This window comes from Phoca vitulina, unplaced genomic scaffold (assembly GCF_004348235.1).
Source record: "Phoca vitulina isolate PV1807 unplaced genomic scaffold, GSC_HSeal_1.0 scaffold20, whole genome shotgun sequence".
NCBI lineage: Eukaryota > Metazoa > Chordata > Mammalia > Carnivora > Phocidae > Phoca > Phoca vitulina.
Window position 1 is genome coordinate 7036746 of NW_022589723.1, and position 288358 is coordinate 7325103.

Here is a 288358-nt window from a genome sequence, read left to right on the forward strand (position 1 = left end):
CATTTAAAGAAGACTCCACAAAAAAGATTAAATCCAATTAGGCTATTGATGATGAATATTAGATGATCAACTTGCTATTAACCTGAATATCAATATACCATGTCAAGCTATCCCACTCAGCTTTTTATTTTAATGTATATCTCAGCATAGCCAAACTTATTTAATTTCATATTTTTTAATCAATCAATTTTTTAATTTTTAAATTCTTGACATTACAGACCAGATCTTTAAGTGATGCACATCATGTCTGCTTAAATTCTATTGCCAGACATATGACAATGCTTCATTGCAAGGAAAGTTGAGAATTGCAGTCTCACTGTGGGCCCAGAAAAAGGAAGAACCAGGTTTGGTAACCATCCATCCCATCTGTGCCACAGTTATCATTCTCCTCTGAGACATTTGCAGAATCAGAAATTTCTATTCCAAAACTTTTTCCCCTAAAGTGAATGCCTAATATCTTTTATTAAATCTCTAGTCTCTTGTCCTAATTTTAGAAAACTGGAACTTTAGATTCAAGATTCCTTTAGCCATCCTTTATATGCATTTTTGAAAAATGCATAATAATAAGTTACTTTTATATCAAATTTTCATTGTTTATCATGTATGTTGGCAAAGATTGTGCATATCTATAAAAGTTTCTAATGTGTCTATGTATTATGTATCTATCTCTATCTATCATCTATCTATCTATCTATCATCTATCTATCTTATATGTATTATCTAACTGATTCCAAATTCCATGAAGGGAGAAAAGAACATGTCTTATTTTTTACCCCTGGCACTTAGCATGGTATCTAGAACATACACAATCATTTATTCAGCAAATGTTTATTAAGAGGCTACTATGTAAAAGTGTGTGTGTTAGGCATTGGAGTGCAAAAGAGGCAATTGCCCTATCCCTGCAAGGCTTACAGTCAAGAATTCTTTATCAAGCAACAAGGTAAACTAGAGAGGCTGAAACTCTTCCCCTATATGACATCTGACAGTGCCCCATAAAATATTTAAGACATTTTCGTAGTGACTTTGTAATATGTCAACATGACTAGCCTGACCTATATTTTCCAGAATTCCCTTTCCTGTGTGATTCCAGTTAGGGGCGGACCACAAGAGAGATTTGGAGAGAGGAAACGAGGCAGTAAATATTCTGTAGCTCATACATGTTGATCTGCTGCTGGCTTACCCTATTGGCTTGAGGAAAAAGCTACACCAACAGCTCCCCCTTAGTTCTTCTTAGATCTTCCTTCATCTTCTCTGAAGGACTCCTGGGCCAGGTGTGTGTGTTTAGCTCTGTGACAAAAGACCCTCGCATCTGCAGCACATTCATACCACCAATAACGGAAACCAAAAGAACTGACAGGGCCTTTAGTCCATCTCCATGGACATGTCACTGTTTTTGCTCTCTACCTCTTAACACCCAGCTTCCCTTGCCCACATAACACTTGAGATGAGTTTGTGACTTTCAGCAATATTTCACTGAAGGCTTAAAGAATAATGTAACCATATAACAATGGGGCTATTAAAACAACTAACCATTTCCAAAGAAGATATACAAATGGCCAACAGGTATATGAAAAGATGTTCAACATCATTAATCATCAGGGAAATATGAATCAAAGCCATGGTGAGATACTACCTCATACTTGTTAGGATAGCAATTCTCAAAAACCAAAAGAAAGCAAATATTGGCAAGGATGTGGAAAAATAACAATCCTTGCACACTGTTGGTGGGAATGACAAGGAATGCAGACACTATTGAAAACAGTATAGAGGTTCCCCCCAAAATGAAAACTAGAACTACCATACCAGCAATCCCACTTCTATGTATTTATCCAAAAGAATTGAAATTAAGATCTTGAAAAGATTATCACTCCCATGTTCATTACAGCACTATTCACAATAGTTAAGATGTAGAAACAACCTAAATATCCACTGATGGATTAATGGATTATAAATCATGGTATAGACATACAATGGAATATTTCAGTCTTAAGAGGAAAATCCTACAATATGTGACAACATGATGAAATTTGAGGACATTATGCTAAGTGAAATAAGCCAATCACAGAAAGATACTGCATGATTCTACTTTTATGAAGTATCTAAAATAGTCTAAATTCATAGAATAAATGCAAAGAATAAAGTGGTGGCTACCAGGGGCTGGAGAGAGGGAGAGTTGGTAATCAACGGGTATAAAATTTCAGTTATGCAAGATGGGTAAGTTCTAGAGATCTGCTGTACAACAGATAGTAATACTATATTGTAAACTTAAAAATCTGTTGAGAGAGTAAATCTCATGTTATATGTTCTTAGCACAATAAAAAAAAAATCTAGTCATGGAACTCAAAAGGCTAAACTCAGTCTAAAATCTCAGGCTTCCATGTGGTTGGGTCAAACTCAACCTTTCCACCCTACAAACCCAAGCCTAAATAAACCCCAACTCTCCTAGATTCACTTTCTTTCTCATCCCTGAATGATTGATAGAACCATGGACTCACTTTAGATTCTATTCCATCCCCACTAGGTATGTCTCATCCTCTGAGACCAGAGAAGTTAATCAGTGATAATATACTGATATCTTACATATTTCCTAATGTCTGAATTATTCTGTGGAAAAAGAAAGTGCCATGTGTGAGATATCAGGGGTTCAATGTGTTGCCCCACCAAGTGACTGCCGTTCCTTCTCACCGTCTCTCCTCACATGTTAAGTAGAGAGATGAGCCTATATGCTTATGTGGTAGAAGTCCAGTTTTTCAGTTTGCTATGAAGAAGCACCTAACCAAGAACACTGTTTGAGTTAGGGTAATGTGAGCCGCTGTAACAAATAAGACAAATTTCAACAAAATAGTTTATTTTCCTTTTATTTAATGATCAAAGATAGTGTCCCAGGTCTGCAGGTAGTGTTTCTCTTTGAGGCAATTCGGGACCCAGGCTTCTTTCATCTTGGGGCCCTGCCCTCCTCTAGACTCTGTCAACTGCATTCATCAAGGGAAAGGAGAAAGAGTGCATAGGGAAGGGTTTTCACTTCTTAACAGCGTTGGCCTGGAACTGACACACAGCACTTCCACTTATATATTTTTGACAACCAATCACATGGTCACAACTAATTATAAGGAAAGCTAGGAAATATAGTCTAGCTCTGTGCTCAGAAAAAAAAAAGGAAACAGTTCATAAACAGCAAGCAGGTTTTCACAAATACACTCACACACAAATAATCAGGAACAATCCATTTCTGTCCATAGGTTACCTCCATTTAAATTCCAAGGGAAAAATTATCGAATTCTGTTGGACTACAACTGTGCTATTACACTCAATTTACTTAACAAATTATTTTACAAATCAGTCTGAAGCGAGTACATTTACATTACTCCATTGCACTCAGATCTCCTCGAGCAGTAGGTAGAGAGGTCCATGATTTAAATTCACAATCTTAAAAGCAAAATAATCCCTCCCAAAACAAAGAAAAAAGTTCCCCTGAAGACTAATTCTTGCCTCTCACTTTATGAGCCAAAACTGAATTCAACTTCAAAATAGTGGTGCTCTAGCTTCAAAAATTTCAGACTCAGGCTTCCCTGGCTCCCTGTTATAATTAAATTGTAAAGTCTCTGGGAATTCTTTCATCTTCATGTGTTACATGATGACTCACACAATACATTTGACAAACTGGGCTGTCAATAGACATTTGTAGAATTGAACTGATTTGGTGTCAAGGATCTTCTTAGTAGGTATTTTTGAAGTATGGAACAAACCTTGTGACTTACAAAGACCCTTTAATCCTGTTTGTATGCATGAAATACTCCATAATTTTTAAATAATGACAAATTACTGTTTCACACAATATTAATCAGAATAGGCTGAATCCAGGAATTTCTTAAATGAGTTTCTTCTTGTGAATTAGCCAGTGTAGACAGCAGCCACAACATTTCACAATAAGTTTCAATAAATTGCCTCACTGAATTTTTACTGATTGTTTTTTGTTCAACATTAGGGTGTGTCATTGATTGAAATAATATTTGTTAAATGTTGAAATAATAAAACAACTCTTTTGCCCAAATGGTGAAATGGTCATGTTATAAAGAGCTCTGAAAAAACAACCCACATCTAGGTTTCAGGTCATTTCTTATTGTCACTAATGAGTCCCAAGGATTTGGGGAAGTTACATTTCCTCTTTGACCCTCAGTGTCTTCTTCTATGCAATGAAAAGTTTGGACTAAGGAATTCCTAAGAGTACTAATACTTGTAACTCAGTGACCTACAATTTGCCTTGAGAACAAAAAAAGTAAACTTAAGCTCAAGCACCCCAAGCTCAAGCAAAAAAGAAAAAAAAAATGTTTTTTGATATACTAAGAAGACTAGAATAGCTACCGATTAAAAGAATAAAATAGGTGATTAGATTGAGAATGTAAGCCTCACTGTAACTACAAAGCATAGTCTAATGATTTCCTGGTTTTTGAAGGTCAGTAGCTGGTTGAGGAACTTAAGCAATTGAATTTAGAATATTTACAAATATCCAACTTTCAAAAACCCAGGCTGTTTTTGAAATCAGGCTGTGCTATAAGCAAACTAAACATAGCTTTGATTTAACTTCAGAATGTGCCCATAACAACTGATTACTCCAGATCCTTCTATTTTTTTCTCCCAATGGCAAAATGCAAAGGGTTTAAATACCTCTATAATTGTAGTAAACATAGACAACAATTTCTATAATTGCAGCATACTATTTGACGTTCCTAACCTATGCATTGTCTATAAATAGCTAGATTAAGAGGCCATCTGGGAAGTGGAATCAAACACCAGATTCCAGGTGTTTGAGAGGCAATGCAAAGGTATTTTCTTCTCCGTGTTAAATGAAGGTTTTCATATAAGCTAGAAAATAGCTGGAAATCTGTCTGAAATTATGTCATAAATAATATTAAGGGAAGAAAGTTTCAACTTTATGCTAACAATTGGATATGAGAGTAAGCCAGCTCTGATAATACTGGTATTTTAGATGGTTTCCAACCCCTTGCCACTCCTTCCCTCCTCCCAAACCCCACAGGAAATCTAGAGTAAATCGAAACTCTGTAAAATAAGACCCGTGATTAAAATAATATATGTTCAGTGATTATTATTTGTTATACATTTGGCCTTATTCATCTGTTTTTGTTTTTGTTCAGTGGTTTCCCCCACCCACCTCCGTTCCTGTATTCAGTTGGAATATAAGGTTTTTCTATGTTGGTGTGGAAGCTATAGGTTATATTTCTATTCTTCTAGTGGTTTCCCTAACATATGTACTTGACACATGTTTTTCTAACAAAGTCTACATTATTCAGTGTCTCCTCCAGCTGAACAAGACAATGATCCTAGAACCCTAGAACATGTCCCATACCCATAAAGTTATTACTATATAGCTTTGATTTCTTATTATTTAACACAAGGCAGTATTATTATTATTTTCTTAAAGATTTTATTTATTCATCTGAGAGAGACAGAGCACAAGCAAGGGAAGAGGCAAAAGGAGAGGGAGAAGCAGGCTCCCCGCTGAGCTGGGAGCCTGACATGGGGCTCGATCCCAGAACCTGGGGATCACGACCTGAGCTAAGGACAGACGCTTAACCATCTGAGCCACCCAGGTGCCCCTATTTTTAATAACCCAATTGTTCTTCCTAAATTTACCAACATCTTTCAACTTCAGTGCTGTTATTTATTACATCTCCCCGTCCCCTCTGAATATTCTTGTCTTTATGGTATAGTTACTCTTTCAGAAAGGATATGTGGGTGGAATGTATGCCTGAAAATGTCTTCAGTTTTCCCTTACCTTTGAATAACCATTTAGCTGGGAATAGAAATGTAAGTTGTCAGTTATTTTCCCTCAGGATGTTTGAAGGTGTTTATTTCATTGTCTTCTAAAATCGATGATTACAGATGGAAAGTCTATTGGAAACCTAATTTTCTTGGTAGATAGTCTTTTTTGGGATTAGCTGGCCTGTGAGATTTTTCTTGTTACCCTTGATACTCTGCAATTTCACCCTGAGGTGGATTTATTTTATTTAGGTTACTTGAAACTTGAAATGTACTCTCCATCTAAGGATTCATATCTCATATCTCTCTTCAGAAAAATTCTCAGCTAATTTCCCTTCGAATATTGCCTCTCCAAGACTGCCTCTAATCTTATCTTCTATACAAGCTAGATTCTCTACATCTATACTTCCAGGGTATATGACTTTGGGTAAGCTCCTTTAAAATTCTCAGGCTCGGGTAATACGAGAAAAATTCTGAGACATGTCTCCAAATTGAGTGCCTATAGATTGCCTAAAAATGACCTTACAACGACCCATAGCAAGGTCCACTTACAGTGAAATTATGGAATAATGGGAATAAAGATAAGTCCCTAATATATTCCTTTCACAGTAGCACTGGAAACGTAGGAAACACAAAATGTTTAATTTAAAGGAAACTTTGTTTTTTAGAAGTTAAAACTTGAGGCACAGAGAGATTAAGGATGATTTACTTTCAAGCAATTGTCAGATTTAGGACTGAACCCCAAATTTTCTGAATTTCAACCAAGTACTCTTAATGCTATTCCACATTACCTTCCCAAGACATTAAAAATATCTTAGCTATTACATCAAAATCCATGTTCAGCTCACTGTCTAATCCAACAGTGGAGAATCTTGAATACTGGGAGGCAGTTGGGGATCTATCAAAAACACCTAGAATAACAAGGGGTTAACTGAATCACCCAGCAACATGGATAAATTAGCCCTCCAACATTGAACCCTGCCCGAGCTGCCAAACAAGAGTGATTCACTCAAAGAAAAACTACTGGAAATAATTGTGAATTAAAAGACCTGTTCAGGGTCATCTGGGTGGCTCAGTTGGTTAAGCATTGGACTCTTGGTTTCAGCTCAGGTCATGATCTCGGGATCATGAGATTGAGCCCCAAGTCAGGCTCCATGCTTGGTTGGGGGGCAGTGGTTGCTTGGGATTCTCTCCTGCTCATTCTCTCTCTCTCTCTCTCTCAAATAAATCTTAAAAAAAAAGAAAAAAAAGACCTGTTCAGTTGAGGGGCAGAATATTTGCACACTGATTTTCTGTGGGTAGCTGCAAAAATAAAGTTTCTACCAATTTCTTAAGAACTATAGTATAAGAGCTAATTGGTAGAAACCGATTTAAACAGAAGAGCCCTTTCGTGGGCTAAAGAGCTCCTAATCAGAAGTACCAGAGAGAAGTGATGACTGATTCAAGAAAAAACAAAAAGGTAAATCAGGCATGGAGGTAATTAGCTAGACAAGATGAACTGTGCCAGGAACATGGTTGTTCTTTGAAAGGAGGAGATAAGTGGAGGTGAACAAGAGTCACGCGCTACTTTAATCTATCAATTGATCGGTAATTTCAGTATTTCAGTTTGTTCTATATGCCCAGCACTCTATTAGAGGTATCATGGAAAAAAGGCCAGAAAATGATTAGCAGCTGAGTTAATAAATACAATACATTGTGTTTTCTTTCCTCCTGCAAAATGGAAAAAAAAAAAGTGTGTAGAAGGGAAGAGATCTCATTTTGTCAATTCTGCATGAGGTGAAGCAGGATGTAATTGGATTTGCCCACAAGTATATACAGAAACAATGCTAAGTCAAACAAATACAGATCTTCAACCTGGTTAAGGAGCCCCAAAAAGAACAATTCATAAGCAAGAGAAGAGAAAGGGCACTTCTTAGCTGATCCTGGAATGAAGAATCAAATGTAGATAAAGAAACACAGATATGTTAAGGGGAAGATCAAAAATAGTCTTAACTTGCTGAAGAAAAGTAGGATTGTCAGTATTTCTGCAGTGGTAAATAAAGAAAGGTTGGGGGGGCAGTTAATAGAGAAAGAAATGTATCCAAAACAACTTTTAGAGGATGAGGGTAGGCAGGAATTTAGAGGAAGAACAACAACAGAGTTGATATACAATGACCAAGGAAGAAATACAGGTATTTTGTGGGCCCTTTGGGTTTAACCATGAATCTTTACTTAGCAACTCTCTGTGGGTAGGAGCAGTAGACAGAAAGAGGTGCCTTGGAGGGCAGGAGAATCTGATTCACAGGACCAGAGAAGTCAAACAGGTTGAAAGGATCACCCTGAGGTTATTGAACATTTAGTCCTTGGTGAGGAGGGAGTCTAACATGGCCAGGAGAAATGAACTATCAAGACTGACAATTAGACTTGCAGTGAATTGGCAAGGAAAGAATAAGAGGCCAGAACTAATGGTCCTAGGGCAAGAGCAACTAAGCCAATAGTAGGGCTAACTCCAAAGGAAGGTGTCAGGTGGTGCTAATTATATTTTCCCAAGGGATCTAGAAAACTTGAGTCAGATCTGAGGTAGTGCCAATATCCATGGACCTGTCTGAGGGTAAGCAACCCCAAGAGGAGTCGATAAACAGCATGAAACAATAAAATAAAGTGCTTTACCTGCATGAAACAATCGCAAAATGGGAAACAAGGAATCATGTTATGCATCTCTCTTGGCAAGATTCAGTTGGAGCACATGGTTTGGGGCCAACATCTCCAAGGAATTTTACCTTCCTCTCAATCCTAAGTCCACATTTTACCAGCATCAAGCTGCTGAAAGGAAGATAATGGGCATCTCACCAATCCCATCTTTAGCTATTCCTCCTGCTACATTCATGATCCACATACATTGAAGTGAATTTCATTCCTCAAACCCACTCCACTCTCTCATATTTCTAAGCCTTAAGATACCTTATTCCCTCTGTCTAGAATACCCTTTCCACCCACAACTCTCTTTATCCGGCCAAGTTCTGCTCATCCTCTGGGTCTCTGCATCCTCTTTTATACCTCCTTGCCCTTCTGCTATTAGTACCTTTATCACACTGGATTGTAATGATGAGTTTTCTTGTTAACAATCTAGGCTGTTAAGAACCATGAGGAGTCAAGTACCTGTTCAGCTTTGTTCACCCAGAATTATATCGATGATCTCTGGTGCACAGCAGGTGCTTAATGGTAATTTATAGAATGAATGAGTATAATTTCCACTTGTCCCTTTATTAATTTTTTTTTAACCTTGCTCAACCATCTTTAGATCTGTGGTCTTCTGAACCAACTTTTCTAATCTTTTGAACAAGGAAATGTTTCAGAATGGAGAACTTGCTCCCCTGGCATCTTAATGTCCAAAAAAAAAAAAGAATTTCTTTTCAAGAGTCCCTAGGAAGGAAACCAGTATTTTCAAAACTATAGAAGAGTTTTTAAAAATAATAATCCAGGAATCCATGCCTCCTGTGACAGCTGAAATAAATATACTGCCTTAGTCATCACTATTCTCTTAAACTGGTTTGAGGAAACATGTTTTGCTTTTTGTTTTAAACAGGAACAGATTGCTCAGGGTTTGGGGGAGCCAGACACGAATCAAAAAGCCCTTCCTCTTTCATTTTACAAGTCCTTGCTCTCTGCCAGCCCTGAGATATTTACTGAACTGCAGATGAAACAACCTTCTTTCTCTTCTCCAGGCGGCCTTGTGTGGTGTTGAAGAGTGAAAGAAATCATGAGCACTCTTCCAGCAACCAGCCTTGAGAGGTTAGCACAGATGGAGGAGGGCCGAGAATTCTGCTCACCCTGAACACAGGATGCTCTGAACCTGAGTGGCCTGAGTCTAAACTGGGAGAGGGAACTGGGGGTGGGGGAGTTGGGGGTGGTATTAACTCTTCAGCTGCTGACAAGCTTCGAAAGTTGTGGAATGATACTACTCACCAGATAAAAGAAGGAGCAAGCAGCTGGTATCTATTCCAAAAGTCTTCTGGCATTTTCCCTCTGGCTTTGGAGCAACCTGTTCTTTTATAATTTGTGAAGGTGTATAGTGCGAAATCAACATTTGCTAAATTTTCTTTATGTGTCAGGCACTGTGCTAAGTGCTTTACCTGCATTATCTTATTTAATCATCCAAACAGCCACATGAACTCTCCATTTTTATCTTCATGTCACAAATAAATTGATGCTCAGGGAATGAAGTAATTTAGCCACTTAATTAATAAATAATAGAGCCAGAGCACCTGGGTGGCTCAGTTGGTTAGGTGTCTGCCTTCAACTTGGGTCATGATCCCAGAGTCCCAGGATCAAGTCTCACATCAGGCTCTTGGCTCAGCAGGGAGTCTGCTCCTCCCTCTGGCCCTCCCCCATCTCGTGCTTTCTCACTCTCTCTCTCAAATAAATAAATAAATCTATAAATAAATAAATAAAAGAGCCTAGGTTCAAACCCAAATTTAATGAATTCAAATCCCAGTATTTCTTTTTCCTCCTGCACCTGGGGATTTGTATCTTGAAATGATAGAAATGAGTCCAAACTTTTGGAGGTAGCACAAAATTTAAAAAGGTTCTAGACCACTCATGTCATCACAATAGCCATTCTGTAGGTGACCAATAGTTGATCCTAGCCAGAATACTGTTTCCAACTGTACTGAGACAGTACAACTTTGCCAAAGGAGAATTTTGACAAAGGTTAGCTGTTTACCCAAATAATCCAACTTCCCGTAACAACTGAGGATGATTCTGGCATCCAGAAATTAAGTATTCCCATCTTAAACAATAACACTAAGTCCTTAAAATTTCCTTGCCATTGTATATCTATATTTGATAGCATCTATCAAGGGATACTGTAACGATTTGTTATCTGCCTCACTACACTATGAACTCCTAAAGGGTAGAGGGGGCAGAGAAAAATATCAGTCATTTTTGTTTTGCTTAACCCAAGTTCTGGCACTCCTGGCCACTCATTAAAACTTTGTTGGATTAATCTGGCAAAGACCACAATTGTGAAAACAACCAGCTATAATGCAATTTGATGAGAACTGCCATTAAAATAGGTTCAAGGGACACCTGGGTGGCGCAGTAGGTTAAGTGTCTGACTCTTGGTTTCTGCTCAGGTTGTGATCTCAGGTCTCGGGATCAAGCCCTGTATCAGGCTCTGTACTCAGCATGGAGTCTGCTTGAGATTCTCTTTTCCTCTCCTTGCCCCTCCTGTTCATGCTCATTTTCTCTCTCTCTCCATCTCTCTCCCTCTCTAAAATAAATAAATCTTCAAAATAGGTTCAAGATGAAGTTTAAGCATGTAAAAACAATTTATTCTATTTAGAGGAACAGCTTTTGGGGAAATGCACAATGAAATGAGTTCACCAGGTAGAGAAGGAATAAGAAGAAAGGCACTTCAAAAATACAGAAGCTTAAGCAAAGGCAAAAAGACAGAAAAGAATGGCAAGAAGCTAGAAGAGGGACTCATGGATTTTCTTCCTGAACTTTGGAGGGAGGCAGAAGAAAAGGAACCAGAGTTAAGAATTAAGAATTTTTGTCAACAATATCAAAGTGTACCTAATTATTTCTTTACATTTTGTGCTTAGTGTATCACTTAAGATATAGTCGTAGTCCAGAGGCTATGAAGACTGGAGTGTGATTGTGAATAGTTGGTCCTCTTAGACTGTTTACTCCTGATACTATTTGTAGGACTTCAGGGGAAAGTGCAGATGAGCATCCTATAGGGCAAAGATCATCAATACTGAGGAGAGCTTTTTGGAAGATAGAGACCACCTCTGCCTACGAAGAGTGAGAAATGAAGTGCTTTCTTTCTTTTTTTTTTATTAAAGATTTTTATTTATTTATTTGACACAGAGAGAGAGAGAGAGAGTGCACAAGCAGGGGAAGCAGCAGGCAGAGGGAGAAGCAGGTTCCTTGCTGAGCAGGGAGCCAGATGCGGGGCTCAGTCCCAGGACCCTGGGATCATGACCTGAGCCGAAGGCAGCTGCGTAACTGACTGAGCCACCCAGGCACCCCATGAAGTGCTTTCTGTAGTATTTGCACATCAAATTTGCACATATCCCCAAACCAGTTCTTTCAGGGCCTCAAGGCCAAGCACAGTGAGGGGAAATGACATGGAAATAATCAGACTCCCCTCCCGCAGTCTCAGGAGCCCTAGAGCAGTGGTTCTAAACCTTGCCTACATATTAGGATCACTTAGGGAGCTTTTCAAATACCCTAATGTTCAAGCCACACCACTGACCCATCGATTCAGAATTTCTGGAGATGGAACTAGGCATCATTATTCTTTAAATCTCCTTGGGTGATTCCAATGTGCAGCGAAGTTTAAGAACTGCTGCCCTAAGGAGTAGAAAAACTGGTGGGTAGCTGGGATGGTGGAGCATTCAGTAGATGTAGGGTGAGGTGATTCTCAAGCAGGTTGGCTGCGGATTACACCAGAGAAAACCTGATAGAACAGATTGGCCTCTGTCAGCTGTGGAGTAAGGACCATGGAAAGTCCATTTGGAGCTTGGTTACCATGCGTGAAAGACACCATCTAATAATGGATCATTGTTACATAACAGCAAATTCTGATCTATTCTTATTCTCAAGGACAACAATGCAAATTTCCTTCTGAGAAGAGCCATGACACTGTGTAAGAACATGGAGTACAGAATGTGATATAGCCCCCGGGTGCAGTTTCCCAGATTGCTTGTGCATTAAATCCTATGATTTCTCCAACACCACCTACACTCCTGAAGGTTTTGCTGAACAACAGCACGTATTAGCCAAAATAACAAACGTGTGTGTGTGTTGGGGGGGGGGAACCTTACTGATTTCAAAAGAAAATGTATCTTTAGGGCAAAAGGAAAATGCTTTTAAGTAAATAGGTGTGTGCGTATATGCTTGTAACCGCCGAATAAGAAATACAGAGTCTCTTTTCTCTTCATCAGAAAAGGGAAACCTTTTTGCAGGGTTAAATCAAATGTTTCTTGAATAGGGCTTATGCAATTGATATTATGAAGGATATTTACAGAATTACACAAATCCATAGATTAAAGAAGCAGCATTTGATTTTAATTAATTAAGAGGAGCACCCATTCTCTTTGTAATTTTGAAAAGAAAATAAAGATGTTGTTTTACTACATATCTACATCTTTAAGGGCAGTGGTCTTCCTGAATATGTTCATGAACTGGTAGTATTTGGCACTTGATCAATAAAGCTGCATTGCAGATAATTATCTCAAGAATTCAGGCTAAGGTTCAGATCCTTTCAGAAATGGCAGGCCAACTCTTCTAGTGTCTTCTCTGTCATTAGAGAAAAGAGTCCAGGAAGGCAAAAGAAAATTTCTCAGAGGTACATGATATGGTATAGCAACACCTTTTCCTACACACAGAAATTTTGAGATGAGTATATTTTTTACTTTAAATCTAGCGTAGTTAACATCCAGTGTTATATTAGTTTCAGGTGTACGATACAGTGATTCAACAATTCTCTTCATTACTCAGTGCTCATCACGATAAGTGCACTCTTTAATTCCCTTCACCCATTTCACTCATCCCCCACACCCCATCCCCTCTGGTAACCATCAGTTTATTCTGTATAGTTAAGAGTCCATTTATTTTTCTCTTGTTGCTTATTTTGTTTCTTAAATTCCACATATGACTGAAATCATATGATATTTGTCTTTCTCTGACTAATTTCACTTAACATTATACTCTCTGGTTCCATCCATGTTGTTACAAATGGCAAGATTTCATCCTTTTTTATGTCTGAGTAATAACCCATTATGTATATATTCCACCTCTTCTTTATCCCCTCATCGATCCATGGACACTTGGGCTGCTGCCATATTTGGCTATTTAAATAATGCTACAATAAACATGGAGGTGCATGTATCTTTTTGAATTAGTGTTTTGTATTCTTTGGGTAAATACCCAGTAGTAGAATTACTGGACCATAGGGTAGTTCTATTTTTAATCTTTGGAGGAACCTCCATACTGTCTTCCACAGTGGTTGTATGAGTTTGCATTCCCACCAACAGTGCACAAGGGTTCCTTTTTCTCCACATCCTTGCCAACATTTATTATTTCTTGTGTTTTTGATTGCAGCCGTTCTGACAGGTGTGAAGTAATATCTCACTGTGGTTTTGATTTACATTTCCCTGATGAGGAGTGATGTGCATCTTTTCATGTGTCTGTTGGCCATCTGGATGTCTTCTTTGGAGAAATGTCTGTTCATGTCTATTGAGATGAGTAATTTATGCCTTCAATACTCCCTTTGATAAAGCAAACTTCTCCCTCCCCCATAATTCACTGGGCTGCAGCACGTAGACATTCCTAAAAAGAGCAAATGCATGCTGTCTGTCCCTGCAGCACTTCCTGAATGGAGCCTATCAACCAGGAGATCCTTCTTTTGCCAAGAACCTTGATGGTTTAGGAATGAAACTTGGTAGATGTGGATGGTTCACTTGAGTCTAATTCATAGAACCAGGAGGCCCCAGCATCTGGTTTACTAAATTATTTTTGTCACTGTGCTTTATAGGAATGCCATGATAAAAGTCATGTGCACATTAGGTAAGTTGCTTGAAAACAGATTTCTTAAATGGAATTTTTTTGATAGATTCAAGTGCTACTCAGTCCATGCTAGTCACTCCTGGCTTCCTATCACCACTTCTAGATAGCTGTCTCTACCTATAGCTGCAAATATCCTTATTTGTTTATTTTCCCTACTTCAAACCCCAACCCAAAGGTAAGGTATTTCCCTTAGTTCTCCCTGTCCCTAGGAAAGCAAAGTCTTTTTCTATGCATGCCTTTGATAGACTCCTCTGTTATAGGTGGTCTTCCCAGTCGCCAGACCCTCATCTCAATAGGTTCTCTGAGCTCCAGCCACTAAGTCACCTTGCAGGTGCTCATGGGCTGTGCTCTTTTAATCTCTGTCCTCTGAGCTTCTCTGAATTCCAATGATTTTTTTCTTGGACTAATTTATTAACTGTTCTTATCACCTTCAGATCATTCTAAGTTCTCTCCCTAAAGGTCTGTGCATTTTCTTCTATATCTTATAGAAAGCCTTTTTTCTTTTCAGATTCAAGGACACAAAACCCATGCACACTTGAGAAACATAATGGAAGCTTTATTGGAAAGAGCTAGGATAATGGAATCTCATGGTTTCATCAGGGATGGGGGACTATGAAATGCAAAGGAGAGGAGATCTTTTCTCTCTGGGGCTCCTTAATACCTCCTCAGCTCCTCTTTGCTTCCTTTCCTTCTTTATTATCTACCTGCAAAATGGCAAAGATAGCCACACACAGCTCCCAAGTATGTATCAACTCCTATGTTCAAATCCTAGAGTCTAGGACCTAAGAATCTAAATTTAAAACCTCCAAACTTCAGTGAGCTTCACTCTTGGTTCAATAAGCTATGGCCTGATTAGGTAGGAAATCAGGGTTTCTGGAGGAGTTTGTGGATAGAAGAGAATCCATTTTCAAAGGAGAGACTATATGGATATGTATTAAACAGAGGATCTCCAACTACAATGGTTTGACTTAAAATTTTTCAGTTTTACAAGGGTGCAAAAGCAATATGCATTCAGTAGAAACTGAACTTCAGTTTTTGAATTTGGATCTTTTCCTGGGCTAGCAATTTGTGGTGCGATATTCTCTAGTAATGCTGGCCAGAGAGCTGCAGCTCCCAGTCAGCGATCATAAGGGCAAACAACTGATGATACGCTTACAATCATTCTGTATTCGTATTACCATTCTGTTTTTCACTTTCAGTAAGGTATTCAATAAATTACATGAGATCCAACATATAAATATAAAATAGGCTTTGCATCAGATGATTTTGCCCAACTATCGGCTAATTTAAGTGTTCTGAGCATGCTTAATGTAGGCTAGGCTAAGCTATGATGTTGGGTAGGTTAGGTGTATTAAATACATTTTCAACCTATGATATTTTCAACTTATGACGGATTTATCAGGATGTAAACTCATTGTATGTCAAGGAAGATTTGTATTATAAAAGCTACTTACCTTTATCTATAATTTCTTTGGCCCTCCAGAATTTAGGATTTTAATCCAGATCTTTGAAACAGATGCATCTTGTCCCAGGATGATGTTTTCCAAACATTTTGAAAGCAAAGAAACTTTTTTTTCAGCTAAATAGTTCACTGTAACCCAAGATGTAAAACAGATCAACTATTGAACAGGGGAGGGGAGAAAGCAAAGCCCAACTCCTACATACATTTTGCTCCATGGTGCCCCCTGAAGCCTTACTTCAGCCCCCTAGGAGAGTCATTGCTCTTGTGTGTATGTATAACCAAAGACAGTCACTTCCATTACTATAAAAAATATGTTGCAATTCTTTTTCTTGACTTGTTAACTTCAGACATCTTTTAACTACCCACCATAAAAGATGAAACACTTTAACTTGATTCTCCTTCCTCCCCCTCCCTTCCTAGTTTGGAGAGTTCATTTATTTTTAGTTCTTGTCTTCATCACTGTTAGAACTTTAAATATTATACTTAAAGTGTATCTTTTTTCTTTTGACTTTAGATTCCCATCTCTTCACCAACTAAAATGGCTCCTTTACACTGCCCTCTACTTCTCCCCCAAATCCCCTATGTATATATATCACCTGTGACATCTGAACACAAGACAATTAATAGGCTTTCTATCTGCCATTTCCATTCCTTGATCCACTCTGTTACATAGTGTACTTATTCCTTCACTGGTCTATTAATGCAAAGTTCATTTTAGAACATAAACTCCAAAGAAGCATGAGAGCGGTGGTTTATCTTCTTTTAAATGGCACCACTCACAGGAGAAACAGCAGACAGATAGGGTGTGGTGATGGAGGTGGTGGAAACCGTCATCATTGACTCAAGAAGCTGAAAAATCTAAATTGGAAACACTCTGGGGAGAGGAAGAAGAGGAATGGTTTCCTGCAGAAACTCCAGCATCACTTAGATTTCATGGTCCATTTTCCTTCACAAATGCCTCTATTTTTGTTATTCTACACAATACAACAGAACATTGTGACATTCAAGCACCGCGAGAATCATTTTTAATTAGTGGCAGCCAGTTTCCTAGTGGCTTTGTCAGGGAGATCCCATGCCATAACCACGGACAGATATTGTATTGTCTGTGCAGTGTTCACACCCTTCTCTTGTTGTTGATGAGTAAAGCGTCCCTCAGGCTCCTCCTCATGCCCTCTTCTACTTCCCCAGCCCTTCTGTGAGACACACAAAGACGCTTTTTCAATCAACCTTCTCTGGCGATGTTACCTCCCTCTGAAAATACTTTTCTTAGTAATTCACTGACTCTCTTGGGCTCACTTTAGTTTCCGGATAATTGGCCAGTAATTTGACACTCATGTTGGAGAAGGTGCTGAAAACCTGATGAGGGAAGAAAACTTTCATTAGTGCTAAGTTGTCAGTGGTTTTTATAAGTGGTGATAAAACATTAAGAATACTCAGGCAGAACAGATCATCCTAGCAGTGTTAGGAATAGAAAGGGGCCACGGAGGATTCTGTGGCATATCCTTCTCTGGAGCTTTCTTCTTCTCCTTTAATTGTTCTTATTTGGCTATGGGTTTAGGATGGCTCAGGCCATGGGCAAGAGGGGAAGATTGTATGAGTTTTCAAAGTACCATCTGATCAGAGTACACTAATCACCAAGTACTTAATTGATTTTGAGTACCTATTGGAATTTAGAAACATTTTCAAGTATGCAATCTTTTTTTTTTTTTTTTTTTTTTTTTTTGAGAAAGGGGGGTGGACAGAAGGACACAGAAAGAATCTTAAGCCGGCTCCACACCCAGCACGGAACCAGATACAGGGCTCTATCTCACAATCCTGAGACCATGACCTGAGTTGAAATCAAGAGTCAGATGCTTAACCAACGGAGCCACCCAGGTGCCTTTTAAATGTGCAATCTTATTTGATCTGTTCAGCAATACTGTGGAGCAAAAAAGGTGAATATTATGTATTCACTTTAGTTTGCAGATTAAGAAACCAGGATTTGTAGGAATTAGGTGTGTTTCACAGGGTCACATAGCTTTGTTGTAGCAGAAGGCTTTTTGTACCAAACCATGTTGCCTTTCCACTTACTGCCTAGGATTTGCACCAGCAGGCTCTCTGGAAATGACAAAGTTTAACCAGTAGTTTACCAAATGGGATTCATGTGGTATAATCACCAAGCATCTTTATGTTGTCTCGCACTCTCGCTTTAAACATTAATCAATGGTGAACATTCTTCCTCTGACATGAAGGAAAACTCCAAAGCCCCAGCACTGTTGTAATCATTCGGGTAATAAAAAATCCAACTGTCCTTTCAAGTTGGAAACACTGTTTCAAATTCACACTTAAGAGTGTCTAATTACATGCAATAATCAAAATTTCAAACTGGATTTGGATTTGAAATTCCTCCCTTCTCCCCTCCTGCAAGACTTTGATGTGTAGGAGTTCAGGAAAGGGGTTGGGTGAAGGGAGGGGGAATTCTTCCTTGTACCTCCCCTTCTCCATTTTGCTAATCTGGTTGTGATCCTTTCTCCAAAGCCAAAGGGTGTAGAGAAGAGAAAGGAGAGGATGGCATACACAGGAAAACTCTTACCAAATTAGTACTATCATAAAATGGTCCTATACTCCCTGGTAAATAACACTGACTCTTATGAGCTATTTTGTGGATTCTTAGAAAGAGGCCCATCAGTGAGGACTTCTCATCTGAGATTCCCTTGATATGAGTCATGTACCCTCCTCCAGTGCATCCATCTAAAGCAAACCCGCCTGTCGGATGCCTTTTAGATTTTTCAAATAGGAGGAAATCTCTGGTCTTCTCTGTATCTTAATTTCACAAGTTCAGTAGGTACTTCTAATAAGTACCTTGTGCTGGTCTTAAGATAAGGTGATTGTACCTCAGCTTGCCCCCTTGGGGAGAGTTGAAATCCCAGCCCAGCTCTCTCCAAAGAAATCCTCTTTAAAATCCTTCCTCAACCCTATTCTTTTAGACCCTCAATGCAGGTATAAGTTGTAAGTCATGTAATTGGTATTGAGACATCTTTTGAAACTTTACATTTTGATCTGGAACCTCTCCAGGAAATGTATCTATTAACTCTTTGTGCCTTAGCTAAAGTTTTCAAATGTTACATACTATTAAACCAAGTAAGTACAAAACATGATCTCTGCTCTTTAAAAGTTCCATTTCTAACTGGGAAGGCAACCAACAAATGAAACTACATGAGGATAGAAATAGCATTAACCACAAGTGTTGTGGGTGCTCAGTAAACAAAGAATCACCATGGGCTACAATGATACATTTTCTAAGCTTTATATTAAAACAAGTGAGGGCTGCATGGGTGGCTCAGTCAGTGAAGTGGCTGGCTCTTGATTTCAGCTCAGGTCATGTCTCAGGGTCCTGGGATCGAGCCCCAGGTCAGGCTTCACACTTAGCAAGGCATCTGCTTGAGGATTCTCTTGCTCTCCCTTTGCCCCTCCCCCTGCTCTCTCTCTCTCATAAATAAATCAATCTTAAAAAAAAAAAAAAGTGAAAAACTAGAACAAAGCAGGCTTTCCAAAGAGAAAAGTCATCATTAGAAAAGAAATATACATGATAAAAATGATATTTTCTTTTCAACTTTTTTTAATTTAAATTCAATTTAATTAACATATAGTGTATTATTAGTTTCAGAAGTCAGTGATTCATCAGTTGCATACAATACCCAGTGCTCATCACGAGTGCCCTCCTTAATGCCCATCACCCAGTTACCCCATCCCGCCACCCCTCTCCCCTCCAGCAACCCTCAGTTTGTTTCCTGTAGTAATAAAGAGTCTCTTATGGTTTGTCTCCCTCTCTGTTTTTGTCTTATTTTTCCTTCCCTTCCACTATGTATATTTGTTTTTTCTTAAATTCCACAATGATCATGATATTTTCACTAGCTCCCCAATTGTCACATCTCTCCTTTTCTATCACTATAGCCTCAGTTCAGGCCACCAAGGCCACTCAGCTTGATTAAGGCAATAACCTCCTGGGTGGTCTACCTAAGTTAAATAGTCCTCCCCCCTGCCACCTTCTCCCAGTCCATTCTCATCATCTGGATGGTTGTCTCCAGACTCATCTTTTGTTGTTTCTCCTTTCCAGGCATCTCAGAATTTCCCACAAATCTCTCCGTTATTTTGCCTCCATTTTATGTATCATTCCCTCCATCTGACTCTCCTACTCCCTCTTCATCTTCACCTGGTATGTTTGATAACTGATCTGCATCTATTCCCATCTCCTCCTACTGTGTCTTCCTTTGTATAGAAAAACCCAGAAAGCTAAAAAAATCACATTTCCCAGACTCCCTTACACTAGGGTTCTGGGTCTGAACTGGGCTTCATCACTCAGATGCTGTCACTCAAAGATCAGCAAAGAGAAATGAAGGAATGAAGGAGAAGCCATATCCCAGCTGTGTTTGTTTCCTATGGACAAGGAAAGTTGTGCAGATATGGATATTTCTACATTCCAGTACAAGTTTCCAGCTTCATGGGTTGGCAGCAGTAGCTTCCTGATTCCAGCTTCTTGACTCCTGGGTCTCGATTATAGTATCATGTTTTTAAAATCAGTAGATCCAGTAGACCTAAAAAATCTAGAGGGGAAGGGGATGGGGGGGGATGGGTGGGATGGGTTAGCTGGGTGATGGGTATTAAAGAGGGCACGTACTGAATGGAGCACTGGGTATTATACGTAAACAATGAATCATGGAACACTACATCAAAAACTAATGATGTGGGGCGCCTGGGTGGCTCAGTCGTTAAGCGTCTGCCTTCGGCTCAGGCCATGATCCCAGGGTCCTGGGATCGAGCCCCACATCAGGCTCCCTGCTCCTTGGGAAGCCTGCTTCTCCCTCTCCCACTCCCCCTGCTTGTGTTCCCTCTCTCACTCTCTCTCTCTGTCAAATAAATAAATAAAATATAAAAAATAAAAAGACCTTTAAAAAAAAAACTAATGATGTAATGGTATGGTGATTAACATAATAAAATTTTTTTTAAAATCTTTTTTAAAAAGATTTATTTATTCATGAGAGAGAGAGAGGGAGACAGAAAGAGCATGAGCGGGGGGGAAGGGGTAGAGGGAGAGGGAGAATCCCAAGCAGACTCCACACCGCTCGATGGGGGGCTCCATCCCACGACCCTAAGATTACAACCTGAGCTGAAACCAGGAGTCAGACATTCAACCAACTGAGCCACCCAGGCACCCCACCAGTGGACCTCTTGATTCCTACCTCCTAAATGTGACAAGACAGCAGCTCCCAGAATAGGTGGCATTCTGTGAGTCATTACTGAAGGCTCAGGCTAGAGCACATTCTTCTAGCTCTTCCAATAATTTCCTAAGCACAAATATCCCTATATTTAATCCCTTTTTGCTTAAAATATATAGAGTGCCTTATTTTTTCCTACACAAAAGCTTGTCTGGTTCATCCTCTAAGTCACTCTATAGACCCCAATTCAAATGCCCCTTCATCTAGGAAATGTGAGTCATCCACAAGATAGGCAAAAACAAACAAGGGGTATTCCAGATTCAAATTTACATTCCCTCCCATATGCTTTCATGGCACACTGTGTACTGCTATCACTGCACATATCACAGAATATAAGATTTTCCTAATATCTATCTTTCCTTCTTACTAGCATTCCCTACTTCTCTTCTAGAAGGAGAGACTTTCCATACTCATTTTTGTACCCCACGCTCCTAGTACAGTCCCAAATACATGACAAAATCCCCAATATACGTTAATTAATGATTAGATGGATGCATGGATGAATATATGGCGAGACTATAAACAGACCCTCAAACAAAAGCAAATGATCTTTAGTGAATCACTTTTTTTGGTTTATACATAGCATATAATTGTTTTTGTTTTGTTTTGTTTTTGGTCTTTATACCAAGAAAATTTTTAGAAAATCTACTAAGTCATGGGAGTCAAATACTAGGACTTTCTTAACTTTCCTCTTTGAAGCAGTGTTACAAAGAAGGAAGTATACAATTGCAGGAATATTTTCCCCAGATTTAGCTTCATAACGAGGGACCAGAAACTCAAAATAGAGACGTGTTTTCCTCCCATTTTAATATAAAATGATAGTACCACATTAAAGGACTATGCTTGAATAGTATTTAATTGGAATAAAAATAAGAAAAAAAAGATGTATCTAAAAAGATAGGTTGTGTATCTATTAACTACACGAGTTAATAGTAATTTTTGCCCTGTGTGTATGTGCATGTGTGTGTGTGTGTGTGTCCATTTTATAGTCAGGAAATTGAGCTTTAGCTAATAAGGGCCAGAACTGGGATTCAAACCTGACTCTGACAAGAGACAAGCCTTAAATATAAAGACACAGGAAAGGTAAAGGTAAAAGGATGCAGATGCTACACCATGCCAGCTTCACCCAAAAGAAAACTTGTGTAGCTAGAACAATAGCAGATTAGAAAGACTCTAAGGAAAGGAGTATCACTAGTCATAGAGACATATTTTATGTTGACAGAAATGTCAACTCAATAGAAGTCATAAATTTCTGTTTTTTAATAACATAGCTTCAAAACGTATAAAGCAAAATAGTAAATTCATAATAGTAACTGAAAATGTTAACATACCTCTTTCAGTAGCAGATAGAGTAGGCAAACAAAAATCAGTAAAGAGCGGCACCTGGGTGGCTCAGTTGGCTAAGCAAATGACTCTTTTTTTTTTTTAAGATTTTATTTATTTATTCATCAGAGAGAGAGAGGGAGAGAGAGAGAGCACAAGCAGGGGCAGCAGGCAGAGGGAGAGGGAGAAGCAGGTTTCCAGCCGAGCAGGGAGCCCGATGTGGGGCTCGATCCCAGGACCCTGGGATCATGACCTGAGCCAAAGGCAGATGCTTAACCAACAGCCACCCAGGCGTCCCCAAGCGAACAACTCTTGAATTTGACTCAGGTCATGATCTCAGGGTCGTGGGATCGAGCCCCACATCGGGCTCCACGCTCAGCGGGGAGTCTGCTTGAGATTCTCTCCTTCTCCCTCCCTCTCCCCTCCCCAGCTTACACCTGCATGTGCTCTCTCTCTCTCTAAAATAAATAAATAAATCTTCTTTAAAAATCAGTTAAGATATATGAGATTTTAACAATATGATTAAAAACCATATAATTAATACATATATAACACTCTCCCGACAACTTTGTAGTACACGTTCTTTACAAATGTGCGTGGAACATTTACTAAAATAGACCTAATACTGGGCCATAAAGTCAAAATAAATTTCAAAGGATCACAATCACACAGAGTAAATTCTTGGATCACAGTAGAATTAACCTTAAAATAAATAACAGAAAAGAAACTAAAATATCCCAAAATATTTTTAAATTAAGCAATCTATTTCTAAATAACTCATGGATCAAAGAAGAAGTCTCAATGAAAATTAGAAAATGTTTTAAATTAAATGATAATAAAGACTTGACATATCAATACATGTGGCATATAGGTAAAGCAATGCTGACAGGGAAATATATATCTTTAAACGCATATATTAGAAAGAAAGGTTAACTATTAAGGATATAAGCTTCCACTTCAAGAAACTAGGGTGAAAAACATATCAATTTAAACTTAAAGGAAATAATAGCAGAAATCAATAAAACAGAAAGCAAACATACACTAGAGAAAATTAACAAAGGCAAAAGATAAATTTTAAAATTAATAAACACCAAGAAAAATTAATAAAAACAATTTGCTAATATCATATTAAAAAAGGGACTTCTCTATAATTTCCACAGACATTAAAAAGATAGTAAACAGATAAATACATCTGAGTTTAGATGAAATGGACAAATGCTTTGAAAAACACATTTTATTAAAAATGACTAATATATATACAGAAAATCTTAGCAGGCCTATATCTAAGAAAGAGATTGAATTCATAATTAAAACAATGAAAACTCCAGGCCCAGATGCTTCACCAGTAAATTCTTCCAAACATTTAAAGAATAAGAACAATCTTCAGCAAACTCTTTCTGATAATCAAAAAGAAGGACTACTTCTCAACTTATAAGGACAGCAGTACCTTGATATCAAACTTGACATGAATGTTACAAAGAAGGAAAATTGTAGGCCAGTATCTCTCATGGACATAATGCAAAAATCCCAATCAAAATAGTAGCAAATTAAAGTCATGGATAAATAATAAGGACAATAACTGTATCTCAATTATGTAGGGCTTATTTCAAGAACGCAGATTTGAAAATCAATAATAATTAATGGAGTAAAGGGGAAAATCCATATGATTATTTCAATAGAAAAATAAACTTGAGTCAGTCTCACTTAAAATTCTAGGCTTTAAAAAAGTAATTGAACAGCATTGTATGAATAAGAAATGCATTCAGCTAAAAATAACAGAAAATAACAAAACTGAGTAAAAGCTTAAAGTAAAGGGGGTTCATGAAGTCTAGAGGTAGGCAGTTAAAGCTGTTTCAATGTTTAATGATGCCATCTGGGATCCAGACTCTTTCTATCCTTCTGCTCTGCCACTTTCTGAAGCATCTATAATAGTGCTTGGCCCTACAGTAGGCACTCGGTAAATATTTGTTGAATGAAAGAATCAATGTGCTAATCTCTACCCTGAGGCTTATTACCTAATGGCCATAAGACTAGCCTAATGGCCATGTTCCAGGCACGAAGAACAAAGCAGAAAGCAGTGTGGTGCCCATGCCCAGAAAGCCAGAAACCTTCAGCTTTCATCTTGTGTAGAACTGACTCATTTGGCCACCCGACTGCAAGAGAATTTAGAGAGTAAGTAGTATTTTTAGTTGCGCACATTATCGCCCTGGAAAAAAAAAAAACAAACCAGGAGTTCTGTTACTCAAGACAAAGAGAGACTAGGTATTGGGTCCCTCTATAAAGAAGGCACAATGATAAGCACTGTTAAATCTGCAACATGAGTGAGAAAAGACACCATCTCTAAGGACATTGAAGTCTAACAAGGAGATAAGAGAAGTAGAAAATAACCATAATACAGGAAAGAGTAAGATAACAACCGTGCAGGAAGTTCAAACAAAGTGCTCTGGGAAATCAAAGCCAGAAAAGACAGCATCTGTTAGGGAGACTTGAACAGCTTCATAGAATAAAACTTTTTTTTTTTTTTTTAAGATTGTATGTATTTATTTTTGAGAGGGGAGGGAGAGAGGGGGGGGGGGGGGGGGCGGAGCAGAGGGAGAAGAGAATCTTAGGCGGACTCCCCGCTGAGCTCAGAGCCTAACTCGGGGCTTGATCCCAGGACCCTGAGATCATGACCTGAGCTGAAACCTAGAGTCAGACACTTAACCGACTTGGCCACCGAGGTGCCCCTAGAATAAAACTCCTGAGAAGTTTAAAAGATGACTAGGAGTTCCACAAGTAGCAATGGGCAGTTGTATATTCTAGCTATAAAAGTACCAGCACAGGCAATTAGGCCATGTGTCTGGTATCTGAGGAGCAGTACAAGTATGCTGCAGTATCAGATACTCATAAGGGTCTACTTGGAGATAAGCTAGAAACAAATTTGGAGTATATCCTAGAAGCGCTGAGTGCTGGGTAAAGAATTCAAACAATCCGACTGATAAAGAGACAAGGATCTGGAGCAAGGAAATGATAAGATAGATGTGCTACTTTAATCGCCCCCCCGGTTTTATTGATCTATAATTGTGTGATATTGTGATTTATAGTAAGAAATATATAGTTGGTCTTTGTCCTTGTTTCTGGCACAGAGCTTCTAAACCCTTGGAATTTCCAAAGGGATGAGAGCTGGGAATGACAAAGGTGTCTTTCGTTATGCTAATGAGGTGACTTTTCAACTGCACTTAAGGATGGGGGCTGGTTGCCAGGAGAACCAACCACATGATTAGAGGGTTGGAACTTTCAATCATACCCCTCAACCTCCCGGGAAGGGAGAAGACCTGGAGGTTGAATCAACCACCAGAGGCCAGTGATTTAATCAATTAGGCCTATATAATGAAGCCTCCATAAAAACCTGAAGGACAGGGTTTGGAGAGCTTCTGTGGGGGTGAACACTTGGAGATTCGGGGAGGGTGGCATTCCTGGAGAGGGCATGGAGGCTCTGCAACTTTCCCCCATACCTTGCCCTATACATTTCTTTTACCTGGCTGTTCCTGAGTTATATCCTTTTATAATAAGCCAGTAATCTAGTATGTAGAATGTTTCTCTGAGTCCTGTGAGCAGCTCTAGCAAATCAATCAAACGCAAGGAAGGGGTCATTGGAATTTCTGGTCCTATAGCCGGTCAGTCATAAGCCCAGGGGACAACCTGAACTTGCGACAGGCATCTGAAGCAGGGGGCAGGCGGGGAGGCAGGCTTATAGGACTGAGCCCTTCACCTGTGGGATCTGATGCTGTCTCCAGCAGATAGTGTCAGAATTGAGTTGAATAGCAGGACACGCAGCTGGTGTCAGAGAATTGCTTCATGGTGTGGAAACCCCTTCACCCCTAGGTCGGAACTCATACAAGAACCCTTAAATGTTCATGTAACATATTAGTTTAAGGTATACATACAACAATGATATATGTTTATATTGAGAAATGATTAGAGATGTGGTCCTTTTGAAAGTTTATTCTGATACATAAAAAGTTTGGAACAGGGAGACAAGTTTCCAGGAAAATTTGAATGTTTAGGGGACAGGTCCATGTTCTAGGCACGAAGAACAAAGCAGAAAGTTCTTAGTGTTATAACGGTATCAATCAAGTGATAGGATGAGCAAGAAAAGTTAAAGCTGAATGAGAGAGAGCCTGGAGAAGAAGACCGGTTTGGACATGACAATGGGCTGGGTGCTGAGAACAGAGAATAAGTACTGATGGTCTTACGCTTTACTGAGAGAGGGTGCTGATGTCTTCAGCAGGAGAAGGGGAGGTGTTTAAGGGGACATCTAAGTGAATTTGTTCAGGCAACCCAATATGAGGCTTTAGGATTCATCCAAATGGATGCCAAGAATTTCTCTGAAGGAAGAAGCCTAGGGAGAAGAAACTCGAGGCAGACTCTCAGAAAGACTTTGCTGAGTGGAAAATTTAAGAGGAGCCAGGGGGAAAAAAGGGGGGTGGGGTGGGGAGGAAATGCAAGGAGGAAGAGTTAGAAACAGGAACAAATAGCAGCAGGAAGAGGCCAGGGCCTTTCTGGGATCGAACACAGAAGCCACACATTTTTGTGAAGTACTCCATTGTTACCTATGTGCCTCACCTGATCCTAAATTCCTTAAAAACACAAAGTGTCTAATTCATTTTTGTTTCCACTGCATAGCACAATGCCTGCAACTGAATAGTCCTAACACAGAGGGAGAGCTGGAGGGTGGGAGGCAAAAAAGGGAGTTAAAAGTGAGAGGAGGAAGAAGCTAAAAACAGTCGAGGTTGGTGATTAGAAGAGTGTTTTGGAGAGAATGGGAGAAGGAAGAGCCAGATTGCAAGTGGTGAGAGGTATAGCTAACACAGAATGAAGACGATGGGTGCAGATTGCTTTTTCAGAAAGACTAATGGTGAGGAGAATGGGAGTGAGTAGAGAAAAATCAGGGACTTTTTTGTTTGTTTGCCTGCTTTTATTCTGTTTACTGTGATGGGAATACCATTTGAGATATTAGTCTATGAGTTTTTCCTTCTGATATTTAAAGCATTCAGTCAGGTCAGTCTTTACTCAAAAGTCTTCTTGGCTTTTTGTTGTTCTCCTAAACTCTTAAACCCTTAGGAAAAATTAGGGAGTCTGTGGTTAAAGAACCAGTTCTTGAGGGAAAATGAAGGGAGACATATTTCCCCTAGACAAGGGTTTTCCATAGCCAGGGCGGGAGGAGGAAATAGGGACAAAGCCATCCACAGATTTCCAGGGCAGAAGTGGGCGGGGGGCGGGGGTGTGTGTGGGGCTCTGCCTCCCAGCAGCCCCACAGGAGACAGGACCTGAGAGACAAAGCACTGGGTGACCTGTCTAGGGATCCAGGACCTGGGCAGTCTCAGTAAAGATGCCCATGCACCATGGAGTGTGGAAACAGACTGAGCATCATGACCCAGTGGACCAAGGAACAAGAGACCCATCACTCCCCTTCTTCATTCTCCCCCCATTCACAAGTCTTCCTGCTGCAGAAGTTCCACGGGGTGGGAGGGGGGTGTAAACCCTAAGAAGGAAAGATGTTAATATTTTCTTTAATCACATCCTTAGACTGGGGCTCTGAGTCAGACATGAAGAAAGGACAGAGAGGCAGGTTGTTAGCTGAGCCTGTGGACTGAGCTCTGCTGGAGGAGGTTTGTAGGCAGAGGAGCGGGGGCCTCGGAGACTGCTAAGTGCAGCTAGAAGCACCGTGCACACACACCACGACACAGGGCAGTACCCTGGAGATGCCCGGCTGGCCTGCCCTGGAAGAGCCGCCCTGGTGCGAGAGAGAGAGAGACATTAAGGAAAATCTCAGATGGTTTCTATTTTTGAAGTAAATTTTGCAGCCAAGTCATGAAAAGGTTTGAAACAGCAATCTTGAGGAGTTGTATGAAAAGACAAACCAATATGTATATAGGTGAACAGCAAGGCGCACCCAATGGCCTTTTGAGAGCATGCAGCGGGCAGTAATGGAAATCAGCACGTGCTTATGCATTTATGTATTGATTTATGTATGTACTTCTATTCTGCCTTGTTCAACAAAGGATAGAGGTTGCTTGCAGGGCACACATAAGAAGAGTACCATAAAAAATAAATGAGATGCAGAGAAAATATATAAATATAGAAAAGAATTCACAAGCAGGATGCTCTAGGCAACACAATTCTGTGTTTCTCCAGCCAACACTCAGCCACCTATACAAAGGATCAGCGAATGTTAATAGCAAGAACAGAGAAGCAAGTATGAAGTACATTAGCTGCTTATAGCACCAAGCTTTGTCAGATGTGTGAAATCAAAACAGGATGGTTAGAATGAAAGAATTGGGAGAGTAGACCACAGAATGCAATTAAGACAAATAATAGGAAGAGACGCGAGAATGAGCAGAAGCTTGTGATCAAAGAGAGACCGTATGCTTAGATGCTAAGGGAAGTCCACTTACGAGACTACTGCAGACTAGTTAGCAATGGCACATTCTACCCCGAAATCCAACACTTCCAAGCTAACGACAGAATATTCAAACCAGTTCTGTGCTTTTAGCCACTGAGTCAATAAATATTTCTTGATCATCAACTATGCAACAGGCTAAGAACTGAGGATAAAAATAAATATGACAAGGTCCTTGAGGGACTCAGTGGGGAACTCAAGGTAAGCAAATAACCGCAGGGCAGAGTGATTAGTGCTGTAGTGTGGATGTGGGTACGGTGCTGTGGGACCGCAACGTGGTGCCGTGATCAACCATCTCACCCTGGGAGGTGAGGGAAGAATTGCCAAAGGGGACCTGTGCTCTGTGTCATAAAAGATGAATTCGGTTTCAGGGAGAAAAGGTGGCAGAGTGAAATTGTGTAAAGCCTTGGAGGCACGGAGGAGCATTGTATGTTGTGTAAATAAAAAGACATTCTGTGTGGCTTTGCCGGAGGACTTAGAGATGAATAGTCCATCGGGCTGAAAAAGGAGGTTGGAACCGACTGGGAAGGACCTCCTGTGCTGCCACGTAACCTACTGGGACCGGGGAGGAGCCGAGGTTTTTATCAGGGAAGTGTCAAGGTCAGTGGTGTGGAAAGTGCTCTGACAGGAGCATGGAGAATATCTTAGTGGTAAGAAAGGCTGTAGTCAGGAAGATCCCTTTGGAGTATTATGGAAGAGCTCATTTGAGAACTCAGCTGAAGTGAAGTGAGCACAGGTAGGGTGTGCAGATAGGTGCTGGAGATGATGGAATTGTCAAGGGTACAATGAGATGGGCTGCCTTGTTCACTTCTGGGAGACTACAGAAAGTGGGGTCTTTCCGGAGGGCCACTGCAAGGTGTACAAGTAACTTTTATTTTTTTAAAGATTTTATTTATTTATTTGAGAGAGAAAGAGCAGAGGAAGGGGCAGAGGGAGAGGCAGACTCCTTGCTGAGCAGGGACCCTGATGACGTGGGGCTCAATCCCAGGACCCTGGGATCATGCCCTGAACCGAAGTCAGGCGCTTAACTGACTGAGCCACCCAGGTGCCCCTCTACACATAACTTTTAAAATGTTTGTACCTTTGACCTTATAATTCCATTTGTAGGAATCTACCTTAAGAAAATAATTAGTATTACAAAAAAAGGTTTATGTTTGGGGTTCCTGGGTGGCTCAGTCGTTGAGCGTCTGCCTTCGGCTCAGGTCATGATCCCGGGGTCCTGGGATCAAGCCTTGCATCCAGCTCTCTGCTTGGCAGAGGGCCTGCTTCTCCCTCTCCCACTCCCCCTGCTTGTGTTCCCTCTCTTGCTGCATCTCTCTGTCAAATAAATAAAGAAATAAAATCTTAAAAAAAAAGAAAAGTTTATGTTCAAGCGTGCTCATCTAGTGGTATAAATTTTTAAACATCCTAAATGCACAATAATGGGAGAATTATTAAATAAATTATAGTATATTCATACAAAAGACTACTATATTGTCATTTAAAATTGTGTTTTCAAAGACTGTGATGGCATGGGAGAAGCTCACAACAAAATATTAAGTTAAAAAGTATATAAAATGATATACAGTTTGATATAAATTTTCTAAATAAATACATGTATGAATTAAAATATTAGATTAAAATTCACCAAAATGTTAATTGTGTTCATCTCTAAGTAGTGAGATAATAATTTTTATTTTCTTCTCTCTACTTTTCCATGTTGTCCAAGTTAGATTCAGTGAGTATGTGTTGCTTTTATAATCAGCCAGTTATTTTTAAAAATAAGTGAATAATGGGGGCACCTGGGTAGCTCAGTCGGTTAAGCATCTGCCTTCAGCTCAGGTCATGATCCTGGGGTCCTGGGATCCCTGCTCCATGGGGAGCCTGCTTCTCCCTCCCCCTCTCCCTCTGCTGCTCCCCCTGCTTGTGCTCTCAATCTCTCCCTGTCAAATAAATAAATAAAATACTAAAAAAAAAAAAATAAGTGAATAATGTAAAGCAGATTCGCAAGAATAGTTTGAGCTACTAGAAAACACAGGTAGCTGTTAGAGAAAGAAATTTGTCTTATAGCAAAGATGAAGCAAGTCTAGATAATCATACTTACGGACATTGGCATTGCTATTGACACTGCCCAAGATTCAGATTCTAATTATGTTATCTTTGTGGCTTCACTAGCCAAGAAAAAAGCAGTTGAGAGGAGGGAAAAAAAAGTTACTCCAATGTTATCACAGGTACAATCAAGACACAATAGGTGAATTTCTATGAAGATATTCCTATTACATTTAATGACTTCCCTTTTCATTTTTCTATCTCTTAAAAAAAATTCTCCAATATAATGTATCCAGATTCCAAACTGCCAGAAAAGTCAAATAATCAGAATTTTCCCTAGTATATACAGTGATTATTACTTGCCATCACCATGACACTGAAGTGCTATTAGATATTTAGACATTTATTATTACCCCAAAACTTTTGTCATGTTCAATCTTCTAATTCTATAAAAAAAAAAAATTAGTTCATATGTGATATAATGGACTTAATTATCTAAAATAGTCAATTAACCAGAGACCTCCCATCCTCTCATAGTGTTAAATAAGGTAGATTTTACACAAATTCATCGTATCTTAATTACTTTAGTAGCTGATTGTTAGATGTGAACAAATAACTGTTTTATCCTTATTTGGAGAAACATTTCTCTTAATCAGAAGGCATGCAGCTGAATGGAGCTAGAGGAAAACCTTTCTGCATGCTGACAGGTCTCCCTTTCAGTTCATGGCAACTATTAATTTCAAGCACCCCCGTCACACTGCCCAGCGGCCACAGTGCGTTGCCCTAGTCCCAGGACTAGGATTCCATATGCTGTTCTCTCTCCTCATACTACCAGCATACTCCTCCCCCATCTTCACTCTCTGCTCATGACCTTGATTTCTATTTCACTGAGAAAATAGAAACAATCCACAAGTTCCCACCAACACCTCCACCCGCCCACTAGCATCTGGGCCCTATATGCTGCTTTTTCTCCTGTTACCAGGGATGAACTGTCCCATGTTCCCATCTAAGGCTGAAGCCTCCACCCGATCACTAGATCCCACTCCTTTTACGACACGTTATTTCTCTCATCTGTGTTGTCCTCCAGCTACAAGTTCCTATTTCCATTCTTCTTTACAGCCGTTCCTCTGAAGAATTATCTATACTCATATCTCTGAACCTTATTCTACCATTCTCTCTAGAACCCCCTTTAGTCAAGCTTTTGCCTCTTCCAAGCACCAAAACTGCTCTCCATCAATGGTGTCCACATTGCTAATCCGATGGTCAATTCCTTTATGTGACTCGTCAGTAATATTCAACACCATTGTTCACTTTCTCCTTCTGGGCATACTTCATTAACTTGTCTTCCAGGACATCACACTCTCATGGTTTTCCTCCTACATCCAAGCCTTCTTTGCTCATTTCTTCTGATTTCATTGACCTGTTAACATTGGGTCCCTTAGGATTCAGCCCTCTTATCTTTTCATATAGATTCACTCCCTTAGTAATTTCATTTGTCCTCATGGCTTAAAATTCTATCCATATATTGAAGACTCCTAAATTTATATCTCCAGCCCAGATCTCTCCCCCACCTTCTCGTACTGGATGCCCAAATGCCTACTCAACATCTTCATTTGGATGTCTAATGGGCGTCACTAATTGAATGCTTGATCTCCCTCATAAAAGACTTGCTCCTCATTCAGCCTTCCTCTTTTTGCTTAGATGAAGGAGTCAACCTTGATCCCTCTTCTTGTCTTACAGCGTGGTCCAAAAGCAACATCTGCCAGGTCTATCCTCAAAATGTATCCAGAATCTGATGACTTCTCACCTTTGCTACTGCTTCCTCCCCGACCCACGTCATCATTATCGTTCTCCTGAATTATTTCACAAACCTCCTGAGTGGGCTCCCTTGCTCTCCTGTAGTCTGTTCTCATAGGAGCCAGAGATCCAAGTCTTTTCATCGGCCCACAAGGTCATGCACAATCTACCTAGCCCCAAGCCTTACCTCTCTGACCTCATTTCCTATGACTCTCCCCCTCACTCCCTGCCCTAGTCACATGGTTTTCCTGTGGTTTGTGCAACACACCAGGCGCATTCCCTCCTAAAGATCTTTCACTTGTTCATCTGCTCTTCCCCAGCCATCTCCATGACTCATCCCCTTGCCTCTTTTCAGATCTTTGTGCAGATGTCACCTGTCCTGGGAGGCATTTCCTGACCATCCTACGTAAAATTGCAACCTGCCCTCTCCAGCGACACAAAGGATCCCTTTTACCTGCTTTATTTTTCTTCTCAGCACTTATCACCATCTGCCATGTCATATATTTTGTTTATCTGACTAGGGACTAGGCTGTACTTACTATTCACTGTAACTGTAGGTATCTGAGGTTAAATTTTCCTCTGGTGTCCTTGCTTTTGTCTCTCTTGCTGTCTTTGGGTTTCTGTAGGGACTTCTTGAATATCCTCTGAGACGCACAGTTCTTTCGGTTATTGTTATAAAGGAACCCTATTGATGTGGTGTAGAGGTGTGGGGGGAAGGGAAGCATTCTGGAGTCCTGTTATTAGGTCCCGGTCTTTAGAGAGACCATGCCCCTGGGCTCTGACCTTCACACAAGTGCTTATCTGTTTTTTCTCCCTTAGGACAGCCAGGAAGGGTGTTAGAATTGGTTATTTCTTTTCCACTAGGTTAGTAAAACCCCAGTAAGTCAGGCTCTGGTAACATCGTTTCTCTTGGGGGCAAGCCTTGTTAAATAAAGCAGAATGCCCTGGGCATATTTCAGAAAGACTACTTTCCCCCTCCCTCACGGGAAACACAAGAGGATTTTTCTGATCTTCACTGTGAGGACCTGATAGGGCTCCTGGAGGGAAAAGTCACAGAAGGGCGGGGGGTGCTTACCTAGGACTGAGTGCCTCTGAAGTTTTTCTCTCTCTCAGTCTTGTTCACACTGAGCCTCCAGCTATTTCTAAGTACAGATCCGGCTTTCCTACCCTGGCATGGTTCCTGGGGAGTTTTCTGCTCCTGGGCTACTCTGATTCTTTGTATCTGCCTGTTTGCCTCTCTGATTCTGGGAATAATGGTTTGCCCTATGACCTCAGTTCTCTGCTGAATCTAAGAAGAGTTGCTGTTTTTTAATTTGTTCAGCTTTTTCCTTGTTGTGCAGAGGAGAGAGACAACTCCCAAGCTCTTTACATGCTGGAGCAGGAACCAGAAGTCCGTATTATGTATTTTATTCATTTATTTGTATTTATTGTCCTTCTCACCTACTAGAATGTAAGTTCTATAAGAGCAGGGATTTGTGCCTGATTTGTTCACTGCTGTATCCTCAGTTCTTAGAACAGTGCCTGACACATAGTAGGTGCTCAGATAATATTTCTTTGAAGAAATTGAATAAATGAAAAATATCTCCCAGTAGTTTCTAGCACAGAAATTTCTTAGTTGGGACTACTGAACAAGAGCCTTCTTTGCCTATATGTCCCTCTGCCTGGAAAGCTTTTTTCCATCCTCCACTTTCCTCTTTACCTGATTAACTCCTACACATTCAAGTGTTGGCTTCAGTGTCGGTTCTTCAGGGAAAACTTTCCTGACCTTCAGGTTGAGGATCATAGGCACTCATAACCCTGCTATTCCCTCTCACACTTATGGTAATTAAATAATTGTATAATCATCTATTTAATATTTGTATCCATCACAAGATTATATGCTCTTTAAAGGGAGGAACTATGCCTCTTCTATTTACTTTAGTATAATTGACACCCAATGGACTGTTTGACACAAATCAGATGTGCACTCACTATTTGTTATAAGAATAAAGGCAACAGACCCTGGAAAACAGTATGTGAGTTTCCTCATAACGTTGAAAATAGAGCTACCGTATGACCCAGCAATTGCACTACTGGGTATTTACCCCAAAGATACAAATGTAGTGATCTGAAGGGGCACCTGCACCCCAATGTTTATAGCAGCAATGTCCACAATAGCCAAACTATGGAAAGAGCCCAGATGTCCATTGACAAATGAATGAATAAAGATGTGTTGTGTATATATATATTGTGTATATATATATATATACACACACACAATGGAATACTACAATGGTGTACACACACAGACACACACACACACACACACACTGGAATACTACTCAGCATCCAAAAATTGGAATCTTGCCATTTGCAATGACATGGATAGAACTGGAGGGTATTATGCTAAGCAAAATAAGTCAATCAGAGAAAGACAATTATTATATGATCTCACTGATATGTAGAATTTAAGAAACAAGGCAGAGGATCATAGGGGAAGAGAGGAAAAAATGAAACAAGATGAAACCAGAGAGGGAGACAAACCACAAGAGACTCTTAATCATAGGAAACAAACTGAGGGTTGCTGGAGGGGAGGTAGGGTGGAGGGATCGGGTAACTGGATGATGGACATTGGAGAGGGTATGTGTTGTAATGAGCACTGGATGTTGTATAAGACTGATGAATCACAGACCTGTACCCCTGAAACAAATAATACATTATATGTTAATTAATTGAATTTAAATTTTAAAAAATGCTCGATAGCATTTGTCTTGGCAAGATAACTGTATTACTGCTACTTAACAAATTGCCCCAAAACTTGGTGCCTAAAGGACAACAATACTCATATATTACCTATCACAGTTTCTATGGGTCAGGAATTTGGGAGTGGTCTAGCCAAGTGGTCTGGTTGGGGGTCACTCTGGTTGGGGGTCACGGTCAAGAGATCAGCCAGGGCTACGGCTATCTGAAGGCTTGGGTGGGGCTGGAGAATGCACTTCCATGGTGGATCTTTCATATGGCTGGCAAGTTCGGCTGGCTGTTGATAGGCGGTCTTGGTCCTTTCCCATGGGGACCTCTTTCAAGGCTATCTGGATATTCTCACAACATGATAACTAACCTCCCCCAGTGGACAATCCAAGAGAGATCAAATGGAAATGGTAATTTCCCATTTAGTCCCAAATTATGATTTCTGCCACATTCTGTTTGTTCAAAGGAAGTCCCTACATATGCCCCACATTTAAGTGGCAATTAGACTCTCCACCTTTCCAAAGAATTGTGTCAAATAATTTGTGGACATACTTTAAAACTAGCACATAACCAAAGAACAAATTAATGGATAAGAGGATGAGGAAAAATTTGATGTAGTGACTCTAAATAAGTTTTCCTAGTTTTAGGATAGAGAAGGAAAAATAACTCTGCAGTAGTTTAAGAGCAATATTTATTATAGGATCAAATAGTAGATTAATATCTGGAAAGATTACTTCTTTAATATCAGCATAGATGCAGAGGTATAATGTTTATAAATGTTTCTCTACCTGCAAATATGTCAGGAAAAAGTACCAAATCCTAAAAGGTTAAAGGCCAACAGCCAGCACAGCACTGCAAAATATATATGTATAATCAATGGATAAGGTAGCACATAGAATAGTAGCAAAATAATAGCACCTTCCATCCTTGCAGGGGTTACAATAACTCTATTAATGTCTGAAAAAGAAAATTTTCAGTCTGTCCATGCATTGTTGGGTTTTTGGGTGGAGGGCCGGGAGCACATAGAATTACTTTCTTTGCCAATTCATATCAGCCAAATATCTGATCCTAAGATTGGAGAATTAAGCAGATAAAGTACAAGGTTAGAATTTGAAAAGGTATAGGGGTTGGGAGGATGGGTTAGCCTGGTGATGGGTATTGAGGAGGGCACGTTCTGCATGGAGCACTGGGTGTTATGCACAAACAATGAATCATGGAACACTATATCTAAAACTAATGATGTAATGTATGGGGATTAACATAACAATAAAAAAATTAAAAAAAAAAAAGAATTTGAAAAGGTATAAATTACATAATCTATTGTAATAGCACTATTGTATATATTGCCAAGCAGAACTTTAGCACAAGCCAAGATCTCTAAACCACTTTCTATGGAGAAGTGGGTCTCAGTGTCTTAGCTCTCTTCCGGTTCGGGTATATACTATCTGTCTGCTAAAAATCCCTCTTTAGTTTTAATTGACTGTGCTGTCTTTTTCCCTTCCTTTCCTGGGCCATTTTGAGCATGGAAGATTGGTTTGCAGATCACGTAAATAATACATAGCCAAAACCACATAAGGAATATGTGCACGTAAGAAATGGTAGTAATTCATAGTAGATTAAAAAAAAAAAAAACAGTTTAAAAAATACGTGTGTGTGTATGCATGCGTATTCCTTTTTCATCTGAATTCCTACTAAATGAAGATTTCACAGAAGTGACATTTTAAAATATTTTATTTATTTATTTATTTTTGAGAGAGAGAGAGTGCATGGCGGGGGGGAAGGGGCAGAGAGAGAGGGAGAGAGAGAATCTTCAGCAGGCTTCATGAGCAGCACGGAGCCCACGTGGGGCTCAGTCTCACAACCCTGAGATGGACTTGAGCTGAAATGAAGTCGGATGCTTAATCGACTGAGCCACTGAGTCCAAGTGCCCTGAGCTTTTTATATAACAAAAACTTACTCCTTTAGGTACTCAAGCATTGTTATTTTATTTGAATTTATTTGGGGGGGGGGTTAACCCACTTTATTGTTTTTCTTTTATTTGAGTATAGTTGACACACAATGTTACATTAGTTTCTGGGTGTACAACATAGTGATTCAGTTTCTCTATATGTTATGCTAAGCTCACCACAAGTGTAGCAACCATCGTTCACCATATAATGCTATTACAATACCATTAACTATATTCCTTATGCTGTACCTTTTATTCCTGTGACTTACTCATTCCATAACTGGAAGCTTGTATCTCCTATTCCCCTTTACCCATTTTGCCCAGCCTCCTAGTCCCCCTCCTCTGACAACCATCAGTTTATTCTTTTTGTTTGTTTATTCATCTGTTTTGTTTTTTAGATTCCACATACAGTACTTGTCTTTCTCTGTCTGACTTACTTCACTTAGCGTAATACCCTCTAGGTCCATCTGTGTTGTTGCAAATGGCAAGATTTCATTCTTTTTTATGCCTGAGTAATACTCCATTATATATATTATATATATATACATATATATATATATAATAATATATATATATATATATCACATCTTCTTTATCCATTCATCTATCAATGAACACTTGGGCTGTTTCCATGTCTTAGCTATTGTAAATAATGCTACAATAAATAATGCCACAATAAATGTAGGTGTGCATATATCTTTTCAAATTAGTGTTTTTGTTTTCTTTGGGTAAATACTCAGTAGTAGAATTACTGTATCATATGGTGACGTATTTTTAATTTTTTGAGGAAACTCCACTATTTTCCACTGTACCAATTTACATTCCCACCAACAGTGTACGAGTGTTCCTTTTTCTTCACATCCTCGTCAACACTTGTTATTTCTTGTCTTTAATTCTAGCCATTCTGACTTGTTAAATGTGATATCTCGTTATGGTTTTGATTTGCATTTCACTGATGATTAGTGATGTTGAGCATCTTTTCACGTGTCTGTTGGCCATCTATATGTCTGCTCTGGAGAAATGTCTGTTGATGTCTTCTGCCCATTTTTAATTGGATTATTTGATTTGGGGTGTTGAATTCAAACATTGTTATTTTAATTTAATTTCTGGTAATGGATATTTTTGTAAAATGCGATAGGTTGTTCTACATTTTTTAACTGAGTGTGCTAAACTTTAAATGTTGCTTAATGGTTCCAGATTAACTTTACAATTATTAAAGATTGTTCTGTATTTTACAAAGTAACCTCCTGCAACAGAAAGATTATTAGATTAGGAATCACAATTACTTTATCAAGTTCTTCAACCTCTCTGGCACACAGTTTCCTCATCTGTAAAACAGGAATAATATCTTCCCTGAATTTCTCATTATATAACATATACAAATGTTATCAATCAGCTATTGGGTATAAGAATGCAGATACTAAAATAAAGGACAGTTTTAGCCCAAGCAGTGTTAGGCAGCTATGATTTTGATGTTTTTGTGTTTATTGTAAATGAATCATGATTCCCCAAAGCAATTAGATTATGTTTGAAATTACAGTAGATTTTGAGTAATGGAATCTCCTATGTAAAAAAAAAATTACTTTTAATTATATGGTTTTTTATAATACCCATTTTTAGTATATGGAGTTCTTTTTTGCTTATTTTTTCCTTCTTTGCTCTATCTGGCTGGTTGAGTTTGCAAGATGAAGGACCTCTATAGGTCCTCTACAGTCTTAAAATCTGTGTATCTCTTCTTAGCATAAACACAAAAGCTATGAATACTTTACTTAATATAATATTCCCCATGTTAATTGTTTCTAAAAATAGATACAGGCATATGAAAATGTGACCAACACTGACCAACACAGAGAGGACCCCCTTGGCACTGACCTGACTAACATGGTTAGGTTTCCCAAGCATTTGGGGAAAGTGCTACTTTGATGCATTTCTGATATTATCATCAGACTTTACTACATCAAATTCTAAAAAACCCTGAGTTTGGCTAGGCACATTACTAAACAGAGTGGATGATTGGGGGGTGGGAGCATGATCTTTTTAGAGCTGCTGTGTAAAGCAATGTGTTTCTCCTCCAGAGAAAACCTTCAACCTCACTTCCACAGTTTCATCACAGAACAACAAGAACGACTGAGCTATGGTGGTGGCAGACTTCAAATTAGACAGTGTCATTTCAGGGCAATGCCTAAGGCAGTAGTTCCTAAACACTGGACTGTGACCCAGGGCATCAGAAACTTATTGCTGGCTCTGACTTCATACTTTTGACTTCAGCAGAAGTCAAATCTCTCAAAGATGAAGCATAGTTGTTTGTACTTTCAACAAAACATCCAAGAGACTCTCATGAGAAGGTCGTATTTGAGAATCACTGGTCAAAATTGGCTGTGCCTTATCTCGATGTTGATAGAATATTCCACAGCGAGGCACAGGATTCAACCATTCTCCCACACAAATGAATGCCCATCAAAAACTAGTATTCTGGTTTTCATTCCTTCAGCAAGTATTTACTAAGCTCCTACCTCTGTGATGGGTGCTAGCTCTAGAGCAAAGAATAAAGCAGATATGATCTCTTCTGTCACCAGGCTTAAAATCCTGTCCTGGGAGGAGGGGGCGGTGGTGTATTAAGCAAATAATCACTAATATACTGTGGGTGTTTGAGAAAGTATAACTAGTGCTTCATATATTGATGAAGCGTGAAAGTGGTCAGAGAAGACCTCTGTTAGGAAAAGACATTCAATCCGAGATTTAAATAATGGGTACCAATTAGCCATATGGACAATCCAAGAGCTATTAACAGGGGGTCCAGGAACCCTGCTGCAGCAGTGAGTTTCACTTCTTACACAACTTTGTTCTCAAATGTAGTTTCAGGTCCACTGAGCAGTGTGCCTTAAAGCAGCTTAGGAAAAGAACACTCTGAATCAGAAGGGAATCCACTGGGCTGGTGTGGGAGGGGGCTCCATTAAGAAATCCCATTCCTGGAAGTTTATTTATTTATTATCTGTTTCCAATCTGGGGCTCTAGTAATCAGTTTTTACATAATTTGATCTAAAACAGTGGTTCTCAATCTTGGCTGTACATTGGAATCTCCTGGGGAGCTTTTAACAGAAACTCCTGATGGGTTGGCCTTACTCCTAGAAATTCTGATTTAATTGGTCTGGGGTGTAGTCTGGACATGAGGATTTTCTAAATCTCCCCAGATGATTCGAACATGTAAACAATTTTGAGAATCGCTATTTAAAGGAGAAACAAACAAAGTCTGAATTGATCAACAAGGAAAGTCAATGAACAGTTAAAATAATCTGTGTGTTTTGCACATCTCTGTTAGAAAGCAAAGAATCCCCAGTAAAATTGAACCTAAAGCTACTAGCACACCAAGCATTAATGATGGCCGCACTGGCTCTCTACTTCACATAATAGATAACCTTCTCTACACTCGATCCATTTTTATGGGGTAACCCTTGATGCCAAGGGTTTTCTTTGCTGGACTGAAGAAAAAGATGTCAAGGCAGGTTAAGAATATCTTACCCCTCAGAAAATTTGAAGTCCATTCAGAAAGACAGAACTAACATCCACAAAATAATAAAATGGATACAGTGACAGATGTTAGCTGAGATAACAAAAGTTCAAAAAATGGGGGGAAAAGTTGGGCAGATCAAATAGACAAAAGGACATGGGACCTAAGTGATCTTGGAAGAAGGAAAAGGAGTAAGCCCAGGCAAGGGAGTAAGAATAACCATGGAAGAAAAAAGAGAAGAGGGAAGAAACCTGCCTTCCTGCTCCCAGAGGGGGAGTTTGGAGTAGGAAGAGATCAGCCTTCTCTCCAGTTGAAGTTGGCGAGCAACCAACAGCCATCATCACATCTTGTTTTTCAGAGAACCATTCTTTTTAGGCATCTCCCCTCGTAATGAAGAAGACTTTTTTTTTTCATCTTCTTCTTTCAGAAAAGTGATGAACCTTTGATTTCTGAATGCTTTGATGTCAACTGCCAGGTTTTACAATTTTTAGTTCCTCAAAGGTCTTCCAGTCTTACTGTCATAGAGAGATAAAGTAGCCTTTCAAATTTTAATGGTATATTTTGGTCACTCAGGTACAAGTTGCTCCAGATTTAACACCTAAAGAGAAACCAAAGCACAGCTATATTTTAGTATGTATTTATACCAGGCACCGTGGGAAGTACTGTGCATACATTATCTCATTTAATTTTCACACCATTTCATTAGGAAACAATTATGCCCATTTTTAAAAAAGATTTATCCATTTATTTGAGAGCAAGAGAGAGAGAGATAATGGGCGGGGGGCAGAGGGGGAGGGCAAGAGAATCTCAAGCAGACTCCCTGATGAGCATAGAGCTGGACTTGGGGCTGGATCTCACCACCCACGAGATCACAACCTGAGCCAAAATCACAAGTCAGACACTTAAATGAGTCTATCTCCATTTTTCAGATGAAAACTATGAGGTGCAGAGAAGGTAAGTAATTTGCCCAAATCACATAGTAAGTGGTAGAGCCTGGACTTGGACCCAAGTCTACTTTATTCCAATGTTTAACGTGTAGGTACTGTCTTTTGCAAATTTTATAACAGACGAAATTAAGATTCTTGATATTACTTTACTACACCTAAGATCTCATGATCTCTGTACAGCAGAACCACCTGTGGTACTCTTTTAAGCTATAGAAGCTTGGATCCCACCTCGGAACTACTGAATGAGAATAACTACAGAGCCTGGAAATGTATAATATTTTCTAAGCCCCACAGGTGATTATAATGCTCAGCCTGGATGGAGAGCTGGGAACCATTTGTGTGGCCTAAATGCTACTTCCTGTATTTAAATGCCACTCTGCTCAGGGCTTCCCACCTAGAAATAAGTGTAGCATTCTTCTATTGAAACTGCTAGAAACAACCACAATGAGGAAAACAGTGATGATGACAATTAATAGAAGCAAGTTTGATGGGACACTCTCTCTACCTTGGAGGAGCTCAACCAGTCCTTAATTTGGGGAACTTACAAAACATCACCATTTCTAGTCAGCAGTGGTCGATGGCATTGTTGCATTCTCCCAAAAGTATGAAAACATATTACACCAACACTGTTGTTTGTGGTTTGCAGATGTACTTCTGGAGATGAAGCCTGTCTGAAATGAACCCAGTTGCCAGCTTCAGTTCTGTTAGTACCTATGTTCTGCATCCTTAAAAATTATTGTAGTCAGTACTCATAGAGGTCAGATGCCCAAACGTGGTTTGGGACAGATTTTGGCATATCAAATAACGACAGTCTTGTTAATCATGATCTCAACAGCTTTGAATGTTTTTACAACTGGCATGTGATTGTTGTAGGCAAACGGAGGGCTAGTTGAGCCAGAAGGGGCTCTTTGGAGAGCTTGGAAATAGAGTAGGATAGGTAAGTCTGGGTCAATCCTTTATACTTGTGGGGGCAACAATTAATATTCATGTTATTCAGAGGCTCATTCTGAAACGACTATTCTTAAAACTAAATTTTCATTCATTTGGGGCAAAAGAGCAGCACCCAAGGGCTATCTATGTGAAATGAGACCTAGAAAGGAAACAGCATTCTTTTATCTTCCTTAAGGACTGAGCCACTAAGTAGAAGGCAAAATGAAATTAAGCTTCATAAGCTTTATATAAGAGCATCTATCGATCATTTGCTTGATTGTGGCCTATTTGAAGCCCCATGCTAATCTGTTGTTTCATGAGCAATTGAAAATCACCAAGAAATGTAGTGGTGTTGAGTCGTTTGACATTTCCTAAGTATAAAGAGAATATAAATGATAAGTCAACTTCTGGAGATAGAAGTTTTACCTATCATTAGATCTTATGTAACAATTTATAACTGCCCAGGCTTTCAAAAATAGACAAGGAAACTGCAATTAAAAAACAGTTTGGGAACACATAAACTCAATCCAAGCAATAAAATTAAGGCCATAAATTTATTTGCCTACCAGCTCCTGCATATTCATTTATTATTACAAATGGTTTAATAGAGACAGGGAGGGCAACCTACCTAACATCCCCATATTCTATGATTCCCTGGGAAGTGGCAGTTATCAGTGGCAATTAACACAGAGTGAAAGTGGAAGAGAGCAATTAACATCATAATTTCAATTGCTTTATCAAATTGGGATTGCAACGGATTTTTTTAGTGGTTAGTTTTATGTCATCAGAGCCTATTGCCATTTGATGAGAACAAATGGTTGAAACTTACTCTTGGAGCAATCTCACCTTGTAGAAACATCTCAAAAGCATCAACTGAAAAATGGTCATGTACTTAGCAGAGGAAAACTGAGAATAGCAAGGTATGGGAAATCACCTCAGTAAGTAGAACAGTTTTACATAAATACCTTTGAGACCACAGGCTTGCAGGGATCTGTCAAATGTTGGTGGTCTAGAGCGCTACTGCTAGATAGAGCATCTGCTACATAGTAACTGCTTCAGAACATCACTGTGCCAAGACCCTGTCTTCTTTAAGTGTGATTCTTTGCTCAGTGAGTGGAACAGACTCACTCTGCAAAGGTGAAGAAAGGCAAAAGGCTGAGGGATGTAACATTTTTTTTTAAAAAAGTGAATTCCCTTATTTTACATCTTAGTTCTGGGTTTATTGAGTCATAAAACAGTCCATCTGGAAGGAACCTTGAAGCCCATCCAGCAAGCCCTTCATTTTACAGGTGAGGAAACTCAGACCCAGAAGACTTAAATGGCTAGCTCAAGGCCATATTCGTAGCTCATTGCTGAACTTCTGGGTATATCATCAGGGTCCCTGCTTATTCGAGAGAGACAGAGACAGATTTCCCTTTCACATTCTACCAACTAGAAATTCTTTGAGGTTAACACTAGGTCTTTTTTTTTTTTTTTTTTTTTGGAAGGTGCTAAACCCATTGGTTGTTCCCGTATTAATGCCTTGAGTGCTTTAGACAGGCAACATCTAGATGTTTCTGTGAAAACGTGGAAGGGAAGTTTGTTTGAAACTATGCAAAGAGGAGCAGAGAGCCTCTGTCCCACAGGAATAAAGGAGGTTTGCTAAACTTGCCATCACATTTGAAAATGTCTGTCCCTAGGTCCTAACTTACCACTTGTCTGCCCTTAAGAAAGTTACCTGATATCTCTGAGCCTCGATTTCCTCATCTAGATAACCAGGATACTAACAATTACTTCCAAGGTCGTTATAAAAGTAGATTTCAGGTTGTTAAGTAAATTAGGAAAATAACCAAACAAAATGCCTGGCATTTGCTAGGTGTTCATTAGATGTTACCTCCCTTTATGCTCCTTTTCACTTACCACTACCCCTACCAGAAAGTTCTAATAAAATCAAAGTGGTTTTTAGACCACTGGGCTTAAGTTTCTTTATCCATAAAATAGAGATAAGATAACCGACTTCAAGGTGATGTCTGTGGAAGTGCTTGGTAGCGTGTGTACTGTTACATACACAAGGGAGTAATGGCATTATTGTTATTATCCAAACCCCTATACTCCAGACTCGACAGTTAGTGTTCCGATTGGCTTAAAATACCTTCATCATCTCTCTCCAAGTACCTGACACTCTTCCTTCATTCCCTAACTTGTTGTCTTCTCTGGTCACATGACCAGTTCCTTAGTGTGTTCTGTGTGCTGGGATGCAGTGGTGCTCCCTAACGAAGCCCAGGCTCTCTGCTCCATCCAGAGTCTCCCTCCACCCAAGTCCTTGAAAGCATGTGTTTATTATCTCATTTGGCACTTACCACGTATTGTTAGCTACCATTTTGCAGTTACACATGTGGATTCCTCTAGTAGATTATGGTGGTGGTGGTGTGTTTTTATTGGGTTTTGTTGTTGTTGTTGTTGTTGTTGTTTTGCAAACTCTACAAGTCTAGCAGAGTACATTGATCAGAGCAGGCTCACATTACCTGCCTGTTTGTTGAGTGATTGACCAAGTACAGTATTGAATTTGGCCAATAGCTCTGTTTTAGTTACTCTGCTTCCATGAGGATTAGCAGGAATGGTGGTAAGCTAAAACAGCCATTATTCTGTAGGCCAGGAATTTGGACAGGGCACAGAGGGAATAGTTTATATCTGTTGCTGGATAGCTGATGCTGAAACGTTTGAAGGCAGCAGCTGGAATCATGTGAAGGCTCATTTGCTCCCAGTGAATGCTAGCTGTTGTCTGGGAACTTAATAGGAGCCGTTGACTGGAACATACATACATGGCCCTATTTGTGTGGTATGGGCTTCTTTGCAATATTGTGGCTGCAAAAAAAAGATAGCCAGATGTAAACTGTGTCCTTAATATGTGTTAACCTTAGAGGTCACACAGCATCGCTTCTGCCTTATTTTACTGGTCAGGGAAGTCATGCGTCCACCCAGGTTCAGAGGTGAGGGGTAATAAACTAGCTCTTGACGGCAAAGTGGTTCTGAAGGCTCCTGGTTCTGAAGGAGCATGGAGCTGTGGAAATATTGCTGTGGCCATTTTTAAGGAATACAATCTGACATGAGCCTTATTGTTCTAATAAAATAACACCAAGTTTTTCTATGTTTTAAATTTAAGGGCTATCTTTCTCTTAAGTCTCCAAGTAGATGATCTGAAATCTAGAGGGCATTTGTTTTACAGACTGACAAAGAGAAACATGGAAAAGACACAGGCATAGTGAGTGTGGGTCCAAGCACCCCTCTGTGGTGAATGGTCAACTGCACCTTCAGGGTGACAGACCATCAGTTACTATTTAGGGAATCGGTAAGTGGTACCATAGTTGGTGTTTGGTTGGAGCTTCTTTTGCTCCCCCAAAGGTGCTTTATCCTCAATGATGCCACAAAGTTCGCTCCCTGGTTGATTTCCCTGCCTGAGAGCTCACTCTTTCCTTAGCTCAAATATCAATCAATTCTGGACACTCTCATGCTCAATAGCTTGCTGATGATTACATGGCTAAGGGAGATGATTTTTCAAGTTTATGTGTTCTTTACTTTTCTGTGAGAGGTTCAAGACTCCCTTTTATCAATACCTACCCCTAACCACCAAAAAACAAAGAGAAATAAACAAACAAAAATGGATAAGGTGGAAAATAAAGGTATTACAGGCCCCAAAGTATGAAAAAATAACCTGCAGACATGTATTTTTGTCACAGAGAAGCAAGTTTCTCAAAGAAAGGTACACACTACTAGTTTTTTTTTTTTAGACTTTTTTTTTTAAAGATTTTATTTATTTATTTGACAGAGAGAGAGCAGGAGAGCATGAGCAGGGGGAGCGGCAGAGGCAGAGGGAGAAGCAGGCCCCCGGCTGAGCAGGGAGCCCGATGCAGGACTCGATTCCAGGACCCAGAGATCATGACCTGAACCAAAGGCAGATGCCTAACCAACGGAGCCATCCAGGCGCCCTCACACTGCTAGTTTTATATGGTCAGTGTAGTACAAAATACTTGTTCTCTTCCAAGACACACAGCAGGTAAAACTGTGAAACAGTGAAGTCTATGCTCCACCCCTTCCTCTCCATGTGTCTACGCACACACACACACACACACACACACACACACACACACACACATCCCTCCTATTAGTGCTCTTTCCTGCCCTGTCCACACTTAACAGCACAGGCCACCATGACATCTCCTCACTTACCCTTCTGGTCTCTTCAGCCCTCTCCATATAAAAAACCATGTGCTCACCTATCTTCTCAGAGTCCTGAAGCCAATCTGCTCTACTGGTCATGGTTAATTGCTTAATTAATTACTCCTTCTGGGTATTCCTTCCAGGTATCCCTTCCAATAACAAAGAGCTATTAGGATTTTCAGATCTTCGGACTTTCCAAAAACAGTAGCAAGAATCAGCGACACTTAGCAAAAGCCTTTAAAAAGCGAAAAACTTTTGACCCACCAGTTAGACTTCTGAGAATATAGACCAGATAACAACTGAACCCAAAGATGTGTATAATGTAGATGTTTACCACCATGCCAGTTATCATACTTAATATTTGGAAATAATATGACTATCCAAAAGTAAGGGAATGGTTAAATAGAGTAGAGTATACTAGGTAATAGCTAAGAATCTACCTCATAGGATAATATGCAAATACATTAAATATATATTTATTGGCATGGAAATTATTTGATAATATATTGTAAAATATTATAAGTAGGTTACATAGCATAATATAGAGAACCATCTTGTCTTCATAAATATATTTTTCATATGTATATACTTTTTTCATAAGCATATCCTTCTAGGAAAACCCTGGAAGGATATACACCAAAATGTCCTGTTATAAAACCTCTGGCAGGTGTTTGGGGATTATTTTAAATTTTTTAAGTTTATTTATTTGTTTATTAGTAATCTCCACACCCAATGTGAGGCTCAAACTCAAAAGTTGCATGTTCTATCGATTGAGCCAGCCAGGCGCCCCCGGGATTATTTTAATTTTTATTATTCTTGCTCATTTGAAATTTCTATTTTTACCTAATGATGAGTATTACTTGTATTTCTTTTTTAGTTAAATAACTTAAAAATTAGTAGTAAGTTGGTAGAAAATATGTTTTAACCAAGATAGAATTTTCCATTTCTCCTCACATTTCATCCCCTAATCAGCCACCCATTCTGTCTATTTGTAGTCTAACTATTAAGGTGCAGTAGGTAATTATTTTATTGAAGTATAACAAATGCACAAATCTTACAACTCAATACATGTATTCAGTGGGTAATTATTTTAAAATGAAAATGGAGGTCAATATTGGGACCTAAAACAAAGAATAAATAAAAAGTAGAAATTAGGGCTCTTGGGTGACCCAGTCAGTTAAGCGTCTGCCTTCAGCTCAGGTCATGATCTCCAGGTCCTGAGATTGAGTCCCACATCAGGCTCCCTGCTCAGTGGGGAGCCTGCTTCTCCCTCTCCCGGCCACTCCCCCTGCTTGTGCTCTCTCTCTCTCTCTGTTAAATAAATAAATAAAGTCTTTTAAAAAAGCAGAAATTAGGTCCCAAGATAATGTCTCTCTGTTCCCCAAGTTCAGAATCAGATTAGGGACTGTCCTCTGGGCTACTTTATGGGAAGTCAACATACTAGGGAGCAGTCAACCTTTGCTGCTAATATAATGAGTCAGAGAACGTTGTAATTACCAGAAATTTTCTCAGGAAGCATAAAATATGGCTTAGAGAAATACCTGGATAAGGCAAGTATTGGGATGGGGTATGAGACCTTCAAAAGGAGCATGCTTAGGGCCCCATTTTCTAAAGAGGTGGGTCAAGATAACTTCAGGGTTTCTGATTTGCTGCATGGTGTTCGTGAATTTGAGGACAGTACTAAAGCGCTGAGTCCTAAAAAGAGTAGGCGGAGCTCTGCCTTCTGGTGACCTTTCTCCTATGCTTTTCCCTGCAGTGCTCAGCCCCTCCTCTACATAAATATGTAAATATTTAAAGAAAATAGAATTGTGGGCATGCCAAATTTTTAGCCTGCCCAAGACACTCACATGCTTCATTTCAGCTCTGAATCCAACACAGAAACTCTCAGGGCTCAAAGTCTCACCGACAATATTAGGACTGGAGCTTCTGCTGCCAAGTAGCATCTTCATAGGACTGTATTTATAGCCATTAAGTGGCCTACTACAAAAACTCCTTAAGAATTCCCATTAATAAGACTTTGATATTAGAGTGTAAGAGGATATGCTATATTCTCTTCTCTTATACTATGTTCTCCTTTCTTGTTTCTTTTCTAAAAATATTTTGTTCATTTATTTATTTGAGAGAGAGAGCGAGAGCCTGAACAGGGGGAGGGGTAAAGGGGGAGGGAGAAAGAGGGGAAAGAATCTCAAGCAGACTCCCTGCTGAGCACAGAGCCCCATGTGGGGCTCAATCTCACGATGCTGAGATGGGGGCCTGAGCCGAAAGCAAGAGTCAGATGCTTAACCGACTGAGCCATCCAGGCACCACTCTCCTTTCTTGTTTCTTGTGAATTGTCCAAATTATTTGCACTTTATATTTTGGGTCTATATAAATAAAATTTAGGTAACATGTTAGCATTACTAGAAATGTTGTCCTTCGGAAATACTGCAGTACTCCACACATTCATTTGTTGAATAGGTTTGAGATGAGCTTCCAGCAGTTGGACAATTCAACTGATGACAGCTTGTCTTTTTTTTTTAAGATTTTATTTTAAAAAAAAAGATTTTATTTATTTATTTGCCAGAGAGAGAGGGAGAGTACAAGCAGGGGGAGCGGCAGGCAGAGGGAGAAGTAGACTCATGGCTGAGCAGGGAGCATGACGCGGGACTCGATCCCAGGACCCTGGGATCATGACCCAAGCCGAAGGCAGACGCCCAACCGACTGAGCACCCAGGCAACCCAATGACAGCTTGTCTTGAAAGGTACGATGGCAGAGAGAGGCTCAGTGTGTTGTGGGAGCCGAGCATGCCCACCTACAACATTGGAACGTGTGAATTTTGAAGGAGGGGGCAAATCACTAGACAAAAGAGGGAGAAAGATGGGTGCCTGGGTGGCTCAGTCGTTAAGTGTCTCCCTTCAGCTCAGGTCATGATCCCAGGGTCCTGGGATCGAGCCCCGCATCGGGCTCCCTGCTTGACAGAGAGCCTGCTTCTCCTTCTCCCTCTGCCTGCTGCTCTTCCTACTTGTGCTCTCTCTCTATCTCTGTTAAATAAATAAATAAAAATCTTTAAAAAAAAAAAAAAAAAGAGGGAGAAAGATCGTTTCCTGCAGCAACAGTGGTGCAGTTTCCCAAAGTTCGTTCTGTAGAGTACCAGTTCAAAGGGATGCTAACAGGTAGTTATCAGGAAAAGAGTCTGTGAGAAAATGTTTGTCAAACACTGGGTAAGCATGAGACAAACCCAAAACAAAGACTGTTCTATTAAAAATAGAAGCAAGATATTCTTCAAAAATATCAATGTTATAAAAGACAAAGAAATGGCAGTCCTGGCCATGTGCCTGTCCTATTTGTCAAGAAGGAACTTGCTTCAAGGAATGCAGTTGGCCAATAGCCTCCAGGTGCCGCATTTTGAATTGGCGGGGGCCTGCCGTGTTTATGCTGAGACCACACTCCCCTCAGGCTGCTCCCAACCAGTGACTGAGCTCAGAGAGAACTACAGTGGGCCCTTTGTGCCTGCAGCCGAACTCTGCTACACTGCTAAAAGGAGAACTTTGCTCTGGGGCTCCCCATGGACCTGGGGATGGACCTGGGATCTTGGGTCTTCTGTATCTTGACTATGGTGGCAGCTACCCCATCAAACCTATGATACCTATGACAAAACCGCTAGAACTAAATACATACACACACATAAGTCCCCGTGAAACTGGAGAAATCCGAACAAGGTCTGCAGATTGTATTGATGGCAGTTTCCTGGTTGTGCTCTTGTCCTCTAGTTACGCAAGGTGGGGAAACTGGGTGAAGGGTATACGGGATCTCTCTGTATTACTTCTTCCAGCTGCATGGGAATCTACAATGATCTCAAGATAAAAAGTTCGCACGCGCTTGCCCACACACACACACACACACACACACACACACACACACACACACACTTTAAGTCTTCTCTGATGTGTAACATTTACCTTTTCCCAAGGTATAGATGTATGTTTTAATGGCATCAAATGGAGACGGCGTCTTTATCCAGAATAGCAGTTCCAATAGCTGGCTGCCTTCAGTAACTAGGATAGACCCAGGGGAAAGATATTTTTGTGCAGGCAAGTCTTTCGGTAATGTTCACATCTCACGACATCGGCAGCTGCCTACCCCACCTACTCCATCTCCCTTCGGTGGATTGAAACAAAAAGTTTGTTTTTACTCATGAAGAGCTGTGCTTAGCCTCGTCCAATGTGGTAACACGATTTGTACATTTTCCTGTGTTATAAAATGAAACCTAAGAAAACTGTTTTATTCTAATTTTTCTTTTTGAAGGTGAAAGAAAGGTCTGTGCTCAGAATGCATGTCTAGGACCTTAAAGCAGAGAAATAAAAAAGCTGAATTCAAATGGGTGTGTAAAAGCTTCCTCCCTCCCTCTCCCTGTCCTCTCAGCCGCTACGGAGGAGTAAAAGCCTTTTTCTCTGTTGACAATCAATCAACAAATATTTACAACCTTTTCAACAAGCTTTTTCAACCATTAGTAGATCATTAGAGAAGACTGCGAACTCCCTGCCCTTTTAAAGGCTTTAGGGATTTAGCTGCAGAAAGATGAAACCACACACAGTTAATAGAGCTCCCACTCTGCTCCCATACTTCAACCACAGGTAGCTTTTAAGAATCAATTTGTGGTTCTGGACAAATGGGCTGGACTAGGATGGGAACCCAGAACAGAAGCAACTGAAAAAGAAGAAAAACAATTAGAAAATTCTAGTTATTGTGAGAATACTACTCAATTGTATTATACTTCTTTTAAGCTAAAAAAAAGAAAAAAGAAAAAAAGAAAAACACCACGTATGTTAAACTGTAAAATAAACATTTTTCACTATTTGTGCTTCTTATCTGAATAATTGAAAATGCTCTGCAATTAGTATATTTAGTAATTTGCCTTTGCAAATAGCCTGTGGGTCAAGATGATAAGTGATCTACTTAAAATGCTGAATTTTATTCATTTCCCTGCATGTCTCTCAGTGGTTCAGCAGGTTAGAAATGTTGTACTTACTTGCAACATTGCATTTATTCTTCAAGCAGTTCATGAGTTCCAAAACCAAGTGCTTAAAACCTCATAGAGTGGGAAGAGGGTGTAAATGGGAACTCTCTGTACTATCTGCCCAATTTTCTGTGAACTCAAAACTTTTCTAAAAAATAAAGTCTACTAATTGAAACACAGCAGAAACCTCATAGGGAACCGGAGCTAAGGTTACAAATATATCTGAATAATTTCCTTGTTTTGTGTACTGATACCCTTTCAAGCAAGTATAACCAAAGCCACCTGTCCCATCCTCCCTCCCCCCCAAAAAACCATACTTGTTCTATTTTGGAAGGAACCTAATAGAGGTGGGAAGAAATAGCCAGAAGAAGAGGTCTTGACACTGTCCTGAGGAAGAAAGGAGGACAGAGCAGCATGGTTCTTAGGGTCCTCACTCCTCAAGAGGAGAGCTTCATGGGACTGGCTGACCTGGGATGCAAGAAGAGAAGAATCCCTGACCAAGATTCTTATACATGGGGTCAGCATCCTCCTTGCTTTCTGTAGTAGAGACAACGGCCACATCTGCTGAAAATAAAGAAGAAAAAAGCAGTGTGCATTGACAGGTGGAATGTTGAGGCATCCAAGACAGGGCAGACAAGACTGGCCCATGGCCCCGTGGCCAGGTCAGGAAACCCTGGCATTACCAGACCCAGTGATGAAGTGTGTAGGAAAGACTGCAGTTCCTAAGACGCTCACCCCTCAGGGACTCCCCACCCCTTCTGAGCAGAGGGAAGGACTGGACTGAGTTCGAAGTTCCCACAGGGCACGGACGAGAGGAGAAGAATCAATTTGCTACAGTAGGACATCCCTGTTCTGTCCCATGACTGGCATGGCCTGAGGGAAATCCCTGTGATGTAAGTAATCTCTGAAATGATTCACCGAATCATGCAGCGTTGTTAAAATGCTGCATCCTTTGTAATAAAAATTCCCACTAATTTTTTTAAAGGAAACTTACTTTCAGAGAGTCAGATGATGCAACCCCTTTCCGAGAGAGTGACGGCAGGAAGGCTGTGCCATGTTGCAGCCCCCTCACTTTCTACTCCTGAAAAGACTTTTCTGGGACATCAAATCAATAGGACTTAAAATCCTGAGCCAACTGGCTCTACTGCATGCAGGCTACACGGCCTGGGGCAAGAAGCTTCCCTTAGAGGTGTCCTTTTCAAATTCGCTCTACGATGAGGATGGTATCTTCCTAGGAGCAGCCCCCATAACTATGTACCGCTGGTGACACTTCATCAACTGCATAAATGTATACACAGTGTCCAACTGCATAGGCTAGAGCTTAAAAGCATTAGTGCTGTGAGGTGCCAACATCTAAACTGCAACCTGGAATTTTCAGAATGATTCACAGGAACTTCTCAGAAATGTCAGTGAATGCCATTTCCCCAATCCTAAAAAGCCTAAAAGGGCACAGAGCATGGTAATTTCCTATGACGGGTCAATGCGGCAGAAGCAGCATCTGGGGGTTTCCAGAGTTCTTCCATAGTTCAAGGGTGTGGAGATAATACTGGGGTTCTCAGCAGCAACCTCCGTAGCAGAGGTTTGGGATTATATAGGGTGCATGTGCAGGATGGCCAGAAACTTTCAACGTACAAGAAGCAATTTCCGAATCCAGGCGCAGTGGCTGATTGCTAGTCACGACCCTACTTCCCCAGATGAAATTAGAATAACAGATCATGCTGAAGTCATAGCCCCATCTCCAAGGCCCATTCTTCTGGAGAATTCCCCGCGGTGGCCAAAAGATGGATTAGGGCTTCTAGTTGGTCCCATCCCGGTGCCTTTAAATGAACCCAGCTCACCCACACAAACTCATGCGTCAAGCACATGAAACACCCTCTGGCCATAGAAATTTGGAATTTGTCTAGACCATTTCCCTTAGAGAGATGAAGAAATCTGCCCAAGGTCACACAATCAGGAACTAGCAAAACGGATTCAAATCTCCATTTGCCGAACAACACAGGCTGTGGGACGGTGACTGTATTGTTAACTCCAGGCTCTCAGTGCTCCTTCAAGTGAAAACACGACGCCTCCGGTTTGCTGTGACAGGTGACCTGGGCTAGGCTAAGAGCGCTAGTGTTCAAGAGGCCAATAATAAAACACTCAAAGAATCTCAGGTCCAGGTAACTCTATAAATTTCACGAGTTGTCATTATGTTATCTGCCAGAATACGTTTCCTCTGCCCCCATCTCACATTGTACGGGTCTCCAGTTACTAAGTAGTATTGAAGTCAGCTAATGAGTATTTTGCATTTGCTATGTTCACTGCAGCTTACTGAGTGCTTTATGGGATCGGAAGAAAAATAGAACCTATATCCTGTGCTAAAGCAACTCAGGCAACTCAAGTCTCAGGGGCTGGGGGCTGGGGGCCGGAGTGCAGACGTGGAAAGTAAAGCAAAAACACAAATGTCTGTTATTCAGCCCACGGTAAGATAAATGCCTCAAGAGAAATAACCTGTGGAAGCATAGGTATTAACCAAAATGATTTTTCCTAAAGTACCTGTAGTGCTCTGCCATCATGTTAACCCTAAGCTCACCTAAGAATAGCTTGTGTATCAGTTTACTTCACCTCAGTAGCAGCTGCTTGAAAAAGTCTTAACTTGCTGTTGCCCTAAGCCCCTCCTTCTTCTATTTTTGTAACAGAGAAGCAAAATTCTCCACTGTTGTTGTTTTTTTCCCCTGAGCATTCTTAACATGTTAGGACTTAGTTCAGATCTTTTGGAGAACAGCGTAATTGTTAGGAATGTGATCAAGGGCCCTATTCAGGAGGAATGTACACACGATTTACATGGCCCAGTTATGTTGGTTTCGGTGGCATATTCTCAAGTCACGTGCAAGCAGCTTGAAGATTAATGCATACCCCCCCCCAAAAAAAAAATTATTCATTTTTTGCTCCGATTGTTGCAGCAGTAAAGTGAGGCCATTCTCTCTGCTGGGCTTGTGTCAGCGCTCCCAACCTAAGCCTGTTTTTTCACGTCTTTCAGACTTGGCTGTGAAAGTGCCCTGTGGGTCTGAAATTCAGGAGACAGTCTTGTAAGGCCGTTTTGATTAGATTTCTGCAAGTTTCCCTGTCTGAGCTGTCTGCTCAGGACATGATACCCAGGGAAGATTGCACAATGCTTAAGCTGTTGTGTTTCTAAAACGAAATGGGATTACCCACCTGACAACCGGGACAGGGTTAGTATTGTTACTTAGGAATCAATTAAAATCAATTCCTTGGATCCTTCGGAATTGTATCTGAAACACCTTTGAGTTGTATAAAAAGTGGAGAGATGTGATTTTCAATCTCTATTTTATGAAATGTGAAGGTGTTATACATTCCGCCTGATTCTCTCCTTTTTGCGAGTTTTTCACCTCCTAAAATCTGGGGCAAAAGAAAATTTTTCACATGCTTATTCTCACCTTCAAGTGATATGCTTCCCTACGATGCTTGATTATTCGGAGACAATAGGTACCACAATTGCCAGATAATTACTCTAAGTTTGGTTCCAATCTAAACCACACACATAGATTTCTCATTTCTCAAGTAGTGTCGAGAATTGGGATGTGTTTTTAGAAATGAAGCAGAGAGGGAAGACCACGGATTGAAATGTTTCCTTTAAATCATTTTGCCTTTCGTTTCTGCAGGCTGCAGAGGAAGGCAGATTGGTGTAGTGGAAAGTGCATGGGCTCTGAGTTTACAGACCCGGTTTTACTACCGTGTGATCAAGGTCATATTAATGAAGCCGGGTCTCCTCAACTATAACCTGTGAAAATAACATTTCATTCATAATGGGTTCAAGCTGTTAGGATTCACTCTTTCATTTATTCAAGAAACATTTGGTGGGGGCACATTTACTATGTGCCAGCACATAAGCATTGGAACAACAGAGAAAATAAATCCCTGTCCTAATGAAGTCTACAGCCAAGTCGGGTAGACAAACTTGAATCCAATAATGACCTAAATAAAAACAAAAAGATAGTTAGAAAATGGGAAGTGCCACAAAAGAAAGGTGCATGCTGCTTTGAGGTCCTATCCACCTCATTCAGGGAACAAAGCAGGCTTCCTTAAGTGAATGGTGTTGAGCTGAATCTGAAGGAGGAGGAAGGATTAGCTGGGCACAGTTGCGGGTACTTGGCAGGGGTTGTATTGAGGCAGAGAGATCAACAGGTGCACAGGCCTTGAGACAAGAAGAAGCATGGTGCCCAAGCATGGTGAGTGGAGGGGAATGTGGAGCTAGAAGAGATGAGGCAGGAGCCAGATCAAGGTCTTGTTAGATACTGTGATCCTATTAACTCACTCTCTTTAACCCTCAAAACTATCCCCCTTTGGGTAACTCTATGATCACATTACTCATAGGCCACATAATCATTTTGACCTTTACCTTGAAAGCAGTAAAGAATTTGAAGCATGGGAATAACATAACAGTTTTAGAAAGTCAAGAGGTGGAGAGTAAATCACTATACCTGCAGTCTGTCCTATGACTGCGTATTTCCTATCAGCCTCATGTGGAACCACAGCCTGAAAAGAGCAGTATTATAAATTTATCAGGGTATAATACAAGTAACTACCTTCCACAAACAGGAGTCAAATTTTCCGGTATGTACAGTGCCATATTAGGATTCTCCAGAAAGACAAAACCAATAGGATGTGTGTGTGTATAAATATAACTATATATATATATACATACATGAGAGAGAGCTTTTTAAGGAATTGGCTCGTATGATTATAGAAGCTTGGCAAATCCAAAATCTGTAGGGAATGCTGGCAGACTGGAGACCCAGGGAAGAGTTGCTGTTTGAGTCCAAAGGCAGTCTGCTGGCAGAATTTCCTCTTCTTTGGGAGAGGTCAATCTTTTTTCCTATTGATAACCTCAACTGATTAGGTGAGGCCCACCCATGTTAAGGAGGGTGATCTGCTCTAGTCAACAGATTTAAATGTTGATCTCATCTAAAAAACACCTTCATATCTAGAATGATGAACTCAGCAAATGCCTGGGTACCACGGCCTAGTCAAGTTGACACATAAAATTAACCATCACAACTACCTATTTGTACAGGTAAATAGGTGAGGTTTTGACCCTTCCGGTTTTTGAAGAGCAAATTGCTGAATCCAAATATTCTTGGGATTGACTCCCAAATGTACTTGCTCCTGTAGATCATGGCATCTCTGTTGGGACACCAGCTCAATCTAGACAGTTTCTGAACAGACAAAACCGTTTCAGAAGAGGCACAATGGGCTTTGTGTTCCCCAGGATTCCCACCTACCACAGGCCCATAGGTCCCACATTCCAGAGTGGAGAGATGAGATGTTCTGGGAAGAGGTGTGGCTGAGGGACCTCTCCTCTTGAAAGTTTCCCGCCTTGAAGAATAAGGCAAGAACTGTTTAGTTTGTCAAGGAAATTCCCTGAGGGAAACATGAACTTTGAAACTTCACAATTTCAACAAGGAGGTTATAAAGGCCAACATCTAAGAGCTGAAAGTCTTCTCCCACACTCTTATTTTTTAAAAAAAAGAACAGGAAAAAAAGACATCTCACGTAAGTAGCTTCTCTCCATTTTGTGCTTAGGTGAAGAAATCGGAGTTTTGTATTACAGTTTAACCACACAAGCTGCGTTGGTGAGACAAGCCAGGATTTCCCCATGGTATTAGCATTTGACTTTTTTAATTCACAAAACCCTTCCCTCATGCTCATGAGGAAAAAAAGAAATAACATGCTCTGATGTTGTGTCCATGTCTCCCCTTATTCAAGAAAGTAAACAAAAGGTGAAAGAGAATTCAGAGGGTATAAGGGGCTTTCTGAAGACATTCAATCCAAGGCCACACCCATGTTTTGTTTTCGTTTTTTTCCTCGTCTTTTTATAGCTTGAAGAGGGGCAGCATGTTTAAAAAGTGAAGAAAACATTTGCAGTAATGAGAGTCATTATGCAGATTAGCTGATCTTCAGCTTCACTATAGATGTAACAAGACACAAAGGCTCAGACTTAGCATCAGTGATTGAACCTATAGAGAGCTATGTGATTGAGAGAAGTATAAACTAAATGGTGTATCTGAGAGAGACTGTGGGCTCTGCTTTCTGAAAAAAACGGAGTAATAACAGACCAGGATTTTCCACACCAGTAATATTAGGACACACCAGTGTGTTAAACATCTTATCTATGTGTCTCAGGAAGGATTTTTGCCTCACATACCCCAGAAGCCAGTTGCCCCAGACATGTAACTGTCTAGGGACCTCAAACTTTTTCCTGCTTTCTATTATCCTCTCAGTTCAAAATATATGCAGGACTTTGGGGGAACAAATGTTTTGGACTGCCTGCTCTTAGATGTGCCCCCACCTCAACGGCCAGTACCACAAGTGTTAATTAGATTTCCTTTCTGTAGTGTATATTGTAACGAAACAAAGCACAAAGACTCATCTGTGTTGATACACACCAGGTAACCACACATGCTGACTTAAATATATATATATATGTGGCAAATCATTCTAAATAGTGTTTTATAACTTTTTTCTCTATGTATAAAAGCATACTGATTTTCTTTCTCCAAACCAACTGATAAAATGCTCTTCTGGAAAGCTACAGTATTTCTACTAGATTAGCCAGTTATTTAGAAGTTTAGACAACCTGAAGTTTGAAGATTCTTCCTTATCAAATGCCAACTTTACTTGGGGAACTAGTTCACTCCAACCTAGTCCACTGTGGATAGCAAATCCACCTACTTCTTTAGGGGTAGAACTGAGCAGAAACAAAACAGCTGACCAGATTTAAGGGAATGGGACGGCAATAGAGTAGAGAAAGGGAGGTAAACTGCTTATATGACCACATTTTTCATCGTATGATTTATCACAAAAAAGGTTTTTCTTTTTTTTAATTTTAAATTTTTTTAATTAATATAATGTATTATTTGTTTCAAGGGTACAGGTCTGTGATTCATCAGTCTTACACAATTCACAGTGCTCATCATAGCACATACCCTCCCCAATGTCCATCACCCAGCCACCCCATCCCTCCCACCCCCCTCCACTCCAGCAACCCTCAGTTTGTTTCCTATGATTAAGAGTCTCTTAATGGTTTGTCTCCCTCTCTGGTTTTGTCTTGTTTCATTTTTTTCTCTCTTCCCCTATGATCCTCTGTCTTGTTTCTCAAATTCCTCATATCAGTGAGATCATATGATACTTGTCTTTCTCTGATCGACTTATTTTGCTTAGCATAAATACCCTCTAGTTCCATCCACATCGTTGCAAATGGCAAGATTTCATTTACAAAAAAGGTTTTTCAAAGGACGAAACATTTCATCCATTCCCGTGTCTCCACCATCACAGCTTTACTTTCTTTCCTTTCCTAATTAAGCACCCCCAATCCATTGTATCCATGACTATCAGCTCTTGTCCCCATGCCCTTCTCACATTGTAGAAGGAAACCCTAGATTCTTCAGAAGTGTATAAATTCAACACAGAATGGTTAAGTATGGTATAGACCGCATCTTCCCAAGATGATGTAATGCTGCTCTGCCTGAAGTTAGGGTAGGATGCTCTAACTATAAATATTCTGTCAAGGTCCTCATATGTGTATACTTTAAACTGAGTTAGATTTAAGTGGTATTTCCAAATCCTGGCATTTAAAAAAATATTTATGCTCATTTGTAAAAATTCGGAAAGGTTTATTTCCTTCTAGGTATGAGGGATAGGGAATTTTTTCCCTACCCAAGAGGGTCTGATTTTCATTTTTGACACAGTGGGTCAGGAATCAATGTTAAGTCCACGTTCCCGGGAAGAGAGACTGTAATGATCTGAATTGTGTCCCTGCCGCCACCCCCAAATTCATATGTTGAACCCCTAACCCCCACGATGTAATTATATCTGTAGATGTGGCCTTTAGGGAGGTAATAAAGTTTATGTAAGGTCATTCTAATCCTAAAAAATCTGTGTCCTTATAAGAAGAAGAACAAGCAACAGGGCTCAGCTTTTTCTCTTCCTGCATATAAAGAAGAGGTCATGTGAGCACACAGCAAGATGGCGGCCACCTACAAGCTAACAGAGAGGAACTCAGAGTGAAACCTATCATGCCAACACCTTGATCTTCGACTTCTAAGAACTATGGAAGATAAGTTTCTGTTGTTTAAGCCACCCAGTCTGCTGCATTTTGTTATGGCAGCCCTAGCAGACTAAAACAGAGATCAAGTTCCAGAATGGGAGGAGCAGGACATGGGCCAGGACTAGAAGCCCAGTGAGAAACCTGAACAGCTAGAAGGTCCCCATGGTTTAGAAAACACTGAGGAAGGACCAGTATATATGGAAACGCGGCATGCAATTACACTGGGCTCTGAGAACCAAGCCAAAGGATCAGCTAGCCCGTAGCTTAGTGGTTTAGAGCAGAACAGGACTTGAATCCTTGCCCTTCCCAGCTGTGTGATCTTCAGCAGCTTTTACTGAGCTTAGTTTTCTCATTTGCAAAACGAGGATAAAGGTAGTAGGATTAAATGCAATAGGTAAAGAGCTCAGCACAGTACCTGCCTCATAGGAAACACTGACTTAAATCATCAAAAGCAAGGAAGAGAGCAGAAAGGCTGCTACTAATGTGGCCAGAGGATAGAAGCCGAGCATGGCACAAAGTGACCATTCAAAAATGGGGCCTGGGAACAACATCCCCAAAGGTAGAACAACTACCAGGACCCCACGGTCCCTAGAGAGTATGACCGCTGGATGCAGGTCAGGGGCTGGTGGCTTGCTCCCTATTCTAAGCAGCCTTGCTGATATGGATAGATGCACGTGTCACTGTGCTAGCAGAAAACAGATGGCCCACTCAATGAGGATGCAAGATGGAATAATTACGGTTAAGGAAGATCGACAGAGGATGGTGCAACATCCCTGGGCTGGCAAGAGAGGAACGCCACCAGCAATCCTCGGCCCGAATGGCACTGGGAGGAAGTGCTTGCTGAACCCCAGTGAGACCTGCATTGTAGAAAAGGGTCTCGACAGGAGCTGTGACCTTTTCTAGAAGAACACAGCCACTAATAAGCTGAGGCCGGGCAGGAAGGGCCGTGGGGAATAAGTAGATCCAAGTAAATCTGCCTTCTCTCTCCTGCTGCCCTGTGACTTCCTGCCAGTCCCTCGCATCAGCCAAACCCCAACGGAAGGCAGGGGGCCCAGGTGATTCAGTCCACAGGCGTCAGCCGCATCGGGCTGAGTAGAAGGAGGTGGAGTGTCACTCTTTAAGGGCACACAGAATATACAGCGCAATGAACAAAGGACGAAAGGAGTGTACTATCCCTCCAAAGAAGATGGGAGGCTGAAGGCAGTGTTCTTAGGGTGGAGACTAGGTTTCCTTAGGAGCCCTCCTCAGTATAACTACAAACACATCGAGGCAGAAAGGAGCTAAGAAATCCCTCTGTCTCCTCAGAGAGGCAAAGACCCCTCCCTGGCACCTTCACCCAACACACATCTCCTTCTCTGATTATATTCCTTCATGGGTGCTTCAGAATCTGCAGCACCTGGTTCCCGCCTGGGTGGCTGCTCTTTTCTCCTTCGGCTTCCTGGAAGCTTAAATTTCTTTTGAGAAATTCTGGTTCCAAGTGAGCTCTGATGATCCTATCCAACTATTCCTAGGGACAAGTTTGAGTTGAAGGGCTTTATAGTCTGGCGTATAGATGACACAATTCAGGGGGAGAAAACGAAAGTCTTCTGCTTCATCTTTAACCTATGTCCTGAATGCTCTACTTTGTTTTCTGTTAGTCATTGAAGAGTAATGGGACTCTGATCGTTTTCATCTTGGAACGTATTGCAAAGATGTTGACTTTGGGATCTAGTCCCCTTCGCCTCCACCCCACCGGATATGCACTCATAAGTCTTGTTGACATTAATGAATAGTTGTGTGTGCACAGTGTGAGGATAAGAGAGACAACTGAGGGGTCAGAGAGGCAATTTCTCCACTAGAAGCAAGAGCAATAAACTTCATCCACCAAAGGTACTGGTAGAGTAACAATGTAGGCTATTATTTTTGTTTTAGTCTATAGGGAGATATTCGAAGTTCTCCTAATTAATAGAATCTTTTGTGCATCACATTCAGAAGAGTTTTTCCCTTTCAAGGAGGAATCTAACAGCACAGCAAACATATGCATTTTTGGCTACTTTTCAAGCCATATTTATTAACTAAGTGCTAGGGTGGAGGATGGTTTTCTTGCCAACAGGATTCCTAGGACATAGCGCTTGAAAGCACATCAAGGAATGCACCATTTCTATGACAAGCACAATCACTGCCTGTAACTCCAACTTAGCTGGTGCTGTCAGCCCTGACCACATAAACCACAGAATAACTGAAGAACTTCAGGAACCTAGGATTGAACACAGTCTCCCAGTATTATGAGGTGCTGGAGCCAATCCCCAGAGCCACTTGAGTTCAGAGAAAAGAGCAGCTGGTCAGACAGAGACCATTTCCGACTTCTCCCCACCATTTTGGATGCAGGGATCTTCCTGGTGCTGAACTCTGTCATATCCTGTTGCTGGGAAGGAGTAACCGACTCACCAGAGGGCCCATGCTACCCCACACACCCTTTGCAAAACAACTTTTCTGGGAGAAATCCCATGACCTATGAAACCGAAGCAGGGAAGCTGCCAGGTCCTTAAGATACGGGCAGGTTTTCTTTGGTGCCTCCTCCCCACCCCTCCGGTCTCTCCCAACTTCCAAAGTCAGACATTCTCCTTCCCTCAGAGGCAGCCTGTGAAGATGAGGGTGGAAGAAAAGGTGGTTACAGGGTTCGTGTGAGGTGACAAAGCTGACACATGCTGAACACTTAGCATTAGACAGCCGCCCCTGAAGACTGCTCCAAAGCCATCAATCATCATGGAAAAATTAGAAGCTTTGCTGGATTCCTGCCTCTCCAAACACATCTTCTGAACTTCTAAATGGACTCCATAATTCAGCATTTGAGAATCGAGCTTCAGAACAGCAAGACTGTCTCTATAACACACTGTCAGGCAACTTGGAACAAGCAGAGAGGAACAAGTCAAAACAATCAGCTATTTCATGAAGGGCACAAGATTAATCTTGAATGATGCCCAAGTCTGACTCACATTGTCAAATATTATATACGATCTCTATGAGCAGGCCATTTTCCCAATTCACTGAAACATCTGTGCATTTTAATGGGCTAAGCTTTACCCCATCCAATGCCCTCTAGCTGTTTTTGTTGTGGATTATGTAATTTAGGGAGTGATGCAATCAGAACAAGAATGCTTTCTACCTGTGCTTTGTACATGATATTGCCTGATGGTTAGTGCAACTGGCTAGATGGCTCAGAACCTTGGATTTCGACACCCTAAATTGCTCTGTGACCTTGGGCCTTTTACTTCCCCTCTCCTGGCTTCCACTGTAAAAATGGGGAGGAGCAAATATTTTACCTCTTTCACCACTGGATTTGAAAATACATTGGAACTGCCATGAAAATACATACCGGTGTAAGGGACCAATGCCCAGAAAAGACAAGCTAAGAATCCTGGAAAGTGGGCAGTGGGCATATTTTAAAACAAAAATTTTTTTTTGCCTGTTTTATTTGTCTTTGTGTTTAACTATGTGAGAAGTTTTGCGTATGGAGAGGGACTCTTGGGTGGAACTTTGATTTTCATTCAGTGATACGGAGAAAGAGGAGTTAGAGAAATCTAGGGAGTAAAAAGTTTGCTTTCTGAGATGCAAAAAAGCTCACACTTTACCCTAAAATATATTCCACAAGGATCAATGACTTAAATGTTTTTTAAAAAGATGCATGAAAACACTAGAAGAAAATGGGTGAATGTTTTTAGAAACTTGGAGACTTTCTCAAAGATGTCATCAAATCCAGATGCTACCAAGGAAAAACTGAAGGATTTACCTACATAAAGTTGTAAAACTTCTTTACAGGAAAAAAAAAAATAAAAGATACACACAAAGTCAATATCAAAGAAGAACTAGAGGCAATGGATGTTTCATTTCACTTATCAGAAAGAAGCAACTGTCCTTAACATACAAGGTGCTCTTTGAAAATCAATATGAAAATCATGAATTCAAAAACGAACAAAGGAAATAAATAAGCAACACAGAAAAAAGATTGAAAAGACCAACAAGCGTGTAGAAAGATGTTCCACCATGCTCATAATTGAAGAAATATAAACTGAAATAATGTTAATGTGCCCATTTTTTTTTTACCTATCCAATTGACATATTTAAATGCTTCTTAAACCCCCTGATTAGTGGGGGTATGGAGAAATGGGCTTTCTACATTTTAATGGTGAGGGTGAAAACATAAAAAGTTGGCAATTGGCAATATATATTAAAATTTTACTTGTGAATTCAAAGGGATTCTTTTTCTAGGAATTTTTTCTGCAGATATGCTCTCAAAGCATCAAAGACTCTTCACTCCAGCATTGTTTGTCATAATAGAAATCTGGAAACAGCTGTCTAATGCAATCCTTCAGTGGACCCATATGTACTGACAATACAAGTTGTCTAAGACATGTTCTTAAGAAAAGTTGTATAACAATAAACATAGTTACACTCCCATTCGAGGTTAAGAAAAGATTTATAATACCTAGAAATGTGTGTGTGTGTGTGTGTGTGTGTGTGTGTGTTGCTTAAATGGACCTCCTATTGTGTCAGAATCTGGGCTGAGGTTTCACCATTAATAATAAGGGATATGTTCCCCCATATTCTAAATAGAGATACTCTATTATCCATTCAGAACTTACTAAAAGGTAAACAAAACCCTATACTGTGACCCACCTTTAATCTCTGTCTACGAGGATGTTAGAGTGAGAAGGAAAAGGAGAACTTGGAGAAGTGATTTTGGCCTAAGAGCATTTACTTCCATGGATTCCTTTCTCACAAGGGAGGCCGAATGAAGTGCCAAGAGAGGGAGAAAGAAAGAGAAACCCCCTGAGAGTGGAAAGGGCTCGCCAGATGGAGAAAAAACCCCAAAACCTCTCACTCCCATCTCGTTGCTTGCCAAGCTGCAAAAATTCAGAAGATCCCTCCATGCTTCTCTTTTGATAGAATGTGGTGAGAGAGCCCTTGGGTGAGCTGAATCTGTGTTCCCCAGAACTCAGGCGCACAGAATGAGGGGCCTGCCTCCTGTCTGGAACAACACGGAACAGCAGAGCCAAGAAAGAGGGCTGTGGTGGGAGAGGCCATTCTTCTAGGGCTCGGTGGGGCAACAATGCCGGGTTTTCCCAGGGGCTCAGTGATCGCCCTGGAAGGCGGCCAGGCTATGCCATCTTGAAAAGATCTTGCCCTAGAGCCCTGCCTGCTGGGGCAAGATAACCCCAACAGAAACATTCTGGGAGAGGAGGCACACAAGACTGCATTGCCCAAGTTCCCAGTGTGAACAAACTGGAATCTGAGATCTGGGGGAGTCACGAGAGGCTAAGCTAGGAGAGCATCTCCACAGCAGAGAAGAGTACAGAGAACAGAGAGCAGAGTCCGAGTAAACCCTCAGAACCACCCCAGGCAAGAAGCAGCCAGCACTAGGTATCCACCGCCCAGAGGGCATAGATGTCTGACTACACAGCACCCGTGGAGCAAGGCCTTGTCCTTTTACCTCTCATCCGGCCTCCGCAGCCCAGTCCCCAGTGGCCGGGGGTGGCAGGATTCAGCAAGGGGCCCAGGGGTGTGAAAAAGCAAGGTAAAGGAGAGGAAAAAGCCACATCCCACACTCCTCTTTCTCCCTGGAGGCTTCTGAACCAGGATCAGGTCTAAACTCAGGGGAAGGAAAGAAACGTCTAACTGGATATAAGAAGCAACTTTTTTAAGAAAGATTTTATTTATTTATTTGAGAGAGTGAGAATGAGCGGGGGACAGGGACGGAGGGAGAGGGATAAGCAATAAGCAGACTGCCCGCTCAGTGGGGAGCCTGACGCGGGGCTTTGTCCCAGGACCCTGGGATCACGACCTGAGCTGAAGGCAGGCGCTTAATGACTGAGCGACCCAGGCATCGCAAGAAGCAGCTCTTGACTTTGATCAGATTGACCTTTTAAATATATTTGAAAACGAAAGACTGTCTTTAACTCTACACCTGTTTGGAAAAGCTACAGGATCTGCCCAAGGTAACATCCAAGAGGATTTGTAGCATGCATTTGAAAGGCTTGGGTGAGAGGAAGAATAAAGCAACTTTTCTGATTTCACCCCCATTTAGTTCAGCCCCTTTGATACACCAGTTCTACATACATTACACATCTTTGAAAAGATCAACAAGAAACTGTCAGCGGAGCTTACTCAGGTGTGGGATTAGGGCTTCACACAGGTGGGGGGCTTTACTTTTACTCATCCATTTTTTGCATCTTTTACAATAAATATAAATCACTCTTAAAATTTAAGATGTTTTAAATATGGAGCTGAAACACATTTTGTAGCCAGATTAATTTATGAAAACTCTTTGCCCCAGGGCATTTAAAGGATCTTTCTCAGAATCCTCTCCTTCCCCTTTAACACAGTTAACTACCACCTACTTGGCCTAATCTGCTAGGATTGGGTGGAGTTCCCCGGCCACCTAGTTGGCCCCAAAGGGCACCAGAACCTTCTGGCATCTATCCCATTGAAGTATACTAGAGAACAAATAGCCCTGAGAAGTAGGCTCCCGACAGCTGGTGCCCTGGCCAGTCAGTCCCACGCAACTAGGTGCATCCCCAGGTGCATCCCTTAAGGCTTTAAAGTTGCTGTCAGGGCTCCTGCCACGTATTCAAAGTATTACAAAAAGTTCCCAGTGTGAACAAGCTCAGGTCTGGAGAGTTCCACATCTTCAGTGAGATGCTCATTCATCTCCCCATCCATCCTTCATTCAACACATTTGGACACCTAGTATTATGATTGACTACTATGTTTCACCACATGAGGTAGAAAACAAATCGCTGGCAATGCTTAGAAAAGAAAAGAGAGGGGCGCGTGGGTGGTGCAGTCGGTTGAGCGTCCAGCTCTTGGTTTTGGCTCAGGTCATGACCTCAGGGTTGTGAGATCAAGCCTCTTGTTGGGTTCCATGCTCAGCGCAGAGTCTGCTTACGTTTCTCTCTCCCTCCCCCTCTGCCCCTTCCCCCCCTCTAAAATGAATAAATAAATCTTTAAAAAAGAGAGAGAGAGAGAAAAGAGAACTTTCCCTCAATAGCTCTTTTCCTGGGGATGCCTGGGTGGCTCAGTCGGATAAGCAGCTGCCTTCAGCTCAGGTCATGATCCCAGGGTCCTGGGATCAAGTTCCGCATCAGGCTCCCAGCTCCACGGGGAGTCTGCTTCTCCCTCTGCCACTCCCCCTGCTTGTGCTCTCTCTCTCTGACAAATAAATAAATAAGATCTCTAAAAAAAAAAAATAGCTCTTTTCCTAAGAATTATTTTGTTTACATTGCAACAGTCTTTCACATCAACGATGTATTTGGTCTCTATCCTCATAAACACTCATGACTGTGGGAAGGTTGCTTCTTGCCTTCAGATTAAATGGTCTGAGAGCGGGCTGCTCACCTAGTGGCTCCATCAAAGAGAGAGACGGAAGGAACCCAGGAAAGACCATGGTCCAAGGCCTGAGCCAGAGCCGAAGACCTCATGCCTCCGAGAGACGTAGCAAAAGAGACAGCGCGTCTCAGTTTGTCCCCCCTTTCCACACTGGGAAAGATTAGGTAGCTCACATTTACTCTTCTAAAAACTGATTACTGACCTATATCCCTCCAGGCTCAGGAAGAAACACCTGAGGACCCCTTCCCACTTGGCTCTGAGATGCTGAGGAGGCAATGAAGAAAAGGGGCCGAAGCAGGGGCCGTGCACTGGCACCTCACCCAGCCCCAGCCCTGTCAGGTCTCTTTCCATACATGTTCTTCCCAGCAGCTGTTACTAGGTCGTGTGGGTTACTGGGCAAAACCCTCAGAAATCCAAGACAAAGTGAGAACCAAGGACGGGGAGGATCAGACATGGGGGACACTTGGAAGTGTAGGGAAAGAGGCAAAAATCAGGAATCCCTTTTGGTGGGACAATCCAGACCCACGCCCACAAGCCAGGATGACATCGGTACCTGGAGTCACTGCAAGGCAGCAAGACGGATAAAGGTGATGAGAGAAGACAGAGCAAAGAGGATGTCAAGAACTTGATTAAAAAAAAGGCAGAGGCAAAGAAGAAACTTGAAGTAGAAGCAACTTCTATTTAAGCCTGGAAACTTGCTTCCTCTGTCACTATGGTCTCTCTTCTTAAGGAACGTGATCTGCTAGGTCATGTCACCGAGGCCCGCCCTCCCCCCCGACTCCCCGCCATACTGCCATAGGTAGCTGTGTTAGGGAAATGGCTGATAGGATAATAACCCTGGGTTTTGGAATCTGAGTATGAAGGTAAAGGTGGATTCTAACATGGCTCTCTCTGGCTAGTTAAGTATCACCACAAGACTGCTGCTGGGAAAGGAAGTTGCACACAACTGAATATAACAATTAATTAGCAATGCAAAAGAACACATTCTGAAAGGTAAGAACAGGAAGCACTCCATAATCCTATAAATTATTCCTGTTTATTGAGTGCTAAAAGCACAAGCTCCAGACATATATAAATAATATATTCGTATAAATAATTGAAAACACAAGGAAAATTACATAAGCAGGAACCAAATCTAAATTTAGCAAGGCCCCTGGCTTCATGAGCCCCTATAAACTATGCTTCTCACTAAGCCCCGTCACCTCACCCAGGAGCAAATCAAGATGAGAAATATTTTACTGTATTGTATGAAACTGGCTACAGCATTTCCTTTCTCTGGTTTTCAGTTTCCACACCTAAAAAAAGTGGTGTGTGTGTGTGTGTGTGTGTGTGTAAAGGAGTTCTGAAACCCCTTCCAGCTCTGACATTATATTATCTCCTCAAAAATTACTAGAATACTCATTAATTAGGATTCTGTTTATACTTCTATTGTTCAGGATAATGACTTGTTTGGGGCTTAATTTTCTATCTTTATTGCAAAATCTTCCATGTAAATCCTAACATCTTTGAGCATACCAAACATCTCTAGATTTCAGTTTTATTATTTAGGGCTTGACCTGTCCTTAAGGAGCACTTTCTCTAGTAACATTGGTAATCTTGGTTTGGTGTTATTTAAGCTAACAAATTACTATCTTTGGCTAAAAGAGTATACTGTAACTACAACCTTAGTTTATGAATTAGCTAATTGTTTCTCTCTCCTTGGGACATTAGCTTGTTGTCTGTTTCCTCCAGAGGAAGACTTTACAGGGTGCCAAAACTCTGGTGTAAATTAAATTAATGGGCTTCATTTTCTAAGTTGTACAAAACGCACTCCCTGGTCTTCCTCTAGCAATGGTTACACTTGATTCTAGAAACAAATTATCAAGTAAATCACCAGTACCTCTGATTAGTGAGAAAAGGAGAAGTTAGGTGCACTCTGAGTTTGGCTTGGTTTTCTTCTGTGACTCTGTTCAGATTCAGAGATAACAGTTAAATCACAATTATCATTTACCGAGCAGCAACCATGTGGCAGGCACACCCATTATCTCTAATCTTATGACGATTTGGGCAAGGTAAATATTATTATCTATCATATTAAATACTGTACTATAGATCTCCATATCTATAGATATTTATAGATACTGTAGCACTACAAATACTATACATTAGTTGTTAGTATGCATACTATTAATCTCCGAGTCTCAAAGATTAAAAACTTGTCAATGGCCACGTAAGACACAGAAATAAGATTTAAACCGGGTCTCATCTGACTTCAGTCTTCTCACACTACTGAGATCCTTCTCAAGCAACATACTGCAGTGGTTAAGACAGCAAGCCCTAGAAATAATACCTGCTTTCAAATCCTTGATCTAGAATTGATGAGCTCTGAGATCTTACACAAGTTTCTTAGTTTCTTTGAACCATTGTTTTCTCATCTGTTGATAACAATAGTACCTACTGCGTGAGTGAAATGATGCAATATTGCAATAATACAATAATGCAAGTATATGCACTGAGCACATTCTTTGACAAGTAATAAGCACTCTGTATGTAGTGGTGGGGGTGGGATTGGGGGGTTATATTGTGCTCCGCCTGGAAGCAGAATTAATTCAAATTCTGCAGTAGAACAAGGACCCTTGCCACAGGATCCACCAACAGTAGGTGCTCACTAAATGTTTGTTAATGAGGGGCGCCTGGGTGGCTCAGTCGTTAAGCATCTGCCTTCAGCTTGGGTCATGATCCCAGGGTCCTGGGATCGAGCCCCGCATCGGGCTCCCTGCTCAGTGGGAAGCCTGCTTCTCCCTCTCCCACTCCCTCTGCTTGTGTTCCTGCTCTCGCTGCCTCTCTCTCTGTCAAATAAATAAATAAAATCTTTAAAAAATAAATAAATAAATAAATGTTTGTTAATGATCTCTGTGGTTTGCCTAATAATGCATTTTCTGTCTGGGCAAGTGATATATGTGCTTTTATTTTTATTTATATTTCCTAAATTGGAATGAGTCTCTTTTTTTCCTTATACATGTGTGTGCTCATGCACACAAATGCATATGTATGTATGTTCAATCATTTATATCAATGATTTATATTATTCATTCATTTGTATCAGTGATGCCTCAACATCACATGGTATGAAATAGCATTTCTGCAGCTGAAATTGCTTATTAAATACTTAATTTATATTGTAAATATATATAAGCAATTATATTAATTGCTTATTAACTACTTAATATTAAATACACCTGGGTAGCTCAGTCAGTTAAGAGTCTGCCTTTGGCACAGGTCATGATCCTAGGACTTCGTGAGCCCCATGTCAGGCTCCCTGCTCGGTGGAGAGTCTGCTTCTCCTTCTCCCTGTGCCCCTCCCCCTCCCCCCGCTCATTCCCTCTCTCTCTCTCTCTCTCTCAAATAAATAAATAAAATCTTAAAAAAAATAAATAGTACCAATACATCACATGCACTTTGAAGATTACCAAGAACAGATTTTGTAACAAAATGTCACATAGAGAAAACCTGGTGTGTGTGTGTGTGTGGGTGTGTGTGTGTGTGTGTGTGGTTCCATATAATTCATTTACTATGAAGTTATGATGTTGTCAAGTTCAGTTAAATTTCTGGGGAGGCAATTATCCTTAAACTACATCCATCTTATAGTTGATAAATATAGATGGTGTACAACAATTGTTCCTTCCCAAATTGTTCTAACAGAAAAAAAAATAATAATACCCCATAATTGAATTGGTTCCCTATCCTATACATTTGAAGGAGGCAGGCAAGCTCCATAAAATATGGCCAAGAGTGGTCACAGTTACTTTCTAAGCCAAAAATTATGGATATTTAAGGCATTAGGGGTTATGAATCCTAGATAGAAAGCTGGGAAAAGGTATATCTGTCTTCCAATCCCATAAAGTAAAATAAAATAACCTCCCTGGGAGTAGCATACCCTACTCCTTAAATGAAATGGTGAGCCATGTGAAAATAAGGACCGTAGGACCTTGGTACTGATTATTCCCTCTTTCTAGAAATGCCCTTCCCATAGATAGCTACATGTCTAACTCTCACTTCCTTCAGGTCTTTGCTCATGTTGCCTTCTCAGTAAGGCCCATACTGACAGCCTTTATACTGCTATACTGTTTTATTTTTCCATACTATTTAATTTACTTATTTATTAGATTTAGTATTTATTGTCAATCATCCACCCTAAAATGTAAATTCTATGGGGAAAGGCATCTTTGTCCATTTTATTCATCATTGTATTCCAAAACCCTAGAGAAGTATCTAGAACATAATAGGTGCTCAAAAACTATTCATCCAATGATGCTTCTGCAGATGATATTGAGACATTGCTCAATGCAGCCAGGTATGTTCCTAATAAAATACAAAATTTCCATCTTCAAACAATGAACCATTACAAAAACAAATTCCTTTGGGAGGGAGGAATGAAAAATAAAATCTGTTACTGTATACATTCCTTGGGCTGGGAGATCCTGACATAGTGATCCGATCATACAAGTCTTTTCATTTCAAGTACCTGGTCAATTGAATCACATACAGGGATCACTCCAATTTCTTTCCGCAGGTAATATCTCTTCACTTTGGGATGATGTGCTCTAATCTTCACACGATTACATCTGTCTCAGATTACATTACAATTCTCCTGGCCTTGCTCAATGGCTCGTTCCATCTGCTCCCTACAGAACCCTAGCATTCCATGGTAAGGGGTTATGAGAGCATTTCATACCAAAGCACACCTAGTATGAAATAGTTGCTCCTGTACGTTCAATATTTTAAGTTTATGTGAAGATATTATTTCAGAATCTAGCAGCTCTCTCTGTTACTGTTTCCAGGTTACACTCATCCTTACCCTATAGGGTAGTGGTTCTACCCAACCACATAAGGATGATGCCTCTGGTATCACCAGAGTAGTTCCACATTGTTTGACCATATAACAGGTATTGTAGAGGAGAAGAAATAAATTGTGTTATAACCACCACAACTTCCCACCCTTATTCATTTTCCCTAATTTTTTACACCTTCCCCTTGAAGTTAATCAATAGTTACCAATCTGTATCTTTATTATCACTTGCTGTATACATTTATAACTACAATAACTAGATAGATATGAAAGTTACATGCTTGATCATTTTTTAGCAAACTATACGTGTTGTGGACTTCAAAATATTTGAGAACCTCTGATTCAAGATTTCTCTTGGAAATGAATTCTGTTTTCACTAGAATGAGTTGGATCTAGCCTGAGGTGGATTTTAAAATCCAAGTGACTTTAAAAAGTAGATCTAAATCAAGTGAGAGTAGGCATGTATGCCCTTACCAAGCACAGATCTGAAATCCCTGGAAATGCTGAGTGGTTGTTACGATATTTGGAGCTCTCCCTTAGCACAGAATCACTTGAACAGAGTATTAGTAGGACAAAAAGTTGTTTCAATTTCATGCAAAAGTAACAGGATTAAATGTGTCTTTGATGAATGATATATAAAGAAAAAACATTCCTAAAAAAAAAAAACCCTCCACTCATATAAAACCATCCAATCCCAACAGGCCATCGTCACTGTGATTTCCTGATCTATGACTTCTTTGTCTCCAACTCCATGCTCTGATTGCAACTGTCACTGAGTCACACAGCGTGCGCTAGGCATGGAGCCAATTTGATTACAACAACTGCTTGTGTGACAGAGAAAGGTGGTTTTCAGGGCCCTAGCAAATGGCTCACCCAAGCTTCTGACTCTGGGGCATAAATTTTTACTGTCATTCACAAGTTGGAAAATAAATATCCGCCTAACCTAGTAAACCAACAACCTGGAAAATACATATGGACGCAGAGTTCCATAACCAGGACACAGTAGGAATGATCAGATTGATCACACTCTAGCCTTATAATAAGCACAACTGAGCACGACTACATTCCTTGAGTAGCAATTTCCATGCACTCAATACATTTACAATCTTATTTTTATTTTCCAGAGTTATAACTATGGCTTGCTGGTTTTTCAATCCAAGTGCCTTGTACATGTTGTATGCATAAAATATTTATTTAGTATTTTAAGTATTATGAAATAACAAGTCACTTAGAATGAAAATAACAAGTGATGTAGAGACAGAAATGTACCAGCTGGGTAGCCTCATCTACCCAAAAAGCTGCATTCAAGGGGAGGAATCTGAGTATTCTTTCAATCTTTAAAACAGAATTGTTCTGTTTCAAATTACTTGTTTTAGTTTCATGGAAGCAAAGCCATGTTTTTTGTTTTAATTTATCAAATAATATGGTATTCTACTAATGTAATTAAGACAATCAAAAATTATTTATGTAAATAAAATGTCCTAACCACAATGACAACTGTTCAGGATATCCCTCCATATTTATTCTCATGTTTCTATGTTTCCTTTTCTTGTCTGAAACATAACCTAGAACATCAAAATTCTTCAACCTCTTGGAGAGAAGTAAGTCTTTTGCTATAACTTTTGCCCTGACTGATAGTGTATCTTCATTTCATTCATATAGTTCACCTGACAAACTCGTATTAAACTGAGTACATAGTTAGGTACCATAAAAGAGAGAAAAATAGACTTAAAAAATAGTAATTGTAGCTACCATCCAATAAACACTTCTCAGGCTCCATTCTTCTGCTAGCTCTTTACAGGTACTAGCTCAATCAAACTTCTGTGGCTGTCACTATTATTTTATCCTTTTTTAGATTTACTTACGTGTTTGAGAGAGAGAAAGAGCGGGGGAGGGGAAGAGGGAGAGAAATCCTCAAGCAGACTCCAGGCTGAGCGCCAGAGCCCAGTACGGGGCTTGATCCCAGGACTCTGATAACATGACCTGAGCTGAAATCAAGAGCCGGCTGCTCCACTGACTGAGTCACCCAGGTGCCCCTGGCTGTCACTATTCCTATACCTACCTTACAAATGAAATTAGAGGGCCAAGTAATTTGCCCCAATTCACCAGTCTATGTAGTGAGCTGAAGTTCAGACCAGGGCTCTTTGACCTCAAAGCACAGTTCTTTCCTGTTCACATGCAAAAACAGAACTAAAGGAAAAGATGCATTTTCTTATTCTAACCAGCAATTTGGATGGCGAATGAGCCACGTGTGCCTGAAACAATAGAAATGATTCTAAGGGAATACAAAAGGAAATGTAAGATGGCCTAGGCAGAGGGCCACTTTCCAGTAAAGTAAATCAACTATCTAAGCAAAGTCGACCTTGGGAAAGTCAATCCCAGGCTGGAAAGAATCTGTAATTTTTGGTCATCCCCAACACTTCCTCCCTCTAGAATATTCGTCTCCCAGCTCAGCCAGCTTTTCTGTTTTGGTTTTGCAGCTGGGATGTCCCCCAGGGCACTCTACTTTCCATAGATTTCTGGCCTCAGTTAAAACTTCTTTCCTCTTAGTGGAGTCAAAGCTGGAGGTTTTCAAAAAGTATTCTACTGAGAAATGAAGGGGAAAATGAACACGGAGGAGGAAGAAAAGGAGAAGGGGGAAAGTAAAAAAAAAAAAGAGTAGTAAAAATACATTTAAAAGTATTGTTTACAAATGCCATTGTTTTTTAGGTTTTTGGTTTTTGTTTTGTTGCTTTGTTTTGTTTTTTCTAGTCCTAAGGAAAGTCTACTCAGAGACCTGTTTTTCAATTTGGTTAATTCAAAGATCTAGACTTTCTTTCCTTTGATTGGGGGTGGGGACAGATGACAGCTAAGCTTTCTCTGTGTCTATTGTGTATATATTATCTTATTTCATTATGAGGTCATAATGAAAGTGGCATTATTATCAGCTTCTTACAGAATGGGAAACTGAGGTTCAAAAAAATGAAATACCTTTTCCAAGGGTCCTTAGCCAGTCAGAGGCAGAAATGAGCAGGATTTCCAACCAAGCTTCTCCCCGAGTTCCACTTTGCGACCTTAAGCATGCTCTCCTTTTTTGTCCTGAGGCACTTCCCTCTACCACTTAGTCCCTCATATTCTGTCCTCCACCTTTAGCTTCTCCAGTAGTTGAAACAAAAGTCGGCCCAAAAGTGGTATAGTTAAGATTGGGGATTAGAGGTTACACATGTAGACTGTCAAAGTGGTTGGGTTCAAAGCCTTATGGATTATGTGAGTGTAACTGTGTGACCTTGGGCAAATACCTTAACCTTCCTGGGGGGACATTTCCTCATCTGCAAAATGGGGATGCTGCCTTACAGGGTGAGAACTAAATAATAAATACCTAGGTGAAATGATTAGAGCGGTGCCTGGCACAAATAAGCATTGTGTAATTGTAAGCTGCCGTTCTGACAGAAGTTGTTGTGTGGGAAGGAATAAGAAATTAGGACTTTAACACTTTTCTTAAAACATGAAAAATCAGTACTCACTGAGTCAGTCTGCTGCTATTGGGTCAACTCACTGTTTTGGGACAATAATTATAAGCAGGAAAGGAATGCCCAGAAAAAAAGGAATACCCTGGAATTTCCAATGATAATACAATCATTATATGAATCTTTGGAGTAATGGCTCATCTGAAAGAAAACAATTCCTGTTGTTAAAAGGTAAACTGAAGCATATTAAATTTTTAAGGGTTTATTTGAGCAAAAAATCAATTCAAATTGGGCAGAGACAAACCGGAAGTGGTTAGGAGTACTTTACTGACAAGAGCTAGAGGAAAGACTTTAAAGAGAAGAGGCAGAAGCAAAGCAAGAAAATTATTTGATTGGCTATAACTTAAGTGTTTGCTTTATTTGGAAAAGCCGAGTTGGCTATTTGTAGATTGTTGTCCTTAGGTTTTGATTTTTTAACCTTGAGACATTTCAGGCTAAGGTTTTGGTTTGCTTCAGCAGGCTACTATAAGACATTAGAACCACTTCAGTCTAATGGCCTTCTTGTTTAATTAATTTAGCACTGTTTTGGCCATTTTCTTAGTGTGCATATTTCTTTGAGCAAAATAGGAACTATAGATAAATAGTTATTTATCTTAGGGCTGGAACAACCTTCAGAGTTGATAGTTAAATGCTTTCACTATACTCAATCACAGTCTTCCAACTACCTTTCATTGTAATACAAATGTAATGAAAATACACAGAGAGGAGGCAGATTGAAAGATAGCCCCAAATGTGAAATATTACCCCAAACGGACTCTGCTCTTGAAGGAAAATATTATTTTATTAAAGAGATATCTATATATATATATATAGAGAGAGAGAAGATTATGTAATTTGGAGGATTGGGGAATATTTTACAGTGATGCCCATTTAAAGAAAAATTTGTTGAATGACATAGAACTTCAAGCCTAGGCTATTTTCCATGACCTGAAGGATTTAAATGGCTCCTTTTAAAATAGATGGATTTTTTTGTGAGGGAAACTGATTAAGAAAAATCATCAAGTCTTTGACATAAATAATAATCCTCAAAGCAAAATTAATATTCCTAATTTAATATATATTATATAATTATACATATTGAGTTTATATGAAGCCCCTAATTTCTCTCTTACCCGTAGATCTTTCCAGTTCTTAGAATATTTTGAATGGGGCCTGGGAAATTTCATTTTTCACAAGTTCCTTGGTCAATTCTGATGCACACCCAAATCTGGAAACCACTGACCTACTTTTTAATGGCTGCCCTAAAAGTATATTATATAGACATGATGCCATTTATTGAATCAATCTCCTTTTCTTGGGCTTTTATGTTCAATCCAGTTTTCATTATTATAAACCGTGCTGTGATGACTATCTTTATAATCATAACTAACATTTATTGCATGTTTCCTATGTGCCAGCCACTATACTGTACATTTATTTCCTTAAGACAAATTCTTCAGAGGTAGAATTACTGAGATAAATTTTGTGTATTTTTAAGATTTTTGATGACTGTTGCCAAGATGCCACTCCAGAAGTTTTTCTCTGTTGCTACTTTTGAGTGGGAAAACACTGAGGGCTATGTTACATGAAGACTAGCATTCAGCTCTCAGCTCAGTAGGCACCCACAAACAGTGGCTCATTCAAGATACTTAGAAAAGATACAGCATAATGTCCTGACTCGTGCATCATATCTTAGCTGCTATTGTTGCTAAAAGTAGCACTCCTGAGTGGTTGCTTCCAGGAATGCCCTATCCAGGATCCAGCCACAGGGGCTCTATGCTGTTTCTGGGAACTGGCACATTTCACATACTGTCCCTTCTAGGGCCCATCAAGGCATAGCTGTCTCTGGTAGTCAAGGGAACACAAGGCAGGGTGGAAATGCTGGATCCAAGATGATTTTTTGTAGAATTCAATATGAAAATGTTTTGATACCAGACGAAAACTAATATGCATTGACCAGGTTACAAAAAATTAAAGCAGACCTAAAAAAAATGAATCCAGTAGGCATCCTGGAGTCATCCAGTGAGCAAAAATGAAATGCCTTTCCTCCCATTGCTCTTTTCTTAGATTTCTGTGGAATGAAATGTGTGGAGAACTCTGAATAATACCAATTACTTACTTATGCCGTATCTTAGCCTTCTAATTTAGGGAGGGAGAGAAGAAATCTTTTGGAAAGGTGGCATTTTTCTTTATAAGACCAGTATGAGATGTTCTTGGCTACCGAAATAGGTATTTTTTATTTTTTTAAATTTAATTTAATTTAATTTTTTTTTAAGATTTTCTTTATTTATTTGACAAAGAGAGAGAGAGGGAGAGCACAAGTAGGCAGAGAGGCAAGCAGAGGGTGAGGGAGAAGCAGGCTCCCCACAGAGCAGGGAGCCCGATGTGGGGCTCGATCCCAGGACCCTGGGATCATGACCTGAGCCGAAGGCAGACGCTTAACGACTGAGCCACCCAGGCGCCCCGAAATAGGTATTTTTTAAATCACAGCAGCAACCCATTATAATTCTAGCATCGGGAGACAAAGCCATCTTGTTTTCAAAGAAACCTGGTTGATTTAATGAACATAATTAGATCATTTAGCATCTGTGTACAAATGGTAAAGTCCAAGGGCTATTCACCTTCGCAAAGCAGAGCAAAAAGACTGGCTTTCGTTAAAATGTGGAATTTTGACACTGGAATTGGATTTTATAGTTTGTTGGCTTCTCCAATCTTTTTAAGAACAAAGCTAGAGTACAAAGTATAAATAATTTCAATAAACTGTCTAGTCCCCACTCTTATAAATTAGGAAACTTAGGCACAGAGAAGTTAAGTGAACTTCTGAAAGTCACATAACTAGCAAATGGAAGGTATGATGTTGGACTATAAACCAAGACTCAATTTAATGCCCATTCCTTAATTTTCTTTGCTTCTTGAAGTTGCCAAAAAAATGCCCAAAGAATTTGCAACCATTACCTATTACATATTCCTTCTTTGGGGGAAAGTAGTAAATGAGGCATCATAACACTAACTAAAGGTGTTTATTTTTTCCTCTCTACCTACAACGTGCCTCCTGTATGGTGAAAACATCCCTATCCTTTCAAAGACCTTGTGTATGTTAAATGTGCCCCTCGTGGCTGGGTGTCTATCAGAGCAATCACTCTTGGGGTGGATTCTAGAAAAAACTAATGTTGGAAGCAATTGGCACGTGGGAAAGCAATGAAGAGGCAGAGAGATTGAGATATTTTCTGGAGTTTTCGGTAAGGAAGATTTGGGGCAGTGGTAAAGAAAGAAGCTGTTTAGAAGAAGGAAGATCTGGAGATAGTCTGATTGGTCTAACAAGCAGTAGAGTGAGGACAGGGACTTTTGTGGCTGTTGTTTACTCTTGTAACCAACCTGAGCACCTGAAACCATGCCTGGCATCACTGAATGCTCGGGAAAGGGCTGTTGAATAAGAGAACATGAGTCTGGCACTTTGAAGACCTGGGATCCGGTTCTGGCTTTCTCTCACTAGCCTTGGTTAACCCACCTGTCTGAGCCTCATTTTCATCATCTATTACATGAAAGATTGGGCTAAATTATTTCTGTGTAGATACAGGCATTTTTTTTTTCTACCAAGCTCCCACTTAGTAGGGGACCTTCCCCCTTCGACTCCATCAACTATGTGGTTACAATGGGACCATATTACTAATAACCAAATTCATAAAATCTAACCCTGTCCGTGAACCAGTGTTGACTGGCCCAGGCATAGGAACTTCCAACCTGGGTCAATATGAGGTGTTATTTTTTTCCCCCCAAGGAATTTCAGAACTGGAACCAACGCGTTAGTATCAGCCTTCTTCTTGTGCCTGAAACTGAGAATATACAAACCTGCAATTGGTTGCTGGCCACATTTTCCCAATCTGATCTGAGTGGTAGAAATAGCCAATGGATAGAGAAAAGAAGCAGACTCAGAAGTAGAGCAGAATGACACATGCAATTTTTAAATCCATGATCCTTAGGCCCAATGCATTCCTGTTCTTTGTGTAATTAGATACCTTAGAATCCTCACATTACATTCCCCATTTAAAAAAAAACTAAATTAGCCACTTAGCCATTAAGTCATCTAATAATTGAGATGAAAATGGTTACATCCAATAGATGTAATATCTCTTTCATTTCTAAAAGTCAAAGATTTTAAGGATTATGGAGCCTGCAAGTGGCCAGATAGGAGCATTATATTTGACAGGAAGTGGTTTCACTGGAACCGACTGGAAAACAGGACGATCTGTTACAATACTTCCTGGGGTGGGGTCGAAGGAATACCTTCACTCAGGACATCAGAGAGTTAAATGAAGTAGCGTCTTGCCTAAGGGGGAAGTTAAGTCTCAGAGAAACAAGACAGAATGGATATTATTTCCACAATTCCAGGAAAGCTAAATGACAGACTCCTCTGTCATTAAAAATTTTGATATTTTGTTCACCTCGCCTCAGTCCCGGCCCTGAGATGGGGTTCCACGGGCACAAAGGGTGGAAGCGAGGGTATTGGTAAGAAGTAAAACAGGAGAAAATTCAAGAAGCTTTAGTGACATCTTAAGTCAAATTAAATCAAGTAACTAAATGGCATGTTTAGAATTTGCCTTTCTGCATATAATTCACTTCCCTGAGATTTCTTTACGGTAGAACAGTTTTTCATTTTCACGGAGTGTCCCCAGTATGTATTTTATTGAATGATTACTCTGCAAGAAGTGCTGGAGAAGAAGTATAAACATATTTCCTTGGGACTCTGAGATAAAGGGCTTCGTGATCCAATGCTGGGACGCTTTCAGTCTTGTTGTGCTGTAGATCCGTCTGCCTTGTAACGCCATGTTTTGATCTTGGTGATGATAAAGGGGCAGAAGTCCCCTTCCTGCCACATTCTGCATGCACTTTTCTCGTGGATAAAAGTTGTATTCTCCTGTCACTGTTGTATTTGGTTTCAAGTGTGCATCTGAATTGGGATTGGTATCTAATATTGATCTGACAAAAGCCATTTCTCATTAAATCTCAGAAGAGAGGCCAGGCCTCCTAGTTTGACACATACAGGAAAGAAGAACTGACCCCATTACTCCAGTGTTCTCCAAAGGGGGTGGGAGAATTCCAGGAAGTATTAAAGATGATGATCTGTGGAGGTGTAGGAATAAAATATTAGAACTTTTATTTTTACTTGTTCTGTATCTCATTCATTTAAGAATTTTTATATTGGAATGTTTTATGATGAACATAATATATTAATATAGCAGTATATGTATATAATTGATGTGTTGATTTCACTTGGGGCTGTATTTCAAAAATCAACAATAGGACTATAATCCATTCCTTGAATGCTCTTAGGAACAGGGATGATGAGATAAGCAGAATCATGTTGTGCAAATAATTCTAGACCTGGTTGGAGCTAGAGAACATGAATTCAAATCCTGGTTTGCTTCTTACCAAGCATTGGTAAGCTTCGGCAAATAAGTTCACCTTCTTGAGCTTTCACTTTCCACATCTGTTAAATGGGTATGTGAGGCTGACATGAAATAATGAACATAGGACCGAGCAGAGTATGTGGTACATAAAATTTTAACTAGCATGTACATCTCAAATTCATTATTAAACAACTGATTTTCTTAAGCTCTCTAAATATATCACATTATTAATGACACATAAAAAGGCAATATTCAAATCTGTAAAGTAAGTTTTCTTAAGATAAAGAATATTCATCCAAATATCCTAGTCTAAGGGTATTATGCTAAGTGAAATAAGTCAATCAGAGAGACAATTATCATATGACTTCACTCATATTTGGAATTTAAGAAATAAAACAGGATCATAGGGGAGGGTAGGGAGAAATAAAACAAGACAAAATCAGAGAGGGAGACAAGCCATAAGAGACTCTTAATCATAGAAAACAAACAGGGTTGCTGGAGGGAAAGGTGGGTGGAAGGATGAGGTAACTGGGTGATGGACATTAAGGAGGGCATGTGATGTAATGAGCACTGGGTGTTATATAAGACTGATGAATTGCTGAACTCTACCTCTGAAACAAACAATACTCTATGTGTTAATTGAATTTAAATTAAAAAATTAAAAAATGCACCGATAAAATAAAAACAACAAATATCATAGTTTGATTATTGAGTGATGACTATTCCTTAGGCAGTTTCACTAGAATAAAGGATTTCCTTTCTTTTCTTCTATTATTCTTGTCCCCAAAACACATGCTCAGTTTCATTTCAATCTATGGCTTTATAAAGAAATACCCAAATAACATCATTCATAAAATCCTTCTGCATAGTATTTCACGGCCAGAGGTAGAAAACTCTAGTAAGAAATTGTACTCAAATATTTAGGATTGGACCTTTATTTGATTTCTGTTTTGCACCGTTTTGTGTTTCCATGAATGGCTTGGCCTTAGGCCAGACAGGAAGGAGTTGTAAGGAAAAAGTAGAGTTTGGCTAGAAGGAAAAGTTGCAGTTGTCTTTGTATTTCTGTTAGGGAACAAATTCCTGTACCACTGAGGAGAAGCTGTAATTTGATCTGGGTAGCATTGCCTTTCAGAACAGGGGTTCTTAACCTTGGCGCTGTTGACGTTTTTTGAGCTGGATTGTTCTTTGGTGTGAAGGGTTGCTCTTAGTGGCATCCCCAGCCTCTACCCACTAGATGCCAGCGCTATTCCTTCCCTCACCCAACCCCCCTGCCCCAGTTGTGACACCGTGACCTAAAAATGTCTCCAGACATCACCAAATGTGCCCTGGGGGGCAAAATCGCCCACAGTTGAGAACCACTATCATAGAATAATCCCCATGATCTTTTTCTATTGTGTTCAAGTTGAAGTGAGTCTAAAGAATTAGGGAGAAGTTGAAATCCAAGTCCAATTTTTACAATGTTTCTTCCAGGATTTTTTTAAGGGCACACTTTGTAAACATTGATCACTGGCTTGTATTATGCCTAAAAGCACAAATCAGACAACTAGTGTAGAGGCAATCCCACCTTCCTTTGTGAGAGCTGCCATCTCTACAATTTTTGTGTATCTGTGAAGTACAGCAAGGGAAAACGCCAGGATAGTTGGAAGAGGTAAGTCTGCATGTGGGGGGGTGGGGGTGAACGGGTTACTGGGTCAAAGGCTAGGGAGCACTAGGGACACCGGACCCACAACGCAGTGCATTTCACCCGTGATGCTGTGACCAAGCCCCGTTCTGTTGGCCATTGAATTGGTAGTGTGAGGGCGGGAGGGTAATTTTCCCCGGTTCCTTCTTGCCTATCTCCTCTCCTTCCTTTTCTTTTGCTTCAGCTTGCTTGCTTTCTTTCTTTCTTTCTTTCTTTCTTTCTTTCTTTCTTTTTCTTTCTTTTCTTTTCTTTTCTTTTCTTCTTTCTTTCTTTCTTTCTTTCTCTTTCCTTTCTTTCTTTCTCTTTCTTTCTTTCTTCTTTCTTTCTCTTTCTTCCTTTCTTCCTTTCTCTTTCTCTTTTCCTTTCTTTTCTTATCCTTCACTTCTTTGTTTTCTCCCCTTGTCCATGTCCTTTTTCTAATGTTCTTTTTCCTTATTACTCTTCTAGGCAAACACTGGTTGTGTAAGCCAGGCATTCTGGCTATGACTGGGGCTCTGGAATCAGATGACCTGGGTTTGAATCGGGGCTCTGCCGTGTTCTTGCTGCGAGACCCACTCAAGTTATTTAACATTATGTGCTTTCATTTCTTCATCCCTAAAAGAGATGATACTAATCACACCTATCTCATGATGAGATTAGCATTAACATATACAAGCACATGGAACAGAGCCTGGCATGCAGTAAGCAACCATTGTTAGCTATTATGATTATCTTCATGTCCTCCACCAGGGAAGAAAAATGTACCACAGTCTTATATAGGAGAGTCCAGCAACATTTGGCCACTTGTATTTATCGAGACGGTTATTGTATGTTATTGGTCTGGGAGAGGAGAGAGTTAGGTATCTGTCTCATAACACTTTTAAGAATAATGCTGGTTTCGTTTTAACACTTTTGTGCTGGGGAAGCTGTGCTGGGGGATCATTATGGACAAATGGACATTTTATAGTAATAGAACATATACACTTCCACTGAATTTCTCCCTCAAGTATACATGTTGCTATTGCTAGTCTGAATACAACGGATAGAGTGTTTCTGTGTGACTGGAAAAAAAGCAAATTTTAAAAGTACATAAATAAAAATAGAATATTGAATACAGGAAAGAAAATTTTAAAAAGCCTTTATAAATGATACTTTTCTTCTTTATTATTTTTGCTAGAAAAGAAAGTGGCCCATGGAAAACCATGTGTAAGAAATGAGTATATTCATAATGGTTACTTCACAACAATATTCAGCTAAGGGTACAGCTAAGGAAATTGAGAGAGAAATTAATGAAAAACAGATGGATTATGGAATTCACTGAAGAAGAAACATGAATGAAATGAAACCTAGTGGTTAGGGAAATGCAAAAACAACAACAGTAAGATACCATATTGGGTGGCCTTACACTGGCAAAAATTAAAAGAGAGATTGTTAATATCTACTTTGAGTGAGGGTATAGAGAAAATGGTACTCTCATACACTATTGGCGAGAAGATAATTGATAAAAAAAAATGGAAGCGTGTTTTTAGAAGACAATTTGGCATTATCTTCCATTACTTAAAATGTTCATTGTTTTTGACCTTGCAATTTCACTTATACAAATCTTTCTGTGAGAAATCTTCACCCTTAAGCCCAAAGAAAAGTAAACAAGGGTGCTCATTGAAGCATTGTTTCTACTAAAAAACCCCAAATCTGGAAACAATCAGTGATTGATGTCCCTTTATAGAGAGAAATATATAAATAAATTATAGTATGCCCATATTATAAAATACTATATAACCATTTAAAAGAATGAATACTAATATTGAGAATGTACATGGCATGTTAGAGAGGAAGTCGAATAATATATAAAATTAGTTTTTATTATGTGTGTGTGTAAATGCATAGAAAAGGATCTAAAGTTACATATTCTAAACTATCAATAGTAGTCACCTTTGAGACAAGTGAAATTGGAGTCCTCTTACTCTGTACTGCTTTACTGTAGAGTTCTAAGTTTTTGCAAGAAGTACACTTGTTTTAATTTTAAAAGTCAACAAAAAAGGCAGTTTAGTATTTTTGTCTTTGCACTTGGGGATTACTGTGATGATATATATATATAAAGTTTACTGTGCTAAATTTTAACTCCAATATATCTGGTTTGAGGTAGCTGATTAAGTCTTGGGATTTCTTCATCTTGATATTAATTATTTTGTGCCTTTTAATATTACTGTTTTAATTGCACATGATGATCCAGGTTCACATGAGCTCCCTTCATATTTTGGGAAGGCAACGGGCAACTTCTATCTGTCACCATTGTTGAGGGTACAACACTAGACATTTTGGGAAAATAAAAGAAATCTTAGAAAGCAGAGCTCCTGGGGGCACCTGGGTGGCTCAGTCGTTAAGCGTCTGCCTTCGGCTGGGTCGTGATCCCAGGGTCCTGGGATGGAGTCCCACATCGGGCTCCCTGCTCCGTGGGGAGCCTGCTTCTCCCTCCCCCACTCCCCCCTGCTGGTATTCCCTCTCTGTCTTTCTCTCTGTCAAATAAATAAATAAAATCTTTAAAAAAAAAAAACTTAAAAAAATTTAAAAAAAGGAAAGAAAGCAGAGCTCCTGTTTTCTTAATTTGATATTCAGAACATACACTAGGAACCTAAGAACACCTTGTGGATTAAAATAAACACACAAAAAATGTCCAGTATAGAATTTTTACATGCATTCAGAAGAGCCCAGAGAAATGGAAAGCCCAGTGGAAACGACATTGGGATGGATAAGATAAGAAGCAGGACAGGTGGCCTTGGTCATTTAGTATACAAAAAGCAACCACGGACAGTTCTTGAACTGGGGATCAAAACAAAGTGCATTATGTAAAAGATTATTTTCTCGGAGTGTTTTGGTACTAATTAGTAGATTGCTGAAATAAGCCGACAGGGCCTGTACAATAAATAACTGACAGACAATAAAATTGAAAATACATAAGCCAGTCACATAAACATCCATTAGATCACTTTGGAGTTATCAGGCGTTCTCCCAGGGAAAATGAAGATAGGTATTGGTGAGAGGGGTAACATATTTAAATAGCTAAGTGTTGGGGAGTGGCTGTGAGCACTTCGTCCTCAAGGGGCTTCATCGTCAGCATGCTGACCTTGTTGTTATGTAAGTGGACAGAAAAGAACCAAACATTGATCAAATCTCTCTTAGCTCCAATTGTCCCTTTGGAGGTTGAAGTTATACAAATAAACAGTCATCAGCATTTTGTTTTTCCTATTCACACTCTCCTTGAACACATGGGTGAAGCCATTTTCAAGGATGGTTTTTCATTTCATTATTCTCGTTTATGTTTCACAGTAATGTTTTATGGTAACTCACTGTGAAAAAGTAGAAAATATATATATTGGTCTCTGCTTCCAGTTCCTGGCACAGAACTCCTAAAACCCTTGTGATTTCCTAAGTGATAAGAACACTAGGAGCATCTCTTGCTCTAATATTTGTCTTTGACCCCGTCCCTGACATAGACCTCCTAAAACCCTTGTAAATTCCTAAGTGATAAGAGCATTAAGAGCATCTTTTGTTCTAATGAGGTGACTCTGAGTGGCTTCCTAGATGGCTTCTGGACGGGGGCTGGTCATCAGAAAGACCAAGCCATGATTAGAAGCTTGGAATTCTCAGCCCTACCCCTTATTCTCCACAGAGGGGAGAGGAGCTAGAAACTGAGTTAATAATTGATCATGTCTACGTGAGGAAGCCTCCATAAAACCCCAACAGTAGGGGGTTCAGGAAGCACCTAGGTTGGTGAACACACATGGGTGCTGGGACAACGGTGAGCCTGGAGAAGGCACGGAAGCTCTGCATACCTTCCCACATACCTTGCCCTACTCATCTCTTCCATCTGGATGTTCATCTATATCCTTTATCATATCCTTTTAAAATAAATTAGTAAATGTAAGTAAATGTTTCCCTGTGTTCTGTGAGCCACTTTAGCAGATTAATTAAACCTGAGAAGGGGGCTGTTGGAACCTCTGATCTGTACAGGCTGTTGGTTAGAAGCACTGGGCTTGTGAAGTTGGGACAGAAGTGGGGACAGTGGCGGTGATGGGGCAGGCAGGGGGTAAGTTTTATGGGACTGAGGTCTTAACCTGTGGAATCTGATGCCATCTCCGCGTAGATGGTATCAGAAGCAAGTTAAATTGTAGGGTGCCCAGCTGTGTTTCAAGGAAACACTTGGTGTGGGGAGAAACCTCCACCCATTTGGTGCCCCAAAGTGAAGTGTGCTGTGTAAAAGTAAAGGAGACACACAGGGGAGAAACACGTAGGAAAGACCCAGGGTCTTCACTACACAAAAGGGGGAAAACTGAGTTTCTTCCTAAATGCTCCCCTATGGTTAATCCTCCATTTTATGTGAAGCAAGTGAGTTGCTCCTATAGCACATCACTCCTAACACTTCTAGCACTTACTGTGGGAATGGGAATTTACCTATTTACATCTTCACTAGACATAAGTTCCTTGCAGTCAATTACTGCTTTCATTTCATCTCTAGTACTGAGCCTGGAATATTTAAGTAACTAATTAGTTAATGAATTCCTCTGATACAGTTATTGTCTGTGACTTTATCAAAGAGGGATCCTTTGAGAGTTGCCCCTAAGGACCACTCTCTAATAAATCCTAATGATAGTTTTCTGAAAGTTCTCCCTATCCTTCGCTAAGTACTTTTGGTTTTGTAAAAGAAGATCAATATCAGAAGTGAACACCATGAGAAAGAATTTAAAAAACCAAGAAATGATTATTGCTAGAATTAAATGAGTTACATTCAAGTGATTTCCAAGGAAATTTGATATTGTAACTATATGAAAAGTAAAGGATAAACTGGGATCATACATAAATAGAATTTATGAATTTGAATGGAAGTTTGGCCAAATCTCTAATGTCATTTATATATTTGAATGAGTAGGAGCTTCAGAGATATAAATTCAAAATATAAATTAAAATTGTCCTTTTGGAGTAATAAATTACCAGTACCATATAAAATAGCATTTAATAAGCACCTACCAGACATCTCACTTTATGTTATTATGCAAAAATAATTTGACACATATGAAGGTTGGGGTTTTAGAAAAACTTGGAAACAATGGATAACTAAATATAGACATTAAACAAATACACAGTTAAGAATAATATCATGGGACGTATCAAGAATAACCACATTTCTAGGATGTAGACTAGACCAAATAATGTAGGGTGTAGCAAGCAATTTTATGTTCCCAAATCAATTCTAGAAAGCTCTATGGAAAATATTAGGAGACATACTTAAAATAAGCAAAGACAATAAGGCAGGTTAAGAGAGACTGTTCTAAGTCCTTGGCACAGCTTGGCAGGGGCTCCAGAAGGACTGGGATGATCCAACAAAGGAAGGAAACTTGAAATAAACAAAGATTGGCTAAGACCCAGGAGACAATAAGGGTGTGAAGTGTTTTAGCTTCCTGATAAAGAGCTTTAGAGCTGAGGGCGGCATTCTCTAGTATGAAGGACGGTCAGTGTCTTAGGATTTAAAAATCTTACGGAGAAAGAAAACATCTCTGTCTGATAAGGTAAGGACTGGCCAGATGTCACTGGAAGTGAGGTTTTCAGCGTCTAATAATTTTTAAACACAGAATTCTATTAAAGATACTGTCACAGAATTCCAAAACGGACATATTTGGGGATGCTAAGAAGATTAGTGTCATTGGAGGAAAACAAGAGCAGTTATTTTTATTACTTGTCATGGCATTTATTCAGATAACATCTTGTATTTTCTAAATGTTTCCTTTTGGCTTTCCATGTCTCCCTAGCTAGATTGTAGCTCTCTGGAAAGCAGGCTTCCTCCCAGCACCTAAAGTAGTCCTGAATATTCTCTCACCTACATGTCTTTTATCCACCCTTTCTCTAGCCCCTGACCAATGCCCTAATTTTCTATGTGGACCATTGCAACAGCCTTTTTACTGGTCTCCAAAATTTTACGATATATCCAGGAAGACATGAAAAGCCAAAAGGAAACATTTAGATAACACAAGATGGTATACAAAACAGATAATAAAAATAACTGCTATCTTTTCCCTCCAATACTGACAATTCCTTTATAGCTCTCCTTCTACCCCATCACCTGAACTTCTATATTCTTGGAATTATAATTGCTAAACTATATAAATTATATATATAAACACACGCATACATTACCAACACAGATAGAGGGCTGGAAGGGCCAACTCTGTATGTAAATGCAAGGTCTTAAGTTTTGTTTTTAAATTAGAGTAGAGCAAATAGAAGTTATAGCAAAAATGTGATGTTTTAAGATCCCCTGAGTGGCTTGTGGAGAACTGCCAGGCTTTACACATGCCCAATAGAGTGTGATGAAGCCTAATTGAAAGTGTGATATTGCAGAGTAGAAAGAGGAGGAAACTTTCAGATAAGTCAGAAAAAGAGAGTTGGAAAAAGAAGGAATGCTTTTTAGGGAAGTAGAGAGATTTGAGAGAAAAGAGGGAAATGGGGAGGTGGGAGGAAAGGGGAAGCTCTCACGGGCACAGTCCCCTGGCGGAGTGTCCTGGGACTACATGGAGCTGAGTGTAGTGGACTTGATCTAAGGAGAAACAGAGACAAGATGCTGAGTGGTCTAAATCCTAGACCAGAAAGAAGAGGATAAAAGGAAATAGGAACAAAAAAAATCCTCTTTGTATTATGCTGAGCGAAATAAGTCAAACAGAGAAAGACATGTATCATATGACCTCACTGATATGAGGAATTCTTAATCTCAGGAAACAAACTGAGGGTTGCTGGAGTGGGGGGTGGGGTGGGAGGGATGGGGTGACTGGGTGATGGACACTGGGGAGGGTATGTGCTAGGGTGAGCACTGTGAATTGTGCAAGACTGTTGAATCTCAGATCTGTACCTCTGGAACAAATAATGCAATATATGTTAAGAAAGAAAAAAAGAAGAAGAATGTAGCAGGAGAGGAAGAATGAAGGGGGGGAATCGGAGGGGGAGAAGAACCATGAGAGACGATGGACTCTGAAAAACAAACTGAGGGTTCTAGAGGGGAGGGGGGTGGGAGGATGGGTTAGCCTGGTGGTGGGTATTGAGGAGGGCACGTTCTGCATGGAGCACTGGGTGTTGTGCACAAACAATGAATCATGGAACACTATATCTAAAACTAATGATGTAATGTATGGGGATTAACATAACAAAAAATTTTAAAAAAAAAGAGACAAAAAAAAAATCCTCTTTTTGGGGGAGGGGCAGGAAAAGGGCTGAAAATGATGGTGGGAATATCTTACTTTTATATCTTGGAGGATAGGCAAGCCTGAAGAACAATACACCTAGTCAAGTTTAGGAAAGGCCACCTACCAGAGACAGAGATTATTTACAGCAGGGCTTCTTAAACTTTAATGTACAGTTGAATCGCCTAGGGATCTTGTCAAAATTCAGATTATAATTCAGTAAGACTGGGGTGGAGCCTAAGAGTTTGCATTTCTAGCAAGCTCCCAGGGGAAGCTATGCTGCTTTGAGGTAGCAAGGATTTACAGTATTAAACATGAGCATTTAAAGCATTTTTATTAAATAAATAAACATAAATAAATAAATGCATTAGTGCTTCTCAACGTAGATATCTTCTGTGGGTTTATCAAAGACTCTAATTATGAAATTATCCTCTTTTTTACCCTTAGTTGATGGCAGTGAAGACTTATCTAAGATTAAGAGAGGGGATACAATGCTCAGTTCAAACCAATAATAACATATTCGAAAGCACAGTCATTGTTAGATGTCTATATTAATAGCAGGATAACGAAAGTACCCAAAAAGACTTTCTGTGATAGTAGAAGTGTTCTATATCTGAACTGTCCAGAATGGTAGCCACCAACCATCCATGGCAGTTAAGCATTTGAAATGTAACTAGTAAGACTACGGAGTAAGTTTTTAATCTTATTGAATTTAGTTAATTTTAATTTAATTTTAATTTAGCCACACATGGCTAGCGGCTACCATGATCATGAGAACTAAGAGCATCACTAAAAGATAACCAGATGTTGTTGCCTCTGGAACTGATGGTATAAGGGCATTTATGTACCTGAGCACCACAGGAGGTAGCTGATAACAGCCAAGGGATTTACTCCTCCCTTTTTCCAAAGTACAGTTCTCCTGCCAAGTCATCATCCACAGCAATAATGACTTGAAATAGAAAGCATATGCCACCAAGGAGCTCATCTTTGAGAAGTTATATATAATATCAACACACACACACACACACACACACACACACACACACACACGGGTTTTTAAAGGAGAAAATTTTAGTTGGAGCTCCAGCCACAGCCTTACTAACGTGTGACCTCTGGCAAGTCCCCTAACTTTTTTGATCGTCAGTTCCTAATTCTTTCTGTAAATCGGAACTGATGATAATACCTAGTGGGCAAGGGTGTTAGGAAGGTAAGTTCCTAAAGGGCATTCCAAGTTTGATAGTCGTATACAATGGCTAACTATTACTCACTGAAAGGGAAGTCAAATGCCATATTTAAAACAAAATCCAAGGAATCATCTAGACTCTTTTGTTGTAGTGCATTTGTTGCATGCACATAGCCTTGGAAATTTTATGTAATGGATATTTCAATCCTTCATATTGACGTAGTGGGATATAACTTTCAAGGAATAAGCATGCCAAATCCATTTGGGAGAATGATGGTAAGGGAGAAGTGCTTTATTTAGTAGTGTGGGCCTGGTAAGCATCCTCCCTGCTAAGATTATGCTGAAAATAAAGGAAATCGCAGACTGCTCATTTCCGTTGTACTGGTTGTAATCTTGTGGAAACTTCCTGTAAAAGGCAGTTATAGCATTAAAAGTAAACTGATTTCACACTCACCGGATACTACCAGACCAACAATTGCAGTCCTTTGGGAGAAAAATAAAATAGCATACTTATCCTTTATACTTTGTATTAGTTTGGAAGAACATGGAAACCCTAGTGATGGAGAAACAGACTCATGCCAGAGGCAAGGAAACTATTTAGAAACATGGTTACCATTTAGTAATTCCACTGAGAGGCAGAGCTCATTAGCCAAGAGACTGGTTACACTAAAAAAAAAAAAGAAAGAAAAAAAAAAAGAAAAAAGAAAAAAGAGAAAGAGAAAGGAAGAAAGAAAGAAAAAGAAAAAAGATTGTTCATTAAGCAAAGTACAGCATGAAAATAGACAATCCCCTTTGATCTAGGCACATTCTAGCTACAGTTTTAAAATTTTGAATTTTAAGACATCTGCTCGGGGTAATGTTTAGAAATGGAAATTTGAATATGTATTTTATGCACTGTTAGAACCTCACATGTTGGCACGACCATCTCCTCTTTTGGCTTTTCAAGTATACAAATCTCTGCTGAGAGCTTATTAGCACAAGGGATGGCGTGTCTGAAATGCTGAGCTGCTGTAGTGTTCAGGTCACAGTAAGAAGCTGGAGGAGGCTCTGAATTTCCATCACTGTGTCGGTCACTACAGCTTCATTTTTATACATATACGGGCTTTGCTATAATATTTCACTAGAAAAGCCTCCATTACTCAAAATGACTGCTGAAGAGAACACCAAAAATATATGAAATGGAGCCTCTGCCTTCAAGCCACTTAACATTTAACTGGGAAAACAAACATAAACTCAGAAAAAGTTGAGTAGAGATAGAGAATTATCAATACAAGGGTAAAATGGTAAAGGCAAAAAGAAAGGAATTTGAGAAGATAAAGTCTGAGTTCATCAGAAAGATGATCACTATGGACGGAGCGGTCTGGAAAGAGGGAGAACACCTTGAGTTGGAGTGCTACGTGCCATCTGCCCGGGCCTCCATGAGGATAGGCCACCTTTGCTGACCTTGTGAACCCTGGTCTGATACCTACCTAGAACCCAGAACCCACTTGTACCTTCCTAACTGTGATGATGTCCAACACTGGCAGTTACTTGGCACTTGTGCTGTTGGTGCATAAATACTTCTGATAATTAATCATCTATAACAAGTTTGTAAGTGGTTGTGGTTAATTCCTAAAATTGAGGACAAGAGTAATGAGAGCCACCTGTGAGCAGCAGCTAGCGTGACCGGCCTCTTTCCCACAGACCCACCTGAGAAAACACAACCAAGTAAATATAAGCACGCCCCTGCCCTGTTCACCCTGACATGACCATAGAATCTTTGACTGGTGTTCAATGGTAGCTATACCAACTGAATGGAGCTGGAACTTTGGGTGAAACTGTGATCTGCATCTGTATTTATCTTTTCACACAGCTTTTCAGGTCTTATTAGATCCACCTTCCCTGGCTGAACCAGCCCTTTGGCCTTGACCTGCCTTAGCCTATGATAGACGTTGGGCCACCCTTTTTTGTGGGCTTCTGGAATCGAGGTTCTTAGGTAGGGGTGTGTTCGGAGATAGGATGAAAAGTAGTTGCAGGGAAAAGGGGAGAAGGCTGTGAAGGGCTAAGAAGGACCAAGTACCTGGCATACTTCTGGAAAAGCAGATTTGTCAGTTCCATTACTGATCTGCTGATCCCAGTCTTGGGAGTGGGGCTAAGGAATCTGCATTAAGGCAGTTCTTGCACTGTATTAAAAAAAGTTTTTATTATAGAAAATTTCAAATGTGTGAAATAATAAAGAGAATATGCTCATTATCATTCCGTAGCCAATCTTGTTTCATCTCTATCCCTACCTACTTCTTCCCACTCCTCACCCTACTGAATTATTTTGAAACAAATCTCAGATATATCATCTCATCTGTAGATATTTCAGTATGTATTTCTAAAAGATGATGACTTAAAAAAAAAACACCACAACCACAACACTAATACTTTAAAAAACCCCTTATTATTATCAATCTTCAGTTAGTGTTTGCTTCCCCGATGATCTCAAATTTAAAAATATTTGTTCAAATCAGGATCCAAATAAGGTGTCCCACATTGCATTTGGTCACTCTGTCTCTTGTACTGGTAAAGGTACAGACACTGGGATAGAGCAGTGAGGCCTCTTGAGCTTAGGGTAGCTGCTGACAGTTGAGTTAGATTGGAAGACTCCTGGCCTTTGAACCTGAACGTAGGACCATTTCTAATTGTTTTACTGTAGAATTCTCTGTCCAGACCAAGACAATTTTCTAAAAAGCTGGTAAGATCTTCAACAACTGGGTGAGAGGTGAGGGCTGGAAATGCCCCCTTAAAAAGAAAGGCACAAAAGTGTCCTGCAAGTGGTATGGGGAATACTGGAGGCAAGGAACAGTTTGGTGCCTGTGTCTTGGTTATAGGAGTGGGAACAATCTCAAAAGCATGAATTTGGGCTATTGATCATATATTGCCCCTTTAGGTAAGTAATGTGTTTGAAAGTGGCCAGCACACAGCTCCTTGCACAGGACGGCCAAGATGGTTTCCATATCTTCTCCCAAGGCCTGTCATTGATCCCGTCCCTGATGCAGTTGAACCTCAAGCAGATGCATATTTCTTCAAAAGAAAAGGAGGCCTTTGCAAGTGACCCAACTTTCCTTGTACTTACTTAATCATAATGACTGAGAGCAATCATTTATGGATGGCTTGCTAAGGGCCAGGCCATGTGTCTAGCAAGAGTGGCACACAGAAGAAAACCCATAGTTATTCGTCGAATGAACAAACAAGGCTGAGTTTAACCTTCGGAACCACTGCCACCACCTTGTCATGGAGTGTACTATCATCTCTGTTTTACAAAATCAGAGTAAGAACCAGGATTTATTGGGCTCTTAATCTGTTCTAAGTGCTTCATGTATATTATTACCTCATGAATCGGCACAGCAGCTCTATGAATTAGGTACTATTCTCCCCATTTTCCACAGGCAGCGTTTGGGTAACTTGTCTAGAACACACAAATGATAACTGATGGGACTTGATTCAAATCTGAGAAGCCATAGTGGGTAGCAGTAGTAAGAAGGAGAGCAGGCCAGTACCAACACTCCCAGGTACAGGGTCTTCCCAGGAACTAGATAAAAAAACACAGGTTCAGGGGTAACAGAGGTAACCTCTGACTACCCCAGATCCCCTCACCTCTTCCAGCCACCAACACTGTCCCTTCCTCACTCTGAGTAAGGATAATGCTGCTGCCCAGGCAAGCTTTACATAAAGAAACCTCAGAAATCAATGGGCTGTTTTTTGGGGGCTGCCTGAGTGCTTTGGCTCCTTTATTCCTCATTTATTAAGCACCTACTCTGTGCAAAACAGGCTAGTGCCTGTGCTCTAGAAAGCAGCAATCCAGAAACCTGCTGGAGACGGTTGGCAGATGGGGAGTGCTGGCTAGTTTGGTAGTTTTTCCCACTTTCCTCTTCATCAGGAATTATTCTACCCCTCAAGGTGGCAGGAGCAGCAACCTTCACTCTCAGGTCACACAAACCTGAGAATGAAAAGAAAAGCACTGCACACAAAGCTAGACTGATAGCTAGGGAGATGCGTCAGAAACTTAGGATTCAGTCCCCAGGCCGGGTGGGTACAGACTGGCTTTCTAGGTAGAAAAGGGATAATAGAATTTGCAGAGCCAGGAGCCCTGAGTTCTCTAGTCCCGCAGACCCTGGACTCCCGGCTGAAACCCCAGCAGGTTTCTGTGCAAAAACCTTTCGAGATGAATGCATACATTGTCCTCTAACAATGCAAAAGTGACAGCTGCCTATTCAATAATGGTTCCGCCTCCGTTTAGAGCAGTTCGTGCCACAGAGGCATCTTCTGCGCTATAGTTATGCAACCTCACTCGCAGCGGGAGTTTTTTTCCTGTGCTTCTGGCTGCGCCAGATTCATGTAACACGCCTACTCTGGGCTTCAATGGAAGTCGTTCTCCATTAACAACCATTCTAGCTTTCGAAGATGAATGCCCTGCACAGCATACCCCTTGCACATTAAGAATCCAAGGTATTAAAACTAACTCTAACACACACACACACACACTCCCGCTGTACATGCAGCTAGGGGACTGCAGCAATGCAACCAGAGGGACAGCAGGCGGAGCTCTCTTTGTACGGTCCCTCCCTCTAACCCCACCAACTAAAAATGAACTCATGCCAGTTCCATTCTTTGCTCTGCAAGGAAAACACACACACACACACACACACACACGGCAAAACCGAGCAGCCTCCAATTTCCCCCTTGACCACACTGTCATTCTAGCCTCCTTGTTCTAACAACCCGGATATTCCAAAGCGAGTAACGGGGAGTAACGGGGAGTAGCGCGGCGCAACAATGCAACCTCCCAAGCAGCTCCCAGTGCAGCTCCCACCCCCGCCCCCTTTCGCAGCGTGCCAAGAGTTTGGAGCGCGCGCACGCACACTGTACACGGTGCCTGGCGTATCCCTCCGCCTCCCCCCTCCTTTCCCCGCTCTGTGGCTCGACAACGATTTGGGAAATGAAGGGAGGAGGGAACTACTTTCCTGAAACTTGCTATGCTGCACACGACTTCGAGTTGCAGTGATTCGCCCGGAGGCCGCAGCTTTTAGCCCTACCCACACGCCCTCACGGCCCGGGTACTGCGCTCGGCAACCGCACCCCGTGCCCGCTCTGGCCCCCGGGGGAGGCAGGCGGCCGGGAGAAGTCGCCAGGGACTACTTCGCCTCCTTCTCCCGTGGGCGCCCCCGGTTCGGGCAGCGGCGGCGGAAGGAGCGGGCGGCGTGAGCGCTTCCGCCGCCCCCCTCACGGCTCCCCTCTGGCGGGTGTGAGGAGCTGGCCCGCCGAGCTGCTGGTGGGCACTGGCTGGTGGGGGACCTGCGGCCGCTCTCCCGCTGCTTCCCGGGACCCTGTCTCCTGGGCGCGCCCGCTCTTCTCCGACCCGGGTGGGGGAGATCGGCTCGCCTGCCCTGGCCTCACACGCTCCCCGCCGCCCCCTCCTCCCCCTGCTGGAGGCGTCCCGACTGGAGCGTGTCTGGAGGAATCCGCCGCCGCGAGGCCCCTCGCCCGGTCCGGCTCGTGCCTGAGGACCGCTCCGGCCGCCTCCGGGCGCTAAGCGGGCAGCCGGCGGCGAGGTGGGAGATGGTGGGGTGGGCTCCGGTAGGACCGCGCCGCCGCCGCCCGGAGCCTGGGCTCGGCACCCTCCCGCCGGCCCCCACCGAACGCAGCTCTGCTTCCTCCTCGCCGCATCCCTGAGGGAAGCGCCGCCTCTGCTCCCGGGTTCTGCGCCCGCCCGCTCCTTCCTGGCCGGACCCCGCCGCGCTCCACCCCGGTGGCGGGAGGAGCAGCTCACCAGTCAGCCTTCGCAGCCCCTCTTCCCTTTTTCCTTTCCACCCACCCTCCCCGGCCTCCTCGGATCCCTTGGCTGGGCGCTGAGGCGGAGGAAGAGGCTGGGGTCGCCACGGCGGAGGTTGTTGCCGCCACCCCCCTGCGGGGGTGGCCGGGGTTCCCGGCTGGGGGGGCACCGTTCCGGGTGAGGCATCCACCATGGTGAGGCCCCTGAGCCGCTGCCCCCGCGCCCCCCCGGCCGCCGCTGCCTCCTGCCCCTCGGTGCTGCCGCTGCTCCTCCGCTTGCTGTTGCTCCTCCATCTCCAGATCGGATCGCGGTGAGGGAAAGATGAGCGAGGAGACGGCGACTTCTGACAACGAGTAAGCGCCTCATTGATCTTGATTAGTAACCCCCCCCCATCCTTCCGACCCCTCTGAGACTTGGGTGCCGGAAAGCTTGCAAGCTTGGAGAGTTCGGTGCATCTTGTTCTGGAGATAACATTTGATTTCTTTAGCCATTTAATGGCAGCACCCTCCACTGCCCCCCCCCCCGCATTTAGTTGCTTACTTCTGGGGGAGGGTATTGAGTGTTGGGGTGGGATGGCAATTGTACGTCCATGAGATGGAGTAATGTGGACGGATGGTGGCGGGGTAGAAATTACCTCTTTGCCTCGAAGACCCCCCCGGCCTGTTCTTTTTCACTTTAGCATACCGTAAGTCAACATACCCTGAATATCCATCCTGCTTCCTTTATAGCTATTTTACTTGGAAACTAACGTGTGGGAGCACCTCCTGCAGCAAACTGCTCTTGAATCTTAATTCGATGAGTCAGTGACTCTTAAATACCGATTAAACCTCCCCCCTCCCCCCCCTTTTAAACTTACGACCTGTAAGCTTCATGTAAAAAATGGAACTAGGGAGACATTTTTAGAATTTAATAACATGAAGGACACCTGGAGTGTGGGAGACGTTGAACTATTATATTTTACCTTTGCGAATGCTGGGCATGTCTTTATCAGGGGCATAGAATATTGAGTGTTAATAATTATCCTTCAGCTGTATTGAGAAACACCATTTACGTTGATTTATCAGTATTTACATGGCAGAATATGTTGATGACTTCATTCATTAACTTCTAGAGTGTCCTGGCTTAAGTTTTTATTTGGGCTGTTTGTTTTCCAAACGAAGTACGTTGCCTTTTAAATACTTTGTTTTAACGTAACGGCTGCCTGAAAGAATAATGGTGCGGTAACAGTTTTTACTGAGACCGCATTTAATTCCGTGCAGAATATTTGCATCCGTTCTCTTGTAATTAAGTTCAAGTTTTGTTTATCTTTGGAGGATTGGAAAGAGTTAAGAGAGTTAGGACTAGTCCTAGGATGCATTCCTTTAAATAAAGTGCATTCCTCGAGTCAGACCTTTTTGAGAGAACTTTAAAATCCAAAGCCTAGGCCTGTTTAACATAAAATAGCTTGAGAAATGCCAAGCAGCGTTTCTCCTCGAACCTCCACCCCCCTCCCCCCACCAGCACACTCTTCTGATGAGCGGGTGTGGGAGAAGGTAGATTGCTGCAGTGTCAGTGCAGTCTGGAAGCAGAAGTGGCCGCCATGTTCTCTCTCTTTTTGTGAATCGCCCTCATTTGCATAGCACACTCTTCATTCATAAAAAAATAATTAAACATCCATCACCTTGGACATTTTGAAAGGATTTTCCAGGACAAAAATTCAAAGCTTTGACTGTCTGTCTTCATGTAGATTTTTGAGTTCAGGAAGTAAGGAGAATTCGAAGTTATAGGTTAAATTCAAAAACATACGCACACACAAACAACTACCCCTGTTCTCAGAATGTTGACACAGTTATGTGGGAAATATCAGTTCGGGGAGGTGCTGGGATCACGTGATCGCCTCCATTCATAAAATACCTGGCTGTCCATTCACAGTGCAGTACACTGTCTCACTGCCTTCCGCAGATTAGACCTACTTTGAGAGAGATCAAGAAGTATCTCAGATAACCCTTAGTTAGGGGAAAAACTGCTAAAAATCCTGAACGGAAGGACGATAATTTTTACTGGCATCTTTTAAGAAAGTAGCCTGGATCAAAATGTCAAATTCTGTTTTTAGAGATGGGAAAAGACTAATTACCATATTTAAAGTAAAATATTAATATTTCCTTTCTGGATACATCTAATAGAAAAACAAATGAGGGAACGTGAATTGACACATGCGTAAAATATATTGTTTCTAAATGGGCTCTTTTTCTAATACTTGCTATGGACAGATTAAGAATGCAAATTTTTCATGTAGTGATATTGGTGGATGATACTGCTGTTACACTGAAAATGAGTAAGAATTCCCAGTACTTTAATCCCAAAGATGTTGATATTTGAGACACCAAAAGGCAAGTTGGGAGGGTTGCCTTTTTTTTTTTTAATTTAAAAAAATTAAAAGTTGTTGATGTAGGACAACTTGGAAATTACCTCACTCACCCAGACCTTTAGAATTCTGTTTTCATAAATTTATCCTGCATTATTAATAAGTTATTCCCTAGAGGCTCTGTTATATTAGTTTTGGTAGAACAGAAAAAAATGTTTTAGCATATATATATTTTTTATGAGATGTTAACACTTCATGGGGACAGAACTCTTAGGGGTTTTATTAAAAAAAATTTTTTTTTTTTAATTCTAGGAAGTGATGTGTTCATCTGGTAATCAGTTTTATTAGAGCCAACATTGTACATTAGCTAAGCAAAAAGTGTGAACTTTGGAATATAGTTTTTATTCCAATAATTTATCTTATCTTTAATATTTAATGTTTTGAAACAGTAGTTTATTACTTATCATTGTATATAGTATGAAGAAACAAAAGATATATGTATGTTATGGCAGATGCCCTTAAAGCCTCAGCATTGTAAGACTCCTCTGTAATACGGATTTTATCTGGGCCTTAAATATATTTTTTTTCTACCTTCTTTTCTCCTTTTTTAGAAGCCATAATCAATAGGAATTTATTTACATTAGACACTGTTCTTAACACTTAAATGTTTTTTCACCTGATTTCAACCTTTAAAAGAGTGAAAATCACCAATATTTTGGGAAACCATTAACTTTCTAGGTAACCATTGTGAAAAATCGAGTGAGGCCTTTAGAGGCCTCATTTTGAAATCCTCTAATATATGCTCTATTATTTGAAATTAGAGTTCTGTTTGGAGAAATAGCTCTCAAAAGTTGATTGTGAGTGTATATTTAATCAATAATTAAGAATCTATTATGTGTAAGAGTTTATTTTATGCAGTGCCAAGTTTGAGGAAGGGTTGGTAAAAGTCTACTTTTCTTTTCCATCCTTCAGTAATAACTGGAACTGATTTAAAGTGTCATTAAAAAAAAAAACAAAAAACTTTCCTCCTTGCAAAAGTAGTAATTTCAGATAATGTACAAAATAGTCCTTAAAGGGAGTAAGTAATAACTATTTGTGTATCTGTTACTCAGATAACAAGTCTTAACATTTGATATACTATAATCAAACCTCTCCTATGATGTTGATGTAGAATCTTATTCATTTATTGGATTTTTACTATGTGCCATGCACTATGATGATTTTTTTCTGTATTATTTTATGTATATACATGTATTCTTTATAGAGTGGAATTGCATAGTAGAAACTTCATACCCAAATATATTGTGACCCTTTTCCTATGTCATTAAATATTTCCTAGAACATAGTTTTTAATGGCTACATTATGGTTCAGTGTATAACATACATTAGTTTTAACCAGTCTACTATCGTTGGATAATCTTTTATTCCTGAACGGTGCTGCGTTTGATCCTGAGTTCTGTCCTCATCCAAATCTTTTACTCTTTCCTTAAGATACTCTAGGAATGGAGTTAAAGGAGATGCAAACTTTAAGTTGTTCTTTCTGCTACATTGCCCTCTAGAAAAGGAAAACTCACATGAGAGTGCTTATGTCTTGAAATATCTGTCCAGTTCTCTTTGAAAACATTTTTGCCAATTTTGAAGGTGGAAATGAGATCTTGTTCCTATTTTTAAAATGTGCTGGGTGGTAAAATAAAATTGATTAAAAAAAACCCCAAAACTTGTTAGGTTGTTTTGGGCAACCAGACTGTTTTTAAATATCATATTACAAATAGAATTAAAGTGATCGTACAGAAGTTTTGCAGATAGTTTACTTAACTCTTATCAATTCTTATGTAGTATGGTGTAATGTAAAGAGCATTGGACTTGGAATTGGGAGATGCCTTTCTGTCCCAGCTGTCACTAATTATTCTGTGATTCTGGACAAGTACAGCCTCTGTGGGCCTCAGTTTGCTCATTTCATTAGAGCAATTTGAACTAAGCATCGTTATAGGCCCTTCCTGTACTAAATTACCCTAAAATAATACAGTGATAGGCACATTACAAGTCACTAGACTTGTAACGTGTATTTGTTAATCAATTATTTTTTTTGGTTAATTTTATTATATTGTTGTTTTTGACATATTTAAGCAAATGAAAGACTTCCAGTAGAGATCTGGTAGGATACTGAAGTAAAAGCATGAATTTTGAAGAGCCAAGATAAAAAATTTGGAGACAATTGGTAGTACATTCATAATCTTCTAAGGTTTTATTATTTTGGGCTTAATAGCCATATGTCTTTGATAATATATATACCTCACAGATGGAGAACTTTGTACTGCTCTTTTTTTTTTTTCTTTTAAATAAATATGGCCTCTGGATGAATAAGAGAACAAAAGGCTATTGGGCTTAAACACCAACTTGAGTAGTTCTAAAAGGAATACACTAACAAGAGACCAGCTCTCATGCTTTACTTAATGGCTAAGAAGTGTCAAAAGTAAGTCTTTTCATTTGGTTATTCATACTAATCATATTAACCTAAGATGAAGGGATAATTTTACACTTAGTGTAAGAAGTTAACACAGATAATGAATTTTTTCATCCTTTAATAGTTAGATTTAATTCACTATTTATGACAAGTTTTATGTCTTAGCTGCATCTCATTTTAGAGTCGAGAGCCAGTCATTACAAATCCCTGAGATGTTTTTGTGGCACTCAGAATGGTTTGAAATGAAAAAGATCTATTCATGTATTTCTGTTTAAACGTAGTTCATTATTTTTGTTAAAGCATAGTTCATTAGTAATGGATCTTAGACTGAGGTGTTAAATTGCTTCCGACATAGGGTTCTTAGAATTAAGAGTGTTTTTACTAATCTCTAATTGAAACTTGTTTACATTCATAATTGAAGGAAATTCCAACAAACCATAGCAGCATTAGAGATACCTGTGACAGCAGTTAGTTTCCTAGGGCTGCTGTAATGTGACAAAGTACCACAAACTGGATAGCTTAAAACAACAGAAATTTATTGTTTCAATTTTGGAGGTTGGAAGTCCAAAATCAAGGTATTGGCAGGGCCATGTTCCCATTAAACCGGTAGGGGAATCCTTCCTTGTCTTTTCCTGGCTTCTGGTGGTTGATGGCAGTCTTTGGCATTTTTGGCTTGCAGCTGCCTGATTCCATTTTCTGCGTTCATCATCACGTGATGTTCTGCCTGTGTGTCTCTGTGTCTTCAAGCAGCCATGTGACACCAGTCTTACTGGATTAGGTCTCCTCTACTCCAGTATGACCCCCTCTAAATAAATTACACTTGTAGTGACCCTATTTACAAGTAAGGTCATGTTCTGAGGTAGAGGGTTAGAACTCAACATGTTTTTTTAGAGGGATACTGTTCAACCTATAACACCAATATAAGTCAGATTTTTTTTCTTATAGTACAGTTGCTGTTCATTTGTTACAGATTTATTGAAATAATGCTTTGAGTCATCACTACTTTGAAGTTATAGTAGGGATGCCTTGCTGGCTCATTGAGTAGAACAGGCGATTCTTGATCTCAGGGTTGTGAGTTCAAGCCCCTTGTTGGCTGTAAAGCTTACTTAAAAATAAATAAATAAATGAAGTTATGGTTATTAAACCATTGGGAGAGCTCCTATGTATCTTAATGTTAATAAAGCACGGATATTACTATGTCAAAATTAAAAATATTTTGATAGTTATTTCAGTATAATTGATTCTTTTATAATCCTATGTATTTTGTTTTAGACCTTTAATATTATTCTGAGAAGGGGGATATAGCCTTCATCAGACGGCCAAAGAAGTCTATTGGCACAAAAGGTTAAAATCTCCTGCTATAGACAGAGGCCCAGAAGGCTGAACTCAAAGATAGAGTTTATAAAATTGGAAGATTAAGAAACATGAATGGTAAAATGAACAAGTCCAACATACAGCTAACAGTTCCAAAAGAAGAGATCATGGAGGAGAGGAAATATTCAGAGATAATGGCTGAGAATTTTCAAGAAGTAGCAAATCAAACCCAATTCAGCGAACTAACTACGAAACAAAGCCTCATAGTCAAACTGGGTTTATCTTGAGATTTCATGAATGCATCAACATGAGAAAATTGATGTAGTTTTATCACATTTGAAGATTAAGGAAGAGAAATAATACAATCTTAAATGCCAGAAGTGCAGTATTGTCATTCATTCTCTGCCCATAATATGGAAGTAAATGTTTATGATTTATAGATTTATAGTATGTGTTCATAAATGTAGATTTATATTACTTTTCTCCTTCCTAGAATTTTAGACTTAATATTTCTCATTTAAAAAGAGGGTATTAGGGGCACCTGGGTGGCTCAGTCATTGGGTATCTGCCTTCGGCTCAGGTCATGATCCCGGGGTCCTGGGATCGAGCCCCACATCGGGCTCCCTGCTCAGCGGGAAGCCTCCTTCTCCCTCTCCCATTCCCCCTGCTTGTGTTCCCTCTCTCACTGTGTCTCTCTCTGTCAAATAAATAAAATCTTAAAAAAAATAAATAAAAATAAAAAGAGGGTATTGGATTTGGTCAACTTCAGGATAGCTTTTAGTATAAGAGTTCTAGAATCCTAAGTAATGTTCTTTGTACTTCTGAAATCCCCATTTAATATATCATTTCTGTTACTTATAAATGTAGGATTGACTGGTGGAAATTACCTTGTGTCTGAAACTTTTGAATTATCTTAGAAGGCATTTTCTTTCTACATTTAGAAGGCAAAGAATAAGCTTTAGTGAATTCAAGAGTAATTGAAAATTAAATTTTAATATAATACCAGTTTTACAATTTTATTTTTAAATTGTATGTGTATAACAGGGATTATAGTTTAGATAAAGGCCATTATGATTTGGAATGTAGACTGTAATTGTTTTCCTAGAAATATTTATAATGATACTCTTACATATGATTAGATGCATCTTGTTTGTTCACCTGATTAGAGATTATTTTAACAAATACAATTTTTGGCTTCTCTATATTAGTATCCTGTAGTAGGATTACATAAATTTAGATGGAATTTAGTGAATTGTGGTTTTTCTGATACCACTTTATCAAAGTTAACATAACTTACCATATCAGAATGTTTAATTTGGCGTAAAGTCACCAAACTTTGTTGTTGTTGTTGTGAATCACATTGACTTTTTGAGTTTGGAATTAGGGGTCAATTTTGGGTTTGCTCTCTTAATGATATGTAAAAGCATTTCAGAATTTTAGTTGCCTGAATTATATATACGGATTTCTTAGTTTTTCAGGACAGATACCATTAGTAACTTTTTCTTCAAGAATTTCAGTGCAGTGACATTTGAGTGTCTACTAGGTACTTGACATTTCCTTAGCCCTGGAGATGCAAAGATAAGTAAAACCTGATAACTGCGTTCACTATCCAACAAGGGAACTAGATCCCTCTGAAATGTGATGTGTGTCTGTATATGAAGTTCTTCAAGGCTCAAGGAGAAAGTGATTATGCCTGGCTGTGGATGGCAGTGTGGGAGTTGTGTGAAGGAAGGCTTCAGAAAAGAGGTCGAATATTAGGAGTCAGCCAGAGATAAGGATAATGGAAAGGGAAAAGGCATTTCAAGAAGGGAGGGTAAAAACGAAACAAGAACAAGCATGAACGGAGAAATGGAAAGTTGGGAGAAAAGCAGTAATTTTTTGGATACACTTATTTGCAGGAGTGGTGGGGGGAGAACATTATATCAAAAACTAATGATGTACTATACCTTGGGTAATTGAATTTAAATTAAAGAATAAGAACGTTGGAGACAATTGTGAGAAGTCTGAATTTGTGCTTAAGTTGTATCAGCAACCTTGGGGCAAGGGTGCTGGCTAGCCCTGGAGTATGACACCCACAAGATGAATGTGGAAGAAGCTCCTGAAAATCAGTTTTTCTTTTCTTTTAAAAGATTTTATTTATATGACAGAGAGAGACAGCGAGAGATGGAACACAAGCAGGGGGAGTGGGAGTGGGAGAGGGAGAAGCAGGCTTCCCACTGAGCAGGGAGCCTGATGCGGGGCTGGATCCCAGGGTCCTGGGATAGAGCTCCCCCATCGGGTTCTCTGGAGCCTGCTTCTCCCTCTCCCTCTGCCCGCTGCTCCCCCTGCTTATGCTTGCACGAGCGCTCTCTCTGTCAAATAAATTAAAAAAAAAAAAACAAAAGACCTGAGCTGAGATCAAGAGTCGGATGCTCAACCAACTGAGCCACCCAGGTGCCCCGAAAGTCAGTCTTTCTTGACAAGATGAGAAAATTTATTTTAATTGGTCAGTGATAACAATTTTGAACAGAGTCCTCATTAATTTTTCAGATAATGCACTGAGTTCAAAGAAAATATGTTCTTTGAGCTACCCTCCTTCACTCCCAACTTCAAGTCTTAGGTCAGTAAGGATACTTAATGAGAAGCACCAGTTTAAGTCTTTATCATGTAGGCAGTGCAGAACTACTAATTTAAGTGAGGGAGTGATATCAGATTTGTGTAGAAAGCTGAATACTGGGATTCACTGGGACAGTTGATTGAAGGGAGAAGAAGATGAACTACAAATAATGAGGAAGATGTAATAATCAAGGCAAAACAGCTGGAAGTAGTGCATTTGGAACTGTTGGGGATGAATTTGTGGGGCAGTTCAGATGTCCAGATGATTCCTTGACTGGATGTGAAGGAATGAGTAGGAGGAGTGTGGGACGACTTCAGCATTTTAAATTTGGGCCTCTGTGATGCTTTTAAATGGAGTGGGAAGAGGCAGAGGTTTTTAATGGGAGAACATCTCAGTTTTGGCTTTTTAAAGCTTGCCTACCTGTAGGTATCAAGGTAGACGATGTCTTATAAGGTGTTTTAAATATAGGTTTGGTGTGCCCAAAGAAGGTTGAGAGGGTAGAGTTAGAGGTAATGTCTTCGGCATATGTAATATTTGAACCAGGGGAAATTGCCCAAGAAGAATATTAAGTAGTAGTGGGAGGATGAATAGTGAGAAACAGCAATGTTTTTAAGAGACACTAAAAATTCTTTTTTATTATTTTTATTATTTTTATTTTTTTCAAAGATTTTATTTATTTATTTGACAGAGAGAGACACAGCGAGAGAGGGAACACAAGCAGGGGGAGGGGAAGAGGGAGAAGCAGGCTTCCTGCGGAGCAGGGAGCCCGATGCAGGGCTGGATCCCAGGATCCTGGGATCATGACCTGAGCCGAAGGCAGACGCTTAACGACTGAGCCACCCAGGCGCCCTGAGACACTAAAAATTCTTGATAGGTAAGAGAGTTTAGAGGAAAGGTATTAAAGACAAAACAGGAAGTAATGAAGTAGAGACAGCAAAGAGTAAGGTTATACACATTCAGGGGAAATTGGGAGTTGAGATTGTTGAGGTGATGTTAATAGTGGAGAGGAAGAGAAAAAAACATTTTTTTAGAAAGATTTTATTTATTTATTTGACAGAGGCACAGCGAGAGAGGGGACACAAGCAGGGGGACTGGGAGAAGGAGAAGCAGGCTTCCCGCTGAGCAGGGAGCCCGATGCAGGGCTCAATCCCAGGACCCTGGGATCATGACCTGAGCTGAAGGCAGACGCTTAACGACTGAGCCACCCAGGCGCCACCCAGGTGCCCTGAGAAAAAAGGAAAGGTTGGGTAAAAGGTAGAACAAAGTCTAGGAAAGAGAAGTCTATCAGACTTTTATTGTTTGTCATACGCTGTGCTAGATTTAATCCTTCTAATGACCATGGGAGCTAAGTATTATCCATAGTTTACAGAGGAGATAACTGAGACTTAAGAGTGGCTTAGTAACTTGCCCATAGCCACAAAAGGGAATAAGTGGTAGAACGGAGATCCAAATGTCATTGCATTTGTACCATACTGTATGCCATACAATTAATGGCCAGACTTGATTTTAAAGAAAAAAGGTTGAAGTGATATGGAGACACATAGAACTGACGGCTGTTTTAAGGGACTGTAAGTTTTGGTAAAGTTAAAGAGCATGTAGAATAGAAGTGGGAAAAATCGAAAGATACTGATCAGAGAACATAGACTCCAGAGTAATGACAGATGAGAGAATATTAAAGTAGAAAAGGTTGTTGGAGTAGAGGAGCCAGAATCTGCTAGGAGATTTATGAAAAAAGGTCAACAATATTTAAGTTGCTAGGTTGGATGGTACCAGGAGTTGAGGTGGAAAGGAATCTTGAGCCAGCACCAATGTATTTAATGTGTGTGTGGATTGAGTGACTTAGAGTGGAAATATGAATGCTGACATCTGCCTCTACTATTTGAAGAGACTGGAATTAGGATTTTGGAATTGGAAGTTGAAGATGGAGGGTGCCAGCGGGAGGAGGATAAGAGAGGGAAAGGTTTAGCTGGGAAGAGTTGAGAGTATTGGAAATGATAGGATCTCATGTAATAATGGTCCTAAGGAATGAGGGATGTTGGGAATTAGGGATGTTGGGAGTTAGAGAAAGGAAGATAGACATGTGAATAAATTTTCTAGATTGGGATTTTATTGAGAACTTTAAGGTTTTCTGAGGGACTAACCAAGATGGTGACTGATACTGTATGGTTTTATCCAGATACATTATACTGTCTTTGGCAGAAGGTTTTGTATTTTGGGGGGTACTCTAGTCTTAATGTAATCAGAAAGTCCTTTTCAAAACAAAATTCACTAATTACATTTCTATGATTAACTTGGTGTTCAGAATTAACATGGTCCTGCAGTTACTGGTGACTGCCACATTAAGACTGTGGCAAATCACATAACATGTCTTTGTGCTTGATTCTCCATCTGTAAAACCAGGATAATATGTCACTACTTCAAGGGATGTTAAGGTAAAGTAACCTCCTTCTCCCCCCAACATTTTTTGATTAGAGATAAGAGAATATTAAAAAGAACTTTTAGTTCTTGAGAAGAAAGGTACTATGTTCATGAAGTAATCAGTGCTCATTTTCATTTAGCCTAAGGTAGGGTTACTTTTAAAAGAGGATTATTGACTTGTTGGAAAAATTGTATTTCAAATTAAATGTTAAAGAAGCAGCTTTTTGTAAAAACTTAAAATCTAAAAATTCCAACAAGCAAAAAATAACAAATCTATGTTGTGAACGTTTTCTTTTATGTTCTGAGCAAAGAATGTGAGAAGAGGTAGCTAGATTAGTAACTAGTGTTGGACAGGACGCAAGGCAAACACCTGGCTCCAGCCAGTTTTTTGTCTGATACTTAATACAACTAATTATATAAGGAGTGTATTTCTAGAGTTTGCTAATTAAAGCAATTTTAATACCTGAGTACATTTTGGAAGTATATTGACATCTGTCATCTTCAGTGGAAAAAGTCATCTTTCTCAGAAAAATATCATTATATGGAAGGCATAAAATCTATTTTTGTGGGAGAGAAGGTAGAGAGGAAGTTTTTTTTCAGCTTATTAAAATTTAGACATTTACTTTTTTGCAGCTATAATCAAACTAAGATTTCTACTTAATAGGTGAGATGGGCTAAATCTGCTAGTTAGCATTTCATTGCTCTGGATTTAGTCTGTTAACTTTAATTTGGGCAGGTAAAGGTCTGTAAACTTATGTTCATTTTAGTCACCAACAATGAAAGCAAAAATCTGTTTACACTTTCGTGTAGCCTGATTAGCTTATTATTCTGAAACTGTAATTTGTTAATTAAAAAATTGTTGCTTTAGATACATAATTACTGAAACTTGATTTAGGAATGAATTTGAAGTCTATGAATCAAGATCTTGAATGAACATAAATCAGGAACTTAAAAATATGATGATGAAAATTATATATACTTTTTCTCTTAAGAATTATTTAATCCAAAAACCCAAACTTACTTAACTTAGTAAAAGTTAAGAACATATGCCAAATAACTTTAGTAAGTATATCAAATTAAGATATTCTTCAACTCCATATTTTGATCACCTTAAAAAGAAAGGGGAGAGACACAAATGAATAAGACAAGCTAGCCTATAACCACCTTAGTTTTCCTTAGCAGTTTTTCGTCTCACTGCTTCAGGAAAGAGCAAACTTAGCTTCTAAGTGAGCCAAAAGAAAAATAATTTAACCTGAAGTTATATAGACCCTATTGCTGTCCAGTCTGAACCTGTATCATGTGTACAAGGTCACAGCATACACCACATAAAAGTAGTTTGACTTATAATTACTGGCTAACTTTGAGTCCCATTTTTGCATTTACCTTGTCTCAAATCAATTTAACTAGATAGGAGGAGGAAAACAGTGAAACTGAACTAAATTCTTTTAATTGAGTGGTATGGTCTGAATATTTGTGTCCTCCTGGGAACCCATGTTGAAATCCTAACCCTCAAAGATGATATTAGGAGGTGGGGAGGTGGGGTCTTTGGCAGGTGCTTAAATCTTGAGGGTGGAGCCCTCCTTGAATGGGATTAGTGCCTTCAGAGGCTCCAGAGAGAGGCTTTGGAGAGATCCTAGCCCCTTCTACTATGTGAGGGCACAAGAGAAAAGGCCTCAGCTGTGAACCAGGAAGAAGGCCCTCAGCCGACCGACCATCCTGGCGCCTTGATCTAGGACTTCCCGGCCTCCAGAACTGCTAAGAAATAAATTTCTCTTGTTTATAAGCTACCCAGTCTGTGGAGTTTTGTTATAGAAGCCTGAATGGACTAAGACACTGACTTTTCTTTGTTTTGGGGAGGACAAGGAGCAATAATTACCTCAAAGAAAGAAAGAAAAAAATCACAATTTTCAGTTGCTTTTAGTTCCATACAATATAATTTTTATTTGTTTTAACAGTGTATGTATAAATGTTTATTCATTTTCACCTAATATCCTAAAAGAATTTCTGTGCTTATGCATAGTTTTTTTAGTAATTATTATAATTTTAATGCTTGTAATATTTCATCAAGTTGTACTATAAGTTTACACAGCTATTATCTTATTAGTGAAAACTTGGTTTCCAGCTCTTCGCCTTAATAAGTAAATAACATTGTAATGAGCATTTTTTTTTTTGCATATAATTGTTTTTTTTTTTTCTTTTCAATTTCTTAGGATGAATTTACAGGAGGGAGATAACTATGTCAAGGAGTATTAAGTTTTTTTTTAAATTATTGATATGAATTGCTGCTTCCAAAAATTCATATTTTTTTTTACTACTGTGGATTATTTATAAATGAAATTCATTCTCAGATTTCTTAGATTCAGTTTTTGTTTTTTCTTTTTACTATCTTGCAGTTTTTTTGTATAGCTCCCAGCACATAATTGACAACGAATATTTGAGTGATTATCAGCATTGTCTTAAAATTATCTTATGGATTTAGTCTTCAGAGCAACCATTTTATTTTTTTCCTTTTTGAATATTTTTTAAATTTTATTTTATTATGTTAGTCACCATACATTACATCATTAGTTTTTGATGTAGTGTTCCATGATTCATTGTTTGCGTATAACACCCAGTGCTCCATTCAATACGCAGAGCAACCATTTTAAATGTTGTTACAATTACTATGCTTCCATTTACAAAGATGAGGAAACGGAGGCTTAGCAAAAAGTTAAGGAACTTGGCAAAGATTATATCACTTTGTGCCCACCCCCTATTCTGTATAAAACCATAATGCTGGTCAAGACTTTGTAGTTAAAAATGCCATCTTATGAACTACAGTGTATAAGGGATGTTGTCCTCCAAGGATGCATCTATTGGTACTAAAGATTTACATTTATGTTCAGCTTATTATTTCATGAAAATAAGAGATAATAACTGAAAAGCATAGAAATCCTCAGGGGAGTGCATTTCAAGGTCGAGTTGTGAGGAATTTCAGGGGAATTCAGATTAGAATTGCTGTAGCTAGATATTAGATAGTAAGTGTTACATCCTTGCTTCTTAGATTTCTTCACTGAACGGTTCCAAATGATAAGGGAATGCATCCCAAAGCAGCCTTAAAAAGGTATAACATTGTTTTGAAATCTAGTAATAGATCTTAAAGATTCATGTAAACTTGCATTTTAATCAATACTATAGTTGTATTTCCAGTATGAAATGCTTCTAGTTATTTATATTAGAGAAAAATGGAAAGCTTTTTAACCATCAAATCTTTGCATATTTATATCCTGTGGCACTATGTGTCTCTACCTCATGTGGCACATTCCTGGGAGGAAGTGTATTCTGGTGAGAGGCAGCATTTGACATACATTAGGGTGTTGCTCCTGAGTGAAGGGCATGATTGTGCCCTGTAATTATAGTGGCTGCCATTTTCAAACAAGTGGAACCTTTCAATCCAGCAAAAATTAATATAAACTTTATGAAGTACAAAAACAATATTGTAGGAAACTAGGAAGACAATGGGAAATTACCCATTGAAAATTTTTTTCTGCACTTATTTATAGTAAAAGTATTATAAAGGCAACAATATATAGAAGCGATCTTAAATTTAAAATTTGTTTCTATAAAAACTTCAGGTTATACAATTTATATAGACAGTGAATTCCTGTATTAGAAAGAATAGAATTGTGCTAATTGGTACTCTAGAAAATATAGAAAGCTGCATAGAAAAGAAAACTCAGATTCTGGTCTCAGTTTTACCATTTACTTAAGTGCCTTAGAACAAATCTTTTAGTGTCTGTGCTAATGAGGACAGTAATCTTTTCCCATCCATAAATACTTTTTCATGAAAAATGTAAATAAATAGATTTATTTAAAGATGAGTTTTGATATACTTGGAAAAAGGAGGGTTTTCTAGAGGATTGGAATACTAAAGGGAGGTAGAGCAGAAGGCACACAGAAAAATAAAAGGTTTTTAGCAAAACCTTAGGGAGAGGAAGAAAGCTAAGGAAAATGAGCCTGGGCCTGTTTTGGGAGCCACATGAAATCTGTATAAGGAGTGTGTTAGCTAAGTTAAAGGTTATATAACCTATATATTGGGAAGCTTTGTAAAATATCTGCATAGTTAAAATCAGACTATGAACATTTGAGTGGTGTATCAAATGGTTTAGAAAAATTACCTTTTACCAAAAATACTGTTTGCAACAAGACTAAATTCACAAGGATGTTGAGATCATATAGGGGAAGGGGAGAGTTCCTAAATGTTTTTAATTTTGTTTTTTTTAAAGATTTTATTTATTTGATAGAGCGAGAGAGCACAAGCAGGGGGAACAGTAGAGGGAGAGGGAGAAGCAGGCTCCCCGCCAAGCAGGGAGCCCGATGCGGGGCTCAATCCCAGGACCCTGGGATCATGACCTGAGCTGAAGGCAAATGCTTAACCATCTGAGCCACCCAGGCGCCCCAACATTTTTAATTTGATCAGAGGATGGTAAATAAGAATTCATTATACAAGACTCATTATTTTAAAAAGATAGATATTATTGATATTCTGTTATTTGAGCATGCTTGCTTTATTGTTTTATTAATGAAGTTGAGGTAATTTTAAGAGTTTTTGTAGGCTCATATGTTAAAACAGTATTTGGTACACGGTAAGCACTGTTTGCCTATATGCATTCAGGTATGGTCTCAGTCTTAACCTTATTAAGTTTTTAAGTTCATTCCTCATTTGCAGTAATAACTTTATCTTAGTTGTGGAGGGATTCCTGCCTGCTTTAGTACATCTCCAGACTTTGAAATCATCAGACTATAAAGGAATTGTAGAAAAAGAAAATATAGTTTTACCACTAGCTTTTAATTCATCGTCTCTCACAGTTCTTTCCAAATGGTTCTATTACTTTACTGAAAGATACTTTTTTCTCTCCTAAAATTTTCCTTATTTCCATTTTCTACCACTTAGCCCTTATTAGAATCCTTTATTTATATTTATTTAAAATTATAATTATAAAAAATTATTAAAAAATCCTTTATTTATAGTTTATTAACCCATCATTTCCAATAAAATTTCCTTTGCTGGTGGGAAGATTCTGTTTGTAAAGGCTATCCAATATGGTAGCCACTGTGTGGCTCTTTGGCTAATGAGTACTTAAAATGTGGCTTGTGGGACTGAGGAACTAAATTCTTAATTTAATTTAGATAGCCACATGTAACTAGTAATTCCTGTATTAGATAGCATGGATCCTGAGAATTTCTAATCTTTCAGTCCCAGCAAATTTTTGAAAACAATGACGTGTTCTCTATTCAATCTTAGCCAGTTTGTTGAAGAAATTTCTAATTTTTTAAACAGGGAGGTAGCATAGGTAGTACATAAGCTTCTTCCAAAGTGTGGTATGTAAGATAATTTTAGTTGTTTCATAAACATGACATTAAATTAAGTTGACAAGTTATCCTTTATACTTTTTTGCATCTTAATTAAGAAAAAAGGTTTGTTTGTGTGGTGTGTTTAATAAGGAGTAATATCAGCCTCAATCTCTGGTAGACAGCCAATACAGTAAAAGCCAAACTATTAAATTTTATAGTTACCATCTATTTATGGCTTGTGATTTGTTGTTGTGTTGTTGTTGTTTTAAATTGGCTGTAGTAATAAAAACCTTTCAGGAACATTTTTTGGACAATATATGTGGCACCACATATAAGGTGAAAAATTGATGATGGTAGTGAATGTCAAAAACAAATTTGTGACATATGGATGTAGCGGAAGGAGAATTGGATTGGTAGACAATCAGGAGTCCTCTTGTGACACTAGTTTGCTGAGGCGGTCTGTCTTTTTTAGGTACGGTTTCTGCTTTGGCAAAATGGGGAAAGAGGTTGGTTTAGAGTGAGAAGAGATTTAAAAGTTTTAAATAATTCCTGTGTAGTTAACATACAGTGTTGTATTAGTTTCAGAGATTTACATTTTTTAAGTGTACTTTATGCTATAATAACGATAAAGCATACCATTTTAGACAGAAGCTAAGATGTTTTAAGTATTTTACTGTATGTCAAACATGAATTACCTCAGTTAATCCTTCAGTCCAAAGCAGTTTACACATAACTGTCATTCCTTTTTAAAAACACCTTTGGTGCACAGAATTGGCTTAATCATTATCTTGGTTCATACTGACATCATTGGTTTATGCATGGACCTTTGTAGCCTATTATTTTAGTTTTTCATTTACTTGACAAATACCCTTTCACAGTACAATCCAAGCATCAGGACATTAATGATAACTAACATTTACCTAATGTGCTTCTATTCATATTCCCTTGACTTCTTTCTTCTCAGAAGTTACTCTATACTGAGTTATGTGTTCCTGTTTCCTTACTATTTAAGAAAAAAGGTTTTATCACATATATGTATGCCTAAACAAAGAGAATATATTTACTTATATGTCACCTCATGGAACTTGATTTTTTAAACTATTTATACTTAATAATACTAAGATGCATCCATTTTTTTTTTTGGTATAGGTTTTTATTCATTTGTACTGCTGTATAATATTCCATTGTGTGAGGTGACCACATTTATTTATTTATTTATTTATTTATTTATTTAAATTGGAAGTTTATTTTCCAAATTGCAAGATAGTCAAATACTTAGCATATCTCATAACACTTGAGTTTTAATTTAGCTCTCAGAGTGATATTACTGATGGTCTGTAGCTCACGATGAAATTAATTCATCTTCTTATGTATCAGTTTTCTTGTTTTCAGAATCAGTGATGGTCAGATTTAACCATCTCTAAATGATGTATAGTGTAACTACGCATAGTTGAAGATACCTGAATTTATTTCCCCTGCTTTTCCTTGGTTGTGATAAATACTCAGCACACTTTAACCCTCCACTGAATCTTTGTATTTAATTGAGAAATAAAGGGGACCTTTTAGGAACAAAAAAACACAAAAAAGTAGATGTTTCAAACTGGTGAGTGAGGAGAAATAATGAAAGCCAGAAGAACTAGATTCTTGCCCCCTCCAATCAACTTTTATTTTTAGGAACCCTTTCTACTCTTCCTCCGCCAGCTCTGTCTTGCTACCTCAAGCCCTAGCTTTTTATTAACACTCAGTATAAGATCAGTTTGGGGAATAGGGAAAGTGAAATATAATTTATTTAATAAAAATTACAGAAATGATTTAAGGAAAGTAAAAAGTGCATAATTCGGAATAAAATCAGTAAATAAAAACTAGTATCCAATTCCTTTTCCATTTCTAAAAAAATTTAAAGTGAGGAAGTGTTTATTTAGTATGACTAACAGTGAGAATCATGATTTCATATCTCCTGTGAGTGGCAACAGTATTGAGATATGTAAGAATTTTTAGTGGCAGAAGTAAAAGACATCTAGAATAAAGGTCCAAGCAAGAAAAGGACATTTTAAGGGGCCAGTAGATAATTTTAAAATCACATTTTGAAATATATTATTTGAACATTTAATACATTTGGCTTTTATAAATGTGACATAGATACGTCTTTTGATTTCTCTATAACCAAATTATAAAAGATAATACAACATTAACAGCAATAGGTGATTTTTGAATGTGATCAAGAAATATGATGAAGCTTTCTCACTGAAAAAGTAAATGCACAAAGGCAGTTAATACAAGATTTTATACTAAAGAATAATCCATTTAAATAGATGACATTTTACTGTTTTTAATAGATGACTTGAAATGCAGTCAAATGACAAAATGTATTTGGAATATCTAACTATATTTGATTTAAAGAAAACTATCATAAAAATCATGATTATAATTCATTTTAGCAACTTAGCATGATGATTACAGCAGTGATTAATCAAATGATTCCATGATGATCTACACAACAAATGGGTATAAGAACAAAAGGTGACAGTTAAAGGACTAACAGTGTAACTTTAAAATGCTTGGACTTGTATACACTTGATGTTAATGTATCAAAAATAATATGAATGTTAATCATGTTACTTGTAGTGATTTATCAAAGTATAGAATGCACTTGCAATTTTTAAAATTCTTAAATTGTAGGGTTTTATTTATTTTATAAAGATTTTATTTATTTATTTGACAGAGAGAGACACAGCGAGAGAGGGAACACAAGCAGGGGGAGTGGGAGAGGGAGAAGCAGGCTTCCCGCGAAGCAAGACCTGAGCCAAAGGCAGTCGCTTAATGACTAAGCCACCCAGCTGCCCTGAATTATAGGGTTTTAAAAGATGATTTATTTATTTACTTTTGGAGAGAGAAAGAGAAAGAGAGCTCCTGTGCGTTCTGGAGGGGCAGAGGGAGAGAGAGAGAGAATCTTAAGCAGACTCCATGCTGAGCACAGAGCCCTACGTGGGCCTCAATCTCAGGATCCTGAGATCATGAGTGAGCCCAAACCAAGAGTCAGATGCTTAACCAACTGAGACACCCAGGTGTGGTGCCCCTTAAATTGTAGTTTTTATATCTGCATCCTCTCTGCACACTATTTTGAGAAGTGTCAAAATAGTTGTCTGTTTACTAGTATAACATGGAGAAAAGAGTATATCAGGGATGCCTGGGTGGCTTGGTGGGTTAAGCATCTGCCTTTGGCTCGGGTCGTGATCCCAGGGTGCTAGGATCGAGTCCTGCATCGGGTTCCTTGATCAGCCGGGAGCCTGCTTCTCCCTGTGCCTGCTGCTCCCCCTGCTTGTGCGCGCTCTGTCTCTCTCTGACAAATAAATAAAAATAAAATCTAAAAGAAAAAAAAAGAAAAGAGTATATTCCTAAAATGTATCTAATTAGAATTTGTATTCACAACCTTCTATAACCTACAATGTGAGGTACTTTCTTGACTGTAATATTAAAACTAAATATTAGAATTAGTATCCACTGAAGCTAATAAAGATGAGAATCATAGACAATAAAGTTATGTAGGATTGTTATTGATCAGGAAGTTCAGTCGTTTTGGTTTTTAATCATCTGAAATCACACCGGAAAATATATATTTTTTTGAGTCCTTTTTTTTTCTTTTCCAAATTTTTATTTAAATTCTAGTTAGTTAACATATAGTGTAATACTGGTTTCAGGAGTAGAACTGAGTGATTCATCCTTACATATAACACCCAACGCTTATCATAACAGGTGCCCTCCTTAATGCCTATCACCCATCTAGCCCATCCCCCAGCCACCTCTGTCCGTCAACCTTCAGTTTGTTCTCCATTGTTAAGAGTCTCTTATGGTTTGCTTCCCTTTCTCTTTTTTCCCCCACTTCCCATAAGTTTATCTGTTTTGTTTCTTAAATTACACATATGAGTGAAATCATATGGTCTTTGTCTTTCTCTGACTTACTTCACTTGGCATAATACATTCTAGCTCTATCTACGTCATTGAAAATGGCAAGATTTCATTCTTTTGATGGCTAAGTGATATTCCACTGTGTTTATATACCACATCTTTATCCATTCATCAGTCTATGGACATTTGGACTCCGGACTCTTTCCATAGTTTGGCTGTTGTTGATAATGCTGCTGTAAACATCAGGGTGCATGTATCCCTTCGAATCTGTATTTTATGTCCTTTGGGTAAATACGTATTAGTGCAATTGATGGGTCATAGGGTAGTTCTATTTTTAACTTTTTGAGGAACCTCCATACTATTCTCCAGAGTGGCCGCACCAGTTTGCATTCCCACCAACAGTGTAAGAGGGTTCCCCTTTCTCCACATCTTCACCAATATTTGTTGTTTCCTGTGTTAATTTTAGCCATCTTACAGGTGTGATGTGGTATCTCATCGTGGTTTTGGTTTGTATTTCCCTGATGATGAGTGATATTGAGTATCTTTTTATGTGTCTGTTAGCCATCTGGATGTCTTCTTTGAAAAAATTTCTATTCCTGCCCATTTCTTAACTGGATTATTTGTATTTTGGGTGTTGAATTTGGTAAGTTCTTTATAGATTTTGTAACCTTTTATCTGATATGGCATTTGTAAATAGCTTGTCCCATTCCGTAGGCTGACTTTTACTTTGGCGATTGTGTCCTTCGCTGTGCAGAAGCTTTTTATCTTGGTGAAATCCCAATAGGTCATTTTTGCTTTTGTTTCCCTTGCCTCCGGCAATGTGTCTAGTAAGAAGTTGCTCCAGCTGAGGTCAAAGAGATTGCTGCTTTTGTTCTCCTCTAGGATTTTGATGGATTCCTGTCTCACATTTAGGTCTTTCATCCATTTTGAGTTTTTGTGTATGGTATGAGAAAGTGGTCCAGTTTCATTCTTCTGCATGTTGCTGTCCAGTTTTTCAATACCATTTGTTGAAGAGACCGTCTTTTTTTCCATTGGATATTCTTTCCTGCTTTGTTGAAGATTAGTTGACCAGAGTTGAGGGTCCATTTCTGGGTTTTCTATTCTGTTCTGTTGATATGTGTGTCTGTTTTTTGTGCCAGTTCCTTACTGTCTTGATGACTACAGCTTTGTAATATAGTTTGAATGAAGTGACCACAATTTAGACACTCTTGTTTAAGGGTATTTGAGTTGCTTCCAGATATTTGCAATCATGAACATTACTATTGCGCACATTTTTGTTATATGCTTCTGATACGTATGTGCTAAAGGTTCTCTTGAGTATATACTTAGGAGTAAAGTAGTTGGATTGTAAGCTGTGTTGTGGATTTTAAATTTACAAGGTAATGTCAAATTGTGTCCCAAAATAGTTCTAGTTTGTACTCACTACTAGCAATATAAGAGACCAGATACAAAATTGTACTTTATTGTTATCTAATGGTTTTTGCTAAAATGTTTTTCAGTGCTTACTATGTACCAGATACTGTTCTAAATACATGAATTAATAAATTCTTTTAATCCTACAACATCCCTGTTGGGTAGGAATTATGTCCAATGAAGACACTGAGGCATGGTGAGGTTAAGCTAGTAAATGAAAGAGTTGGGATTCAGATTGATCAGGTCAGGCTGTAGAGCCTCTTAACTGATGTGATATTGTACCTCTTCAGATACTCAGATTTGTGCATTTTTATTCTTTTTCCCTTTTCCCCTGCTCCCATCAATCTCTTGGCCTATATGTGCTTGTGATGGTGAGTGTTGGGTATCTATTCTTATATTGTTGTGTCACTGTCTATTGTGTGGTCTTCCTTTAAAAAGCAGTTTCTTACAAAAACTCAGTTTCCTCATTGCTAGAATGACTAAGGTGGTTCAGATGATTTGTAGCATTCTTGGCTCTAATATTTTATAATTTGACTTACTCTTTTATACAGTTTGTTTTAATTTTAGAATAATCTGTTATTTGTATTTTCTCTTTGTAGTATTAAAATGTGAAACAATTTAGTATGCTTTATTTCATTGTATAATTCCATTTTTAGTTAACTCTTTATTTTTTCATAGAATATTTTTAATGTATTAAGCCGCTAAAAAAATTCTGGAGGGGACTTGAGTGTATACTGATCTCCACATAAGCTTTTGTACATACATCTCTTGAACAGATTAAAATTTTTTCCTTTAACATTTCTAGGTAATGTCCTTGAGATAGTTCTTTATTAAGCCAATCATTTTTATCATCTGTTAACATGCTTAATGATGTTTTGGGGTTTTTTGTTTCACCTTTTAGGTACTGAGTTTTTTGAGATAAAATATTATTTTAAAAATCATTATTCTAGTGATAGATGAGAATTTTTTGGCTTAATAATTATTGAATGACAAAGTGCCAAACCTAATAATAAACACCTCGTTACCCATGTATATTGCTAAAGTAAGGTATTATTTATTCAGATGTTAAAGTGTTTAGGTTCTGTAAAAACAGTGTTTAGGCCTTTTTCAGTAAGGAAAAATCTTTTAATTCAAATCCATTATGTGTATGCTGCATATTTTAGTGGTAGTTAAATGTTTTACTGCAGTGGGGTCAAGAGGATCAATTGCACATGTGCCTTGGAATGGTAGGCTAATAGAAGCACCAAATAGGTGGAGATCAGGATGTTGCAGCGTTTCTTACTAGTCAAATTTAGTCCCTCTCCTGGATTTTACACTACTCTTCGGTTTCGCACAGTCATTAATGTTGATATTGAGTGAAATAGTTACAACAAACATTTATTGAGTATTTATTATGCCAAAGAAAGGATTGGAACTAACATTTTTGAGGTTTAGTGTGTTCCAGGTGTTAAGACGGTAGGCTTTGGGGAAGTAAATGAATAAAAGCTGGATTTTTGCCCTGACTTCTCAATCTGATATTAGAAATAAGTGGTTTTTTGGTAGTGAAGGACTTGGAAATACTGATTTTTCTGCTAGGAGAAAATACAGTTTTCCCAATAGCGTGGGAAAAACTATTCAAAGTAAAAATTACTTCATTTTGAAGAGGCATTTTTATGTGTTATGCTTAACTTTATATATACTTCAGTAGTCTTATAGTGTGACAAAGCAACTACAGTCTTAACTGATTAACTTTGAAGTTTGTATGGCAGGATAGATTTTGTAAGAAAGGTAGAAGATATAGTGTCGGTTAACTTAGAGCTAAGCATCAGATGAATATTGTGAACTTACTGTTTTTATAACTTTAGCCTTTATTATAAATAAAATTTTATATATGAATGATACTTTATTATTTATAGAATGTGTAGGACTTTAATCTTTTTTTAGAAAATAATTTCTTGGGGTGCCTGGGTGGCTCAGTCGTTAAGCGTCTGCCTTCAGCTCGGGTCATGGTTCCAGGGTACTGGGATCGAGCCCCACATCGGGCTCCCTGCTCAGCGGGAAGCCTGCTTCTCCCTCTCCCTCTCCCCCTGTTTGTGTTCCCTCTCTCGCTGTGTCTCTCTCTGTCAAATAAATACAATCTTTAAAAAAAAAAAAATTTCTTTCATTAGGAAGAGCTTTGAAATGAGTAATTTGTAACTATTTAGCTTGCTTGGGTCTGGCTTTAATGTAAGAGCACAAGATGTGTCATTCTAAATCAGATAAATGGTCCAAGTAAGCCTAGATTTCTGATTAAAAGACTAAGGGGTATTTTAGGTGAAGTACATGGTTGTGGTTCCAAACTCCTCAAATAACTTGTCATTAACCTACTGAGCTATAATTTTTCTTCCTTTCCTTCCAATTATTTGTACTAAAAATTGGAGATTTTATAGGTGAGAGGTCAAGGTAGGAGCACTGAAAAGATTGTATAAACATGCTGGTGTGTGATTGCCTCTTACCATCCTGTATAATCTTGAGGAGTTTTATATACTGAAGAGCTGTCATTCGAAGATACGTGGCAACTACTGATAAATTAAGTATAAGTTAGTTCTCATATTGCTGTGTTCCTTCAGAAAATTCTAATGCATGCATATATGTCCGTATGTATGTGTGTATGTCACTCACTCTGGAATGTTACACCTACAAGTAGGAAAAAATATACAAAAATATATTCCTCACTCAGCTTCCCAAGACGTTAACCTCTTACATAGCCAAATCAGGAAATTAACATTGATATAATATTATTCAGGTTTCATCAGTGCCACTGATGTCCTTTTTCTAGTTCAGGATACAATCTCACATCACATATTTTGTTAAGTATTTATGTCTTCTTTAATCTAGAACAGCTCTTCAGTCTTTCTTTCATTAACTTTGAAATTTTGAAGAGTACTGGCCAGGTATTTTATAGAGTGTTTCTCAGTTTGGGTTTGTCTGATGTTCATTTGTGATTAAATTCAAGGTAAGCATTTCTGGTAACAATGCTGTAGAGTGGTGATGTCCTCATGCTTCAAATCAGAAGGTCCTCATGCTTCAAATCAGATGTTGATATATCCCATACTGATGATAATGAACTTTGATCATTTGGTTAAGGTGGTGTCTGCCAGGTTTCTCAGCTGATGTAAAATCTCTTTATAATAAGCATCTTCTGGGAAGAGACACTTTGAGACTATATAAATACTCTATTTCTTATCACTTTTTTTAAACATCTGTTGATTTTTGCCTGCAACAATTATTGTGATGATTGCCAAAGGTCATTTTCTATTTCCATCATTCCTTCTGCTACTATTAATTGGAATTCTATAGAGAAGCTTTCTCTTCTCCCTGCATTTATTTAAGTATTTCTATCAGTATGGAATATAATCCATTGCTATCATTATTTTGATGCTCTCTTGGCCCAGATTTGGCCATTGGGAGCCCATGAGGTTGCCTTCTGTGCCCTTTTGACATGTTCCTTCATTTTTTGAGCACTTTCTTTTTGGCTTCACAAAATGTTCCAGGCTCATCTTACATTTTCTTCATTCCAGCTTTAGAGTCATTCCGTTTAGGCAAAGAACTCTCCTTTTATTGGAGAATTATATTTAGGAATTATTATCCCACTGCTAGGTGTGCTCATTGGCATTAGGGTGAGGTTGGTGGTACCCATTTTACAGATGAAGAAAACTTAAGATGAAAGTTAAAAGTTTTGTTCAGTACACCCAGATAAAAGTGATAGAGTTGGGACATAAACTCAGGCCTTCTCAGTCTAGAGTTCAGATTCTTTCTACTTACTCTCTTTTATTACTGTAATATTCCTTTTTTACACTGGTCTTTTTCATTTTATTATTTGTCTTTCTTGGCAAGGACAGAACACAATCTAATTCTAATATTCAAAAAAATTATTTGCCAATGATAGGTATCACTATTTCAAAACAGAAAATAGTTGTTACAATTTCAGAAATATTTATTATATGCTTGATATGGGTAAGTCAGTGTGCTAGACATTGGTAGTATTTGAGTATGTGTGTACTTGTTTTGGGGGGACATCGTGCTGAGAATATTTTTTTGTTTGTTTACTGTGACTTCCCCCCCCCAATATATAGTTAAGGGGTAGAGAGACAGGTGGTATGGCTATTGTAAGTTAATTATCCATGGCTCCAAATGGCTTAGGGATTTATATAATATATATAAATATATATGACATAAATAGTATTTAGATTTATATGTATTTATATGTGTCTTTTAGTGCACTGTCATTTCATAATTTTAGTAATATGCAACTGTTTTTTTTTTTTAAAGATTTTATTTATTTATTTGACAGAGACACAGCGAGAGAGGGAACACAAGCAGTGGGAGTGGGAGAGGGAGAAGCAGCCTTCCCACTGAGCAAGGAGCCTGATGCGGGGCTCAATCCCAGGATCCTGGGATCATGACCTGACCTGAAGGCAGACGCTTAACGACTGAGCCACCCAGGCGCCCCAATAATATGCAACTGTTAAATGACATGTTTGCTAATCACACATAAGCACTTTTATGTTGTTGCTTTCAATTCTTAAAATAGCATCTTAAGTTGGTATTATTTTTCTATCATATTCCAAGTGAGCAAAGAGACTTAAATGGAGTGACTTGCCTGAGATTATAGAACTTAATAAAAGTAAGGTGGATTTAAATCTGGTTTTTATACTGCTTACTATGTGAAGTACTGTTTCTGTTATATATGTATTTTGTTCAGGCTTTCAGAGTGTCCCATTGTTCTGATGTTGAGGATTTGGTGAACAAATCTATTCTATATCCCTCTTTAGGGACTTTGAGTTCATTCTGCCAAGGATGAAGACCCAGCTCTGTCACATACCAGTTTTGGGATCATGGACATCTGTAAAAGGATAATATATCTGTTTTGAAAGGTTATTGTGAAGATTAAGTGTAATCCATGTAAAGCATTGTACTGTGTCTGCACACAGTAAATACTGAAGTGTTAGTTCCCTATTAATACTATTATTAGCGGTAGAAGTAGTAATTCATTGCAAAGGAACATTAAAAGTTCATACCACAGGAAAAACACTAATACATGACAAACATTTATGGTGCGCTACTTGGGAAATATTTGATTTCATGGAATCAAAGAAATTTAGAATGAGAAAAAATTTTGATTAAACAGCATCTTGTCTCTCTGATTTTTTTTGGATTAGGGTACTAAGTGCTGAAATGATACAATAACTCGCCCAAAATATTGCAGTTGCAATGTGTCAGTCGCAGTGGAAACTCTGGCTTTGTGATTGTTCAGTGTTCTTTCCCCTGCTGATTTTTTCTCAATGTCCATGGAAACCCCAATCTCTATTAAGGAAATAATTTATTGGGGATGTAATTTTTTTTCTTTATTTTTAGGAACACTGATTCCTAAAATATAGCCAATGTAAGTTTGAAGAGAAATACCTAATTTGTCTTTTTAAGGGTCTATGGTAGCATAATAATGCTTTCAATCAGAAGAATCCCTTTGAGCAACAGGTCAGTGAAAAAGCTTTTCTAAAAACACTGTTTAGATTCTCATGTTAGTCAAATAGGGTCTCAGCAAGAAATAGTTTATTTAGCTTTTGGGTGAATGCTTATTTGTTTATTTTTTTTAAGAAATTTAAAACACAAAGAGAAATGGAGAGTACATAACATTCATGTGTATCCTTATCATCCAAAATCACTGTTAGCATCTTTGTCCCAGTTTTTCTTTTTAACCCATTATTGTTTTTGTGGTGGTAATTATAATTGAGTCATGCTATTAGATCTATTTAAAGATAGACTAGAGATGAAAGATGTTGTATTCTCACATTGGTTATTTAGGACATTTGGTTGGACACTCTATGAAGTTAATGAGTATGTGGACCAGCAAACTACATTTTCTTTAATAAGAAAAAACAATTGTTTGCAAAACCAAATGGAGTTAAAACAAATGAGTACAAACTATTTAGCATCTCTTAAGCTAAAAGAACTACTTAAATTGTGATCTCTTGACCATCATTCAGAAATAGAATTATGTGAGTGGATGGCACATTAAAAGGGAAAGCATTAAATGCTTTGCCTAGTGGTGAGCTTAGCCCATCACCTATCATCTATATCTAAAAGGTTATTATTTATTTTTTTCTTATACACATAACCATTGTGATAACTTCGTAATCTACCAGTATGATGATGTATTTAGGAACTAGGTTAGATGAGAAAAAGTTGTAGGAACTTGCCAGGTTGAGCTTGGAGAAGAGCTGATCAATGAAAAATACTAGCTGTCTCCAAATAATTTGATAAACCTCATAAAATATTAGGAGTATACTTAGACTCTTTTGTTCCTCAGAGTAAAACTAGAAGCAGTGGATGGAAGTTAAAGGGTGATGTAAATTTTTGTTTTACACAAAAGAAATTTCCTAAAAGATGTAATTTGATTAATAATGAAATGGACTGTTTCATGAAGTCTGGAGTTTCTTGTTATTTTCAAACCAAGACAGAAAGGATCCATCTGTGTGGATCATTTAAAAAGGAGTGCTGTGTCGTATGTCAGGGTAGTCTAGATCTTTCAGATGCCTTATAACTTCCTAAGGTCCATGCTTTTAATTTTTATACACTTAATACACCACCCTGTTTTTGAAGTCCACCTTCTAAAAAATGCATATTTATTGTATAAACATAAAATGTATAGCTTTCAAAGAAATACCTTATAGTTTGAGATTTATGGATGAAGAAAAATTTGTCAGTCCCCATTAATCTCGAACATTTTTGTGACTGTTTTAAATTTATGTATCTCTATGAAATCTATATCATATATATCTGTATGAAATTTATCTACAGGAATGAAAAAGCTTTCACTTCTTTTTTTTTTTTTTTTACAAGGATTTTATTTATTTATTTGAGAGAGAGAGAGAGCACAAGCAGGGGGAGCAGCAGGCAGAGGGAGAGGGAGAAGCAGGCTCCCAGCTAAACAGAGAGCCTGATGTGGGGCTCGATCCCAGGACCCTGGGATCATGACCTGAGCTGAAGGCAGACGCTTAACCAATTGAGCCACCCAGGCACCCTGTCACTTCTTGTTTTAAGTGATTGACCCTTGATATTTTCTGAATTGTCATATTCCAGTGGACACCAACATTACTGAGATCATCCATGGTCTATAATATTGCATCCATGGTCCATAAATAAGTCTTTTTGAGAAAGGGTGTGGGTTTACTATATAGGCTTTAGGCATTCCTTACTCTGCCAAGAAGCCATGGATAGTATCTTTGAATCTAGCTGTGTCTGATATAAAAGCTACTAAATGGGTAAGTGGTGTTAGAATGCTTTGAGTTTTCAGATTTTGGAACCTCTTGAAAATTCTTCTTTACCTCATTCCTAATGTCTGTGGGAAATGTGTTCTATATATTTTCACTGTAATCTTTTAATCATTGCAAGTTGTTTTTTTTTTTTTTTTTTAGGAGAGAGAGGGAGAGGGAGAGAGAGAATCTTAAGCAGGCTCCATGCCCAGCATGGAGCCATGCAGGGCTCATTCTCACAACCCTGAGATTATGACCTGAGCTGAAATGAAGGGTTGGATTCTTAACCCACTGAACCACCAGGCGTCCCTCATTACAACTATTGAAATGAAAGTTTATAGATTATAACTTATGATGATTAAAATTTGTCTGATGATGGTTTTTATTTCACCATTGCCTGTTTTTCTTCTATGTGGGGACCGTAGTCTGTAGGTTTGTAAGGGCCTTACTGGCTTGCTGTTTTTGTTACTGTTTTCTTAAACTACTGTGTATGAGGACCATGATGCCAATTTAAATCCAATATTGCTCACAGTTAAAAAGTGTTTTCTAAATTTTACTGTATTTCCACGGAGTGTACTGGGTTACTAAACGTTTTTGGGCTGGGGGATGAAGGGATAATGAACATTATATAAAGGATGTGTTGTCAAGGTGGAGATGTTTACTTTGTGAAATGGGATTATAGGTTTTGAGATTTGCTCCTCTGCAGGAGGGTGGAGTCATCATTATGGACTCCTGTTTTTTGAGTAGTTGCTGTGAGCTTACATTTAGTCTTATGAAATTGTAGAAAAATGAAAAACATAACTGATAGAGAATATTTACTCAAAATATTTCTTACTTTTACATAAAACTGGGGTTAAAGAGTGAATTCTTTTCCTTTATAGTCACAGCTACTTAAGTTTCAGAGCAGAACTACAACAGCATGGGTTTTAAATCCTTGCTCAGTCACTTTGAAGTGATGCAAGTCACTTAAGATTTTGAAACTTCAGTTTTCTCAGCCGGAATGTGGAATAACACCATTTTGCAGAGCTATTTTCAGAATTAAGGAAAATAGGTTTAAACAAATAACCCAAAATAGGCTACACAGATAATAAGAGCTGGATAAATGTTTACTATTAAATATTTATTAGTAGAGCTTGGACTGCTTTGTTTCATTTTAGGTGGTTTGATTATAAGAGACGAAAATAAAGGTAATCTCTAGCTCTGCTACTTGTAAATTTTTCCACATTTTTTTTTTAAGGTATATTGTACACATTTTATCTTTTTTTCCTTCAAAACTGCATCTTTAGGGTTTGAAAGCCTGTTACCGTGAATGAATTATGTAGCTTTTGCAGGGTTTTGAGCAAGAATCATATGACCTGACTTATGCTGTTTTTTTTTTTTTAAGAGTTTGTGTATTTGTTTATTTATTTTAGAGAGATGATGCTCACAAGGGAGTGGGGGGAGGGGCAGAGGAAGAAGGAAAGAATCTGAAGCGGACTCTGTGCTGTCCAGTCCGACTGAGCCCCACAACCCTGAGATCACAACCCTAGCCAAAACCAAGAGTCCAATGGTTAACCGACTGAGCCACCCAGGTGCCCCCTGACTTATGTTTTTAAAAGATCGTTCAAAAGTTCTTGGCTTTTAGGTGTACTTAGGAGTTTTTTTTTTTTTTTAAGCTACCTTCTTCCCCAGAAACGTCCATTGGTATTTTAAACTGAATTTCCAATAAATAGAGTTTAGACAGAGTTGTCATCTTTATAATACTGAGTTTTGCTTTTAGAAAACATAAAAAGTGGGGGTGCCTGGGTGGCGCAGTCAGTTAAGCATTGGACTCTTTCCGTTCAAGTCATGATCTCATAGTCATGAGATCTGCCCCATGTCAGGCTCCGTGCTCACCATTGAGTTGGCTTGAGATCCTCTCTCTCTCACCCTACTCGTTCTCTCTCTCTCCCCTCAAATAATCTTAAAAAAAAAAAAAAAATGAAAACAGAAGTCTTTATTCATTCAAGTCCCCTTCATTAAAGTTTTGCAGATTTCATGTTGATCTGCACATTTGATTTATAATATAATATATAAAAATTATATAATTTTATATTTTTATTGTGAATTGGCTCTTTTTATATTGCAATTTCTTAACTCATGGTAAATAGGAAAGCCAGTTAATTTTTTTATTATTTCTTATATTCATCTACTGCGCTCTTTTTTTTTTTAATAGACTTTATTTTTTAGAGCAATGTTAGGTTCACAGTAAAATTGAAGGAAGGTATAGATTTCTCCTATATTCCCTGCTCTCACACATGCCTAACCTCTACCATTGTCAATATCCCCTACCAGAGTGGCACATTTCTTAAAATTGATGAATCTACATTGATACATCCTAATCACACAGAGTCCATTTGGTTACATTAAGGTTAACTTTGGGTTTGGACAAATGTACAATGATACGTATTCACCATTATAGTATAGTAGAGAGTAGTTTTACTTCTCTAAAAAATCTTCTGTGCTCTGCCTACTCATCTCCCGTCTCTGCCAACCCCAGCAACTACTGATCTTTTTTTTTTACAGTCTTCCATAGTTTTGCTTTTCCAGAATATCATAGAGTTGGAATCATACAGTATATAGCTCTTTAGACTGGCTTCTTTCACTTAGCAATATGCTTTTAAAGTTCTTCCATGTCTTTTCATGGCTTGATAGCACATTTCTTTTCAGCATTGAATAACACTGCATTGTCTGAATGTACCACAGGGTTTCCATTCATTTACTGAAGGACATCTTGGTTGCTTCCAAGTTTTGGCAATTTTGAGTAAACCTGTTACTAACATCCACGTGCAGATTTTTATTGTGGACATAAGTTTTCAAATCCTTTGGGTAAATACCAAGGAGTGCTATTGCCGGTTGTGTGGTAGGAGTATGTTTAGTGGTTTTTTGGTTTTTTTTTTATGTTATGTCAATCACCATACATTACATCATTAGTTTTTGATGTAGTGTTCCATGATTCATTGTTTGCGTATAACACCCAGTGCTCCATTCAGTACGTGCCCTCTTTAATACCCATCACCAGGCTAACCCATCCCCCCACCCCCTCCCCTCTAGAACCCTCAGTTTGTTTCTCAGAGTCCATAGTCTCTCATGGTTCGTCTCCCCCTCCAATTTCCCGCCCTTCATTTTTCCCTCCCTACTATCTTTTTTTTTTTTAAACATATAATGTATTATTTGTTTCAGAGGTACAGGTCTGTGATTCAACAGTCTTACACAATTCACAGTGCTTACCATTAGTTTTATAAGAAATCACCAAACTGTCTTCCAAAGTGGCTGTACCATTTTGTATTCTCACAAACAATAAAAGAGAGTTCCTGTTGCTCCACGTCCTCACCAGCATTTGGTGGTGGTAGTGTTTTTTATTTTTGCCGTTCTAATAAGTGTGTAGTGAGTCTTGTTGTTTTGATAAGATGACCTAAGATGTGGGGAATCTTTGTATGCTTATTTGCCATCTGTGTATCTTTGGTGTGATGTCAGGGTCTTTGGTCCAATATTTAATCATGTTGTTTGTTATTATTGAGTTTTAAGAATTCTATATGTATTTAGGACAAGAGCTATTTCTTACGAGCTATTTCTTTTACAAATTACTTTTCCTAGACTGTGGTCTGTCTTTTCATTCTCCTGACAGTGCCTTTTGCACAGCAGAAAATTGTACTTTTAATTAAGCCCAGCTTACTAATTTTTTCCTTCATGGATCATGCCTTTAGTATTGTATCTAAAAAGTCCTTGCCACACCCAGGGTCATAGGTTTTTCTCCTATATTATTTTCTAGGAATTTAGTAGTTTTATGTTTTATATTTGAGTCTGTGATCTGTTTTCATTTAATTTTTGTGAAGGTTGTGAGGAACGTGTCTAGATTCTTCTTTCATCCACATGCCCAGTTGTTCCAGCACCATTTGTTGAAAAGACCATCTTTGCTCCATTGTATTGCTTTTGTACCTTGGTCAAAGGATAGATCAGTTGACTCTATTTATATGAGTCTATTTGGGGGCTGTCTATTCTGTTCCATTGGTCTATTTGTTCTTTCACTGATACCTTGATGATTTTAACTTATAAGTCTTGAAATGGAGGAGTGTCAGTCCTTTAACTTTGCTCTCCTTCAATATTGTGTTGGCTTTTCTGTTTTTTTTTTTTTTGCCTCTCCATTATAAACTTTAGAATCAGTTGGCTGATAACCACAAAATAACTTGCTGGATTTTGATTAGGATTGCATTGAATTTATAGATCAAGTTGGGAAGAGCTGACATCTTGACAGTGTTGAGTCTTCCTACCCAAGAACATGGAGTATCTCTCCATTTATTTAGTTCTTTGATTTCTTTCATTAGAGATTTGTAGTTTTCCTCATATAGATCTTGTACATATTTTGTTAGATTTGCACCTAAGTATTTCATTTGTTGGGGGGTGCTAATGTAAATAGTATTGTGTTTTTAATTTTTTAATTGTTTATTATTAGTATGTAGAAAAGTGATTGGCTTTTGTGCATTAACCTCGTATCCTGTGACTTTGCTATGATTGCTTATTAGTACAGAAGTTTTTAAGTGTCGATTCTCTCAGATTTTCTACATAGATGATATCATCTATGAACAGACACAGTTTTATTTCTTCCTTCTCAGTTTGTATGCCTTTTATTTCCTTTTCTTTGCTAATGAATTTGCTAGAAATTCAAGTACAGTGTTGGGAAATCTGTATACATTTTATTTTATTTTCTTGTCTTACTACATTGGCTAAGACCTCTAGTATATTGTTGAGAAAGAGTGGTGAGAGGGGGCTTCCTTGCCTTGTTCCTGATCTTAGAGGGAAAACTTCTAATTTCTCACCATTAAGTATAATGTTAGCTGTAGTATTTTGTAGGTATTCTTTATTAAGATATTCCATATCTATTTCTAGGTTACTGACAGTTTTTATTATGAATAGCTGTTGGATTTTGTCAGATGCTTTGCAGCTATAGATAAAATTATGTGATTTTTCTTCTTTAGCCTTTGATGTGATACATTATATTAGCTGAGTTTTTAAAAATGGTGAACCAGCTTTGCATACTTGGGATAAATCCCTTGGTGGTGGTATATAATATTTTTTCACGCAATGTAAATTTTTTACGTATTTTTTTACATGTTGCATATATGTTCATGAGAGATATTAGTCTATAGTTTTCATCTGGTTTTGATGTTAGGGTAACTCTGGTGTCATAGATTGAGTTAGGCAGAATTCTTTTTATGTTTTGTGAAAGAGATTGTAGAAAATTGGTATACTTTCTTAAAGTTTCCTTTATTTTGGGGGAGAATTCATCAGTGAACCCAAGCAAGCCTGGTGCTTTCTGTTTTGGAAGGTTATTGATTATTGATTCAATTTTTAGAATATACATAGACCTTTGAGACTGTTTTTTTGTGTGTGAATTTTGGCAGATTGTGTCTGTCACTGAGTAGATCTATTTCATGTAGGTTGTCAAATTTGTGGGCATAGAGTTGCTCATAGTATTCCTCTATCATCCTTTTAATGTCTATGGAATCTGTAGTAATGTCTTCTCTTTCATTTCTGGTATTGGTCATTTGTATTTTTTCTCTTTTTTTCTTAGTTAGCCTGGCTAGAGACTTACCAATTTTATTGATCTTTGCAAAGAACCAGCTTTTGGTGTTACTGATTTTTCTCTAATAATCTCTGTATCCAATTTAATTGATTTCTGCTCTAATTTTTTTTTTTTTAATTTCTTCTCCTGTGCTTTTTCTGGATTTCACTTGCTCTTCTACTTTGCTAAGGTGTTAGCCTAGATAATTGATTTTTAGATACTTCCTTTCTAATAGATGCCTTCAATGCTGTATGTTTTCCTTCAAGGACTGCTTTCACTGTATCTCATTAAGTTTTGACAAATTCATTTTCATTTTCATTTAATTCAGAATATTTTAAAACGTCTTGAGATTTCTTTGACCTATGTTATTTTGTGTTTCATATATATACTACACACATATACATATTCACATAGTCATAAACTTACATAATTGGATACATTGTTGTTATTTTGAAGAAACTTAGCTATTAGATCAGTTAAGAATAATAATAAAGGTGTTTATTTTACCTTCACTGATTCTATCTTCAGTTCTCTTTTAGGTAGACCTAAGTTTTCCTGACCTATATTAGTTTTCTTCTATCTGAAGAACTTCTTTTAACATTTCTAGTAAGCAGGTCTTCTGGCAACAAATTCTCTCAATTTTTCTTTGCCTAAGGGTCTTTATATCTCCTTCACTTTGGAAGGGTAATTTCACAGGGTACAGAATTTTAGGCCAGTTGTTTCTTTTCTCTCAACACTGTATATAAATATTTCACTCCAGTCTCTTCTTGCTTTCATGGTTTCTGAGAAGTCAGATAGAGTTCTTATCTTTCTTCTCTAGAGGTAATTTTTTTTCCTCTCACTTCTTTTGGGATAATTTTTCTTTATTTTTGGTTTTCTGTAGTTTGAAAATGATGTGCCTAGGTATAGTTGTTTTTTTTTTTTTTCACATTTATCTTGCTTGGTGTTCTTTGAGCTTCTTGGACCTGTGATTTGGTGTCTGATATTATTTTGGGTAAAGTCTTAGTCATTAGTGTTTTAAATATTTCTTTTGTTTTTCTATTCTCTTTCTTTTATTCTCATTACACAGTTTTTAGTTGTCTCATAGTTCTTAGACTTTTTTTTTTTTCAGTCTTTTTTCTCTGCTTTTTAGTTTTGGGGACTTCTACTGAGATATCATCAAACTTAGAGATTCCTTAGCTACATCTAGTCTATTAATGTCTTTGAGTCCATCAAAGACATTTTTCATTTCTGTTTAGTGTTTTTGATCCCTACCATTTCTTTTTAGTTTCTTCTTAGGATTTCCATCTCTGCTTTAATTGCCCATCTGTTTTGCATACTGTTTACTTTATCCATTAGAGCACTTAGTATATTAATTATAGTTGTTTTTAAATTCTTGGTTTGATGATTGCAACATCTCTGTCATAGCTAAGTCTAGTTTTGATGTTCTGTGTTTTGAAATTGTTTCTTGCCTTTTAGTATGCCTTATAATTTTTTCTTGATAGCCAGACATGTTGTACTTGATAAAATGAATCACTGTAAATAGGCCTTTAGTAATGTGGTGGTAAAGTGGGGGTGTAGGGGAAGTGTTTTATAGTCCAGCTATTAGGGCTTAGTCTTTTTTTCCTTCAGTTTTACTGAAGTATAAAGTGACAAAAATTATTTATACTTAAAGTATGCAATTTAATGTCGTGGTATACATATACATTGTGAAATAATCACTACAATCAATCTAATTAACCTATCTATCACAGCATATAGGTCCCCCCCCCACCTTTTTTTTTTGGTGGTAAGAAAACTTAAGATATATCCTTTTTGCAGATTTCAGGTATATAATACATTATTGTTAATCATCACATTGCTGTACATTTGACCTCAGAACTTATTTAGGTTTTAGTCTTTTGTGGTCCTCTGTCTGTGGACTGTGAACTTCTCAAGTGATTTTTACCTTTCACCCCTCTTAGGTAGGACAATGACTGGAGGGAGACTGTACTTGGGTATTTCCCTTTTCCTAGGTTACTTTGGTTCTGATAAAACTTCAGGAGGTTAGGCTCTCCTTAAATAATTTCTCCTGAGAGCAAATTTTGTTAGAAAGAACAGAGTGCTCTGGTATATTTCAGATTGCTTCCTTTTCCCCTTCTCTTCTGGAAGCATCAGGGGATTTTTCTCTGTTATTCACCATGAAGACTTGGTAGAGCTCCAAGAGGTAAAACTCAGAAAAGTGTGGGGAACTTCAGTGACTGGTTTCCTTTGGAGTTTTTAATCTCAGAGTTGTCCACACTGAGCCTCCAGCAATTTGTCAGTCATAACTCAGGTCAGGTTTCCCTATCCCACCACTGTTTCCTGCAGAGGTCTCTCTGTCTACTCTTGGTTTTCTGCTCCAGTAAGTTGTGATTCCTTATATTCATCTGCCTGTCTGTAATTTTGGGGGCAGTGATTTGCTCTGTGACTTCACTTCTTTTATAGCTCTAAGAAGAGTTGTTGACTTTTCAGTTTGCACACACTGGTGGATTTCAAGCTTCTTTCAGGGTGGGGTAGAAACCAAAAGTCTTTTTAATTTTTCTAATAAAAATTTTGGTTTATATTTTTTAGGTGAGCAATCATATAATCAGCAAATAACAGTAATTTTTAATCAACACATTTTTTCTACTCTCCTCTTTAATCATATTATTGTAACTTTAATTTTTTTTTTTTAACCTCCCCAGTAATGTCCTGTATCTGGGTATAATAGAAATGCCTTAGGTGTTTCACTTTGTGGTATGGTAATAATTACTGAGGTTTTTTCCCCCCACCCGCCCACTCCAGTAGATTTTGATAGCCTTTACCATGTTAAGGAGATACCTTTTTTTTTAAGGAAGTACCTTTCTTTCTTTCTTTCTTTTTTTTTAAGATTTTATTTATTAGAGAGAGAGAGAGACAAAGAGCGCGCGCGCACGCACACAAGTGGGGGGAAGGGGTAGAGGGAGAGGAAGAAGCAGACTTCCCTGCTGAGCAGGGAGCCCAAGCCAGGGCTCGAGATCCCACCGGGATCCTGACCTGAGCCCAAGGCAGACGCTTAACCGACCGAGCCACCCAGATGCCCCAGGAAGTACCTTTGTAATAGTTCTTTACCAAGTGTATTTTCAAGAATTGATGTTGAATTTTTCAATTTTTTTTCTAAGTATTGTTGAAGGTAGTAAAGTTTTTCTGACTGGCCCTTTATTTTATTTCCAGTTTATTTTTTCAGCATTTGATTCTTGGGATATAAAACATTATGTAAATATCTATTTAAAAATAATATTGTTCCACTTTATTAAATTTATCAAATTTATATTTAAGATTCAGCTTTTCCTATGTTTCTGTGCATTTTCATTCATATGCACATTGTCATGTTGCTACTTATCTGTAATCCTATTTAATAATGCTATTTAGATGGTGAACTTCTTGAGGAAAGCAGTGCCACTTGCATAAAGTAGTCTTCTTTCAGGAAAACCATTCTTTCCCTTCCTTTACCCCCCCTTCCTCCCTCACCATCTTTAATTTACCTTTACTCATCTGTCATTCTCTTAGGATCCAGAGTACACCTGGTTCCTGGAAAGACCCATCACTCTGAGAACTCAGGTAGTCTTCTTTGAATGAAACATAATTGAGAAAAGTTCTGTATTTTGGGGGGTTTGCTTGGATTTTAAGACTGTACTTGCTCATAGCTCTCTATTTCACTAGAGTTGCTGCTTCTGGAGTCTCTTATGTTTATCTACCCCAAGTCAAAATTACTTGACCAAAAGGATACAGAGGAATGACTATTTCTGGAGGAAGGGAGCTCCAAGGAGGAAGGTGGAACATTTAATCTTGCTTAGGACTTTATAAAAACACTTTTTTTGTTTTGTTTTGTGCTCATATAGCACAATTAAGAGCAAGATTAGGAATTTGTATACTTTTTCTGTTCATTTACTCAACAATAACATAACATTATTGAGCACTTGCTATATCTCCAATAATACTCTATTCGATATAATAGTGAGTAAGGAAAACAGATCCCTGCTTATGTGGAACATAAACTCTGTTAATAGGAGACAGACAATAAATACCTAAAGAAATAAGTAAATAAGATAATTTCAGATAGTTGTAAGCATTATGAGGAGAATGAAACTGGGAAAATAGAGAGTGTAATAAAATAGGATTGGGGGTGTGCCTGGGTGGCTCAGTCCGTTAAGCGTCTGCCTTGGGCTCAGGTCAGGATCCCAGGATCCTGGGATCAAGCCCCACGTTGTCGAGTAGTCAGTCTCCCTGCTCATCTGCTCATCGCGAGTCTGCTTCTCCCTCTCCCTCTCCCTCTACTCCTTCCCCCCACTCTTGTTTTGTCTCCCAAGCTCTGCACACGCTCGCTCTCTCTCAAATGGATAAAAAATCTTTTAAAAATTTATGGAGGGAAGCTGGCTATTGGGACTATTTTAGATTGGGTGAATCCACTTTGAGGAGGATTCTTATTAGCTTATATTTATACTTAGGGAGGAAGGCTTAATGTCTCTGAATGTCTTAGGGGAGTATCCAAGTAAAGGAAACAAATGCAGAGACTCTGGGGTGGAGGGAAGCTGTTTAAGAGTGGAAAGAACGCTGTTGTGGCTGGAGATAATGAGCTAGGAGGAGTCAGAGATAAGAGTCTTAGATGGTAAGGAGCTACTAAAAGATTTTAGGTTGCCAAGCTATCTTAAATGAATGATTTTGCTTTGACTGTTGAGTTCCTGTGTTAGTGCTTTCTTTTGGAATTTAATTTTTAAGATTATAATAAGACAAGAGTAATTGTCTATATTGCCTGAAGTGATAGGAAAGAAAAAATTCTGGATAAAATTTTAGTGTCAGGTTTTCAGTTAATTTATTCAAAAATAAGTTTTTATAGTTTTGAATAAGTAGTTATTCCCAAATACAGCTACATATCAGAACTACTTCAGAAAATTAAAATACAGATTTCCTAAGTCTCATCCCTTAGGAATCAGGGAATGGACCTTGGGAATCTGTTTCTAAAAGTTCTCCAGATAATACTCAGAGCCAGTACTCAGACGTGAGTTTGGGTATCTTTGAACCAATGGAATTTTTATCTAGAACAAGTTTGTCCATGATTCCTGGTTACCTGTGTGCTTATTATTAAATGAATTTGTTGAGATTATACAAATTTCTTATTTCATATTTAAGAGCGAAGTGTATTCAGCTCTTTAAAATGAAAATGTATTAAGTGACAGTTTAAAGAGTGAAGAATAAAGTACTGATTGGTTAATCGCTCTTTCTTGTTGCTTGCATTGTTGAGGAGATCCCAAAACATGCTATGTTTTTATGTATAGTTTTCTGGTTTAAAAAAGAAAGAGAAGTGTAGTGGTAAAAATGGATAAACATAATTTATATTTCACTTGAACTCAAGAATAGTTATTTGTCTAAGACAGAAGATAAAAACTTTAGGTAAAACTAGTCCACACATAAATAAACCAGTACTTAATTCAGATTTCATATAGGCAAGATTTCCAGCTTCTCTAAAAAAGATCAAAATATTCTCATAATATTGAGCCTGCATTTCTACAAGGCAGCTGCTGGAGTAGAGCGTGGAGTGTTAAGTATTCCCTTTAGATGCCAGTCTCCACCACTGCAAGTACACACTTAAAAGCAGTAGTCTTTGCTCATTTAGGTTTGTTTTTGATTCCTGCTTAAGACCTATGTTACAGTTATCAGTATAGGCTGAATCTGAGTCTCATTTGTGAAAGGAGAAGAGACAGAAAATTCAAACGTTTATTTTATAGCTATTCCTTTATAAAAGGCAGACTATCTTAAAATGATATGATTTAACAAAGAGATATCAACAGAATCTGAATTATTACTTTAATTATTCTGTTACTGGAGAAATGAGTGTTCCACAGTTAATTGTATCAATCCATTAGTACTTTTGCATTCAAATCATACTTTCAATAAACTAGGCTTATCTTTCATATTTTAAGACAGAAGTCATTGTCTTGGCTTTCCTTACACTTTCTTCCTCAAAATTTCCTGCCTACCTTAAGTACTGTGACCCCAATCACTGACTCCTCTCTTTCTTAAAAGAAGGGGTATTTCTCCCGAAGCTCAGTCTCAGTAGCATATTCTACTTATCTTTTATGAAGGCTTCAGATTCACTTTCGAAGCTCCATTTCCAGAATTAATCACTTGTTCCTCTGAACCCTAATGGCTGTTTAAAAAAATCATTTCCCTTATTATTTATTCTAGTTAGTTGGATTGTGAATTCTTTGAGAACAAGGACTGTGTCTTATTCATTTTTGGATACTTTTTGTTCAGTATATTATTTGGCTTGTGAAAGACATCCAATCCATCCATCCATCTATTTGATTTTTTTTTCATCTGTTATGTGCTAGGAACTGTTGAATTACTTATGCTCTCCATGCCTTTTTAGTTATTCCCCTTGAATGTTCTTACTACACTTGACAACGGAACTCTGATGCTAGATTGACTTTTTTTCTACATCCCTTACACTGCATGCAGCACCACTAGACTGAATCTTTACAAGTTTCCAATCCTGGAGATTATCTTTGACTCCTATATTTTTTGTATTCCCTGTTTCTTTCATAGTATTTGTTCTGTGAGTTTTGTTTAAATGAATAGATCAAAGACTCTGCCTTGTACTTCTATCTGTAAAGACATTGCTGTATTCCCAGGGTTCATTACTGAAATAATATTTGAATTCAGATAGCATCTTCCTAGCTGCCTTTCTGTCTTTGCTTCCTGACTCTTCCAAGCTTTCCTGATCCTATTTTTTAATAAAATTATTCTTATATACCAATTTAATGATATGCCCCTGGCACAGAAGCCTGTAATAGTTCCTTTTGAATATGCAAAGCCTGACCAGTAAGATTCCTGTTTAGTCTAATTTTTGTCATCTTCAGTAATCTTCCAACTCACACAAGAATAACATATACAGTGCATACTCTTATGTCTTCTTTCATCATGTTCCACCTACTTTAAGTGACTTTTTTACCTTGAATCCACACCCATGTTTCCTTTGTAATGGCCATCTTTTGTTTTAGTTTGCCAACTGTAACTTGATTCTTCTTCTGTTAAAAGAAGAGCTCCCTACTCTTTGGGGAGAATCATCCCTTCTTTACTTTGAGGCCTTTGGTTTGAGTTGCATGACCCTTCATAGGTGTGATTTGTTTAGGAATTATCTAGTAACCCAAGCTAAACAAATCAGAGACAATAAGACTCAATTCCAGGACTTTTGAACTCTGAGAAGAGGCCATTTCTGCTGTAACTATGAGGATTTTGTGTATTTGGAGCTAATGGGGTGAGGGAGATAAATAAGGAATCTTAACCAGAGCCAACTTTATTTATTTTTTAAAGATTTATTTATTTATTTTAGAGCACAAGCGAGTGAGCGTGGTGGGGGAGGGACAGAAGGAGAGGGAGAGAAGGTCTTAAGCAGACGCTGCGATGGGTATGGAGCATGAGGCAAGGTTCCATCTCACAACTTTTGAGATCACGACTTGAGTGGAAACCAAGAGTTGGATGCTTAACCAACTGTGCCACCCAGGCGCCCCTAGAGCCAACTCTAAAATGAAGTCACCTTTATTTAAAAATTAAACACTTTTGATTTGAAGCATTGTCAGTACACTTCAAATAGCATAATAGCAGGAATCCTGCTAAATTTTCCATACTGACAGTTGTGTATTGTGTCCACATGCAGGCAGGGTTTGTGTGTGCACATGTGTGTACATGGACATGTGGCAAGAGAAATAGATAGCACCTTAACTTATTCTATGAGAATTCTAAAGCTTCTTGGAACCTTGAGATAAAAATTTATTTTTAGAGTAGACGTATACTTAAGTGTGAATACTGTTTTTGATCAGTGAGTTATATCAACCATGCATTGGTTTGATTGTAAATGATGATAAAAAGCAGAGGCTTTCTATTCAGACCTTTATTTGACTACTTGGCTCTATCACTTACTATCTATGTAATTGGGTCTGGAAAAAATGAGGGTTTAAGGAAATCTCACCGTAAGAAAAACTAGCTCTGCAACTGAATCTAAGTTATTTTAATCTTAATTGGAGAAATGTTATCAAGTGTCTGTTTTGGTCCCCAAAGGGATCCCTGTTCTTTTGGTTCATTGTCAGCTGCCAGATTTTCTCCTCAGAATGCTTGATTCAGAGGAGCATATGTCCTGCCTTTCCACTTTTAAAATCTACTTAGTGCCAGTACAAATTGACTGACAGGTCTTGTAAACTTCCTCTCCTGCTATCTCTCCCCACAACTCCAGGTACATATTTGATGTTATTTCAAAATGTTCCTTCACAGTCCACTTTTTATTTTATATTACTTAAAAATTTTTTTTAAAGATTTTATTTGACAAAGAGAGAGCACAAGTAGGCAGAGTGGCAGGCAGAGGGAGAGGGAGAAACAGACTCCCCACTGAGCAGGGAGCCCAATGCAGGACTCAATCCCAGGACCCTGGGATCATGACCTGAGCCGAAGGCAGATGCTTAACCGACTGAGCCACCCAGGTGCCCCCACAGTCCGCTTTTTAAATGAGATGCTACTAGAATTTTTTTCTCCCCTTATCAGTGAGATTTTAGAGGATATATTGTTGGAGTATGTCTTATTTGTTAAAGGCAGCAATGCTTTTCAGATTTACAACTCAGATTGTTAAAAAATATATGTGTAAGTAATACTAAGGTCATTTTTTACTTATACAGTTAGAATATTATTATAATGAATAAATTATATATGAGGCAATATCCATATTCTGATAGCTGATAGTAATAGAATGAATTACAATGACCAAACACTAACTCTTTAAATAAAATATGTATGTAAATGTGTCTTCATCTAATTGGCAGTTAATCTTAGATAATAGTAAAAACTTAAACAAATCCATTCTCCTTTTCTTTTTTTTAAGTTTTATTTATTTAAGTAATCTCTACACCCAGTGTAGGACTGGATATCATGACCCCGAGATCAAGAGTCGCATACTCTTCCAACTGAGCCAACCAGGTGCCCCTCCATTCTCCTTCTTTATGGAAAATGATTTGGGGTTATTTTTTTAAGCTCGGGTTCTCTGGAATCCTGATGAAAGTGGAATGTGAGTTGTGTTATTAGGCAGTATTGCTGACTGGTTAACAGCATCTGGACTGGGAAAATTGCGAATGAGCCATATAATGGGTGGGGAGCCAGAGCTTTACTCTGCCCTGAGCATGGTGTATTCTTTTACCTGGGTATATCCCTTTGGACTTCCAAGAAACTATGTCCATGGTACTGTTATATATTTTGGTTCCTGTTTGGAGCTTTTAAGCCAGGAATGATTCTATACGCTCATAATTTCATACCCATAGGGTTTTATTCCCTTACAACTGAACTATCAGTTAAGGAGCTAAAGAATAGCCTCTGAATCACTATGAGGACTCCTGCTGAAGAGGAGTCTTGAAGTTGCTCTGCTGTGTTTCCTGTGGTATGTTTTCTTGAGTTAAAGATGCTAGGTAGCTAATTCACATTGTGTGGTAGATGTTGCAGATGTTCTTTTGATTTTATCCTGACCTGCAGATGAGATAGTGTTCATTAGTTGTAGTAGAATAGAATTGTGATGGAACAGGAAGATGTTGAATGTCAAATCAAGTTCTTCGTCTATACAAGGCACTGTGTGGTATGGGAAATTTAAGATGTGGTAAATGGGAGATGGTTAAAGCTAAATGATACAAGGCAAAGCTAGAGGAATCAAAACTAGTAACTGCATAATGAAAGATAGAGATTATAAATTCTCCAAATTCACCAGAAGAAGAAGCCTTTATAGCCTCTAGGAGCTAAGATGAGCATTAACTATGGGTCTTTTATATTGCTGTAAAGAGCATTCCAGAAGAGAAAATAAAATGAAAGGTAGAAATATGCATATATTTATTTCTTTGGTGGCTACTTCAGTTTATAACAAAGAGAAGGCATTGGGGATTAGCTGCAAGTGTTGTATGAGAGAAAGTGAGCATTCCAGATTTTAAGAATGTCTTCTTTCAATATATGCTCACCTGACAAGTTATTTTTATAATCTTTTTGTTAGATTTCCTGTCCAACGTGGTAGCTGTTAGCTACATATGACTATAGAGCACTAGTCAGAATCAACAGGTGCTGTGTATAAAATGTGCACCAAATTTCAAAGACTTAGGTATGAAAAAAGTGGAAAATTCTCATTATTTTATATTGAGTATCTATTAAAATGACATTATGTTGGATATGTTGGATTAATTAAAATATACTATTATTTACCTCCTTTTCCTTTTTTTTAAATTGAGGAAAAAATCACATATTTAACTGTTCCAAAGTGTACAATTTAATGGTATTTAGTGCATTCACAGTGTTGTGCAGCCACCATCTCTATCTAGTTCAGAATAGTTTCATCACCCTAAAAACATACCTCATATACATTAAGCAGTTACTCCCCAACCCGCAGGCCAACAACCTATTTTCTATTTATAGATTTACCTATTCTGGTTATTTTATGTAAATTGAATCATATAATATGTGACCTTTTGTGTATGGCTTCTTTAACTTAGAGTAATCTTTGTGAGGTTGCACATTGTTGCATATCAATGCTTGATTGTTTTTTATAGATGATGTTGTATTCATTATTAAAAGTGTGGTATCCAAGTCCCCAACTATTATTGCAGATCTGCTTCTCTCCTCATTTTGTCAGTGTATACTTCGTATAGTTTGGATCTCTGCTGTTTGGTGCATGTATATTTATAATTGCTACACCTTCTTGATGAATTGGCCCTTTTATCAATATATAATGACCTTTTTCTCTTGTATCAATTTTTTTTTACTTTAAGACTATTTTCTCAGATATTAATATATCCATTCCAGCTTTCTTTTGGTTATTGTTTCATGGAATATTTTTTCCCATCTGTTCATTTCAACCTATTGGTAGTTTTGGATGTGAAGTCAGTCTTTTGTAGACAATGTATAGTGTGAGTCTCTTGTAGACAGTATATGGTTGGATGATTTTTTTTTTTAAATCCTGTCTGCCAGTTGATTGGCAGTGTTTAATCCACTTACATGTAATTACTGATAATGAAGTACTTCTGCCTGTTTGCCATTTGTTTTCTGTATATTTTATACCTCTTCTGTTTCTCATTTCCTCTTTTTTCCTTTTTGTGCATTTAATTTTTTTGTAGTGTATTTTCAATTCTCTTCTCACATATATATATCTATCTATATCTATATCTATCTATATATATATATTGGATATTTTCTTAGTGGTTACCAAGGAGATTACAGTTAACATCTTAAATTTATAACACCTTAGTTTAAATTGATTCTAGCTTAGCTCTAATAGCCCATAAAAGCTGTACTCCTATACAGGTCCACTGTATGTTGTTATTGTCACAGTTTACATCTTCATACATTAATGTGCCCGTTAATATAGATTTATAATTATTGGAAACAAAAATCTACAAACCAAAAATAGAATAATGATGACTTTATATTTACCTATGTGGTAGCCCTTACCACAATTCCTTATTTCTTCATATGGTTTTGAATTACTGTCTAGTGTCCTTTTATTTCATTCTGAAGGATTCTTTTTAGCACTTCTTGTACAGCTGATCTGCAAGTGGCAACTCCCTCAGCTTTTTAGTTATCTTAATTTCTTCTTCATTTTTGAAGGATAGAGTTCTTGGTTGACATTTTTACCCCAGCACTTTACATCATTCCACTGCCTCTAGCCTCCATTGTTCTCTATGAGAAATTGGCTGCTAATCCTATTGGGAATCCCTTGTATATGATGAGTAGTTTTTCTCTTGCAGCTTTCAAGACTTTTTGTCTTTTTTTCTTTTTTTTTAAAGATTTTATTTATTTATTTGACAGGAGAGAGACAAAGCAAGAGAGGGAACACAAGCAGGGGGAGTGGGAGAGGGAGAAGCAGGCTTCCCACTGAGCAGGGAGCCCGATGCGGGGCTCGATCCCAGGACCCTGAGATCATGACCCGAGCCGAAGGCAGATGCTTAACAACTGAGCCACCCAGGCGCCCCCCTAGACTTTTTGTCTTTTAACAGCTTGATTATGATGTGTCTCAGTTTCAAAACTTTTTTTTTTGGTTTATCTGTTTTTGGAGTTTAACTTCTTGGATGTGTAGATTTATGTCTTCTATCAAATTTGTAAAGGTTTTTCATTTCTTCAAATATTCTTTCTGCCTGTTTCCCTTTTCTCTTTCTGAGATTCTCTATTACGTGTATGTTGGTACATTTGATAGTGCCTCAAAGATTTCTTAGCTCTGTTCATTTTTCTTTATTTTTCTTTCTCCAACTCAGACTGGATCATTTTGGTTGACCTACCTTGAAGCTCACTGATTCTTCTTCCTGATCAAACCTGCTATTAAACCTTCTACTGAATTTCTCATATCAGTTACTATATTAAGTTCCAGAATTTCTGTTGGGTTCCTTTCTATAATTTGTGTCTTTTTTTTTTTTTTTTTTTTAAGATTTATTTATTTTAGAGAGAGGAGGGGCAGAGAGAAAGGGAGAGAGAGAATCCTCAAGTGGACTCTTTGCTGAGTGCAGAGCCTAATGCAGGGCTTGATCCCAGGACCCTGAGATCATGACCTGAGCTGAAACCAAGAGTCAGATGCTTACCTGACTGAGCCACCCAGGCACCCCTTATAATTTGTTTCTTTATTAATATTTTCTGTTTGCTCATACCTCATTTTCATCATTTTCTTGATTTTCTTTACTCTGAGTGTATTTTTGACAGTTTATTTGAAATGTTTGTCTAGTAAGTCCAATGTCTTTGCTTCCTCAAGGACAGTTTCTGTTAATTTCATCTGTGAATGGCCCAGACTTTCCTGTTTCTTTTATGCTTTGTAAATTTTTGATGAAAACTGAACAGTTTGAATATCACAATGTAATAACTCTGGAAATCAGATTCTTCCACTCTTCAGGGTTTGTTGCTGGTTGTGGGCTGTAGTTGTTTAATTTTTAAACTTTAAAGTCTTTATTCTTTGCCATGTGTGGTCTCTGAAGTCTCTCTTCCTAAAACCTGGGGTCATCTCATGTTTTGACAGAGATTTCCTTGAGCTCCAGGAGTTAAAAAAGAAAGAAAGAAAGAAAAAACAGAAAAAAAAAAAAAACCTCTTCCAGTCTTAACATATTATCTCTGTATCATAGCACTCTTTCAGTGCTTAGCCAAGCCATTTATAGCTGCCTTACCCTTTACTTCCCACTTGTGCTGAGCTTAGAGGTCAGCCCAAGATAAAAACTAAGAGTCTTTCAGAACTTCTCTGTCCTGGCTGTGCATGTGGCTTTCTAAATTCCCCAGTCTATAACATCAGTTTTGATTGCTTTAATTCCCTAAAGAAACTCTCCCAGCTTTTCCTCCCAGGCTCTTGGTACATCTATTACTGGCCATCTGTAATATTTTGCCCTTGGCAGCAGCTGGTTGTTCATTTGCCTTACGATGTGTTTAGGGAATGCAAGCACCTTATGTCAGTCCTTCACAGAGCTCCAGATGCAGTTCTTTGAGACTGAAGTTGGCTCTGCTTTCTCCAGAACCAGGGACCAGGATCCCATGCTGAGAACACAGGTTGCCATGTTTCAGACCACCTCTGAGGGTGGGGTTAGGGAGTGGGGTTAGACCAAGGGCAAGTGCCACAAAGCTTTCCTACCATTCTCAAGTTGCCCTTAGATTTAACATTTGCTTGGTCGCTGTAAATCTTTGACTATTTTCTAGAGTTCTGACAAAGTTGATTCTAATTATTTGCTCTGCTTTTTAGTATTTCTGTTGAGGGATGGGTCCTTGAAGCTAACCTTCTCTGGTGTTTTCACTGTCAGCTTACTCTTTCTACTTTTTTAATAACTACTAGAAAATTAAAGGTTACATATATGGCTTGCATTATATTTCTATTAGACCACACTGCTGTAGGGTATTACATTTTCAGTGAAAATTGAATTCATTTATGTTGCATTTGGAAGGAATAATGTCTAAAATTCTCAGAGGTTCTGCAGTTACACAATTAGGATTAGCTATTTGCTATTATACTTCTTATTTTCAGACTAGTATGGCACTTTTAGAGAACCTCTAAACTTCCTTCTATAGGATAAAGTATTATTAACATTGTATAATTATGTACCTACATCATTGAAGACTCCTAAATTTTGACTAGATTCTCATTTGCTTAAGTGTTTAAATGATCTTGGGCTGTCTGCTTTTTTCCAAAAGCACTCTTGATAGGTATTTATAAGAATTGCTGAGCATTTTTCATGCTTCTTCATCTGATTTTCTTTTTTATTTCTGGATTCAATTATACAGGCATTTATTAAATACCTTATTTTATGGAGGTACTCCTAGGACTTTCAAATGTTGGGCATATCCAGGACTATCAGATATTCATGTTGGTGGTTTTTTAAATACTGTATGGAGAGATATTTCCTTTTTCTCGAGATTATTCTGCTGATTAATTTTGGTCCCTGCCACTGACTCCATATCTTTTTAGCATCCTCAGCTTGTTTGCCTAATCAGTGAAGAATTGGCATCCTAGATATGCAGGGTTGTCAGCTTACCCTCATTATTCCTCTGTTCCTTGCTATTAAATGCCAAGGCACTGTATACATTCTCAGCATGGGTAAAACTTCACTCTCAATACTTGCTTCCAGGTGCATTTGAAAAAGTAAATGCTCATCACCTCTACTAAATAAGGTTACATGTACAAAACCATATAGAAGGATTGGCAACATATTCAAAAGTTGGGGGTACTAAATATAAAGGATTCTGCTGGATTTCTTAATGAAAACATTTATGTTGACAGTGAAAGAATTACTTCCTCATGAGTGCCATCTGAATCTCCCTGCGTCTGTTCCCTGACCAGAAAGAGCGGTAATCTCTCACCAAATGTTCTTGGTATTGACCTGATGCACTTAGATGAGAATTACTTCATCTTAGTCATAAGCCCACACATTTTTCATTAATATTTCTGGTAGCACAGATAAGATCAGGCAATAAAATTTTACTAAAGGCACCAAGAAACAAGAGAAGTAGATTACTATGCCTTCCTACTTGTAGAAAGGAACTTCTCATGTAATTACGTAGTGGTACATACAAGGATATCATGTACCTTACCTAAATCAGTGTCCCCTTTTGTTTTAAAATAGGAATTATTAACCATACCTAACTATCAAGTATGAATTATTTTGAGTCTTCTACTCACACTTTACATGATGGAAGCATTTATAAGACATACCTAACCTAATGATAGGCATCAGGGAAGACTTTTTGGAAAGTAAGAAATATAACTAGATAATGTATTACAAGTTAGAGATGTTCATGTTCACCTTGGAGTCTGTAAGAATACCTTTCTGCTAAACCTATGTCTGCTTTCAAAGGGTAGAAATCATTCTTCTACCACCCAGGAATCCCTCTCAAGCCTTTCCTTCTCAAATCCTTGATCTTAGGTGCAAGACTTAGGAAGACTAAGGAATTCCCTCCCTTACCTTTCACCTTCTCTGTTTGTATCTCTTCATAATATGCCCATTATTTGAGGGGCACTTGGGTGGCTCAGTCGTTAAGTGTCTGCCTTTGGCTCAGGTCATGATCCTAAGGTCCTGGGATCGAGCCCCCACATCGGGCTCCCTGCTCAGCAGGAGGCCTGCTTCTCCCTCTCCCACTCCCCCTGCTTGTGTTCCCTCTCTCGCTGTGTCTCTCTGTGTCAAATAAATAAATAAAATCTTTTAAAAAGATGCCCATTATTTGTACATCCAACATGCGAATATCCAACTTCCTTCAGGCATGTCCTATTTCCTTAACGAGCCCCATATCTTTAGAAGAAATACATAAATATGATGTAATTTGTGGGGATGTTCTATGGAATGTGGAGAGGGCTGAGATGCTAGGCTATATTTAAACAAGTCTCTGTTATTAGGGAGAATTATACATTATAAAAAGGTGGGAACAGTGATACTGGTTCTTTCAGGTTCTTGGGAGGGATTCATTGTGCAGGGTGGGGCAGGTTTTGACATCAGGGAGGGCAACAAGGCTGTTAAAATCAATCTGCATTCCACTAAAAATTCATTGTTGTATAAATGACAAGTGTACAAAGACTTAGCTCTTGTTACAGAGACAAGTACCATTTTGAGATCATAGCCCTTTCAAGAAGTGCGTGCGTGCATGCGTGAGCGTGTGTGTGTGTGTGTTTGAGTTTGGTAAATACGGGGCGCCTGGGTGGCTCAGTCGGTTAAGCGTCTGCTTCTGGCTCAGGTCATGATCCCAGGGTCCTGGGATCAAGCCCCACATTGGGCTCCCTGCTCCGCGGAAAGCCTGCTTCTTCCTCTCCCACTCCCCCTGCTTGTGTTCCCTCTCACACTGTGTTTCTCTCTGTCAAATAAATAAATAAAATCTTAAAAAAAAAAGAGTTTGGTAAATACATTTTTGCATAAAGGATAATACATACATATAATACAAAATTCAAAAAATGTAAAGGAGTATTTAATGAAAGGAAAATTACTCTTGTATCTCTTCTTCCCTTGCTAAAGAAACAGTTAATCAGTTCTATTGTGTAAAGATTCTATTCATATGCAAGCATATGTGTATGTGTCTTTTCCCCACAAATGATAGCATACTAAACATACTTAATGTACCTTAAAAAAAATCCAAACCTAATAAAACTTAGAGATCAGCTCACTTGACACTATAAAGAGCTTCCTCATTTTTATCCTGGCTACATAGTACTGCATTCTTAAAAGTGGAGAACTTTTCCTGACAGTGGGATGGTGGTCAGAGAGAGATGTGACTGACGGGTGAGAGAGAAGCAATGTTCCTGGCTTTGAGAATGGAAGGAGGCTACAATCCAAGGAAGTGGGTGACTTTTAGGAATTGGAAAAGACAAAGAAACATATTCTCTTCTGTATTACCCTGAAAGGAATGCAGTGCTGCCAACACCTTAATTGTAGCCAGTGAAGCCTTTTGGACTCCTAGTACACAGAACTGTATAAATTGGTGTTGTTTTAAGCCACTGTTTTCAGTAATTTATTATGGCAACAATAGAAAACTAATAGATATATGCTGTATCTTTTTTTTTTTTTCTCAATTTGTCACTCCTTTTTTACTATATTGTGTGTGGTGTTTTTGCTATACAGGAATGTATTTTGTATAGTTGAATTTGTCCCTTTATTTTTTAATGGCCTCTGGATCTTAGGCCTTTCCTATTGTAAGATTATTTTAAAACTACTATATTTCATTCTAATGCTTTTATCTCATTACGAACTCTGGTATTAATATTGGTTCCCTGTCTTCTACGTTCTGGTCTCTTTTTGACAATGAATATTTTTATAGTTCAGCTCTTCTAACATACACCAAGAGTACTTCCAAAGATGAAATCCTGTCATCAGTGCTGGTAATTAGGGAATCAGGGGGAATTGACAATAGTGGGTCCAGAAGGTATAGGACATACAAAGTTGTTAGAGTTTTAAACTACTTTCATAGGTTGATGATACTGTCTAGCAGAACCTAGAACTGTTGACTCTAAAGGGATAGTTTGTGAGTACCTCTTTATTTATCCTTTTTAGATTTTAGTTTTATTTCTCCTTCTTCTGGAAGACTTCCCAGATGCCTATGACTCGGTTAGAAGTGCTTCCATCATGTAAGCAGTATGTGGAAGAGTTAGAGAACTGATATTTGATACTCAGCTGTGGCTAACAATTCTTACTGAAAGTAAAAAGCTATCTCCTGGGTTTATTATACAAAACCATCATAAATACAGAATGAGATAAATTTAGACAATTTCAGAATGCAGATATTATAACATTATAAAGTTGATTTCATATATGAAGGCATTATAATAGTAACATTTATTGGACACCAAACTGTGAGCCAGGTAAAATGCTAAGCACTTTACTTGCATTTCTTCATTCAGTTTTCAAACACTGCAGTAGATAGTTATTATGCCCATTTACAGACAAGGAGAATGGGGGTACAGAGAGCAAAGTAATTTGCCCAAGTTTATAACTTTTAAATGATGCAACTGCCTTTGGAATCTAGGAAATCTGGCTTGCCGTTAAACACAATGCTATTAATTGCCATGTGATGCTTTGGTGGTTACCATGTGGAAAATAATATTTGTTCCAAATTTAAAGTTGTCAATACAAAACAAGTAATTCAGGACCTCTACCTTTATAATCAAACTCAGTTTTTTATATCCTTATCTGTAAAATGTTGAAATAACCTATCTCATTAGGGTTGATGTAGTCAAGTTCTGTTACTGCTCTTGGTCTTAGATTTTTAAAAACACAAATCAGAGTATTCTACTCCCTTGGTAGATTGTCACCCTATGGTCTCTTTATTGTGATAAAATAGAGTACTAATCTTGACCATGTATGAAAGACCTGATACAGTAGGATCCAGTAAGTTAACTTAATGTTGTCCTTAAATGTGACGTACTTGTGTCATGCTCCCTCCATGGAATGTCCTTATTAGCTTTTCTTCCACCTGATATACTTCTGTTCAGAAACCACATCAAATGTGAATTTTAGTCATCTCCTGTACTCCCCACTTTGTGTTAACATATCCCACTATTTATATTTCCCACTAAATTATGAGCTTCTAGGAAGAGATCATAACTTTTAAATTTTGTCTCTATATGAAGCATATAAATAAATGCTCCCTGGATAAGTGAATAGATGAATGGGTGGTAATGTGGTTATCTTCTGAATATCATCTGTATGTTTTATAGTTGAGAAATAAGTACTTACACTGTGAAATGCTATATCATTCTTATTTACTTCTATTAAATGCTTCCTTTTTCTCTTATACCCAGTCTCTGTAATAAATAATATTTAATACCTGGATGGTAATACTTTAAATATACTGTTGAGGACATGGAATGTTTTGTCACTATAAATACCTCCTTATGGAAGAATATAAATCCTTATTGTACTGAACAAATCTTAAGGGATTCTACGTTTTTTTGTTTGTTTCTTTTTAGTATTTTAGCAGTTTTGTTTGATACTGTTGTAGTTAGGAATGGAAAATAGTTATCTTTTCCTCCTGTATGTGGATTGCTTTCATATCCTCAGGAAGGTTTGCCCTCCTCATCTTTTGTATTAGTTTCCTGTTGCTACTATAACAAATTACTACGAACTTGTGGCTTAAAATAACACAATTTTGTTATATTGTAGTCTGAAGATTAGACATCCAACTAGATCTTACTGGGCTAAAATCAAGGCAGTGGTAGGACTGCATTCTTTGTGGAGGATCTAGGGAATCCGTTTCCTTGCCTTTTCCAACTTCTGGAGGCCTGCATTCATTGTCTCATGACCCCTTCTTGCATCTTCAAAGCCAAGCAGTATAGCATCTTCAAATCTCTGATTCTGACCTCCTCTTCTGCCTCCTTTTCCCACTTTAATTGATCTTCTGTTAGTTTTCTGGACCATAGTGGACCCTAGATACAAAAAGAAATTAATGAAGGTAGGTCTCAATTCATCAGCACTATGTATAGCAGACTTGGTTGCTGTGCCCAGGGGAAACAGAGAATCATGTATAGTTGAGAAACAAAGACCAAATTGGATTTAATTTCTGGTCAGTGGTCATGGGCTGTAATTCAGTAGATACATGAATATTTGTTCTGCCAGACATGGTGACTTTAAGGACTTTTTTACTTTCAGGGAAAGTAGAGAATTCTGTGCTGAAATGATTTTAAAAAGATAAGGAAGTTTTATCTTTTAATAGAATGTAAAAGGTTTAAAATAGGTATGTATGAGATCTTATAGAAAGTCACCAGCACAAATCATAAAGGAAAAGAAATACATTTGACCATGGTAAAAGAAAAGCTTTGTTCTTTGAAAGACATTACAAAAATAAAAAAAAGCCACAGATCAGAAGATACTTAAAATTCACATAACTGGCAGAGGATTAGCATTGATAATATAAAGAATTTATGCAAATCAATAGAAGGACAACTCAGTTGAAAATTAGAGATAGTATAGAAAGAATGAAGAGAGCAAGAAGACAGTTAGGTAGATGTATATAATAGGCTTGGTAATAACAGAGCAAGAGTATGATAACGAGGGAGAAAAGAAACAGAAAAAAAGGCCATTTTTTAGGCCAAGGACATTTTGCATATTAGACTATTGGGGCTTGTAGAATTTTCTATAACTGTACCCTGATTTGATAGGAAATGTTTTTGCCAATGTGCAAATTTGAAAATGCAACCATAATAGGAATTTACCACAAAATACAATAACGTACAGCTTTAGAGTTATTCTGGATTATGTGTAATACACTACTGCTATTTCAAAAGAAACTACATGGATCAATATAAGAGAGGCAAAATTTATCTTCATGTTTGGTCTTCTTCTTTTACCTTTAACTTTACTGAAGTACCAGTTGAAAATTTTAGAAAATAAAGGTCATGGTGACTAAGAATTTTAGATAATTTAGAACACTTGCTTAACCCCATCAATAAGTCCTCCTGGCTCTTCCACCGAAATAGACCCAAATCAGTTCATTCCTCTTGTGTCCATTATTATCACCCAAGGCCAATCCAACATTACCTCTCACCTGGACTTCTGTATTAGTTTTCTAATTTGCTGACTGTAGCTGAAAGGATATATTTGATATAAATGTTCAGATGAGATCAGAGATTAGCAGTTGAGATACAATTTAGATTTTGAATAAAATAAAGGAAACCCAGCTATGTTTTACAATAAGAGCCTCTTCGTTTCATTAGAATAAAAGCTAGGCTGAAAAGTGGTTATTGTGTAGTCCACTACCACAGGGAAGAATAGAGCTTTAGTTTGAACTATTTCAGAAAATTATAGAAGTAGTTACTGTCAGATTTTTTAAGATAAATCACTGAGAACAAGTGCCTTTCAACTAAGTATTAAAGTAGCTCAAGAGGGAAATTGTTGCATTCTTAGCAATAAGAATAAATTGTCATCATAAATAGCTGTTGTCTCAGACTAATAGACTAATAGAGTACAAATATGATACACAGAGTAAGATCCAATTTTAACTTTATGATGGCAAGTATTATTTTTCTTTATTTTCCACATTTACTAGAATGGGTTTCTGTTGTTTACATGATCAGGGAAAAATGTTTATTATTATTTTAAATAGAATAATACAGTTTGGTTCCTTGCTTTAAAGTCACTTTTATCTAAGGAGGGGATTACAGGTACAAATTTTATTATGCTGCAAGGCAGATAGGACAGTTTGTAAGAGCTGCCATTAGTCTTCAGGTGAGGTTGCATGTTTTATACAAAAGAGTTACTACTTTTATTTGAGAAAAGAAAACAATTTGAAGGTAAAGAGATTATAAGAATTAAAAGCACAGGTGAAAAGATTAACCTTGGCAGGAAGGAAGGTCTGTCTTTAAAAACAAACAACAAAACCCCCTCCCACACATTATTATTTATTGAAAAATTTTATGGTACGTATTCTAGTCTTAGGTCTTAAAGTTGGAAGCTGAGTTGTTAAATTATAAACTAACAAAGGCTCTAGTAGGGGCAATACAGATTTATTTACATAAGCTCCTGGAATACTTTAAAGCTTGAAGGATCGACTTGAATAGATAAGGGAAACAATGACATATTTGGTATAGATGAAAGCATGAGATTTAAAAAAGTATATAAATTACTGGTCAGCTTTAAAACTTCTTCTATTGTGTTAAAGTGAACAGTGAATCAGGCAGCCTTATTACTCTTCTACTTAAGAGATCTTTGTTTTATCTGATTTTTTCTAGAAAGGGCAATACGTCTCTTCTAGGTGGCACTTTATAAAGTAGAAAACAAAGTAATTGGGTTAGCAAAGAGAATTATGTTAGGGATACTTTTTTGAAAAAATGCATTCATACATTGTTAAGAAGAACATTTAAAAATTTTTACAGTGTCTTGAGTAAAGCCAAGACATAGTTAAAATGTAAGTTCTATACTTAAATCACTTTTAATTTATAAATATTAATTATAAAATAATTTTGAAGAAACAGAAATGAAGTGAAAATACCTAACTTCACCATCCTAAAATAACTACTTAGGATTTTTGTATATTTTCTAATATTCTTACTTATGGACATTTTTATATTTTTTAAATATAAAATATGCTGAGAAGCATTATACAGTTGTAAATGAGAATTAGTAAAATTCGAAGATGAAAAAATAAGAGTCTATGCCCTAAAGAGGTTAACTACTCTCATACTCTAAAGTCAAAATATACCCTGAGCTTCTGAATGGGTTATTTTACTCCTTGGGTTTTTAAGTCTTGTAGAACCTAGGATAAAATTCTTAAACTTCCCAGTTTACTTACAGAATTAGGTAAGAAGGAAGAGTCAGGATCTTACAGTAAAATAAATACTTAAATGCTTGTTGGGAACTTGAAGTTTGGTTTTAACCCAAGTTCTACCTTTGTGACTTCACTGAACTTCAAACATATTGACCTTTAAATGAATGAGTTCAGTTCACAGACAGTTAATCTGAACCTAATACGTCTAAGTTATGTGCTGTGCTTCTGGGGTATCCTTAGGTTAAATTCTTGACAAACCAAATGACCTTTGTCTAGTATTGATTCTATCCCTCCAAGCTGGTTCTCAGTGTAACAAGCTTCCCTGGCTTCTTGGTATACATGTCACGTTTATTTATAGTAGAGGTTCCAGCCCATCCTAAGAGGAGGACTCCAATTTGATACTTCCATCAGACCAGCTTTTATGGTATGCACTCATAGAATACTGACCGGTTCTCTGAGTTGAAGATTGATAAGAACGGGGCCCAGACAAGAATCAGAGCCTCTGAATAATAAAAAGCTTAGAACAGTAACCTGTAAAGCTGAAGACTTGTAGCACTTCCCTTAAAGAATTAGTTTGATAGTTTGACTCCAATAATAGAGAATTATGGTTGACTTTGTAAATTTTATCTCTTCCCAGGTCCTTCTTGGCTTTGAATTATCAGGATGACTACTACAATTTTAATTCTTCGTTTTAGTGATAATAATTAATACTTACATATTGTTTATTATGTGTCAGGCATTGTTTACATTTATGAACGGTGCATACAGTAACTATCTCAAGGACACACAACTAATAAGTTGCTGAGTCAGGATCCAACTTGTGAAAATATGACTTTAGACTCCTCACTCGACCACAACACAATGACACTTGAAAAGTATACTAAGCTTTCTGACAAAAGACTTGGGTCAAGAATATATAAAGAACTTATAAAAAATCAATAATATAAGCATAATAAAAAATGACCAAAGACTTAAAAAGAGGATGGCATATAAATGGCCCATGGACATATGAAAAGTTGTTCAACACCATGAGTCATCAGGGAAATTGATATTAAAACCATAATGGGTTGCCACTGTAAACTCGCTATAATGAGTAAAATTTAAGACTGGAAACACCAAATATTAGTAGGGATATGGAGCAACTGAAATTATCATGCATTATTGATGGGAATGTATAATGATAAAACCACTTTGGAAAACAGTTTGTTAAATTTCTTTTATAGCTAAACATACTGTCTGTATGTAACCCATCAGTTCCATTCCTCCGTATTAAGAGAAATGAAAGCAGTATGTCTACAAAAAGACTTGTACAAGAATATTTATATAACAGCTTTATTCAGAATAGTCAGCAACTAGGAACAATCCAAATGCCCATCAATACAAGAAACAAGTGAATTGTGATGTATTTATTCAGTGAAGGACTACTTAGCAGTAAAAAAGAGTGAACTAATACAACAATATAATGAGTCAAATAAGTCAGACAAAAAGGGTACAAATGGTGGTTCTGTTTGATTCCATGGGTACTGAAGGCCCATAACAGTAAAAGCTAATTATTTGTTTAGAAACAGAACAGTGGTTACCTATTTGATGGATAGGAGGCTTAAGGGAATTTTCTGGAGTCATGAAAATGTTCCATATCTTGATTATCATGTTGGTTATGGAGATGTGTACATTTGTCAGAATTTGTTGAATTTTATATTTAAGATCAATATGTTATTGTATGTAAAGTATAAATATGTAGAGCAAAAAAAAAAAAAACAACTAGGGGGAGATTTTAGACAAGCACTAGGACAATAGAAATGACAACTGGCAACCTAACACTTGGAACATGCAGAGACACTAAGTAGCACAGAACTGTTAGATAGAACCTCAGTTGATATTCATAGTAACCAAGACAAGTTTAAGTTATATTTAATACAATTTTCTAAGAAGTTATCAAGGTATACTACTTTTAGAAAGGATTTCATTAATAATTATTATATTAAAAGTTTGGAACTAAAATGCTTAGATGTCAGTAATCTAAAATATTACTTTATGTGACACAGATTTTACGTAAAGAACAGTTGTGGTTAATATTGGGACATGATTCTGGCTAGAACTAGAATGTGGTCTCTTTAGAGACTGCTAAAAAGAGAGCATGAAAAGTTTCTGTAGATGAATTTGCTTGATAAGTTCTTGAAATAGAACATTTGTCTTTATATGATCTGTGTGATTTAGATTCCCAGTTGTTAGAAGAAATAAAAAATGTGGCTTCTGTACTGTGTTTGTTTCAGCACTTTATAATCTAGAAATGTTAGAAACTTAAGAGATGTCATAATTAAATGTGCTAAAATATAGCAGTAATTTGTCCTGATTATATTGCAGCAGGTGGACATAAATAGACAAGTTTGATGGTGGCCTGTATAATTTGACAATATTTGTCTCTGGGGTCCCTTATAACTTGTTCCATGGCAATCAGATGTGCTTCAACTACTCAAATGATGAATTGAAAAACAAGATCTGCAGTCTTTTGTTGTAAGGTTAGTCTTCAAAATGAAGGTTAACCTTTTAAGTTAGTTTGTGGTTTTTTACCTCTTTCAAGTAGGTTACTTTGTGGACTGTCATGGAAGTAGGAAACATTTTAGTTACCACACATTAACTAATGTGGTCTTTGATTTCTCAAATAAGACTGACAGCTTGGCTGTTTCTTGTTTATAGAAAACCTAATTTCTAATCTTTACATCTGTTTTAGTAATAGTTATGCACGAGTGCGAGCTGTGGTGATGACCCGGGATGACTCAAGTGGTGGATGGTTACCACTTGGAGGGAGTGGACTAAGCTGCGTCACGGTCTTCAAAGTCCCTCACCAGGAAGAGAATGGCTGTGCTGACTTTTTTATCCGTGGAGAGCGACTCAGGGACAAAATGGTAATGAATAATATACCTACTGCTATAATTTTAAGATTCTATAGAGTGAATTATCTACTTAAAGTTTGATTAGAATGATTTTTGCCCAGGATCAATGATTATGTTTCTAAGCTCTTTTAATCTTAAAGACAGTGAAATATGCCTGTTCTTTGCAACTGAGACTCATGAATGTATATGTGTTAGAAAGGAGCTACATTTTTTATTAGATATAATTCACGTATAGTCCCCCCAGTTATTAAACCAGGTACAATCTGCCTTTCCTTCTTTCTCACTCTCCCCTAGTGGAGAGTGGTTGACAAACTGTAGTCCACCGGGAATATCCAGGCCTGCCACATGTTTTTGTATGACCCATGAGTTAAGAATGGTTTTTACAGGGCCCCTGGGTGGCTCAGTCAGTTAAGTGTCTGCCTTCAGTTCAGGTCATGGTCCCAGGGTCTGGGATGGAGTCCCACATCAGGCTCCTTGCTCCTTCTTCCTCTGCCTGCCATTCCCCCTCCTTGTGCTCGCTCTCTCTCTCTCTCTCTGACAAATAAATAAAATCTTAAAAAAAACAAAAAACTTCTTCAAGTTTTAAAAAAAAGAATGGTGGGGTGCCTGGGTGGCTCAGTCGTTAAGCATCTGCCTTTGGCTCAGGTCATGATCCCGGGGTCCTGGGATCGAGCCCCACATCGGGCTCCCTGCTCCGCGGGAAGCCTTCTCCCTCTCCCACTCCTGCTTGTGTTCTCTCCCTGCTGTGTCTCTCTCTGTCAAATAAATAAATAAAATCTTTAAAAAAAATGGTTTTCACACTTTTTAGTGATTGAAAAAAAATTGAAGAAGAGTAAATTTTGTGACACATGAAAATTACATAAAATTCAAATTTCAGTGTCCATAAATAAAGTTTTTTGCAACATAGCCTTTCTTTTACATTTTGTCTTTGGCTGCTTTCATACTACAATGACAAGTTGAGTAGTTTCAGTAGAGACCATAAGTATCTGGAACCTTACAGAAAATTTTACTGGCTCCTACTCTGGAGTCTGTTTTCTCAGGTTCTTTCTCTTCATTCTCTATTAATCTAGTTATTCTAGGCTCATAAGACTACCTGGTTGCCAGACTAGGCTTTAACACTACTGTCTTCTACCCAGATGAGTGTTTTCTTCTATGTATTTTAAAATTTGAATCTAAACTTTGGTAATGTTAGATATTTACTCTCTTTTAATTAGTGTGGAAAGCTCTTTTTTATTTGTGAGCCAAAAACCAACTGCAATCAGGATACCTGAAAAGCTGAGTAATGTTAATGTCATTTCTGCATCAAGCAAAAGGAAAGCATACACTTAGAAGCAGAATTAGAATAAAATGCCAAAAATTTCCAAGACTCTTAAAAATAACTAGAATTCCCTTTAAATATGTAATTGTGGACTAGTTTGTAAGCCCATTTAGTTAGCATCCATAATGTTATTTCTATTGAAAATGTGTTTTAAGTTCCAAATAATTCTTTCAATACATGAACATTTTGAATAAGTCTACTTTTAATTCTGGTTTGGTTTCTGGATATTTTTTATTACTGAATTATTTTAGTAATTTAGAAAGTTGCCCAACTTGTCTGTCCCCCAGTTTCTGCCTCAGTTAAATGGAGAGTTACCCTAAATCCTCTTGAAAGCTTTCCAACTCTGTTTTTTGAGTTTATGATTCATTCCTGATAATGTATCTCAATTAACCAGAATGTGGTTTTAGGATTGTAGGAAATCCCAGTTGAAGTCATAAGTGTATATAATAAATTTAGCATGTCATCTCTAAAAGTTTGAATATTTAAGGGTGGTTTTGAGTTTGCATAAGATGGTAGATGGCATATACTAACACTTATTTAAATAAGCCTTGTAAACTTCTAAGAAAGAGCCTATGGTGACCTGTCCTGGAGTTTATGCTTCTTGTCTGAGCTAATAATAATGGGAATGTTGTTGGAGGAGAGGTTGTAGATTTTAGGAACTGAGTGAAATAGTGAAGATTTAAGGCATGTTTTAGCTTCATAAAAATAGGAGAAGAGAAGACAAGTCAAAGATGGAGAAAGAGTTGGAGAAAAAACCTTGCTAGAAAAAGCATAAAAACAAGGAAAAGATGACCTAGATGTGAAGTAGAGAAAAGGAATAATCAGAGTGAAACAGATTATTAGTTACATTAATGAAGGTGGACAGTTTACTTTAGGATAATTAAATATGGGACCAAGTCTGCATTAACTAGGAGTGAAACTGGTCAGAGAAACCTCAGATTGATGGATTAGGTGGTTACTCAGAGTGTGGCTTTGACATAAAGTTAGTGAGAATAAAACGGATTCATAAAGAACACACAAAAACTTACTTCATTATGTCAGGAGTTAATTTGAGCCCATAACCTAATCCTAGGGTAGAGAATCATAATAGACCAACAAGAAAATAGGTTTTTCTGATAGAAGCGCTGACCCAGGAATCAGAACATCTGTTGTTTCACCTGACCATTTTGCCTAGAAGAAACTTGTTATTTGTGAAACATGGATGATAAGTATATCTCTGTGTAGACATAAAAGAAAAATTACTTTCAGTTGGAGGGTTGCCATTTTTCTTGTAGGGATTAGCCTATAGTAAAGAGTTTTAGGTGATGGGGACTTGTGTGATCAAAGGCAGAGGCAGTAATGCATGGATATAAATTGAAAACAGCAAAATCTTATGGAATCTCTAGACAAATGGGACAGGGATATTGAAATAAGCACATTATTTGGCCCCCTTTCTTGGGTATGCACATCTGATCAAGATAATTCTGAAGCAATAACAGAATTGAAGTATATATCTTTTTCATTATCACTGTATTTTGGGATCATTAATGTCCTTATCTATAGATATTTTTATTTTATTTTTTTTAAAGATTTTATTTATTTATTTGACAGAGAGAGACACAGCGAGAGAGGGAACACAAGCAGGGGGAATGGGAGAGGGAGAAGCAGGCTTCCTGCCGAGCAGGGAGCCCGATGCGGGGCTTGATCCCAGAACCCTGGGATCATGACCTGAGCCAAAGGCAGACGTTTAACGACTGAGCCACCCAGGCGCCCCTTGATTGGTTTTATTTTAATCCATTTTTCTGGATTCTAGTTTCATGATTTATCTAAAAAAGAAGTAGTACCTTATGACTGTCAAGTCTATAATTTCACAAAGTTCTTCCCAAGTTGATGGTTTTCTTTAAAATCCTTGGTGAGTAAACTGGAATTAACTGTTATCCCCATGCAATAGTTAATCATGTAAAAGATATTTGGTAAAAACTGTTCTGTACCCATTTTTTATGTGAGTCACATTGTAGAATCATCTACCTTAGATGAATTATAGAAACGAAGTGAGATCCCTTCCTTTCATACCCTCTAAGAAAACTTGTGCCCTTTAAGAAAGGATTGATAATTAGTAATCTGAGAACACTTGTGTAGCTAATAAAGAAATACTAGATAATACTTTAAAGAGTGTGTATAAGTCAGAATACTGTTAACAGTAGTGAAGAAGAAAGATGGCTTTTCTCAAAGGTAAAAGAAGCACTTTGGTGTAAGACTTTTTCCAGTCTTTGATTTACAGTTACTTGTACTAAAAATGTCTTGTTACACTTCCCAAAGGGTTATAGTTCACTTTTTTTTTTTTTTTTACAAGAGAGGGAGCACAGATAAAGAGCAGGTTGACTGGGATTTTTTCAGGAAGGCAGGCTTTTGTGCAATGAGGTCATTCATTCCTTCATTCAGAGGATCAGAAATTATTTCCTATAATGCTTACCTGTAACTTGCCTGTTTTTGTGATGCTTACACAGGTGGAATTTATTTCTCAGGCTACACTTTCCTACTCTAAATTAGAGCTCCTGAATAGGTCAAAGTTCAGGCTGCTTGCCTCTTCACCACTAGCGGTTCCTCCTCTTTCCAGGTTGCCTTACAATCGTTATTTTTCTAAGCATGCCTGAGGAAAAAGTTGGAAAGTTCTGCTCTACATTGACTTTCATACTTTATTGATGATTGAGAAGGAATTCAAAAGAAATACCAGGTTTTGGTGTTGTAGCCCAAGATAATGAAATATACTACCTTTCATTAGGTAATAATGACACTTGGGGATGGGTGGAATAGTTTTGACAAGGATGGATTCTCAGAACTGCTTTTTTTTTTTTTAATTTATATGAATTCTAGCCTCCCTTTCCTTCTAAATCTTTACAGCCTTGATTTCTCCAGTAAAAGCTAGTGTTATCTTGGATCACATTTTTAAAAATGCTAACTAAAATTTAACTGTTAATTTGAGTAGATAATCTTCACTGTAGAGCTTCACATTTCCCATGATAGGAACTTTCTGTTTTGAATTCAATTTTCACTAGATAAAGTGACCCTTCTCTGTTAATATGACACTCTTACTTTATAGGCATTTTATCGGAGTATTTACCATATGTATAGATTGTATTATTTGACCATTTTAGCTAAATTGCATGTGATACATAAATTTGAACACTGAATTATAATATACCTTTAGTGTCTATGAGTACTGAATAAACTATTAGTAATATTTAAAATTTTGCTAAAATATTACTAAAAACAGTTTTTAATTATGGGATTCTAAAATAACTATTTAAAATAATTTTATGTAGTAGACAATAAAAATACTACAAATTTACTAATTTAAAGGTATTATGCTTTTGAAAGCTTATTATATACTAAGATAACAAGAAATAGGGTAGGCTGTATAGAAAGATAAAGTAGGACTCTTACAACATCTGGATTACTTAAAACATTCTGTGGAAACAAGGAAAAAGGCACTGTGCTATGTCAAAGCAAAGTTATAGATATCATTATAAGCTTAGAGTGACAAAGTAATATTAAAATGAAGAAAGGAAAAATAAGAAACATTTCAAGTTTTAAGAATTTGCCAGAGATTTAAGGAATTGTTTTTTTGATTAATAAGTAATTAGGTTGTGGATAAAAATGGTTATAAAAGTTAAAATGCCGGGACGCCTGGGTGGCTCAGATGGTTAAGCATCTGCCTTCGGCTCAGGTCATGATCCCAGGGTCCTGGGATCGAGCCCTACATCGGGCTCTGTGCTCAGCAGGGAGCCTGCTTCTCTCTCTCCCTCTGCCTGCCTTTCTGCCTACTTGTGATCTCTCTCTCTCTCTCTGTCAAATAAATAATAAAATAAATTTAAAAAAAAAAGTTAAAATGCCTATATGATAATAGTTCTGTTGTTTAAAAAGACACATTTTTAAAATGGGGTTTCTTTCCAGATAGTAGAGCTTAAAACAAAATTAGAGTGTTTGTTTTCTAGGAAGAAAATAAAGTAGTTAAAATATAGCAGTGGCTTTTTTAAAAAATGAAACTTACCCACTCTCCACCATTGGAAACCTTAGAAGATCAGGGATCATCTTTCTGCCTTGGATTAAACTTTATAAAAGTACAGAACAACAATTTTCTGCTTAGCCTTTCCCACTGTGCCTCTGTGAATTATTCCATTGTGAAACATCAGTCCTTCTACAGAACTTTTCCTCCACTGAAAATCAATTGCATTAACTAACTTTCTGCTTAGGATTCAGCAGCTCTATCTCTTGAAAGATACTGGTTCTAGTCACCATAATACTGCAAAGTTAGGGGGAAAAATGGGAGTGGGAGTAGAGATAGTTCAGCATTTTTATTGTTCCTTACTCCTCTTACAGGATATTACTCTATCACCCATGTATATACATCCCTCTGTTGACACTCTGTACCATTTAGATCCCATCCTCTAGCTTTCATTTTCATCTATTGACCGTAGCAGTTCCTTCCCATGGCCAGCTTTTCCACATCTGAGCCTCATCATCATTTTTGGCTGCTTTTCTTTGCATAGTCTTGACCTTCTGGTCTTCATTTCAGCAACCTACTTTCCTGGATCTGGTTGTTACTCAAAACTGTTCTATTTGAGGAATTTTACAATTTCCTGTCATTTCTATTTTATTCCCCTTTCCTTGCTCTTAGAGTGTCGTGCTTACTCTACCACTTTGTACTCCAGTTTTCTCCCAATTTCACTAGACTCTTTCTGGCTTCATTATCTTCTATTATTTTCTTTTTTAATCCAATCTAAATTTTTCTTGTCAGTCATTCAAACCACTCTCATTCATATTTCAGTCTCCAGTATGTGATGAGTTTTTGGCTTACCTTGCACTAAAGGAACTTCATTGAATCCTACATTATCAAAAGGGAATACTCCCTTTTTAAAGGTGAGTCTTTCATGTAACAAGTATTTATTGAGTAGCTACTGTGTGCTAGACATTGTTCTATGCACTGGGGATATTTAAATAAACAAGTCCCAGTTTTTAAGACAACATTCTGGTGAGGGACAAAGAAATATTATAATAAATAAACAAAATAATATGCTAGACAGTTCTAAGTGCTAAGGGGAAAAAACAAATCAGGGAAAAAGAGGTAGGGAGTTTTTTGTAGGGAGGTTTGTTAAAACTTTAGGAAGGTTTTACTGAGAAAAAGTAGGTAACAGTTGAGTAAGATTTCTATTTGGATAAGGCCTTATATTTTAGTTTATATGTTTGGATTTTCAGATCTTGAGTATCCTTAAAGTAGAATTAATCTGTAATTTTGGCTAATATTTTATGCTACACTATGTAAGATCTTGAACTTTTTGTGGACTTGGTGAATGGATTCAAATAGTGCAACAATAATAGTTGTAGACCTAGGAATTAGTGATTCTTCCATTTATTCAAACAAATGTTCTTTGTTTTTGATTCTGTTTCATTCTTTTCATCTGTACATTTCTCCTGTCTTGCCTGTGTTACTGCAGACAAGGCTTCTAATATTTTTCATGGCCCAGTTTTACCTAACTTTCTCTAGCTTCTGTATTGCTTATTATATTGAATTTTCTACAACCTGGGTCTGATATTTAGTAGTTTCCAAAAATTTCCTTGAGACAATTCTGTTTCCTTATCTCAACACAAAAAACTTATAAGCTGGTCACTACTCTTTTTTTTTTGTCTTGAATTTATCTGCCTGTTTCCCAAAGCAGTCCTTTCCATGATGTTGCCTTACTGAATTACTCATTTGTGATTCACCAAAAGCATGCATTGAACTTACGGAAATGCCTTCCTCTCGTTTACATTAACTACATAACTGTAAAGATAGCATGTTAAAAGTTTTTGTGGAATAGAGAATGTAGGCAGACAGCTTGCTACTCCTGAGGAAATGATAATGGGAAGGAACAGTTGCCTTTTTATTGTCGCAGGTAAGTCACAGATGGAAAAATAGGAAAACTGAGTTAGAGAAAGAACCTTGGGCAAAACAGTTTTCCTGGGAAGGACTGGAATGGAAGAAATGATAATAACATTCATCTAGTCCAAAATTACCAATTCATTATTATCTTTAGAAAAGATAATAAATTGTACAATTAATGGCTTTTCTGGATAGCCATGAATTTTGTGACTTTTCTCCCAGCAGTTGTTTTACACCAGTTAATTCTTTAATATTGCCAGTATTCCTTGAAGAGAAAAAAAACCTGCCTGTTACCATTTCTGTTCACTTTCTTCTAGAGCCATGCAATAGCTGTTTCTTGAAAATTAAGATCTGGAGTATGTCCCACATTACCTTTCTGGTTGCTTTTATTTTGTCTTTTCAGAAAACTTCAGCTTAACACTTCCTTCAGCACTCTCTTTACTGATTATATTATACTTCCTCTTTAATATTCAATTATTAATTTTAAAGTAATATTTCATTGTTTAATGATTGATTTATACTGGCTGATTTGCTCTGTCAGGCTCATCAGGATTATCTTGGCTTCATGTTTCTGTTTTATACCTCATTGTGATATATTGCACATCGCTTCCATTACATTCCGACTGCCATTAAACTGTTAATGATAGCTAATAACCTCCCTGATAGCTAAATTAAAGCCCAAATTCTTTGACCCCAAATTATTGACTTTATTAACTTTATAAATATTTCCTCACTACTTTTGCTTTATGAATCTAAATAGAATAGTAGCATGCCTTTAATAGATTAGTTGATTGATATTATTCCTTTAATTAATCAGCAGATATTTGAGTGCCTTCTATGTGCTAGACTTTTGAAGTTTATGATATAATACAGTATGATGGTTTGATTTAGACTTCTTATATTAGTCTGCTTGGGCAGCCATAACAAAATGCCACAGATTGGCTGCCTTATACAGTGGAAATTTATTGTAAAGTCCAAGATCTAGGTGCCAACTGGTTCATTTTCTGATGAGAGCTTTTCTTCCTAGATTTCAGAAGGATGCAATTCAATCCATTACAGTTCCTACTCAGTTCCACTGGTTTGTCTGTTGATTGCTAAGTGAATATTTCACTTTTTAACTACTTTTAGTTTTATGTAGTTTAATAACTGCTAATAACTAGTTTTCCACTCATTAGTCGTCCTTACCCTTTTTTATTGGTATATCTTTGCTCACTCAGAACACTAAACAATTTGTCTTTTTTTTTTTTGGTCATTTCTGGTATCCTTTAAGCTCTTTCATGCAACTTATCTTCCTTTTGTATAGCATTAGCTAGAACTTGAAAATAATGTTAAATGTTGATGCTAATGTCGGCTTCTTGTGAATTTAATGGAATTTCTAGTGTTGCAGACACAAGTATGATTTAGCTGTTGCTTTGAGATGTCCTTTATTATAAGAAAGTGTCCTTAATGTCTCAGGTTTCCCTACCAGAAGTTGATACTCATTTTTTTTGAAATCTAGTTTTGCAGATGTTCCATAGACTTTTTAATTGATATTTTTATTGTGACAATTATAGATTACTAATTGTTGTTGTAAGGAATAATATGAACAGATCCTGTTACTTTTTACCCAGTTTTCCCATTAGTAACATTTTGTAAAACTATAGTATAATCACAATTAGAATATTTATTCACATTGATACAAACCATCATATTCAGGTTTTCCTACTTTTACTTGTACTTATTTCAGTGTGTATTTAGAACTATACAGTTTTACCATCCACAGAAAAGAATCAAAACCATTCAGTAACCACAAGAATCCTCCCTCCTGTTACTCTTTTATAACCACATCCACCTCCTCCTTGGCCTGGCAACCACTCATCTGTTCTCCATTTCTGTAATTTTGTAATTTTAAAAATGTTATATATTTAGAATCATAAGTAAGTAACCTTCCAGGATTGGCTTTTTTCATTCACTGCTGTTCCCTGAGGGTTCATTCAGGTTGTTGAGTGTATCAATAGTTTGTTCCTTTTTATTACTGGCTAGTATTCTGTGATGTCTTTGTACCAAATTTGTTTAACCATCGACTCACTGAAGGACATGTAGGCTGTTTGCAATTTTGTGCTATTGAAAATAAAACTGCTCTGAACATTCATATACAAGGTTTTTTTTATGAATCTAAGTTTTATTTCTCTGGAATAAATGGTCAAGAGTGCAATTGTTGAATGTATGATAGTTTCGTAAGAAACTGCCAGACTTTTTCCCAGAGTGGCTGTGCCATATTACATTTCCATTAACGGTGTATGAACACTCCAGTTTCTAGGCATTCTTGCCAGCATTTTGTGTAGTTACTATTTTTTATTATAGTCATTCTGATAGGTGTGTAGTGAGAGAACTCATTGTGGTTTTAATTTACATTTCCCTAATGGCTAATGATGTTGAATATCTTTTTATGTGCTTATTTGTACCTATTCAGTGAAAAATCTGTTCAGGTCCTTTACCTCTTTTTCTCATTGAATTGTTTTGTTTTTTTTAATGTTGAGTTCTGAGAGTTCTTTATATATTCTAGATACTTGTCCTTTGTTGGGATATGTGCTTTGCAGATATTTTCTCCCAATCCTTAGTTTTCTTTTTATCTTTTTTTTTTTTTTTAAGATTTTATTTATTTATTTGACAGACAGGGAGAGACAGCTAGAGAGGGAACACAAGCGGGGGAGTAGGAGAGGGAGAAGCAGGCCCCTGGCTGAGCAGGGAGCCCGATGCGGGGCTTGATCCCAGGACCCTGGGATCATGACCTGAGCCGAAGGCAGATGCTTAACAACTGAGCCACCCAGGCGCCCCTTCTTTTATCTTCTTGATGGAGTCTTGCAGAGCCAAAGTTTTAAATTTTTATGATGTTCAATTTATCAATTTTTTCCTTTCATTGATCATGATTTTGGTGTCAAGTCCAAGAACTCTCTTGTCTTTCCTAAGTCTCAAAGACTTACTGATTTTTTTTCCTAAAAGTTTTATAGTTTTACATTTACATTTTATATTTAAGTCTTTGGTCAAACTTGAGTTAATTTTTATATATTGTATAATACTGAGGTCTAGGGGGTTTTTTTGTTTCTTTGCCTATGAATGTCCAGTTTTTCCAGCACCATTCTAAAAGTATCACACATTATATTACTATAGCTATTTTGGAAGCCCTCCCTGTCCTTGTACATAGGGTAGTGATTTCTCCCATTTTACTCTTCTTTCTTAAGATTATTTTCACTATTCTAGGGTCTGTGTCTTTCCATATAAATTTTAGAATAATCTTAACCTATGTCTACAAAAATCCTTACTTGGATTTTGATAGGAGTTGTATTAAACTTATGGGTCAGTTTGGGGAGAATTGACATCTTTACTATATGTTGAATATTCTAATTCATGAATGTGGTTTGTCTCTAGTAAGGTCTTTGAATTCTTCCATTAGCATTTTGTGATTTTTAGCATGTAAATCCTATATTTGTTTTGTTAAGTGTATCATTTTTCTTAGGGCATTTGTAAACAGTATTGTGTTTATAATTTTGATTAGTACATGCTCATTGTATAGAGATGTGATTGATTTTTGTATCCTGTTATCTTGCTGAACTATGAGGTTTTTGGATTCCCTGGATTTTTTCAGTGTAGACAATCATGTCATATACAAGTACAAACAATTGTATTCCTTCCTTTTCAATCTGAATGCCTTTATTTCTTTTTTTCCATTACTACAGTGACAAGAACTTCCAGTGCTTTGTTCAAGAAGAATGGCATTAGTGTACATCCTTGCCTTGTTCAGATCTTAGTGGAAACACATTCAGTCTTCTACCCTTGAGTAAGATGTTAGCTGCAGGATTTTTTATAGTGCTCTTTAATGAATTGAGATAATTCTCTATTCCTGATTTGCGGATATATTTTATCATAAATGGGTGTTCAAATTTGTCAAATGCTTTTTGCAGGCAATTGGTATGATCACATCTTTAGCTTGTTGATATGATAGATTACATTGATTAAGTTTTGAATGTTGACCCAGCCTTGTGGCCTAGAATAAATCCTACTTGGTCATGGTGTATAATCTTTTTATATATCATTGGGTTTGATTTGCTACTATTTTTTTTTAAGTTTATTTACTTTTTTTAGTAATCTCTGCACCCAATGTGGGGCTTGAACTCGTGACCCTGAGATCAGGAGTTGCATTCTCTTCCGAATGGACCAGCCACATGCCCTGATTTGCTTCTGTTTTGTTAAGGAATTTTGTATTTAAGTTATGAGAGGTATTGGTCTGTAGTTTTCTTTTTTGGTATTAGTCTTTGTCTGGTGTTGGTATCAAGGTAATACTGGCCTCATAAAATGAATTGGGGAGTGTTCCTTCTTTTTCTGTTTTCTGGGAGAGAGTGTGTAAAATTGGTGTTAGTTCTTCTTTAAATATTTGGTAGAATTCTCCAGTTAAATCATTTCAGTATAGAGAGATTTCTTTAAAAGCTTTTAATTACAAATTGAATTTCTTTAATGGTTATAGGACTATTCAGGTTTTCTTTTATCTTGATTGAGTTTTGATAATACATGATTTTTAAAGAATTGGTTAATTTCTTCTAAGTTGTCTAATTTATGATTGAAAAGTTGTTCTTAATATATCAATTATACTTCTAAAGGCTGCAAGATCCTTAGTGCTGTCCCTTGTTTTCTTTCCTGAAATTGACGATTTGTTTGTTCATTTTTAATTTGTCAGTTAATGTTTTCTTTAAACAGCATTTTGTTTCATTGATTTTCTTTCTATTTTTTTTGATGGATTTTTATTTCAATTGATTGGTTTCTGTTTATTATTATTTTCTTCCTTCTGCTTGCTCTGTTTTTCTTTTTTAGTTTCTTGGGAGGAACTTCAGTTACTGATTTAAGACCTTTTCTCATTCCAATGTCCATAGCCTTTTGAAAGGCTTCAATTCACTGTAATGCAAAGGTTTGGATTTATAAAGTTTAACCTTGTTTATTAAGTTATTCAAATCTTTTATATCCTTTCTCTCCCTCTCTTTCTTTCTTTCTTTCTTTTTTTGGGGGGGGGTCTAATTTAGCTCAAAGGCTGAAGCTCTCCAACTATCATTATGTTTTTGAATATTCTTTTTTCTAAATGGTTTTTGTGTTATATAAATATTGCTGTATAAATTGATTAATAAAGATTCATGGCTGTTAAATCCTCAGATCATTGAGATTGACTCCTTCAGAGTTGTGTGGTCCCCTCTCCAAATTATACAGACCCAGTAGAGGGAGAAGAGAATTGTTTAAGGTTTTGTTTTAGCTTAGCAGTTCAGAGATCTAACAGCCTATGGGAGCTTGGGAAAGAGCAAAGTAAGGAAGCAGGGGTTATTGCCTGTGTCCAAGAGTTTTATGTTGTTGTTTGTGCGGCCACCAGGAGTTAGAACAGTGTCTTAATTAGAAGTCAGTGACTACAGTTTTCTCCAATTTCTGCTGGTAGTAATCCCTTCTAAATTCTCTGCAGGGGATGGTCTTCTTGATGATGGTCTTTATATCTCTCAGAGGTGCTGAAGGAATCACAGCGTATCTCATTTTCTATTCCCTTATCCACTTTTATTTTTACTTCCTACTGATTCAGTTTCTCTGATGGTTATAGGTCTCTAGTGGTTTTCTGTTTACTTTTCAATCGGTATTGATTAAGTTATAGTTTTTTTTTTTTCCTAGGATACTGGCTATTTCACTTACGTTTTCAAATTTGGGGGTATAAAATCTTACACTACATTCCTTATTACTTTCTAAAGTTTTGCTGTGCTTTCAGTTTTGTTCCACTTTCATTTCTAATAATGTTTATTTGTACTTTTAAAAAAACTATTTATTTATTTTAGAGAAAGAGTGTGCAGAGGGGAGCAAAGGGCAGGGCTGAGGGCAAGAGGGGAATCTTTTTTTTTTTTTTAAAGATTTCATTTATTATTTGACAGATAGAGACACAGTGAGAGAGGGAACACAAGCAGGGGGAGTGGGAGAGGGAGAAGGAGGCTTTCCGCGGAGCAGGGAGCCCAATGCGGGGCTCGATCCCAGGACCCCAGGATCATGACCTGAGCCAAAGGCAGACGCTTAATGACTGAGCCACCCAGGTGCCCCTGGAAGAGAGAATCTTGTGCAGACTCCACAGTGAGCATGGAGCCCGAGGTGGGGCTCAATCTCAGAACTCTGAGATCATGACCTGAGCCGAAACCAAGAGTCTGATGCTTAACTGACAGTGCTACCTAGGTGCCCCTGTTTATTTTGCATTTATGCCTTTTTTGTTTATCCATTTCATTTCTTTGCAAAGAGTCAACTTTTAGCAAGAATAGTATAATATCTCCTGTACATCTTTTACCCAAATACACCAAATTTTTTCCCCAAATATGTCAATTTTTTAACATTTTGCCATGTTGGTTTTGTCATTCTCTCTCCCTCCCCCAGTACACACACACACACACACACACACACACACACACACACGTTTCTGAACTATTTGAAGTAAATTGCATATATTCTGCCTTTTACTTCTTAGTACCTCTGTATTTTTCCTAAGAACAAGGATATTTTCTTAGTCACAATTTAAGTATCCTATTTAGGAAGTTTAACATAATATGGTACTTTAATCTACAGTCCATATTCCAGTTTTTTCAACTGACCTAATAGTGTTCTTATAACATTTTTGTACCTTCCATATATGAGATCACATAGCACTTGGATTTCACATGTCTTTATTCTCCTTTAATTTGGAGCAGTTCCTCAGTCTTTCCTTTATGACATACATATATTTAAAGGGTGCTGGCTCCCTCCCTTCTGTTGTAGCTGAACTGCTGTTATGTGAGAAACACTGCCATTGTTCCTTCTGTTCCTTTTTAAAAATGTCTAAAATCCAACTCAGCTCAGAACATAGCATTAAAGACAAATTTTTATTAATAGATAGTAAAATTATATATTTGATAATAATATAGTTTGATATTTCTTGGTGTCTTTATAAAGGATACTAGCTTTTATATCATCCAGAAAACTAAATGTGAAGCAACTGTTTGAGATACCAATTATTGATTTTGGTTAGAAGTAATCTAATTTGAATTTGGCACTTTTAGTTCAAAAATGAAATGATTTTTCCTTGGAGTCAAAGATATTTCAGAAAGTTACTAGTGAAAACATTCAAGTCTAGTTACCAACTATACTAATTCTTAGATAATACAATTTGTAAACATGTAATTATCTATTTGTAAGGTAGCAACTATAATAAAGTACATAGTAGTTTGAAAGTACATATTTAATGTTACTCTGCTCTCCCAAATTGTTAGTTGTTATTAATGAAACAAAAATGCACTTGTACCCATTTTTGACTTGGTCTATTTTAAGTACTTCTGGCAAACAGTCCAGTAATTTTATGATGGGAGTTTTGCTCTATATTTCCCAAAATAGCTTGGAATATATCTTCAGAAGTTGCAGTTATTTAGTGACTGTGGCATTTTCCTTTTCCCCTCTCTATAAAATACCCTAGAATTTCTTTCAGAAGAAGGAAAAACACTGGAGGTTGAAATTTTTCACTGCCTTTAGAATCTGTTAACTTTAGCTTCTCAGAATCTATCCATAAGCTCTTTGAGCTCCTGAGTGCTTTTATTTATAATTCAAATTTCTCCTCCTTCTTTATTAAAAAAATCTCTTCTTATAAATAATGATCTAGTTTTTCGTAGCAATTATTGTATTGTGGATTAGTGGATCACCATTATTACTACTATTTATTGAAGGTTTACTATGTGTCAGTTACAAACCAGTGTTAAAATTTTACTGCTTTTTAAAATACTCATGCACTTACCTTTATTGAGATCTTTATTTCTCCGTACAGCTTCAAGTTACTGTCTTGTGTTATTTCATTTCACTTTGTAGGATTTCCTTGAGCTTTTTTTGCAGGGCAGATCTAGTAACATTCTCTCAGCTTTTGTTTATCTGGGAATGTCTTAGTTTCTATCCTACTTTTGAAGGACAGTTTTGCCAGATAAAGGATTCTTGGTTGACTTTTTTTTCTTTTAGTACTTTGAATATATCTGCCCACTATCTTCTGGCCCCCAAAGTTTCTAAAGATAAATCTGCTAATATTCTTTTTTAGGATCCCTTGAATGTGACGGTTCACGTTTGTCATGTTGCTTTCAAGATTCTCTCTTTGTCTGATGTGTGGCTCTCTTGAATTCATTTTATTTGGAGTTTGTTGAGCTTCTTAGATGTTTATATTGATGTCTTTCATCAAATTTATGAAGTTTTAAACTATTGTTTCTTCATATATATTCTCGGCCCCTTTTCCTTTTCTTTCTGTAGCTCCCACAATATGTGTGTTGATTCTTTTTTTTTTTTTTAAATTTTTTTTTTTTGGGGGGGGGGGGGGGGCGCAGTGCAGAGGGGCAGAGGGAGAGGGAGAGAGAATCCCAGGCAGACTCCATGCTGAGAGCAGAGCCTGACACAGGGCTCAATCTCATGACCCTGAGATCACAGAGCCCAAATCAAGAGTCTTATGCTTAACCAACTAAAACACCCAGGCACCCCTATGTTGGTCCTCTTGATGGTGTCCCACGGGTCCCTTAAGCTGTTTGCTTTTCTTTAACTTTTTCTTTTTGTTCTTCAGACTCAGTAATGTCTATTGTCTATTTTCAAGTTCACATATCTTTTTCTGCCTGCTCAAATCTGCTTTTGAATCTCTGTAGTGAATTTTTTGTTTCATTTATTGTGCTTTTCAGCTCCAGAATTTCTTTGTTTCTTTTTAGATTTTTTTTAAAATTTAATTTTATTTATTTATTTTTCATTCAATATTTATTATTATGTTATGTTAATCACCATACAGTACATCATTAGTTTTTGATGTAGTGTTCCATGATTCATTATTTGCATCTCTTTATTAATACTTTCATTTTGTTTGTACATTGTTTTCTTAACTTTCTCCTTAAGACAGTTTTATGGTTTTTTTAAGCCTTGGTCTAATGGATCTGCCATGCCTTTTTTAGGCACAGTTTCTCTTGATTTTCTTTTTTTCTTACAGTGGGAAAAGGAAAAAAAATGAATTTACTGTTTGTTTGTGTGCCTTGAGCTTTTTTGTTCAACATTGAACATATGAATCTAATTATGTGTTAACTCTGGAAATCAGATTGTCCCCCTTCCGCAAGATTTGCTTTTTTGCTTTTTTTTTTTCCTTTAAATTGTTGTAAGTTGTCTCTGTGCTGAGGATCTGCCTGAAGTGTAAATTTAGGTCTTCTCATGTCTTTTTTGAGTATTTCCTTGGGTATGAATAGTAACTTTCTAATTTTCCCCAGGAATGTAATTGTTTTTGAATGTCCTAGTCTTTAATGTCTGGCACCCAAAATGGGAAAAAGTAAAAAATGATAGATAAAAAAGGATGCTGATCCTTTAAATAACCTGGACATCTCTTCCTTCTGTTGAGGAGGGACTTGCAACAGTAAGGGAAGGTATAACAATTATGGTTGTCCTCCTCTTTGTCTACACCTCTCTGATCAAAGTCAGCCATCAGTAATCAGAGCATAGATCACCGATATTTGGAGGACAGGGTCCTTTTTACCCACTCTGGCTCCTGTGAGTTGTGTGCGACCTGCTCCAGGAACATGTTGTGCATAACTCCCTGCCATGGGGGGTGGGTAGCTGCTTCTGTACTAATGCTGAGATTGACCAAAATTAACCCCAGTTTACTGTGTGTGTGTGTGTGTGTGTGTGTGTGTGTGTGTGTGTGTGTGTGTGTCTGTCTCTTCCCTTGGGAGTTGCAAACCTTCTAACAGACTAAGGAGTTCCTACATAGTTCTTTTTTTTTTTTTAAGATTTTATTTATTTATTTGACGGAGAGAGAGAGACAGCGAGAGAGGGAACACAAGCAGGGGGAGTGGGAGAGGGAGAAGCAGGCCCCCTGCTGAGCAGGGAGCCTGATGTGGGGCTCGATCCCAGGACCCTGGGATCATGACCTGAGCCGAAGGCAGACGCCTAACGACTGAGCCACCCAGGCGCCCCCCAACATAGTTCTATCAGACAGATTCTGCCAGTGTAATTGTTGTCTAGGTGGGGAGAAAGTTTCCTTCTTACTTTGTCATCTTCCCAGAATCCTCTTTTTAATCCCATTTTAAAATTTCTGTATTGAGTGACTTTATGAAGTAGATTAAGTAGCAAGACCTCTATATTAATGGTGGGGGGGAATGCATTTACTGAAATATAATAGCTCTTATTCTCACTTCAGTTTGTATTTAAGAGCTACATTAGATTATTTGATACATGTATAGTAATCTTTGGCATTTAACTTTTGGCAGGTGGTTTTGGAATGTATGCTTAAAAAAGACCTCATTTACAATAAGGTCACTCCAACATTTCACCACTGGAAGATTGATGACAAGAAATTTGGCCTTACTTTTCAAAGTCCTGCTGATGCTAGGGCTTTTGATAGAGGCATTCGAAGAGCTATAGAAGATATTTCTCAAGGTAGGTTTTCTTGACTATTTTCTTAATTTGTTTATCGTATATAGTAGAGTAGAGTGACTTTAAACAAGTCAGCTTTTGTGATGTATGTGATTAGCTTTGAAAGCTCACTGTAGGCAAAGATAAAATAATGGATTTTTTAATGTTTTATATTTGTCACATCATAATATATACCACTTACGTGTCTTTTCTTGAACCCGTCAATAGCAGCCTTCAGATAATGCAAATAAGTAGGAGCATGAAGAGGGAACGGTCAGAACTTTCAAAATCCTTGTGTGTTGTTGTATCAGTCATATCCTTGTTTTGGTCATAAAAAAGAGAAAATTTCTAATCAAATGTAGTTGACCCTTGAACAACATGGGTTTGAGCTATGCCAGCCCACTATATGTGGATTCTTTTACGGTACAGTACCATAAATATATTTTCTCTTCCTTATGATTTGCTTGGTATAACGTTTTCTTTTCTCTATTTTATTCTAAGAATATAGTACATAATACATATGACAAACAAGGTATGTGTTAACTGTTTATATTATTGGTAATGCTTCAGTCAACAGTGGACTATTATTAGTAGTTAAATGTTTGGGGAATCAAAAGTTGTATGTGGATTTTCAACTTCATTGGGGCGGGGCAGGGGTTGGGGCCCCTAACCCCTGTATTGTTCAAGGTTCAACTGTATTTGGTTATTAGAAGTTTTCTCTTTTTCATGTGTAGACTCTATTTTTCCTATGGCAAACCTTTTCTTGAAACTCTTAACTCTACCTGATTTCATTATTGAGGATTGGTAGAGACCACAGCCCCATTTATCTTTTTGTCTATTTTGCCAATCTGCTAAGATTATTAACTCTAAAGCTTGCAGGAAAGAAGAATATTTACATGTAAGACTGGCCTCTGCTTAATTAAGCAAAAAATCACTTTAAAGCCCATTTCTTCCCCACAATGAGGTTATAATTAAGACTTGATTTGTTTTTCTAATTAAGAAGGAAAATTGTTTCTATAAATAGAAATCACCTTCTATATAAAGTAACTGAATCAAAATGTATTAGGCAGAATTGTGATTTGTATATTTTGAAGATAACATTTTAATAGGAAAATTAGAAGAAATGAATGAGCTGACCATAGGCAAGAACATGGAAATGCTTAGTACTAATATGTACTGATAGTGCATGAAACTGTGCTTAAGTAATTTATTTAGCTATTTTAAAAGATTAGAGATTGGTAAACAATCAGTGATTTCCAGTTCAGAAAAATTTCCGTGGAATAGTAGCATTCATTTTATCTTTATTACAAGAACCTGTAAGTTCTTTCTAGGTCATTGTTCTCAGTGTTGGCTACACATTTCAGTCACCTGGTATACTTTGACAAACAGAGTCACTCGTCCATACTCCACAGACTATTTGAATCTGTCTGCCTAGGGAGGGGAGCTGAGGCATCCATTTTTTTTTTTTTAGTTCCTCCTATTTCAAATGTGATGAAGAAATGTGAAATGATTACGATTTAGAGAGGAAAAAAGTTCCTGAGATTCTCTAGTAGTGGTTGTGGTTCTCAAACCAGTGCAAGAAATAAAAAATACATAAAGCCCTATGCCTCATCCCATAGATCCTGACAATATTGGTTTGAGAATATACTGTGGTACCAGTATATTTTCTAAAAGTTCCCCAGTTGATTCTGATATTTCGCTAGTGTTCAAGAACCAGTACTTTAAAAAGACAATCATTATCCATGCCTGCTGGAATTTTAAATTTATTTTTACTTTTTTTATTAAGCTTTTTATCTTCATTCCAGTATAGTTAACATACAGTGTTATATTAGTTTCAGGTGTACGATATAGTGATTCAACAATACTGTACATTACTCAGTGCTCATCATGATAAGTGTATTCTTAATCCCCTTTACGTATTTCACCCATCCCCCAACCACCACCCCTCTGGTAACCATCAGTCAGTTTGTTCTTTATAGTTAAGAGTCTAATTCTTGGTTTGTCTCTCTCTCTCTTTTTCCTTTGCTCATTTGTTTTGTTTCTTGAATTCCGCATACGAATGAAATCATATGGTATCTGTCATTCTCTGACTGACTTTGCTTAGCATTATACTCTCTGGTTTCATCCATGTTGTTGCAAATGGCAAGATTTCATTCTTTATGGCTGAATAATACTCCATTGTGTATGTATACCACCTCTTTTTTATCCATTCATCTATCGATGGATGCTTGGGGTGCTTCCATAATTTGACTATTGTAAATAATGCTGCAATAAATATAGAGGTGTATGTATCCCTTTGAATTAGTGTTCTTGTATTTTTTTGTGTAAATAGTAGTGTGATTACTGGATTGTAAGGTAATTCTATTTTTAACTTTCTCAGGAACTTCCATACTGTTTTCCACAGTGGCTGCACCAGTTTGCATTCCCTAAAGTGTTAATACTTTTAAGCCCATACTCATGTCTCCATAAAAGCATACTTCTTTCACTATAATCAAATAGGTTGGGTTTCATGTTTTAAAGGACAGTTTATATATGTGGAGGAGCCTATGAACTCCTTGCCAGGTAGAATAGACTATAGTACTAATCTCGTTATTTTTGAACATTCTAAAAAACATACTGGTTAGTGTTATTATCAGCCACTGTATAGACTTTCAACAATCCCATTAAATTTCTCTTACTTAGTCTTCCGTGACAATAAGAATAAACTATGCAACCCTTTCGGAAGGACAGGTTTCTCCTCATCTCCATGCTAGTATCTCTCAAGGGTAGCATAAACTCAGAATACTTTGCTAAGACATCCTTCCTTATTAATTTATTGAAACTAAAGGCACTCCTGAACACCATGAAAATGTACAGAGAGACACTGATACACAAAGATCAAAAGCAACAACTGGCTGTTGGCTATCAATAGGGGTTTAAGGCCTATTTGTTTTCTTTCTTACAAAAGTACCTAAAATCTTCGTTTGGGGTGTTAAATACTGTTTTCTGGGTAAGAATATTTAGAAAATTGAATAAATCATATGTGGGTAAGCACCAGGGGAGTTGTAATGTGTATACCCTGCCTAGCAGTTTGAGCATTTTAGAAAAATCAGGGGTAGGGCTTACTAGAGATAGTACACTTTCACAAGAAACATTTCTTTAGTAAATAACTGGAAATATACCCGTAGAAAAGGAAAACAATCACTTTATTCTCCTAACAAAGGGGCAGGTATGAGTGGCCAACATCGGACTTGTTGCCAGGCAGCCCAGATTGATCTCTGATCAGTTCTACAGTATTATAATGATTTAATCAATTTTTCAATAATACTAAAACCTAAGATAAGAATTCTTTGCTTAATTAACATCTACCTGTTTTCTTAGGATGCCCAACATTTAAAAATGAAGCTGAAGGAACAGAAGATGACTTACAAGTAAGTAGTTTGCCTTGAAAGGAATTTCTGAACATAAAGGATAAGGAGGAAATCACTAACCTTAATAAATAAACAACTTACGTAAATTTGTAAGAAAATTTCTCAGACACTGTATTTGTCAAGAAATACAGAGGAACAGAAGCAATAGGATGTGTGGGCATGTATATAGGTATGCATGTGTTATAGAGAGTTTGTTTTTGGTTTCCTTAGGTTGGTTTGTTGGTGGTGGTGGTTGGTTTTTTTGGTTTGTTTTTAAAGGAATTGGTGAGTGATTGTGGGAACTGACAAGTCAGAAATGCACAGGGTAGGTAGGCAGGCATGTATGGCAATTTTGACACACTTTGGTATTTCAGTTTTGAGTTGTAAGGCAGTCTCGTGGCAGACTTCCTTCCCTTTTGGGGGCCCCAGTCTTTAAGTCTTTTCAGAATGAGACCTGTCTGCTTTATGGAGGGTAATCTCCTTTACTTTGAATATACTGATTTACATGTTAGTCACTTCTGAAAATGTCTCTACAACATGTAGACTGGTGTTTGACTGAATAGCTTGGCACTATAGCCTAGCCCAGTTGACAAATAAAATTAACCATCACAGGGCGCCTGGGTGGCTCAGTTGGTTAAGCGACTGCCTTCGGCTCAGGTCATGATCCTGGAGTCCCTGGATCGAGTCCCGCATCGGGCTCCCTGCTCAGCAGGGAGCCTGCTTCTCCCTCTGACCCTCCCCCCTCTCATGTGCTCTCTCTCTCTCTCTCATTCTGTCTCAAATAAATAAATAAAATCTTTAAAAAAAAAAAATAAAAATAAAAATAAAAAATAAAATTAACCATCACATATAGGCAAGGTACATGTATAAAGAATTCACAGAAAGGGAATTGCAAATTGTTAATAAGCATATATGAACAATGGTAAGCAGCAGGTAGTGTAAATTAACATTTTTTAGTTACCAAATGAAGAAAGGTTTAAAAATTGACACACACCCCGCCCCCCAGGGGCGCCTGGGAGGACTCAGTTCGTTAAGAGTCTGGCTCTTGGTTTCAGCTCAGATCTTGATCTCATGGTCCTGGGATCGAGCCATGCACTGGGCTCCATGCTCAGCTCGGAGTCTGCTTGTCCTTCTCCCTCATCCTCTGCTTCTCCCTGTTCTCTTTCTCTCTCTCAAATAAATAAATAAATAAAATCTTTAAAAAATAAAAAAAAATAAAAATTGACACTGCCCCATACTGTGTCTGTCTGTGAGATTGACAGATTGATGCCGTGCTGGAGAAAATGTGGATTGGTAGGTTCTTTCTAGAAAGCAGTTTGGTAATATGTATTAAAAAGCCTTAAAAACAGAAACCTGAATGCCTGTTGATCTAGTGAACCAATTTCCAGTAATTTATACTAAGGAATAGAGATGCATAAAGTATTTTTTGTTCATTTGTTTTTTCTTACACAAAGATTTTTTTATACATAGATTTTTGGGTGTGTGTTTTTAAAGTATTAATAATAAAAAATAAGCTATTTATTAGGAAAACCTGAATGATTGAATTAATTAAAGTATGTCTTTATCATGCAACCATTAAATATTTTATTATTAATTTGCTTATACTGAGTAATAAAAATAAAAATTATATGGTGTTACCACTACTTCGCTAAAATGTTAAATATTTTTGTTTATTACTTTTGGATTGTGGGATTCTGAGTTATATGACTTTCTTTTTAGAACTTTTCCATATTTTTCAGGTTTGATGCAGTAAGTATTAATACTTCACAATAATATTAGAACATAGAAGAACCCAAATTTGTCTGTATACCTAGTATTAATAATCAATTATTCATATTACTGTAAAAATAGTTGGAACCTAAAGACATGGCAAAATGTTTTATGTGCATTTATTTTTTTTTAAAGATTTTATTTATTTATTTGACAGAGAGAGAGACAGCAAGAGAAGGAACACAGCAGGGGGAGTGGGAGAGGGAGAAGCAGGTTTCCCGCTGAGCAGGGAGCCCAATGTGGGGCTCGATCCCAGGACGCTGGGATCATGACCCGAGCTGAAGGCAGACGCTTAATGACTGAGCCACCCAGGCGCCCCTTATGTGCATTTAGAATCAGAAAATAAAAATGTTTTTATTTTGGCAAATTTGAGAAGTATAGCAAATTTTAAAGAAAAAAACATATGTATGCTACCATCCGTGATAACCACCATACATATTTTTAAATATAGCCTTTGGGATTTTTTCCATACACATAAATGCGCATGCACATGGGTTATTGTTATATTATACTATAGTCTTTTTTTCACTCAAATATATATTTGTGTCCTTAAATACTTTTTCAAGTTTATGATTTCTGATGTCTTTATGTAATTTGTTTTTTTGTAGATGTATCTTAATTAGCAGTCCCCCTGTTGTACATTTAAGAGTCCTTTGTTGTGTTTAAATATATGAATCTTTTTATTTTATTTTTGATTCTTTATTATTTTAAAAATACAGTGAGTTGCAGTTAATTAGATAAAAGAAATAAGTAATAAAATGAAAATAATATTTTTTACTTAAGTCTTTAATGAAGTTACATTTTGTTCTGGTATCAATCAAAATATGAGGCTGGAAATGGGGAAACATTTTCTGGATTGCTCCCTGTGATGAAAGTAAATTTGGTTAAAATTCAGTTTCAAAAAGTAGAGTTTCACATACCAACACTGTCTGTTACATAATGGCTATTATTCACTTTAATATTCTTCTGATTTGGTTTCACCTCATTTCTTTATATACCATTATGTAAAGGAAGAACTGCTACCGGACATAATTGTTTGCAATACTCTGTGCATATAACAGTCAGTGGATTTTGTAAAAAACCATTGCTTCCATAATCATATTTGCTACTAGTACTGTATATGCCAAGGCTTTGGTATAGAGTAAAAAATGGGGAAGATATTAATGAGGAATAATAAATTTATTGCCGAAGCAGACGAAAGAGTAAAAAAGTTAGGATGAGGAGGAAGCTAGTGAAGAGAATTACTATATAACAAAAAGCAGCAAGAGTAGTTATTCTGTTAGCTCTTTGGGGTGGCTGCTTCATAGTAAGGTATCTTCAGTGCCCTCAGTCCAAAATGTTACACACACACACCCCTAAAAGAGTTATTTATATTTTAGCTTCATTAGAGTCTAAAGCACTTGCTTGGTTTTTTATTTTCATAATAAAATAGAAAATATGCAATGTCAGTAGAGACTGCAGTAGTAGGCTTCCTTTTATTTATTTATTTATTTATTTATTTATTTATTTATTTATTTATTCTTAGAGATTTTATTTATTTATTTGACAGAGACAGACACAGCGAGAGAGGGAACACAAGCAGGGGGAGTGGGAGAGGGAGAAGCAGGCTCCCCACTGAGCAGGGAGCCTGATGCAGGGCTGGATCCCAGGACCCTGGGATCATGACCCGAGCTGAAGGCAGACGCTTAACAACTGAGCCACCCAGGCGCCCCGTAGACTTCCATTTAAATGTAATTTTACTAAGAGCAATTTTTATATAAAGTTTTAATTCTTGGTTTTACATTCTGTAGTGTTTTTAAAATAGATTATTAAATTACATTCCTTTTGATAGAATCTAATTCTCCTCCCCCGAGTGTACATTATGCTTAGTAGTTTCTTCACAAAGAGACTTAACGATAGAAGTGACAGAATGTGACTTCCAAGGGTAGATCATAAAAGACATTGTAGCTTCTTTCTGGTTCTCTCGAGTTACCTGTACTAGAAAATGACAACTGTCCTGGGTAGAGGACACTCAAGCAATCCAATGGAGACGTCTATGTGGTGAGGAACTGAAGTCTTGTGACAGTAACAGTGTTAGTGAGCCACCTGGGAAGCAGGTCATTTACTCCCAAACAAACCTTTAGATGACTATAGCCATAGTTGATGTTTTGATTGTAACTTCATTGGAGACTGTGAGCTAGAACCTATTAACAGGTAAGCTGTTACTGAATTCCTGACCTGCAGAAATTATAAAATGTTAAGTGTTAATTGAAATGTCTAAGTTTGGGGGTAATTTGTTACTAATACAGATTTAGGTACCCATAAATGTGGTGCTACCGTAACAAATACTTTAAAATGTGGGATAGACTTTGAACTTGGACAGTAGATGGAAAGCTTAATGTCAAGCCTTTGACAAGACTGCCAGTAAAGGCTTAAATGAAAATGAAGAAAACCATATTGGAAACTGGCAGAAAGGTTAGTAACACTGTCACTTGCAGTAATGTGGGCCTTAGAAAATGTATCTAATGAGCTAGGTGACCTAGCTAAGGAGATTTTCAAGCTAAAGGTTAAAACTGTTGCTTGGTTTCTTCTTTCTGCTTATGGTAAATAGGGTAGGGAAGGGCTCCTAAACAAAATGGAGCCAGGACCCGCTGGTGTGAAAATTCTCATCCTCTTAGTATATCAAACTATGCTAAAATTAGGAAATGGCTTCCAGGCAAAGATCAAATCCAGGGCACTCTCAGAATAGCTTTGTCTAAAGATGAAGCCAAGTGTGTGATTTATAAAATCCTTTCTTAAGACCTCAGACAGATCTAAGGTATGCCTCCAAGAACCTTTCAATCAAAGTGATAGGGCTTATTATCAGATTAGGGTATCCCTTAGCAAAAATTTAAAGTAGAGAAGAGTTTATCTCAGATTTGTGACTGCTTTTTTGTCTTAATGGTGTGAACCCCGATAAGAATCACAAGAGAGCCACAGTGTTTTCAAAAGAGTATTTTGGCAGAAGTATCACCACCTTGGACTGAAGAGTGACCCTTTAGATCCCAAAAATTCTACTGGTAGAAGGCAGGTTAAAACATTCTATACACATGTATGTAAACATGGGCTGCCTTTCATAAAATGGAAGGGTGACTCAGAAATCAGAGACCAGATCTCCAAGGCCAGAGCCAAGAGCCATGGAGAATTATTCCCAGGTCCTAAGTTCTCTTCAAGCAACTTGTAAGATGTTTCTACCTTGATTTCAGAATTACTTTGGATCAGTGACTCCATTGTGCTTCCCATTTTCTTTTGTACACGATGGTTTTCCTCTGCCTATCCTATCCTTGTATTTGGCGTATGTGTAGGGCAGATAAGTTGTCACTTTAGTTCCCAGGTCTTCACTTTGGGAGAAATTATACTCAGAGGATTGTACTTAAGGAACTATACCTGAGAAGTTTCATCTGTACATGGATCTATTTAGATCACAACATCCTGGATGTGAAGTTGTTGCTCTAAAGGAATAAGACTTGGGGGAGTCTTGGGAGGGGGATGAAGTGTATTTTGTATATGAGAAAACTGTAAATTATTTGTCCAAAGAGTGGTGAACAGTAGTGGTTTTAAAATATGTCCACAAATTCTTTCATACTACTGTCTTCACTCTAGTCTAATTCCCCTCTCTTTGAGTGTCACTGTACTTAGTGACTCACTTCTAACAAATAGAATGTGAAGGAAGTAAGGGTAGGTCTTAAGAAAATTTGTGGCTTCCATCTTGCTCTTTCTCTTGGATCACTCTCTTTGGGAGGAGCCTGCTACTGTGTGCAAGGACACTTGAGAGGTTCTGTGAAGAGATCCATGTGGTGAGGAACTGAGACCTTGTTTAAATAGCCAGCAAGGAAACGGGTCGATTTTGGAAGAAAGTCCTCCAGCCCCAAACAAACCTTCAGATAACTTCAGCCATGGATATTACCTTTATTGCAACGTCCTGAGGGACTGTGAGCCAGAGCCATTCAGCTAAGTTTCTCACTCACAGAAACTGTGAGATAATAAATGTTTGTTCTTTGAAGCTGCTGTTTTATGGTAACTTATTGTGCAGGAGTAGCTAACCAGTACACGAGCAGGAAGGGAATATGATGAGAACGAAAGCTAACATCTGTAGTCATGTTCCTTTAATCCTAATCTTCATCAATTCTCAGTTTTTTAGATGATCTCTAGCTTAGGCTAAATTCTGTCTTTCAATAGAAGAGTGTGTTGTATCTTGTTTTTATAGCCCTTTTATAACTAAGAATATGTTCAAGTAGAAAAAAAGTCATCTTTATTGTTTAAAAAAGTCTGACCTGATTATATAATACATTAACCTTAATTACACCAAGAAAGGAGTGGGGGATACTGAGGTGCTAGCAAATATGTGAGATAAATTTTTCTAAACTTCCTATTTGAAAAATTTTTAAAAGAATCGATGTCCAGAATCAAAACTGCCAAAGAAAACTCTTAAATTTACCTTAGTGCCATTTATTTCATGATATGCCAAAGTTTTTAAGTGTCATTCTTATTTTGGAATATATTGGAGGTTATAAAATTATTTAACCACTTTATCAGAAATAAAGTACATCATTGTTTTGTAATTCACCTATGGGTTTGGCATAACTAAACATTTTTTTTTTTTTTTAAAGATTTTATTTATTTATTTGACAGAGAGAGACACAGCGAGAGAGGGAACACAAGCAGGGGGAGTGGGAGAGGGAGAAGCAGGCTTCCCGCAGAGCAGGGAGCCCGATGCGGGGCTCGATCCCAGGACCCTGGGATCATGACCTGAGCTGAAGGCAGACGCTTAACGACTGAGCCACCCAGGCGCCCCTGGCATAACTAAACATTTTGAAATTATTTTGAACACAAGTTGGCTGTGACTTATAGCAGTAATTATATCAGGTTTACTTTATTGGTGATTATTTGCAAAGACAAGGAAAATGGTTTTTAAAGAATAACCATTATCTAATTTTTTTAATCCAAAAGAGGTAGCGATTGTGTTTTATTTAGATCATTAAATGTCTTGAAGTCATTAAATATCAGAGTGGAAATCCTCTCCATTTTAAGTATTTATTTATTTATTCAACAGTTATTTGAGCACCTTTTCTGTTCTAAAGCTATACTAGACATTTGGTTATTTGTTGGTGGGCACCTTTCTGCTTTCAACAATTCCGTGTCTTTATCAGTCAATATAAATCAACAGGAAGAAGTCTACCTTTTTATTTCATATGTGTCTTTGAAGAGTTAAATAAAACACATCATCATTTGGATTTAAAATCATATCTTGCTCATCTTTCATCCCTGATGTTTTTAGTACAGTGCTGATCATATACCTCGGTGGTACCCAAGAAGGGTTTTTTATTTTTATTTTTTTAAAGATTTTATTTATTTATTTGAGAGAATGAGATAGAGATCGCATGAGAGGGGGAGGGTCAGAGGGAGAAGCAGGCTCCCCGCTGAGCAGAGAGCCTGATGCGGGACTCTATCCTGGGACTCCAGGATCATGACCTGAGCCGAAGACAGTGGCTTAACCAACTGAGCCACCCAGGCGCCCCCCAAGAAGGGTTTTTTAAAGAAAAACCTTCACACTTAGAATTTTTAACCTAAGCTGTAAAAAGGTATGAATGTTGTTTTCATTGGTTTCTTTCTTTGACTCTTTTAATGAGCCAGTTAAGGTTTGTTTTTATTTTGTTTTTTAAATGCTAGTTCATATTTGTTATAAGATCATTTTTACAGTGTTTCTCCGACCAGAGAGCAGCTCTTGTTGTTCAGATATGCTGGATTGGTTAAAAAACAAAAAAGCAAAAACCATTAAACTCACCTCACAACAGGCTGTGGTTCTAAGAGGAAAAGATCTCAGATTTCATGCTTTTGGGAAGAAGAAAGATGACACTTAATTGATCCGAAGTGAAAGTTGTCTTATTTTTTCTTTTGGCCACTGAGAAATGCTTGACTAACTTACTCTTTTAGAATTTGATAGTGTCATTTCTGAGCCAGAGTGATTTAAGAGATTATGATTTACAGTTATTGATTGTTTAATGTAACTTTGCTTTAAGAAGGGGGATAGGAATTGTTTATGTACTAACTTTCAAAAGTGGGTAACATTTTAATAAGGCTCTATATCTGAAAACTAAGTGGATAGGCATTATTCTTTTTTAAAGACTTATTTACTTAGAGGAAGGGAGGGAGAGTGCAAGTCCTTGAGCAGGGTGTGGGGTAGAGGGAAGGAATCTCCAGCAGACCCACTGAGTGCGGAGCCGCAATTGGGGGACTCAGTCTCACAACCCTGAGATCATGACCCAAGCCAGAATCAAGAGTCGGATGCCCAACTGGCGAGCCACTAAGGCACCCCTGTGGATAGGCATTATTTAGCTAGCAAATTGTTGTTATGTTACTGTGACTGTCACTATCCTACATTAAGTACTAACCCATAGTTGAGTTCCCAAAACTTTAGTATATTTCAGGTTGAGTTTTATTATCTAACAAGGGAGCAAAAGAACTGTATAACCTTTTTGCATAATGGTTTTTTATTTACATTTTTTTCTTGACTCTTAGACTAATACATCTTCAAGTAGAATATTTGGGTAGTTAGAAAATTATAAAGAAGAAATCAGGAATCATTTATTCCTACCCAGAGATAACTGCTATTCTGCCTAGGTTTTTCTTTGTTGTTTTGTATTGTATTCAAATACATATTTCTTTATTTTTTTAAAGATTTTATTTATTTATTTATTTGACAGAGAGAGAGCGCACAAGCAGGGTGAGAGGCAGAGGGAGAGGGAGAAGCAGACTCCCTGCTGAGCAGGAAGCCTGACGAGGGACTTGATCCCAGGACCCTGGGATCATGACCTGAGCCGAAGGCAGACGCTTAACGACTGAGCCACGCAGGCACCCCATATTTCTTTATTTTAAAGTACCACAAAAATCTGTCTCTTTTCCATTTTGATTGTGTGTGTTAGGGGGGGATATTTTAAAGATTTTATTTTTAAGTAATCCCTGTACCCAGTGTGGGGCTCAAACCTATAGCGCTGAGATCAAGAGTCTCATACTCCGTGGACTGAGCCAGCCAGGCACCCCTTGATTGTGTTTTGAAAGGAGATTTGTTTGTATTGGTGATGGTAGTGATGGTAGTTGGAATTTAAGTAGTATAAATCCTAAAATTTGAACCCACAAAGTCTGACTTCAGAGTTTTTGCATTTAGCCATTATAATCGTGTAACTATGCCAAACAATTTATTTAACCATTCATGTTTTATTGAAACTTTATTTTCCACAGCCTCTTACATTAATTTGTGTTGGAATTTTTCCGAGTGTGACCTTAGGATAAAATCTTAGAAATAGATTTACCAGTTACAGGTTTATATACATTTATATAGTTACCAGGAACAATGTAACTGCTGCCTAATAACTAAAAAATAAATTAACAGACAATAAACAGTTCCTGAAAACCTAACACCACATTTAAGTCAAACTAACTTTATTAGAAAAGTAGTTTAGTTTGCGTGTTGATTAACCTAGGGTAGAGGACTTGTTTTCTTTTTTCTGTTTTTGTGGGACATTATGTCTTGGTACATTTCTCATTCCTTCCATGTTGTTTCATCACTGATTACTATGTTCAGATTGCTTAAACAAAATCCTGTATGTGCTATTAGTGTTTTTAGACAAAGCTCATAGACAAATGCAAGATAAAAACTCACAGGTTAGTGTATTCTTACTCTTAAACTAATCAAAGGAACTAAAGAAATTTAATGAGCAGAATAGGAGATAATTGTGGTCAAATCCAAAATGAATTGCTACTGGGTGCTACACCAAAATATTAATGGTGATTTTGCTGGGCTTGTGGAATTGTAATTTTTTTCTGTGCTTCCCATGTTTGCATAATTTGAGTATATAATTTTAAATGCCAAAAGAATAGCACTTTTGGTAGCATTTTAACATATGCAATGCTAAAATATAAGACTTCTTTATCAAAGAACGTTTTAAAATTCTTCCATCATGCTAAAATTAACTAATAATATAATTACTAAAATCTTCTTTTGTTGGATATAACCCAGCCATACATTTTCAAACCTGTGTTTTGTGATATACAAATACAAGAGTAAAGTTCTTGAGCAGTAAGTAGACTGATAACACTTTTTTCACACCTGATTATTCGTTGGGAATCATTTATTTAAAAAGGTTTGTAGAACAACGCTAAGATGTCTCTACTCAGAATTACACAGTAGGAAGGGATAAAGGAAGGAGAGAAGCAAAGTCTGTTTCTATTTTCTCTGCGGCTGTCATCTAGCCTTATGTTCTGATAGAGGGCTACAGCTGGAATTATTTTCTTGCTTTACCCAGCATCCTTTTGCCTCTACACATAAAATTGCTATAGTAGTCTTAGAAAAAGGAAAAGCTAAACAATCTCTTAGCAACCATAGGAGAATAATTATTATACCAGCCTCTCAGAGTGAAGCAGATTTCCATTGTATATTAAATATTGGCATAGGTTACTATATAGATAATACAGATGAGCCTATGCCAGCACAATACTAAGAGCATTGAATGTGGGTGTGTATGACTGCTATAGATAATTTTTTTAAAGCTAGAGATCATGCAAATGTATGTACAGTCTTTATGTATATCATATGTTAAATTTTCTGCTCTTGTGAAAGATTTTTGGCATTTCCCACCACCTAACTTTAGAATATGTCCATGTTCCCATAGTAATTGTTACTTTTAAGGGGTTGTAATTCAGTTAAAAACATTCAAGTTTGACTAAGCCTGAACACTTTTTACTCAGTTGTATCCAACTTAAGAAAGTTTTGGTTATTACTAATTTTAATTATGGAAATAGTGCAGATAATGTTTTTAGAAAATAAAGTATTTTTCTTATTTGACAAATAAGATTGGCAAAGATCGGTTAAGTGGTAAAGCCCAGTATGAACAGAGATGTGAGGAAATGATCCCTCTGTAATATACTATCGAGGGGTTTTCAAATGATACATAAGCTTGCTAGAAGGTAGCTTGGTAATATAATGGGAATATATGCATATTCTTTAGTGATTCTATTTATGGGAATTAATCCTAAGGAAATAATATTACCACTGCACCAAGATGTATGTATAAGGACTTGCACTGCAACATATATAACAGAAAGTAGGAAGGAATCTAAAGGTCCATAATTAGAGTATTGCTTATAGAATAGATGACACACACAAATACTGAACTTCTTTGCAAGCATTTCAAAGCACAGGGTACATCTTTATATATTGATGTGGTGAGAGGTCCATGATATATTATGAAGGAAAAACACCACATGGATAGACTGTCTACAGTATAAATGGAACCATATTATACATAGGATATGAACAAATATACATGCATTAAGAAGTCTGGAAAGCTCTTTGTCAAATAGTAGGTGTTATTCCATGGGTTTGGGATTATGGGCAGAATTTTTCTGTGTAATTTGAACTTTTACATTTATTAAAATTATTTCTTTTGTGGGTGAAGATTTTTTTGTTAAGGAGTTCTTTTTCTACATTTTTTGTCCTGTTAAACCAAATTTACTCCCAAGAGTCTATATTAGTATAATGTGATCTGATTTGTGGATGGTTGCATATTAGAGATTATTTATATACTATATGACAGGCATAATTATAAGCCCTAGGGATAAAATGTAGGCAAAGTCTCCCATTACTGGCTCTTGGCAGAAATATAAATAAAAGAACACTTAGAATATAGGGTGATAGATACAAGTATTTTTGAGGAACTTTAGAGGAGGGAATGATTAAGTTGGGAATGGATCACCAAAGACTTTTTAAGAGTTTATAGCTGACATTATAAAGAGTTTTTCTTGTGGAAGAATTGAAGATAGTCATTGTGGGCAGAGGAAATGGCATGTACGAAGAATCAGAAGTGTGAAAAGTCAAATGGTAAGAAACAAGTACATCAATATTTCTGAAACCAAAAGATTTGAGGATGCAATAGTATTAGGAGCCATGGTAAAATAACAAACCTATGCATTCATTTTTTAGTTCTTTTGTTCATTCTCAGAGTTTCTTGTTGCAGAAAGAAAATATTATGTAACTTTTAGTAAGACTGATCCATTATTATAGAAATTAAATAGCAGATAGACACATAAAAGTGCAAGTTGTGATAATGCCTGGGCTTGGTGAGAATATAGATATGTGAATTGTTAGCACTACCTTGGAAACGTAGGTATATCCTGTAGGTATATCTTGTAATCCACCATTTTTATTCCTGGATATTTACCAGAAAACCTTCTTGTACATATATACCATAAGGTCTGTAAAAGAATGTTCTTAGCAACATTGTTGAAATAGGCCAAAAAATAAAAATAAAAAAAATAACTGGGGGGAGAGGGCCCATTTCTATGGATTTGTGTAAATTATATTTCTTATGAAGGTGTTCCTCAGACAATACTGATTTTCTTCCCTTCCACTCTCCAGTATGTGCAGGATTCCCCAAGAGAGCTTTGGTAATTGGAAATCTTAGAAAGGTTGAGCAGAAAAACAAATAGATTTGCATGAATAGCCTTCCCCAAGTCTGGAAACAAGGAGATCAGTTAAAAGCCTACTGAAATAAGATAGGCAAAAAAGATAATGAGGGCAAAAAAGATAATGAGAGAAAATGGATTTGAAAGATACTCAGAAGGTGAACTTGTTTAGAAAATAATTTTTTTTAATCGACAGATATCTTGCATGAATCTAGGAGGGTTTGGGGCAAGGGTTGAAGAATGTCTTAGTTCATCATTTCACATAGAGAGTGGGGGGGGGAATGTATTTAAGCCAAAAAGCATATGACTAATTCCCTAGTTGAATAACTTGAATATTTTAATAGGATATATTTATATTTCAAAATATTATAATTCGGTATCACAAACAAGGGAAAAAGTATATACCTAGATTTTAAGAGAAATTTTGGCCAACATAAAAGTAAAGCTCTAGAAAAATTGGAAAATTACTCATAATCAAACCATCAAGGATAGGTGTTAACATTCCTTTTATATCATTTCAGTCTTTTATTTTGTTATGGTTATGATAATACTGTAAATTTTGTATACTGTTTAACACTAAATGTTTCCCCATATAGTGGATATTAGTCATAAGCCTAATTTCAGATGACCACTCAATATTCCATTAAGTGGGGATACCATAATTTATGTAACCATCCCCATATTTTGGGACATTAGGGTTATTTCTTCATTTTTACTATTAAAAGTAATTCTATTGAACCACAGACCTGTACCTCTGAAACAATACATTATATGTTAAAAAACAAAAAAAAGAAGATAGCAGGAAGGGAAAAATGAAGGGGGGGAAATTGGAGGGGGAGACGAACCATGAAGAGACTATGGACTCTGAGAAACAAACTGAGGGTTCTAGAGGGGAGGGGGTGGGGGGATGGGTTAGCCTGGTGATGGGTATTAAAGAGGGCACGTATTGAATGGAGCACTGGGTGTTAGATGCAAACAATGAATCATGGAACACTATATCAAAAAAAAAAAGTAATTCTGAGAAAAATAATTTTGCCTAAAGCTTCTCCCATTTAGTACTTTTTTTTTCTTTGCAAGATTCAAGACTTTGTCAAAATGTTTTAAAAACCTTTGATACATTCTACTGAAATCATTTTTCACAAATGGTTGTTCCACATTTTACTTGTGTATGTAGAATTAGCAATGACTAAGAATGGCCATTTTACTTATTACTGCTTTTTTAAAAACTTTTCCAATATACATCTAAATTTATAACTTGCTGAAAGAGATATAATTAAGTAGTAGGAAAATACTCTCCCAGTTTGGGATTCTATAAAAATGTTAGTTTTGTTTCTCACAGTTCAAGGATAATGGGCCTTATTGTAGATTGTAGTCTGTACAATACATTGAGAGAAGGAGTTGTTTGTTTTTACCATATGAGACACCTGAAGGATGTTTCCCTTATTTTATTATCTGAGACCCATTTAGGTGTGTAGTTAAAAATTCACTGTGTGATGTGAACTGTAGTTATTAGGTAAATTCTAGCTGTTTTGGCAAACATTTTTAAGTAGAGCTAAATTATTTGTTACCCAAACAATAAACACATTTTTATTTATTTAATAATGAAATAACACTCTTGATAATTCCCTTTAAAAAATAAATGTATTCTTAATCAAAATGAAATGTGTCTTTGCTTAATGTACAGAATATAAGTAGAATTAACCCAAGTCAGTAGAGTAAAATACTTGTGTTATATAACAAGTTTATGTTTGTTCAGGTATGGACTTTTCAGTAGGCTTTATTTTACAAATCTTAAATGAATCCTCAATTAGATTGGAATTCAGTAAAATCAACCTGATCCAAATAGTTGTCACCATTATAAGTATAATTACTTTGTAATTACTACTGATATTACTACTACTACTACTACTACTATAGTAATTCATGCCTGTTTACATTTAATCTCTTGAGTATCCCAAGTAACCCCAAAGTTATTAGTACAGATATACCCAATTTATAATAAAACCATAATTTAGAGAAGTTAATTGCTTGAATTGCTTAAATTCTATACCTTAGCTGGATGTGACAATTTTCTAACTTAGGCCCTTTCTCTAAACCTCCCCCCCAAACCCCCATGTTTTCTTTTGTTCAGCTTGCTTATGATTTTTACAGTTACTTGAATCATTTATTTTTAAAACTGTCTCGAATATGTTAATATATTTCTTGAAATTTTTTACTCCTTCCAATTTTCAGCATGCATTTTGAAAGAATGTTTGCTGGTTACTAGTATTTAACCAACTTCCTTCTAGTAATTAATTTAGCATTAACTATCATAACTCATTGGGACAACTGTAATGAAAATCAGCTAAAAAGAACAATTAACTGGGTTTGACATTTAGTTTTAAGTGATAGTGCATTCTCAAATATATTTTTTTAAAGTTTAATTGCTTTTAGTTTTCAGGGCATTTTCACATATATTATCATCTCACTAAATCCTTAAGAAAATCCATGTGATAAAATAGCATAGGAATTATAAAAGTATTTGGTAATTGAAAAAACCAATTCCACAGAAATTAAATGTCACAAGGCTACTTTGTTCCAGAGCAAGGACTTAGAATGTGCATTTATCAACTAAAATATGTTAGCTATTTTATGAATCTTACTGCTTTAATTTTAGAGCACCAAATTTTTAATTGTTTTATTTTTTTTTAAAGCTCATAAAGGTTTACACCTTTAAGATTATTAGCCCTGTAGTGATGACTCCAAATTATTTTAGGTTAAGCCAGTGAAAGTATTCCTGTCATTTTTATTTGGCTTTCACAGTCTCTTCAAATAATTGTACAATAACAGGAAAAGTAATGGCAAATAATTATCTCATTCCTTTAAACAAATTATTGTTTATGAAATTTCAAAAACATGTCATTAGGGCCTGTCATTGAGCATATCCCCTACCTAAGTCTCATGTGCATGAGTTGAATCAGCATAGTCAGGCTAATTAATTCTTTCATTCATTCAATAAGGTTATGGACTGCTGTTTTCTTTTGATCCCCTGTATCATATAACACAGCGCAGTCCTTGGTGCATAACTTTTTTAACTTGCAAGACAACACTTAAATTGATTTGTGTATGTCTGTGATAATTTCTTCATTTTCTATGTATGTTGCTTCTCGTTAAAATTTAAAACTTCATTTTAATTAGATTATCTCTCTAACGTGGCATGGTTAGGCTTCTCATTCTTCCTAAGTCATTTGCTATAAGGAAGCCCATAAAGTTGATTTATTATTAATATTATTGTTATTTTATTTTGACCTGGTTCCCTAATCATGACTGTTTTGAGTTTGGGGAATTGCCATTTATAGTGATGGTAGTGGTACATAATGATTTGCTAAATACTTGCTAGAGTGAAAGTATCTTACTTTGTTTTCGTTTATATTCTGGCAACTAATGAATTTGGGGGATTATTCCCATTAGGCAACTGAAGAGGACAGTTCCAGTTCTCTAGTGAAAGATCATCTCCAGCAAGAGACAGTTGTTACCAGTGAGCCGTACAGAAGCTCAAGACCTTCTGCCTTTGAAGATCTGAATGCCAGAAGAGTTTACTTGCAGAGCCAAGCCAATCAGGTGAGAAGATTAAATATTTTTCGGTGTGTTATTCATATGTATAGAAATTGGATGTATTAGAGAAGGACATTAAGACCATCTGCCTTTATCAGACAAAATAAACAACAGAAGTCTAGGGGAATGTGATTTAACCGAACCATAAATTTGACTTCACATTTTTTGATTACAAAGGTGAAAATGGAAAGTGTGCTACGCTTTCATTCTCTGGGAGGAAGAGCCATTTCAGCCTCTTAGGAACCAAAAATTTCTCTAGCTTTACTCTACATGAAACTTCTCAGATGACAGATATTAGGAAAAATATCTTGAGCAAACATATCTGTGGCAAATACACTGATAAATTTCATAGAGTTGTTTCTTGTAGCTTAACCTCAGATACTAATAATGTATTCCTAAATCAACTCTGTGAAAGTGTTTCCTTTGGGTACTCAGTATACAACCTTCTAATTTTTCCAGCTTGATCTAAAAATGAAACCTTAATTATAGACTATAACCCTGTTTTTATGTCACTCACAAATGTTATCAAATCTGTCAGAAGACCATTCATGACCCCATTTCTCTTAGTGATAGAAACAAATGCTTTCATTGTTAAATAAGCATTTGAACCATTTCACTATGAACTCATGTGGTTTAAACTATACCCAGTATATGTCTACAAAATCAGAAGCCCACCAAAGTGGTTTTTTAAAAAATGCTTTAAAATACTCTTCTTGATAGATGATATTTATAAGATGTATTAGTGTCCGGTGGCATAGTGGCTATGACTAAAGCCCACCTGTTTCTCATTTCATGATTCTCATTTTAACCTGAGGATCCCAAACATGCAGCTTGTTAGGGAAGAAATTTGCTTTGCATTTGCTCTTCCATCTTTCTGGAAAACTTTTCCCCTAGATCTTCACAAAGTTTGCTCCTCACTTCAGGTCACTTCTTCCGTGAAGCCTTCCCTGGGCACTCTAAATAAAATAGCGACTTTGCTATCACTGTATCCTTACTCTGCTTTATTTTTCTTCATAATATTTACCATTTCCTAACTTTATGTATTTAATTTTTCTATTTGTACTTTTTGTTTGTTCCCTGGTATCTTGAGAAACCTAGAAGTTTCTGAATAAAGTGAGCCTCTAGTTAACATTTGTTGAATGAGAGAATGAATAAATGCTAACAGATCAGCTTGGAAGCAAATGATGTTTTGACTCAGTTTATTCCTGTTCTTATCATTCAGTACTGGGAACTTGATTAATTTAGGATAACTTGGAGACTTTATTTTATTTTATTATTTTTTTAAATTAACATATATTATTTGTTTCAGGGGTACGAATCTGTGATTCATCAGTCCTATATAATACTCAGTGTTCATTACAACACTTACCCTCTGCAATGTCCATCACCCAGTTATCCCAGCCTTCCACCTCTCTCCTCTCCAGCAACCCTCATTTTGTTTCCAATGATGAAGAGTCTCTTACAGTTTGTCTCCCTCTCTGGTTTTGTCTTGTTTCATTTTTTTCCCTCTCTTCGCCTATGATCCTCTGCCTTGTTTCTTAAATTCCACATATAAGTGAGATTATATGATAATTGTCTTTCTCTGACTGACTTATTTCACTTAGCATAATACCCTCTAGTTCCATCCACATTGTTGCAAATGGCAAGATTTCATATTTTTTATGGCTGTGTAATATTCCATTGTATATATATACTGGGGAGGGGGACTTGATTTTAATGACTCAGTGGCATTCCTTAGAATTCATTTTAAGATTAAATAGAGCTAGGGGCACCTGGGTGGCTCAGTTGGTTGGGCGTCTGCCTTCGGCTTGGGTTGTGATCCCCAGGTCCTGGGATCGAGCCCCACATTGGGCTCTCTGCGCAGCGGAGAGCCTGCTTCTCCCTCCGCCTCTGTCTGTCGCTCTGCCTACTTGTGCTCTCTCTCTGTCAAATGAATAAATAAAATCTTAAAAAAAAAAGAATAAATAGAGCTAGGACTTTTGAGGTGCTAGGCATTAAGTAGCTTCTCTCTTTCCCCACTCCCACTGTTCCCCTCTATCTTGTTCATACAAACTCAGTATGACCATTTATCTCTGTCTTTCTTTACGTATCCATTTCATTCTTTTTCTCTATGGCCTAGGTTCTTTGTTGCCTCATTGATTAGTAGTGTATTATGACTATCAGAATGTCAGGCTTAGCCCTTTAGTCGACATGACATTCCAGCCTAGATCGCTATAGTCCCAAACCAATTCCATACTCTTATAAGAAGGAAGCTGATTGGCTCAGCTTAGGGCAAGTTTATTTATATATTCTACATAGCTCTCCATTCCAAGGTTACAGGATGAGCCGATTAGGCAGAGAAGAGATAAAATGATGCACACTCTATCCAACATTGCCACTTTTGGGCAGAGCTCCAGTTCTAGGCTATTTTACAAGTTTATGGCTTGCCTTCGTGTTAAGTGCCAGATCCTGGTTTAATCATAATTATGGCTGATTGGCAGGAGAATGGCAAGGCTAATCATGGCAACCTTGGAGCAAGGAGATGTTTCTTTTTGTCTTGTGTAAATTTAAGCTATGTGTTTTACATTTCCTGCCTAAACTTGTTATTTTGCCGTTTTCCATAAGGTCTGTTTGCTTAATAGAACCAAACTAGGCATTGGGGAAAAAGTTGTTCCCTGGATAGAAATTTCTCCAACAGTGGGTAAGATCTTGGGCTTCAGACAAAGGCAGATCTAGTTTTAAATCTTGTCCTTTTAATTGACTTACAATTACAAAACTAATGCTCTCTGTCTTACTGTTTCCTCATATGTAAATATCAATAATAAAACTTACTCCCATAGTGTTATTTTAGGGGTTAAGGAAGATCATTCATTCATGCAAACATTGATATGTATATGGAATATATGCATATTAAAAATGTTAGAGTACCTACTATGTGCCAGGCCCTATTCTAAGCCCTGAGAATAGCTGTGAACAAGAAAGATATGAGCTCTAGCCTCATGAAGGATATAAATGCTAGTAGGGGAGATAGACTGTTAAACAAGTTAAACCAATAATATTTCAGATAGTAATAGTGCTATGAAACAAAGTAATGGGAAATAGAATAGTAGGAATATACAGGGAAATAGACTAGTAGGAATTATACAGATCTATAAGATGATAGGGAAGATCCTCTGGGGAGCTATTTATATGGAGATACGAATAATACCAAAACAAAACATAATAGCCATATGAAAATCCAGGGGTGAAGGGTGGGATATCCAAGCAGGAGCTTGGTATTTCAGAGAAACAGGCTGATGGAGCTGCAGTTTAGTGAGTAAAGGTGGTAATATACTGCAAGTTACAGTTAGAGAATTTGGTAGAGTTTGGATAGTGTAGCCTATTGGGAGGAGTAGGAATTTTGTTCTAGTTTCAGTGAGAAGCAATTCAAAGGTTTTTAATCTCCAATAAAGGTCCCATTTACATTTAAAAACATTATTATGGCTTCTGTGTGGACAGTTAGGATGAGGTCATGAGTGGAATTAAGACCAATTTTGAAGCTATTGTTTTCATCCAGGTAAAAGATTTTGGTGATTTGGATTAGACAGAAATGATGAGAAATGGTGAGATAAGGGGTAAATTCTGGAAGGAAGAGCCAAAAAAGTCTTGATAATAGTTTAGAGTCCAGGATGCCTTCTGAGTTTGAGGTCTAAGCAATGGAATGAGTGATGGTGCCATTATCTGAGATGGACAAGACTAGGACAGTTACCTCTGTCACCACCAATACAGTGCCGTTCCCACTTCCCACTCCTTTCGGCCCAGAGTGAAAGACTTGCCTAATATCCAGAGGTTGTATGTTAGGACATGTAGGCTCTTATATTCTGAATGATGTATGTCATGATTAAGTAAACTGTCATGATTATTTCACGGTGAAAAAAACTGTCATGATTATTTCATGGTGAAAATAGATGGATCTTAAATCTTTCTTGTGATCAGATAGTTTTTAAATGTTTACTTAAGTTCTACTTTCCCCACTGGCCTCAGACTTTATAGCCCCTTTCACTTTCATGTTGGCCATTTTTCAAACACATTGGTGTTATCATCTATTGCTAGGGGTGTTTTTTCCTTCTCAGAAGATAAGACTCTTGTTTCTTTGATAGTGTTTGATTGTCTTAATTTGTTCTGTCAAACACATGAGTGTTCCCCCAGTACATAGACCTGCAATTTATATTGATATTCTTTACATTTTTCCCCTCTGATATCATGGTATATGAAGTGGCATAATGAAACCTGTTAGTATTTCTTATTCTTTTTTTTAAAGCCTGTTAGTGTTTCTTTTTGGTGTTTTTCATAAATTGAAAAAACATTACTGAAAGCAACACTTAGATTTCTGAGAATCATTCTGCTTTTACTTTGGAAGATGACTTTCATTCTCCTATTTAATTATTTTCAGATTAGTTGTTAAAGTATTATATGTGTTTTCATGTTTAGTAATTTTATCTGACCTCTGTAATTGTCTTGGGAAATCAAGAAGACTATTTAAGAATGAGATTTTATAGTCTTTTGGTGCTTCGCTAAGTGCTTTTGATTCTAATATTTCATTTGAGCAGAGCTAATATCTTTAGTTTTTGTCAGTGAAGAAATTCATGCATAGAATCATTAAGTACCTGAACAGTCACTAGATTAATACTTGCTGAATTGTTAGAATTCTGAGGTTATTTACAAATGCTAAATGTTTCTTTCTTCTACCTCCTTCCTCTTCTCCTTCTTTTCCTTTTTATTCTAGCTCAGATTAAAATATTGCCTTTTATGTTAATCAGGCAGCTTTATATTTCATTAAATCTGTAAGTATGGCTTGTTAATCCTTATCATAGCTGGTCCCTACTGTATGCTGAGTACTGTTTAAAGCACTTACATAACTAATATTGATCTTCACAACAACCTGTATGACAAACTGCCTCATTTGGGGGATAGAAATTATCCATAGTTTACGCATGTTTTTGTCTAAGTTTACTATGAAATTTTATAAGAAATGCAAGAAAAATTAATTGGTACAAGAAGGAAAACAGTAATTTTAAGCCAGTTTTACTTTGAGAAAAAATAATAGCAAAAATAGAGGCTGAAAATAGTTTGCATACCTTTTCCAGGAATTTGGAATCAAAGCAATCCATCTGGAATCATATTTGCTCATCAACATCTAGGCATCCTAGGAAATAGGATAGTTAAGATTGGGGATATCCAGTTTAACACCTTTAAATACAAAATATGTTCCAATATCTTCAGTGATGGGCAGAAAAACTCACCAGTGGAGGAGAGAGTGGATATATGTACATCCTGAGGTAGGCCCGTGATTGATATAGTTGAGCAGTGAGAAAAAACTTGATGAAGGTAACACAAAGTTATCATCCCAGACCCTGGGAATTTATTTGGCCTACCTATTTTGGCTGAGGGAAGTATAAGCTACTCTTTTGACTGATGGGAGGGAAAAGAACTGAGCCCTTCTCCCAAAATGACAATGATGATAGTGGTGGAGTGGTTGAAGAATGTAGTCGCCATGCAAAAAACTGTAAAATAGTGCTAGGTAACTGCAGAGAGGGAAGTAAACAACATTTGGCAGGCAGCTCTTAGCATGGGGATTTTGAACATGGCTTCTGGAGCCAGACTATTAGGGAATTGAAGTCTAGCTTCTTTACAACATTTTTTTCTTTACAACTTTACAACTTTTTTTTTCTTTACAACTTTACAACTTCTCCTTATCTCCAAGATTGATGTGACATAGAGAAACAAGGGTTATGTTTTATGAGTTTGTATAACTAGACATTTAATTACACATTTTCTGATGTTAAAATAAGTGAACTCAGTTTATTAGGGATTAGAATAGAGTAGGTATTCTCCTTTAAAGCTACAGTAGAGGGGCGCCTGGGTGGCTCAGTCGGTAAGCGTCTGCCTTCGGCTCAGGTCATGCTCCCAGGGTCCTGGGATCGAACCCCACATCGGGCTCCCTGCTCGGCGGGAAGCTTGCTTCTCCCTCCCCCACTCCCTCTGCTTGTGTTCCCTCTCTCGCTACGTATCTCTTTGTCAAATAAATAAATAAAATCTTAAAAAAAAAAAAAAGCTACAGTGGATATTAGCTATGCATTTAATAAGTAATTACAGAAGTTTCTTAACAGGATTAATGTACACTTGCATTTGGCACAGTCCTGTTATAGTGGTATACCATTTGTCCATTTGGATGTCACCCAATAGGCCTCAGAGAGGAATTTCCCATATTACAGAATCTGGCCTTAAACTTGAAGGTCAGAAACCATATTTTGTCAGGATGTTAAGACTGGAGTCCTCTTTCATGACGTAAAATAATCAAATTTAAGAAAAATGGTTTATAAAAATTAGAATGTAAAATTTAAGCCATCATGTGGACTGTAGTACTAGTGGTAGCTTGTTTAGTACATTGTCTACATAAAATAGATCTTCATGAGATATTAGATCATTGCCAAAATCTAGCTTCATGCGAATATGCTCAACAGAGTACTTACATGCTTTGAATGTTTAATTGCCTTTGACTGGATAGCTTGATGGATCCTTCTCTACAGCAGAACAGTCTTGCCAAAAGGACTAGACTGTTTCCTTGCTGTCAAGAAATATGAAGAGTCTGAGATTTTTATCCTGGCTAACAGGTTAACCTGCCAGTTGTATGGATGCTGACAGAAGACAAGACTGGTAGATGAGAGACAAAGGTCATTATTACTCACAGCACAATAAAGTAGCGTGAGCTTCATGTTTGTGTTGGTCCCCTGGACTTCCAAGTCCCATGGGGATGGCGCTGAGCTGCTCAGGTAGATGTTGCACACTCAGTGGGTTTGCATCACAGCATTGGAACCCTGGGCTTAGGGAACCCAAAGTCTTTTATAAAGGACAGTAAGTTTTGCCTGACTTTTGCCAGGGAGGGAGACAGTGTCATAGTCATATACTGGATACTAAACAAACATAACTGAAAACTGGGAAGACACTATGTTTCAGTGGTCTCACTTTACACACATCTTTGCATAGAAATAGTCTGAAACAAAGGCAAACAGTGCCTCTCCTCACTAGGTCTGCAGAAATGAGACCTAAGGAGAATTATTACCTAATACTAGCTGAAAAAACACTAGGTTTTTCCTCAAGTTATGTTTAGGTAGGCATTGTGTTTGTCTTTGACTCATTTTCAATGCTTCCATGGGCTATTTAAATCCTTTTCATGGATAGGTACGTTCTTTCAAAATGCTAATGCTCTCAGTCAGGTATTAGGTCAGTTAGGTCTAATAGACCTAGAAGCTAGCATTATAGCTCTTTTACTCAATTTTGCTTACTTTCAAGTTCCTGAAGATCATTTCATTGTGGACAAATAAAGGCGCATGTATCAATGAGCTTCTGATAGAAAATTTATGACGTATTTAGTACTTAGAAAGCAATATATATAATGAACACCTGAGAAACCAGCAAACAACTTAAAGAAATGAACACCCCCAGTCCCATTCCCTTGCTTCATTCTAGAGGTGACCATTATCTTGGATTTTGTTTACTTTGCATTCCTGTGCTTTTCTTGGTAGCTCAACCACTTATTTCTTCTTCTTTGGCCAGTGGATATTTCAGTTGTTTCCATATTTTTGTTGTTATTAGGCATACTGCTAGTGCAAACTTTCTTGTTCCAACTATTCATATGCAAGACTTTCTTCAGGGTGTATAGGAATGGGCTTTTGACATTGGTGTGTACAGAAGGCTCTGAACAAATTAGACAAATTAGTCTATAGGATTCATGTGTTCTCTGAGTAAGAGATACTTACTGAGCATTTGCAAGATTATAGAAATAGCTGTGATTGTTCCTTTATAAAATGGTTTTAATTAAGTGGTCTTCTATGACCTTGTTCCTGAGTAATCTGAGTAATAAAATTTTCAGTGACATTTCTCCATTTTTAGTTTTATTTATGGGCAATATCTCTTAGCTAATGGTAGTTTTTCACTCTCTTTAAGGGGGTTTTGATGAATAGATACTCTAAATTTTAATGCAACTGAATTTATCATTCTTTTTCCTGATGGTGTTTCTACAAATTCCTCCCTATTTTTGTCTCAAAGGTTTTCTCCCTATTCTAAAAGTTTTAAATTTGTTTGTAACCCACTTCAAACTAATTTCTGTGGTAGTGATCCAATTTTATTTTTTCCATATAGATAATAGATAATTAATTGTTCCCACACCATTTATTGGATTCCTTCCCCCACTGATAAGCAGTGCCATATCTTCATATATCAAGTTGCATGTTTTGAATCCTTTTTAAAAATCTGATCAAATGCTTACTTCATTTTGTGTTTACTTCAGATCCCATTTTCTTTGTGACACCTTCCCAGACCATTGAATCCATGGTGATTTCTTCTCCTGTTAACTCCTGAATTCTTACACATTCCACCTTAAGTTATAATTACATAACTTTGTAAGCTTATGCTTTATCCTTTTACCTCAGTGAGGATAAGAACCATTTTTCTACTTTATCATGCTTTCCATAGTGCCTAGTATTATATATTTTTTAGGAAATCAAATATAGTTGCATACTGAAACTAAAAGGAAAACTGAATGGGAAATGTCAGCTCATAATTTTTCACACTATATAGAAATAGGTAGACATAGGAGGATGCATAATAAAGACAGGTTAGAGAAAGTAAACTCCATAATCCAGAAATTGTACTTCATCCCACATTAATCATTTAGTCCTTCCTCATAATTAAAATTGGAATGCTTCTGTTTCTCTTTATGGTCCTACTATGTGACTAAAGTGCTAAAGTAAAATTTTAAAACTGTAGGAAACAAGGCTGGGAATGAAATAATTTATTTAAGTCCTTAACTATTTTATTTTCTTTTAGAGAGAGAGAGAAAGAGAGCATGAGCAGGGGGGAGGGGGAGAGGGAGAAGCAGACTCTAAGCAGGAAGCCTGATGTGGAACTCGATCCTTGGACCCTGGGATCATGACCTGAGCTGAAGGCAAATGCCTAACCAACTGAGCCACCCAGGCACCCCTGTCCTTAACTATTTTTATTAAACTTCTTTTTTGTTTAAGATACTACTAAGTAGGTGGTTCATGTTGGATATGCCCATTTAAATTCATTATTGAGTTGAAGTATACAAACTTTTTAATCCAGCAATTCTACTTTTAGGAATTTGTGATGCAGATATGCCTGGACATGTGTATTAAAAATAAATATAAAGATATTTGTTCAGTTGTGTTTATAACAGCAAAAGCTGGGGGAAAGTCTGTGTATATTAATCAGACTAGTTAAATAAATTATTCATTCAATGGAATATTAAGATGCTATTAAGCTGCTATTAAAAGAAAAGCTAAATGTATAAACAGAGAAGGGTATCTGTAATGTAACAAGTGTAAGGAAGCACTAAATTTTTAAAGATCCACATAAATGCAGGCATACATGAGTGTGTGTGTAAATACATAGCCCCAAAGTGGAAAAGTACAGTTATAACTGATGAACTTACTTTGACATACCATAAGCACCCAAAATCCATAATTTACATTTGGGTTCGGTTGGTGTTGTGCATTCTGTGGATTCAGACAAATGTGTGACATGTATCCATCATTATGGTATCATAAAGTTTTTTTATTGCCCTAAAAAATTCTCTATGTTCCGCCTATTCACCTCTACCCCACTCACCAAAACACAACTCCTGGTAACTTACCTTTTTACTATCTTTATAGTTTGCCTGTATCAGAAAGTCATATAGTTGGAATCATAAAGTTAATATAGCCTTTTCAGATTGGTTTCTTTCACTTAGTAATATGTATGTAAAATTCTTCCATGTCTTTTTTTCTAAATATTGAATAATATTCTATTGTCTGGGTATACCACACTTTATCCTTTCACCTACTGAAGGCCATCTTGGTTGCTTCCAAGTTTTAGCACTTATGAATAAAGTTGCTATAAACATTGTTGTGCTTATTTTTGCCTGGACATAAGATTTTGAATCTTTTGAGTAAATATCAAGGAGCACAATTGCTGGATCATATGGGAAGAATATGTTTAGTGTTATAAGAAATTACCAAATTGTCTTCCAAAGTATCTGTACCATTTTGAATTCCCACCAGCAGTCCTCTTGCTCCACATCCTTCCCAGCATTTGGCATTATCAGTGTTCTGAATACTGCCCATTCTACTAGTTGTGTAGTGGAATCTCATTGTTTTAATTTGCATTTCCCTGATGACTTAAGGTATGTAGCATCTTCTCATTTGCTTACTTTCCATTTGTGTATCTTCCTTGGTGAAGTGTCGAGATCTTGGCCCATTTTTTTAATTGAGTTGTTTGTTTTTTTATTGTTGGTTTTTAACAATTCTTTGTATATTTTGGATAACAGTCCTTTATCAGATATCTTTTACAAATATTTTCTCCCAGTCTGTGGCTTGTCTTCTTGTTATTTTGACATTGTATTTTGCAGAGCAGAAGTTTTTAATTTTAATGAAGTCCACCTTATGAGTTCTTTCTTTCATGGATCGTGCCTTTGGTGTTGTATCTCAAAAGTCATCCCCATTTCTCCGCATCCTCACCAACATCTGTCGTTTCCTGACTAGAGGGGAGGGGGGTAGGGGGATGGGTTAGCCTGGTGATGGGTATTAAAGAGGGCACGTATTGAATGGAGCACTGGGTGTTATACGCAAACAATGAATCCAGGAACACTACATCAAAAACTAATGATGTAATGTATGATGATTAACATAACAATAAAATAAAAATTTTTTAAAAAGCCACCACCGTTACCAGGGTCATCTGTTCTGTTCCACTGATCTATTTGTTCTTTTGTATCAACCACACTGTCTTGATTAATATAGCCTGGAAGTCAGGTAATGTCAGTCCTCCAGCTTTAATTCTCTTTCAATATTGTATTGGCTATTCTGGGTCTTTTGCCTCTTTCTGTAAACTTTAGAATCAGTTTGTCAGTATCCACAAAATAATTTGCTGGGGGTTTAATTGGGACTGCATTGACTCTATAGACCAATTAGGGAAGAACGGACATCTTGAGAATATTGAGTCTCCCAATCCATGAACATGGAGTATCTCTGCATTTATTTTCTTTTATTTTGTTCATCAGCATTTTATAGTTTTGCTCATACAGATGTTATATACATATTTTGTTAGATGTATGCCCAAGTATTACATTTTGGGGAGTGCTAATGTGAATAGTACTGTGTTTTTAATGTCAAACTCTGTATGTTTATTGTTCATATATAGGAAAGTGATTGGCTTTTATATATAAATCTTGTATCCTGCAGCCTTTCTATAATTGTTTATTAGTTCTAGGAGTTGTTTTATCAGTTCTTTCAGATTTTCTACATAGATGATTATGTCACCTGTGAACAAGGACAGTTTTATTTCTTCCTTCTCAATCTATATACCTTTTATTTCCTTTTCTTGTCTTAGTGCATTAGCTAGACACTCTACCTTTGGATTTAATCTTCTTTTTCTAATTTCCTGTGGTCAAGACTTAGATTATTGATTTTAGGTCTTTCTTTCCTAATATATATATATGCATTTGAGGCTATAAATTTCCCTGTAAACACTTCCTTCACTCTATCCCACAATTTTCATTTCTATTTAGTTCAAAATACTTCTTAATTTCTCTTGATTTCTTCTTTGATCTACATGTTATTTAGAAGTGTGTTGTTTTGTTTAATCTCCATATATTTGGGGATTTTTCACTTACCCTTTTGTTGCTGATTTCTAGTTTAATTCCTTTGTGGTCTAAGAGCAGACATTGTGTAATTTCTGTTCTTTTAAATTCATTAAAATCTGTTTTATGGGAGTGCCTGGGTGGCTCAGTTGTTAGGCGTCTGCCTTCGGCTCAGGTCATGATCCCAGGGTCCTGGGATTGAGCCCCACATTGGACTCCCTGCTCAGCGGGACGCTTGCTTCTCTCCCTCTCCCACTCCCCCTGCTTGTGTTCCCTCTCTCACTGTGTCTCTCTCTGTCAAATAAATAAAACCTTAAAAATAAGTAAATAAATAAAATAAAATCTGTTTTATGGCCCAGAATGTGGGCCATAAATGTCTTGGTTAATGTTCATGTGAGCTTGAGAAAATATGTATTCTGCTATTGTTAAGTAGTCTATAGATGTCAGTTATATTCACTTGATTGATGGTGTTGAGTTCAGCTAGATTCTTAATGATTTTCTGCCTGTTGGATCTGTCCATTTCTGATTGAAGGGTGTTGAAGTCTCCAGCTGTGGTAATAGGTACATCTCTTTCTCCTTGCATTTCTATCAAGTTTTGCCTTGTGTAATTTAATGCTCTGTTCTTAAGCACTACACAGTAAGGATTGCAGGTCTTAGAAAATTAATCTCATAACATTATGTAATGCCCTCTTTATTTTTTTTTTTAAGATTTAATTTATTCCTTAGAGAGAGAGAGGACGCACAAGCAGGAGGAGAGGCAGAGGGAGATGGAGAAGCAGGCTCCCTGCTTGATGTGGGGTTTGATCCCAGGACCCCAGGATCATGACCTGAACCAAAAGGCAGATGCTTAACCGACTGAGCCACCCAACTGCTCCTTAATGCCACTCTTTATGACCAATAACTTTCTTTGCTTTGAAGTCTGCTTTGTCTGAAATGAATTAAATTTGCTTTCTTTTGATTAGTATTAGCATAGTGTATTATTCTCTCTCCGTTTACTTTTACTCTATATGTGTCTTTATACTTATAGTATGTTTCTTGTAATTGGGTCTTAACTTTTTTATTCATTCTGGCAGTCTGTATTTTTTAATTGGTACCTTTAGGGCATTAACATTCAAAGTGATTATCGATACAGTAGGATTAATATCTATCATTGTTTTTACAGTTTTCAATTTGTTGCCCTTGTTCTCTGTTTCTCTTTTTGTCTTTCACTTTCTGTCTTTTGTGGTTTCGTTCAACATTTTATATGGTTTTATTTTCTCTCCTTTTTAGCATATAAGTTATATTTGTTTGTTTTTACCTTTTTTTATGGTCGCCCTGTGGTTTGCATCTGTGTCCATTTTCAAAGAGCACTAAATCACTTTACAGGTATTGGGATTACCTGATAATAACAAAATAATCCTAACTCCTCCTTCCCATCTCTTATATCATTACTGTCATTTATTTCACTTTATATATGTGAGTATATATGTATATATATAATCATACATGAATGAATACATTGTTACTATTTTTGAATAAGCTATTCTCTGTTAGCTCAATTAAGAATAAGAAAAATTAAAATTGTATTTTATTGTGAAAAATTATTTTATTCTTTCCTCAGTGCTCCTTTACTCTTATGTAGATCTGAGTTTCTGATCTGTATTATTTTCCTTCTCTCTAAAGAATCTCATAACATTTCTTATAAGGTAGGTCTACTGGCAACAAATTTCTTCAGTTTTTATTTGCCTGAGAAAGTCTTTATATCTTTTTTGAAGTTTGTTTGCTTTTTGACAAGGTACAGAATTCTAGGTTGACAGATTTTTTCTTTCAACATTTTAAATATTTTACTCTCTTCTTTCTTACATGGTTTCTGAGGAGAAGTCAGATGTAATTCTTTGCTCTTGTATAAGTAAGGAATTTTTTTGTTGTTCATTTTTCAGGATTTTTTCTTTATCTTTGAGTTTTTATAGTTTGAAAATATTCTTAGGTGTAGTATGTTTTTTGGCATTTATCCTGCTTGGTGTTCTTTGAGTTTCCTGGGTCTGTGGTTTGGTGTCTGGCATTAATTTAGGTAAATTCTCAGTCATTACTATTTTAAATAGCTCAGAGATTTTTTTCCTCAGTCATGTCCAGTCTAATAAGTTCAGCAAAGGCACTCTTCATTTCTCTTAATGTTTGTGAACTCTAGCATTTCTTTTGGTTCCTTATTAGAATTTCTATCTCTTTCCTTGTATTGCTCATTTGTTCTTGCATGCTGTCTATCCATTAGAGCTTTTAGCATATTAATCATAGTTGTTTTAAATTCCTAGTCTGCTAATTCCAACATCCCTGCTATATCTGGTTCTGATGCTTGTTCTATCTTTTCAAATTGCGTTTTTGCCTTTCAGTATATTTTACAGTTTTTTTTTTTTTCTTAATAGCTACACATGATGTACTGGGTAAAAGGAACTGCTAGAAATAGGCCTTTAGTATGTGGTGGTGAGGTATGGTGGGGTGGGGAAGCATTCTGTAGTCCTATGATTAGGTCTCAGTCTTTTAGAATGAGCCTGTGCTTCTGGACTGTTAACTCCACAAGTATTTCGCAGTTTCTTCTAACTTTTTAGTTGGGTCAGCTGGTTAGAGTTGACTAGAGTTGGCTCTTTGTCTTCTCCTAGGTCAGGTAGGCTCTGATAATATCCTAGGTCAGGCTCTGGTTCACTAGTTTCTCCTGAGGGCAGACCTTTTTAAAAAAAACAAACCAAAAACCGGAATATTCTGGCATAGTTAAAAAATGGTTCCTTTTCCCATCCCCCTTCTGGAAGCATGCAAGGATTTTTCTGATATTTACTGCAAGAACTTGGTTGAGCTCCTGGTGGAGGTAAACACAACAAAAATTTGGGAGCTTCACTATGACTGGGTCCACTTAGAGTTTTTAACTCAGTATATACATTGAGCTCTGGCAACTCATCAATTATAGTTCAGGTTTTCCTACCTCAGCACTGGTTTCTATGGGAATTTCTCCTCATGAATCTGCTCTAGTGGGCTGTGACTCCCTTTATTTTCCTGTCTGTCTCCAGTCTTGGAGGCAGGGGTTTGCACTGTGTCCTCCTCTCTCTTACAGATCTGAGAAGAGTTGGTCATATTTTTTCTATTTAGGTTTTTTACTTGTTAGGACAGAGTGGCAATTACTAAGTTCCTTACATGCAGAATCAGAAACCAGAAGTTCTTGTTACTTTCGAAATTAAAATTTAAATGTGTAAGGAATCGCCTAAGTTTAAATAATAGGATGATTCAAATAATGCTTTTTATTAAAACTATTTTGAAAGGCTTCACTACTAATAGGCTATGAAGTTTTGGAATACACACTGCATATAATTTTATTAAAAATAAATACATTCTCTTGTCACTTAAGTAGAAATTGTTTATATTTTAGATAACGTTCAGTCATCCGGGCCTAGACAGTCAGAGCAGAAGTATAGAATATGTACAACGACAAATATCCAAGGAATGTGGAAACCTAAAATCCCAAAATAGGGTAAGTGATCTTAGTTTTATCTTCTTTTTTTGTTGTTGTTGTTTTGTTTTATTTTTAGTGTTTTTTATTTTTTTTAAGATTTTATTTGAGGGAGAGAGCACAAGCAGGGGCAGAGGCAGAGGGAGAGGGAGAAGCAGACTCTCCGCCCAGCAGGGAGCCCGATGCGGGACTCGATCCCAGGACCCTGGGCTCATGACCTGAGCCTAAGGCAGATGCTTAATGACTGAGCCACCCAGGCACCCCTTAGTTTTATCTTCTGATATAGACTATAACTAATGAAAATATAAGTGAAATTTTTTAGTCTCCATGTAGCTGAATTATACTAGAAATTTTTTTTTCATGTGTACCTTTACTACATATATAATTATAAACATTATTACTTAAATTCCATCCAAGTTTCTGGTTTGAGTCTGGGGATTGCCACTGTGTATTTATCACCGAATAAAGCCAATAGGAATTATATATTGGTAATTTAATAGACTGTATCCATCATTCCACCTTTAGCCCAGATCTGGAGGGTTTTTTTAGCCCCAGTTCCATAATATCTTGAGAATGGAAGTTTGCCTCAACCTGGATCAGGTGCTTTCCTGTAGACCAGTCACTGTGTCCAGGGACTAGGACTAGGAGATACAAATGTGACTACAAGAAGCCCGCTTATATAGGTAAAGGGAGAGGTCATTTTGATTTAGACCCCATTTGATTTATCCCCAAAAAGATATAATTTGCTCCTGAGCCTCAGGAATACAATATACCCAGAAAGGGGGTGGGAGAAGGAGGAAGGAGAGGGAATGAGAACAAGCAGGTGTAGTGTGTTTTAAGTCATTTTCAGAGACTATATAGCCAAGCTATATACATGTGTGTCTGTGTATTGGTTTGCTAGGGCTATCATAACAAAGTATCAGATGGAGTGGCTTGAACAAAAAAAAATTATTTTCTCACAGTTCTGGAAACTGGAAGTCTAAAATCAAGATGTTGGCACATTTGGTTTCTTCTGAAGCTTCTCTTCCTGGCTTGTAAATGTCTACTTTTTGGCCATGTCCTCATATGGTCTTCCTTTTGTACACCCACATCTCTGGTGCCTCTCTGTATGTCCAAATTTCCTTTCCTTTTCTTTCTTTCCCCTTTTTTTTTTTTTAAAGATTTATTTATTTATTTTAGAGAAAGAGTGAGAGAGAACACGTGTGAGCAGGGGGAGGGGCAAAGGAAGAGGGAAAGAATCTCCAGCAGACTCTTGGCTGAGCACGGAGATCCCACGACCCCAAGATCATAACTGAGCTGAAATCAAGAGTCGGAGACTTAACCGACTGAGCCACGCAGGCCCCCCCAAATTTCCTTTTCTTAAAAGGATACCAGATTGGATTGAGACCATCGTAAGGACCTTATCTTAATGTAATCACCTTTTAAAGGCCTTATATCCAAATGTTGTCACATTCTGAAGTCTTGGTCTCAACATATGAATTTGGGAGTACACAGTTCAGCCCATAACATTCCGCCCTCTGGTTCTTCACATTCATCTCATCACAACAACCCAAAAGTTTTAACCCATTCTAGCATCAATTCTAAGTCCTGCATCTTTTCTAAGTACCCTCTAAGTTGAGTGTGGGTGAGATGCAGGGTGTGTTTCATCCTAAGGCAAATATTCCTCTCCACCTGGGAACCTGTAAAGCAAGACAAATTACCTGCTTCCAAAATACCAGGATGGGAAAGGCATAGAATAGATACTCCCTTTTGAAAAGGGAGAAATCTTAGAAAGAAGAAAGCAGTCATGAGTCCTAAGCAAGTCTAAAACCTAGCAGGGCAAGTTCTGTGAGATTTTAAGGCTTGGGAATAATCCTCTTTGGCTCTGGCTCAGTATTTTGTCCTATGGGCCCAGCAGAGTGGTGACCCCAAATCCTTAGCAGTAGTGGGTGATAGCCTCATACCCAAGGTTCCAGGTTTTCTGGCCCACTGAAACTGAGGAGAGAGCCTCACCCTTGGGATCATTCTTTCCTTTTCTTAAAGGATAACACATATTTTCAGTCAGAAAGCTCTATTTGCCAGTCCTGTAAATCCTAGAAGTCCAAAAAAGCTTTTCTTCGTTTCATGCTACCTCTGTTTCCTGTAGTCCTTTGTAGCAGCTTTGTAGCTGAGATAGTTGATTGGATTCAGGAATCACACCATAATCTCTTTATTATATGATTGGTTAGCCACACCTTTGGTATTCTCTCTAGAACATGCTTTCTCAATTTTTGCACTACCCATAGGCAGAGAATTTTCCAATTCTTCAAGATCTCCTTCCTTTTTGCTTAAAAATTTCTACTTCAGTTTATCCCTTTCCTCTCACATTTTAGTGTTAGCCGTAAGGAGAAACTGAGCACCTTCAACACTTTGCTTAGAATCTCTGCCAAATATCCAAGTCCATCAGTCACAGGTTCTATCTTCCATAAGACGCTAACATACAGTTCATCCACATTCTTTACCAATTTAAAACAGGTATCACCTTTCCTCCAGTTTCCAACATGTTCTTCATTTCCATCTGAGCCAGAAGCACATTTAATGTCCATATTTCTAACAACAGTCTCTTCAAGGCTTTTTGTAACATGAACCTCAAAACTCTTTTAACTTCTACCCATTTCCAAGGGCGTTTCCACGTTTTTACGTACTTGTTAACAGCAACACTCCAATTCTTGGTACTAGAATCTGTATGAGTCAGGGTTCTCCTGAGAAACAGAACCAACTAGTTATGTATATATACACAGAGAGAGATTTATTTTAAGGAATTGGTTCATGGAATAAGGAAGGTACATATGCAAAATATGCAGGTAGGCTAACAGGCTGGAGACCCAGGGAAGAGTTGCAATCCCATCCAAAAGCGGTCTGCTAGCAGAATTCTGTCTTGCTTGGGCTGGTCAACATTTATTCTATTAAGGCCTTCAACTAATTGATGAAGTCTGTCTATGTTGTGGAAGATAATCTACTTCATTCATAATCCACCAACTTAAAGATTGATCTCATCCAAGCAACCATCTTCACTTAAACATCCAGAATAATGTTTGATCAAATATTTGGGCACTGCAGCCCAGCCAAATTGACATATAAAATTAACCTTCACCGTTCTTATCGCCGTTTTCATCTCTCTCCTTTTTAGGTCCCTTTGAAATCAATCCGACATGTCAGCTTTCAAGATGAAGATGAGATTGTCAGAATAAACCCTCGAGATATCTTAATACGTCGTTATGCAGACTACAGACATCCTGACATGTGGAAAAATGACTTAGAGAGAGATGATACTGATTCCAATATTCAATTTTCTAAACCAGACAGTAAAAAATCAGACTATCTATACTCTTGTGGGGATGAAACTAAGTTAAGTTCACTCAAAGACTCTGTGGTATTTAAGACACAGCCTTCCTCATTAAAATTTAAGAAGTCAAAACGAAGAAAAGAAGATGGTGAACGTTCCCGCTGCGTATACTGCCAGGAAAGGTTTAATCATGAAGAAAACGGCAGGGGAAAATGTCAGGATGCTCCAGACCCTATTAAAAGATGCATATATCAAGTTAGTTGCATGCTCTGTGCAGAGAGCATGTTATATCATTGTATGTCAGACTCAGAGGGAGATTTTTCTGATCCCTGTTCATGTGACACTAGTGATGACAAGTTCTGCTTGCGATGGTTAGCCCTAGTAGCTTTGTCCTTCATCGTACCATGTATGTGCTGCTATGTCCCTTTGAGAATGTGCCATCGTTGTGGCGAGGCGTGTGGGTGCTGTGGTGGGAAGCATAAAGCTGCTGGGTGAAAGGATCCCGTGCCAAAATGAGCTTAAAATCTTTGTTTCCAGGAATTAGCTAACTTGGATTTGTGGAAGCTTTTGGCAAGCAATATGAAATCTTGCCTGGTATCATTGGGGCCACACGTGGAGGAAGCAGAACTCGTTAGTTCTTGGCATTTCACAAACGCTAGCCATGCCTAACTTTCTCCCTTCAGAGCATGGCATGTTTTGTTACAGGTTGTAAAGCGTATTTGCAAAAGGAAACCATTTCTGGTTATTGGCTATACAAAGTGAGCATAAAATATCCAACTTAAAAGGGATTAATTTTTGGCATTTTTGTATATTTATGCATTAGGTGATGGGACTTTTAAAGGTTTGAATTCATTAAGACAAACTAAAAGTGCACTAGGGGACAGTTGTTTTCAATCTAAGAAAAGTTAACACTTGGGAATTGTAAGAAGTAAAATAAGTGCAACTAAATCATTTATTAGTTGTTTTTTGAAAGCGGTTTTATGTATAAATAACAAATGTTTGTATTTAACTAAATATAAGGTACGAATTATCACATATTAAACTTTTCTTCCCCTTCCTAGTTCTGAAGTAGATGTACATATATCTACTGTCACATTCCATTATATTTTGAATATTTTACTCATCTAGTTAATAATGTTTTTATTCCATGTGAATGATTTGATATTTTCATCTTCATTTCCCTTTGGCTACAGTTTATATTGAGTTCTATCTGTACATTCTGGTAATCTAAAATCTTTAAAAATATTCTAATAGCCTTGAGTGACCAATTTTTTTTTTTAAAGCACAGATGTAATTGTCTAATGTTCTGATGGGAACGTAACACTTATTTTTATATAAAAAGAGACTGAGTAAACATAGAAAAAAGTGAGGTTTTGGGGTTGTTTTGTTTTTTGTGGTATTCAACCAGCAAGTTGTTTTCTTTCAGAGTTTCCTCCTTCAAAAAATCACATTGCATTTACAAATGTTTTACAAGGCAAAAAGTGTAACTGGATAGTTCATGTAAAAGTTTCCTCCTGAGATCTCCATTTATCATTCTGCTAAACTAGAATATGTTCAGCTGTGTTAATTTTTTAGCTTAATTCTCAGTGCTTATTATTCACATAACAATAACTTTTCCCAGTTGCATTTTACTTTATTTAAACTTGCCAAAAGCAGAATTATTTTATGTTAAAGTATATACTAAACTATCCCAGGAAAGTATTTAATCCAACATTGTGAATGAAATATCTTGTACATATAATTTTATTTCTTTTGCAGAGCATTGTATTACTGGATGTTTTATTTACAAAGTAGTTGGATAAATGTTCCAACAAATTGTTTAAAGTAGTTGGGGTCAATTTGTCTGGTTGGTTTGTTTTTTTGTTGGTTTTTGTTTTTTTTTTTTTTGTCTAAGTGTTACATTAAAACTCTAACAAGTAAAGGGTTCTTTAAGAACATTCCCTTAGAGGGATAAAGTTGAGAAGTGTGCCTTTTTTTTTAATGGCTTGAAGTTTCAGAAGTGATAAAATTAAAATCACACTACCATTTGAAGCTCATTTCTATGCAGGTTTTAAAATGTCATTTATGTATTGTTCTTTTTACATATCACACTTAAGCTTGTGTTAGCTTTCTTCTTTTGCCCCAGATCAAACTGAACAATGTATATAACACTATCTGTCTGTAAAATACTTTTTTTTAAGAAAGCATTTATATTTATATGACAGCTTGAACTGACAACATTGTGTATATAGATCATCTTGAAGTATTATTTCACATTGAAAAGAAGAAAAATATATTGATAACTATAGATGTTATGAAGAAGAGGTTATTTCTAGTTTTGTACTAAAAATCAATTGGATGAACTAAATCCAAAATACGACACTGTAGCAGCAGTTTTAAGACTTATTTTTACTGTTTATATAATTGAACACTGCTACACCAGATGATCTTCATCCCTGAAGTTTTCAGCTAAACTTGGTTTCCTAGAATAGACTGTTAACTTTCAAAATTACTTTTTATTGGTAAAATGGAAATACTGGTTTTCCTTGTGAATGAATTTTCATATTTGTAAGTGCTGAGTTCATAATTCAGGTTTGAGCAAGGTGTGAATAACTGAAGAAAATAACTTGCTGGCCCTATAGGAAAATGCTGTGGAAATGAACTGTGTATATACTTCTGGGAAGAACAAATTTAATCATTTCTTCTGTTAAGCACTAATCAGTATAGTGCAACTCCTGGTTCTGTACTGTATTTTATATGCAACATATATGCTTTAATATTTTAATGTTTGTGCATTAATATTTTCAATTTGTTTAACCACTTTGCTGCTAAGATTTTGCCATCCCATTCCCATTTTTTTCCTTTACAATTTTAAACAAGTTTCTTCATTAAAAACTATGGTGATGAAATGGTTTTTATTTCATCTTGGATCTTTATAGTTAACACACTCAGATTCCAAACCAGTCTAGAATACTAACTGATAATATAATGTTGTCTGAATCCCTCTGTGGAAATGTTCTCTTGAGTAAATTAGAGTTCTGTGGGAAAAAAAAGGATAGTTTAAATTTCTCGTTCTTAAAACGTGTATAGGTATGTTCAGGAACATTTTCTCCTGCGTACGGACTTGGTTCTGCCAACTGACTTTTCCTCTGAAACCTTTCTCTTTGCCTTTAATCTGGTAGTATAAGCAAATGGCTAAACCAGCTTAAGTAATAGTAAATATTGAAAATGAAATCATCTAGATGGCATAACAAGAAGGACTTTGGTCTGATGGCTTGTTGTGTTCAGAACTGATAGTTCTTAAATGATTTTTCTCCTGCCTTGACAGGGGAATCATTTGATTTCTGAACAAATATGAGGTATGGAACTTCAGCACCACCTACTGGATGATTTATAGACCAGAGACATGAGGTGGCAATCAGGATCTGACAGGGTTCATCACTACTACCAATAAAAAGGGCTATTTAAGTAGTGGCCACCTCCAAACAGAGAAAGCAAGAGTAAGAAATATCTCAAAGGAACTGTAAAACAAACCTTTTCTCTAATGTGTCTTTTGGTCCCTGAAAGATTTTAAGCACTTTTTTCTTACATATCCTGTCTTAAAGTATTTATTGATCTTTGGAACTGGCAATCAAACTTAATGGATGTGCCGAAGCATTTATAAAACTAATTCTTTTAACCTGCAAAAGCCATTACCAAAATGGTATTCTAATTTTCCTCCCATTACTAGCCAGGGAGTTTTTTAAAAAAAATAAATAAACATCACCTATATTTGATCATGACAACTTCAGAGAGTGTGTGTATGTCTCTGGGATGATGTTGGGACAGGGGTTAAAATGTAAAGGGGAAAACTTGAAACTACCTATTTTCATTGGTTATTCAGCAGTGCCTAAAAAGAACTTTTGAAGTAATACAAACGCACTTTCAATTCATGTGTATAGTGCCATCTGATATCTTGGGTAAGTCTTGCTTTTTCTTTTCTTTTACTCCCCACCCCACCCCCTTAATTGAATGCCACAGAGATGTTTTCTAATATCCATATAAGTCTTCAAAGTACAGGAAACATGTACTTTCCTCCAGATGGGCAATTTAAAGGATGTTTCTTTTGTTGAAATTTACTTTAGGCTTTGTGATTACTTTTTGGAATATGTGGGTGAGATTGGGTTTTTAATTTTAGCCCAAAGATGCATTAAGTAAGTGTAACATTTTTCTACATAAAACTTGGAAAACTTTAGTTACCTAGAAAACAGATTCTTCAGTAAATATTCTCATTCTTAATTTGAACTCCAGGATCATATTTCTAAGTAGAAGGGAAAGCACACTAGAAACTTACATTGTTGCACTTAAAAAAAATTGGTCTATGAACCATGATAATAATAGTACCATAAGGTACTATTGTTGACTCACTGTTTTGCAGTGAGTCAAAACATTAAGAAATCACAACCTGAGGTGATTTATATAAACCAAAAAAAAAAAAAAACCCCAACAACAACAAAAAAAAGGGCTTTAAGGTATTAAGGTACTGTTTGCCTAGCAGCCAGGTGGTTATAAAACTTTCATATGCTTTGATACACTGATGTTAGCCATTGTTCCTGAAAGCTCCTTAAATTGCATAAGTTGCTAGTTTTGAAACTTTTCAAGAATAATCTAGTTGAAAAACCTTTGTATTAAAGATACACATAGATTTTTGTGAATATTGCCAGTATGTAGTGTCATTTGCTTTCTATTCTTGACCTCAAAAGTGCCTCACTTGTATATTCCATTAAAAGCTTGACTGCATTCTTTCTAATAAGCAATGAAAAATTGTTTAACTCATGTCATAATGTATCTCCTTAGATATAGTTGATTAGCTTGATAGTTTGGATATATAATGTAAATATGCATATATAAGTTTGTAACTGTTTTTGTTACATCATACCCATGTAATTGGACATATCAGATGATATCATAAGAATTTGTTTTAATTACCTGATTAAACCTATCATGAAATACAAAAGGACTTTTTCTTACTCTTCTAGAGGATAACAAGCTGTCACATAAGATATAGTAATTACTCAAGGAGAAAGCAGTAGAAATGGACTTTTTTTTGGTCATTTTTTAAGGTACATTTTTAACTGAAAGTTCATGTATATAGTTCATCTTATTGACACTTACTCACCTTTGATTGTATCCAGATTTTTTTAATGGTTGTTACCTATAAATAGGTAAATACAATAAATATAAACATGTTATATTTATTGGTTTGGGAACATGATACCGCTAAATCTGGATTAAATGGTAATCCTTGAATGATATGTGGAAAATTTTTAACCCAAGACTACTACTGATTTTTTGTGTGTCATACTCAGTTTCAGAGTTTCATTTGTAATATAAACAAAAATAACTAATATTCTAGATGAAAAATTAATAGGACAATACTCAAAAATCATAGCTTATTTCAACACCAGAGTAACTTTTGGATTACTGTATTAGTTATATTTACTTGAAGAATCAAGAATTAACTGTTTACCATGAATTATGAAATGTAGTCTCATGTGCTTATTTACAGGTTTTCAGAAATTTACTTTATATTCTTCACAATCAAGTTAATATCCACAAGTAAGTAGAATAATTTTTACATCAGAGAATTCAAACTAGGGTTTCTGCTTGCCATCAGTATAGTGTCATGCTCACAGTGGTCCTGAAAGAAAAAAACATTGGTATTAATAAAACTGGAGTTGACTCCTTTAAAATTAACTGCTTTAAGATTTGCAGTTTTATAGAGATCCTTTGAAATGATGGCTCAAAAAATATATTCATAATAAAAGTCTAACAAAATCATAGTTGAAATGGTGTTTTCTTTTGTCTTATCAGGTTTTATTTTTGTTATGTAATATATTTTAAATGATCACTTTTTAGTTCTCAATCCCATAATGAAGTATTAATCTTCCTTTTTTTTTTTTTTTTTTTTTTTGACTGAAGAGGAGATTTAGGTTTCAAGAGGTTAAAAAATATTCCGAAGATCACATTAGGGGGCACCAGGATTTGAACCAAATTGCCTTACTTCAAAATCTATGCTTTTAGTTACAATACAATGTTGTATTTTGTTACAAGGGTTACATATGTACTTAACAGAATAACTTTATTATTCTGTTAAAATGAAATTTTATTTAAGCTGGAAAATTTTATAAGGGAATAACTTCTTAATTCCCACTCCTTTTTGTTTCAATTCTGGTTCCCCTATTCATCTATCTCACTAAGTTGTGGTGCACTAACTGCATTATGGCATGTGGGGTTCCTTAAAGTTGGGAGAATAAGACTGTGGTAATACTTCAACATATCATCAAGATTTATCAGTTTGTGCTGGTCTAATATAAAGTATTGAAGACATACATGTCCAGTGTGTGGTATTGTTCATTTTGCTCAATTAGATGGCATTTCCCTAAGGATTTTGAGGGATTCTTTTTCACCAAAGCAGTGATACTTCCTGTTGAGGCAGTATAAAACAATATTCTCAAATGAGTCTTCTCCTGGATTTTGGACTCTTTTTTTCAAATAGCCATTTGTATGTCAGCTATTCCACAAAGCCTGTCTTTGAACCCAAGTTGCATTTAGTGTCAGGGCTCCTTACACACATGTCACGATGAGGTTAGTGTCCCCCTTCCCTCAAACTTAATTTTAACCTAGAAATAATTTACAATAACCAAGAGGTTGTGTGCAATTTGAAAAGGACAGGAAGAACTCCAGAATTCCTAATATTGCAATAAGATCATTCTGGATGATAAAACTTAAGGAGACCTGTTTCATTTTCATTTCTATTAATTCTTAATTTTGCATTGTCAAATTGCAAGATACTAACTTAAATGATTTTTTTCTCTTTAGAATGTATTGTGATATAGAAGATCTTACGGATATTACTTGTCCAACATAAGCCCCTTTTGCCTCTGTATTTTCCTCCCTCCTTTTCCCCTGTTACAGGAATGTCTCCAACCTCTCCAAATTCATGGAGGGGAAAAATACACGGAGAAGAAATTTCAGCAGTATATTATAATTCTTTTTAAAGTGCTTGTATTATTCCCAGGAATGACCAGCAAGCTTAAATGTGTGTTTTTCATCAGTAAGGGAAACAAGTGTTTGACTATCACTTAAAATTTAAGAGAAAACAAGTTGTATGAATTTGTGAATCCCTAGCTAGTTAACAGTTCTTATTAAAGTTCTTGTTAAATTTTCAAAGTGAAATGCACACAGATAGCATGATACTCCAAAATTCTAAGAAGGAAATAAGGATCCAAGCCAGATTAAGATTGCTGATAAAGTTGAGGTCACTGAAATTTTAGGACTGGGACTATACTAATCTCTCTTTAGAGATTCACACAGCACCCTTACTTTACAAATTTAGAAACAGGCCTAAGGAGGTTAAGATATTAATGCAAGGTCATTCACTCATTTAATAACACAGCCTGCATTTTTAAACCCATAACACCCTACTGCCTGAAGTGTATCTCTTGCAGGCACCTCAAATTCAGTAAGCACCAAACTAATATCCCCCCATTCCTCAAACCTTTTTTTCTCTTCTCTGTCTTGATGGATAGTGACACCACTGTGTTTGCAGTAGTCTTAACAAGAAACCTGGTCATCATCAACTTCTCATTTTCTCTTACTTTTTACCATTAATTCTCAGTTTTGTACAGTTCTATTTCCTACATGTCTCTCAAATCTGTGTTCCTCTATCCTCACTGCTGCTATCCTAGTACAAATCATGTCAGTACTGATGTTGGGGATTAGGCATTGAGTCACTTGTACGTTTTTATATTTAACAAAGGATGGTCTATATTTTAAATATCATTGGAAGATGAAAGCACTTTAGACTACAACAAGAGGGTGATAAAAAGTGGACATCTTCAGACTGAGATATACCCAGATTCAGACAAAAGAAATGGTTTATGGTGAGATTGAGGGATCAAGTGATAGTGACTTTGAAGAACAGTTCAACTGCACGTAGGACCAGTTAGGGAATTAAGAGCAACTTGAACTGTAAGGTACAAACTTAAAAAATGATAAGCTTTAAACTGTATGTTCACCTTTCCTTAAAGCCATTCTTCCCCCCCCGTCCCCCCCCCCCCCCCCCCAGTAATATAAGCTTGTCAATTTGTGGTGGTGGTGGTTGTTTTCTAAGAGCTTAGGTAAAAGAAGAGTCCATTGCAGGAAACCTTTGAGATCCTATTGCTGATAGCATTGTAAGCAAATCAGGAGCTCCATAATCAGGTGAGCCCATATTCGAAAGGGTTTCTTTGCTTTTTACAACTTGTTTTTCCCTAATGAAACATCAAAAGTAGCCTACCTGGTACAGATTTCCCTTTTGAAGGTCACAGGGTCATGTCTCCAGGCAAGGCTGACTACTTAAAGGGTGAATGGGACAGAGCCATCCCGGTTAAAGGAAGAGCAAATGCAAAGGCTCCCAAGAGAAAGGAGCTTGGCTTGTTGAAGGACAGCAAGAAGGTTAGTATGACTAGAGTGGGCAGAGTGCAAGAGCTCATGAAAGGAGAAAAAGTCAGAGATAGCAAGTGTCAGATCTTGTGGGAACTTGAAGCTCATGGGAAGGATTTCTGGTTTTATTATGTGGGTGACAGAAATCCACTGGAAGACTTTGAAAGGGAAATTTAATGATCTGCCTGCTGTGACTTTTAAGTGGGGATGGGGGTGGGTGGGAGGAGCAGAGGGAGAAATAGACTCACTATTGAGCAAGGAGCCTGATGCAGGGCTTGATCCCAGGACCCTGAGATCATGACCTGAGCCAAAGGCAGACACTTAACTGACTGAGCCATCCAGGTGCCCCAGTGAATTTTTTATTTTTTTTGTTTTTTGTGTCTTCTACACTTTCATGAAGATTTTTTTTTAATTTAATTTTATTATGTTACGTTAATCACCATACATTACATCATTAGTTTTTGATGTAATGTTCCATGATTCATTGTTTGCATCTAACACCCAGTGCTCCATTCAATACGTGCCCTCTTTAATACCCATCACCAGGCTAACCCATCCCTGCACCCCCCTCCCCTCTAGAACCCTCAGTTTGTTTCTCAGAGTCCATAGTCTCTCATGGTTCATCTCCCCCTCCGATTTCCCCCCCTTCATTTTTCCCTTCCTACTATCTTTTTTTTTTTTTTTTTTAACATATAATGTATTATTTGTTTCAGAGGTACAGGTCTGTGATTCATCAGTCTTACACAATTCACAGCGCTCACCATAGCACATACCCTCCCCAATGTCTATCACCCAGCCACCCCATCCCTCCCACCCCCACCACTCCAGCAACCCTCAGTTTGTTTCCTGAGATTAAGAATTCCTCGTATCAGTGAGATCATATGATACATGTCTTTCTCTGATTGACTTATTTCGCTTAGCATAATACCCTCTAGTTCCATCCACGTTGTTGCAAATGGCAAGATTTTGGGTTTTTTTGATGGCTGCATAATATTCCATTTGTGTGTGTGTGTGTGTGTGTGTGTGTGTGTGTGTGTGTGTGTGTGTTTGTGTGTATACCACATCTTCTTTATCCATTCATCTGTTGATGGACATCTTGGCTCTTTCCATAGTTTGGCTATTGTGGACATTGCTGCTATAAACATCAGGGTGCACGTACCCCTTCGGATCACTCTATTGAATTTTTTTTAATAGAAAACCCAATACTGGCTTCAGATGTTGGGCTGTCATGTATTACCTCAAGTCTTATCCTGACCATTTCATTGAAATACTCTCAATAAAGTCCTCCACCAACTCTACGTTTCTAAATCCAGTGGATGTGTCTTAGATAGACCTCGCCTCACTGACCAGCTTTTGACATATTCTTTCCTTCCTTGCACTACATGATCCTGGCTTCCTCCTATTTCCCTGGTCCCTCTTCTCTTTGCTAGATCCTCTCATCTTTCCAATCTTTACAAGTTGGAATTCCTCAGGAAACAGTAATAGATTCTCCTCTAGCAGTACTCTCCTTAGGGGATCTTACTCCGTCTCAGTTCCTGTCATGCATATGCTGGTAGTATCCACATTTAGGTCTTCTTTCTACTTGACATCTCCACTTGGCTGTCTCGGGCATTTTCATTTCAGTAAGACCGAAACAGAACTCTTGATTCCCGCCCCCCATACCTGCTCCACCTCCAATCTGCCTTATTTTAAGAAATAATCATAATTTACCCAGTTGCTCCAAGAATTACTTTTTTCCTCATCAAAGACTTTAAAATAGATTGTAAATCTGAACGGTTCTCACCAGGTGTGCCACCACCATCTTAGTCCAAGCCTCACTCACCTTTTGCCTATACTTCTGTGACCACTTCTTTCTTCCACTCTTTCACTCTTCTTCGATATCTTATTTTTAGAATTGATTTATTACCTTATGTCCGTTGGAACATTTGTCTTTTCCATGATCATAGTTTCAGAATTCATACATTTTTTTCCTAATTTGACAGTTATTTCCCCTACTCTTTTTCCTTTCCTTCCCACTTGTACTTTGTGGTCAGGTAATAAGGAAAGAGAACTTAATGTTTATATGCCTGTCAGGTGCCAGGCACAGTGTTGAACATGTTCACAGATACTATTTAATTCCTCAGTAAGTTTGTGAAGTAGATATGATCACTTCCATTTCACCAATTAGGAAACTGAGGGCATTCCAAAATTAAGAAACTTACATACATTCTAAATTGTGGGAACTGAAATTCAAACCCTATTCTTCTGACCCCCACTCTCCTGGCTGTGCTTCTGCCTCTGGGGGTTTTCCTCCACTGTCCCCTCCTTAAGTCCCTGGTTTCTCCTCAACTTTGACTTCTATTCCTTTATTGCTTTTGCTCATTCTGCCTTCTTTTCCTCCAAATTCCTGACTTGGTTTTTTTCTCTCATATTCTGCATTTCCTCTTACTATACTCTCACTGACCTATTCTTATCCACAAATGACACTGAAGCGATACTGTATTTTCAAAGGGCAGGATTAGTTTCATGACTGCTGTCTATATAAAGACCTTTTAAAGATGTTAAAGTCTGGGGCGACTGGGTGGCTCAGTCCGTTAAGCGTCTGCCTTCAGCTCAGGTCATGGTCCCAGGATCCTGGGATTGAGCCCCGAGTCGGGCTCCCTGCTCAGTGGGGAGTCTGCTTCTCCCTCTGCACGCCCCGACCCCTTGTGCTCTCTCATGCGTGCTCTTTCTCTCAAATAAATAAAATCTTTTGGAAAAAAAAAGACATTAAGTCTATGTGTTGAAGACTTAGAAAATGACTAACTGGGAAGTCAGGCTGAGCCTCTGTAGCATGTGTCTGCAGTGCTGTACATTCTGATAAAGAGGCCATTGTCCTGGTAATGGGAGAGCATTAAGTCTATGGTGCTTAGTAAATGCTGGCACTTATGCATTTCTTCCTGTAGTTTATCCACAATTGATTAAAACCATCTCTGCTTCTGATGACGTGATATAGGTTTAATCTGTGTATATCTTAATGGAGAATTTCTCCTTTTCAGCATTTAAAAATCATCTTCTTCTATATGAATTGTATTTTTCTTAGGCTTTTAATTTTTTCCAATTTTAATATAAGTAAACCTAATGATACATGATAGTGTTTTTAAGCAGAAATAAATTGTTACTTATTAGTAGTAACAGTATCTAAATTCCAAGCTCCCCTGTGCTTCTCAAGAAGTCATTCAATTCAGAAAATTGTAAAAGAAATCAACAACAACTCTGGGAAAGTGGTGTTCAAGACTTAAGACAATCCTTGGACCATTAAACTTCCACCAGCTAGAAGCCGGCTGAGAAAGCTATGCAGCCTCCAAAGGCCCACTTCAGATGGAGTTATGGAGGATAATAAAAGAGGATTAAGTTACTATGGTAGGCTGAATAATGGTCCCCAAAGATAATTTGATAATTATCAAAAAATGGTCTCTGCAGGTATGACTAATGTAAGGATTTTGAGATAGATTGTCTTGGATTGTCCAGATGGGCCCCAGATACAATCATAAGTATCCTTATAAGAGAAAGGTAGCTCTCACACACACACACACACACAATGTGCAAAGATGGAGCAGGGAGACATTTGAAAATGCTGCCCTTGAAGATTGGAGGGATGTAGCCATAAGCCAAGGAATGTCAGCAGCCGCTAGAAGCTGGAAGCGGAAGGAAAGGATTCTCCCCTACCAAGAGTCTCCAGAGGGAGCACAGCCCTGCTGATGCTTTGATTTCAGCCCAGTGATTCTAATTTCAAACCTCTGGCCTCTAGAACTGTCAGAGAATAAATTTCTGCTGTTTTAAGCAACCAAGTTTGTGGTCATTTTTCAACAGCCACAGAAAATGAATACATCTCTCAAAAGGCAGAGCATTGGGCCCTATATAGAGAACAATGGATAAGGCAGTGTTTCTCAACAATCAAGGATTCTTTCCCACTTCTAGGATAGGAGGCCTTCCTGGTATTTCCCAAGTGGGAGAATTGCTATGACTGTTGATTGCTTTATATCTGCTTTTCCTCCAATTTTCAAATGAGAGTTTTTATTGTGGTTATTCTGTTCTTGCTTCAGCATTGTACATTGGATGTGTTGGAGGGAAGGGCAGATAGTTGACTCTTTTGGCTTATAAATCTACACAGAAGAAACACGTCTCAAAAAGAGAAATGCATAGATGACTTGAAGATCTAGAACATAAGCTGGATGCAACAATAGCATGGTACAGACAGTCCCCAACTTACAATGGTTTGACTTAACGATTTTCCAACTTTATAATGCTGCAAAAGTGATTTGCATTCAGTAGAAACCATACTTCAAATTTTGAATTTTGATCTTTTCCTGGTCTTGCAATACACAGTCCGATACTCTCTTGTGACGCTGGGCAGGGGCAATAAGCCATAGCTCCCAGTCAGCCAGGCGATCAGGAGGGTAAACAACCAGTACACTTAAAATGATTCTGTTTTTCACTTTCAGGAGAGTATTTAACAAATTATGTGAGATAGTCAACCCTTGATTATAAAGTAGGCTTTGTGTAACATGACTTTTCCCAACTGTAGGCTAATGTAAGTGTTCTGAGCACATCTGAGGTAGCCTAAGATAAGCTATGTGTTTAGTAAGTTAGGTGTATTAAATGCATTTTGGCTTACAATATTTTCAACTTGTGATGGGTTTTTTGGGACATAATCCCATCATAAATTGGGGAAGATCTGTATTTTAGGTTGTCTCGCTTGGGAATGGATTGTGTTCTTTGTGTGGATAGAAAGGATCAAAGGAATAATTGATGCCCTCATTAAGGCAGAGATTTTTACCATGGGCTTCTCTACATTGCTAAGCTTCCCCTGGGGATGCGTTCAAGCCACATGACTAATTCTAGCTAGTCTAATTTGAGGGGTGGTGACACCTGTCACCTTTGGGGAATGGCAGTTAAGAACCAGTGTGCTTCCTTTGTCTCTTGCCCTGCTGCACAACTCTCGGATGTCACGTGTAGCTGGTGTAGCTACAAGATGGAAGAGAACCACCTAACTTCATTGAACTTTGCCTGAATAAGAAATAAACCTTTGCGTTAAGCCCATGGCACTTTGGATTTTGTGTTTGTTTGTTTTGTTTTGTTTCAGCAACATAATCTAGCATTGTTCTGATTAACATAAGTCATAAACATTTTCCTGAATTACTGTAGGTTACTGAGTTTATCAGTGAGAGTGAATTAGAAAGTGAATCTTTTTCTTTGTACAATTTGTATTGGTAGACTGTTAATCTGTCCCCATCCTTACTAAATAAATCCTCAACTTTAAAGAGGATCTATCTGAAGAAACAGGAATTTGTTAGCTGCTTAAATTGTTATGTGACTTTTCTAACACAGAGTACAGGAAAGAGTAGAGCTAGATATGAAGCTTTGTGTGATATTCTAAGTTTACTACCATATCTTCAGTGGCAACCTCTGGGGGATGAATGAAAGTTAAGCGTTGTATTATGAAGATTCATATGTCATGCCAGGAAGTCTAAACTTTATCTTACAGATTATAAAAATCCCTTAGTGGAGGAGGGATGCCATGATCAGATTTGCATTTTCAAGTGATGTTTTTTTGTTTTGGTTTGTTTTGTTTTTTTGAGAGAAAATGCAGGGGGAGTAGGAGGAGGAGAGGAAGAAAGAGAATCTTAAGTGGACTCCATGCCCAGCACAGAGCCTGACACAGGGCTTGATCTCACCATCCTGAGGTCATGACCTGAGCTGAAATCAAGAGTCAGGCACTTAACCAACTGAGCCACCCAGGTGCCCCAAGTGATTATTCTTTTAAATTATTCAACAAATATTTATTCAGGGGATTCCAGGGTAAACAAGATAGACATGTTACCTGCTTTCATGGGTCTTATATTCTAAGTAGGGGAGAGAGTATTCAATAGACAACCAAATTAGAGAGTTCAAAATTATATACAGAAAATTAATATTTAGTTGGAACACAGAGTACCTGAGTGGCCAATGACAACCTAAGAAGGTGGCTTTTGAGATGAGGCCCAAATGTCAATAAAAAGGCAGCTAAGTGAAAATGAGAGGAAAGAACATTCCAGGAGCAGAGAACAATTCTGGTACTCATATCTGACTTGCTTCTCCTTAGCATACAAAGGATTAAACTTCCCCACCATCCTGCCAGTAGGTGGGATTATGGACAACTTCTGGAAAACTGGTTGTGAGAAGAAGTGATAGATACAATGTCCAGGCTGACGTATAACCCTCTCTTCTAATACCACAATAAACATTGGTGAGGCTGCATACTGAAATGGTGGAAGTTCAAGATTGAGGCTGCCTGGATTACTGAGTCCCCATCATGGATATCAGTTTTCCTATGGAATTGTCTTAGCCCTACTGGATACTTTGTGTGACTTGGGCATTTTATATTGCAGTAGCATAACCTATCCTATCCTGTCTGATGCAGACCCTGAGGTGGGAACAAGCTTTGTAGCTTGCAGATGAGCTGGAAGACCAGCATAAGAGTAGAGTGAGCATGGGAAAACAGTCAGAAGCCAGATCATACAGGCTTTGTAAACTGAGGTAAGGAGTTTTTACTTTAGTCTAAGTATGAGAGAAAATAATTGAAGGGTTTTAAGTGGGGGGGTGACATTTTATAATTTACAATTCTAAAAGATTTCTGTGGCAACTCTATGGAGAACTGATTTAGGAGGAGGAAGGTAAAACAGAAAGCAGGAAGGCCAATTAGGAGGCTGTTATAGTAGTCTTCACAAATTATTCTTGTTTGGATCAGGGTAGTGGTAGTAAGAATCAACAGAGGTGGACAGACTCCACATAAGTTTTGGAGGAGGCATCAGAAGGACTTCCTAATGGACTAAAAGGGGGGTGTGGGAGGAGGAAATCAATGAAGGAGAATAAGTCTGGAGAGATGATGTAAGTAGGCTTGGGGAAGGAGCAGGTCTTGGTGGGAGTGGAAAAGAAAGCCGTATCACATTTGAGGTGACTATTAGACATCCATGTGGAGATGTTGAATAGGAATTTAAATATATGAATTAGTGGGCACCTGGGTGGCTCAGTTGGTTAAGCAACTGCCTTCGGCTCAGGTCATGATCCCGGGGTCCTGGGATCGAGCCCTGCATCGGGCTCCCCCTGCTCTGCGGGGAGCCTGCTTCTCCCTCTGCCTGCCACTCCCCCTGCTTGTGCTCTTTCTCTCTCTCTCTCTGTCAAGTAAATAAATAAATAATAATAAATAAATATATGAATTAGTTTAAGGAGCAATCAGATTTAGAGAGGTAAAATTGGTATATAAATTATTTTGCTTTTGCCTTTAGTTTTCATTTCGTGGGGCTCATATGATTAGTAATTACATAATAAGTAAGCTTGATCTAATGAACACATATTGTACCTCAAAATTGTAGAACATCCTTTATTTTCAAGCACATTTAGAAAAGTTACAAAAATTGACTATATATTAGACCATAACACAAATTTCAGTACATTTAAAAGATTGATCAAGACACATCTATGATCTCACTGAAATTAGGGAATAAAACGATAATTAGAAAAAAGGAAACCATGTAAGGCGCATTAGAATCATTCTGCTAAATAACTTGTGGTTCAAAGAGGGACTTATAAAAATTTAAGATTCTTTAGACTAGAGCAATAATAAAAATTACAGATATCAAATATCAAAACATGTAAGATGCAGCTAAAGCAATACTTGGAGAGAAACGTATAGCTTTAAATTCTAATATTAGAAAAGAAGAAAATCTTAAAACTAATGTGCTACTAAAGAGCCAATAGGAAAAGTTAGAAAGAATAGTATAATAGGGGCGCCTGGGTGGCTCAGTTGGTTAGGCGACTGCCTTCGGCTCAGGTCATGATCCTGGAGTCCCGGGATCGAGTCCCACATCGGGCTCCCTGCTCAGCAGGGAGTCTGCTTCTCCCTCTGACCCTCCTCCCTTTCATGCTCTCTGTCTCTCATTCTCTCTCTCGCAAAAAAAAAAAAAACTTAAAAAAAAAAAAAAAAAAAAAAAAGAATAGTATAATAAAATTGAAGAAAGGTTATAAAGGAAGAAAATAAGAAGATAAAGTAGGAATTAAATAAACTGGAAAATATACAATATAGAAGATTAACAGAGCCAAAAGTTGATTTTGAAAAAAACTAATACAGTTGATAAACCTCTGGCAAGATTGGACCAAATGAAAAAGGGACAAATAAGATCAGGGCTCTATATCCAACAAAAATATATTTCAAAAACAAAGGTCAGATAAAGACTTGTTCAGATATAGGAAGTCCAAAAGAATTCATTACTAGCAGTCCCACACTGTAATAAATGTGAAAAGAAGTCTTAGCCAGAATAAAAATGATACCAGATAGAAATCTGGATCTGAACAAAAGAGTGAAGACCACCAGAAGTAGTAACTACATAATCAAATAAATACTTCACTCATATTTAATTCTTTTTTACAAAAATATTGACTGTTTAACCAAAAATAATGTAGTATGTGGTTTATAACAGATGTAGAAATAGAAATTATGACAATAGGACAAAAGCTGGGAGGAGAGAAATGGAATTATAAGGTTCTTAGACTATATAAGAAATGTTATAACTTGAAGGCAGACTGTTAAATATTTATCTATAAATTCTAAAATAACCTCTAGCAATACGGAGTTAGGCAACAATTTCCCTGTCCGTAAAGGGGAAAGCAGATAACCATTTAGATTATTAGACTGGAAAGCTTTCGTCCTCCAGACTGGGCCCCAGGACCTAATTTGCCTACACCGTCTAGGATGTTTTCTTTTCTTTTTTTTCTAAAGGCTTATTTATTTATTTGAGAGAGAGAGAAAGAGGGAGCATGCATGCACATGAGCAGGGGTGGGGAGCAGTGGCAGAGGGAGAGAATCTCCAGCAGACTCCCCACTGAGCACAGAGCCTGATGCCGGCTTGATTCCACGACCCATGAGATCATGACCTGAGCTGAAACAAAGAGTTGGATGCCCAACCAACTGAGCCACCCAGGCACCTCATCTCTAGGGTGTTTTCTTAACAAAGGTGCCAACCTCCTGATCCTTGGCTATGAGCACTACAAGCAAACCAGTCTTTGAAATGACAGTTTCCTGAGACAGGGCTTCTAGCTCCAGTAATCTCAGCCTAGAGAAGGAGGTCATCCATAGGAATCCTTTCATGTACATATGGAATCTTCCCTAACAAGGTATAATCTCCCTTGGGCAGGGACTGAGTGTTATTTAAATGTTGTTTATAGTTCAGCTTGACAGAGTAATCTTCATTTTGATTTGTATCTTGGCTTAGAAGTTCACTAAATACTTGCTGAATAAGTGAATAATTGGCGACATGTTATTTAAAGCCACATGGAACAGTATAAATGAATCACAGAAAGGGGGAGGTCCCTGAGGGTCCCACTTTCCACATTCCTAACTCACCACAGTTAGAAATCTGCCTTCTCAGAACTTGTCACATGATTGCACTACTTTTGCCTTCTTTTGAACTACATCACGACACTCTGCTACTTCTACTTTTTTGTCATTTTTATCCTGGCCTCAATTTGCAAAATTATCTGTACTCACTTCTAATACCTTGCTTATCAAATATTACTGCCTGTTCTGCCCAGACGTTTTATGTGCCAAGAAATGTATCATTCTCTACCCCCCCAACACTGGATAAAAAATATGTTCATTACTTCAATTATTTACCCAGTGTTAGCTTCCCTTCTCTGAAGAAGTTCTCGACAGATTTTTGAAGATTAAAGTGGAGAAAATATAGTTAAGCAACTTCTAGTCTTTCCAAAAGGCTGCAATTTAGTGCCTCCTCTACAGAAATTTATTTTCCTTCTCAGTCAATAAAGTGCAAATAATGTTTTCAAATACTAATTCATATGGTTAAATTTGTTGGTCTGTTTCTATATTTGGTAAACCATTATGGTTTGTAGCTATCTGTTATGCTAGCTTTAAGAAAATCTTTAACATGCAGTAATGCCACCTAGTATTTAAATAACATATGATTTCACAAATAAAGTTACTATATTTTTTGCATGAGTGAATGGGACAGAAAGGAGTGTGAAGCATATCTCCTCCAAATTACAAGTGTCATATGCCTTGCTGTCTAACTCGCACTTTGAAAATAGTGTCTGGGGGTGGATAGTTGGTGTTGGGGACAGGAATGGGAGGTAGGGACAAGAAGATGGAAATGTAGAGTGGAGAAAAAAGGTGAAAGGGAGGCTGGGCTGTGGTTCTCCTCTGACCTTTCTTCATTGGATCCTCAAATTAGGTCTTGAATGCTTGAGTTCTGAAGATACCATCCCAGGATACCTTGGCTTCCTACAAAGTGCACACTTGTGGGCAAATCTCATTGGTCTCGGGGGCTTCAGCTGCCACTCATATGCAGGTGATACCCGACTCTATAATGCTGGTCCAGATATTTCTTATGAGTGTAAAGCTTGTGTCTCCAATTGCCTGTGGACATAGCCACCTGGACACCTCTCCGGTAGAGCAGGGGTTGGCAAACTACAGCGTGGGGGCCAATTCTGACCTGATGCCTGTTCTTATATAGCCTGCAAGCTAAGAATGTTGTTTTCATTTCTAAGTGGATGAAAAAAGTCAAAAGAATAATATTTCGTGGCATGAAAATTATGTGAAATTCAAACTCATTGTCCATAAATTAAGTGTTCTTGGGATTTGAATTGACCATGGCTACTTTTATGCTACGGTGGCCAACTTGCATAGTTATGAGTGGTTGTGCCAGAGACCATATGGCCCACCAAGCATAAACATTTCTTATCTGGGCTTGTATAGAAAAAGGCTATCAATCCCTGCTGTCGAGTATAACAGAAGTGATGCTATGTAATTCCCTAGGCTAGATCGTAAAAGGTAGTACAGCTTCTGCCCTGTTGACTGCAGTGCTTAACTTTAAAGCCTTCACCACCACATGAGCAGACCGAGTGCCCTGGGGTCAGCATGTTGTAAGAAAAAGCAAAACAGATGACTTGGAGAGTCCCTGAGAAGGAGCTGCTTCAGTCCCCTTAAACTCCAATTGCAAGTGCATTATAAACTCCCGAGCTAGAACTGCCCAGCCGAGCCCTTCCTGAATTCTAGAGCCACAGAAACCATGAGCAATAATAAAATGATTGTTTTTGCTTTAGGCCACTACATTTTGGGATAATTTGTTATGCAGCCAACATTGCCATTACTTTTTACTACTGCAACAGCCTCTCCTTGTTCCTTCTCAATCCATTTGCAGCACGTTGTGTTATCATTTCCAATCATTCGTTCCCTCCCCCCGAAAGACTATTTTACATCCCCATCCTTGTTATACCTTACTACCTTCCTGTAGGCTAAGTATACTTCCTCATTCCTCTCTTTGGCTTGGGCCAATGGAAATGTGGGTAGACGGGACTCCTAAGTAGAAGCTTTTAGGGATATGGGAACTTTCCTCCACGCCCTCTAACACGAGAACAGTGAGTCTCCTAGAAGGGCTGCTCGGTCAGCCTGAGTCCTAGAATGGGAAGACATGGGGGGCTGATACACAGTCTACCTGCAACCTAGAGCAGAACCTCAGACTCACAGGACTGCCAAACCTCAGCTAGTCCATTGCTGATATGTAACATGAATGACAAATAAACTTTGTTGCTACAAACCACTGAGATTCTGGTTACTGTTCCTCAGCATCACTGTAGCAAAACAAGCTTCTACAGGGTGTGCCAACACCCTGAGCATATAGAGAATATACTGTGGTGGATTGCCTCTGGTCCTTCATCTCCTGCCATCACCTGACAGTATCTTCCCAGTGGTTCCGTGTTTCTGTGCCCTGTGCATACACGATGTCCTTTTCCTGGGATGCCCTTGGCTGCCTATCAAATTATATGTACTCCAAAGCTTCATCACACCATTTCCTTTGTGATGTCTCTCCCGGTACCTTCTCCAGCACTTATTCATGGCCAATGAGTGTCAATCTTTGTACAGTGATATCTATTTAGCAGTCTGAGTCCCCATTAGACTGTACTCCCCTGGAGGCCAGGAAAAGTATCTTTTCCATGTTCGTATCAAGTCACCAGATCCTAGCATGAAGCCTAGCACTGATGAGAACTCAAAGAACCTTGGCTGAACAAGTGACCTGAGGCAGAGGGAGTCCTGAGACTGAGAGGTAAGATTTAAATTTGGGGCAAATCCTCTGGAACACTCTCATTTCTTGCCTCCAGCATTTTCCTGTAGAACATATCAGATTCAGATAAACACGGGCAACTCAAAAGGTAAAGGAGTAACAAAAATTCATCCTGAAGACTATTGTGGTCTTAGGAGTTTTGGAGTTGATTTTATATGTATGAAGCTCTGTTGGTTGGTTGGTTGCTTGGTTGGTTTTAGCACCACCACACGACTGACTCATCATTTCCTATCCCTGTCTCCGTCTTCTTGTCCTCAGATCCCCTAACCAGTGAGTTCCAGGCAACCACCCAATTTACAATACCCTAACACACCTTCAAAGAACTACCCTGGGTCCCTGCTAGAGCGGACATTTCTGATTCACCTATTCACACTTTGGGGGTCTCTATCAAAGTTCTAGGGCTAGAGGCAGCTTTCTCAAAGAGGACAATTGATGCCTAGTGTGGATCAATCCCCACCAATGAGGGACAGAGGAGAGGGGACTGAAAATTTTCTGTCTTTCAGTGCCCACAGCACATTGCATGGAGCTATACACCTTTTGCTGATTGATGAGGACTGCTTGTTAGTAGAACTGGATTGTCATGTTAGCATGATGGAGACATGCTAAGGTGAGTTAAATTTTTTATGTATTTTTTTAAAACCCTATATGAAAGTGACATAGTAACTATCAGATATTGTGAGTATTAATTGGATGTGTCCTTATTTTATTTGACTATCATCCTGGCTCTGCCTCTGGCTAGCTCTTTGGACCTCAGTAAAATGAGTGGTTTGGAAATAACTGGGAGCTAATGTTCCCTTAAACCTCTGAGATTCTAAGATTTCATAATGGATTTAGCAGCTGCAGGTTTTTGATGATGAGCCCAGAAATACACACCACAATTGGATCAAGATTGTGAACGCGCTGATCTTTAAATAAGGATGAGTAGGGGGAACTCATGAAATTATGGTGAGGATAAAATAAAATGCTGGATGTGAACATGCTTTGAAAATGTTTAGGCATCTTATGCAAAGTCCTGCCCATATTGAAGAGTGAAACACTACATTCAGCAGCTTGCTGTCTCCTTAACAAAATTGGTGACTATTTTGTACTGATGGTAGCCCACAAAGGAGAGAAACGGCTGAAAGCAGGTTCTACTGAGAGATGGTATAAAGAATAAAATGTTCCTCACATTCCTCATGGTCTTCTGCCCTTGCCTTGCTCCATGAATCAGTGATTGTCATCACTATCTGACCAGTCTATAAGCTAGAAACCCAGCATCCTTCTGGACCCACCCTGTTCTGCATTCTCATTACTGGGGCTGCTGCTCAGCACCACCTCCTTGGTCCATGCTGCCATCACCTCTTGCCTAGACTTGGCACTAGTCTATGCCACCTACACCCATCTGTGCCCTGGCCCATCTCCCTCAACCCCTTCTCTACACTTCAGGTCTGACCAAGTGCCTCCCCTGCTCTGAACCCCTCCATGGCTTCTCACTGGCCCCTTAATACTGCTGCAGGCTCTCTACAGGCCCCTTGGCCTCAGAGCTCCAGCTCCCCTGGCTTTCTTTCTTTCTTTCCATCCATAATGTCACCACAAGGCCTTTGCTTGTGCAGTCTCCAGCCTGACAGCTCCCACTACATTTCCTCTCCTGATGAACTCCTACTCACCTTTCGAGAAGCCCTGCATCATTTCCTCAAGAAAGCTTTCCCTGGACTCCCTGGCTGGTTAGGCTCTCTCATAGCTTTATGCATGCACTTGACATTTACTCATGTGATTGTTTGATAAATCAGAAGCTGTAATTCCCATGAGACCAGGAACTATGTTTATTTTTGTTCATCATTCGAATCTCCAGCACCTAGCAGAGTAGGAGCTCACTAAATATTTTTAAAATAAATGAATACTGTTAAGCATTACCCTCTTCCTCTGGTTCTCCCTTGAGGCCCAAGTACCTCAGGACTAGAACTCTTCAAGTTGGTAGATCTGTTTTCCTCAGTGACTGTAATCACCTAGAAGGGCACTGACATCATTTAATACACAGTATTGTGGCAGAGAGTGAGTGACCCCTGGGAGGGGAAATGAGGAGTGGTGAAGATCAGGTAGGATGTCCCTGCTGCCCCTAGTACCTGGGATTGTTTCTGCAATGTGGGTCTCCTACTCGGAGATCCTGCAAGGACAGAGCGCATCCACCCACTGGTCCCCACTGGTCCCCACTAAGCTCTAAGGGCCTGTCCGGTTCTGAAAACCAACAGAAAGAACATTCAGGAAGCCATGAGTAATTAAAGTAATTATATCTGAGAGTGACCAGAAAAATCATGGGCCTGGCCTAAATTCTATGCTTGTGGGTGAGGCAAAATTAGCCCACTCAAAAGAATTATTAAGGCAATTATGAGAAAGGGATTAAGTGGTTTTTTGTTGTGCCCTGAAGTTCCACTTATTCAACGGAATGAGTACATTTTTATGGAGTGTTTTTTATCTTTTTATGTCTATGTGAAAGACAATTCAGGACACTGAACCTCTCCTCCTCCTCTTGAAACATGCATCCTTTAGCTCTGGGGATATCACTTTCTGGTTTTCCCTAAACTCTCAGGTTGCTCTTCTTCAGACCCCTTTGTTAGCTCCTCCTCCTCTGCTAAGCTGCTATATTGTGCTCCAGGGCTCGGGCCTCAACACTTTTGTCTCCTCTGAGTGATCTCATCTGCAAAATGGCTTTAATTACCATCTATTCATTGAAGAGCTCCCAAATTTATATCTCTGATTCTGACCCTCCCCGTACTCCCAGACTGACCTAACCAAAAGAACCTTCTTCACATCTCCATTTGGATGTAGTGCTGGATGTTTTCCATTTTCCCCTCCAGACCCACTCTCCTCCCATCTCCTCTCTGTTCTGTGCCTTCTCTCTGAGGCTGACCATGATGCACAGCATCACCAAGCTGTCTTTCTTCCAGCTTCTAGTTGGGTTTGCCCAAGGGGAGGCATTGGCAATAGATGGGAAGGTAGGAGGAGAGTGAGGTCTCGTGTGCTTTCCCTTGTCTTCTTCTTTGCCTGCTCACCATGGGTCAGATGTCTCCCTCTATCAGGGTCACCCTCCCCAGTGGCCATAACTCTTCCCTCTGGCTTCTGGTGAGCCCACCCTTCCTCCCTTTGTCCCTTCAGGCCCAGAGCTGGTCACCCTTCTGTGCTGTGTTTGGTCTCGGGGAGCTTCACCACTGCCTGCTGTTCTTGCCTATGCTCTTGGAACAGTCCGTTCACTGACCACTCTGCAGTGCCCCTGTTGAGAGTGCATCTGTTTCCTGCCTGATCTGGATGGATATGGACACCACCAGGCAAAGGTAACACAGCCCCAGTAGGACTCCCATCCTTCCTAGACCTCAGTCCTCCCACCATAGAGCATGGTACCAGCATTCATCCCCTTCTTTAAGCCAAGAACCCAAGACTCGATGCTATTATAAAGTGTTGGCATTTTGTTGGGTCTTCACAGTTTTTATGTAAAGATTGCTCATCGGTGGCTCTCCATCTTTAATAACTGCAGAATTAGAAGACTGAGGCTTGTCTGAATGCTGCATTCAGTGTAGCCCATCTGCAATGAGAATTTCCTGCCATTTCTCCCTGCACTATGAGCCTTTCAGTGGTGTAATCTTATTCATCTTTGCATCATTACCTAGCACATTATATCTGAAATATAGTAGATGCCCAAAATATAGATATGTTGGATTTATGAGTTAATAAGGTTTGCCATTACTGGTCTGGGTGAAAGGACCCTTTTTGTTCTTTTATATATAAACTTTTAATAAAAGTGTAAAACCTTTATCTGATCGGTATGGTCTTCACTTACCTAGAAGTAATTGTCCCTCAGCTTTTGTAATCTATGACTGTTAGTTTTCTTCTACAGTGCAAGGGATGAGGATTAAGTAGGACTGTTTTTGGCTTTTGAGTTGTTTTTGAGCTGAATGAAGTTCACAAAACTACTGGGAGATTCTTCCATGAACAGCTGTTATGTGACCCTGCAGAAGGAAATGTGCATTTAAAAAAAAAAGCAGAGTATAAACAGTAAACATACTGGGAGGTCAAATTGAGAAGGGGAAGAGGAAGGCTGGGAGTGGGAGAGCTGAGACAAGGGAATATTTAACACCAGCTCAGAAAGAGCTAAGCATTTTTCCTGATGTCTTTAAAAGAAGTTTTAGCCGTTTTTGGAGAAAAGATGATTGTGGCTATTTATGAACATCATGTTGCTAGGTGACACCATGGGATGAGCACCATGCTAACCTATCACTCACTGATTTCCAAAACTAGCAATGAAGGGGATATATGGGGGGTGGGGGACAGAATCCAGGAAGGAACACAGAGGCATCAGGACAAGAAGTGTCTGGAGTAAATGAATCAGCCCTAGAAAAACCATTTTTCTCTCTCCATTCCAGTAAAATGATCTGTTCAGGATCTTGGGTCCAATCTTTCTCCTGCTCTCTCATTTGGGGCCCCCTTGTTGCTCGCAGCCTTTTCCTCTATTATGACATTTGGCCTCCTCTGGGAGAAAAGCAGATCTGCTTCCTGCAGAAGCCAAGTTGGGAAATCACCAGGGAGGAAGCCAAGAAGTCAGGCTCCCCGTGCAGTGAGTCTGAGAACGGACATGTTCTTGTCAGTACACATGCAGTGTGGGAATGTGTGGAGGCTGTGTGTCCATGCTTGAGTGTGAGGCGTGGTGTGGAGAACGTCACCGTGTGCTACATTGTGAAGACACTGACTTCCAATCAACTGACCACCTGCAATTGGAACACATTTGTAACCATTCTGAAATAATAGAGACCTAAGCAAAGCCAGTCATCTTTTAGAAATGCACCTACTGAAAACTAGGCTCCTGATGTCTAGTCACCTAATAAGCATAGATTTAGGTTGGGAAGACCCAGGTTCACACAGCTGCCTGGAATCTATGAATGGCCACCTGGGGGATATTAGCCAGCATCCTGTGGGTATCAAGAATTTATGAATGCTTTGGGACAGGGTGGTATGTGTGCGTGTGTTCTGTAGGCCTATGTTTCCTGAGGCTACCCCCACCCTAGGGACATGGGCTTCAGTATAACTGCAAGGTGGGTGCTTTGAGCCTCATCCAAAGCAATCACCAGAACTAGGAATGCCTTTTAACCCCACCTATCACTGAGGCTACAGTGAGCATAATGCACTTCCTAGTGGCCATGAGCTTCTGAGAGCCAGGTCCCCTTCTGCAAACGCTGCACCTTGGAAGAATGCAGCTGGTGCACTCCTCTCTCATCTGGTCTTACCTCGGCTTCCGGTGCTGGTATCTGTGCTGCTCTTAGAACTCCCCTGCCAGTTCTCCAAAGAGAGAAGAGGCTGTACTCAGTGGTACCAGCTCTTAAATGCCACCCTTTCTAGAGCTTCCTGATAGTCACTTTTATGCAAGCTTTTCGAGAATAATTTCCCCCCTACAAAGAGCAAAAAGATGACCTCTCTAAGTGAACCATTTAAAAAAATGCATTCCTTCTTCCTGCTGACACACTGTCCTCTAAGGCGCATGGCTTAGCAAGAGAGGCAGGGATGGACTTCTGTCCCCAGTCATCCTGTTTGCGTAGTTGGTGCTCTGTGAATACCATTTGTGGAGGCCTTGTGTTTGAGATAGCACACTAGTTTTGGGGGAAAAAATGTTTTCTTTTTTTTTTTTTTGAAAGATTTTATTTATTTATTTGACAGAGAGAGACACAGCGAGAGAGGGAACACAAGCAGGGGGAGTGGGAGAGGGAGAAGCAGGCTTCCCACTCTGAGCAGGGAGCCCGATGTGGGGCTCGATCCCAGGACCCTGGGATCATGACCCAAGCTGAAGGCAGACGCTTAATGACTGAGCCACCCAGGTGCCCCCCAAAAAATGTTTTCTTTGAAAATGTCAAACCTATGCAAAAAGATGGAATAAGAATAAGATTAAGCATCCAAAATACTAATCACCCATCTTCAACAATTATCAGCTCATGGCTAATCTTATTTATATATACTTTAACTTTCTCCTCGTATCAAGTATTCTAAAGAAAATTCTAAAAGGATTGTGTTGGATCTGTATCATTTCATCTGTTATTATTTCAATATGTATCTCTAAAAAATAAGGACTTCTATGAAAATATAAGCAATACAATTATCATAAACAGTTAAAAACAGTTAATATTAAAAATTAAATATCCAAGTTGATGCTCATATCTCCTGTCTGTCTCATATTTTTTTAAAATAGTTTGCTTGCTTCAATGAGGACCCATTTAAGGTTCATACACTGTGATGAGTTGATATATCTCTTACGTCTTTCTTAATTTCTTTTGTTTTTCTGCCTTGCAAATTTTTGTTGAAGATCAAACGAGGTTGTTTGTTCTGTAGTTTCCAAAGTCAGGATTTTACTGATTATATCTCTGGTGATTTAATATCTCCCAGTTTGATCTTGGTATTTTGTGGAAATTGGAAATTGGATCAAGAGTCTTGGTCAGATGCAGGTTTATTTTTCCTTGGTGAGATGAATTCATGGGTGGCATGCTTCTATGAGGAGATTATGTGTGGTTGTTTCTCTTTTTGTAATATTATTAGCCATCGGTGTTCACTGTTTGGTTCCAATAATTCATTAAGTGCTACAAAATGATGCTGTTCTGATTCTTCTGTTCCTTCTTCATTTATGAACTGGGGTGCTTCCGTAAAGGAGAAGGTCTCTCGGCAACCATTTTGGTTACCATGAGGCTTATATCATTTGGAACAGGCAGTATAAATGCTTGATTGTTTCCCTCAACTTATTGGTTTTCAAAATAGTGAGCTGGTTCCCTAGAATCCTTTAGAAGTAGCCAATGAGGCTTTTTGAGTATTTTTTTAAATCCATGAACTTGTGGACTTAAACATACTTGATGTACTTTAATCCATGACTGATATTATCTTTATGATGTTCAAATTGTCCTATCTTTGATCAGTGGACAATCAAGTGGTTTGGCTTCCCCAATATTATCTTATTGTTGTTGTTGTTACACTATTATTTATTCATGCATCAAAGTCATCAAATTTTCTCCTACTGATTTTAACATCCTTTTCTACATTTATTGTTGACATTCTACTGTAAGATGGAGCTTTCCCTTTTCCACATTTGCTTATTATTTATTTCATTATGTGAGTGTGGACTCATGGTGTTTCAAAGAGTTATGATATATTATTACCATCGTTTATGTTGATGATCTATTGTTTTAGATTTGGCCAGTGTGAGCCCCTTCAAACTAACTTCTGATATATCCCCATCATTTTTTGAGTGCTTTTAAATTTTCTGGCCTAACAGATGTTCCAGGCTCATCTTGTACTTTCTCTGTCCCAGCCCTGGAACTGGCCATTTTTCGAATAAGCTCTAGGACCTATTAGTGGAGGATGGCTGTTAGAAGTCCAGATCTGGGCACCAGGTACTTCACTGTTATTGAGGTATTGCTGTTCCCAGGCCTTCTCAGTGGACACACCTGGGAATATATGTATGTATGAATGTGCACACACAGGTGTATGCATGCACACATTTACATCCTTATCTATCTATCTATCTATGTATTTTAAAAACACATGTTCAATCTGATATCTCTGATTCCAATCTAACACCACAGGGTTCATTCTTTCCTTCCTTCTTCCCATGGTTGTAAGTCCCTTCTTCCACAGTGAGAAGCCTAGATCCCATTTCCTCAATATATCTACCTACTTGCTCAATCCTTCTCTATCCCACTTAGCATATATTCTTTGTGTAGGCTCTCTCCCTGCCTCTAAGATGTCCCTGCCCACGCTGGCATAATTTTCTTATGCAGTCCCTAATATTCCCCAGGGATACTATATGCATCTTTTTCACCCAGACCCCTGACTCCAGAGATTTTTTTGCACCAAACTAGGAAGAGAAGGGGGGAAAGGAGGATGGGAGAAAGAGGCGGAGGAAAGAGGGAAAGAAGAAGAGAAGAAGAGAGGAAGGCAGGGAGGAAGAAAGGAAGAGAGGGAGGCAGGAAGAGAGAAAGGAAGGAAGAAAAGATTTATATTCCTTTTTTTTTTTTTAAGTACTGTATGATCTTTATTCCATGAAAATCTTGAACTCAACACAAATTTCATCTTTACATAAGATGGTAACTGTACAAAGAGTTAAAACGTTTTTGATAAATCAGATTAAAACACTGATTCCTCCAGTCCCCCACCCCCACTCAAGGGAAGGAGACAGGATTGAGGGTAAGGGCAGGGAAGAGGCACTCAACTGAGTGGGGAGTCATTTTTAAAGACAGATTCTATAGAATTAATCAAGTTCTCCAAAGAATCCAGATCTCAAAAATGCTGAGAGCTAATACTTATATAGCTTGTAGGAACATAGTTGAATGTTTTGGAGTTCTCAGATAAGAAAAGTATTTTAAAATAACAGGGTGCCATGGTCTCAGATGTTCTTTAATTTTTAGGGCCATGGTTAAAGTGGGAGTAAATCACTCAAATAATAAGTAATGATTCACTAAAGTCTGAGAAGAAAATAATAGAACTTCTAAGAGTCTTTACTTTTAATTAAAAATCAAAAACAAATTAAGCTTTATAAATATCTACTAAAACAGGTAGGTGTATATGTGAATCACATTAATTTATTTATTTGATTACATTTTATACTTTCCAGTTCCCTGCCATCATTCTCAGATTTGTCTTTAATTACTTGAACATATTAATCATATATATTTTAAGGTTATATATGAAAATTTCATTATTTGGATCCCTTGTTCATTTGTATCTATAGTGTGCTCTTTCTCTTGATTGTCAGTTAAGCCTTGTCTTCTTGTATGCCTGGTTTTTTTGTTTTTGTTTTTGTTTTTTTTGAGATCTTGACACTGAAGAAATATTCTAAAGCTCTGGATTATGTTACCTTCCTCCAAGAAGATTTACTTTTGCTTAGGCAGTTATCTAGGTGAGGGATGCTAGCAATTTCATATAACTTTAATTTTAACAGGAACTGACATGCTTCGAAGCTGGGCTTCAGTCTTTGAGAGGGATGATTTGTTTCTGTTTGCCTTACTTATAGGTTTAACCCATGAAATATTTACCGGGGCTCCTCCTGGGGATCTGTTGGAAGCTTGTTTGGCCTTTCAGCCCTTACTTTTTAGACTGGCAATTGCCCAGAGGCCCACCTCTCTGGGCTCCACTCTCTCTTGGGTCTTGGACCACAATTCCTCACCACCTTAGGAGCTCTCTAATGCTTTCAAATAAATTTTTTTTAACATTTTTTGTTTAATTTTTCTAGTTGTTTTAAATAGGTATGTAGTTCTGAAACAACGTAGCCTACCGAAGATGGAAGCAGAATTCCATTGAAAGGGAAGGACAAACTACGAGATTTGTTTTGTGAAAGATGAAGTGTACTAAATGTGTTGATATTTTTTTCTGATGCCATATAGTTGTTGATAGTATGCTGCCTAGCAGATTTTTAAAAAAATTATAGTTGACATACAATGTTACATTAGTTTCATGTGTACAGCGTAGTGATTGGACAAGCCTATACATTACCTAGCAGCTTTTTCTTTTTAAATTAATATTCTTGGTCTATTCCTTTAAAGTAAAGGTGATATTTAACAGTAAGCAAGGAACCACTTTTTAAAAGAAATTTGTGCTACGGAGAATTTTAAAAAGAAATGTTTGAAAAACATTTCCATCACCTTAAGATTTTGCTTTTGTAAATGGTATCAGGTTGGCACTTATAAACATCTCTCATCTGCACAGCAGTTTAAAAGTGGAAATCATGGTTTTCTAACCTATTTAAATTTTTCTTTTTTTTTTTTTAGATTTTATTTATTTATTTGACAGACAGAGACACAGCGAGAGAGACACAAGCAGGGGGAGTGGGAGAGGGAGAAGCAGGCTTCCCGCCGAGCAGGGAGCCTGATGTGGGGCTCGATCCCAGGACCTGGAATCATGACCTGAGCCGAAGGCAGATGCTTAACGACTGAGCCACTCAGGCGCCCCTATTTAAATTTTTCTAGCTGAAAAATTTCAGTGAGTCTTGAAGCCATTTTTTAAAAATACAAAAATGCAACACCTTCCAATTTTTGCCCAATAGCAACAGCAATGGAAATTTACTAATCAGATTCTTTCCTCCCACCCACAGAAAGCTTTTGCATAATTGGTAGATGAGGTTTAAATAATAGCAACCATAGTTTAATAAACATAGCCAATGATGATGCACTTTTTCCATGTGGATTTACATATCTCTGTGAATGTTTTCTAATTATAGCTTCCATTAAAATCAAGGATAAAAGCTGAATTTGAGATCAGATGTTTGAAGCAAATTCAGTAACATCACTCACATTCATAATTTTTTAACGAAATAAAAATAATTTTGTACTATTTTAATAAACATTATTTTAAAGTATTATTATTTTATCCTTTCTCCCAGTTTTTAGGTGTTATTTAGAATGCACACAATATGTAAATATTATAGTACATCTATAACTTATAAATATACTTACGTATATTGGGATAATGCTCAAAAATGTTTGCTGATGGGTATGTGATCAAAAAAGTTTGGATACTACTGCTCTAGGGAATGCATCAGAGGCTGTGACTATACTAAAAAACTTCAGTGTTTATATTTCAAAAATAAAACAAACGGTTATAAAGAAAAGCAAACAGCTGGGTTAGCAGTCCCTTGAATTGCAGAGCCAGGAGGAAGTTGGGGGTGTCTGCTTCAAATTACTTCTCTTCTTTGTTTTTAGACAGGCAGTACGGTTTCCACAAAGCTCTCCTGAGGCTAGAGACATTTTCAGCCATCACTGTGTAGTGGTTAGGAGCGTGAGTTTTGAGTCCTGGCAAAGTGTGTGAACTCAGGGAAGTTACAGGAACTCTGCATGCCTCAGTTTTCTCATCTGTAGGAAGGGCTGATTATTTATTGTTGCCACCTGACATCTGAGCACACACCTCCCCTCCCCCCGCCCCAGTTCACAGTTGTCCCTCTGCCCGTGTGGGAATCTCTGTGGAAGCCTAAGGGGGCAGCTAGACATGAGTGGCTCTGGGCAGAACTAAACACCCAGTGCTAGCAGGAGGTTTCTCTAGTATCACCCTCCCAGTGCTTGTTTTTTGCCCTTCTTGTTAACTCCATGAGCTAATCAACAGTCTTCAAATAAAATCCTTTCTGCCTAAGTTAGCTGGAGTAATTTCTGAGGCTTGCATCTGAGTAATGTGAGAGATCATACTATCTTGCTGTGATTTTGTTGTTACTGTTGATTTTATTTTTAAAATTATCATACAAAATAGGGGTGGGTTTTTTTTTTTTGGTGTACAATGTTAGAATTTTAATACCTGCATAGATTCATATTACCACCACCACAATCAGGTTACAGAGCAGTTCCATACCAAGAAGCACTCCCTCCCACTATTTCTTTCTAGTCACACCTGCTTACTTCCCCACATATACACCATGGGTAGTAGTCTATTGTTAGACCATTTTGGTATGCCCGGTAGGATCAAACCCATGTGAGTACCACTAGAGTGTGAGCCCAGGAGTTCACAAAAAAACTTTACTGGTTCATTTTGCCAAGCTCCTTCCTCTGTGCAATTTTCCTATAATTTCTGGTTCCCTGGGCTTCACATTTTGATCCTCTGGCCAGAATGCAGTGTCTTTAGTTATCCCACTTTGCCATCCATAGGGCCAAGTGGTAGAAGGTTGGAGAGAGAAAGAAGAAAACTGACAACCTAATTCACTCCACTCTCTTGGGATCACAGCTCCAACAGCTGGAGAGGAAAGCTTCCTTCTCTCATAGTTCTGGCTCCTGTTGAATTTTGGCCTCTGTGATGGGGGGCTGCTGTTGGATTGTGGGGTACAAGAAAATGGACAGAGGTAAAATAGAGGGAGGAGGACCTCTGAATCTTCTCTGAGTTTTAAGAATGCCCTTTTCTGAGCCAAATGTGGAGAGCTTCTCCAGGAACTCTGTCTGTTCACACTAATGCCCACTTCCAGGTTCCAGGCTGCATTGAGCTCAGGTCCAGGGATCTCAGAGAGGAAAAAAAATGGTAAACATCACCAGTTTGGTGGTTCTTTGAATTCTGATGTCCTTCCTCAATCCATCTGCAACCATTTACCTTTGGAGTCTTCAGATCATTGCTCCGTACATTCTGTCCAGAGTTTATAGGGGTGTTTTCTGGGAGACTCTCTGGGTTTTTGCAAGGATTCAATGTGACATTTTATGTTGTATCAGAATGCCTGACATAAACTAAAGAATGATTAAATTTATATATTATTATCTTTACTAACTTTTATTTATTTTGGTTAATTAATCTATTTACCAATATTAATAAGAAATGTCAAATTGCTTCTGAAGTATTTAAAACTGAAAGACTGGGATCCTGGGTGGCTCAGTCCATTAAGCATCTGCCTTCAGCTCAGGTCATGATCTCAGGGTCCTGGGATCGAGTCCCTGCTCAGTGGGGAGTCTGCTTCTTCCTCTTCCCCTCCCCTGCCTCATGCTCACTCGTTTGCTCTCTCTTTCTCTCAAATAAATAAATTAAAAAACAACAACAACCCACAATTCTGTCCAGGACCATGTATGATAATGTCTTCCTTTGAAAATTGTTTCTGAGAAATATGTTTTGTCTCCATCCCCCCCATTCAACTTGATTAGAGGTCATGTTTATTTACAGTTAGGATGTGCTGCTGTTAATGGTATCTATGTCACAGAACAGGTTTCAAGATGCCATACCCCTGTCATCTGTAGATCCAAATGGAGATGTGAGGAATGGATGGGGCAAGGAAGCTCTGGTTTAAGGATGGTATTTTTCTTTCTTTTGAGTCCTTGTTTGTGAGCACAAGCCAATTACTGTGTTTACTCTACTTATTTATTTGTAACTTAGCCCAGAGAAAAGAGAACAGGGTTTAGAGTCTGGAGAATTCAGTTCTTCTAAAACCAGAGGTTTGCAAGCTATAGCTTGTGAGCCAAACAAATCTGGCTTATGCACCCCATGTAAATACATACATAAAGTAATAAATGATGTAGTAGGTAAAGAAAATTTCACTGGAAAACAGGCATGCTCAGTTCTTTACATACTGTCTATGGCTACTTTCTCTTTCTTTTCCCCAGTTTTTTTGAGAAATAATTGACATACATTGCTGTACAAGTTGAAGGTGTACAGCATAATGGTTTAATATATTGTGAAATAATTGCCCCAATAGGTTTAGTTAATACCTATAATCCCATATAGATACAATAAAAAGGAAAGAAAAAAATGCTCCTTGGGATGAGAACTTTCAGGACATGTTATCTTAACAACTTTCTTATATATCATACAACGTACTATACATTATGTAACTAGTACTTATTTATCTTAGAACTGGAAATTTGTACTTTTTGACCACCTTCCTCTAATCCCTGCCTCCCGCCTCTGGTAACCACAGATCTAATCTCTTTTTCTATGACTTTGGGTTCTGGTTTTGTTTTTTTTAGATTCTACATATTAGTGAGATCATACAGTATTTGTCTTTCTCTGTCTGATTTATTTCACTTCAAGTTCCATCCATGTTGTTGCTAATGGTAGGATTTCCTCATTTTTTTTGGTTTCTGAATAATATTCCACTGGATGTACAACTTCTTTATCCATTCATCCACCGATGAACACTTAGGTTGTTTCCATGTATTGGCTATTATTAATAATGCTGCTAAGAACATGGGGTGCAGATATCCTTTTGAGTTAGTGTTTTCATTTTCTTTGGGTAAATACCCAGTAGAGGAATTGCTGGATCATATGGTAGCTTTATTTTTAACTTTTTGAGGATCCTCCATAATGTTTTCCACTGCACCACTTTACAATCCCCGCAACAGTGCACAAGTGTTTCCTTTTCTCCACATCCATACCAGCATTTGTTATCTCTTGTCTTTTTGATCATGGCATTTCTAACAGGTGTGAGCTGATATCTTCTTGTGATTTTAATCTGCATTTCCCTAATGACTAGTGATGTTGAGCATCTTTTCATGTATCTGTTGGCCTCTTGCATATCTTCTTTGGAAAAATGTCTATTCGGGTCTTTTGTCAATGACTGCTTTCATGCTATAACAGTAGAGTTTATTGGTTACAACAGAAACTGGCCTGCAAAACCTAAAATATTTACTATATGTCTCCTCACAGTTTGCAGACCCCTGTTCTAAACTTATATCTGCCCATTTGGGCCAACACTTCTTTCTCCCAGCGTACCAATTTCCACATTTAAATACAAAGAGTAAGCTGAATTAGATGATCTGTAAGGACCCATCTATGCCTAACGTGTTAGGACTCTGCCACCATTATTAAGGGCCAACCCATTTGTGACCCAATAGCAACCAACTGGCTGACTTTAAACTCTTATTTGTGAAAAATTTCAAACACATACAAAAGTAGACAGAATGATATAACAGGTTCTTATGTACTTATCACACAATTTCAATAAATATGATCTCATGGCCAATCTTGTTTCAACCATACCCTCCCAGTTCACAAGCAACCCCCCACTCCCCATCCCACTAGATTTTTAAAAAGCAAATCCAAGACATTATCGTCCCATTCATAAACATACTACGCAGCTTTAAGGGATGAGGACTCTTTTTTAAGACATAATATATAATACTATTTAAAAATTTTTTTATTGAGATAAAATTCACAAAATATGAAACTCACCATTTGAGCCATTTTAAAGTATACAATTCAGTTGCTTTCAGTATTATTTACAAATGTTGTCCTTCACCACTGGTGAGCACAGAAAACAGGAAATTCCAATATATTTCCAGCATCCCATTAGCAGTCACTTCCAATTCCATCCTACCCACATCCTTGCAACCATTAGTCTACTTTCTGACTGTATAGATTTACCTACTTTGGACATTTCATATAAATGGAATTATATAATATGTAGCCATTTTTGTCTGGCTTCTTTCACGTAACATGTATATTTTTGAGATTTATTGGTGTCGTAGCAGGCATCAATACTTCATTCCTTCTTGTGGCTGAATAATATTCCATAGTATGGATATGCCACATTTTGTTTATCCATTCATCGGTTGATGGACATCTGGGTTGTTGCTTCTACTTTTTGGGTATTGTGATTAATGCTGCTATAAAGATTCATGTATAACTTCTTGTGAGAGTATACGTTTTCATTTCTCTTAGGTATATATGTAGGAGTGGAATTACTGGATTGTATGGTAAGTGTACATTTAACTTTTTGAAGAACTGTTGAACTGTTTCCCAAAGTGGCTGTACCATTTTACATTCCCATCAGCCGTGTGTGTGGTTCTGATTTCTCTGCATTTTTGCTAACACTTGTTATTATCTGTTTTTCTGATTATAATCATCCTGGTGGGTGTGAGATGATATCTCACTGTGGTTTTGATTTGCATTTCCCTAGAGACTAATGATGTTGAACATTTTTTTATGTGCTTATTAGCTACTTATAGATATTTTTTGGAGAAATGTCTATTTAAGTCCTTTGCCGGTTTTTAAACTGGCTTATTTGTCTTTTTTATTGTTGCATTGTAAGAGTTTTTTATGTATTCTGGATATTAGACCCTTGTCAGAAATATGATTTGAAAATATCTTTTCCCATTCTGTGAACTTCCTTTTCACTTTCATTATGGTGTCCTTTGATGCACAAAAATTTTAAAATGTTGATGAACTACGTTTTATTTTCTCCTTAGTTGCTTGTGCTTTCAGGGTCATATTTAAGACTTTTGCCTAATCCAAGGTCACAGTACTGTCATTACAACTAAACAAATCACAACAATTTCCTAATGTTATCAAATTTATAGTCAATGTTCAAGTTTCTCAAAAATGTCTTTTTATACTTGGTGTTTTTTTGACCAAAGAACCTAAACAAATTGCATCTGTGTATAAGTCTCGACTCTTTAAACCGAAGAGGTCCTCCTCTTGATGTCTTTTTCCCTTGTCATTCATTTATCTCTAGAGTTTCCCACATTCTAGATTTTGCTGATTGCATCCCCAAGAGAGCTTCACCATGTATCTCTACTTTCTGGATTTCCCAGGAGATGAGTAGTTAGAGCCAGAAGCTTGATCAGATTTAGGTTTCAAATTTTGGCAGGAAGCCTTGCTAGATGGTACCATGTACTTGCTACTGCCTGGTTGTCTCTCATTTAGTGATGTTAAGATTGATCACTGATGTTTTCAACTTGGCCCATCCATTTTATAGTCCCTATCAGCTTTCAGTGAATGGCTGATCATCGATGAGTATTGCCTAGCTCCATTATTTCATTAGGGGTTGGAAAGTACAGCTGATTAATTTGCTCAATGGTTGCTGTCAACTGAATACTGAAACTTCCAAATGAATTATCTGTTTTGAATAATATCACACAACCTACCAGTACCTGTGTTCACCCTCCTTCTCATACTCTGATTTTTAACCTCTTTACATTTTTTTTGAGCTAAACTGCAGCTTAGAGCATGTGGTTCACTTTCCACAGAATTGTCTTGTCATTATTTACTATATGGTTTTAGACACCCAGGGAATGAGTGTCCTAGACATTATTTACATCCATTGTCCTTGGCATAATTATGAAATCCCTGAAGATAGTGTTTTGAGTAACTTTTTTTTTCTCCTACTTCCAGCTCCTCAATTTCCATACTTTTCTTTCCTCTCCCCCAACACACATATCTTTTATCTTCCAAAGACTTTTCTAGAGTCAGGAATGAAATAGGATAACCTTTACACTAAAGTGCAAGGGACTTACTTTTGCCTCTCAGTGAGTTTGCATTTTAAAAGGGAAACGTACCTAAAGTTTTAACCTAATAAAATAAAACCCTAGTGATGAGATATCAAGCTGGAATCCTAGGATTTTTCTTTCAGCCAGAGTTTTCCCTGACAGAGGTGACCAATCACAGGTCCTTTTTACCTTCAAAACACAGGATGTGGCCCTATACAGTGTGTCTATTCTTGGTGGGGAACCTCCTGCTCTCAACAGCTCCATTTCAGAGGCTTTCCAGGTCTCTAGTAGGTGTTGGAAGTCACAGAGTCAAATGCCTAAATAACAGACAGGGATAGCGTAGCTGATTATGACACATCATCTTAAAACCAGGTTTAAGTTGTACATATTAGAGAATTTAGACTTCTCTGCTGCTCCCCCAATAAAGCAAAACACTTTTAAAATAGATTATTAGCTAGGATTAGCTTTGGCTGCAAGTAACAGACAGACTTAAAATAACAACAGCTTAAGCAACATGGATGTTTATTCCTCTCATGTTCCAGGAATCTAGAGACTGTCAGTCCAGCACAATTGTGGCACTGCAGTGTCAGAGACCTAGGCTCCTTCGATTGTGTTGCTTCACTGTGCCTGCCTTCCATTCTCAGGTATCCCATGGCCTTAACTGTTTACTAGTACTGCCTTCATTACATCTGAATTCTGACCTCCACAAAGGAGGAAGAGGGCAAAGAAGAGTATGCCTCCTCTCTTTAAAGATGCACTCGAAAGTTGCATACACCACTTCCTCTTTGTATCAGCCAGAATTAGTCACATGACCACACCTAGCTACTTTATTCCAAGCAGCCATGGGTTTAGTTAAAAATCATGGGTTTTATTATGGAAGGAGAAAAAGATGGATAATAGGGAAAAGTGATATCAGCCACAAAAGAACCCACATTATAACAGCAAACAAGAAGCAATGTGGTATTTAGTGCCCCCTCCCCAAATTAAAAATAAAAAAATTTTTTTTAAGATTTTATTTATTTATTTGAGAGAGAGAGAGAATGAGAGAGAGCATGAGCAGGGGCGGGGTGGGGGTGGAGAGGGACAAGCAGACTCTCCGATGAGCAGGGAGCGTGACGACACCGACATGGGCTCGATCCCAGAACCCTGGGATCATGACCTGAGCTGAAGGCAGATGCTTAACCGACTGAGCCACCCAGCGGCCCCCAAAACAAGACACTCTTATATAGTTCACTCACCAATGCTGAACTATTATCAGTTATTTTGGATAGGACTGATTTTGCTTCCTAACACCACACCAAACTTATGACCCCTAATCCTCCTACAGAAAAAGACCGATTCTTTCTGGTGCCTTTTTGATGTCACATGAAAGCCTACACTTGATAAAACAAAGTTATTGTGGCCAGTTGTGTCTATTTCAGGAACTTCCCTTTTTAGGAGAAAAAACTTCTAAAATAGTTTCATGTGTATTGTATTTCTAAAGTTGGAGTAAAATGCATGCTCATTGAATCTATTTGGTACTTGGGTTTGTCAGCTTGGGTTTTTGAATTGGTCATGTGGGAGAGGAATTCCTTGAAATCTTTTATTTATTTTCTGCTTTATATAAAGCACACCATGTTCCCAGGCTCAAATGTTGTAAAAGAAATCCTCACTTCCAAAATAACATATTGTCCAAAGTGGTTGCCCTAACTCACTCCTCTGGTTAATGGCGGCTGACTCATTGTGTGCTGGCAAGACTTCCACCTTCCACAAACAGTTTGAATTCTGTAGACATTAGGACAAGCTTCCTGTTTGGTCAGGCAGTGGCTTAGAATCAAATAGAGGTTGTGGTTTCTCTCTCTGGATATGATATCCAAGATGGAACTCACTGTGGGAGAGCTTCAGTGTTACTCTGGTTGTATGGCAGAGAATGGCCCAGGGATCCTCCCATCACTCATCCCTTCAACTTCTCCCATGGTAGAGATCCAAATTCTCATATTTCCACTAAAAGTTTCCCCTGATCATCATTCAAGTCCCTCTGGTCTGTACCTCACTTTTCCAGACATGTAATCGCAAGGCGAGTATAACAATTTGCATGCTTGTCTTCCAGGATTTCATCTATGACCAAAAACTTGTGCCTGCATTTTCTTTGAGCTGATCCCTTCCTCTTCAACAGGTCAGTCTCTAGAGCCCATCCTATATTCTCACACATTTTCTTTCCTAACTTGCCTGCACCTTCTACCCTATCTTTTTTTTTTTAATCATTGTTAAACTTGGACATCCCCCCACTCCCCAATCACCACCCCCAATTTCTGATTCTGTGAACAATGGCTCTTCTTTGGCAATGGCTTTGATCTGGAATGACCTGATGCTCTGCTTCTACATGGTATCTCTCTCCTACAAGGGCTGTCTAAATTCTTGCCTATTCAGATGCCTATTAAGGATGAAGGTCAAAAGTCCAAGTCAAAGAGAATCAAGGGATTGATAATCATTCTTTGCCATAACTCTAGAGTATAACCATATTTTAAAGGATAACACACCTAAAATAAAAGTACAACCCACCCCTAAACTCATTGACTCAGAGGCTTTTTTCCACTCCTTTTTTTTTTTTTTTTTTTTGCCACCACTGTTTTAGAGGGCTATGCTGGAGGGTGAGGTAGGAGTACTAAGTCAGCTTCCGCATTTTTCTCTTTTTTTTTGGTTACCACTTTTTAAAGATTATAGCATGAGTTTGTGCACCTACATTTCTCACTTGGTTGTGCTTATTTGGGGATAATTTTTTTGGGGTTTTGAAGGATGTAATTAATATCTGGCTTCACTCTGCCCCCCTATTCTAGAAGGCTTTATTATCCCACAGGCTTCTGGGGGGAAATGAACTATTTAACTGATTATTTCTCAAAATCAGTTTCTCAGAAGACCTTACCAGCTCCACATTAAGGTTAAGAAATAGTGATGATAGCAATAAAGATACAGTAAAAGCCATGAAACATGTTAGTGCTCTTATCCAGTCAAAAATTATTTCCATGACGAAGGACAAAACCAGATTACACTTCCCAAGGCAGATGCTGATGAGTTACAAAATAACTTCAATAAATACTCTTTACCTACTTGAGTTCAATCTATTCCTTGTGTCTTTTAATTACAGTAAAATAGACATGAAATTTACCATCCTAACCATTTTTAAGTGTACAGTTCAGTGGCATTAAGTACATTCACTGTTGAGCAACCATCACCAACATCTGTCTCCAGAACTCTTTTTTTTTTAAAGATGTATTTATTTATTTGAGTGAGAGAGAGAGAGAGAGCACGCGCAGATGAGAGCAAGAGAGTGAGCATGAGTGGGGGGAGGGGCAGAGGGAGAGGGAGAGAGAAAATCTTTTAGCAGACTCCCCACTCAGCGCCGAGCCCAACGCGGGGCTCAATCCCAGGACCCCAAGATCATAACCTGAGCCAAAATCAAAAGCCAATTGCTTAACCAACTGAGCCACCCACACGCTCCCCCAGAACTCTTTTCGTATTGTAAAACCAAAACTCTTTACCCATTAAACATTAACTCCCTATTTCCCTTCCCCTAGTCCCTGGCAACAACCACCATGCTACTTTCTCTCTCTATGAGTGTGTGTACTCTAGATACCTCATATAAGTGAAATCAGACAGTATTTGTCCTTTTTGCCGGGCTTATTTCACTTAGCATAGTGTTCTCAAGGTTCATCCATGTTTTAGCATGTGTCAGGATTTCCCTCCTTTTAAGGCTAAATAGTATTCCATTGTATGCATATATATATATATATACACACACACCATATTTTGTTTATTCATTTATCTGTCAAGGGACACATGGGGTTGCTTTTGGTTTTTGTGAATAACACTGCTCTGAACATTGGTGTACAAATATCTCTTGAGACTCTTTTCGATTCTTCTGGATATATACCCAGAAATGGAATTGCTGGATCATATGGTAATTCTATTTTTAATTTCTTGAGGAATCATCACACTGTTTTCTATCAATTTATTCCCTTTAACTTAAAATGGAATCTCATGATAGGGAGCAATTCACCTAGGATTTGGGTTTGCTTTTGAAAAGACTGCTGAGGGTGCCTGGGTGGCTCAGTCGTTAAGCGTCTGCCTTAGGCTCAGGTCACGATCCCAGGGTTCTGGGATCGAGCCCTGCATCGGGCTCCCTGCTCAGCAGGAAGCCTGCTTCTCCCTCTCCCTCTGCTGCTCCCCCTGCTTGTGCTCTCTCACTGTCTCTGTCAAATAAATAAAATCTTTAAAAAAAAAAAAAAAAAGAAAAGACTGCCGAAAACAGAGTCTAAATATTAGTAATTTAATAGTAGCTCCAAGTTAGAAAAACTATATGGCAATTACAACCAACTTAGCAAAGCACAAAGGGGAAAAGAACATATGAAATAAATAATGAACAATGGATTTGGATATAATTACTCTTTCCCTACTTGGAACTGTGCTGTGGGTAACGCTCACTAATTTCCTTCTATTTCAGGTATCCCCAAAGAGGCTCTGGGTGATCAGCACCTGGCAAATGCTAGGATGCTCTCCCTGAAGAAACACTTCCATGGGAGTGAGACAGAAACAGTTTGAAGTCTATTCATCATGGTTTGGTATCCTGTGGATTTCACTGGAATGAATCACTAAGTTGGGCTTCCAGAATGCTACCCTGAGAAAAGTGGGCAGAGCTCTCTCTTTGCATTAAAACCAAGGGTCTGGAATACATCTTGTGTTCCCATGCCAGGCGGAGGGCTGTCTGTGGAGGAGGCCGAGTCTGCAGCATGGTGGGCTTTCTTCCCACAGCTGCTGGGGGACTTTTCTGGGAAATGAGAGAACATATTAGTCCAGACTTCAAACTTGTCACTTTTCATACGCTAGGTGAGGCCTGAGGTTGCCTGTTTTCAGGTTCTAGGTTTAGTTCTTATTGACAAAATATAACTTCCAGCTTTAGAAATTAGGGATGGGGTGGAAAAGGAGTGTGCTTTTAGAGGCTTGTGATTAAAAAAGAAAGAAAGAGGGCGCGCCTGGGTGGCTCAGTCGGTTAAGCATCCATCCAAGTCTTGATTTCAGCTCAGGTCACGATCTCAAGGACATGAGATGGAGCCCCGCGGCAGGCTCTGTGCTCAGCGTGGTCTGCTTGAGATTCTCTCCCTCTGCACCTCCCCCCCACTCCTGTGTGCTCTCTCTAAAATAAGTAAATCTTTAAAAAAAAAAAAAAAAAGGAAGAGAAAGTACATCAGGCTTCTTAGACATCAAATGCGTCTTATAAAACTACATTTTGATGGGTTTAGTAGAAATGATCCCAAAACATGTGGATTAAATTTTCCAAGAAGCACACATGGATTTAAAAATTAGAAGGAAGGAGAACTTGGCAATGTTAGTGTGGGGCCTTCCCAGCCTCCAAATGCTTTGCTGTTCTTGGTGCCTGGTGGGTTTCTATAATCACACTCAGTATTTTTTGGTGATGGTGACTCACAGGATGGTTGACTGAAGAGTTGCCTGAGAAATGAGGCATCGCCAGTGGCCAAACTGAGCAAGTTAGATGGAAAACTACTTGAGCTCTCATTGTCCAGGTTGGCTCTCCGCATCACCAGCTTCCCCAGTGACTCAGCCATTCTTAGCCCCTTCGTCACTTGGCACATCCCTGGAACGAGCACCAACAGTTCTGCCGCCACCAGCACCTCCCAGTCAAGGTCAGCACATGTACGAGGGGCGCACTCACCCGCCTCCTGATTCACACAGGCGAAGCGGCCAAGGGAGGCAGCGCAGAGCGGCTCGGGGCCACCACTTACCAGCACTGCTTCCTTCAACTCCGCAACCCCATTTTATCACAGCATTGTGAGGACACAAGGAGGTAACAGGCATAAAGGTGCCTAAAAGGGTGCAGGGCACATAGGAGGTGCCTAATCAATGGCAGTTGGTGGCTGTAGGTAGATGCCTATTTCCGTTCTTTGTTCCTTTTTTATTATGCCTCTCCCTGCTTCCTCTGGAAAAGCACCTTTTCCCCACTGGTCTGGACCCCAGATCTGAATCACAACATGCAAGGGTGGTATAAATTGCCTCAGGTGGTTTTCTAAAAATGCAGATTCTTGGGCCCCATGTCTGTCCAGAAGTGTATTATAATAATACACACACACACACACACACACACACACACGCTGGTCCAGCATAAATAAATTCTAGAAGTATACACAAGAACTCATTACACAAATCCTAAGAAGTACAATGGGGCATGGGGGTGAAGAGAATGTAACTCTTTGGATTCCACCCTTCCAAACCGTTTGGTATATTTTCTTTAAATATGGGCATATTTTTAATTTACAATTTTAATTTAATAACTACAAAAGAAATAAAAACAACTAAAAGAAAATACAAATAATGATTTATCTGATTCTGAGAGGGGAAAACATGAAAGTAATTGCAAAGAAAGAAAAGGATGGACTTACATAATAATATAAAACTTTTGTAAATCAGTACACTACCAATACACACAAACACATGTAAAAGCAAAGTGACTAAGAAAATGGACAATCCCCTGGCTAAACCCATCAGGGGAAAAAAGGATATCACAAATTATTAACAATAGGAATGAAAAAAGGGACATCAATACATATCTTACATATTAAAAAAGTAAAAAGACCCAACACTTTCACTTACAGGAATTTGTTTAAGAAAATGAACATAGACAAAGAGGAAAAATGTATAAGAATGTCCATCTATGTGTTGCTAATAGTAAAATAATTTCAGGAATCTTAAATGTCCAATGATAAGTTAAATAAAATAAGTTCCACCATATCCATACAGTGGCCTATTATGCGGCCATCAGAAGTAATGTCAAAGAACAGTAACAAAGAAGACATCTGTAGAACACAGTGAAAAAATAGTCAGAAAATAGGATTGGCTTGCTTCTGTTTATGTGTACCCACCTCTCCTCCCATCTCCCCCACCACACAAACACTCATGGGAAGAAAACTGAAAAAACACACAAAATGTCCAAGCAGTTGTTCTGCATGGTGTGATTCTAGGTGATCTACATTTATTTGCTCTTTTGCTTGGCAACATTTTCCAAATCTTATACAATGAATATTCATTAATCATATAAGAAATAGGAAAATTAGTTGATAATACCTGTGGAAATAAAGATGGAAACACAACAGCACTAAGAGTATCTGCATTTACTGTGTGACAGATGCTTAACTGGATTATTTCCATAAACATTCTGATGGCATGGACACTAGTATCATCCCCATTTTACAGATGAGCCTACTAGACTTGGAGATAGGAGGTAATTTTCCCAAGATCAACAAGCCAGCGAATGGAGAAGCCAGGATGCGAATGAAAACCTTTCTGACTCTGGAAGCCTACATTATGAAGACCACCTCCTAATGTTGGTCGACTACTAGGCAACCCAGTGCCAGAATCTAGAAGAATTTTACAGCAATTGTAAAGCCCAAGTAGCTGATTTTGAGAACACCATTGGTCATCTATTGTGTGCTATGCAAACCAGAACAAAGATGGGATGAGCCACCTTTTCATCTGTCATTCAGAAACGGAAGATCTGCACCAAATGAAAAAATGGGCAGACTTCCCTCTCCTGTGTTGACGCTTTTCTTTTGAAGCAGCCAGTGTTGTCCCTGTTTCCCATCTGTACCTCTTTTTCTCTGTATTCAGCAGAATAAAACACTTTCAGGAAACAACTGGGCAGGAAGTAATGGAGGACTGAGTTTCATCCTGGGAGGTTTGATTCCCACAAGTAAAGAGCTGTGGTGGGAGCAGCCGGGGAGCATTGTCGGCGCATGGGGACTGTCGTGCTTTATAAACTCCATCTGTTCAGAGCATCTGGGACTCATGCAGCATGGCAGGGCAAGATTCTATTTCATTTTGGCTTATCCCTATTAGATGAAATCCTGCTAGAAATTGGGGGCTAGCTAAAAATTGTGTGCATCAACTCATCATGCACAGACATCAGATGTAGATGTGAGAAGGTACTCAATCCACCCCACTTCGAGCGGGGCCAAGTGAAAAGCATGTACTCCATGTTGGTATTATCCAACATAAGCTCTGAATGGACTTCACCTCATTCTAGGATGACAAGACAGAGTGAAATGTGGGTCTCATGGGGAAAGGTGTTACCAAGTAAAAGGAAGAAAGCATCATTCTCAAGACTCAGAGAAATCTGAAATCTGAAAAATGGTTTATCATAAGAACCAAGAGAAAATTGTTTCGGGTACTTCTAGGATGTAGAGAGAGATGACTCTGAAATGTGTACCAAAAAAACTAGAAAAAGTGTAGCTTCCGTGAAAAACAATGGCATCGAATGAAAAGATATACATGAGAGGAGAAAAGAGAGCAAATAGAAAAACCAAAATCCAAGAGTAATCATACATTTGTTATTTGTTCAGGAAACATGTAATGTTCACATATGTGCCAAGCACAGAAATAGAAGCAGTAAAGAGCAGAGTTAACATGGTAAAAATTAAATCAGAGATGTAGAGGACAAACTTCAGTAGATTTTCAAAAATACAGGGAGAACAAAGAGATGAACATGGCAGAGAAGATGAACGACATGGAGGACAAGAATTGGAGGTCTAATCCAGCAGTAATAGATGCGTCTGGTGATACACAAAATAAAACAAAACAAATAAACAAACAAATAAAAACAAGGACAATTGGGGCATATAAGATGACCAAAGATAAAGATATTTTCTTAAACTTAAAAAATAAAAACAAATAAATATGACAGGTAAATGGAACTAGTTTACCACATTCCAGGCAAAATCAATGAAAAGGGAATCATCTTAAGCATAACCTGAAATTTTAAAAAATTAACAGTAATTTTTAGAAATGATTTTAAAAACATTCATGCAGGAGCAAAATTACCTATAAAGAAACAGCACGCAGGCTGGCCACAGACCTTTCACCTGTAAAACAAAAATGCCAGATGAAAATGTAGTAAAAAAGCCAAAATTTTCAGGCAAAATGGTCAGAAACACGTAAGTTTAGGCACAGTATAACTGTGTATGAAAATGCAAAGATGGTTTAAAATATGTTAGAGTTTGGAAAATATCATGAAAATTACTGTAAGTATTCTAACTTATTGAGGGTTTGGGGAACAGTGAATAGCACCCATCTTCTCTGCCCAAGTTCTGAACTGATTTAAAAATACAAGTTGGGCAGATGGGCTAAAATATTCCCCTTATGCTACTGATAAAGCTCCTATTGGAGAATATGCCTTGTGTCTACGAACTACTGGATTTCCTAACCGAAACCTAGGATTAGACAGCTGTACCCACAAATGTCTCCCTGCTGTGGATGTCTTTCCTGGTAAACATTCAGCCTGCAGGGGGCTGAGCAGAATGGATGCTTCCTGAAGGTAGGCTTGGTTCAGAAAGGATGGGGCAGTTCCAAATATGGCTGATTTTTAAGCCCCCAACTGCTCCACTCCCACTCCAGCCCAGGAAAGTGAGGGAGGGGGTGGGAAAGGGGGCCAGATGTTCCACTGGTGACATCAGGAGTAAGGAAGAAGCACCCCTCTTCTCCCTTTTGTATCATTCTGTACCTCCTTTTCCTGCCCCCCTGCCCCCGCCCCAGTGCAGCTGCCGGAGAAGTAAGTACAAATGAAAAGCTGAAAATTGAGGAAGTTGTGATCTAAAAGGTCTGACATTTATGTTTCCTACTGGAAACTATTCTAAGTAAAAAAATAGAAGTCAAGACAAAATTCATGTTATTCATTATAGCATTATGTATTATTTAAAGATAGCCCTGTACTATTTATAATAGGAAAATACTTAAATGATTTAAATGATTATCTTTAGGAAATGGAAGAGTGCCTTAAAAGTGATGCATTTAAAAGATCTTTAACAACATGGGGATCTGCAAGAATCGTAATGAGATGTAGTATAGGAGTTGTATATGGTTTTAGCTCGTTTGTCAACCAGAGCTGACGGTGAGTGAGTGATTTTTGCTTTTTTTCACGTAGATTTTGAGGCCATATCTAGGCTCAGTGGGAAGAATGGTGTGAATGATGTTATTGTTTGGAGTGGGATGAGGGTCAGGGTAGGAAATGGTGTGATACCTGCCAAATATTTGCCATCCATCTTGTTGGTGTGTAAGGAGAATAAGGCAAACAAAACAAGATGTGAGGAAGTTATACCGAAATGTAAGTAGACATGGCCTCAGGGAGTCAGGATCATGTGTGGTGTTTTTCCAGCTTCCTCTATGTGTTGCTGTTACGGATGATCTAAGAGCTGGCCTCCCTGGGACTGAGCTCTGCCTCTGCCACTCTGGAGCACTTGTCACTTAACTTCTCAGTGCCTCGGTTTCCTCTTCCAAAGAAATGTCGATAACAGGGGCGCCTGGGTGGCTCAGTCATTAAGCATCTGCCTTCAGCTCAGGTCATGATCCCAGGGTCCTGGGATCGAGCCCCCCATCGGGCTCCCTGCTCGGCAAGAAGCCTGCTTCTCCCTCTCCCACTCCTCCTGCTTGTGTTCCCTCTCTCACTGTGTCTCTGTCAAATAAATAAATAACATCTTTAAAAAAGAAATGTCGATAGTAATTACATCTATGTCATGAGGTTGGGACTAAGGCACATAGGCCAAGATTAAATGCATTAAAATATAAGAATGTGTGTGGGACAGTGTCCAGCACACAAGATGTTTCATACAAAATTTAGCCATTAGTAGAATAGTAGTAGTAGTGAGCAAATCTTTTTTCTTATAATGAGATAAAAAGAAAAAACAAGAAAGACAATGTGGAACTGTGAAAAAAAATGTTAAGTAGCTAAAGACTTAATATATGATTTTTTGTTTAATTTGAATGCAACTGTATAAAACAGTTAAACAAGTGAGAAAATATTTGAGAGAAATAGCAAAAAATAAAAGATTTTTAAGAGATTGGAATTAGGGGTTTTAAAAGCCATTTCCTTTTATGTCTTTATTAAGTTATTTAAAAATATGCCTGTGATTTTAAAAAACCCCTCTCCCATTTTCTTACAAACAAATATCTTCATCTGTAGTAGAAGTTCATAATTGTGTTTGATCAGAATTTCTCTGCCTTTGTTCTGGGAAGAACAGTTCCTTTTTTCTGGCCTTCATCCATCCTCATGGAGCAGTTGGGGGCTTCATACAAGTGCTGTTAAAGCTGATTGATCCCCAAGAGAGGGCACTTGACACAAGCTGAGCTGATTAGAATCCTTCCTTGGGAGATTTTGAACTTGGGACTAGAGAGTATGATATACATATATACATGTATATGTATAGATATATGTATATATGTGTGTGTATATATACACATGTACATACTATCTATCTCTCTATCATCTGATGTGTCATCTATCGAGTGTGTCCTGGTGACATTTATGTCCTTGGTCCCAGATATTCCTCTAACCCTGCCTTTCCTGCAGTTTCATTGTTGAACCCTTGTTCCATTTATGGAGAAACCCTGATATCATTCGGATAAATTTCCCTTTTTGCCTGAGCTAGTTTGAGTTGGTTGCAACCAAGAACCATAACTAATTCATGTAACAGTTTTGTTAATAATAGCAAAAAAATAGGGAACAGTCTTAATCAACAATCTTAGGGAATGCTTACATAAATTATGTCACATCCACATGATGGGAAATTATGCAGTCATTAAAATAATACCTTCAATGAATATCTGAGAAATCATTTGGAATATTCTTAAATGAATACAAGAGCCTACTACCTGACACTGGGAGAGGGATGGCCATTGGGCACCATGCAGGAAGAAAGACCAGCACATGCAGAGGCCTTGAGGTCCGTGAACTTGGCTTGGGAAGGTACTGACAGGAAGCTAATGTACTTGGAACAAAGAAAGCATGGAGGAATACAGAATTAGATGAAGATGGAACGTAGGCACTCTGGGCCCACTGTCGGTCATTTGAGTTTTAACTTAAAGCCATGAAAAGTCATTGAAGGGTTTTGTAGAAGAAGAGTGACATGGAAAATTTATATTTTTAGCTTCTGAAAGGAGAACATGTTGAAGATGAGCAAGAGTAGAAGCAGCAGAAATGGTCAGGAGGCTGCCACTAGGGGAGCCATATAATGATGTTTAAAATCTGGACAATTTTGAGAGTGAAAATGATACCTTTTACACCAGGACCATAGGTTCAATCCAGGACTTCCCTGGCCAAGCCAGGACAGATGGTACCGAGCTATGATGGTAGTCCAGGCAACAGTGGTGACTTGAGCTAGGGTGGAGGGATTGGTAAGCGTTCTAGCCATGGGGGCTGAAGGCTGAATTGCAATCCTCGATTGGCTGCATTTGGCATAATGCTCTTTTGATGATCCTTGCTTTGCATTACTGTATTCAATAGGTAGCTTTTCCTGATGATTTTAATGCCTCTGGACCAGTGGTTCTGAAAATTTGATCAGAATCATCTGGCGGGCTTGCTAAAGCACAGACTTTTGGCCCTCATTGCAGGGGTTCATGATTCAGTAGGTCTGAGGCAGAGCCTGGGAATTTGCATTTCCCACAAGCTCCCAGGTCCTGCTGGTGCTGTTGGGCTGGGGACCATCCTTTGATGTCTGCTGCCGGTGAAGGGTACTCAGGCTCTTCCTGTACCAGCTGCAGTCCAGTTTCCATTATGTATGTTTTTTATGCCTTTTCTGATGCAAGTTTCCTGTTTTGGTTTTTTAAATCTCTAGTGTATCTCTGTTTCCTTTCATTCATGCGTTTATGTATTGCTTTACACAATTGACCGGAGAATCTCTGTGATCTAGTCAGGAAAACTAGGACTATTATTATTGGTTGCACTTTGTTCTAAAATTGCCCTAGACTTAGGGTTTTTGTGTGTTTTGGGGGTTTTTTTTTTTTTTTTTTTTGGTTTTTGATGGTGTTGGCTTTAGGGTTTCTCACTTCTAAATCATCCCTTACTTCCAATTTCCAGTACCCATTTTTTATGATGCAGTTTTCCTGTACTGGCCAGTTGCTGACTAAGCTCATCTTCTGCTCTTTGTAACTGTTCCTTGAAGCGGCGCTTTTTCTTCATCTCCAGTCCCTGACGTCTTCCACCTTCTTGCATCCCAGGACCCTCGTCCTTACCTGCAAAGGCTGTCAGCCCAGTGGGACCTTTCTGTTCCTGCCTTCCTGCCGGTCTCGGGGGACCACTAGACAGCAGCGACTGCAGTAAAGGGTCTATCACAGCTGCTTTGACTCTCTGCTTCGGCTCAAATCTCTCCTGGTCTCTGCTGACTTTGGGTCCCATGAATCTTCTGGATTCATCACTCATGAATCCCAATAAGACCATGTAGGAAGGCATTGCCTCTGAGAACAGTGTTGCCAGGGAGACATTAGCCTAGAAATAGCAGCCACTTTTCTCAATAGTCTTTTCCTGTTCCTGCTTTCAGAATCTTTCCCCTTTTTCACAGCTTCAGGATAAGAGACAAAACAGCTGTGCTTTATGTTTGAAAACTGCAACTCACATTCAAAATGCCCCGATCCCGGCAGAAAGCCTGTTTTCAGCACTTTTTTTTGGAGAAGTAGGCAAAACGTATTCTTTTATTTTAATATAACTTTGTGTGTGTTTTAATTACCAAAGTAAGACTTTTTCATTGTTGAAAATTTAGAAGATGCTGCAGAGGCCGCTTTTAGGCAACCAACTTGAACAATGGAAGCCTGAGTCAGGTAGAGGGGCCCACAGGGAACCCCCACCCCTGGCTGAAAACAGACCCATTAGGCCACCCACCTGAAAATAGCCAGAAGCCCTAGCTGAGCAATGGGTTACTTACAACACAGCATAGGTACCAAAAAAGGAGAATTTCATACATTCCTATACCTCCTCACTGTCCCCCTTAACTCCAGCCCCCCACTCCCCACTGTTTCCTTGGGGACAGTCTCTCCTTTGCTGTCCCGCTCATCGCTCCCTTGCAGCGTATTCAATAAACTGCTCTCTCCTTTCCTCTGCCTCGGGTAAAATCTTTCACCATGGGCGCTGCTGGCCTCCACCTGATCGGGACGTCCCACAGATGCAGAATGCAAAAATAGGAAAATAACCACTGATGATCCCCAAAATAAAAGCCACCCAGAGAGAAGCTTTTCAGCACGTTCAAGTCCTCTAATTAATATCTTTTAGCAGCAAAAAAAACTTTTCTTCCAATGAAATCGGACTTGGAGGCCCAATTTGTAAACAGATGTAGCTACTTGGGTTGGATTGGAGGCAGGAGACTTGGGCACGCTGCTTAACCTGACCCACGCTGCCCACAGCAGACCCACAGGCCCATCTGCTGGACGTTCAGCTGTCTACAGGCCTGTGTGGAGACTGCTGCTCTAGGTCAGTCCTGTGCAATATTTAGACCCTGCAGGTTCGCTGCCAGAGGCATTCTCTGCCTGATACTCTGGTTGCCGGGGGGCGGGAGGAACGGATGCTTCCAGTTATAAAATAAAGGGGGATGGGCCTTTCAGCTTCCCCATATTCCATCTTTTCTTACAGCCCGTGTTACCTCCAGTCGGAAGCAGAGATTATAAACCCAGGGCTCAAATCTTTCCTGAAAAATGTATATCCATAGCTTTAATTAATGTAGGGCTCATGCAATTTTTTTTTTCCCTTTGTAAACGATATTTTTGAAGATCTCAGCAATTTCCAGTTCAGTGGTACGATGGACATCTTTGCATTTAAACAGTAAATGGTTGAAGGAGAAAACAATTTGAGTAGAGATTTTGTTCCCATTGCTTTTAAGCTTACCCTTACTGTGTCTGTCATGTTTTTTGAAGAACTGATTTTTCCTCCCCCAATTTAAATTGTAATGTCTTGCCTCTAATATTTTAATTACCACCATTATGAGATAATTATGTTGTACATATAACTAACCTTAGAATAAAAAAGCAATGGGAGGGGCGCCTGGGTGGCTCAGTCATTAAGCATCTGCCTTCGGCTCGTCATGGTCCCAAGGTTCTGGGATCAAGCCCCGCATTGGGCTCCCTGCTCAGCAGGAAGCCTGCTTCTCCCTCTCCCACTCCCACTGCTTGTGTTCCCTCTCTCGCTGTGTCTCTGTCAAATAAATAAATAAAATATATATATATTTTTAAAAGCAATGGGAATGGCACTGATTTCAAATAAAGAATATACCTTCCCCCCTGTTCTTAGTGTAATTCAGTATGCCATAAGTACATCGCTGGAAAGGTATGTTTCTAAAATTTTGGTGAATTCACATCTTTTAAATTTTGGCAACTTCACCTATCTTAAATGTACGAGGAAGATTTCTTTCAAATGAAAACCCACAACGAGCACCTGCTTTTAAAAAGTGATAGCGCTTTTGTGATGTGAGCACATCTGTCACATGAATAGACGTCTGTATTTTGTTATTTTATAGGTTCCATCTGATCTCGCATTTATTTTGAATTTTCTGAAAGGTGAGCCCATTTTGTAATGGGAGTTTTCAGCGAGGCACTTGTCCTACCCAGGGCGAGGCAGGCCTCACATTCTTGGACTGATAAGAGAGGCAAGGAATTGAAACGCCTCTCACCTCTAAAGCATTCCCTTTGCCAGTCTGTAGCAAACAGTTTGCAGCCTTGGAGGTGTTTGACCTTGGTGAAGCAGGGCTGGGCGGTGACTCTACTCTCCATCTTGATCCCCTTGCTAGGTCTGAGCATTTTTGCCCCTTAACAACGTATAAGATAGTTTACCCCCATCTATCCCATCTGGCTTTTGTTTTGTGGTCATGCTAACACTGTGAATCTAAAAAACAAAACAAAGGAACAAACAAAGAAACAAACAAAAAACAGATTCTTCTGTTTTTTGAGAGAGAGAGACAGAGAGAGCACTGGAGCAGGGGTGGGGGTGGCAGAAGGAGAGGGAGAGAGAATGCTCAGTGTGGAGCCCATTGTGGGGCTCCATCTCACCACCCTGAGATCAGGACCTGAGCTGAAATCAAGAGTTCCATGTCCAACCGACTGAGCCACCCAGGCACCCCCCAAAAAACAGATTCTTAAATACAGAGAACAAATTGGTTCCCAGGGGGAAGTATCGTAGGGGGACGGATGAAATAGTGGTACAGACTTCCAGTTATAAAATAAATGAGCACAGAGATGAAAAGTACAGCACAGGGAATATAGTCAATAATATTGTAATAACATGGTGTGGCAGCAGATGGTGACTGCACTTATCGTGGTAAGCACTGAGGAAGGCACAGAATTGTTGAATTAATATATTCTACACCTGAAACTAATATAACATTGTATGTTAATTATAGTTCCATTTAAAAAGAGTAAAAGAAAAATTATGACGGAATTAAAAGGACAGATTGAGATGAAACCCTGAACTTCCTGACCCTTCATGGAGACCTCAATTACTTTGTATTTAACATCCTTTTGTTTCTAATGATTGTTTTTAATGTATACATGCAGCACCGGGTACTCTCCTGTTAGTGGACGTTCCAGAGAAGAGGCACAAATCCATGGTTAAGAATTTTGAAATCAATACCACAGTCCCTGTGGCCTCTTGGCGGGTGCAGGAGTCTCCCTCTGCTCCCTGGAGCTGCGGTCCCCCCTAGCGGCCGTTTCTCCTCCTTGTAGAGCCTCCTCCTTATTCTGTTGGGCCGCACCGCCCGCCAGCTGGTGGCTCCAGTGTGTTTAGAGAATCACAGCAAGTTCTGCATCTCTTTGAAATCAGTTACATTCAGGGCTTTTTGTGTTATGTTGCATGGCTTCAGATGAGAAAAGGTCCCTGAAGCATGGAAACAGTAGGTAAGTGAAATTCTTCATTTCCTCTTTTGTTAGTTACCTGTCCTCTTCAGATGAATCCTTTCCCTGTTCTGCTGGAGAGAACATGAGGGAGGTGTACAGAGACATTGAAGATGAGCGCTGGGGACACAGCACCTCCAAAGGTCCACTCCCGGGAAACCCAGCTCTCTCTGAGCACAGCTCTGTTGATTTGTGTTCCAAAGCCCTGCAAGAGAACTAAGCAGTTCTTTTAAGCTCTTGAAGCAATTTGGGCATCCTTAAAGGCCCCGGGGTGCTAGAAATTTCTTCTGTTGAATTGTAGACTAGCTCATTGAATGCTGGACTCCTTTGTTTCTGAGCATAGAGTCTTGCACATAGGATGCGCTTAATATGTGTTGATAGGATAAAACAATGAATAGGTACTCGTGTGTCTCTCACACCCCATCTCAACTCTGGTTTCATGGGGCAAATGCATTCTTTCCCTTGGCTACTTGCCCTTCAGAATCATTGGATACTTGAAAATGGTCCTTGAAGAGATCAACACTTTATTTAATAACAAAGTATTCCTGTTTTTGACCCGTTCTTGGGAGACAAACTGAAAATCTCGTAGACTGTAACATTGTTTGTTTAAATCTAGGATGCAGATCTGTGAATCACAGTGGTCTGAAGCCATTAAGTCCATCCATTTTGGAGTCTTATAGAGAGCTGACCACTCCAACAATTCGGTCTGACAATCAAAATGTGCTGCCATTTGAGAGAATGATGTCCAAAGAGGGGCTGTGGGAGCCTCTGTCAGAGATGATGTAAAGAAAAGTTCAACACAGGGTGTTATTGGAGAACTGGACAAACTCTAAGCTCCCTGCCAACTCTGTTAGAGGAGTCTGTGATTCTTACTCTAGATTTTAAAATATTCTGGTCTTATGAGCCAACCATCTTAGCTTTTGTTTTAAATATTAAAAATGTAAATGAAGAACTATGAATCAGTGCAACTAAACAGTAGCCTCTGACCTAGTCTCCACTGAGGAAATTGTTCCTTCTTGTGCTAGAATCCCTTATGCATGCCTCTACAATTCCAGCATCCTCCTGCCACCTCCTCGGCTCTCAGATCATTGCTAGATAAGATGCCCCACCCCTGGCTTGGCATGACTCCCCCAAGAACCCCCTTCTGCTCTACTCCCCATGTCTGCTCTGGCATTGTCTTGATCTGCTCCACTCTGATTGCTGCCCTGCTGAAGGGGGACAAGAGTGGTGAGGACAGGAAGAACACCCTCTACTATCTAGTAAACTCTGTCACCAGTCACAACACAGTGCTCCCTGTGTCTTCTGATAAAGTTCTTTCATTTGGCCAGATACCACAGTTGGTTATTACCCTTGGAAAACTGGGAAGCCATCTGAACCAGAAAGCAAAGCCCCAAGGGGAGAAAGTGGAACAATTGTCCTAAGCAGATCAGGGTCTCCTGGGGTAGAAGGAACTGATATCCCAAACTCTATGTCCTGAAAGAGTCAAAGTTAGGGAGTCCTGTTGAGATGGACCAGTGAGATGGACCCTGGCTATGGATCCTTTGAAGTAAAATTGCCCCAGAGCAGCAAGGGGATGGGGTTGGTGGACAGATCTATCACTGGCTCAGGGATGGCATGGTTGAGTCTTTGAGAAGGTCCCAACCCTCCTAGGAGTGGCCAGGTGGTGATCGAAAAGGATTGGTCTCAGAGAGGCCTGTGAGAGTCTGAAGCTTTCTTTGGGGAGCAGAATGCTGGGGCGATCGTTCTCTTTCAATGCGTTCTTATGAAATACTCAGTACTGTGGCATGTACTATTGCAAGCCAAGCCTCTGCAGCCAGGTCCCCAGGCCAAGTTTCTATAGCCTGGCATGTGACTGAGCTGGGACTAAAACACAGGTTCTTTCCACCTTGTCACCTTGTCCCGTTCCTAAACCATTATGAATCCCAGAGCTGAGTGGCCTTTGCATTTTAATGACTGACACGATATCAAGCCAAAATGCTGACACAAGACGTCGGTGGAATTCCAGAAATGAGCAAGTGGGTGAGGATGATTTGGGGTGCTGGAATGCTAGGGTCTGCCTAGTGTTTCCAAACTCTACATGGGTAATCAGCATTATAACATTCTCGGCTTGTGAAAAATCAAGCTGGATAGAGGATGTGTATACATATATTACAAGACTCAAAAATGTCTCCCAAATTCTTCTGTGATCTCGTATTGAGGGTGTCCTTTCAAAGTCTGTCCATTTTATTTCTGACTCCTGGTTTGCAGCAAACAATGCCATATCACTTCATCACTCTAAGTAATAGGGCCAACATCTATCTTAGTATTTCAAGACAACATAATCATTGGAAATTTGTCACAAATTATACAGAAAGAAGGGACCTGTGACATACCTATGCTTTTGCTCATTTCGGGTATAAAGATACTAATTCTGTTTTGAGAGATTACTGCATTTCCAACAATGTTAAATCTTACCTATTTTTTTAGCATGCACTTTAGAATGACATGAAAATTACTTGGTTCTTAAAAAATAGTTTTCTGTAATAATTTATTAGAGCAAGGACTATTTTGATACTATTTCTTTGGGGAAAGGAAAAGTATATTTTAAAAGATATCATATCCAGACTCCAGGTAAAATTAACCTACTTTCAGAAATCTTAATCATGCTCCCTTCTAGTTTAATGATCATTAAATTTGTCTTGTAATCAATTTGAAATAAACCACAAAATAGTAATGAATAGAATTGGTTATAATTTAGGAAAAACCTGGCATCTTAATAAAATAGGTTTGATGAGAATGGAATGAAAAACGAGTCTGCTGTCAACAGGATAATTTACACAGGACTTGGGCTCTAGGGTATTTCAAAGTTATAGGAAGCAGCTACAGGACTCTGGATAAAGGCCTTCTTTCCTTTTAAAGGCATCTAAATGTTGTTCTGTAACATTTAGTCCTAAATTTAACGTTGTTTTTACTATAAATTTTAGCTTCAATTAAATATTTATTGAGTGATGTTTCCCTTTGTCTGGTTAGTTGCAAGCAAATAAGAAACTAACTTAAACTAAAAATAAATTTTTGGACAACTGCGGATAGCTTCATGGGATTGAACAAAAAGCTGAAATAATATGCTGGAGTTTTAAGGGTCAGTCTATAACACCTCTCTCTTCCTCCCCAGAGTTTGGGAGCAGGTGAAAGGTATATATAGGATTTAAAAGATGTAGATTTTAAAAATCATCTTTATCACCCAATAAAGCTAATTGGACAGTGCGGCTTTCAATGTGTGACCAAGTGAGCTTACTAATATGCCATCTCTGAATTAGACTTATACAATGGGGACCTCGGCACAGCTGGGCAACCACAGGTCTCTCTCACAAAGGCAGGCTCCTTGCCACATGGCAAAGAGCAATCAGAATGAACTCTCCTTGTAAGCAAGCAAAGCTGGAAAGACAAAGAGGAAGTGGCAGGCTTGGGCACATCCGGTTCCTTCTACAATCTCTTCGATCAAGTAACTCATTCCTGCAGAGAAGTCCATAAAGGAGTGGAGACAGCCCAGAACCTAATGGAAGTTCCTCCATATGGAAGCTGGAGGCCAGGGAATCAGAGCATTATCTATTGAATAGTGTGGGTTGTGCAGTGCACGCCCTGGACAGCTATAAGGTGCAGCTCTATTAAATAGGTCTTCCTAATAAACTAAGCTAACATAAGATCTCCATCCTGAGAAGCCTTTCCTCACCCCCACCTTTTTTAAGAGATCCTAAAAAGAGATTCCTTTTTAAGAGAAACTGACTACTCACTTTCTCTCCCACACCTGACCTGTGGAAAGGGTTCTGTCATCATTAGGTGGCTTCTTCAAAGCTTTTAAAAAGCAGACTTAGGAATAAACAGAACAGTGTTGTACAAAGCCAAGAGCATGAACAGAAATTTGGGGAAATTGGACATTGGAGAAGCTATGAGGCATGAAAGAAACACATGGAAGGGGAATGGGGGGTTTCTAAGAACGTTACTGGGAATTATGCATCCCCCACCCCACGATGTTTGAGAAATTCAGTAAAGAACTTCCATTACTTTGTAATTGGACCATGTTCCTTTGACCATGATACACCCAGAAACTGTTGCATTCAGTTGAATATGAAAGGTGGCTAACAGGAGGAGACAGGGTTTCCAACATGGCTACTGAATGATTTGGGGTATCTTTAATTAGGATAAAAAAAAAACAGCAGAAAGAGTGCTTAGGGGATAGAGGGTACTGATTTTCAGCTCTGCTTTTTGCTTTGGGCAATTTAAATTCAACATGTCATTTTAATCTGGGGGAGGGAGTTAACAACTGTATTGATATATATAGCACACACACCATACAATTCATCCACTTAAAATGTATATATAATTAAATGTATGTTAGTATATTCACAGAGTTGTGCAAACCACCACCATCAATTTTAGATTGTTTTTATCACCTCAAAAAGAAACCCTGGACCCTCTAGCTATCACTCCCAAATCCCTCCCCTACTCTTGCAGCTTTAGGCAACCACTAATATCCACGAATATATTTTTTGTCTTTATGGATTTACCTATTCTGGACATTTCATAGAAGTAGAATCATATCATACACAGTCTTTTATGACTGAATTTTTTCACTTAGCATATTTTCAAGGTTCATCCATGGTGAAGCAAGTGTCAGTATTTCATTCTTCTTTATGACCAAATAACATTCCATCATATGAATGTACTGCATTTTCTTTATCTATTCATCAGTTGGTGGATTTGTTTCCTCTTTTTGGCTATATGAACAGTGCCACTAAGAACATTCACATAAAGGGCAGAAGACCTGAATAGACATTTTTCCAAAGAAGACATCCAGATGGCTAACAGACACATGAAAAGATGCTCAACATCACTCATCATCAGGAAAATACAAATCAAAACCACAATGATATACCGCCTCACACCAGTCAGAGTGGCTAAAATTAACAACACAGGAAACAATAATGTTGGCGAGGACGTAGAGAAAGGGGAACCCTCTTATGCTGTTAGTGGGAATGCAAGCTGGTGCAGCCACTCTTGAAGACAGTATGGAGGTCCCTCAAAAAGTGAAAAATAGAATTACCCTATGACCCAGCAATTGCACTACTGGTTATTTACCCAAAGAATACAAAAATACAGATTTGAAGGGATACATACACCCCGATGTTTATAGCAGTATTTCAACAATAACCAAACTATGGAGAGCCCAAATGTCCATCGACTGATGAATGGATAAAGATGTGGTATATATATATATGTACACACACACACACACACACACACACACACAGTGGAATATTACTCAGCCATCAAAAGAGTGAAATCTTGCCATTTGCAACAACACAGATGGAACTAGAGGGTATTATGCTAAGCGAAGTAAGTCAGTCAGAGAAAGACAAATACCATATGATTTCACTCATATGTGGAATTTAAGAAACAAAACATGAACATAGGGGAAGGGAATTATTATTTGACTTTTTGATTATAGCCATTCTAGTGGGTGTGGTTTTAATTTGCATTTCCCTGATGACTAATAATGTGCAGCATCTTTTCCTGTGCTTATTGGCCATTTGTACATCTTCTTTGGAGAAATGTGTACACAGATACTTAGCCCATTTTTAAACTGAGTTATTTGTCTTTTTATTGCTGAGTTGTAAGAGTTCTTTATATATTCTGGGTACAAGTCTCTTATCAGATATATGATTTGCAAATATTGTCTTTTATTATATGGGTTGTCTTTTCACTTTCTTGACAGTGTCCTTTGAAGCACAAAAGATTTTCATCTTGATGTAAGTCCAATTTCTCTATTTTTGTCTTTTGTTAACATGTTGATTTTTAAGGACTAACATTTATGAACGAACTATTTTATTTTTTTGCTACTACGTATACTTTTTAAAAATATCTTGCCATTACTGAAAATTTTAGTCTACATATACATCCCATACCTTGATAAAAACTGCTGTTAGATTTATAGTGCTTCTTCATGCAGTGCCACATTATAAAGAAATAGTAATGTATTTTTCTTAATAATCATGACCTACTATCAGTTATTTTTTAATTTGACCCTTGCCTTAGTTCTAGAGTTTGCTTAGTACATATCTTTATAACTTGCTCCAAATTCTATCAGACCTTTCCCATCACTAGCACAGGTTCAAAGTGTTTTTTTACCTAGCATGAAATGTTTAAAAAATCTTTGCACTTTTCCTCCTCTTCTTGAATCCTGCGGTATTTCAATTGAAGGAATCAAATTGTCTATTAGTTGTTAAAGTCAATCTTTTCTTCCACATCCTAAAGCTGAGAGAGAGAAATGTTTATTTAGATATGCTAAGTCTCCAAGAACACACACACACACACACACACACACACACACACACACACCCCACCCCACCCCCCCCCTTAATGAAGTCTTTCTGATCAGAAGTTTCACTTTGCTTTAGAAAGCTCTCCCCAAAAGGTATTTTCAGAAGTTACTGCTGGCTGGGCCGAATTTCATTTGATACGTGATAGCATTTCCTTGTTTCATTTTTAAGCAATACTTAGAACTCAGAAACTGCTGCCTTTATAGAATTTTCAGTTACAAATCCCATCAGATTAGAACATCCAGTGAAATTTAAAGAGTGCTTTTAATGTATTTGTTCACATTATTCCTAACTCAAGTGTAGGAAATCTTGTAACTCGAATCCCTCTTTCATTACAAACCCACCCATAAGAAGGTCTTATCCCTTTTTTTCTTCATGGGGAAATAGGTTTTAACTGATGCACTTACTCAGGGCTTAGATGTTTGCATGTCTCTATTGATATCTGTGTGAAGAAACGTATTTCAGGTTGTGAAACTAATGTTTTGTTGATTTGTTTCAAAATCTTCCAAAGGAATAGGATTTATCTCCTTTAGTATTTTCACCTGGAAGGGACACAACACTGTTGAGAAGAGCTAGGGTAGACTATTGAAAATAGCACTGAGGCTGATCATCTGCATCACCTGAGTAGCCTCTAAAAGTCTGGCTCGGGCAGCCGAGTCCCTAGCTTACAGGATGAGACTCCACAGCTTGGCTGTTAGAGCAGTGGCTCAGACTGGAAAAAACCAGACGAGGTGAAATATTAAAGGTGTAATGAAGACCTGCAGTCTAAGTGGTGGCTTACTGGAGCAGTGGGGATCAGAAGCCGTAAAACTTGCATGCGATGACCAACTGATGAGAGAAGGATGTATGTGTGTGTATTTCGAGAACTGAAAAGACTGGAGCATAATGTAAGGTACCTCACTGAGTCTCTTCACCTTTCCCTGCTCCCCCCACACTTTAGGAATATATTTTTAAAATCTATTTATCAATATTTTAAAATGTACAACTCAAAGGGGAAGCTAGCTGATCTATGCTGTTGTTTAAATTCAAAATGTATGTAAATATTTAGTACAATGGTCGTTTCCAAACCTTAGTCTTCATTAGATCATCTGAAGAGTTTTAAAAACATACAGATCCATAGGTCCCATCTCTTTTATTGGATCAGAATCTCTGCTGATGGAGCCTGGATACGTGTTTGTGTAGAAAGCTCTCCAGGTGATTATGAGTAGCAGACATCCCTGCTTCTGGGCCAGCACAGGTGAAGTAAGTCAAGTCTCCATGTTTTCACATTTTTCATCAAATAACACTGAGAAGCTAGGATCTAAAATGCAGTTGGAATGATGCCTTGCAGTAGTGGTCCTCAAAAATATTCGTTAGAAATCTTTGTTCAAAGAAATGTTAGCTTGGTTTGTAAAATGGAGAACAGCAAGAAGATAAACTGGAATTACTCCATTTGGTGGCGAGGGGGGGGTAGGTCAAGGTACTGGAGATGAGCTACATCTGACCGGGAAGGAACCCCCAGGGCTGTGAGGGGGCGTTTACAAATCTGCGTTTCATTTATTTCTCTGCTTCTGCCTTTCCCACTGGGGATTCCCAGTTTCTGTCGACATCTCCATTCTTCTTGCTCTCGGGAATCAGAACCAAGAAGTCAGGAGGCTGCTGTTAGGGGGCCCCTATTACCCCACCTTTCTCCTTCCTTCTTTCTTGGGACATAAAGCCCTTGATGCCCTAGACATGGTCCTTATTCTCAGGCAATAGGCACCAGCCTGGATTTTTAACTCTTGATCTTTCCTGGTGAACCAAGCTGGACAAGATAGAAGGAAAGATGATGGTTCAAACTAAGCAGCTTTAGATGCCTCTCCCCAGGCCTCACTCTTTCCAGTGAGCTACTAAATGCCTTCTCTTCACACAGATCTCTCAGAAGGCTCAGTCCTACCAGTTCTCCAATATTCATAACCTCTTTACTTCTAGTAGAGGCTCTACTCCCTAATATCTTGATGGCTTCATGTTAGAAATGGGGGGAGACTTAGATCAATATAACCTCCTGCAGCCTCTGCTCCCTGGGCTATTATCTCATCTACTTTTAGTTTATCAGTAATTACTATCCACTCTGTTCTGTGGTCTTTCCAGCCTCCTCCATCACTCTGTCCTATGATGTCCTGGTAACCGCGTCTTCACCCAGAGGAGGTTGGAGCCAGGAGGATAGGCTTAGGTTTTATGGCAGCTTCTCAGCTCTGGTGGTGACCAGCATCACATGTGTGACTTTGGAAAAGTCATTCGGCTGCTCTGGAGCTGACAGCTCACCTGCAAAATGGGTCTAGATTAGGTAATCCCCAAGCACTCTTTAGTTTAACAAAATGGTACTACTTCATCTATGATTCTTCCTTCTTCTTTTCCCTCCTATTGTATCAGTGGTAAGATCACCTCTTCCCCCATTTCAGTAAGTACATTAGCTGTCTAATCCAGTGTTCTCCATTTCCTTCCCTAGTCAAGAACTTCAAATTGCCAAATACATTTTTCTAAACACTTCTTTTTGTTTTGATATTACTCTAATCAGAAATCTACAATGGCTTGCTAGTTCCTACCAAACAAGACATTAATCTTTTGTCTGGTATTTCAGAGTCTCCGCAGACTGATCTGAACTTAACATTTCCAAACTTATGTTCCATTCCTCTCCCATTAGGAGCTCTTCTCCTGGCCCAAACTGTTCTAGTCATTCTTTCCATAATTGTTTTACACCTCTTCATCTGAATCTCTTCCAAAATATCTTCTTTCTTACTCATGTTTAAATCTTACCTTCAGTAAAGCCCAGCTACCATCCTGTGCTTGATGGGGAGTTCCCTCTGCCTCTGCCAGCCTGTAATGGTCTTTGGTCCCACTGAAGTAATTAAGGCTCCCTGCCCGTATGACTTTTGGTTTTGACTAAGACTTTCTAAGCAACTGTATCTTTGAAGACCTGGATGATATTGGATTATTATTCATTCCTCCTCAAGGTATAGTTCAGTATTTTGTACAAAATGTGTGCTCAATTCACAGAATCTATTGACTATCAGATGCTTATTTATTGGTTACCTAGAAATACAAGCCCATGCACACATGCTCAGCACACACACAGACTGCAAGCTTCTCTCTGGGGTCAGGTGAAAGAGTGTCTAGAGATCAGTCTGATTTGTAGAATCTTAGGAAACGTTATCAGGGTTCTATTAGTCAGGAGTAGCTCTTAAGGAGTAGCTTAAACAAAAACAAGTATGTATTGGCCTCTGTGATGGGGAATTCAAAAGAGAGATTTCAGACGCAGCTGAATTTAGGGATTCCAGTGTGTCCCAGCTCTGATTTTAGTCCATGTTGATTTGCTCTTCAGACAAGTTCTTTCCACATTTTGATAAAATAACCCTTGGCAACTTCAGGGCGAAGCAGTCTTACAATGAGCAATCTCAGAGAACAGCTGCTTTCCAACAGCATGGTGACCTGCTCTTTGACAACTGCTTTCTTACCTCTGATGCCCCTGGACCTGCTTTACTACACTCATGTAGCAGGGGACACCTCATGACAGCACCCAAACCCTTGGCAATCCCCATTTCTCCTAATCCCACCTCAGAAACGGCAACCAATCCAGAAATGATGGCCACTTCCTAGACCAGCCTCAGAATCCTTTAGTGGGACCCTCACCTTACATAAGATGTTTTCTTCTTGCTGAGTGGCATGTCACGATTCCTGTGATATCATCTTATTAGTTAACTTGACTGGGCTAAGGTATGCCCAGATAGCTGATAAATCATCATCTCTGAGTGTGTCTGTGAGGGTATTTCCAGGAGAGAGAAGCATTTGATTCAGTAGACTGAATAATAAAGAAGATCCACCTTCACCAATGCGGGCAGGCCTCGTCCGATCCACTGGGGGCCCAAACAGAACAAAAAAGCAGAAGAAGGGCCAATTCTCTCTTTTCCTGAACTGGAACATCATCTTCTCCTGCCCTTGGACATCTGAGGTCCAGGTTCTTGGATCTTCAGACTCAGACTGAATTATATACTGGCTTTCCTGGTTCTCATGTTAACAGGCAGCAGACTGTAGGATGTCTCAGCCTCCACAACTGTATAAGCCAATTCCTGTAATGAATCTTCTCTACATAGAAACCTACATAAAAATCCTATTCTGTTTTTCTGGAGAATCTTGACTAATACCATTCTTATGCAGTGCCCTCCCTCATTGCAAATCAATACATCTGATTTTGTCAGACTATAAATTTGTGCTTTGTGGTCTCTAGCTAATTAAATTTTAACAGAGACATGGGAGGAACCAGTCTATATGTATAACTTTTACCCAAATTAGTTCTTAGAGGATGTTTTCTGATTATATTTTCTTGTGGGATTTTGACTTCTTGTGTTATGCAGCACCTGTCCATTTTTTTAATTTTATTATGTTATGTTAATCACCATACATTACATCATTAGTTTTTCATGTAGTGTTCCATGATTCATTGTTTGCATCTAACACCCAGTGCTCCATTCAATACGTGCCCTCTTTAATACCCATCACCAGGCTAACCCATGCCCCCACACCCCTCCCCTCTAGAACCCTCAGTTTGTTTCTCAGGGTCCATAGTCTGTCATGGTTCATCTCCCCCTCTGATTTCCCCCCTTCATTTTTCCCTTCCTGCTATCTTCTTTTTTTTAACATATAATGTATTATTTGTTTCAGAGGTACAGGTCTATGATTCAACAGTCTTACACAGTTCACAGCGCTCACCATAGCACATACCCTCCCCAATGTCTATCACCCAGCCACCCCATCCCTCCCATCCCCCACCACTCCAGCAACCCTCAGTTTGTTTCCTGAGATTAAGAATTCCTTATATCAGTGAGAGCATATGATGCATCTATCCATTTTTACTGGGAACTCTCCACATGGATCTGAATGCTTTTAACTTGTATCACCAAGGACATATCTAGCATCACACAAAAGCCAAGGTTATATTGTCCTACCAGTCCCAATTCCATATAACTAATTTTCAACACAAAAACCTAATGTATATAGGAATGTGGAAAGGTAGGTGAAGGTCAAATGAAAAGTGAATATGGCAGACTAAGACAGAGTGACTGTTGGCAGCCCAATATAGATCTTATCCATCTGATTATCTTTCTTCTAGAAGTTTTTCCTTTACTACTAAGTTCAAGTTATCTATCCGGCTTATCAAACCAACTTAGCAGCTTAAAGTAACTATTTCATCATCTTTATGGATTCTATGGGTCAAGAATTAGGAAAGAATACAATGCAGATGGCTTATCTTTGTTCACAATATTTGGAGCCTCAGCTGAAATGACTCAAAAGCTAGGGGTAAGGATTCTGGGGAGCAAATATCAGGGGGAGGTTTTGTCATTCACATGTCTGGCAGTTGACACTGGCTGTTTGTTGAGGCTCTAGGCCAGAATGCCTCTTCAGGTAGACTATGCTTCTTTTTACCATGATGGCCTCAGATTTTCCCATGACAGATGAGAGCACTAAAGGTCAGTGTCTCAAGAAGACAAGTCATGAACTGTGTTGCCTTTGATGGCCTAGTCTAGAGTATAGCATAGTATCCTTTCCAGTGTACTCTATGGGTCTATCAGTCACGTGTCCTCCCACATTCAAGGGGAAGCTATAGCTTCCACCCCTTGGTGGTACAGATGTCAAAGAATTTGCGGGCATGTTTTAAAATTAACACAATTAATGACAAAGATAATTATCTCCCACCCCTTCACCCCACACCTCCACCCTCTGTCTTTATAAGTATCCTGGTGATTTCTATCATGTTCAATACATGGTTAAATATGCTACATAAATTACAATGGTGTAGTGGTGTCCATCCAGGGATTCCTTCTGGAACCCATGACTCTTTTGGGACATACAGATCATGGTTTGGATATTTTTACATTTAGATTCAACTAAAACTGAGTTTACTGAGAAAAGTATTCTTTCAAAGAGTTGAATTTAATTCACATTAACTTTAACTGGGGACTGAAAAACAGTTGTGTCCCATTGAGCAACTTGAGTAATGGGGGGTTGGCTTCCATTGTGAACTGCTGTAATGCCTTTTTAGTTGAGCATTAGGGTAGAGTTTAGGGAAAACAAGTCTATCTTTGTTGTTAGCAAAGTACTAATTAAAGAGAGAAGTGCTTACCTATCAGTAGCTCTGACAATGTGAATCTCTGGGCAGTGGGAGAAGATTATTGAAAGATGGAACCAGTTAATAAGTGGTTTTGGACTTGGATCACACAAGAAATAAAAGAACAGTAACTAGATTCCAGCAGAGACAAATGAGATTGATTCAGTAGTCTCAGTATATTTATAATGTCAGTAAAATTTTTAAAAAAGGAGTATTTGGTGAACTTTCTAGGGGAGTGTTTTACTAGGAGAATCCACTTTAGTGTTAAAGGAATTTTTATTGGTCTTCATCCAAAACTTTTAGAAGCAAGTAAGGCTTTTGAATTCTAAGCAGAAGGCTAAGCAGTTTGGTGGAGGAAGAAATGACAGACTTGTTTTTACAAAGATAATAAAATTATTTCCTTCTGGGAAAACAAAATATTATCAGATAAAATATTTCTGAAATTGTTTTCGTCTTTATATTACTTGTTAGTATTGCTCACAAGATAGGCATCACAATTCACCAAAGTTCTTAATGGATGACAGTTACACAACATTGTCTGTGAAGATTTTCTGTATATGTATTTCATGATCATGAACATGATCTTCTTCCTCCTCATCATAAATGGTTGAAACTAAAAACCAATCCAATGTTAATAAATTAGATATCTGATTTAGCATTTTTCTTTTGACAAGAAAAAAATTTTTAACTGTTTCGTAATGGATGGTAATTAAGCTTATTGTGGTAATCATTTCATAATATATGCATAAATGATTATGTTGTACACCTAAGACTAATACAATGTTTTGTATCAAATCTCAATAAAAAAGAATACAGTAAAATTTTTAAAAATTAAAAATAGTACTATTTCTATGATCCAGCAATCCCACTTCTGGGTATTCATCCAAAGGAAATGAAAACAGGATCTCAAAGAGGTATCTACACTCCCGTGTTCACTGTAGCATTAATCACAATAGCCAAAATATGGAAATAACCTAAGTGTACATCAACAGAAGGTGCGGTACATGTGTGTGTGTGTGTGTGTGTACATACATACATATATATTTTAATATTATTCAGCTATGAGAAAGAAGGACATCCTGTCATTTGCGACAAAATGAATGGACCTTGAAAGCATTGTACTGAGTGAAGTAAGTCAGTCAAAGATAAAGGCTGCATGATATCACCTATATGTGGAATCCAAAAAAGCCTAACACATAGAAACACAGACTAGAATAATGGTTACCAAAGTGTAGGGGTGAGGGAAATACTGGTCAAAGACTACAAACTTCCAGTTATAAGATGAGTAAGTTCTGGAGAGCTAAAGTAACAGAATAATGATTATAGTTAATAATACTGTTTATATACTTGAAAGTTGCCAGGAGAATAAAAATTAAATGTTCTTACCACAAAGAAGAAATAGTATTTAGGTGATATGATACAGGTGTTTGCTAATGCTATGGTCATAATTGCTTTGCAATACCTAAGTGGATTAAATCAACACATTGCACACCTTAAACTTGCACATTATATCTCAATACAGATGGGGGAAAACATACAATTATCTACATGATATTTACTCATGTAATGCTTGCCTTCGTGTATGAATATGTATATCCTATATTTGCATTATAACTTGACAAAAAAGAGTAAATATAATACCATCAAGGTGAATCTTTGCTGTTTGCGTTGCCCAGCATTCATTCTCCTTCCTCTCAGGAAGAGTTCCCTAGTTGTTTGGGTCTCCTCTTTCTACGTCCACACAGCCCATGCGCTCAGAGGAGGCTCACCCTACTGTCAGCGTCAGGGATTGTGTCTAGTAGGCTTAAATCAATCAGCACAACCTTTCTGTCTGGCCTCAGCGATTAGTACAGGAATGCGCACAGGACCCAGATTGGGCCAGTGAGAAGCAAGGAGATGGGGCTGAGAAATTCTTTCACAGGCACTTTCCCCTTCTGAGAGCATCCCCAGAAGAAACCCTCCTTTGTGATGTAAAGAGGCAAAAAAAAAAAAAAAAAAAAAGAGGACAAAGCCTACATCACAGAGGTCAAAGCAGAGAAATAGAGCTAAGGCGTAGATAACAGTATGAAATTTCTGGTTCAACCCATCCCCAAAACCTTGGACTCAAATTTCCCTTAGCCAACACATTCCCATGGTAGCTTAAGCCAGTTTGGATGGAAATTTCTGTTTCAGCACAGAGTCCTAAATGTGTCATAGGCTAAAATGTTCAGTAGAAGGAAAAGCAAGATACTTAGCTGAATTGATCATCTTATTTAAATATAAAGTTCCATCCTTGTTGTTGCAAATGGCAAGATTTTTTTTTTTTTCTTGATGGTTGAGGAGTATTCCATCTTTTGCCCATTTTAAAAGATGAATTCTTTCTTCTTTTTTTGAGTTGAATTATTTATATGTCCTAGATATAAAACCTATATTAGATGTATGATTTGTAAATATTTTCTCCAGGTATGTGGCTTGCTTTTTGTTCTCTTAATGGTGTGTTTTGAAGAGCAGAAGTTTTTCATTTTCATGAAGTACAATTTATCAATTTTTCCTTTCTGGATTGTCCATTTGGTGTCATATCTCAGAAATCTTTGCCTAAACCAAGGTCATGAAAATTTTCTCTTATGTTTTCTTCCAGAAGTTTTCTATCATTAGGATTTACATTTAGGTGTCTGATCCATTTTAAGTTAAATTTTGTATACAGTGGAAGGTATAGATCAAAGTTACTTTTTCTTTGGCCTATGAATATTTAAGTTGTTCCAGCACCATTTGTAAAAATAATCTATTCTTTCTCTGCTGAATTGGCTTTGCACCTTGGTCAAAAGACAAAGGTGTATATACGTGTGTAGGTTTATTTATGTACCATCTGTTCTGTGTTATTGATAAATCTGTCTATCTTTACAATACTACACTGTCTTAATTATTGTATCTTTGTGAAAAATCCTGAAATAAAGTAGTGTTAATTCTTCAACTGTGTTCTCCGCCCCTCCAGTTTTATTGAGAAATAATTGACGTTTAATATATACATCATGATGGTTTGATTTACATATGTTGTAAAATGATTGCAATAGTTCTAGCGTACATTCATCCTCTTATATAGATACATTAAAAAGAAAAGAAAAACAAATTCTTCTTGTGATGAGAACTCTTAAGATCTACTCTTAACAACTTTCCTATATATCCTACAACAGTGAAAATGATAGTCCTCATGTTGCACATTATATCTCTGGTTATTTATCTTATAACTGAAAGTTTGTATCTTTTGACCACCTTCCTTAAATTCCCCTTCTCCACCCCTCTCCTCTGGCAACCATAGATTTGATCTCTTTTTCTATGAGTTTTGTGGTTTCTTTCTTTCTTTCTCTCTCTCTCTCTTTTCTGATTCCACATATAAGTGAGATCATACAGTATTTGTCTTTCTCTATCTGACTTATTAGCATAATGCCTTCAAGGTCTATCCATGTTGTTCCAAATGGTAGGATTTCTTCGTTTTTTATGGCTGAATAATATTCCATTATATTCCATAAACGTGCACACATATACCACAACTTCTTTATCCATTTATCCATTGATGACACTTAGGTTGTTTCCACATCTTGGCTATTCTAAATAATGCTGCCATGAACACAGGCCTACAGAAAGTAGTATTTCCAGTCAGTATTTTCACTTTCTTTAGGTGTATTCCCAGAAGTGGAATTGCTGGGTCATATAGTAGTTCTATTTTAAATTTTGAGGAACTTCCATACTATTTTCCATAGTGGCTGTACCAGTTTATAATCCCACCAACAGTGCACAAGCGTTCCTTTTTCTCCACATTCATGCCAGCATTTGTTATCTCTTGTGGTTTTGATGATGGCCATTCTAACAGGCATGAGATGATATTTCGTTGTGTTTTAAATTTGCATTTCCCTAATGACTAGTGATGCTGAGCATCTTTTTATGTATTTGTTGGTCATTCATATATCTACTTTGGAAAAATGTCTGTTCAGTTTCTTTGCACATTTTTAAAGGATTTTTTTCTATTGAATGGTATGAGTTCTTTATATATTTTGGATATTAACCCCTTATCAGATTTATGGTTCACAAATAATTTTTACTATTCCATATGTTGTCTTTTCACTTTGTTGATGGTTTCTTTTGCTGTGCCAAAGCTTTGCAGTTTGATGTAGTCCTACTTGTGTAATTTTGATTTTGTTGCTTGTGTTTTTGACATGATTTCCAAAAAAATCACTATATATCAGGGTCTTTTGTGGTTCAGTATATTTTAGAAGTGTTTTTTCTATTTTTGTAAAAAATACCATCAGAATCGTGATAGAGTTTGCATTGAATCTATAGATGGCTTTTGGTAGTGATTAACATTTTAACAATATTAATTCTTCCTGTCTATAAATACAGAATACCCTTTCATTTATTTGATTTCTTTCATCAGTGTCTTACAGTTTTCAGAGTAGAAACTTCCTTGGTGAAATTTATTCCTTGGTATTTTATTCTTTTGAAGCAATTTTAAATGAGACTGTTTTCTTAATTTTCTGATAGTATATTATTAGTGTATAGAAATGCAACAGATTTTTGTATATAGATTTTGTATCCTGCAATTTTATTGAATTTGTTGATTAGTTGTAACAGTTTTTTGGTTGAGTGTAGGATTTTTCTATCTATAAAATCATGATCTGCAAATGGAGACAACTTTACTTCTTTCTTTCCAATTCTGTTGACTGTTAACTTCTTTTTCTTTCCTAATTGCTCTACTAAGACTTCTAGTACAATGTTGAATAAGAGTGGTGAGATTGGACACACTTGTCTGGTTGCTAATATTAGATGTGTTCTTTTTGAAGTTGTTTGGCTATTCCAGGTCCTTGTACTTTGTATGGATTTTAGAATCACCTTCTAAACAAAAACACCTGTAGGGATTTTGCTTTAAATTGTATTAAATGTACACATCAATTTGGAGAGAATTGACATCTGAACAATATTGGGTATTATAACTCTTGAGCAGAGTATTTGTTTCTACTTAATTAGGTCTTATTTATTTTCTGTCAGAAATATTTTTGTGGTTTTAATGTACAGATCTATACACCTTTTGTCATATTTCTGTCTAAATATTTCACATATTTTGATGCTATACAAATGGTAGTTTTAAATTTCAATTTCTGATTCTTTCTTGTTATAGAAATATAATTGATTTAAAAATTGTTTTTATTGACATATAACATGTTAGTTTCAGGTATACAACATAATGATTCAATATATGTATATGTCATGAACTAGTTACCACAAAGGGTCTGGTTAACTTCCATCACCAAACATAGTTATAATTTTTTTTCTTGTGATGAGAACTTTTAAGATTTACTCTCTTAGCAAACTTTCAAGTATGCGACACAATAGTATTAACTATAGTCATCATGCTGTACATTATATCTCCAGGATTTATTTTATATACGTGGCAACCATCAAGCTATTCTCTGTATCTATGAGTTCATTAAAAAAATTTTTTTATTCCATGTACAGGTGAGATCACACAGTATTTGTCTTTCTCTGAGTTATTTCACTTAGCATAATGCCCTAAAAATCTATCCTTGTTGTCATAAATGGCAGGACTTCCTTCTTTTTATGGCTGAATAATATTTCATTGTATATACCCCGTCTTCTTTATCCATTCATTTAGCAATGGACATTTTTGTTTTCCTGTCTCGACTACTGTAAATAATACTGCAGTGAACAGGGGAGTGCAGCTGTCTTTTTGAGTTGGTGTTTTTATTTCCTTTGGATAAATACCCAGAACGGGACTTGCTGGATCACATAGTAGTTCTATTTTTAATTTTTTAAGGAACATCCATACTATTTTCCATTGGGGCTGCACCTATTGACATTCCCTCCAACAGTATGCAAGAATTCTCTTTTCTCCACATCTTTGCCAACACTTGTTATCTCTTATCTTTTAAATAAAGCCATTCTAATAGGTGTGAGGTGTTACCTCATTATGGTTTGGATTTTTATTTCCCTGGTGATTAGTAATCTTGAGTATCTTTTCATGTGCCTGTTTGCCATCTATATGTCTTCTTTGGAAAAAAATGTCTATTCAGAGTCTGTGTCCATTTTTAAATTGAATTGTTGGCATTGAGTTGTGTGAGTTCTTTATATATTTTGGATATTAACCCCTTATCAGATATATCATTTGCAAATATCTTCTCTTATTCAGTACATTGCCTTTTCATTTATTGATGATTTCCTTCACTGTGCAAAGCTTTTTAGTTTGATGTAGGCCCATTTGTTCATTTTTGCTTTTGTTGCCCTTTGCTGAGGAGATAGATCCAGAAAAAAATATAGCTAAGACCAATGTCAAAGACTGTACTGCCTATGTCTCTTTTAGGAATTTTATGGTTTCAGGTCTTACATTTAGGTCTTGAATCCGTTTGGGGTTTATTTTTGTGTGTGGTGTAAGAAAGTGGTCCAGGTTCATTCTTGTGCACATAAGTATCTAGTTTTCCCAGAGCCATTTATTAAAGAGACTGTTTTTTGTCCATTTTACAGTCTTGCCTCCTTTGTCATAGGATAAATGACCATGTAAGTGTGGGTTTATTTCTGGACTATTACGTTCTATTGATCTGTGTGTCTGTTTTTGTGCCAGTACCATATTATTTTGATCACTATAGCTTTGTGTGCAGTTTAAAATCATGGAGTATGGGGGTGTCTGGGTGGCACAGTTAGGCTCTTGATTTCAGCTCAGGTTGTGATCTCAGGGTTGTGAGATCAAGCCCTGCCTCGGGATCTGTGCTCAGTGCAGAGTTTTTTTAAGACTCTCTCTCCCTCTGCCCTTCCCCTCCCCGCTCTTGAATAAATAAATCTTAAAAAAATAAAATAGAGTCATGGAGCATGATATGTCCAGCTTTGTTCCTCTTTGTCATGGTTTCTTTTGCTATTGGGGGTCTTTTTTGGTTCCATACAAATTTTGGGATTATTATTCTATTTCTGTGAAAAAGGTCAATGGAATTTTGGTAGGGATTGCATTGAATCTGCAGAATGCTTGGAGTAGTGTGGCTATTTTAACATTAATTCTTCCAATGCATGAGCATGGTATATCTTTTAATTTATTTGTGTCATCTTTAGTTTCTTTCATCATTGCCTTATAGTGTTCCGGGAATAGTTTTTTGGATTTTTTTTTTTTTTTGCATCCTTGATTAAAGTTATTTCTAGGTATTTTATTCTTTTTGAGCAATTGTAAATAGAATTGTTTTGTTAACGTCTGTTTCTGATAGTTCATTTTGGTGTACAGAAATACAACCAATTTCTGTATGTTAATTTTGTGTCCTGCAACTTCATTCTAATAGGTTTTTGGTGGAGTCTAGGTTTCCTATATATGATATCATGTCATCTGCACATAGTGACAGTTTTGCTTCTTCCCTATCAGTTTGGATGGCTTTTACTTCTTTTTCTTATCTGATTCCTCTAGCTAGGATTTTCAATACTATGTTGAATAAAGGTGGGGAGAGTGGCATCCTTGTCTTGTTTCTGATTTTAGAAGAAAAGCTTTCAGCTTTTTATCATTGAATATAATATGAGTTGTGGGTTTGTTATCTATGGCCTTCATTATATTGAGGTTGTTTCCATTGTATACACTTTGTGAGAGTTTTTATCATAAATGGATGTTGAATTTTGTCAGATGCTTTTTCTGTGTCTGTTGAGATGATCATATGACTTTTAGCATTCATTTGTTAACATGGAGTATCACGTTGATTGATTAGTGGTTATTGAAACATCCTTGCCTCCCTGGAATAAAACCCACTTCATCATGGTGTATGATTCTCTTAATGTATTGTTGAATTAGTTTTGCTAATATTTTGTTAAGGATCTTTCCATCTATGTTCTTCAGGGATATTAGCCTGTAATATTCTCTTTTTGTGGTACCTTTGTCTGGTTTTGGTTTCAGGGTGATGCTGGCCTCGTGGAATGAGTTTGAAAACATTTCTTCCCCTTCAATTTTTTTTAAAATAGTTTAAAAGGGATCAGCATCAACTCTTCTTTATTTATTTTTTTTTTTTTAAAGATTTTATTTATTTATTTGAGAGAGAGAGAGAATGAGAGAGAGCACATGAGAGGGGGGAGGGTCAGAGGGAGAAGCAGACTCCCCGCCGAGCAGGGAGCCCGATGCGGGACTCGATCCAGGGACTCCAGGATCATGACCTGAGCCGAAGGCAGTCGCTTAACCAACTGAGCCACCCAGGCGCCCAGCATCAACTCTTCTTTAAATGTTTGGTAGAATTCATCTGTGAAGCTCTACAATCCTGAACTTTTTTTGGTTGTGAGTAATCAGCTGATTACTGATTCAGTTTCATTACTTGTAATTGGTCTGTTCAGATTTTTTATTTCTTCCTGATTCAATTTTGGAAGATTGTATGTTTCTAGGAATTTATCCATGTCTCCTGGGTTGTCCAATTTGTTGGTATATAATTGTTCATAGTAGTCTCTTATAATCTTTATTTCTGTAGTGCTGGTTCTAACTTCTCTTTCAATTCTGATTTTATTTACGTGGGCCCTCTCTCTTTTTTTAATGAGTCTGGCTAAAGGTTTATCAATTTTCTTTATCTTTTCAAAGAACCAACTCCTAGTTTCATTGATCTTTTCTATTGTTGACCTTTTTTTTTCTCTGTATCTGCTCTAATCTTTATTTTGTCCTTCCTCCTACTAATTTTATTTGTTGTTTCTATTTCTATTACCTTTCATGTGAGGTTAGATTGTTTACTTCAGACTTATTTCTTGAGATAGGCCTGTATTGCTATAAACTTCTCTCTTAGAACTGATTTTGCTGCATCCTATAGACTTTGGAACATTATGTTTCCATTTTTATTTGTCTCAAGGTATTTTTTAATGTCCTCTTTGATTTCTACATTCAACTCCTTGGTTGTTTATTAGCATGTTGTTTGTCCTCCATGTATTTGTGTTTTTTTCCAGTTTTTTTTCTTATAATTGATTTCTAGTTTCATACTGTTGTGGTCAGAAAAAATGCTTGATATGATTTCTATCTTCTTAAATTCAGTGGGACATATTTCGTGACCTAACATGATGTATCCTGGAAGATGTTTCATGTGCACTTGAAAAGAATGTATATTCTGCTGCTTTTGAATGGAATGTTCTCTATATATCTATTAAGTCCATCTGGTCTAATGTGTTACTTAAGGCCACTTTTTCATTATTGATTTTGTGTCTGGATGATCTATCCATTGATGTATGTGGAGTATTAAGTCTCCTACTGTTATGTTATTACTTTCTAGTTCTCCCCTAGTGTTAATATTTGTATTACATACCTAGGTGCTCTTATGTTGGGTACCTAGACATTTAAATTGTTATATGCTCCTATTGGATTGATCTCTTTATTATTATGCAATATCCTTCTTTGTCTCTTTTTACTATCTTTGTTTTAAAGTCTGTTTTGTCTATATAAGTATTGCTACCCACTTTCTTTTCATTTCCATTTGCGTGTAATATCTTTTCCATCCTCTTACTTTATTTTTGTTTTATTTAAATTCCAGTTAGTTAACATACAGTGTAATATTATTTCCATCCTTCTACTTTAAGTCTGTGTGTCTTTCAGTCTGAGGTTAGTTTCTTGTAGGCAGGGTATAGATGGGTCTTTTTATTTTTATCCATTTAGCCACCCTATTTTTTAAAAATTCTTTATTTGAATTCAATTTAGTTAACAGATACTGTATTATTAGTTTCAGGGGTAGAATTTAGTGATTTATCAGTTGCATATAACACTCAGTGCTCATTGCATCAAGTGCCCTCCTTAATGCCCATCCCCCAATTACCCCTTATGTCCACCCACTACCCCTCCAGCAACCCTCAGTTTCTTTCCTCAGTTCTTTCCTTTCCTTCCCTTCCACTATGTTCATCTGTTTTGTTTCTTAAATTCCACATATGAGTGAAATCATATGGTATTTGTCCTTGTCTGACTGA

At 38.0% G+C, this 288358-nt stretch overlaps 1 protein-coding gene across 2 annotated transcripts; it reads left to right on the top strand.

Moving 5' to 3' along the window:
* The first annotated feature begins 96567 nt into the window (after positions 1 to 96567).
* On the top strand, positions 96568 to 216493 carry SPRED1 (sprouty related EVH1 domain containing 1). Of its 2 annotated transcripts, XM_032417771.1 has the most exons (7): positions 96568 to 97307; positions 156560 to 156734; positions 174220 to 174388; positions 177725 to 177774; positions 193453 to 193602; positions 208644 to 208745; positions 211873 to 216493. In XM_032417771.1, exons 1-7 carry the CDS (start codon positions 97276 to 97278, stop codon positions 212521 to 212523), a joined length of 1329 nt encoding a protein of 442 aa, XP_032273662.1. In that variant the 5' UTR covers positions 96568 to 97275; the 3' UTR covers positions 212524 to 216493. The 2 variants fall into 2 exon arrangements, with proteins under 2 accessions (XP_032273662.1, XP_032273663.1); XM_032417772.1 differs by lacking the exon at positions 208644 to 208745.
* The last annotated feature ends 71865 nt before the right edge of the window (positions 216494 to 288358 follow it).

Excerpts from the sequence above, each read along its gene's own strand:
- SPRED1 (XM_032417771.1), top strand. The coding sequence starts at position 97,276 with ATGAGCGAGGAGACGGCGACTTCTGACAACGA. Across the intron at positions 97,308-156,559 it reads ACGGCGACTTCTGACAACGA|TAATAGTTATGCACGAGTGC; the intron begins GTAAGCGCCTCA and ends CATCTGTTTTAG. Across the intron at positions 177,775-193,452 it reads GAACAGAAGATGACTTACAA|GCAACTGAAGAGGACAGTTC; the intron begins GTAAGTAGTTTG and ends TATTCCCATTAG.